We start from the raw sequence: 243793 nt of genomic DNA on the forward strand, positions 1-243793 counted from the left end.
CCTGTCTGGGAAATCAAGCCCATAACAAACTGGCAAAGAGGATAATTTGGGTCCGGCATTGTCCCTCACCCAGCGACTGTATCTGTTTAAAAATAAGGGGTCATTCATTTAAGACAGAGATGAGGAGAATTTTTTTTCTCTGAGAGTTGTGAGTCTTTGGAACCCTCTTCCTCAGAAGTTAGTGGAAACAGAGACCTTGAATATTTTTAAGGCAGAGGTGGATGGATTCTTGATTAACAAGGGAGTGAAAGGTTATTGGGCGTAAGGTGGAATGTGTGGCTGAAGTAACAATCAGATCAGCCATGATCTTATTGAATGGCAGAGCAGGTTTGAGGGGACAAGTGGCCAACTCATACTCCTTGTTTGTATATTCATAAAAGGAAGATATAATCAGCAGATATGCCACATTTTTGCAGGATTGACCACTTCGAACCATCCACAGAGGATTGGTGTCAATATGTAGAATGCCTCAACTTCCATTTCCAGGCAAACAAAATAGCGGGGGACGAAAAGAGGAGAGCAATTCTCCAAAGCATTTGCGGGAGCAAAACCAATAATTTAATCTGAAGTTGATGGCCCCGAGTGCCCCCTGATTTGAAGACTTTTGGTGAATTGGTAGATCTCGTTAAGGGACAATGTCAACCCAAACCCTCAGTCACCATGCAGAGGGTGCAGGTTTAATTCAAAGGTCAGAGCCTTGGGGGAGATCATTGCTACATATGTGGCAAAATTGAAAAAAACTGACTGAACACTGTGATTTTGAGGAGACGCTAAGCGATATTCTCAGGGATTATTGGTCTGTGATGAGCAAGATGATGCCAATTGATGAAGACGATTAGCTGAAGTAAACCTCGATTTTTAAAAAAAAAGCATTGGAAATAGCGCAGGTTATACAAGGTGCACAAGATGGTGCCGTTTTCCAGTTGGGGTGGGAATGGACAGCTGGGTGTGGCACGAGAAGCTGGGACTTTACCGCAGAGTGGGAGGCAGTCCCCACTACCTGAAAATTTAAAATATATACAGGAAACTGCTCAGCAGCAAATCCGAAAATGAATTGTTACCGACGTGGAAGCAATCGTACTCCTGAAACCTGCCGTTTTAAAGAGGGGGCGGTGGGGGGGGGCTAGTTTTGCAATAAAAGAGGGAACACACTGAAGCATTGTAAAGCGAGATTGAGACAGATTCCCAGGCAACAAACTAAACTGATCAAAGTACATCACATGGAAGAACCAGAAATCACCAATTCGGATATTTACTCCCTGTTTAATGGAAAAGTAGGGATCACAGAGGCAATCACTATTACTCTGCAGGTCAATGGAAAACCTCTCATGATGGAAGTGAACACTAGAGCTTCAGCTGCTGCAGTGGGAGACACACCTTCCAATATCTAAACAAGGGCACTCAACAATTGCATTTGGAGCAGACTTGAGCCAAACTGCAAACTTATACTGGTGAAGCTATCCAAGTGGATGGGGATTACCATCGTACCTGTTTATTAGATACACCAAACAGCACAGCTCCTCATGATGGTTGTAGGAGGCCAGGGACCAAGCTGCCTAGGTCACAATTGGTTGAGGGAAATGAACATTGATTGGCCAGTGAGACTTCAAAAGGAAGCAGGAAGAGTTCCTGTGTTGGAAAAGGAACAAGGCAAGGTCCTTCAGGAAGAGCCTGGAGAGTCCAAGGACCACAGCTGGGTGACAAAGGAGGGTGTAGCCATTCAACAACCTGAAGAAATGAAGACCGCCTTAAACAACAACGTGGAGGAACAGCCAAAGAAACTCAAGGAGGCTCTGCTGATTGACAGAATTCAAGATGAAGAGAGTGAGCTTTACAAAGAAAAGTAAAATCTCTGAAAGACCTTCACACAGGAACAAGCACCCCTCAGGTCAAAGTTTGTACCTCTGGAAAATGACGAAGAGAAACCAGAAGAATTGAACACCTCTCTGAACCAACTGAAGAACCAGTTGGCAGAGAAGACCCAGCAATGGTCAAGGTCCCAGGAGGAAGCCAACAGACACAAGAAGGAGACAGGAGAGCTGAAGAATCAGATGAATGAAGCAAAAGAGACTTTAGAAGGAAAAGTCACGGAACTTTCCAAAATGTAAGTGGCTGATGAAGCCCCCAGAATCTCAACCCCTTTTTTAATTCATTCTCAGGATGTGGGTGTCACTGGCTGGGCCCAGCATTTATTGCCCATCCCTAATTGCCCCTTGAGAAGGGGGTGGTGAGCTGCCTTCTTGAGCCACTGCAGTCCCTGTGGTGTAGGTACACCCATCGTGCTGTTAGGGAGGTAATTCCTTGCCTATGTTTGACTTGCGACTTCATGGGCTCTGGAGTCGATATTGAGGGCTCCTAGGGTAACTCCCTCCCGACTGTACACCACTGTCCTGCCAGTGGGACAGGACATACTCAGGGATGGTGATGGTGGTGTCAGGGACATTATCTGTAAGGTATGATTCTGTGAGGATGACTCTGTCAAGCCGTTGCTTGACCAGTCTGTGAGACAGCTCTCCCAATCCTGGCTCTAGCCCTGACGTGTTAGTAAGGAGGACTTTGCAGGGACAGGGCTGTGATTGCCACTGTCATTTCCAGTGCCAAGGTTGATGCCTGGTTTCATTCCCTTTTTGTGTCTTTGACAACTGAGTGTCTGCCTTGGCCATTTCAGAGTCAACCACATGTGGCTGTGGGTCTGGAGTCACATGTAGGCCAGACCGGGTAAGGAAGGCAGATTCCCTCCCTAAAGGGCATTAGTGACCCAGATGGGTTTTTACAACAATCAGCAATTGTTTCATGGTTGACAATAGACTTTTAATTCGGTGGTGGGATTCGAACACTTGTCCCTGGATTACTAGTCCAGCGACAATACCACTACACCATCACTCCCCACTGAACAGAAACAAGCTGAGTTTTCGCCTGTCTGGGCAACTGTGAAGTCAGATTGAAGGTCAAGACTAAACTCTGTGGTAGACAGAAGACGACAAGATGGAAGAAGGTTCAGTAAAGGCAATGAATGACCCCCACCCCCCACCCCCACCCCCCAACTACTGCAGCTTCGACACCTTCAGAGTTACTTAGGAAGCGGGGCCTTCCAACAAGATCAAGCCTGGTACTTCCCAGTTTTAGGGGGAAGGTGGAGAACAGTCAAGGGAACCAAAAAGCGACTCATGATTTGCATAGTCGTGAGCGACAATTTCCTGTTGGTGAAGCAGCATATGCAGGAATCGAGCTGCTTACCTGGTGTAATAGTTTTTGTGACCGGACTTTTGTTGTACCATGTAGAAGTGGAAGGTCAGATCACCCACAAACACATGGATCATTGGAGAAGAAGGGAGGTACCCCAATAAACCGATATTCCACCTGTAACTACTGATCCCCACTGAAATTGTTCAACCAAGGATAGACGTACTAGATGTCTCTGTTGGAGTGGATAACACACAACTGCCTGTGACTGAAGAGGTATCTGTTGCTGCTGCTGTTCCAGATAATGCGGATCCTGTAAGACATTCGAAAGTCGCGGAATTACAATGTTCCACCTGGATCAGAAACCACCTGGGAGACTGAACTTATAACTCCATAACCCGTATATATATCTGTAATATCATGAAGGTAGATGTTCTGGTAAATGCAAACTGCACAAATGATGTAAAGGGGGGGAATGTAGTAATTGTGGCTTTAAGACTTATTGTGTTGTATAGTTTCATGTGACAGTGTGAACAAATCAGCTCCAAGCACAGAGAATCTTCCAGTTGGAGTGCTTCTTCTAGATGTGGAGTTTGATGGAAGCGTGTAACTGCTGCTGCAGCCTGTAGGTAAAGTTTGATGACTCTAATGAGAAACCTGTCTGGAAAATCAAGTCCATAACACAGTCAAAATCCTGGGACTCCCTCCCTACCAGCGCTGTGGGTGTACTTGCACCACATGGACTGTGGCAGCTCAAGAAGACAGCTTATCACCACCTTCTCAAGGACAATGAGGGATGGGCAATAAATGCTGGGCCAAGCCAGCGACACCCACACCCTGTGAATGAATTTTAAAAAACAGCAACGTGATAATGACCCAGATCATCTGTTTTTAGTGATGTTGGGTAAGGGATAAATATTGGCCCCAGGACACCGGGGAGAACTCCCCCCTGCTCTTCTCCCAATAGTGGCCGTGGGATCTTTTACACCCACCTGAGAGGGCAGACGGGGCCTCGGTTTAATGTCGCATCCTGAAAGACGGCACCTCCGACAGTGCAGCACTCCCTCAGCACTGACCCTCCGACAGTGCGGTGCTCCCTCAGCACTGACCCTCCGACAGTACGGCGCTCCCTCAGCACTGACCCTCCGACAGTGCGGTGCTCCCTCAGTACCGACCATCTGACAGTGCAGCACTCCCTCAGTACTGACACTCCGACAGTGCGGCGCTCACTCGGCACTGACCCTCCGACAGTGCGGCGCTCCCTCAGTACTGACCCTCCGACAGTGCGGCGCTCCCTCAGCACTGACCCTCTGACAGTGCAGCACTTCCTCAGCACTGACCCTCTGACAGTGCGGCACTCCCTCAGCGCTGACCCTCCGACAGTGCGGCACTCCCTCAGCACTGACACTCCGACAGTGCGGCACTCCCTCAGTACTGACACTCGGACAGTGCAGCACTCCCTCAGTACTGACACTCCGACAGTGCGGCACTCCCTCAGTACTGACACTCCGACAGTGCGGCACTCCCTCAGTACTGACACTCCGACAGTGTGGCACTCCCTCAGTACTGACACTCCGACAGTGCGGCACTCCCTCAGCACTGACCCTCCGACAGTGCAGCACTCCCTCAGTACTGACCCTCCGACAGTGCGGCTCTCCCTCAGTACTGACCCTCCGACAGTGTGGCGCCCCCTCAATGATTGGATGTGACAATGTAAAGAGAAATGAAAGATTTTTCTTTGTTTTGATTTCAGGTTCTGGGTGTTATTGTGGGAGGAACATTCTATTCAGGTCCCCCTGAGACACAGGGTTGATTTTGAGCTGATGAGGAGTTCACTACTGCGGAAACTCCGGGGTCAAGAGGAAAGTGACTCTCCCATCTTCTCTCTCCATCCCGATCGGTACTTTGAGTTAAAGGAGGAACCCAGGGTAGCGAGATCAGGCTCTCATAGAATGTTCCAGCACAGAAACAGGTCACTCAGCCCATCCTGTCTCTGCCAGTGATTGTTAATTAATAAGTACCCAGTCTAATCCCACTCTCCCCCTCACTCCCCGCACCCTTTAATATCCCACCCAGTCTAATCCCACTCTCCCCCTCACTCCCCACACCCTTTAATATCCCACCCAGTCAAATCCCACTCTCCCCCTCACTCCCCACACCCTTTAATATCCCACCCAGTCTAATCCCACTCTCCCCTCACTCCCCACTCCCTTTAATATCCCACCCAGTCTAATCCCACTCTCCCCTCACTCCCCACTCCCTTTAATATCCCACCCAGTCTAATCCCACTCTCCTCCTCACTCCCCACACCTATTAATATCCCACTAAATCTGTGTGTCACTGTGTGCGTGTAGCTGTGTCTGTATGTATGTACTGCTCGCAGTTACCCTTCCCTTGTGTTTTGTGTGTTCGATGTTGGTTGTGTGTGAAGTTGCTGGGTTCTGGATGGTGGTGAATGGATCTCACTGTGCAGTTTCCAGCCCGAGGCACTGGGCCTGCAGTGAGTCCATGAGCTGTCAGTGAGTGGAGACCTGGACCGAGTGCTGCTTCCCTGAGAGCAACCGCTGAGCTGCTGTGGGGTGGGCTGTATCTGTACCCCCCCACTACCCCCTCCCTCACCCCCACCCCCTCCGCCCCCTCCCCACCTCTCATCACCCCCACCCCCACCCCCGCCCCATGGCCAGGACTGAGCTGAGAAGCCCCCAGAATGGGAGTTGTGCCTCAGACAGTCTGAATTCCCCAAGGGGAAGGGGATTAGAAACAGGCATCATCCTCAGTGCGACCAAGTACATCAGCAAGTGAGCAAACCTCTTCCCTGGTGATGAAGTGTTGTCTCTCTTCTCTCGGATGTTGGTTCCCTCACTAAAACCTCGTTCTAAAGACTGGGAATGAATAAATCTCCAATGTTGGAAGGGTTTTTTTGAGTTGTTTTGAGGCTGGCAGTGGCTGTGGTTAAAATGATGATGATCTTGGGGACCGTGCCCTGTACAATGTTAGAATATGGGGCAGGGAGCACTCGCTCTCTCTCTCTCCCTTCCCCTCTCCCTCTCTCTCTCTCTCCCTTCCCCTCTCCCTCTCTCTCTCCTTTCCCCTTCCCTCTCTCTCTCTCTCTCCCTTCCCCTCTCCCTCTCTCTCTCCCTACACCTCTCCCTCTCTATCTCCTTTCCCCTCTCCCTCTCTCTCTCCTTTCCCCTCTCCCTCTCTCTCTCTCTAACCCTCTCCCTCTCCCTCTCTCTCTCCCTACACCTCTCCCTCTCTCTCTCCTTTCCCCTCTCCCTCTCTCTCTCTCTAACCCTCTCCCTCTCCCTCTCTCTCTCCTTTCCCCTCTCCCTCTCTCTCTCTCTAACCCTCTCCCTCTCCCTCTCTCTCTCCCTACACCTCTCCCTCTCTCTCTCCTTTCCCCTCTCCCTCTCTGTCTCTCTAACCCTCTCCCTCTCCCTCTCTCTCTCCTTTCCCCTCTCCCTCTCTCTCTCTCTAACCCTCTCCCTCTCCCTCTCTCTCTCCTTTCCCCTCTCCCTCTCTCTCTCTCTAACCCTCTCTCTCTCCCTCTCTCTCTCCTTTCCCCTCTCCCTCTCTCTCTCTCTAACCCTCTCCCTCTCCCTCTCTCTCTCCTTTCCCCTCTCCCTCTCTCTCTCTCTCCCTACCCCTCTCCCTCTCTCTCTCTCTCCCCTCCCCTCTCTCTCTCCCTACCCCTCTCCCTCTCTCTCTCCCTACCACTCTCCCTACCCCTCTCCCTCTCTCTCTCTCTCCCCTCTCCCTCTCTCTCTCCCTACCCCTCTCCCTACCCCTCTCCCTCTCTCTCTCTCTCCCCTCCCCTCTCCCTCTCCCTCTCTCTCCCCCTACACCTCTCCCTCTCTCTCTCCTTTCCCCTCTCCCTCTCTCTCTCTCTCCCCTCTCCCTCTCTCTCCCTACCCCTCTCCCTACCCCTCTCCCTCTCTCCCTCTCTCTCCTTCTCTCTCTCTCTCCCTACCCCTCTCCCTCTCTCTCTCTCTCCCCTCCCCTCTCCCTCTCTCTCTCTCTCCCTTCCCCTCTCCCTCTCTCTCTCCCTCTCTCCCTCTCTCCCTCTCTCTCCTTCTCTCTCTCTCTCCCTTCCCCTCTCCCTCTCTCTCTCCCTCTCTCCCTCTCTCTCCCTCTCTCTCTCTCCCTCCCCCTCTCCCTCTCTCTCTCTCCCTCTCTCATTCACGCTTTCATTCTCCCCACTCATTTATTTTCACGCTCTCATTCTCTCACTGTCTCACTCCGTGTTGCTCTCTGTTTCACTCACTCTCTGGCTAATTCACCCCGTGGCTGCCTCCTCAGGCAGTCCCTCGGGATGGAGGGTGAGTTGCTTCCACTCCGGCTCGATAGGGCCTGAGGCGGCTGAAAAGCCCAATGTGTGACCTGCCGACTCTGCCAAATGTGGGGCGGGTGGTGCCGGGAGGGTTGGGTAGAGGGTCGTGCACTCCCTCCGAGGTCTCAGCTTCGCCTCTGCACATTCCTGACAAAGTCTCTGGATGTGTCCAGTGCCCTTCCAGAGGAGCCTTCTCCATTTTGGTCAGACACTGGTCAGGAACCGCACCCCCCATGTGTCGCTGTGAGGGAGTGTAGGGGCTGTGACCTCCCACCCCCTCCCCCACCCCCATCCATTAAAACCAAGGGCCTGATCCTGAGAAACGTGGACCATTTTCTGTATCTCGGGAGCAGCTTCTGAAAGGTCAACACAGACAGTGAAATTCACCATCCTCCAAAGCACCAGCTCAGCCTTCACCGAACTGAGGGAAAGACAATTTGAGGACCAGGATTTCAAACCCGAGACTGAGGTCATATTTTACCAGGCAGCAGTCATCCCCATACTCTTATCTGCTTCAGAGACTTGGACACCCAACAAGAGGCACCTCAGAGCACTGGAGAAGCACCATAAGCAATGTCTTCACAAGATCCTCCTAATCTGGTGCCAAGGAAAGCAGAGCAACAGCAGCGTCCTCTCTCAAGCAGACACACCCAGCATCAAGGCACGAATCAAAACCAGCCCCACTGGGAAGGACCTGAGAGGCAGTCCAACAGCAGGGACCCCTCCTCTTCACTCAGGGTCTGCCTCACTCTATCTCTCTATCTCCCTCTCTCTCGTCTCTCTCTTCCACCATTATCCTAGGCTAATTTTCTCTGTTGTTTAATCCGATCTGGAACCTCAGCTCATCCTACGTTCACATTAATCCCAGGATATGTTACCTCAGTTGCTTTGGACATCAGCAGTTTGGTGGGGAGATTAGAGGGACGGGATCGGAATAATTAATCATGAGGGGTGGAGAAGCAGACAAGGGAGAAGCTGCTTAAACACACAGTCCCAGCTAATGAAGAGACCACGGAGACAGAAACCATTAGTTATCAGCCTTTATTAACAGAGTGTGCCCCAACACACTATAGCAAACTACAAAGCTTTTCTGAGACAAATACAAACTCAGTCTCACAGAGAAGAAAAAACAGGCTCATCATCAAAGTTACAAAAAATAGTTCAGAACATTTCTTAATGAAATAAACAGAGCAACAAGACACAAGGAGACAACTTGATAATTCAGCTGGTAGATAAAACTGTTTTAATGCTGTCAATTCTGGCTCGGGGGGTTAGATTTCTGTCTCTGGGTTTGAGGCTCCACAACGGAGACCTGAAACTCATAATCCAGTCCGACAGCCCCAGTGTCAGTGCTGAGGGAGTGCCGCACTGTCGAAGGGTCAGTGCTGAAGGAGCACCGCACTGTGGGAGGGACAGTATTGAGGGAGCGCCGCACTGTCGGAGGGTCAGTGCTGAGGGAGTGCCGCACTGTCAGAGGGTCAGTGCTGAGGGAGCGCCGCACTGTCGGAAGGTCAGTGCTGAGGGAGTGCCGCACTGTCATAGGGTCAGTGCTGAGGGAGTGCCGCACTGTCAGAGTGTCAGTGCTGAGGGAGTGCCGCACTGTCAGAGGGTCAGCGCTGAGGGAGCGCCGCACTGTCGGAGGGTCAGTACTGAGGGAGCGCCGCACTGTCGGAGGGTCAGCGCTGAGGGAGCGCCGCACTGTCGGAGGGTCAGTGCTGAGGGAGCGCCGCACTGTCGGAGGGTCAGTACTGAGGGAGTGCCGCACTGTCGGAGGGTCAGTACTGAGGGAGTGCCGCACTGTCGGAGGGTCAGTGCTGAGGGAGCGCCGCACTGTCGGAAGGTCAGTGCTGAGGGAGCGCCGCACTGTCAGAGGGTCAGTACTGAGGGAGTGCTGCACTGTCGGAGGGTCAGTACTGAGGGAGCGCCGCACTGTCGGAGGGTCAGTACTGAGGGAGCGCCGCACTGTCGGAGGGTCAGTACTGAGGGAGCGCCGCACTGTCGGAGGGTCAGTGCTGAGGGAGCGCCGCACTGTCAGAGGGTCAGTGCTGAGGGAGTGCCGCACTGTCAGATGGTCAGTGCTGAGGGAGTGCCACACTGTCAGAGGGTCAGTGCTGAGGGAGTGCTGCACTGTCAGAGGGTCAGTACTGAGGGAGCGCCGCACTGTCAGAGGGTCAGTGCTGAGGGAGGACAGGAGTTCTACCCGATGTCCTGGGGCCATTATTTATCCTTCAACCAACATCACTAATAACAGATGTTCTGAACATTAACACATTGCTGTTTGTGGGATCTTGCTGTGCACAAATTAGCTGCCACTTGATCTACATTACAACCAGTGACTAAACTTCAAAAAAGAAAGTACTTCATTGGCTTTCAACACTTTGGAACATCCTGAGGAGGTGAAAGTCTCTATGGAAATGCAGCCCTTGTTGTAAATTCAGACGACATACGAAGCAGGATTGTGGTGGAAAGGACTCTCGTTCCTCATTGGGGTGACGGCTTTTCTCAATCAGCCTCTCCCCTCAGGCGAGTTACCGTCTGTGTAAAGCACAGGGGGAGGGGGTGTTGGTGAGCGAGCGTGCTCCTGTCTGCAGGGGCTGTGTGTGTGTGTGAGTGCCGCCCACCCCAGTCGGTCAGCCGCCTACAGCTGCTTGCTGAGCTTGCGGACCTGTCTCTCCCTGGCCTCGAAGGCCAGCTTGGTGTCCTGCAGCTCACCCACCGACTTCTTCATCTCCTCCACCTCCTGCTCGAGTTGCTGACACCGCCTGCTCAACTCCTGAGTCTCCTCCACCTGCTGCCTGCCCCCGGTCTTGGTCTGTTCCACCTCCTGGACCAGAGCCTCAACAGTCTTGATCAGAGCCTCCACCTGAGACTTTGACATCGCCGCAGAGGATGGGCCAACCACAGACGTCTGGCGTCGTCTGTCTCTGTCTCTCTGGGTGTCTCGCGCTCTGATTTAGCGAGTGAGCCGTTCCCTCCCTTAACGACAATCGCCCTGTCCAGGGGGAGAATCCTTCCTGGAGAAGACGAGTACGAGCTTTTAGCTTCGGAACCAGGAGAAGTGGAGCTGAGAGCAACGGTTTTAATCAGAGCCCAAATCCCTGGATTATTCCGCTGATATTCATCTGACTTCATCAGGACGTCAGACTAATCGTCCTCATGTGCAGTCGTGTTCCACATAAATTTAACTGTGTCACTGACAGCCTCGCGGGGTTATAAGGGAGCTTTCACCTCAAACCCAGGGCTCGAGTGAATCCCACAACAAAAGCAGTTTTTTATGAATTGAGTTCAAAACTCAATTTCTTAAGGGCCGCAAAATGATTAAAAAGAAACCGAATTAATAACGAAAATCAAAACAGATACATTTCAAAAACATTCGAAAGAATTTTACAAAAACACTTGTTAATTGATTGATACTTTCTCACAAGTGCATTGTTAATAAAAGTTTTTTAAAAACACACAATTTAATGACCATTAAAATAGATTAGAGCAATCGAGATCAGGGGCTGCAAGTCTTTTTAGTAAACTGCAGATTACAGAGCCCTGAACTGAACCCATTTTCCCTTCCCACCCTGTAAAGGAGCTTTATTCCCATCAGGTGGTGGTATCGCTCCACCAAGGACAGGAAGATGGTTTGACGTGAAGCAACACTGCCACCTGCTGCTCGTCGAGGAAGTGATCAGTGGTCAGCTCCCCCTGGGCAGTTCAGACCCAGCAAGACGCAAATAGGACATTGACAAGAGAATCAATTCTCACACGTGCACACACATCTCGAACCAGGATAGAATATAAAGAACAGCAAAGGATGACAAAAAGATTAATATGGATGGAAAAATTAGAGTATGAGAGAAAGCTCGCTGGAAATACAAAGACAGATATTAAGGGTTTCTATAGATATTTAAATAGGTGTTAAAAAAAAGTCAGGATTGGTCCTATGGAAATCGGTCCTATAGGTCAGTACTGAGGGGAATTAATAATGGAAAATAAGGAGCTTGCAGGTATTTTAGCATCAGTTTTCACTATAGAGGATACAAGTAACATCCTGGAAATAGCTGTAAAGCAGGAAATAGAAGGGAGGAACTCAGGAAAATTACAATCACCAGGGAAGTGGTACTAGTAAATTGTTGGGAGCTGCGGGCTGACAAATCCCTGGGTCCTGACGGACTTCATCCTAGGCTCTTGAAAGAAGTGGCCAGTGAGATAGTTGATGCGTTGGTTTTAATTTTCCAAAGTTCCCTCTTTTCAGGGAATGTTCCGTTAGGTTGGAAAATAGCGAATATAACTCCTTTATTCAAAAAGAGATAGAAAGCAGGAAACTATAGGCCAGTTAGCGTAACGTCTGCCATAGGGAAAATGTAAAACTAAGGTCTTTAGTTTGTGTTTAGGTCCCTAGTCTTTTTTCTCTTTTTCTTATAGGTAGCTTGCTAAGTACAAGATCAATACTGGTGTGTAGAAAAAATAATTATAATAAAGTGTAAATAGTGGGGTACTAGAGTAATTAATTAAAAATTTGTATAAAATACGATAGTGATGGCAGGAAGGGTGATGTGTTGCTGCTGCAGCATGTGGGAGCCGCTGGACACCAGGGTTATCCAGGGTGAACACATCTGTACCAGATGTTTGCAGCTGGAGGAACTTTGGATCTGAGTTGAGGAGCTGGAGTCTGAGCTGCAGATATTGCGCCACATCAGGGAGGGGGGGGGGGGGAAGTTACCTGGACACTTTACTGCAGGAAGCAGTCACTCCCTCCCACAGGTTAGATAATTGGAATTTGGTCTGTGATCAGGGACAGGAGGGGGTGACTGCAGGTGAGGCAGGTATGGGGGCCCAGGGGGTAGCGTTCGAGCATCGATAGAGGACTGGCTACCTAATAGAAGACAGAGAGTTGGGTAAGGGGGGCATTTTCAGGTGGCAACCTGTAACTAGTGGAGTGCCACAGGGATCAGTGCTGGGACCTCAATTAGTTACAATATATATTAATGACTTGGATGAGGGAAGTGAATTTGCAGATGATACAAAAATAAGGGAAGGCAAGTGGTGAGAGTGACACAGAGTCTACAGAGGGATATAGACAGGTTAAGTGAGTGGGATAACATTTGGCAGATGGAATATAATGTGGGAAAATGTGAGGTTATGCACTTTGGCAGGAAGAATAGAGGAGTTGAATATTATTTAAATGGAGAAAGACTGCAGAAAGCTGCAGCACAGAGGGATTTGGGGGTCCTCGTGCATGAATCCCAAAAAGCTAACATACAAGTTCAACAGGTAATAGGGAAGGCAAATGGAATGTTGGCCTTTATTTCAAAGGGAATGGAGTATAAAAATAGGGAAGTCTTGCTAAAACTATACAAGGCACTAGTTAGACTACACCTAGAATACTGGGAACAGTTCTGGTCCCCTTATCTAATGAAAGATATACTGGCATTGGAGGCAGTCCAGAGAAGGTTCACTAGGTTGATCCCGGGTATGGAGGGATTTTCTTATGAGGTGAGGTTGAGTAGGTTGGGTCTGTACTCATTGGAGTTTAGAAGAATGAGAGGTGACCTTATTGAAACATATAAGATTCTTAGGGGGCTTGACAGGGTCAATGCTGAGAGGTGGTTTCCCCTTGTGGGAGAGTCTAGGGCCAGAGGGCATAATCTCAGAGTAAGGGGTCACCCATTTAAAACTGAGATGAGGAGGGATTTCTTCTCTCAAAGGGTAGTCAATCTGTGGAATTCTTTACTACAGAGGGTTGTAGAGGCTGGGTTATTGAGTATATTCCAGGCTGAGACAGATTTTTAATCAGCAAGGGAATCAAGGGTTATGGGGAAAATGCAGGAAAGTGGAGTTGAGGATTATCAGATCAGCCATGGTCTCATTGAATGGTGGAGCAGACTCGATGGGCTGAATGGACTACTTCTGCTCCTATATCTTTATATAAAATGTTAGAAGCTATTATTAAAGATGTTATAGCAGGGCTGCCAGGAAGATATAATATTATTGCAATTTATTGTAAAATAGTGGTGTCTGTGTGTGTGTGTGTGTGTCTGTCTGTGTGTGTGTGTGTGTGTCTGTATGTGTGAGAGAGAGAGAGACTTAATTGGATTAAAGGCAGCTGGTCTGGAGGCTTTGATATAAACATGGTAAACGTAGGGGATGTTTAGAATGTAAGGTGTAAAAGGACATTTGTATTTTTAATAAACCAGACTAGATTGTTTTCAAAGAAGGGGTGAAATATGTCACCTAGCCAAGTGAAGTTTAGTAAAAGTGCTTATTTTTCCCAAAGATTACCGGTAAAATTAGTACTATGAGAGATCATTATTATTAGAAACATAAAGTCCAAACACATAGTGAAACAATGGGAATTTGCATTCAAAGAGGAAAATATTTATAAAGGAGTGAAGGCTGTGTGTAAAGGCAGGCATTCGAAAATCTAACAAATGTGAAAAGCCTTCAGCATCTGCATCTCAAGCTGCTGAGTACAAAGAACTGAAGTTAAGAAAATTCACTTTGAATTGGATTGCTCAGGGTATCTTGTTTCTTTGCCTGGGTCTTTTCAAATCTGTGTGTCTTACTGTTGCCTTAACGGAGGTGTAACTGGGAGTCAGATTAATTAGGGGATTTAGATGTTATTATAGTGGTAATTTGTAAACATATGTATGTGCTTAAAAATCATTTTTCTCGTTAATAAATGTTTAATCTATTTTTGTAAAAACCTATAAGACTCAGTGGTCTTATTACTACTGATTTCAAAGCCTGCATCTCAAAACATACAAATTGCAAAATTAGTTGTGGTAGTTATTTCAGGGATTTGAACAACTCAGCATTTAGCATTGGCTGTGCCATAACAAGGGTGCTTAGAAATATTCAAGGCATTCAGGCAGAGTCAACGTGGTTTTGTGAAAGAGAGAGAGATCATGTTTAACCAATTTATTGGAGTTGTTTGAAGGAGTCACATGTACTGTGGATAAAGGGGAACCAGTGGATGTGCTGTTCTGAGATTTCCAGAAGAGATTTGATAAGTTGCCACATCGAACATTATTGCACAAAATAAAAGCTCATGGTGTAGGGGGTAACATATTGCCATGGATAGAAGATTGGCTGGCTAACAGGAAGCAGAGAGTTGACATAAATGGGTCTTTTCCTGGTTGGCAGGATGTGAGGAGTGGTGAGCACAGGGATCAGTGCTGGGGCCTCAACTGTTTACAATTTATACAAATGACTTGGATGAAGGGACCGAAGGAAGGTTTGCTAAATTTGTTGATGACACAAAGATAGGTAGGAAAGTAAATTGTGAAGAGAACATAAGGAGAGTACAAACTGACAAAGGTAGCTTAAGCGAGTGGGTAAAGATCTGGCGAATGGAGTATATTATGGGCAAATGTGAAATTGTTCATTTCGGCAGGAAGTATAAAAAAGCTTATTATCTAAACAGTGAGAGATTGAGGAGCACTGAGATTGAGAGGGATCTGGGTGTCCTAGTGCATGAATCACAAAAGGTTAGTATACAGGTACAGCAGGGAATTAGGAAAAGCTCACAGAATGTTATCGTTTGTCAGGGGAGTTGAGTCCAAACGAGGGAGGTTATAATTCAGTTATACAGAGCACTGGTGAGACCACATCTGGAGTATTGTGTACAGTACTGGTCTCCTTAAGGAAGTATGTAAATGCATTGGAAGCAGTTCAGAGGAGGTTTACCAGACTCATACCAGGAATGGGTGGGCTGTCTTATGAGGTAAGACTGGACAGGTTAGGCTTGTATCCACTGGAGTTTAGAAGAGTAAGAGGAGAGTTGATTGAAACTTTTAAGATCCTGAGGGGTCTTGACAGGGTGGATGTGGAGAGAATGTTTCCTCTTGTGGGAGAATCTAGAACTAGGGTAAACTGTTTAAAAACAAGGGATGAGGTGAAATTTATTCTCCCAGAGGGTCGTGAGTCTCTGGAACTCTCTTCCTCAAAAGTTTGTGGAAGTAGGGTCTTTGAATATTTTTAAGGCAGAGGTGGATAGATTCTTGGACAGCAAGGGGGTGATAGGTTATCGGGGGTAGGTGGGATGCAGATTTGAGGTTACTATCAGATCGGCCATGATCTAATTGAATGGCAGAGCAGGCTCGAGGGGTCGAATGGCCGACTCCTGCTCCTTGTTCGTACGTAAAAAACCTGAGCAACTTCTCGGCTTCGAGACAGAAGATCGTGGGTTTGAGCCCCATTCCAGAAACTTGACCCAATAATCCAGGCCAACATTCCCAGGGTCAGTGCTGAGGGAGTGCCGCACTGTCGAAGGGTCAGTGCTGAGGGAGTGCCGCACAGTCGGAGCGTCAGTACTGAGGGAGTGCCGCACTGTCGGAGGGTCAGTACTGAGGGAGCGGTGCACTGTCGGAGGGTCAGTACTGAGGGAGTGCCGCACTGTTGGAGGGTCAGTGCTGAGGGAGTGCCGCACTGTCAGAGGGTCAGTACTGAGGGAGCGGCGCACTGTCGGAGGGTCAGTACTGAGGGAGTGCCGCACTGTCGGAGGGTCAGTGCTGAGGGAGTGCCGCACTGTCGGAGGGTCAGTGGGATCTTATTGTGCTCCTATTGGCTGCCACATTTCCTACAACAATGACAACCCTTTTTAAAAATAAGCATGTGATTGGCTGAAATGCGCTCTGGGACATCTGAGGTGGTCCTTTAAGACAAAAGCAAAATACTGCGGCTGCTGGAAATCTGAAACAAAAACAGAAAATGCTGGAGAAACTCAGCGGGTCTGGCAGTATCTGCAGTGAGAGAAACAGAGTTAACGTTTAGAGTCCGTGTGACTCTTCAGAGCTCATGAGAAATAGAAATGTGATGGATTTTATATTGTTTAAGGGAGAAGGAGCAGGTGACAGCTAAAGTGAGTTTGACAAAGAGGTCACGGACACTAGACAAAGGGAGCGTTAGTGGTAGTGTTAAAGACTAAAGAAGGTGCTGATAGTGGCAGAAAGGTAAGATAGAAAGATTTTAAAAAAAAATTATTCATTCTTGGGATGTGGGTGTCGCTGGCTGGGCCAGCATTTACTGCCCATCCCTAATTGCCCCTTGAGAACTGAGTGTTTTTCAGAGAGTCAACCACGTTGCTGTGGGTCTGGAGTCACATGTAGGCCAGACCGGGTAAGGAGGGCAGATTCCCTTCCCAAAGGGACATTAGTGACCCAGACGGGTTTTTACAACAATTGACAATGGTTTCAATTAAATCCAAATTTTTATTGAACTTAAATTCCATCTGCTGGGGTGAGATTCGAACCCGGGTGCCCAGAGCATTACCCTGGATCTCTGGAATACCAACCTAGTGGCAACACTATCTCCTCCCCCCAGCTCCCCTGGTAATAGCAGAACAAGGGTCAGCACTCATGACAGCAAAACATCAAAATCAAACGACAGATGGTCTGGGGGGGGAGTGGGGAGGAGGGGGCGAGGAGAGGGGGGATGGAGGGGGGAGGGGGGAGGGAGAGGGAGGGGGAGGGAGGAGGGGAGAGGGGGAGGGAGTGGGGTGTGGGGGTGGGGAAGGGTTTTTTAAAAATAAGAAGAAATGAAAGAATAAAAGAAAACTAAAATAAAATTAAAGTAAAAATACATAAATAAAAATTGGATTAAAAAGGGGGTGGGGATGGAGGAGGGAGTTCAAGATCTAAAGTTGTTGAATTCAATATTCAGTCCGGAAGGCTGTGAAGTGCCTAGTCGGAAGATGAGGTGTTGTTCCTCCAGTTTGCGTTGGGCTTTACTGGAACAATGCAGCAAGCCAAGGACAGACATGTGGGCAAGAGAGCAGGGTGGAGTGTTAAAATGGCAAGCGACAGGGAGGTTTGGGTCATTCTTGCGGACAGACCGCAGGTGTTCTGCAAAGCGGTCACCCAGTCTGCGTTTGGTCTCTCCAATGTAGAGGAAACTGCATTGGGAGCAACGAATGCAGTAGACTAAGTTGGGGGAAATGCAAGTGAAATGCTGCTTCACTTGAAAGGAGTGTTTGGGCCCTTGGACGGTGAGGAGAGAGGAAGTGAAGGGGCAGGTGTTACATCTTTTGTGTGGGCATGGGGTGGTGCCATAGGAGGGAGTTGAGGAGTAGGGGGTGATGGAGGAGTGGACCAGGGTGTCCCGGAGGGAGAGATCCCTACGGAATGCCGATAGGGGGGGTGAAGGGAAGATGTGATTGTTGGAGGCATCATGCTGGAGTTGGCGGAAATGGCGGAGGATGATCCTTTGAATGCGGAGGCTGGTGGGGTGATAAGTGAGGACAAGGGAGATCCTATCATGTTTCTGAGAGGGAGGAGAAGGCGTGAGGGCGGATGCGCGGGAGATGGGCCGGACACGGTTGAGGGCCCTGTCAACGACCGTGGGTGGAAAACCTCGGTTAAGGAAGGAGGAGGACATGTCAGAGGAACTGTTTTTGAAGGTAGCATCATCAGAACAGATGCGACGGAGGCGAAGGAACTGAGAGAATGGGATGGAGTCCTTACAGGAAGCGGGGTGTGAGGAGCTGTAGTCGAGGTAACTGTGGGAGTCGGTAGGTTTGTAATGGATATTGGTGGACAGTCTATCACCAGAGATTGAGACAGAGAGATCAAGGAAGGGAAGGAAAACGTCAGAAAATCAATAAGTTTTTCCAGGTCCAGACGAGAGCATGAAGCAGCACCGATACAGTCATCGATGTACCGGAGAAAGAGTCATAGGAGGAGGGGGGCGGAGTAGGACTGGAACAAGGAATATCCTTTAAGACAGGCTTTTATCCTACATCTTGATTCAGGCTTTCAGTGGCCTTTCCTAATGTGGTTCGATGTCAGGTTCTCAATGTAATAATCGCTCCTGACTTGGGGACTTTTTAACCACATCGAAGGCGCTAGATAAATGCAAATTATTGCATCCAATTATCATGTTTAAAACTATAATTGGTTCAGTTTCCATTACCCTTTCAGGTAATGCATTGATTTAAAATTAATACTTTAAAGTTAAGGCTAAAATGAAAATTTTAAATTCAAATTAAAACCTTTTCCCACTTGGGAAACTCCCTCTGGCTTTTTAAATTTTAATAATCTGAACTCAGCTCAGGGGCTCTTTACATCCGGAACTCGGGCCGGGGACCGGGGTTTTCCAGCCGGAGCATTTGGAAGGTGACACCTACCCTCTCCCGGAAGTGGGTGAGGGCGCGGGTTCCGGCCGCTCTCCGCGGCCTCTCCGATCGATTGAGCGAGCGGCGGCCGCTGGCGGAGGCTGAGCGCCGGGAGCTGTCCCTGGGCTCGGCCCGTCTCTCCCACTCCCTTCGCCCTGGTGTGTCTGATTCCCCCGGAGCCGGCGGTAATGGCGGCGACAGCGATGGAGGGAAACGCGAGCCACCGAGCCGGGATTAGGCGAGTCCGCGCATGCGCCGCTGCCGGGACCGGGATTGCGCGTGCGTATCGGGGAGGGGCGGGCTGTCGGTCGCAGCGCATGCGTGGCGCCCAGGGTACCGGCAGCGGGAAAACTCACTGCAGCGCCGTCCCTGGCGGGAGTTCAAAATTGTAGTGTTACTTGTTTACATGGAAATTTCCCATTGTAACTGTGGACTGAGAAGTTGAACGTTTACTGAAGGTGTGAAAACAGGGGCCAAATGTCTCTGCACGCTGGCCACACACCACTGTCACCTCCAACCCCCAACCTCTACACCTGCTCCACCTTTAACCCACCGTGTTAAACTAGAATCGTGACTGGCTCCCTCTCTGCTCTTTACCCCAACCCAGCATGACAACGGGTGAGAGAGGGAAGAAATTAGCCCAGTTCCTTCTCACAGTCACTTTTTATTTAATTCACATAATGTGGGCAACATTGGCAAGGTCAGTCTCCACCCACCAGGGAATCCAGCCTGAACTGTGTTTCAATGCTATTACATTGAGCCTAGAAACCGGTACTGACCCTCCGACAGTGTGGCACTCCCTCAGCACTGACCCTCCAACAGTGTGGCTCTCCCTCAGTACTGACCCTCCAACAGTGCGGCGCTCCCTCAGTACTGACCCTCCGACAGTGCGGCGCTCCCTCAGTACTGACCCTCCGACAGTGCGGCGCTCCCTCAGCACTGACCCTCCGACAGTGCGGCACTCCCTCAGCACTGACCCTCCGACAGTGCGGCGCTCCCTCAGTACTGACCCTCCAACAGTGCGGCGCTCCCTCAGCACTGACCCTCCGACAGCTCGGCACTCCATCAATACTGAGCCTCTGACAGTGTAGTGCACCCTCAGTCCTGCTTTCAGAATTTGAACCTGGGTTTTGGGCTCAATCCTCTGGACTGGAGCTCGAATCCACAACTTTCTGACTGAGATGAGCGAGAGGGAGAGCTACACACTGAGCCAATGATTTGACAAAACATGGATTTGTTTGTAATTAAATAGGAAAGCTGTTTGAAATGAAAGCATAGTTTGCAAACTGGGCTTTATAAACAGAGATGCACAGTGCGAAAGCAACAAAACTGGAGCTGAACATTTATAAACACAGGTTAGGCCCCAGCTGGAGGATCATGTCCCATTCTGCGCCCTAGACTTTGGGAAAGATGTCTAGGCCCCGGACAGGTTGCGGAGGAGATTTACTATAATGTTCCCAGGGATGAGGCACTTCAGTCCATGTGCGAGACTGGAGAAGCTGGGACTGTTCTCCTTAGAAAAGTGAAGGTTAAGGGGGAGAGTTACAGAATCACAGAATTGTTATGCTATAGAAGGAGGCCATTCAGCCCATCATGTCTGCACAGGCTCTCTGAGCATTTTAGCTTAGTACCAACCTCCTGTCTTTTCCCTGTGCCCTTGCACATTGTTTCTATTTAAATAATCATCCAGTGCCCTCTTGAATGCCTCAATTGAACCTGCCTCCACTACACTTCCAGGCAGTGCATTCCAAACTCTAACCCTAACTATTCGCTGTGTGAAAAAGTTTTTTCTCATCTCACATTTGCTTCTTTTGCAAAACACTTTAAAACTGTGCCCTCTGGTTCTCGATCCATTTACGAGCGGGAATGGTTTTTCCCTATCAACTCTGTCCAAACCCCTCGTGATTTTGAAAACTTCTAGCAAGTCCCCTCTCAGCCTTCTCCTTGCCAAGGAAAACAGTCCCAACTTCTCCAATCTTTCCTCATAACTGAATGTCTCACCCTTGGAACCATTCTTATAAACCTCTTCTGCACTCTCGCCAATGCGTTCACATCCTTCTTATAGTGTGGTGCCCAGAACTGTACACAATATTCCAGCTGAGGTCTAACCAGTGTCTTATATAAGTTCATTATAACCCCCTTGCTCTTGTACTCTAAGCCCCTATTAACGAAGCCTAGAATACCATTTGCTTTAGAAACAGCATCTCTATCTGTCCTGCCCTGCCACCTTTAATGAGTTATGTACATATACGCCCAGGTCTCTCTGCTCCTGCACACCCTTTAGAATAGTATCCTTTATTTTATATTGTCTCCCTATGTTCTTTGTACCAAAGTGTATCACCTCACACTTCTCCACATTGAACTTCATCTGCCACCTATCTGCCCACCCCACCAATGTGTCAATGTCCTTTTGAAGTTCTACACTGTCCTCCTCACAGTTTACAAATTCTCCTAAGTTTTGTGTCATCTGCAAACTTTGAAATTGTCCCCTGCACACCAAGATCTAGATCATTTATATATATCAGGAAGAGCAAGAGTCCCAAAACCAACTCCTCCTTCCAGCCTGAAAAATGTCCATTAACCATTACTCTTGGCTTCCTATCCCTCAATCGAGGCGTTCAAAATCAGGAGAGGTGTGGATAGAGTGAATGAGGAGAAAGTGTTCCCAGTGGCAGGAGGGTCGGTAACCAGAGGGACACAGATTGAAGAGAATCGGTAATAGAGCCAGAGGGGCAGATGAGGAGAATTTTTTTTTACACAGCGAGTTGTTGTGATCTGGAAGGCGCTGCCTGAAAGGGCGGTGGAAGCAAATTCAATAGGAACTTTCAAAAGGGGGGAATTGGATTAATACTCGAAAAGGAGAAATTTACAGGACTGTTGGGGAGAGAGCGGCGGGGGGAGTGGGACTGATTGGATAGATCTTTCAAAGAGCCAGCACGGGAATGATGGGCTGAATGGCCTCCTCTGGTTGCTGTGTGATTTCACGGTGCTAATTTCTCTTCTGTTCCCTTCTTCCTTCCAGTTCCCAGGAGCTGCTGCAAGAGATGAAGGCCTTTCTCACTGGAATTGACCCTGTGCACGGCCACAAACTGACAGTGAAGGATCACGCTCGGTGTGGGATCCTACTGCTGCGGAACCTGCCCCCAGCCCGGGGAGCTGTCCTGGAGCATCTGCGCGGAGTCTTTGACGAATATGTCAGTGGCTACATCCTGGATCTTAACCACGAGGGAGGCGGTGGAGTGGGCGGTGGTCTGGGACCCCTGGGACGGCCTGGACTGGACGATGTGACCCAGGAGATCCAGAGCGTCCTGTCAGAGTTTGTGCACTCGAACCCCGAGGCCTGGGCTCCCCTGGTCTCCGCCTGGTCCATCGACCTGATGGGTCAGCTCAGCAGCAAGTACTCCGGACGGCACCAAGTCCCTCACGCCAGCAGCCTCAACGAGCTGCTCCAGCTCTGGATGTCCTGCAAAGCAACCCGGGTCCTGATGGAGATCTACGTGCAGTGCCTGTCCTCCATGATCAGCAGCTGCCCTGACGCTTGTGTCGACGCCCTGCTGGACACCTCCGTCCAGCACTCGCCCCACTTTGACTGGGTGGTGGCCCACATCGGCTCCTCGTTCCCCAACACCATCATCAGCCGGGTCCTGTCCTGCGGCCTGAAGGATTTCTGCATGCACGGGGCCTCCTCGGTGGTGGACCCCCTCTTCCCCTCCTTGGCGGACAAGCGTGTGCCCAAAGTGGCCTCGGTGGTGGGTATCCTGGGGCACTTGGCCACTCGCCACTCGGACAGCATCAAGCAGGAGCTGCTGCTGATGTTCCACGAGAGTCTGGGCTCTCCCCGGGACCCCCAGCAGCACGCGACCGTCCCCTTCCTGCTGCAGCTGGCCGCCATGTCCCCCATGCTGCTCAGCACCGTCTCGGGGGAGCTCATCGACTCCCTCAAGCCCCCCGTCCTGGACCAGCTCCACCAGCACTTTGCCGGACTGAGCCGGGACGACACGGAGAACCTGGTGGGGCTGGTGGTCCACCTGATCTGTCAGACAGGCCCCGGGGCCTACCGCATCCTGCAGTTCCTGGTCAACACGGCCATGCCGGCCTCGGTCATCACCACCCCGGGGCTGGCCGTGCGGGACAGTGTGAGGGAAGCCTGTCACCGCATCATCCAGCTGCTCCTGCTCAACCTGCAGAAGCTGGTGTACAACAGGCCCTCAGCCAGCCTGAGCGAGCCCCAGCCCCGGGCTATTCCCTTCTTCGACGAGTTGAAGGGGAGGGTGAGGGACCTGTGCGTGGAGACCCTGAGGCTCGAGCGCAAACGCCACCTGTGGCAGCACCAGCTGCTGGGCCTTCTCTCCGTCTACTGCGGGCAGAGCTGCGCCACCGAGTCCCTGTGCCACCTGCTGGCCTTGGCCTCTTCCCCCGAGGAGCTGGCACTGGCTGTCCAGCTGTACGGGGGTCTGGCTGCCTCTATGCCAGGGCTGCTGCCGGCCACCATCAGGCGGTGTGTGACCCGCCTGCACTCGTCCAGCCTCCCCGAGGCCCAGGCCGCCCGCCTGATGGTCAACCTGGCCACCCTGGTGCAGTGGGAGGGGCCGGAGGAAGAGGTGCCCTCCCCCATCGGCGCCCGGCTGGCCGAGGCTCTGTCCTGGCACGTCCGGGACCTGGGCCAGCTCCTGCCGCACTCCGACCCCCAGGTCTCGGAGGCCGCGGCCCTGCTCCTCTCGGCCGTCCCCCTGCCGCCGGCCCTGAGCCCGGCCCAGCTGGCCGGCTTGGTGCGCTCGGCCGTCGGGCAGTTCCTGCTGGCGCTGCGGCGCGGCCGGGAGGCTGCGGCTTCGGACTGCGCCCGCCTGCTGACCCGCCTGAGCGCCGTGTCCCCGGCCGCTCTCCGCGCCGTCCTCCAGCAGCTGGTCAGGTCCGCCACGCACGGTGGCAGCGCCGGGCTGTTCGGCGGGCGGGCGCCGGGGGTGGCGTGGGCGCCGGGCGCTCCCCCCGCCGGCGCCGGCGACTCCTTGCTCGACGTCAACCGCAAGTTTGGCACGGCCGTCAACTTTGGCGGCAGCGTCTGGGCCGTGTTCCACGCCGGCGTGATCGGCCGGGGGCTGAAACCGGCCTCCACCGTCACCGCGCCCGGACCCCAGGAGGCGGCGCACAACCTGTACCAGCTGCTGAGCCTGGTGGTGAGGTGTGGCAGCGGCGGCCGGCCCCTGGCCCAGCCTGACCCCAGCCTGACCCGGCAGGGGCCGCCGCCCATCAACCCCGAAGCGGCCAAGGCTGTGGCCGTGGCGCTGGTGGAGGGTCTGTGCCCCGATGTCACCAACAGCGAGCTGGCCTGGCCGCCGGAAGATCACACCCGCAACACCGTGGAGCGAGACCTCCAGATCCAGAACCGCTTCGAGGAAAACCCCCTGCTCTTCCTGCTGCTCCAGTTGGTGGCCCTGGGCCGACCCGCTCTCTGTTACTGCTCGGTGCTCCTTCGGGGGCTCCTGGCCACCCTCATGGCCCACTGGGAGGCCTCGCGCCACTCCCTGACCACCAGCTCCCCCTGGCAGCTACAGGCGTCCTGCAGCCTGGTCTCCTGCATGGGGGAGGGTCAGCTCCTGCCACCCGTGCTGAGCAACATGCACGAGATCTTCCACCTGCTCACTCCCTTTGAGGTCCATCTCCTGCTTCTCAGCATCTGGGACTACATGAAAGACAATGGCCCCCTGCCCCAGAAATTCACCTTTGACCCCGAGCAGGGCCAGTTCTACCGGGACTTCTCACGGGATGGCGACATCAGCAAGTACCTGAATGTCCTCCACAGCATCCTGCACAAGAACATTGACCACCTGGGACATTTGTGTGGCCGCTTTCAGGTCTGACCGGGGATCGAGCTTTATGCCTTTCACTCTGCAGTCTCAGCGTGAGGGGGGTTTAACTGTTTTAACAGAAGAGACTAAAACTCACCTGACAGTCTCCAAAGCTGATCACCCAACGGTGTCCGCCGCATCCAAATCCGATTGGCCTACCTTCCGAACCGTCTGTCCCTTAAAGCACTGATCTTTCCCGAGGCAAAGTTAGTGGAGCCGAAGAGGTGGACGCTTGAAGGGCGCGTTGGCTTAACAGTCCGGGAGCGGTAACATTCTGGCTCCTCTGGTCCGCTGGAGACTCCTGTTTCGATGCCACGGTTGCGATTTTAAAAAAAATAATTATTATTTGTCCTCACTCTACGAGTCGCCGGTGTCAATAGTTGCTCCGCACAACGCTGAAGGTGCCAGGTTTAATGGGTTGTGGTGACAGCTGAGGTGCTGCCAATGAACAAGATTCCTCCTTTGGGCTGGTCCAGATCCCCGATCTGTTTCCAGTGGCTTTCTCCCTACACGTAGGGAAATGCTGACCTTATGGCCGGCAGCCAAGACAGGGTCGGCCTTTGGTGTGAAGCCCCACCCCCCCCCCCAAACCCCACCCCCTCCCCAACCACCCCCAACCCCCACCTTCCCGACACCCCCACCCCCACCCCCACCCCCATGGCCCAATTACTCTGGCGAGTAATAATGAGAGACCTTGTGAATATGAAACTTTCTCTTTTGTAAATTGTCCCCATTTGAGTTTTTGAAAAAAGAAGATTGCGAATTGAAATAAATAATTGTTCTGCTTGTCTTGAGTATTCTATCTGAACTGTCTCCCTCCTGGAAGACCATGCAGTCCTGCACGTCGGTCAGTCGGTGAGAAATCTCTTCGCTCAGTGTTGTGAGTCGTTAAAATTCTTTGTCCCGGCCATTGAGTGTATTCAAAACTGAACTGGATGGATTTCCGGGGAATAGGGAAATGGAGGGAAGTGGGGATCGTTGTGGGCAGCGAGATGAGCTGGAAGATCAGCCTTGATCTTATCGAATGGTGGAACAGGCTTGAGGGGCCGAATGGCCTCCGGATCCTCTATCTTTTGTTCTGAAAACCTGAATGATGAGATGTGGGATCAGTGCATCACCTCCAGAAACAGGAACGATTCGGGTTCAGTCAGTGCTGAGGGCCACAATTGACCTCAGCACCTCCCCTCCCCCCGGTTTAGAGAGGTTCCTGTTCGTGGCTGTTGTCCTGCTGGAGAGTGTACAGGTGGGCTATGCACAGGGACTCACTGTCCTCGACACTAGCTAACCCCTCACTCCACCTCACCCCACACCACCTCACCCCTCCCCCCACTCCACCTCACCCTTCCCCCCCCACTCCACCTCACCCCTCCCCCCCCACTCCACCTCACCCCACTCCACCTCACCCCTACCCCCCACTGCACCTCACCCCACTCCACCTCACCCCTCCCCCCCCACTCCACCTCACCCTTCCCCCCCCACTCCACCTCCCCCCTCCCCCCCACTACACCTCGCCCCTCCCCCCCACTGCACCTCCCCCCTCCCCCCCACTGCACCTCCCCCCTACCCCCCACTGCACCTCACCTCTCCCCCCACTCCACCTCACCCCCCACTCCACCTCACCCCTCCCTCCACTCCACCTCACCTCTCCCCCCACTCCACCTCACCCCCCACTCCACCTCACCTCTCCCCCCACTCCACCTCACCCCTCCCCCCCACTCTACCTCCCCCCTCCCCCACACTGCACCTCACCTCTCCCCCCACTGCACCTCACCCCTCCCCCCCACTCTACCTCCCCCCTCCGCCCCACTCCACCTCACTCCCCACTCCACCTCACCCCTCCCCCCCACTGCACCTCACCCCTCCCCCCCACTCTACCTCACCCCTCCCCCACACTCTACCTCACCCCTCCCCCCAACTGCACCTCACCCCTCGCCCCCACTCCGCCTCACCCCCCACTGCACCTCACCCCTCCCCCCCACTGCACCTCACCCCCCACTCCACCTCACCCCTCCCCCCCACTGCACCTCACCCCTCCCCCCCACTCCACCTCACCCCTCCCCCCCACTCCACCTCAGCCCTCCCCCCCACTGCACCTCACCCCTCCCCCCCACTCCACCTCACCCCTCCCCCCCACTGCACCTCACCCCTCCCCCCCACTCCACCTCCCCCTTCCCCCCCACTGCACCTCACCCCCCACTCCACCTCACCCCTCCCCCCCACTGCACCTCACCCCTCCCCCCCACTGCACCTCACCCCTCCCCCCCACTGCACCTCACCCCTCCCCCCCACTGCACCTCACCCCTCCCCCCCACTGCACCTCACCCCTCCCCCCCCACTCCACCCCCCCTCCCCCCCACTCCACCTCCCCCCCCCACTCCACCCCCCCCTCCCCCCCACTGCACCTCACCCCTCCCCCCAACTGCACCTCACCCCTCGCCCCCACTCCACCTCACCCCACTCCACCTCACCCCTACCCCCCACTGCACCTCACCCCACTCCACCTCACCCCTCCCCCCCACTCCACCTCACCCTTCCCCCCCACTCCACCTCAACCCTCCCCCCCACTGCACCTCACCCCACTCCACCTCACCCCTCCCCCCCACTCCACCTCACCCTTCCCCCCCCACTCCACCTCACCCCTCCCCCCCACTGCACCTCCCCCCTCCCCCCCACTCCACCTCCCCCCTCCCCCCCACTCCACCTCACCCCTCCCCCCCACTCCACCTCCCCCTTCCCCCCCCACTACACCTCACCCCTCCCCCCCACTACACCTCCCCCCTCCCCCCCACTACACCTCCCCCCTCCCCCCCACTCCACCTCCCCCCTCCCCCCCACTCCACCTCACACCTCCCCCCCACTCCACCTCACCCTTCCCCCCCCACTACACCTCCCCCCTCCCCCCCCACTCCACCTCACCCCTCCCCCCCACTCCACCTCCCCCCTCCCCCCCCACTCCACCTCACCCCACTCCACCCCCCCCCTCCCCCCCCACTCCACCCCCCCCCCCCACTGCACCACACCCCTCCCCCCCACTGCACCTCACCTCTCCCCCCCACTACACCTCCCCCCTCCCCCCATTGCACCTCACCCCACTCCACCTCACCCCTCCCCCCCACTCCACCTCACCCCTCCCTCCCACTGCACCTCACCCCTCCCCCCCACTCCACCTCACCCCTCCCTCCCACTGCACCTCACCCCTCCCCCCCACTCCACCTCACCCCCCACTGCACCTCACCTCTCCCCCACACTCTACCTCACCCCTCCCCCCAACTGCACCTCACCCCTCGCCCCCACTCCACCTCACCCCACTCCACCTCACCCCTACCCCCCACTGCACCTCACCCCTTCCCCCCACTGCACCTCACCCCTTCCCCCCACTCCACCTCACCCCACTCCACCTCACCCTTCCCCCCCCACTCCACCTCACCCTTCCCCCCCCACTCCACCTCCCCCCCACTCCACCTCCCCCCCACTACACCTCCCCCCCACTGCACCTCCCCCCTCCCCCCCACTCCACCTCCCCCCTCCCCCCCACTCCACCTCCCCCCTCCCCCCCACTACACCTCATCCCTCCCCCCCACTCCACCTCCCCCTCCCCCCCACTCCACCTCCCCCCTCCCCCCCACTACACCTCCCCCCTCCCCCCCACTGCACCTCACCCCTCCCCCCCACTCCACCTCACCCCTCCCCCCACTCCACCTCACCCCTCCCCCACACTCCACCTCCCCCCACTCCACCTCACCCTTCCCCCCCACTCCACCGCATCCCTCCCCCCACTCCACCTCACCCCTCCCCCCCCACTCCACCCCCCCCTCCCCCCCACTCCACCTCACCCCTCCCCCCCCACTCCACCCCCCCCTCCCCCCCACTCTACCTCCCCCCTCCCCCCACTGCACCTCACCCCTCCCCCCACTCTACCTCCCCCCTCCCCCCCACTCTACCTCCCCCCTCCCCCCCACTACACCTCGCCCCTCCCCCCACTGCACCTCACCCTTCCCCCCCACTCCACCGCACCCCTCCCCCCCACTCCACCTCACCCCTCCCCCACACTCCACCTCCCCCCTCCCCCCCCACTCCACCCCCCCTCCCCCCCACTGCACCTCACCCCTCCCCCCCACTGCACCTCACCCCTCCCCCACACTCCACCTCACCCCTCCCCCCCCACTCCACCTCACCCCTCCCCCCCCACTGCACCTCACCCTTCCCCCCCACTCCACCGCATCCCTCCCCCCACTCCACCTCACCCCTCCCCCCCCACTCCACCTCACCCCTCCCCCCCACTGCACCTCACCCCTCCCCCCCACTGCACCTCACCCTTCCCCCCACTCTACCTCCCCCTCCCCCCCACTGCACCTCACCCCTCCCCCCACTCTACCTCCCCCCTCCCCCCCACTCTACCTCCCCCCTCCCCCCCACTGCACCTCCCCCCTCCCCCCCACTCCACACCCCCCTCCCCCCCACTGCACCTCACCCCTCACCCCCACTGCACCTCACCCCTCCCCCCCACTGCACCTCCCCCCACCCCCCCACTCCACCCCCCCTCCCCCCCACTGCACCTCACCCCTCACCCCTCACTCCACCTCCCCCCTCCCCCCCACTACACCTCACCCCTCCCCCCCACTCTACCTCACCCCTCCCCCCAACTGCACCTCCCCCCTCCCCCTCACTCCACCTCCCCCCTCCCCCCCACTACACCTCACCCCTCCCCCCCACTCTACCTCACCCCTCCCCCCAACTGCACCTCCCCCCTCCCCCCCACTGCACCTCCCCCCTCCCCCCCACTCTACCTCACCCCTCCCCCCAACTGCACCTCCCCCCTCCCCCCCACTCCACCTCCCCCCTCCCCCCCACTACACCTCCCCCTCCCCCCCACTACACCTCCCCCCTCCCCCCCACTCCACCTCCCCCCTCCCCCCCACTCCACCTCACCCTTCCCCCCAACTGCACCTCCCCCCTCCCCCCCACTACACCTCCCCCCTCCCCCCCACTACACCTCCCCCTCCCCCCCACTACACCTCCCCCTCCCCCCCACTACACCTCCCCCTCCCCCCCACTACACCTCCCCCCTCCCCCCCACTACACCTCCCCCCTCCCCCCCACTCCACCTCCCCCCTCCCCCCCACTACACCTCACCTCTCCCCCCACTCCACCTCCCCCCTCCCCCCCCACTGCACCTCACCCCTCCCCCCCACTCCACCCCCCTCCCCCCCACTGCACCTCACCCCCCACTCCACCTCACCCCTCCCCCCACTCCACCTCCCCCCTCCCCCCCCACTCCACCCCCCCCTCCCCCCCACTGCACCTCACCCCTCCCCCCCACTGCACCTCACCCCTCCCCCACACTCCACCTCCCCCCACTCCACCTCACCCCTCCCCCCTCACTGCACCTCCCCCCTCCCCCCCACTACACCTCGCCCCTCCCCCCACTCCACCTCACCCCTCCCCCCCCACTCCACCTCACCCCTCCCCCCCACTGCACCTCACCCCTCCCCCCCACTCTACCTCCCCCCTCCCCCCCACTGCACCTCACCCCTCCCCCCACTCTACCTCCCCCCTCCCCCCCCACTCTACCTCCCCCCTCCCCCCCACTACACCTCCCCCCTCCCCCCACTGCACCTCACCCCTCCCCCCACTCTACCTCCCCCCTCCCCCCCCACTCTACCTCCCCCCTCCCCCCCACTACACCTCCCCCCTCCCCCCCACTGCACCTCCCCCCTCCCCCCCACTCCACACCCCCCTCCCCCCCACTGCACCTCACCCCTCACCCCCACTGCACCTCACCCCTCCCCCCCACTGCACCTCACCCCTCACCCCTCACTCCACCTCCCCCCTCCCCCCCACTGCACCTCACCCCTCACCCCTCACTCCACCTCCCCCCTCCCCCCCACTCCACCTCCCCCCACCCCCCCACTGCACCTCACCCTTCCCCCCCACTCTACCTCACCCCTCCCCCCAACTGCACCTCCCCCCACCCCCCCACTGCACCTCCCCCCACCCCCCCACTGCACGTCACCCTTCCCCCCTCACTCCACCTCCCCCCACCCCCCCACTACACCTCCCCCTCCCCCCCACTCTACCTCCCCCCTCCCCCCCACTCCACCTCCCCCCCACTCTACCTCCCCCCTCCCCCCCACTCCACCTCCCCCCTCCCCCCCACTCCACCTCACCCCTCCCCCCTCACTCCACCTCCCCCCTCCTCCCCACTCCACCTCACCCCTCCCTCCACTCCACCTCACCCCTCCCTCCACTCCACCTCACCCCTCCCCCCTCACTCCACCTCCCCCCTCCTCCCCACTCCACCTCCCCCCTCCCCCCCACTGCACCTCACCCCCACTCCACCTCACCCCCACTCCACCTCACCCCTCCCCCCCACTCCACCTCACCCTTCCCCCCCACTCCACCTCACCCCTCCCCCCAACTCTGCCTCACCCCCCACTCCACCTCACCCCTCCCCCCCACTCCACCTCACCCTTCCCCCCCACTCCACCTCACCCTTCCCCCCCACTCCACCTCACCCCTCCCCCCAACTCTGCCTCACCCCCCACTCCACCTCACCCCTCCCCCCACTCCACCTCACCCTTCCCCCCTCACTCCACCTCCCCCCTCCCCCCCACTCTACCTCCCCCCTCCCCCCCACTCTACCTCCCCCCCCCTCACTCCACCTCCCCCCCACTCTACCTCCCCCCTCCCCCCCACTCCACCTCACCCCTCCCCCCCACTGCACCTCACCCCACTCCACCTGACCCCTCCCTCCACTCCACCTCCCCCCTCCTCCCCACTCCACCTCCCCCCTCCTCCCCACTCCACCTCACCCCTCCCTCCACTCCACCTCACCCCTCCCTCCACTCCACCTCACCCCTCCCTCCACTCCACCTCACCCCTCCCCCCTCACTCCACCTCCCCCCTCCTCCCCACTCCACCTCACCCCTCCCCCCACTCCACCTCACCCTTCCCCCCTCACTGCACCTCCCCCCTCCCCCCCACTACACCTCACCCCTCCCCCCCACTACACCTCCCCCCTCCCCCCCACTACACCTCACCCCTCCCCCCCACTGCACCTCACCCCTCCCCCCCACTCCACCTCACCCCTCCCCCCACTCCACCTCACCCTTCCCCCCTCACTGCACCTCCCCCCTCCCCCCCACTACACCTCCCCCCTCCCCCCCACTGCACCTCACCCCTCCCCCCCACTGCACCTCACCCCTCCCCCCACTACACCTCACCCCTCCCCCCCACTCCACCTCACCCCTCCCCCCCACTGCACCTCACCCCTCCCCCCCACTCCACCTCACCCCTCCCCCCCAGTCCACCTCACCCTTCCCCCCCCCACTCCACCTCCCCCCCACTCCACCTCCCCCCTCCCCCCCACTCCACCTCCCCCCTCCCCTCCACTGCACCTCCCCCCTCCCCCCCACTCCACCTCCCCCCTCCCCCCCACTACACCTCCCCCTCCCCCCCACTACACCTCCCCCCTCCCCCCCACTGCACCTCACCCCTCCCCCCCACTACACCTCCCCCCTCCCCCCCCACTCCACCTCACCCCTCCCCCCCACTGCACCTCCCCCCTCCCCCCCACTCCACCTCCCCCCCACTCCACCTCACCCCTCCCTCCCACTGCACCTCACCCCTCCCCCCCACTCCACCTCACCCCTCCCTCCCACTGCACCTCACCCCTCCCCCCCACTCCACCTCACCCCCCACTCCACCTCACCCCTCCCTCCCACTGCACCTCACCTCTCCCCCACACTCTACCTCACCCCTCCCCCCAACTGCACCTCACCCCTCGCCCCCACTCCACCTCACCCCTTCCCCCCACTCCACCTCACCCCACTCCACCTCACCCCTACCCCCCACTGCACCTCACCCCTTCCCCCACTGCACCTCACCCCTTCCCCCCACTCCACCTCACCCCACTCCACCTCACCCTTCCCCCCCCACTCCACCTCACCCTTCCCCCCCCACTCCACCTCCCCCCTCCCCCCCACTGCACCTCCCCCCTCCCCCCCACTCCACCTCCCCCCTCCCCCCCACTCCACCTCCCCCCTCCCCCCCACTACACCTCATCCCTCCCCCCCACTCCACCTCCCCCTCCCCCCCACTCCACCTCCCCCCTCCCCCCACTACACCTCCCCCCTCCCCCCCACTGCACCTCACCCCTCCCCCCCACTCCACCTCACCCCTCCCCCCACTCCACCTCACCCCTCCCCCACACTCCACCTCCCCCCACTCCACCTCACCCTTCCCCCCACTCCACCGCACCCCTCCCCCCACTCCACCTCACCCCTCCCCCCCACTCCACCCCCCCTCCCCCCCCACTCCACCCCCCCCTCCCCCCCACTACACCTCGCCCCTCCCCCCACTGCACCTCACCCTTCCCCCCCACTCCACCGCACCCCTCCCCCCCACTCCACCTCACCCCTCCCCCACACTCCACCTCCCCCCTCCCCCCCACTCCACCCCCCCCTCCCCCCCACTGCACCTCACCCCTCCCCCCCACTGCACCTCACCCCTCCCCCACACTCCACCTCCCCCCACTCCACCTTACCCTTCCCCCCTCACTGCACCTCCCCCCTCCCCCCCACTACACCTCGCCCCTCCCCCCACTGCACCTCACCCTTCCCCCCCACTCCACCGCACCCCTCCCCCCACTCCACCTCACCCCTCCCCCCCACTCCACCTCACCCCTCCCCCCCCACTGCACCTCACCCTTCCCCCCACTCCACCGCATCCCTCCCCCCACTCCACCTCACCCCTCCCCCCCCACTCCACCTCACCCCTCCCCCCCACTGCACCTCACCCCTCCCCCCACTGCACCTCACCCTTCCCCCCACTCTACCTCCCCCCTCCCCCCCACTGCACCTCACCCCTCCCCCCACTCTACCTCCCCCCTCCCCCCCACTCTACCTCCCCCCTCCCCCCCACTGCACCTCCCCCTCCCCCCCACTCCACACCCCCCTCCCCCCCACTGCACCTCACCCCTCACCCCCACTGCACCTCACCCCTCCCCCCCACTGCACCTCCCCCCACCCCCCCACTCCACCCCCCCTCCCCCCCACTGCACCTCACCCCTCACCCCTCACTCCACCTCCCCCCTCCCCCCCCACTACACCTCACCCCTCCCCCCCACTCTACCTCACCCCTCCCCCCAACTGCACCTCCCCCCTCCCCCTCACTCCACCTCCCCCCTCCCCCCCACTCCACCTCACCCCTCCCCCCCACTCTACCTCACCCCTCCCCCCAACTGCACCTCCCCCCTCCCCCCCACTGCACCTCCCCCCTCCCCCCCACTCTACCTCACCCCTCCCCCCAACTCCACCTCCCCCCTCCCCCCCACTCCACCTCCCCCCTCCCCCCCACTCCACCTCCCCCTCCCCCCCACTACACCTCCCCCCTCCCCCCCACTACACCTCCCCCTCCCCCCCACTACACCTCCCCCCTCCCCCCACTCCACCTCACCCTCCCCCCCACTCCACCTCACCCTTCCCCCCCCACTACACCTCCCCCCTCCCCCCCACTACACCTCCCCCCTCCCCCCCACTCCACCTCACCCTTCCCCCCCCACTACACCTCCCCCCTCCCCCCCACTACACCTCCCCCCTCCCCCCCACTACACCTCCCCCCTCCCCCCCACTACACCTCCCCCTCCCCCCCACTACACCTCCCCCCTCCCCCCCCACTACACCTCACCCCTCCCCCCCACTCCACCTCACCCTTCCCCCCCCACTACACCTCCCCCCTCCCCCCACTACACCTCCCCCTCCCCCCCACTCCACCTCACACCTCCCCCCCACTACACCTCCCCCTCCCCCCCACTACACCTCCCCCTCCCCCCCACTCCACCTCCCCCCTCCCCCCCACTACACCTCCCCCCTACCCCCCACTACACCTCCCCCCTCCCCCCCACTCCACCTCCCCCCTCCCCCCCCACTCCACCTCACCCCTCCCCCCCCACTCCACCCCCCCTCCCCCCCACTACACCTCACCTCTCCCCCACTCCACCTCCCCCCTCCCCCCCCACTCCACCTCACCCCTCCCCCCCCACTCCACCCCCCCTCCCCCCCACTGCACCTCCCCCCTCCCCCCCACTCCACCTCATCCCTCCCCCCACTCCACCTCCCCCCTCCCCCCCCACTCCACCCCCCCCTCCCCCCCACTGCACCTCACCCCTCCCCCCACTGCACCTCACCCCTCCCCCCCACTGCACCTCACCCCTCCCCCCCACTCTACCTCCCCCCTCCCCCCCACTGCACCTCACCCCTCCCCCCACTCTACCTCCCCCCTCCCCCCCCACTCTACCTCCCCCCTCCCCCCCACTACACCTCCCCCCTCCCCCCCACTGCACCTCACCCCTCCCCCACTCTACCTCCCCCCTCCCCCCCCACTCTACCTCCCCCCTCCCCCCCACTGCACCTCCCCCCTCCCCCCCACTGCACCTCCCCCTCCCCCCCACTGCACCTCACCCCTCACCCCTCACTCCACCTCCCCCCTCCCCCCCACTGCACCTCACCCCTCACCCCTCACTCCACCTCCCCCCTCCCCCCCACTCCACCTCCCCCCACCCCCCCCACTGCACCTCACCCTTCCCCCCCACTGCACCTCCCCCCACCCCCCCACTACACCTCCCCCTCCCCCCCACTCTACCTCCCCCCTCCCCCCCACTCCACCTCCCCCCCACTCTACCTCCCCCCTCCCCCCCACTCCACCTCCCCCCTCCCCCCCACTCCACCTCACCCCTCCCCCCTCACTCCACCTCCCCCCTCCTCCCCACTCCACCTCACCCCTCCCTCCACTCCACCTCACCCCTCCCTCCACTCCACCTCACCCCCTCCCCCTCACTCCACCTCCCCCCTCCTCCCCACTCCACCTCCCCCCTCCCCCCCACTGCACCTCACCCCCACTCCACCTCACCCCCACTCCACCTCACCCCTCCCCCCCACTCCACCTCACCCCTCCCCCCCATTCTACCTCCCCCCTCCCCCCCACAGCACCTCACCCCTCGCCCCCACTCCACCTCACCCTTCCCCCCCACTCCACCTCACCCCTCGCCCCCACTCCACCTCACCCTTCCCCCCACTCCACCTCACCCTTCCCCCCCACTCCACCTCACCCTTCCCCCCCACTCCACCTCACCCCTCCCCCCAACTCTGCCTCACCCCCCCACTCCACCTCACCCCTCCCCCCCACTCCACCTCACCCTTCCCCCCCACTCCACCTCACCCCTCCCCCCAACTCTGCCTCACCCCCCACTCTACCTCCCCCCTCCCCCCCACTCTACCTCCCCCCCCCTCACTCCACCTCCCCCCCACTCTACCTCCCCCCTCCCCCCCACTACACCTCCCCCCTCCCCCCCACTCCACCTCACCCCTCCCCCCCACTGCACCTCACCCCACTCCACCTCACCCCTCCCTCCACTCCACCTCACCCCTCCCTCCACTCCACCTCACCCCTCCCCCTCACTACACCTCCCCCCTCCCCCCCACTACACCTCCCCCCCTCCCCCCCACTACACCTCACCCCTCCCCCCCACTCCACCTCACCCCTCCCCCCACTCCACCTCACCCTTCCCCCCTCACTGCACCTCCCCCCTCCCCCCCACTACACCTCCCCCCTCCCCCCCACTACACCTCCCCCCTCCCCCCCCACTACACCTCACCCTCCCCCCCACTGCACCTCACCCCTCCCCCCCACTGCACCTCACCCCTCCCCCCACTACACCTCACCCCTCCCCCCCACTCCACCTCACCCCTCCCCCCCACTGCACCTCACCCCTCCCCCCCACTCCACCTCACCCCTCCCCCCCAGTCCACCTCACCCTTCCCCCCCCCAGTCCACCTCCCCCCCACTCCACCTCCCCCCTCCCCCCCACTCCACCTCCCCCCTCCCCCCCACTGCATCTCCCCCCTCCCCCCACTCCACCTCCCCCCTCCCCCCCACTACACCTCCCCCTCCCCCCCACTCCACCTCCCCCCTCCCCCCCACTACACCTCCCCCCTCCCCCCCACTGCACCTCACCCCTCCCCCCCACTACACCTCCCCCCTCCCCCCCCACTCCACCTCACCCCTCCCCCCCACTGCACCTCCCCCCTCCCCCCCACTCCACCTCCCCCCTCCCCCCCACTCCACCTCACCCCTCCCCCCACTCCACCTCACCCCTCCCCCCCACTCCACCTCATCCCTCCCCCCCACTCTACCTCCCCCCTCCCCCCACTGCACCTCACCCCTCCCCCCACTCTACCTCCCCCCTCCCCCCCACTCTACCTCCCCCCTCCCCCCCACTGCACCTCCCCCCTCCCCCCCACTCCACACCCCCCTCCCCCCCACTGCACCTCACCCCTCACCCCCACTGCACCTCACCCCTCCCCCCCACTGCACCTCCCCCCACCCCCCCACTCCACCCCCCCTCCCCCCACTGCACCTCACCCCTCACCCCTCACTCCACCTCCCCCTCCCCCCCACTACACCTCACCCCTCCCCCCCACTCTACCTCACCCCTCCCCCCAACTGCACCTCCCCCCTCCCCCTCACTCCACCTCCCCCCTCCCCCCCACTCCACCTCACCCCTCCCCCCCACTCCACCTCACCCCTCCCCCCCACTCTACCTCCCCCCTCCCCCCCACTCTACCTCACCCCTCCCCCCAACTCCACCTCCCCCCTCCCCCCCACTCCACCTCCCCCCTCCCCCCCACTCCACCTCCCCCTCCCCCCCACTACACCTCCCCCCTCCCCCCCACTACACCTCCCCCTCCCCCCCACTACACCTCCCCCCTCCCCCCCACTCCACCTCACCCTTCCCCCCCCACTACACCTCACCCCTCCCCCCCACTCCACCTCACCCTTCCCCCCCCACTACACCTCCCCCCTCCCCCCCACTACACCTCCCCCTCCCCCCCACTCCACCTCACACCTCCCCCCCACTACACCTCCCCCTCCCCCCCACTACACCTCCCCCCTCCCCCCCACTCCACCTCCCCCCTCCCCCCCACTGCACCTCACCTCTCCCCCCACTCCACCTCCCCCCTCCCCCCCCACTCCACCTCACCCCTCCCCCCCCACTCCACCCCCCCTCCCCCCCACTACACCTCACCTCTCCCCCCACTCCACCTCCCCCCTCCCCCCCCACTCCACCTCACCCCTCCCCCCCCACTCCACCCCCCCTCCCCCCCACTGCACCTCCCCCCTCCCCCCCACTCCACCTCATCCCTCCCCCCACTCCACCTCCCCCCTCCCCCCCCACTCCACCCCCCCCTCCCCCCCCACTGCACCTCACCCCTCCCCCCCACTGCACCTCACCCCTCCCCCCCACTCTACCTCCCCCCTCCCCCCCACTGCACCTCACCCCTCCCCCCACTCTACCTCCCCCCTCCCCCCCCACTCTACCTCCCCCCTCCCCCCCACTACACCTCCCCCCTCCCCCCCACTGCACCTCACCCCTCCCCCCACTCTACCTCCCCCCTCCCCCCCCACTCTACCTCCCCCCTCCCCCCCACTGCACCTCCCCCCTCCCCCCCACTGCACCTCCCCCTCCCCCCCACTGCACCTCACCCCTCACCCCTCACTCCACCTCCCCCCTCCCCCCCACTGCACCTCACCCCTCACCCCTCACTCCACCTCCCCCCTCCCCCCCACTCCACCTCCCCCCACCCCCCCACTGCACCTCACCCTTCCCCCCACTGCACCTCCCCCCACCCCCCCACTACACCTCCCCCTCCCCCCCACTCTACCTCCCCCCTCCCCCCCACTCCACCTCCCCCCCACTCTACCTCCCCCCTCCCCCCCACTCCACCTCCCCCCTCCCCCCCACTCCACCTCACCCCTCCCCCCTCACTCCACCTCCCCCCTCCTCCCCACTCCACCTCACCCCTCCCTCCACTCCACCTCACCCCTCCCTCCACTCCACCTCACCCCTCCCCCTCACTCCACCTCCCCCCTCCTCCCCACTCCACCTCCCCCCTCCCCCCCACTGCACCTCACCCCCACTCCACCTCACCCCACTCCACCTCACCCCTCCCCCCACTCCACCTCACCCCTCCCCCCCATTCTACCTCCCCCCTCCCCCCCACAGCACCTCACCCCTCGCCCCCACTCCACCTCACCCTTCCCCCCCACTCCACCTCACCCTTCCCCCCCACTCCACCTCACCCTTCCCCCCCACTCCACCTCACCCCTCCCCCCAACTCTGCCTCACCCCCCACTCCACCTCACCCCTCCCCCCCACTCCACCTCACCCTTCCCCCCCACTCCACCTCACCCCTCCCCCCAACTCTGCCTCACCCCCCACTCTACCTCCCCCCTCCCCCCCACTCTACCTCCCCCCCCTCACTCCACCTCCCCCCCACTCTACCTCCCCCCTCCCCCCCACTACACCTCCCCCTCCCCCCACTCCACCTCACCCCTCCCCCCCACTGCACCTCACCCCACTCCACCTCACCCCTCCCTCCACTCCACCTCACCCCTCCCTCCACTCCACCTCACCCCTCCCCCCTCACTACACCTCCCCCCTCCCCCCCACTACACCTCCCCCCTCCCCCCCACTACACCTCACCCCTCCCCCCCACTCCACCTCACCCCTCCCCCCACTCCACCTCACCCTTCCCCCCTCACTGCACCTCCCCCCTCCCCCCCACTACACCTCCCCCCTCCCCCCCCACTACACCTCCCCCCTCCCCCCCCACTACACCTCACCCCTCCCCCCCACTGCACCTCACCCCTCCCCCCCACTGCACCTCACCCCTCCCCCCACTACACCTCACCCCTCCCCCCCCACTCCACCTCACCCCTCCCCCCCACTGCACCTCACCCCTCCCCCCCACTCCACCTCACCCCTCCCCCCCAGTCCACCTCACCCTTCCCCCCCCCAGTCCACCTCCCCCCCACTCCACCTCCCCCCTCCCCCCCACTCCACCTCCCCCCTCCCCCCCCACTGCATCTCCCCCCTCCCCCCCACTCCACCTCCCCCCTCCCCCCCACTACACCTCCCCCTCCCCCCCACTCCACCTCCCCCCTCCCCCCCACTACACCTCCCCCCTCCCCCCCCACTGCACCTCACCCCTCCCCCCCACTACACCTCCCCCCTCCCCCCCCCACTCCACCTCACCCCTCCCCCCCCACTGCACCTCCCCCCTCCCCCCCACTCCACCTCCCCCCTCCCCCCCACTCCACCTCACCCCTCCCCCCACTCCACCTCACCCCTCCCCCCCACTCCACCTCATCCCTCCCCCCCACTCCACCTCACCCCTCCCCCCCCACTCCACCTCATCCCTCCCCCCCACTCCACCTCATCCCTCCCCTCTCCGAGCCACATGTCAAATCAAAATACTAACGAATAAACTTTTCAGTTGAGAAGGTGACTGCACGACCTGAAGTAAATGGAATCCCTCCGTACACTGCTCCTGTCCCCCTCACAAGATTTCCCTTTGCAAACCTACATTACAAGTGGTTCAATAGTGGCCGTACCTGCCAAGTGTGTGGAGGAAATGTCAGCCTCTTTGAATGTATAGGATGACCTGTTGCACCCAGTAAAAGGGGAAGGGTTAGGTGTAACTTTGGGACTACCTGAAATCAGCCTGAGGGGGCGATTCCCAGCTCAGAAGGCAAGGTTACAGAACACCGAAGCAGCAAAGCCGATAACAAAATCCTATAAGCTTCCCGGCTAGAGTGCGAGCTTAGCTCACAGTCACCTCTCTGAGTCAGAGGGTTGTGAGTTTGAACCCCCTAAATGGTATGAGATCAAATATCAAAGGCTGATGCTTCTGTGCTCCTCCCCAGTGTCGAGGTTTTGCAGGATTGTTTTATGGGTGAGAATTTTAGCCAATGGTGGATAATAAAGACCCCACTGTATTAATGGAAGGACAATGTCTTGGCCAACATTCAACTTCAGCGAGTTGCTCCCCAGAGAGAGGATGGGCCGAACGGCCTCCTCCTGTGCTGTGGGTGCTCAGTGATGCTTCGATTTAGTTCCTGAGGTCCGATGTGGGGCAGTAAACATTTGTAAAACATCCCAGGGTGACGTTATCAAACACAGTTTAACACGGAGCCACATTAGGCGACAATAGGGACGGGCGACCAAAAGCTTGGCAAAGAAACTTAAACGTATGAATTAGGAGCAGGACTGGACCATTCGGCCCCTCGAGACTGCTCTGCATTAAAAGACTGTCTTGGAGAGAGAAAGTTTTGAGGGGGAATGTCATCCTGCTGCACTTTCAATATAAATGTTTCTTTTCAGCTGTCACAAGTTAGGGCTGTCTGGAATTATGCTCTAATTCACATCGACCTTCAGACCTGGTCCAAGCATTAATTTAATTACTAATAAAAATGTCAATCTCTTCCAAAACCGTCCAGAAACACAGAGCTGTCAATCAAACAGCCCAGAGACACAGCTGTCAATCAAACTCGACAATAACCACGCCCATAGGTGACGCAGCCGTCAATCAGACGAGACGCGGCACGGATCCCGCCCCACCTTGTGTCGCGGACTGTCAATCTCTGCTCCCCGGGGCACTGTCATCACACCCTCCCGCCGCTCGTCCAATCGGGTTGAGCTGACGTGTCGACGCCAGGAGAAGGTGTAGGGGGCGGGGCTAGGCGCAGGGCAAAGGTCAAATCCGTGCCGACGTCACCCCGAGCGGCTCGAGCTCAGCCAAGATGGCGGTGGCGACGCTGAGGTGAAGCGGAGCGCGGCGAATTTATCAAAAGATTTGTAATTGGGGAAATTTTCAGAGTGTTTGCTGACCGTCAGCGGCAGGGGAATGAGGATCGGGGCTGGGAGCCTGTGTTCGGCCAGGTTTTAATTCAACTGCCATCAGTGTGAATGGGGCTTCCTACTTCACACCGTGCAGGAGTGTTGCCAACTTTCCAGGATTGGCCGGGAGGATCCGGGCCACAGCTTTGAAATCTCATTGACTTCCATTGTGGGCTCCTGTTCATTGCCTTCGTGCAGGCTTCGTTTGTTAAAAGATTGTTCATGGAGGGGATGGGATGTGTAAGGTTTAGTGAAGCAGGAGGTCAGGATGGGGTGGTACCTCCAGGAATGTGGCCAACCCAGTTGGCAACCTTTTCTAGGAAGCAGTGACCCTGGTTTTCTAACTGACAATGGGTCTCTTCTTTTATGTTACCCCTGGATTCATTTCAATTAGTGCAGTGCAGAGGGATTAATTCTGTAAATTGGATTTTGTTTTCACCTCTGACACAGAAGGTGGTGGATTTAAATCCGATTTCAGACTCTTTGGTCACATAATCTGGCCAACATTCTCAGTTCTGAAGGAATGCTGCACTATTGGAGGTGCTGTCTCTCAAATGAGATGCTCGTTCAAGGCCTCTCTGCCCTATCAGGTGGACACCAAGGGCCCCACAGACAGTATAGGAAGAAGAGTAGGGAAAGTTAACATTAAGCAGATCATCTGGTCATTATGTTGGACTTTTTGCAGGAAATTCACTACTGCATTTCCTATGTAACAATAGCGAGTACACTTCAAAAATACTTAATTAATTATAAAACACTTTGGGATGTTGTGAGGTTCCAAAATGTGTGATTAAAAAATGCAAGTTTTCAGAGTTTACACATGATAAAAACAAATGGGTTGTTATAGGTTCCTTATAGGAAGAAGGAGGAGTGGTGGGTGTTAGTTATGGCTCGGACTGTGAAGTCATGTTCCTGCTTCAGCCTGGCCCTTTCCTGACTTGTATGTTGCTACTGCATCTGACTGTGCTGTTAAACTCTAGGTCGGGGGCAGGGGGTGAAAGTGGTCACCCTACACCCAATCAGTCAGATGATGAATATGTCCATTTGCTGTCCCCCTTTGCAGCATACAGTGGATAGTCCTGACCTGGGTGACTCTTCATATCACAACAACGGAAGCTGTGGACAGAAGTAACTTCAAAACCTGTGAACAAAGTGCATTCTGCAAGTAAGTGTTGGTGAAATGCAAGGCTCAAATTTCCCTGAATGCATGTGCTAAACAAAATCACCCATTGCTTACAGGCCATGTTCTTCGTTACATGGTCTCCAAATGGTTTGTCTTGTAATTATTGGGCTGGTGAGTAGAATATTGAATGTTGGGGTCAGGGCATCTTTTATGCAATGCCTCATAGACTCCTGACCTTGTGTCAAACCCACCTGTTCAGCCAGAGACTTGCAGTTCAGTGAGGTTTCGTCACTTCCTGCCATTTCTCTGCGGGTTACAGAAATTTATTATCTAAATGGTGAGATGGTGAGAGATTGCAGAGCTGTGAGATTCAGAGGGATCTGGGTGTCCTAGTGCATGAATCACAAAAGGCTAGTGTGCAGATACAGCAGGTAATTAGGAAAGCTAATAGAATGTTATTGTTTATTGTGAGGGTAATTGATTACAAAAGTAGGGAGGTTATACTTCAGTTGTACAGGGCACCGGTGAGACTACATCTGGAATATTGTGTACGGTACTGGTCACCTTATTTAAGGAAAGATGTAAATGCTTTGGAAGCAGTTCAGAGAAGGTTTATTGGACTAATACCAGGAATGGGCAGGTTGTCTTAAGAGGAAAGGTTGGACAAGTTAGGCTTGTATCCACTGGAGTTTAGAAGAGTAAGAGACGAGTTGATTGAAACCTTTAAGATCCTGAGGGGTCTTGACAGGGTGGATATGGAGAGGATGTTTCCTCTTGTGGGAGAATCTAGGACTAAGGGTCATTGTTTAAAAATAAGGGGTCGCTCATTTAAGACAGAGATGAGGGGAATTTTTTTCTCTGAGGGTCGTGAATCTTTGGAACTCTCTTCCTGAAAAGGTGGTGGAAGCAGAGTCTTCGAATATTTTTAAGGCAGAGCTAGATAGATTCTTGATTAACAAGGGGGTGAAAGGTTATTGGGGGTGGGCAGGAATGTGGAGTTGCGGTTACAATCAGATCAGCCATGATCTTATCGAATGATGAAGCAGACTCGAGGGGCTGAGTAGCTGACTCCTGCTCCTAATTCATATCCTCGTATGGTCTAACAGCTGTGGCTGAGAACCTGAGTGACCACCACCTCGCCAGCATGGCTTGGTGGTAATGGCTAGGACTGGCACAAATAATGGCCACAACACCGCCATCTGTTCAATCACACCGCGCCCCATTCACCCATCACCACCTACCTTGACTCCCATTGACTTGACTATTCCAACACTCTCCATACTGACTGAACCACACATTATCTGGAACTCTGCTGTCGGTATTCGTACCAACTGCTATTCACCCATCCCTCACCCCATCAATGCCTTACTTTAAACTCATTATCATGTAATTTCCTCCAGGTCCTCCAACCCTCCCTATCTCTGTAGCCTCCTCCAGCCCCTACAACCCTCCCTATCTCTGTAACCTCCAGTCGTTCCATCCTTCCAAGATCTCAGCACTCCTTCAATTCCGGCCTCTTGCCCACCCGTCCGATTCGCATCGCTCCACCATGCCGTGGTGGTGGCTGTGCCTTCAGCTGCCTGGGGCCCTAAGCTCTGGAATTCTCTCCCTAAACCTCTCCACCTCTCCTTTAAATATGTTGCTTCAAATCAACCTCTTTGACTGAGCTCTTTGGTCATCCTAATCATCTTTTTTTGAGACTGAGTTTTACTTTTTGCTCCTGTGATGTGCCTGGGGAGGGTTTACCATGATAAAAGTTTTGTCACAATGCAATGTTGTTGTTGTGTGTTGATCAGACCCAGGTATGAGAGGCTAGGAACATGAGAAATCGGAGCAGGCGGCCACTTGGCCCTTGAACTGCAAAAGCTGGCTCCTGAGCCAAAACAGGAAAGATCCAGTGTCTTTTTGGGAAAATGCAGATGTGACCTTCAGTGGCGAGGGTAAGATCTCCCACATTCCCCTACGTTGCCCTCTCCATGGTTCGTGTGTGAGGCAGGCTTGCTTGGAGCTGCCAGAGGCTGCCTGCTGCTCCATCGGGGGCTTGGGTCAAGGGCAGGAGAGAGCTTTGTTTAAGGACCCGTTGGACTGAGGTAGAAATGGTGCCTGATGACCATAAGCTTTACGTGTTCTTCCCCAGACGGCAGAGGAATGTTAAACCGGAGAATTCCCCCTATCGAGCGCTCCTCAACTCCTTGGAGGTGACTGAAAAAGCCGTCAGACTGCAGCTAATTAATGAAGTTAATAAGGTAAGTGTGAATATTCAGGTGGAAAGCTGCCTTTCCTGGCTCAAGGCGTTTGTGGAATATGGTGATTTATCGGACCTGGGTCCACTCGGAGGTGTCCGGAGAGTATAATCTGGAAATGATTTGGTGAATACATGAACGAGCCCAAAGTTGGGGCCTGAAGCTTCTTGATAGAGTAGATGGAAGAAACTGTTACCACTGGCAGGAGGGATGGATAACCAAATTTAAAATAATTGGGGAAGGAACCAGGGGGAAATGAGAAGTATTTTGGCACAGTGAGTTGTTGTGATCTGGCACGTACTGCCTGAAATGGTTAATCAGATAGCCCTTTCAAAGAGCCAGGACAAGCACGATGTGCTGTATGTTCCATGACCTGGAAGCATTTGAAAATAAAGATGAAAGTTTTAGTTGGAGATCCTTTATCCTTATTATCGGGATCACACATGTTTTCTCCATCCCTTTTCCCACTTCCAACAGGAAAGGCAGAGCCTGATGTCAATTCCAAAGTCTTCTGTCAGAAATTCCTGTCCTTCTCATGGTTAATCAGGCAAAGCCCCAAACCCTTTATCGTTTCCCAGGGTTATTTACTTTGCCTTCCGTCCCCTGTGGTCACCTCCTCCAAAATCCACCTTGCTGTCGTCTTGAAAAAGTGGCCTGAATTGGGAGGAAGGAAGGCAAACACAGGAATGATGGAAGTAATGAGGGCAGGGACCACTAACCATTCAGGGTGAAACTTGTCAAGTACCTGACTTTAACCCACGAGCTTGATGGTGCTCGTGGAGCTGAACAAACATTGCATTGTCTACAAAGCAAGGCAGAAAATAGGGTAGATGGGGGTGGGTGAGGGGGAGGGAGAGGGAGAGGGAGAGGGGGGGTGGGGGGAGTGAAAATTACTGAGAGTCTTGTCTTGCTCTCTTTCTGTTGGCCGAGCCCTGCTGGAGTTACAGAGATGTAATGTGTGTGTCTTTTGCAGGTTCCTCTACTACTTGAAGTGTATGGTCTTCAAGGGAATATGACCAGGATTAAAATTAATGAGCTGAATCCATTGAAACCACGGTATGAAGTGCGGGATGTATTAATACACGATCCACCTACTGTACCGTAAGTTGCTAGACTGCTTCCTTCCGTTCTTTGTACACCTATAAATATACAGTTAAATAATTCCACTCCTTGTTGTGAAATAATTGAACAAATTGAAATATCCATTTATTGAAGCAACTTAAAAATAACTTTGAGCTGAATGTTATTGTTTTGGGAAATGAAAGCTGTGCTGGTATTCAGCACTCCTGGCATAATTACAGCCGGATTGTTGTACAATTCCCTGATCAACAGGGTGATTCACTGGCCCTGTGCAGCTCTCGAGCACTTTGAGACCGGCCTGGGTTAGTTTGAAATAGAGCCAGCCCTAATGAAGATGAATTGTGCACTTTCCACCTCCAGCTTAACGGTTGTTGGGAAGGACGAAGGCAGCGTGGAGCTGGGCTTTGGAAACAAACTGTACAAACTGATCATCACCTCCAAGCCATTCAGGATGGACATCATGACAGGGAATGAGCTGCTGCTGAGTATTAACTCTCGGGGGCTGATGGTGTTCGAGCACTTGCGAAAAAGGAAGGACTCGTGAGTACCCGACTGCCTCAGTTAAAGGAGAAAAATCCGGGGGTTGCGGGGGTGGGGGGGGGGTGGGGGGTGTGGAGTGGTAGTATTCACCAATTATTTCCTGTTGTGCCTCTTTACCTACCCCGTGTAGACCGGGGAACTTGATATGAAGGAGCTTTACTTTCACTTTGTTTTATTATTTTCTGTTTCTGTGAAAATTTAATTATTTGACCCGACATAATAGAATCTGCAGTGGTTACAGAAGCCAGTGAACTCCAGATCCTTTATCTGTGACTGTTCTGCTCTAGCTTCCTTAAATCTCTTATTTCTTATTGGGTTGTGGTGGCCCGGCTATTATCTAACCGTTTTGCTGATTCATCCCACATTGAAATACATTGGCTGCTTCTGTGTTGATCATGTCATTTAGCCCAAGCGATGGCAATCAGTATTTACCCTCACTTGAGTAAATAGCCCTAATCGTACCTTGTTCCTTCATCCACTTGGCCAATCTAACCTTAAACGTTGGCGTAACTTTTGGCTCCATGACTATACGTGGAGCTGAATTCTTACAACTTCGCTGCTCTCTCTGTTTAAAGGAGATTCTGTCGTATGTTCCAAATCCCTTTAGTCCTGTATACCTTTCCCCTTGTTCTGGACCCCTCAGCTACTGGGAAGAGTCTGCTTCTATCTGCACTGCCTTTCATCATTTTGAAGCACTCTGCTGTTATATTGTCCCTGTAATTTACATTGTCCCTATGAAAATAGTCGCAGCTTTTCAGTTCTGTGTTCTGAATTTGTATTTTCTCAGACCAGGCAGCAGCCAGCCCTAGTGAATCTTTTGTTGTAACTGTTAGGCCCTAATACTCCCTGTCGTCTGAAGCCTACAGTCTCATTCAGGTTTTAATGGGCTCATTGTTACCTCTTACCTTTTTTTTAAGCATTCTCTCTTTGACCAAGCTTTTGATCACCTGTCCTAATATCTCTGTGGCTCAGGGTCAGGTTTTGATTTATAATGCTCCTGTGAAGCACCTTGGGATGTTTGATCACTGTGTAGGGATATGAGTTACTGTTGTTGCTGTGTACCAGCCAGAAGGGCTGAAATCACATCCCTCCCTTCCCCACGTAAAGGACGGGGCTGTTCGCTGTGTGATTGATGGATTTTTCTTTCCCATTTTGTCAAGAATACCTTGGGTGTTGACTTGGTGTGTTTTTGAATATCTTATCTGTCTGTAGTTTTGTTATCGGGAAGGGGTCTGCTGGTCTTTCTCTCCTATTTCAGCTATTGGAACTCTCCCAGTTGCACCATCACTTCAACCCCCATAAGGCCTGCACTCCTCAGAAGCTGCTCTGTCTGGTTGATTCCACACTGCTGAGGTCAGCATTGTCCTCTGGTCAGACAGTCAGTGACTGCAGCCCGAGGCCTAAGAAAAGGGGTGGGGGGGTAACCAGTCTGGCTTCCCTGCTGGACAGTGCAGATATTGAGTGTGGACCGGAGGAGGCTTGGCTGTGATGTTTGGAGATCGTGCTGTCACTCTAAGCTCCCATTTGGTGTAGTTACTGGGCTCGGGCACCACAGGGCTGCTGGTGCCTGAAGAATCCTGTCTCTGTGTTGGGAGTGAACAGCTTCAGTGATTTGTTTAATTGTCAAGCCCTCCTTCCCATCATCGAAGTCTCCCAACTCAATGATTTTCCGATCAGTCTGACCATTGGAGCTGGCAAATTTAGTTCCCGCAATCTCTGCTTCTCCTTCTCTTGGCTTTGTTTGCGCTGGGCCCCAATAGCTGTGGTGTGCAGGAGACAGGCAGATTTCTTCCCTTATTGTCATTGGTAGAAAGCATTGTATAAACTCTTGGTGTTTTACTGCCTGAACGACATCAACTGAAACTCATTTTGTTTTTTTTTTGTTATTTTATTCCATTTGTTTCTTCCCCCTTTTTGCAACTCCCTCTCTCAGTTACACAGAAAAAATTAGTAACACAGTCGGTAGCATATGGAGTAAGATCAAGAACGTGTTCATTAGGTAAATGATGCACCAACGCTGTCTTTTTAGTCCTGTTTGTGCACCTAATGATACCATTGCTTAGGGTTGCAACGATATTAAAGCAATGTGCAGCATTGGAATAGCTCCATGCAGATCATCCATGTGGAAATGTCCCCTTTGAACACAGGCCAAAACTTATATCTGTTAATTTGGTAAATATTAATCAATTGCCCAGAATTTCCATAGGGCACTTAACTCCTATGATTTTGTGAAATGTTACCCAATGCTAGAGGCCCAGTGCCATTGAGGCTGCCTTCTATCATCCTGGTACCATGATAATCACAGGGATTATTCTCGATTGATTCGTCTACATGAGTCAGACATGAGGTGAGGAAAACCCTCCATGGTGGAGAACTTTGGGAACCGTCTTCCTCCCTCGCACTGCTCTACTCAGCGCACACCACCTCTCAATTGATCTCAAATGCATGTGCACTTTTTATTTGCATTGTGCTTTGCGAGGGGCTGACAAAGCTGAGTAAAACACCTCGGGCAGCTTTAAACATTACATTGCAAACTTCTATTTGGAACAGGTGTCAGTGCCCCCTCGCTTCACAACGGTACAGGATGTTCTGAGGGTGGGGTAGGAGATGTCAAGTTAGCCGTGTCCTGGAACAGGTTCAGCCGTTCGCATAATCAGATTCCCACTCAAGCTTGTGCGAGATGCTTAGTGGATACTGGAGCTGTGTCTTCCCACCATGCCGAGATTGGTGAAGAATTCCCCCAGGGGGCTGTTCTTGTAGTGATGGTTGTAGCATCCTGAAGCTCCTCACCCCTCCTGTCTTCTCTAGATCGGGGAATGCTGAACCCATAGTAAAAGTGATGCAATCTGTAGTTGGCATTTCTTAGCTGCCCTGGACTGCTAGATTGCTTTCCTTCCCCCTCCAGAAATGACTTGAGAGAGCTTGGTGCCTGCATGTGGCTAAGGATTACTCCCAGGGAGAAGTCTGTCAACAAAGAGGAATCCTAAAGGGGCAGTTTGCGTCTAACCCGCCCTTTTGAGAGGTGGATGGGATGCAGTAGTGGGTTTGTACCCTGCTTGCTTTCACTACTGAAGTCACTGGGGCAGAGGGTAAATGTTGGGTGGGATGTAAAATTGCCCCACCTGATTCCATTGGATTGTTGCCTGGTGAATGAGATTGAAACATCTGCTGCCTTCTCTGTGTCTGAGTCCATTAATTGACAAATGTAACTGAGCATGGCTGACCTGCTGCATTGATTCCTCCACCAGCATTTTGAGCTTCAGCCCCTCCCCAATGCCCTGATAATACCCCTGTGCCTCTCTGACTCCCTCCCACTCTCCCTGTTGTCACTGGCTGACTTGTGATAGTAATTGGGTGGAGGGAGGTTGGGGCAGTGCATCAAAACATTCACATGGGGAGGGGGGAAATCACAGGATGAGTCCTGTCCACACCCCTGAGTGGAGAACTTTTCAAATTCTGAGGGAGGGAGGTTACTTGACCCGTGGATGCTATTACATGGAACCTGGTGGCCTGCAGGATCAGGGCACATTCACCTTTTTCATCTTGGGTAGATCAAGAGAAAAATCAACTCTTCTCTTAACCTCCCCCACCCCACCCCACTCGACCCTGCACAACCTCCAGCAGAAATATCATCTTTCGTCCCAACTGAACCTGGCGCTGAGTTTGTAGTTTAGATATCTTGAAAGGGAACTGCAAAGAGGCTTTGATTAACCTGGTTCCACAGCCTCAGAACAGAACTCTGACACTATCGAGGTCATGTAAATTGGGACTGAGGATCAACTGCTTTCAATCAGGTTTGGGGTTATGTGGAGACAGCACGGACTACCTCCCTTCCGAGTAGTTTAGGTGTTGCTGACTACATTAACCCCTGCGTTAGTTTGGACTCCCAGCTCCTGTTACCTGGCTGTTCTGTTTTCCTGCTTGCTGTTATATCACAGCTAATTTTAACTCTTGCTTGTTCCTCTTCAGTGTAATTTTGTTTTTTAACCTTGTTGACCTGGCTTAATTGACAGATAAGTACCTGCTGGCACTTGCGAATGCTCTTGCTCTCTCGAGCTGCTGGGAGATGCATAGCGCCAGTCCTGAGTGAAGTGTGCACCACTTTATTGCTTCCCTTGCCATTACTGCTAATGTCTTTGTTCTTCCTGCTGTCCTTCCTGGCCCTCACTCCAAGGATGTTGGCTGCTCGCTGGTATCTGGTTCCATTGGTGCCCCTCAGTATGAAAGGCATCATTTGAAATGTGTGCCAAGGCACCGAGGGTCAGCAGTGGGGAATGTGGTCAATGGCCCAGGTCACCAGATGGTTGTGGTTGGTTGATTCGCCTGCCTGAGCTAGTGCCATCATTCCTATCCTAGCTGAGCCCCCTACCGATGGTGTGGCTGTGGAGCAACATGAAGCTCACCTCCTGCCTCTCTCGGCATTAAAATAAATCTGACTTGGTTAAGGTGCGGTTGGCAGGTGTGGGTCTTGGGAAGTGAACTTGAGGGATGGTGAAAGTCAGAAAAGCTGCCAGTTTGAATGCAGTGTCTGAAACTACAACTAAACCATGTACAATGTTATCGCTGCAACCCTAAGGCTAAAAATGGGAATTTGCTGCTTCTAGCTGTTTTGTGACTTGAGAGTGAAGCTGGAAATGAGCCCTGTCCCATCCCTAATGTGATTCTGTTCCTGTGTGTGTCACTCACCCAAAATGGCAACTTCTGATAGCTCTGATTAAATCTGTAAAGATGGTTTTGCTGCAGTGGCCTGATTGAGAAATTCCCTGAGTGCTAGCTGTGACACCCCACGATACTTTTATGTAAAATTATAATTGGCTTAGCATTTTCTGTGCGTGACCTTTTTTTTTGGAATTCTCTTTAACATTCCGAGGCATGACAGGCTGAAGATGTCTGAGCAGTGTAACAGTGTGTTTGCTTTACTGAATCATGCAAGCCCCAACTTTGATTCCTGGCCACTGCTGTGTTTGCTAGTCTTGGGTTTGAGGGTAGCACCTAGCCTTGATGCTCTTCGACTGAGGAGAGGGGGAGACTTGACCAGAAAGACTTTGGCTGTGAAGAGAGACTCTGGAGATAGCCCACAATTGACTTCGTGACTGTGACACTAACACTTGCTGTTGGCATTGCTGCATGATACACAGTAACTGGGTGACATGCCAGAGTGTGGCAGAGTTCCCCGCCTCAGCAGTGTGAGCAATGCCCTAATCCTATAAAATCTATCCTGAAATTTAACTCCACAAGAATATTTCTTGCAAGCTTCTGAACTTATTCTCGAATTCCTCTACCACTCCTTCCCCTTCTTGAAAGGGAATGGTGCTGGTGGGTTGTTTTACTAATAGATGTCCTGTGACATTGCTCACGCTCTAGTGCGCTGCTTCATAAACACAGGGTGTTATACCCTATACAGCACAATGCGTGCAAGCACACGGCCAGAGTTTTAATTGCTGTTTTGAGGGAAGTTTGCAGATTGTTCTTCAGGTTCTTTACTTCAAAGTGTGACATTCTGAAACCCTCCTATTGAATGGACTGTACTGTTGATGGGTAAGGGCTCTTTGTAAACAGGTCTGATCGCAGGATTCCTGTAAACTGAAAGCTGTTTAAAACCCACGCCCAAATCTGAGATTTGGGGGAGTGTTGTTCCTTGATGCTTGTGCATGTACTGGACAACGACCAGGATCTGCATTGATGGGGCTGTCTGTATTATGAGCCAGATATGCAGTTTTGAATGGATCAGTTGTTTGAGGTAAAGACGACTCCTGGCTGGAACTTGCCACAGAATTTCTCCATTTACAACACTTTAAACTGGGGCTTAATAGGAGTATTATTAGGCACAAATTCCCCATGAACATTGAAGTCAATTCTCCGGAAGATTCCAAAGCTGTTCCAGCACTGTCCTAGAAACCAGGAGTCCTAAAACAGCCTCAAATGTTCCTCCACCAAGGCATCTGTCTTCTAATTTGAAGGTGGGGATTGAAAAGTGAGGCGACTTGGCTGTAATATTGTTGACCAGTTGCACCCTTTGGTAGTGGAGCACTGTTTCTGACCATCGCTGCAGGGATGGAGCTGGTAAATGATGACATTAATAAGCTGGTTTAGACAGAGGATAAAGCAATAATGAGGCATTAAGAGCACCAGAGCATTTACAAAACAAGAAGTCAGTGTTCTCTGTGCACGCGCTGCCACTGCACACTGCTTCTGTGTCCATTTCCCCATCTCTTCCATCAAATGTACTCCTGTATTCCTCCACTATTTGACAACAAGAGGCGTAACACTCCATTATACCATCTGACAGTAGCAGGGAAGGCTCGGGGAGATTTAGTAATGGCAGGAAGGTCGGTAACCAGAGGGACACAGATTGAAGAGAAACCGGAAGGGGAAATGAGAAGGATGTTTGTTTTCTTTTGTACACAGCGAGTTGTTGTGATCTGGAAGGCACTGCCTGAAAGGGCGGTGGAAGCAGATTCAATAGGAAAATAGGAACTTTCAAAAGGGGAATAAAATAGTTAAGATGGAGAAATTTGCAGGGCAGTTGGAGAAAGTGGAGTGGGGGTTACTAATCGGAATCGATTTCTCAAAGAGCCACCACAGTTACAATGGACAAATGGTCTCCTTGTTTGATTTATGTGGTTGAATGGGGTGGCGGGGGGGTTGGTCACCAATGATACATTTATCGGCAGGGACATGTATTTGGTTTTCTCCTGTCGGTGATGCGACATGCCTCTCTATTCTAGCTGCAGTGGAAATGTATAGGAATTTGGGAGAGTCTGTCCTGTCACTGTAACTCAAATTCTTCCAGCCGCTACAATACATCCAGCTGCTTCAGGAATAAATCCTCTGGGCTTGTTGTTTTAATTCAGAACTTGCTTCTGAAGTCTCTGCCCACCAGCCTCCAACCTGCCCTCTTCACTGGTCATCTCTCTTTCTGCTGTGAGTTACTGTTGATTGTTCACATTGTTGAATTGAAAGTGTGTGTGAGTGTGTGGAAAGGATTGAGGGACACCACTGCATCATCCAACCCCATACAGAAAACAACTTGGAAACTGATTTGGATCGTTGCCTGCTCTGTTTGAAACCTGAGGCCCCCGTCTTTAAGTAAACTCTTCAGAAACATTTTGGAGACGACTGGGGCACCAGAAGCCCGTTATTTTTTTTCCTACTTTCTCCCACATGGGATATGGAGGGTGAGGCAAGGAACTGGGATGGAAAGGATAAAGCAGCCACGGTTAACAGGGATAGTGTAGGTTCAATAGGTGCGGTTTTGCTGCTACTATATAAACCGATGCTAGGGGTTGGACCGGTTTTGGCAGGCTACGGGTTTTGATGAATTGTCACCAAATGTCCCAGAGCTTTGGCCATGATCTTGATCCCAAATGCTGCTCTATCTCCAGTCTGGTGTCAGACACAGCAATTCTCAGACTTTGTAGCTGTGCAGACTGCCTTGTACTAACTCCTGTAGTAAAGCGAGGAAGTCTTTGTGAGGACGTGGGAGGTGGCTGGTCTCTTTAATGGAGTGGGCAGTTTGGAGTATCCCATTAAAACTGCCTCCACCCTAGACGGTCGAGAGAATCGAAATGAGAGTGTGTGATTAAAGCAGCAGGACTGTACCATTTCACTTTCCCGTGTTTTAGTGAGGAGAAGAAAGAGGAGGATGTGGAAAATGAGGTGAAAGAAGAGAAGCAGGCCGGCGATGAAGGAATGCAGCAGGCGGGACAGGTAGGTCGGAGTCACTGCACAGTGATGTCTGCGCCTGTCTGTGTTTGTGTAACAAGATAATAAATGTACACAGAACAAGCTCTGCGCACCTCCCAGAGCTAACGGGCTGAAAATGACCAACACTCCGATGGCTGGCCACAACATCATGACCAAGCGCTTTTTATCCAATCCTCTGCAGCCACATAATCTACTGATGAGACAAGAAAAGAGGGGGGAAAAACCCAGGGCAAATTAGTGAAAATATATTCTGGAAAACTCCCCTCTGACCTCACCCACCCACCTTTCTTGGGTGATGTAAGTCCAGTTGTTTTGATAAAGATCCTTGCCTTCTATATCCAGTGTGGCCTCTGTCCTGGCCCAGAATTCGTCCAGTTCCATCTCACAACAGACAGCTAGCACCCACTGCATCAGCCAGCAAAGTATTCTGGGGGCTCCCTGCCAAATCCAAAGCCCACACTCTCCCTACTTTTGCACAGTTTAAACTCTTGTCCCCACTTTCCCCATCCTCCCTCACCTATCAGTCCAGCCAGCTAATGATTTGATGATGTCTGTCAGGTCTATGTAGCTCTAAAGCTAGCAGACCACGGGTAGGCTTAGATAGAGATGATGTGGGGGGAGACCAGAACTAGGGACCATCGCTATAAGATGGATAAACCCAATCAGGAATTCAGGAGAAACTTCCATACTCGGAGCGTGGGGAGCATGTGGAACTCGCTCCCACAGTGAATAGGATCGACACGTTTGTGGGGGAAGCTGGATAAACGCGAGGGAGAAAGGAACAGAAGGATATGGTGATAGAGGGGCTGGTAGGAGGCTGGTGTGGAGTAAAAGTGACAGCATGGATCTGACAGGCTGATTGGCCTGTTTCTGTGTTAAATATTCTGTGTAATTGTATAATTCTTTCTGCAGCCTGAAGACAAAGGTTCTCAGAAGGAGAGTGAAGAAAAAGAGGATGAAGCTGGAATGTGGGAGGAAACATTTAAAACTCACACGGACTCCAAACCCAATGGTAATATTTTGCAGGGAGAATGCTGCAGTAGCAGTGGTGCTGCGTAATTACACCCGGTCCAGTATTGTGCAGTAAGGGAACTGACCTAAGTGCCGATTCTGCGATTGGAAAGAGAGCTTTAGTAGTAATACTGTGCGATGCTGTACATGTTGGTCCAGGGGAATCAATCTAATTCCTAATTCTGCGAACATATTCATGCAGCTTAGTGTCAGCATTGCTTCAGCAGGTATCACTCTTGTCTCTGTGTCAAGGTCATGGGCCCGAGTCCCACTCCAGAGATTTGAGAACGTAATCTGGCCGATACTGCCTGTGTCAGTTCTGAGAGAGTGCTGCGCTGTCAGAGGGTCAGCGCTGAGATAGCGCTATGAGACATAAGAACATACGAACCGGGTACAGCAGTAAGCCACTCCTACCTGCTCAGCCGTTCAATAAAATCATGGCTGATCTGATCGTAACCTCCCACCTACCCCCGATAACCTTTCACCCCCTTGTTAATCAAGAATCGATCTAACTCTGCCTTAAAAATATTCAAAGACTCTGCTTCCACTGCCTTTAGAGGAAGAGAGTTCCAGAGACTCACTACCCTCTCAGAGAATTTCTCCTCATCTCTGTCTTAAATGAGCAAATGCTGTCGGAGGGTCAGTGCGGAGGGGGCGCCACACTGTCGGAGGGTCAGTGCGGAGGGGGCGCTGTGCTGTCAGAGGGCAGCCTTCTGGATGAAATGCCCCACCACGTTATTTGGTTTTGGGACCAATATTTATCCCTCAACCAACATGCCTTTTTTTTAAAAAAAAACCTGGCCATTGTCACATTGCTGTTTGTGGGAGCCAAATGTAAAGCATTTTGGGACATTCTGTGGATGCTAACAGTGTTCTATAAATGCAGGCCCTTTGTTATAAACGGTGATAAAATGTGCACTTGCTACATGACCCTATCTGGATCTAAAGTGCAGCAGGGATGAGGTCTGAGGGGATGTAACTTCCCTGGTACAGTGCAGTGGACCGAAGCTGTGTATTGACTGGTGTGCGGGGTCCAGTGTATAGGAGCTGCCTAAAACTCTGCCCTCCCTCTGAGGGAAGCCTATATTTTGCCTTGTCGTTTCCCAAAAGCACACAACAGCCTTTTAATCCCAGGGAGTGGGGTGGGTGGCATAAACACCTGCAACGTGACCGGGCACCTAGACTGGCAGCCAAGGAGGGCTCGGAGCAAATGTCTGTGCTCTTGTCACTGGGGTCAGATGCTGCACAGGATAATCCTGGTACCAGTTAGACAGATACCTTTGCAAGGCAGCATGTGTAAAGTTGTGTGTGCAAATAAATCACACTCTAGTTCCTGATCCAGTTGTATAACTTCATTTATTCTCTTCTAAGTTCTGTACTCAAGAAGGCCAGTAGTAGGCCACTCAGCTGCTCAAGCCTGATGTGCCATTCAGTAAGATAATGCTGATCTGACTGTGCTCTCAACTCTAATTTCCTGCCTACCCCCCATAATCTTTGATCCCCATTCTGATCAAAAATCTGTCTAACTCATCCTTGAATATATTCACGGACCCAGCCTCCAGTAATCCCTGGGGAAGAGACTTCCACAGACTAACAGCCCTCGGAGAAAAAAAAATCTCCTCATTTCTGTCTTAATTTGGCAACCCCTAATCTTTAAACTGTGTAACCGTACTGTGGATATGAGGGAGTTAATCTCAGCATTGCGATGGAACCGAGGCTGTGGTCGAAGGGTAAGGGGTGTTCATTCTAACGTGCCAGTCTGTTGCTGCAGGTCCATCCTCTGTTGGCCTAGACTTCTCTCTCCCTGGCTTTGAACATGTATATGGGATTCCAGAGCATGCTGACAACTTGAAACTCAAAACAACAGAGTAAGTACCAACCACCAAGGCTCAAAGAGCAAACTCTTAGTGCAAGAACCAGTGGGAATCAGACGTGAGCAGCAGCGAGTGGGGCTTTTTGTCTGGTATCTGAATATTGTGCCCACTTGAATATAGGGTAGGTTACGTTAGGAGGTTTGTAGAGAGACCCCCTATTAGTGACAATGGATGTAACTCTTCACCTTCATCAGCTGTGGCTCAGTGTGTAGCACTTGCCTCGGAGACACAAAGCTATAGGTTTAAGCTCCACTCCAGAGGCTTGAGTTTCAACCCAGGCCAACACTCCCCGGTGCCAGTACTGAAAGTGTGCTGCACTGTTGGAGCTGCCCGTCCTCTGAATGAGATGTTAAACCAGGGCCCTCTCGGGTGGGTGTAAAAGATCCCACGGCCACTATTGGAAGAAGAGCAGTGATGGGGGAGTTTTCCCCGGTGTCCTGGGGCCAATGTTTATCCCTCAAACAACATCACTAAAAACAGATGATCTGGGTCATTGTCACGTTGCTGTTTGTGGGATCTTGCTGTGCGCAAATTGGCTGCTGCGTTTCCTACTTTACAACAAAGACCACGCTTCAAAAAACAAAGTCCCTCGTTGGTTGTAAAACAGGGTTTGTAAAAAGCACTGTAGAAAAGGAAGTTCTTTCTCCACTTTCTCTCTCTCTCTCTCTCTCTCTCTCTCTCCATGACTAAATATATTCTGCTCAGGTACATGCTTGGGAGTTTGTGGGTCCTAGCTCCCAGCCACATGAACTCAAGACGGGAGTCACAGTAAACAGTTGGTGTTTCAGATTCTGTACGTGTAAGTGATTTTATAATTGTGTTCCTTTTCTTCCTCAGCGGTGGAGATCCGTACCGTCTGTATAACCTTGATGTGTTCCAGTACGAGATATATAATCCCATGGCTCTATATGGGGCCGTACCTCTTCTGCTGGCCCACAACATCCGCAGGACCCTGGGAATCTTCTGGCTGAATGCTGCTGAGACTTGGGTCGACATCAGCTCCAACACAGCGGGCAAGGTGGGCCAACTCCCTTCCACAGGCACCGACCCTTCTAATCTTGGTGTATGAGTCGGGTAGTTCCAAACCCTCCCACTCTATCTTGAGGTCTACATTGTGGCAAAGAAGGATTAGGATTTGGAAGTACTGATGGAGCGATGCTAGTCTTGGATTTTCCGAGGCTGCAGATACTGTAAGGGGAGGGCTGCTGAAGGGAGATTTGCACAGTTTGGGGGCTCTGGGCAAATGAATGAGGTCAGTGCAGGAGACCGTCTACTCCAAGAAACATTAAGAATTGTCAGACTCTGGATTTGGAGGTAGACGTGCTCATCACCTTCATAGGATCACTGGTTTAAATAAGGAGGAGTAGGGTCAGAAGCTCGAAATGACTAGTCCACCATCAGATTGGGTTTCACCACACGAGGGAAACGGTATTGGACATATTTGGAACAACACAGGAACGGGCAGAAGCCATTCAACCCCTCAAGCCTGTTACAGTCCAGTTCGGGACCATTAACTTTTTTTGTTTAAAGTAGACCAAGATTGAAATCCCAGTTACCCACTAGGAGAATAAAGTCACAGGATTCCACCACTGTAAACAGACAAAATAAACTTTACTTATACGAGGTCAGGAAAGTGAAGCAACCTGCGGTATCCATCTTATACTCTAATATTCAGAATTAACGTGAGGTTTTTTTTGTCACTCGTTCATGGGATGTGTCTGTCACTGGCTCATCTCTAGCTGCGCCCTAGGGCGTTTAAGAGTCAACCATATTGCTGTGGGCCTGGAGTTACATGTTGGCCAGACCAGGTAAGGGCAGCAGTTGCCCTAAAGGACGTTCGTGAACCAGATGGATTTTCACAACAATGGTTTCGTGGTCACCATTAGACTTTAATAGATTTTTATTGGATTCAAATTCCACCATCTGCCATGGTGGGATTCGAACCCTGGTTCCCAGAACATTACCCTGGATCGCTAGTCCAGCAACAATACCACTATGCCATCGCCTCCCTCTAAGTATGAATTGACAGGCAAACTGTGGTGAAACACACTACACTGCACATGAAAAGGCAGATGTGACCAAGACACATCCCACAAATTTCTTAGCAACCCACCCAGACATCAGTGACCACTGACAGTCACAATCTCTTGTTGAAATCTGTTGTGAGGGAGACAGAATTTTACCATTTCACTTTCGAAGATCTAGCCACTGAATTCCCTCTAAAGCCACTCTGACTCAGACTGCCTCAACAACTGCTTGCCACCCAAGGGTTCAATCTCTCCTCAGACTCCCCTCAGGATTCACATAGCTGTACTCTCACCTCTAACTACTGGCACAGTTCCAATTCTTTCACAGACTGCTAGCTTCTCTAACCTGGCACTGCCTCGGGTTTCTCAGAACTCCAGACTCCTGGGGGCACCGAGCTATAAATGGCACAGAACCAACTCCCCTGGGCTCCTCCTGACCCCCAACTACCTGGAACCTGCTAACAGCTCCCAGGGCTTCTCTGTGAGCTGCAAGCCACATGAGGTCCAAACTGCAGTCAACAGTTAACACCGAACACGTCCTGGGGCTTCTTTACACCTGCTAACAGCAGCACCCTTTTGGTCTGGATCCTCTTCCCCTGTTGCAGAACACTCAGATTGACAGTAGAGAACCTTCTTAAGCTTGACAAATTCCCATGACAACCTCAATTGTTCACTGAAGGTTTTTAAACTAATTTACCGCTAACTCCCAAAGCAAAACATCTCTCTGGGCTGCACTTCTTTACAAACAGTGTAGACATCATGTCTCCAGCTAAGTAAGACCACCCGCTGTTTTATGGCTCTATCTTTCTACTCTGACTCTATTAAACAAACATGAGTAACCTTCTGAACTGTCATTTTCTTTTGGGTGTTCTGGCAATCTCTGAAGCCCAGCATTTTAGTTAGCTTACCTTCATAACAGCAATCTTCCCAGAACCAAACATCACCGTGAAAATGTTAACGTAAACCATGAACGGGATAGTCACCAGAAGCCTGGTCCACCATTCAGTTAGGTCATAGCTGATCTGAGCCCTGCTTGTACTAACTTCCCTTTTCTGCATACCCCATTGATACCCTGGGTACTGGAATCTAGAATATTGCCGCAAGAATGACAGGCTGCTTGTGCTGTTTGATGCGCGGCCTTATCCTGACTGACTGTCACCTCCAGTACTGTACAGGCCCTTGTACAATGGTGCTTACGTGAACTTGGCGAGATTTTGAATGAAGGACTTTCAGTTGGGAGACTGTGGAAAGGTGCCCCCCGCCTCCCAGTGTTGAGATTGGAATGTGTAATGGTTATGTGTGTTGTATGGCATTTGGTCATTCCGACCTAACCAAGCCTGATCCCTCCGCAGACTTTATTTGGGAAGATGCTGGATTACGTGCAGGGGGCGAATGAAATCCCACAGACTGATGTCCGCTGGATTTCCGAGAGTGGGATCATCGACGTTTTCCTGCTCCTGGGACCATCTCCGTTTGACGTCTTCAAGCAGTACGCCTCGCTTACAGGTACATCAGCTGGGAGGTTGCTGCAGAGGCCGGAGTCCTGATCCTGCCCTCCTGGCGTTTGAAATGGTGCAGGGAAAGGGCTGGGAGAGTGGAGAATAGAGAGCTTTGAGGGTGCCTTACTGAAGCTCTGCACCAGTCACTGACATGGGAGGAGGCCATTCAGCCCCCTGAGCCTGTTCTCTCACCCTTTGTGTGACAAAGTGCTTCCAGACCCCCGCACCCCCAACCACAGGAAATGGGTCCCAGTGCCAGTTCCTCACCAGCTGTGTCAAATGTGGGCCTTTTTATTAGCACCAGTGCATCTCTGAGACTCCTAGAATGAGACAGCATAGAGAAGGCCATTTGGCCCATCGTGCCTGTGCTAGCTCTAAAAAAAGATATATCCAGTTAGCCCACTCTTTCCCCACCCCCACCCTGCCCTCTCCCCCCACAGTCCTGCAAATTTCTCCTTTTCAAGTATTTATACAGTTCCCATTTTGAAAGTTTCTATTGAATCTGCTTTCAGGCAGTGCCTTCCAGGTCATTACAATGAACTGTATTAATTTTAAACTTAAATTCTCATCATCTCTTACCTCCACCCCCACTCCTCGCCGATTCTTTTGCCAATTACCTTCAGTCAGTTTCTCCCTATTTACTCTGTCAGAACTCTTCAATTTCAACCAACTCGAAACTCCCCCCTTAACCTTCTCTGCTCTAAGGAGAACAGCTTCTCCAGTCTCTCCCCATGAACTGAAGTCTCTGGGAACATTCTAGTAAATCTCCTCCGCACCCTCTCTGAGGTCTCGACACCCTTCCTAAAGTGTGGGGCCCAGCATGGGACACAGTAGCTGGGGCCTAACGAGTGTTTGTAAAAGTTCATTATAATTTCCTTGGTCTGCACACAATTGCCTCTCTTTTTATAAAACCCAGGATCCCACACTTGTTTTTTTTTAAACAGCCTCCTGAACTTGTCCGGCCAGTTTCAGAGATTAGTGTATGTACACTCCCCAGGCCTCTCTGTTCCTGCCTCACCTTAAACTGTACCATTTAGTTTATGTTGCTATATATTAGATTGTTTGCAGCCCAAAAGCTTGGTTCGAGTGGAGCGCGTGTGATCCGCTTCGCAGAGCTAGTACAGACAGGAGGGGCCGAATAGGCACCTCCTGTGCTGGATGATTCTGAGAGCTGCAGTCTTGAAGGAGATGGATGAGTTGCAGTGGGTAGACTGCTGACTGCTGTTACTGTCTCTCCCCTGGCCCCAGGCACACAGGCTCTGCCCCCTCTCTTCGCCATCGCTTATCACCAGTGCCGCTGGAATTACAATGATGAGGACGATGTCCGGAATGTGGATGCCGGCTTCGACGAGCACGATATCCCATATGATGTCATCTGGCTGGACATCGAGCACACGGATGGGAAGCGGTACTTCACCTGGGATACCAACAAATTCCCGAATCCCAAGGACATGCTGCAAAACCTTGCCTCCAAGAAGCGGAAGGTAACAGAACAGAAATGTAGAAAGGAGAGGGTGTGGGAGTTATTCTTTAATGTTCATTCAGGGGACATGGGCTTCGCTGGCCGGGCCCAGCATGTATTGCCCGTCCCTAGTTGCCCCTTGAGAAGGTGGTGGTGAGCTGCCTCCTTGAATGAATTGCACATCTTTTTATATTTGGAAAGCTTCACTGCCTATAGGTCGCTAACTCTGCTTCGCTCGCCTAGATGGTCAGTATAGTCGACCCCCACATCAAGATCGACAGTGGGTACAAGGTTCACACCACCATCCAGTCTCGCAACTTCTACATTAAGACTAAGGATGGAAGTGATTATGAAGGCTGGTGCTGGCCAGGTAATTATTACAAATTATTTCTGTATTCTTTCCTGGTGCCTGTTTGCCTCAGCCTTTTTTAAGGTTCCTCTCTGCCTGTCTCAGTCATCAGGGACCAGTTTCTCAGCGGCCATGACAGCTTGCATTTATATAGCGCCTTTAATGTAAAACAAGCCCAAGCTTCACAGGAGTGTTATCAGGCAGAATTTGACACTCAGGTGTTAGGACAGGTGACCAACCACACAGCTAAGGAATTGGTTTTGAGGAGCCTCTTAAAGGGGAAGAGAAATTTGCCGAGTAAGTTCCGGAATTTAGGGCCCAGACAGCTGAAAGCACGTCTGTGAGTGAAGGAGGTGCATTAGAGTCTAGAACGGTGGAGCGTGGAGAGCTCAGAGGATTGTAGGGTAAGGAGGAGGCTGCAGAGAAAGGAACAGGATGAGGGCTGTGGATGGGGTTTGAGCACGTTATAGGTCGGCGAACACAGGGTGATAGGGAAACAGAGATTAGCATGAGCTGGGATATGGGGAGCAGAGATCAAAGCAAAAAACTGCGGATGCTGGAAATCCAAAACAAAAACAAAAATACCTGGAAAAACTCAGCAGGTCTGGCAGCATCTGTGGAGAGGAGCAAAGTTAACGTTTCGAGCTTGATTGATGTCAGGATTACAGAGGATAAGAGGCTGGCCGGGAACCATTGAAATAGTGAAGTCGGAGATAACAAAGACATGAACGAAGGACATTGGTGGTTCCCTGCATCATCTCACTGCGTGAGCTCTGACCAGAACACATTACAGTGGCTCACTAGTTCAATGTTGCAGCTATATTGTTCAGGATAATCCATACACTGTTGGGCCTTGAGCTCCTTCTCAATATCCCCTGTAACTATTTAGATGCCATTCTCACTGGCTTCTGCCATCCATTTTGTTTTCTGCACCATGTTACCTGTGTAGCTTGCAGCAGATTTTTGGGCACCAGCTAAGCTCTGCTTAGTTTCTGAAATGCTGATTACTGCAGTTTGGTTTTAGATTGGATGGTGTGAGTTGATGAATTTAGAGTGTAGTTAATGCCAGCGATTTAATACTTGTCTACTTGTCCTAGGTTCTGCTGGCTATCCTGACTTCACCAACCCCGAGATGCGATCTTGGTGGGCCAGCATGTTTGCCTACGATCAGTACGAGGTCAGTTAAAACCCTGTAACGTTCGAGAACTCGCGTGGGTTTTAGATAGTGGACAGGGTGGTGTGTCAGCACACTGTCCTTTCAATCTAGGGGAGACTGGGAATTCAAAAAAACTAGCTGGCAAGATCTGAAATAAAATGATTTTGACTTGTGAGAATGAATTCCGAGGTACAGAATTTGTCTGTCTTTCACCATGAATTGCAGATCTCTCCTGCAGGATGTCAGTCTGGTAGAGAGGATGGATATTCCCCTGGGCTTGTTCTACTTGGAATGGCTCTCCTCTACATTTTACTCGTTCTGTTCATACAGACATCCGCCCACCGAGTTCTTGTTAATGCTGGGTGTGAAGAGGGAGAGCATTTCTATCCCAGCTGTAATCTCACGTGAAGAAAGAAACTGTCGTTTGTACATCATCATCTTTAATAATCTCGTAACATCTCAAAGGCGTTTCACAGCCAATAAACTACAAGTGTAGTCACTGTTACAGGAAGCCCAGCAGGCAGTTTGTGCACAGCAAGACCCCACAAATGACAGTACGATAATGGCCCAGATTGTTTAATTTTAGTGATGATGCTCAAGGGATAAATATTGGTCCCAGGACACCGGGGAGAACTCCCCTCTGCTCTTCAACAATGGCCGTACTGCACTGGGTGTGTCAGTCTGGATTTATAGATTGAGGTCTCTGGAACATGGCAGGCAGCCATAGAGCTGAACCCCAGCAAGAGCCAGGAGCGGGAACCTTGACTCACGCTTTGCCCCCTCCATGACCTGGGGGTCAGTTGCAGAGGTTCGGCTAATACACAGCAGAACCGGGATCAAACCTTGAAACTCTTGATGAATCTGTACTGGAAGAGGCTGCACTAAACGATCTGAAATATTTATCTCTCATTCGACATCAGAAATAGATCAGCTGGGTCATTGTCACAGTGCTGAATGTGGGATCTTGCTGTGTGCACATTGACTGCTGCGTTTCCTACCTAACAAGAGTGACTGCACTTCAAAAAAAATAAGATTCAGTCTGTACAGCGCTGTGGAATATCCTGAGGTGTTGAATGATGCTGTAGAAACACTGATTCATTCTATAACTGCTGCCGAAGTGCTGTCCTCACAGGCTCCTCAAACTAACATACTGATGTCTGTTCCGCTCTCAAATAGTGAAAGAAGATACTTGCAGGGCTATGGCCAGTGGTCCTAATTGGATAGCTTTTTCAAGGAGCTAGCATAGGCATGATGGATGGGCAGAGTGGCCTCCTAAGCTGTATGATCCTATGATTCTCTCATTGGTCAGAATGTTGCAATCTTCTTTGTGAGCCTCCTGCTAACTCACTGTCTTGCTTTCTTCTTTTTGCTGCCTCTTCTCTTCAAGGGGTCCATGGACAATCTGTACACATGGAATGATATGAACGAGCCCTCGGTGTTCAATGGGCCCGAGGTGACTATGCATAAAGATGCTGTCCACATGGGCGGCTTTGAACACAGGGATGTTCACAACCTTTACGCATTGTATGTGGTGAGTACCAGGCAGATTGTCGGGGCAGGGGTGCTGGGGGGACTGAAGATACTGCTCCCAGAGCAGGAGGGGTTAACTTACCATTTATTGTGTATATGTTCTACACATTTCTGGAATGTTTTGCCCATTCAGAAACTGATCTGGACTAGCCGTATCAATACTGTGGCTACAAGAGCAGGTCAGAGGCTGGGAATCCTGCGGCGAGTAACTCACCTCCTGACTCCCCAAATGGGCTTAAGATGATTCGATAGGGTCGATAGAGAGAAATTATTTCCTGAGGTGGAGGGGGAGTCTGGAACAAGAAGGCAGAACCTTAAAATAGGAGCCAGGCCACTCAGGGGTGATGTCAGGAAGCACTTCTTCACACAAAGAGGAGTGGAAATTTGGAACTCTCTCCCCCTAAAAAGCTGTCAATTGGAAATGCCAAAATTGGTAGATTTTTGTCAGGTAAGGGGATTAAGGGTTACTTTTTTCTTCTTTCATGGGATGTGGGTGTCACTGACTGACAAGGCCAACATTTGTTGCCCATCCCTCGAACCGAGTGGCTTGCTAGACCATTTCAGAGTCAACCACATGTAGGCCAAACCGGGCAAGGACGGCAGATTCCCTTCCCTAAAGGACCTGAGTGAACCAGATGGGTTTTTATGACAATCGATGATAGTTTCATGGTCACCATTAGTGAGACTAGCTTTCAATTCCAGATTTATTATTGAATTTAAATTCAAACCAGCTGCTGCGGTGAGATTTGAACCCATGACTCCGAGGTATTAGTCTGGGCCTCTGGATTACTAGTCCAGCGACATTACCACTACACCACCAGCAGCGCCACAGAACCAAGGAGGGTAGATGGAGTTAAGATACCGATCAGACGTGATCTATTTGAGTGGTGGATTAGGCTCGAGGGGTTGAAAGTCCTCCTGTTTCTGTGTTCATATCACTGGTGGTCTCTCGTCAGGGAATGATCTTTTATTTCTGCTTGCTTTGCAGCAAATGGCTACATCAAATGGCCTGATCCAGCGTTCTGGGGGCATAGAGAGGCCTTTTGTCCTAACTAGAGGCTTTTTCGCTGGATCCCAGCGTTATGGTGAGAGGCACTGCTTTTCTTTTCTCACATGAAGCGTGTTTCCTACCAGCCTGAGAGTGGCTGGTGTTCTGACCCGGATGGGAGGAGTGTGCAAATTCTCCAACCCCACTACTCCCACAGCTGTACCATTAATTTAAATGTTTAATTTTCTTACCCAAATGGCCAATTGTTTACCTATACCCCTAGTACCCAGGAGAAAAGAGTCTCTGACTCGGCTTCTTTCAAAACTCAGAATGATTACTTTATTATGAAACAAAACCTCTTTTAACAAGTTCCAAGTACTGGTCAACACACGATTGTAATCGGGAAGTATAACTATCGCTTCCTAAAGAATTCCCCCAGTAACACACACGCAAGCAGGTGCACACGGACAGGCACACGCATACGTGCACAGGTCCAAAAGCAGACTAGTTACACTCGGATGAGGTAAAAGCAAAATACTGCAGACGCTGGAAATCTGAAATAAAAACAAAATGCTGGAAAAACTCAGCAGGCCTGACAGCATCTGTGGAGAGAGAAAGCGAGTTAATGTTTCGAGTCTGTATGACTCTTCAGATGAGATGCTCTGGCTACAGATTGATAGCCACTCACAATTTTAGACAATGTAGAGAGAGGTCGCCTTCCTTTCTCAGCTTGTTCTCCGAACACAACACTGCCTTCAAAACAGTCAGGTTCACAACGGAAGGCTTTTTTTCTCTCTGCCGCGTGACTGCCTGTTTGTCTCCCAGCTTCATTAATTAAAGTAAAATAAAAGCAAAAAAACTGCGGATGCTGGAAATCCAAAACAAAAATAAAAATACCTGGAAAAACTCAGCAGGTCTGGCAGCATCTGCAGAGAGGAACACAGTTAACGTTTCGAGTCCGTATGAATCTTCAACAGAACAGTCATACAGACTCGAAACGTTAACTGTGTTCCTCTCTGCAGATGCTGCCAGACGTGCTGAGTTTTTCCAGGTATTTTCATTAATTAAAGTGCTTTGCAGTTCATCGCAAACAATCAACTCCCTCTCAAGTACCATATAGGTCAGGGTTTTTCTTGGCCTGCTTGTTGATTGTTCCATGGCGAACTTATGACCCTTTTTTTTAAAAAAAAAAGCGCCCCAGGTTAACATCCAGGTCATGCCAGATCCTTCCATTTTGAAAGAGGAAACTTCAGTCTTGAGAGAGAAGGTTCTAACACTGGCATGTACCAAGGGAGTGGTGGGAGCAAGCTTCTACCGCTGATTTTATAGGAGCTGGGTCAGAAGCCCATCTCTGAGTTCTCACGAGCACAAGTGAATTCGGGTAGAGGGGCAAAGGGGCTAGAAATCTTTAAATGAAGTAACGTAAGGCCATTTTATTATATATAAAAAAAACATTCCAAGCACTGGAGTTCATTTCCTGGAGGCAGACTGTTAAACTTGTACTGAACCTTGGTTAAGCTGGACTTGGAGTTAGGAACATTTATGGTTATTACAAAAAGAGGTTAAGTTTGATCCCAGGATTGAGAGGTTATAATGATCAGGAAAGATTGAACACTATGAGGCTCTTCGCTAGAAAAGAGAAGGCTGAAGGGTGACCTGTTTGAGCTCTTCAAAACGATGAAGGGGGTTTAGATAGGGTTAACGTAGAGAAGATGGGAGACCAGAACTAGGGGCCATCAATATAAGACAGTCACTAATAAATCCGATGGGGGAATTCAGGAGAAACTTCTTCACCCAGAGAGTGAGGAGAATGTGGAACTCGCTCCCACAGGGAGTGGTCGAGGTGAATAGTATCGATACGTTTAAGGGGGAAGCTGGATAAACACATGAGGGAGAAAGGGATAGAAGGATATGGTGATGGGGGGAGATGAGAGAGGTGGGAGGAGACTCATGTGGAACAGAAACACCAGCACAGAGTGGATGGGCCAAATGGCCTGTTTCTGTGTTGGACACTATGTTGTTGAGAAGGCTGGAGTGGTACAGGAGGGATAATCTTTCAGTGGGGTACTGGTTGCTCACTCTGTAGAGTTCTGTTCAGGAATATTGTTTGGCTTGGAGAAAGGGAATATACTGTATGTGAGAGTGTTTAACCTCCTGTACTGAGAGCCCAAGACTCCCGGGTAGAAGGCCCTCCTCTTGATAACACTGAAGTAGTCGAAAACATCAGGCTTCTTCCAGAGGAGGGAGGAAGAAAGTGAACTGAGTCATGGTCTGACACTGCCACAATTTGGAGTGTCACAGGTTAGATTCACTCCTGTGAGTATTTTAGTCTCTCCCCGATTCCTGTTCCACGTTATGCTGTCTTCTGCGATGTACAAAGATGTAGTCGGCTCAGCTTTACGAAGCAAGTGGTCTTATTGTTCTGATTCCTCCTTTCTGTTTGTCTCCAGGAGCAGTGTGGACGGGCGATAACTCTGCTGAGTGGGACCACCTGAGGATCTCGCTGCCCATGTGCCTGTCTCTGGCACTCGCCGGCATCTCTTTCTGTGGAGGTTAGTGTGTTTCTGTCCCTGCGGCTGGGATGGATGGACCTTACACCAGATGTTTAACTCTGAACCTAGACTGACTCTCTGCTTGGGTGTTCACTGCTGCCCTGTGTGTCCTTAAGGTGAAGTATTAAAGGAGCTGCCCAAGAGGGATGATAACCATTCCATTCAAACAGCATGTCCCCTTCCTCGACCTCATGTCATCTGATCCAAGCTGATAAACACCAGGGAGAAAGGGAAAAATGATATGGTGATGGGGTGAGATGAAGAGGGGGATGGGAGGAGGCGGCTGATCTGGAGCAGAAACACCAGCAGATGGGCCGAATGGCCTTTTTCTGTGCGGTGAATCTGATACGATTTGGGGGGGGGGGGGGGGTGGGGGGGGGGCAAACTCCCTTGTGAGGGGGTGGGAGGAGGGTGTGGGACCCCCACCCCTTTCCTGGGAGGGTGGGGACGGTGCAGGATTCCCCCCCCCCCGCCCGCCCTTCCTGTGAGGGTGCGGGGCCCCCACCTTCCTTTAGGGACCTGATAGCTGGGTGTTTCCCTGACCATGTCCCCTCCTACTTTGCAGCGGATGTTGGTGGTTTTTTCAAGCACCCTAGCCCTGAGCTGCTGGTTCGCTGGTACCAGGCTGGAGCCTATCAGCCGTTCTTCAGAGCCCACGCTCACCTGGACACCCCGAGACGAGAACCCTGGCTCTTTGGGGATGACAACAAGCTGCTGATCCGTACAGCTGTTCGAGAACGCTATGCTCTGCTGCCCTTCTGGTACACCCTGTTTTACCATGCTTATAGGACTGGAGAGCCTGTCATGAGGTAACGTCACTTCACTCAGCTCTGAATGCCTGTGTGTTTACCTGTGTTCACTTGTTCCTATGGTGCATTTTCGGGTGGTGAGAGCAGGCTGGTGGGCTTAGCTGATGCTCTGCTTGTCCCACTTTGGGTTTCTGGTTATCTCTGTGTAATGAGCTTCCTCTGGGTTTGGTGAGTGTTGGCCCATCAATGCTGCTGCCTGAGGCTAGAATAGGTAAGGGAGACTGAGTGAGACTCTCATCTACACATGGCTTCATTTCAAAGCAGCCTGACAGGAAGCAAACACTCAGAGATGCTGCAGTGGGCTTGAGTTGAGAGAGCCCCATTCTTTCAAAATGGCAAGTCTGAAAGGTGCCACCAAGAGCAGGAAGTGAAGGACACATGGTCACCTGGGGATTCACAGCAGCTGGGCTAGATGTCAGGGTATATGTGTCACTCTGCTGTGGAATTCTGGCTTAGAGTAGGCCGTCACTGAGGGAGCGCCGCGCTGTCGGAGGGCCAGCGCCGAGGGAGCGCCGCGCTGTCGGAGGGCCAGCGCCGAGGGAGCGCCGCGCTGTCGGAGGGGCCATCTCTCAGGATGAGACATTAAACTGAGGCCCCATCTGCCCTCTCGGGTGGGTGTAAAAGATCCCACGGCCACTATTGGAAGAAGAGCAGTGGGGAGTTCTCCCCGGTGTCCTGGGGTCATTATTTATCCCTCAACCAACCTCACTAAAAACAGATGATCTGGGTCATTATCACATTGCTGTTTGTGGGATCTTGCTGTGCACAAATTGGCTGCTGGTGACAGGTGCTAGAGAAATGCAGGTCTTTAATGAGGTTGCAGAAAATGCTGGTGTTCAGAATGAGGGGCTGTACCCCAGGCCGGAGCAGTAGGTCTGGAGGTAAATGGGGTACTGAGTTGTTGCCTTAATTCCTCAGAGCCCTGTGGGTGCAGTTCCCCAGTGATGTGAATACATTCAGCCTGGATGACCAGTACATGCTTGGTAAGTCGCACCTTTAACTTGTGGAACTCTTTTACCTTCCTTCTTCAAACCGCGCCCCCCCCCACCCCCTCCTTCCTCCATTCAGGAGCAGAACGAGGCCATTCAGCCGCTCAAGCCTGTTGTACAGGAAGTATCCAAGCCTCTTCCTCCATGCAGTGAGATCGTGCCTGATCGCTATCTTAACTCCATCTACCCACGTTTGGTTCCACAATCCTTAATCCCTTTCTTCAGGTACCATGCCCTAACATATAACCATGGACCAAGCCAATGAAAGTCCCATGGTCACCAAAGCACAGCAGTGGTTTACCGTTACCTTCTGCATTACGGCTAACCAGGAAACTCCTGCTCTTGCCGCCTGCCATCAGGATTATTGGGAGGATTTACGGGCTGATAGTCAACTGGTTTGGCCACATTCTGTGGCTGTCAAGTCCAGGAGTACAGCTTGAACCCAGAGCTTCTGGCCCAGAGGCAGGGACACTACCCACTACATCACAAGGCCTACCCTTTAATCCCCTTACCCAACACAAATCTGCTGATCTCAGTCTGCACATTTCCGATTGATCCTCAACCTCATTGACATTTTGGGCTGGGGTGGGGTGGGGGGGGCGTGGAGAGTTCCAGATTTCCACAGGGAGGGGAGTGAGTTAATGGCCGTCTTGTCTTTGTTTTAGGTGATGCGCTGCTCGTTCGCCCAGTGTTAGAACCGGATGTCCGAGGAGTTCAGGTTTATTTGCCAGGGAAAGGGCAGGTGAGGTTCTGGACCGAACGTTGTTATTTATTTCCACACACCCCGCAGGACGGAGATGTGCTAACTCTTTGCTGTAATTCTCCCACAGTTCTGGTATGACGTTCACAGCCACCAGAAGCACACTGGCTCACAGAATTTGTACGTACCTGTCACCATCAGCACGGTAAGCAAACACTGTAACATTGTCCCTTCACACTTCATGCTTATTGGCTGAAGGTAAAATACAGCCCTGTGCTTGGAGTGCCATTGGGCGTGGTGTGGAGCGATTCCCCGGGATCCCCACCGTTCATCGCGATTCCCCAGGATCCCACCCCTTCACTGGGGATCATGGACCAATTCCCGGAAGCCCGAACCCCTGAATCAAATCTGGGTGTCCAAAATATAGCATCATTTCTCCTCTTGAGCATCAAATTAAATTGAGCCCAAATCGTTTTACTGCATCATATTGAGTGTATGTGTTCAACAAAGAATCGAAGATTGAAAGACTTGCTTCAATTCCTGAAATAATCTCTTGCCCCTCGCCTCTTGTTCAGATTCCAGTTTACCAGCGTGGAGGCACCATCATTGCTCGGAAAGAACGTGTTCGGAGATCGTCATCCTGTATGCAGAGTGACCCTTACACCCTCTACGTGGCACTGAATGCGCAGGTACCATGAACACAGAGCCCTGAGTCTGAGACACTCGAGTTAAATTTAGATCAAATTTTATAATTTCCAAATCTGCAGCCGTTCGCTGGCTGGGTGAACGATAACTATTGACCTGAAGACAGACAGTGCCACCAACCACGCCCCCTTCTTCCAGCCGTGGCACTGGGATCTTTTATGCCCACCAGAGAGGGCACACGGGCCTCAGTTTAATATCTCATCAGGAATGCAGCACTCCTAACAGTGCAGCACTCTCCCACCGCTGACCCTCTGACAGGGGCGGTGCTCCCTCACCGCTGACCCTCCAACAGTGCATCACACTCCCACCGCTGACCCTCTGACAGGGGCGGTGCTCCCTCACCGCTGACCCTCCAACAGTGCAGCACTCTCCCACCGCTGACCCTCTGACGGGGGCGGTGCTCCCTCACCGCTGACCCTCCGACAGTGCAGCACTCCCTCACTGCTGACCCTCCGGGGGTGGCGCTCCCTCACCGCTGACCCTCCCAACAGTGCAGCACTCCATCACTGCTGACCCTCCGACAGTGCAGCACTCTCCCACCGCTGACCCTCCGACAGTGCAGCACTCCCTCACCGCTGACCCTCCGACAGTGCAGCACTCCCTCACCTCTGACCCTCCGACAGTGCAGCACTCTCCCACCGCTGACCCTCCGACAGTGCAGCACTCCCTCACCGCTGACCCTCCGACAGTGCAGCACTCCCTCACCGCTGACCCTCCGACAGTGCAGCACTCCCTCACCGCTGACCCTCCGACAGTGCAGCACTCCCTCACCTCTGACCCTCCGACAGTGCGGCGCTCCCTCACCGCTGACCCTCCGACAGTGCAGCACTCCCCCACCACTGACCCTCCGACGGGGGCGGCGCTCCCCCACCACTGACCCTCCAACAGTGCAGCACTCCCTCACCGCTGACCCTCCGACAGTGCAGCACTCCCTCACCGCTGACCCTCCGACAGTGCAGCACTCCCTCACAGCTGACCCTCCGACAGCGCAGCACTCCCTCACAGCTGACCCTCCGACAGTGCAGCACTCCCTCACAGCTGACCCTCCGACAGTGCGGCACTCCCTCACCGCTGACCCTCCGACAGTGCAGCACTCCCTCACCGCTGACCCTCCGACAGTGCAGCACTCCCTCACCTCTGACCCTCCGACAGTGCAGCACTCCCTCACCGCTGACCCTCCGACAGTGCAGCACTCCCTCACCGCTGACCCTCCGACAGTGCAGCACTCCCTCACCGCTGACCCTCCGACGGGGGCGGCGCTCCCTCACCGCTGACCCTCCGACGGGGGCGGCGCTCCCTCACCGCTGACCCTCCGACGGGGGCGGCGCTCCATCACCGCTGACCCTCCGACGGGGGCGGCGCTCCATCACCGCTGACCCTCCGACGGGGGCGGCGCTCCCTCACCGCTGACCCTCCGACGGGGGCGGCGCTCCCTCACCGCTGACCCTCCGACGGGGGCGGCGCTCCCTCACCGCTGACCCTCCGACGGGGGCGGCGCTCCCTCACCGCTGACCCTCCGACGGGGGCGGCGCTCCCTCACCGCTGACCCTCCGACGGGGGCGGCGCTCCCTCACCGCTGACCCTCCGACGGGGGCGGCGCTCCCTCACCGCTGACCCTCCGACGGGGGCGGCGCTCCCTCACCGCTGACCCTCCGACGGGGGCGGCGCTCCCTCACCGCTGACCCTCCGACGGGGGCGGCGCTCCCTCACCGCTGACCCTCCGACGGGGGCGGCGCTCCCTCACCGCTGACCCTCCGACGGGGGCGGCGCTCCCTCACCGCTGACCCTCCGACGGGGGCGGCGCTCCCTCACCGCTGACCCTCCGACGGGGGCGGCGCTCCCTCACCGCTGACCCTCCGACGGGGGCGGCGCTCCCTCACCGCTGACCCTCCGACGGGGGCGGCGCTCCCTCACCGCTGACCCTCCGACGGGGGCGGCGCTCCCTCACCGCTGACCCTCCGACGGGGGCGGCGCTCCCTCACCGCTGACCCTCCGACGGGGGCGGCGCTCCCTCACCGCTGACCCTCCGACGGGGGCGGCGCTCCCTCACCGCTGACCCTCCGACGGGGGCGGCGCTCCCTCACCGCTGACCCTCCGACGGGGGCGGCGCTCCCTCACCGCTGACCCTCCGACGGGGGCGGCGCTCCCTCACCGCTGACCCTCCGACGGGGGCGGCGCTCCCTCACCGCTGACCCTCCGACGGGGGCGGCGCTCCCTCACCGCTGACCCTCCGACGGGGGCGGCGCTCCCTCACCGCTGACCCTCCGACGGGGGCGGCGCTCCCTCACCGCTGACCCTCCGACGGGGGCGGCGCTCCCTCACCGCTGACCCTCCGACGGGGGCGGCGCTCCCTCACCGCTGACCCTCCGACGGGGGCGGCGCTCCCTCACCGCTGACCCTCCGACGGGGGCGGCGCTCCCTCACCGCTGACCCTCCGACGGGGGCGGCGCTCCCTCACCGCTGACCCTCCGACGGGGGCGGCGCTCCCTCACCGCTGACCCTCCGACGGGGGCGGCGCTCCCTCACCGCTGACCCTCCGGGATTGTGAGGGACGGTGGACTCCTGTCTGGGCAAGTGATGGGAGGGAGCGAGGGTGGGTGGTCTCCTGATGGGCACGAGGGAGGATGGTCTCCCAGTGGGTGGGTGGGAGGGAGCGTGGGAGGGTGATCTCCCGGTGGGTGGGAGGGAGCGAGGGAGGGTGGTCTCCCGGTGGGTGGGTGGGAGCGAGGGAGGGTGGTCTCCCGGAGGGAACGAGGGAGGGTGGTCTCCTGGTGGGTGGGAGCAAGGGAGGGTGGTCTCCCGGTGGGCGCGAGGGAGGGTGGTCTCCCGGTGGGCGCGAGGGAGGGTGGTCTCCCGGTGGGCGCGAGGGAGGGTGGTCTCCCGGTGGGCGCGAGGGAGGGTGGTCTCCCGGTGGGCGCGAGGGAGGGTGGTCTCCCGGTGGGCGCGAGGGAGGGTGGTCTCCCGGTGGGCGCGAGGGAGGGTGGTCTCCCGGTGGGCGCGAGGGAGGGTGGTCTCCCGGTGGGCGCGAGGGAGGGTGGTCTCCCGGTGGGCGCGAGGGAGGGTGGTCTCCCGGTGGGCGCGAGGGAGGGTGGTCTCCCGGTGGGCGCGAGGGAGGGTGGTCTCCCGGTGGGCGCGAGGGAGGGTGGTCTCCCGGTGGGCGCGAGGGAGGGTGGTCTCCCGGTGGGCGCGAGGGAGGGTGGTCTCCCGGTGGGCGCGAGGGAGGGTGGTCTCCCGGTGGGCGCGAGGGAGGGTGGTCTCCCGGTGGGCGCGAGGGAGGGTGGTCTCCCGGTGGGCGCGAGGGAGGGCGGTCTCCCGGTGGGCGCGAGGGAGGGCGGTCTCCCGGTGGGCGCGAGGGTGGGCGGTCTCCCGGTGGGCGCGAGGGAGGGCGGTCTCCCGGTGGGCGGGAGGGAGGGAGCGAGGGAGGGCGGTCTCCCGGTGGGCGGGAGGGAGGGAGCGAGGGAGGGTGGTCTCCCGGTGGGCGGGCAGGAGCGAGGGAGGGTGGTCTCCCGGTGGGCTAGTGATGGGAGTTGTGACTTTGTTAGATGTGTCATTGTCTTGGTTCTACAGTTCCTGCCTCTGATTTGGGATCTTTCATTCCAGAATGCTGCTGAAGGGGATCTGTTTGTTGATGATGGCCACACTTTCAACTTCGAGAAGAAAAAAGAATATATTCACAGGAAGTTTAGTTTCATTAATAGTTCCCTCATCTCCAGGTAATTCAACAGCTCCGATTGAAGCCTGTTTTTAGAGTTGGAGCACGGTGTGATATGGCCATGTGTTTCTGGGTCAATGTGTGGGGGTAGGGCCGGAGAGGGTGGTTGTTCTCCGTGTTCATCAGTATGTGTTGGTAAGACAGCTCTGTCTACCGGGGGATTCTCGCAATGGGAGAGCTACAGAGCAACAGGAGGAGAGATGGAGAGTGTGTTATGCACAGATGGAGGAGAGAGAGACCGTGCTGTGTTCGGATGGGAGAGAGAGCGTGCTGTGTTCGGATGGGAGAGAGAGCGTGCTGTGTTCGGATGGGAAAGAGAGAGAGCGTGCTGTGCTCGGATGGGAGAGAGAGAGAGAGAGCGTGCTGTGTTCGGATGGAGGAGAGAGAGAGCGTGCTGTGTTCGGATGGAGGAGAGAGAGAGCGTGCTGTGTTCGGATGGAGGAGAGAGAGAGCGTGCTGTGTTCGGATGGAGGAGAGAGAGAGCGTGCTGTGTTCGGATGGAGGAGAGAGAGAGAGCGCGCTGTGCTCGGATGGAGGAGAGAGAGAGCGAGTGTGCTGTGCTCGGATGGAGGAGAGAGAGCGAGTGTGCTGTTCTCGGATGGAGGAGAGAGAGCGAGTGTGCTGTGCTCGGATGGAGGAGAGAGAGAGAGAGAGCGCGCTGTGCTCGGATGGAGGAGAGAGAGAGCGAGTGTGTTGTGCTCGGATGGAGGAGAGAGAGAGAGAGCGTGCTGTGCTCGGATGGAGGAGAGAGAGAGAGAGCGCGCTGTGCTCGGATGGAGGAGAGAGAGAGCGAGTGTGCTGTGCTCGGATGGAGGGGAGAGAGAGCGTGCTGTGTTCGGATGGGAGAGAGAGAGAGAGAGCGTGCTGTGCTCGGATGGAGGAGAGAGAGCGAGCGTGCTGTGTTCGGATGGAGGAGAGAGAGAGCGTGCTGTGTTCGGATGGAGGAGAGAGAGAGCGTGCTGTGCTCGGATGGAGGAGAGAGAGAGCGAGCGTGCTGTGCTTGGATTGAGGAGAGAGAGAGAGCGAGAGCGTGCTGTGTTCGGATGGAGGAGAGAGCGTGCTGCGTTCGGATGGGAGAGAGAGAGAGCGTGCTGTGCTCGGATGGAGGAGAGAGAGAGAGCGTGCTGTGTTCGGATGGGAGAGAGAGAGCGTGCTGTGTTCGGATGGGAGAGAGAGAGCGTGCTGTGTTCGGATGGGAGAGAGAGAGAGAGAGCGTGCTGTGTTCGGATGGGAGAGAGAGAGAGAGCGTGCTGTGCTCGGATGGGAGAGAGAGAGAGCGTGCTGTGATCGGATTGAGGAGAGAGAGAGCGTGCTGTGCTCGGATTGAGGAGAGAGAGCGTGCTGTGCTCGGATTGAGGAGAGAGAGCGTGCTGTGCTCGGATTGAGGAGAGAGAGAGCGTGCTGTGCTCGGATTGAGGAGAGAGAGAGCGTGCTGTGCTCGGATTGAGGAGAGAGAGAGCGTGCTGTGCTCGGATTGAGGAGAGAGAGAGCGTGCTGTGCTCGGATTGAGGAGAGAGAGAGCGTGCTGTGCTCGGATTGAGGAGAGAGAGAGCGTGCTGTGCTCAGATTGAGGAGAGAGAGAGCGTGCTGTGCTCGGATTGAGGAGAGAGAGAGCGTGCTGTGCTCGGATTGAGGAGAGAGAGAGCGTGCTGTGCTCGGATTGAGGAGAGAGAGAGCGTGCTGTGCTCGGATTGAGGAGAGAGAGAGCGTGCTGTGCTCGGATTGAGGAGAGAGAGAGCGTGCTGTGCTCGGATGGGAAAGAGAGAGAGCGTGCTGTGTTCGGATGGGAGAGAGAGAGAGAGAGCGTGCTGTGCTCGGATGGGAGAGAGAGAGAGAGAGTGAGAGCGTGCTGTGCTCCGATGGAGGAGAGAGAGAGCGTGCTGTGTTCGGATGGGAGAGAGAGAGAGAGTGCTATGTTCGGATGGGAGAGAGAGAGCGTGCTGTGTTCGGATGGGAGAGAGAGAGAGCGTGCTGTGTTCGGATGGGAGAGAGAGAGAGAGAGCGTGCTGTGTTCGGATGGGAGAGAGAGAGAGAGAGCGTGCTGTGCTCGGATGGGAGAGAGAGAGAGAGCGTGCTGTGTTCGGATGGGAGAGAGAGAGAGAGAGCGTGCTGTGCTCGGATTGAGGAGAGAGAGAGCGTGCTGTGCTCGGATGGGAAAGAGAGAGAGTGTGCTGTGCTCGGATTGAGGAGAGAGAGAGCGTGCTGTGCTCGGATGGGAAAGAGAGAGAGCGTGCTGTGCTCGGATTGAGGAGAGAGAGAGCGTGCTGTGCTCGGATGGGAAAGAGAGAGAGCGTGCTGTGCTCGGATTGAGGAGAGAGAGAGCGTGCTGTGCTCGGATTGAGGAGAGAGAGCGTGCTGTGCTCGGATTGAGGAGAGAGAGAGCGTGCTGTGCTCGGATGGGAAAGAGAGAGAGCGTGCTGTGCTCGGATTGAGGAGAGAGAGAGAGAGAGAGAGAGCGAGAGCGTGCTGTGCTCCGATGGAGGAGAGAGAGAGTGTGCTGTGTTCGGATGGGAGAGCGAGCGAGCGTGCTGTGCTCGGATGGAGGAGAGAGCGAGCGAGCGTGCTGTGCTCGGATGGAGGAGAGAGAGCGAGTGTGCTGTTCTCGGATGGAGGAGAGAGAGCGAGTGTGCTGTGGTCGGATGGAGGAGAGAGAGAGAGCGCGCTGTGCTCGGATGGAGGAGAGAGCGAGCGTGCTGTGCTCGGATGGGAAAGAGAGAGAGCGTGCTGTGCTCGGATGGGAGAGAGAGAGAGAGCGTGCTGTGTTCGGATGGAGGAGAGAGAGAGCGTGCTGTGTTCGGATGGAGGAGAGAGAGAGCGTGCTGTGTTCGGATGGAGGAGAGAGAGAGCGTGCTGTGTTCGGATGGAGGAGAGAGAGAGCGTGCTGTGTTCGGATGGAGGAGAGAGAGAGCGTGCTGTGTTCGGATGGAGGAGAGAGAGAGCGTGCTGTGTTCGGATGGAGGAGAGAGAAAGCGCGCTGTGCTCGGATGGAGGAGAGAGAGAGCGAGTGTGCTGTGCTCGGATGGAGGAGAGAGAGAGCGAGTGTGCTGTGCTCGGATGGAGGAGAGAGAGAGAGTGTGGGGGGGAGGGAGAGAGAGAGTGCGCTGTGCTCAGATTGAGGAGAGAGAGAGAGAGAGAGAGCGTGCTGTGTTTGGATAGGAAAGAGAGATAGCGTGCTGTGTTCGGATGGGAGAGAGAGAGAGCGTGCTGTGTTCGGTTGGGAGAGAGAGAGAGAGAGCGTGCTGTGCTCGGATGGGAGAGAGAGAGAGAGAGAGAGAGAGAGCGTGCTGTGTTCGGATGGGAGAGAGAGAGCGTGCTGTGTTCGGATGGGAGAGAGAGAGCGTGCTGTGTTCGGATGGGAGAGAGAGAGCGTGCTGTGTTCGGATGGGAGAGAGAGAGCGTGCTGTGTTCGGATGGGAGAGAGAGAGCGTGCTGTGTTCGGATGGGAGAGAGAGAGAGCGTGCTGTGCTCGGATGGAGGAGAGAGCGAGCGAGTGTGCTGTGCTCGGATGGAGGAGAGAGAGCGAGTGTGCTGTTCTCGGATGGAGGAGAGAGAGCGAGTGTGCTGTGGTCGGATGGAGGAGAGAGAGAGCGCGCTGTGCTCGGAAGGAGGAGAGAGCGAGCGATTTGTGCTCGGATGGGAAAGAGAGAGCGTGCTGTGCTCGGATGAGAGAGAGAGAGAGCGTGCTGTGTTCGGATGGAGGAGAGAGAGAGCGTGCTGTGCTCGGATGGAGGAGAGAGAGAGAGTGCGGGGGGGAGGGAGAGAGAGAGCGCGCTGTGCTCGGATTGAGGAAAGAGAGAGAGCGCGCTGTGCTCGGATTGAGGAGAGAGAGAGAGAGAGCGTGCTGTGTTCGGATAGGAAAGAGAGATAGCGTGCTGTGTTCGGATGGAAGAGAGAGAGAGAGCGTGCTGTGCTCGGATGGAGGAGAGAGAGAGCGCGCTGTGCTCGGATGGAAGAGAGAGAGAGCGCGCTGTGCTCGGATGGAGGAGAGAGAGAGCGAGTGTGCTGTGCTCGGATGGAGGAGAGAGAGAGCGAGTGTGCTGTGCTCGGATGGAGGAGAGAGAGAGAGAGCGCGCTGTGCTCGGATGGAGGAGAGAGAGAGCGAGTGTTCTGTGCTCGGATGGAGGAGAGAGAGGGAGAGCGCGCTGTGCTCGGATGGAGGAGAGAGAGAGAGAGAGCGCGCTGTGCTCGGATGGAGGAGAGAGAGAGCGCGCTGTGCTCGGATGGAGGAGAGAGAGAGCGCGCTGTGCTCGGATGGAGGAGAGAGAGAGTGCGCTGTGCTCGGATGGAGGAGAGAGAGAGCGCGCTGTGCTCGGATGGAGGAGAGAGAGAGCGCGCTGTGCTCGGATGGAGGAGAGAGAGAGAGCGCTGTGCTCGGATGGAGGAGAGAGAGAGCGCGCTGTGCTCGGATGGAGGAGAGAGAGAGCGCGCTGTGCTCGGATGGAGGAGAGAGAGAGCGCGCTGTGCTCGGATGGAGGAGAGAGAGAGCGCGCTGTGCTCGGATGGAGGAGAGAGAGAGCGCGCTGTGCTCGGATGGAGGAGAGAGCGAGCGCGCTGTGCTCGGATGGAGGAGAGAGCGAGCGCGCTGTGCTCGGATGGAGGAGAGAGCGAGCGCGCTGTGCTCGGATGGAGGAGAGAGCGAGCGCGCTGTGCTCGGATGGAGGAGAGAGCGAGCGCGCTGTGCTCGGATGGAGGAGAGAGCGAGCGCGCTGTGCTCGGATGGAGGAGAGAGCGAGCGCGCTGTGCTCGGATGGAGGAGAGAGCGAGCGCGCTGTGCTCGGATGGAGGAGAGAGCGAGCGCGCTGTGCTCGGATGGAGGAGAGAGCGAGCGCGCTGTGCTCGGATGGAGGAGAGAGCGAGCGCGCTGTGCTCGGATGGAGGAGAGAGAGAGCGCGCTGTGCTCGGATGGAGGAGAGAGAGAGCGCGCTGTGCTCGGATGGAGGAGAGAGAGAGCGCGCTGTGCTCGGATGGAGGAGAGAGAGAGCGCGCTGTGCTCGGATGGAGGAGAGAGAGAGCGCGCTGTGCTCGGATGGAGGAGAGAGAGAGCGCGCTGTGCTCGGATGGAGGAGAGAGAGAGCGCGCTGTGCTCGGATGGAGGAGAGAGAGAGCGCGCTGTGCTCGGATGGAGGAGAGGGAGAGCGCGCTGTGCTCGGATGGAGGAGAGGGAGAGCGCGCTGTGCTCGGATGGAGGAGAGGGAGAGCGCGCTGTGCTCGGATGGAGGAGAGAGAGAGCGCGCTGTGCTCGGATGGAGGAGAGGGAGAGCGCGCTGTCCTCGAATGGAGGAGAGAGAGCGCGCGCTGTCCTCGAATGGAGGAGAGAGAGCGCGCGCTGTGCTCGGATGGAGGAGAGCGCGCGCTGTGCTCGGATGGAGGAGAGCGCGCGCTGTGCTCGGATGGAGGAGAGCGCGCGCTGTGCTCGGATGGAGGAGAGCGCGCGCTGTGCTCGGATGGAGGAGAGCGCGCGCTGTGCTCGGATGGAGGAGAGCGCGCGCTGTGCTCGGATGGAGGAGAGCGCGCGCTGTGCTCGGATGGAGGAGAGAGCGAGCGAGTGTGCTGTGCTCGGATGGAGGAGAGAGCGAGCGAGTGTGCTGTTCTCGGATGGAGGAGAGAGAGAGCGAGTGTGCTGTGCTCGGATGGAGGAGAGAGAGAGCGCGCTGTGCTCGGATGGAGGAGAGAGCGAGCGCGCTGTGCTCGGATGGGAAAGAGAGAGAGCGTGCTGTGCTTTGCTCGGATGGAGGAGAGAGAGAGCGAGTGTGCTGTGCTCGGATGGAAGAGAGAGAGAGAGAGTGCGGGGGGGAGGGAGAGAGAGAGCGCGCTGTGCTCGGATTGAGGAGAGAGAGAGCGCGCTGTGCTCGGAGTGAGGAGAGAGAGAGCGCGCTGTGCTCGGATGGGAGAGAGAGAGAGAGCGTGCTGTGTTCGGATGGGAGAGAGAGGGAGAGAGCGTGCTGTGTTCGGATGGGAGAGAGAGAGAGAGCGTGCTGTGTTCGGATGGGAGAGAGAGAGATCGTGCTGTGTTCGGATGGGCGAGAGAGAGAGAGAGCGTGCTGTGCTCGGATGGAGGAGAGAGCGAGCGAGTGTGCTGTGCTCGGATGGAGGAGAGAGAGAGCGAGTGTGCTGTGCTCGGATGGAGGAGAGAGAGAGCGAGTGTGCTGTGCTCGGATGGAGGAGAGAGAGAGCGCGCTGTGCTCGGATAGAGGAGAGAGCGAGCGCGCTGTGCTCGGATGGGAAAGAGAGAGAGCGTGCTGTGCTTTGCTCGGATGGAGGAGAGAGAGAGCGAGTGTGCTGTGCTCGGATGGAAGAGAGAGAGAGAGAGTGCGGGGGGGAGGGAGAGAGAGCGCGCTGTGCTCGGATTGAGGAGAGAGAGAGCGCGCTGTGCTCGGATTGAGGAGAGAGAGAGCGCGCTGTGCTCGGATGGGAGAGAGAGAGAGAGAGCGTGCTGTGTTCGGATGGGAGAGAGAGGGAGAGAGCGTGCTGTGTTCGGATGGGAGAGAGAGAGAGAGAGCGTGCTGTGCTCGGATGGGAGAGAGAGAGATCGTGCTGTGTTCGGATGGGCGAGAGAGAGAGAGAGCGTGCTGTGCTCGGATTGAGGAGAGAGAGCGCGCTGTGCTCGGATGGGAAAGAGAGAGAGCGCGCTGTGCTCGGATTGAGGAGAGAGAGAGAGAGAGCGCGCTGTGCTCGGATGGGAGAGAGAGAGAGAGCGCGCTGTGTTCGGATGGGAGAGAGAGGGAGAGAGCGTGCTGTGTTCGGATGGGAGAGAGAGAGAGAGAGCGTGTTGTGCTCTGATGGTGGAGAGAGAGAGCGCGCTGTGCTCGGATGGAGGAGAGAGAGAGCGAGAGTGCTGTGCTCGGATGGAGGAGAGAGAGAGAGCGCGCTGTGCTCGGATGGAGGAGAGAGAGAGCGCGCTGTGCTCGGATGGAGGAGAGAGAGAGCGCGCTGTGCTCGGATGGAGGAGAGAGAGAGCGCGCTGTGCTCGGATGGAGGAGAGAGAGAGCGCGCTGTGCTCGGATGGAGGAGAGAGAGAGCGCGCTGTGCTCGGATGGAGGAGAGGGAGAGCGCGCTGTCCTCGGATGGAGGAGAGAGAGCGCGCGCTGTGCTCGGATGGAGGAGAGCGCGCGCTGTGCTCGGATGGAGGAGAGAGCGAGCGAGTGTGCTGTGCTCGGATGGAGGAGAGAGCGAGCGAGTGTGCTGTTCTCGGATGGAGGAGAGAGAGAGCGAGTGTGCTGTGCTCGGATGGGAAAGAGAGAGAGCGTGCTGTGCTTTGCTCGGATGGAGGAGAGAGAGAGCGAGTGTGCTGTGCTCGGATGGAAGAGAGAGAGAGAGAGTGCGGGGGGGAGGGAGAGAGAGAGCGCGCTGTGCTCGGATTGAGGAGAGAGAGAGCGCGCTGTGCTCGGAGTGAGGAGAGAGAGAGCGCGCTGTGCTCGGAGTGAGGAGAGAGAGAGCGCGCTGTGCTCGGATGGAAGAGAGAGAGAGAGCGCGCTGTGTTCGGATGGGAGAGAGAGGGAGAGAGCGTGCTGTGTTCGGATGGGAGAGAGAGAGAGAGCGTGCTGTGTTCGGATGGGAGAGAGAGAGATCGTGCTGTGTTCGGATGGGCGAGAGAGAGAGAGAGCGTGCTGTGCTCGGATGGAGGAGAGAGCGAGCGAGTGTGCTGTGCTCGGATGGAGGAGAGAGAGAGCGAGTGTGCTGTTCTCGGATGGAGGAGAGAGAGAGCGAGTGTGCTGTGCTCGGATGGAGGAGAGAGAGAGCGCGCTGTGCTCGGATAGAGGAGAGAGCGAGCGCGCTGTGCTCGGATGGGAAAGAGAGAGAGCGTGCTGTGCTTTGCTCGGATGGAGGAGAGAGAGAGCGAGTGTGCTGTGCTCGGATGGAAGAGAGAGAGAGAGAGTGCGGGGGGGAGGGAGAGAGAGCGCGCTGTGCTCGGATTGAGGAGAGAGAGAGCGCGCTGTGCTCGGATTGAGGAGAGAGAGAGCGCGCTGTGCTCGGATGGGAGAGAGAGAGAGAGCGTGCTGTGTTCGGATGGGAGAGAGAGGGAGAGAGCGTGCTGTGTTCGGATGGGAGAGAGAGAGAGAGAGCGTGCTGTGCTCGGATGGGAGAGAGAGAGATCGTGCTGTGTTCGGATGGGAGAGAGAGGGAGAGAGCGTGCTGTGTTCGGATGGGAGAGAGAGAGAGAGCGTGCTGTGCTCGGATGGGAGAGAGAGAGATCGTGCTGTGTTCGGATGGGCGAGAGAGAGAGAGAGCGTGCTGTGCTCGGATTGAGGAGAGAGAGCGCGCTGTGCTCGGATGGGAAAGAGAGAGAGCGTGCTGTGCTCGGATTGAGGAGAGATAGAGCGTGTTGTGCTCGGATGGTGGAGAGAGAGAGAGAGCGCGCTGTGCTCGGATGGAGGAGAGAGAGAGCGAGAGTGCTGTGCTCGGATGGAGGAGAGAGAGAGAGCGCGCTGTGCTCGGATGGAGGAGAGAGAGAGCGCGCTGTGCTCGGATGGAGGAGAGAGAGAGCGCGCTGTGCTCGGATGGAGGAGAGAGAGAGCGCGCTGTGCTCGGATGGAGGAGAGAGAGAGCGCGCTGTGCTCGGATGGAGGAGAGAGAGAGCGCGCTGTGCTCGGATGGAGGAGAGAGAGAGCGCGCTGTGCTCGGATGGAGGAGAGAGAGAGCGCGCTGTGCTCGGAAGGAGGAGAGAGCGAGCGATTTGTGCTCGGATGGGAAAGAGAGAGCGTGCTGTGCTCGGATGAGAGAGAGAGAGAGCGTGCTGTGTTCGGATGGAGGAGAGAGAGAGCGTGCTGTGCTCGGATGGAGGAGAGAGAGAGAGTGCGGGGGGGAGGGAGAGAGAGAGCGTGCTGTGCTCGGATCGAGGAGAGAGCGCGCTGTGCTCGGATTGAGGAGAGAGAGAGAGAGCGTGCTGTGTTCGGATAGGAAAGAGAGATAGCGTGCTGTGTTCGGATGGAGGAGAGAGAGAGCGCGCTGTGCTCGGATGGAGGAGAGAGAGAGCGCGCTGTGCTCGGATGGAGGAGAGAGAGAGCGCGCTGTGCTCGGATGGAGGAGAGAGAGAGCGAGTGTGCTGTGCTCGGATGGAGGAGAGAGAGAGCGAGTGTGCTGTGCTCGGATGGAGGAGAGAGAGAGAGAGCGCGCTGTGCTCGGATGGAGGAGAGAGAGAGCGAGTGTGCTGTGCTCGGATGGAGGAGAGAGAGGGAGAGCGCGCTGTGCTCGGATGGAGGAGAGAGAGAGAGAGCGCGCTGTGCTCGGATGGAGGAGAGAGAGAGCGCGCTGTGCTCGGATGGAGGAGAGAGAGAGCGCGCTGTGCTCGGATGGAGGAGAGAGAGAGCGCGCTGTGCTCGGATGGAGGAGAGAGAGAGCGCGCTGTGCTCGGATGGAGGAGAGAGAGAGAGCGCTGTGCTCGGATGGAGGAGAGAGAGAGCGCGCTGTGCTCGGATGGAGGAGAGAGAGAGCGCGCTGTGCTCGGATGGAGGAGAGAGAGAGCGCGCTGTGCTCGGATGGAGGAGAGAGAGAGCGCGCTGTGCTCGGATGGAGGAGAGAGAGAGCGCGCTGTGCTCGGATGGAGGAGAGAGAGAGCGCGCTGTGCTCGGATGGAGGAGAGAGCGAGCGCGCTGTGCTCGGATGGAGGAGAGAGCGAGCGCGCTGTGCTCGGATGGAGGAGAGAGCGAGCGCGCTGTGCTCGGATGGAGGAGAGAGCGAGCGCGCTGTGCTCGGATGGAGGAGAGAGCGAGCGCGCTGTGCTCGGATGGAGGAGAGAGCGAGCGCGCTGTGCTCGGATGGAGGAGAGAGCGAGCGCGCTGTGCTCGGATGGAGGAGAGAGCGAGCGCGCTGTGCTCGGATGGAGGAGAGAGCGAGCGCGCTGTGCTCGGATGGAGGAGAGAGCGAGCGCGCTGTGCTCGGATGGAGGAGAGAGAGAGCGCGCTGTGCTCGGATGGAGGAGAGAGAGAGCGCGCTGTGCTCGGATGGAGGAGAGAGAGAGCGCGCTGTGCTCGGATGGAGGAGAGAGAGAGCGCGCTGTGCTCGGATGGAGGAGAGAGAGAGCGCGCTGTGCTCGGATGGAGGAGAGAGAGAGCGCGCTGTGCTCGGATGGAGGAGAGAGAGAGCGCGCTGTGCTCGGATGGAGGAGAGAGAGAGCGCGCTGTGCTCGGATGGAGGAGAGAGAGAGCGCGCTGTGCTCGGATGGAGGAGAGGGAGAGCGCGCTGTGCTCGGATGGAGGAGAGGGAGAGCGCGCTGTGCTCGGATGGAGGAGAGAGAGAGCGCGCTGTGCTCGGATGGAGGAGAGGGAGAGCGCGCTGTCCTCGAATGGAGGAGAGAGAGCGCGCGCTGTCCTCGAATGGAGGAGAGAGAGCGCGCGCTGTGCTCGGATGGAGGAGAGCGCGCGCTGTGCTCGGATGGAGGAGAGCGCGCGCTGTGCTCGGATGGAGGAGAGCGCGCGCTGTGCTCGGATGGAGGAGAGCGCGCGCTGTGCTCGGATGGAGGAGAGCGCGCGCTGTGCTCGGATGGAGGAGAGCGCGCGCTGTGCTCGGATGGAGGAGAGCGCGCGCTGTGCTCGGATGGAGGAGAGCGCGCGCTGTGCTCGGATGGAGGAGAGAGCGAGCGAGTGTGCTGTGCTCGGATGGAGGAGAGAGCGAGCGAGTGTGCTGTTCTCGGATGGAGGAGAGAGAGAGCGAGTGTGCTGTGCTCGGATGGAGGAGAGAGAGAGCGCGCTGTGCTCGGATGGAGGAGAGAGCGAGCGCGCTGTGCTCGGATGGGAAAGAGAGAGAGCGTGCTGTGCTTTGCTCGGATGGAGGAGAGAGAGAGCGAGTGTGCTGTGCTCGGATGGAAGAGAGAGAGAGAGAGTGCGGGGGGGAGGGAGAGAGAGAGCGCGCTGTGCTCGGATTGAGGAGAGAGAGAGCGCGCTGTGCTCGGAGTGAGGAGAGAGAGAGCGCGCTGTGCTCGGATGGGAGAGAGAGAGAGAGCGTGCTGTGTTCGGATGGGAGAGAGAGGGAGAGAGCGTGCTGTGTTCGGATGGGAGAGAGAGAGAGAGCGTGCTGTGTTCGGATGGGAGAGAGAGAGATCGTGCTGTGTTCGGATGGGCGAGAGAGAGAGAGAGCGTGCTGTGCTCGGATGGAGGAGAGAGCGAGCGAGTGTGCTGTGCTCGGATGGAGGAGAGAGAGAGCGAGTGTGCTGTGCTCGGATGGAGGAGAGAGAGAGCGAGTGTGCTGTGCTCGGATGGAGGAGAGAGAGAGCGCGCTGTGCTCGGATAGAGGAGAGAGCGAGCGCGCTGTGCTCGGATGGGAAAGAGAGAGAGCGTGCTGTGCTTTGCTCGGATGGAGGAGAGAGAGAGCGAGTGTGCTGTGCTCGGATGGAAGAGAGAGAGAGAGAGTGCGGGGGGGAGGGAGAGAGAGCGCGCTGTGCTCGGATTGAGGAGAGAGAGAGCGCGCTGTGCTCGGATTGAGGAGAGAGAGAGCGCGCTGTGCTCGGATGGGAGAGAGAGAGAGAGAGCGTGCTGTGTTCGGATGGGAGAGAGAGGGAGAGAGCGTGCTGTGTTCGGATGGGAGAGAGAGAGAGAGAGCGTGCTGTGCTCGGATGGGAGAGAGAGAGATCGTGCTGTGTTCGGATGGGCGAGAGAGAGAGAGAGCGTGCTGTGCTCGGATTGAGGAGAGAGAGCGCGCTGTGCTCGGATGGGAAAGAGAGAGAGCGCGCTGTGCTCGGATTGAGGAGAGAGAGAGAGAGCGCGCTGTGCTCGGATGGGAGAGAGAGAGAGAGCGCGCTGTGTTCGGATGGGAGAGAGAGGGAGAGAGCGTGCTGTGTTCGGATGGGAGAGAGAGAGAGAGAGCGTGTTGTGCTCTGATGGTGGAGAGAGAGAGCGCGCTGTGCTCGGATGGAGGAGAGAGAGAGCGAGAGTGCTGTGCTCGGATGGAGGAGAGAGAGAGAGCGCGCTGTGCTCGGATGGAGGAGAGAGAGAGCGCGCTGTGCTCGGATGGAGGAGAGAGAGAGCGCGCTGTGCTCGGATGGAGGAGAGAGAGAGCGCGCTGTGCTCGGATGGAGGAGAGAGAGAGCGCGCTGTGCTCGGATGGAGGAGAGAGAGAGCGCGCTGTGCTCGGATGGAGGAGAGGGAGAGCGCGCTGTCCTCGGATGGAGGAGAGAGAGCGCGCGCTGTGCTCGGATGGAGGAGAGCGCGCGCTGTGCTCGGATGGAGGAGAGAGCGAGCGAGTGTGCTGTGCTCGGATGGAGGAGAGAGCGAGCGAGTGTGCTGTTCTCGGATGGAGGAGAGAGAGAGCGAGTGTGCTGTGCTCGGATGGGAAAGAGAGAGAGCGTGCTGTGCTTTGCTCGGATGGAGGAGAGAGAGAGCGAGTGTGCTGTGCTCGGATGGAAGAGAGAGAGAGAGAGTGCGGGGGGGAGGGAGAGAGAGAGCGCGCTGTGCTCGGATTGAGGAGAGAGAGAGCGCGCTGTGCTCGGAGTGAGGAGAGAGAGAGCGCGCTGTGCTCGGAGTGAGGAGAGAGAGAGCGCGCTGTGCTCGGATGGAAGAGAGAGAGAGAGCGCGCTGTGTTCGGATGGGAGAGAGAGGGAGAGAGCGTGCTGTGTTCGGATGGGAGAGAGAGAGAGAGCGTGCTGTGTTCGGATGGGAGAGAGAGAGATCGTGCTGTGTTCGGATGGGCGAGAGAGAGAGAGAGCGTGCTGTGCTCGGATGGAGGAGAGAGCGAGCGAGTGTGCTGTGCTCGGATGGAGGAGAGAGAGAGCGAGTGTGCTGTTCTCGGATGGAGGAGAGAGAGAGAGCGAGTGTGCTGTGCTCGGATGGAGGAGAGAGAGAGCGCGCTGTGCTCGGATAGAGGAGAGAGCGAGCGCGCTGTGCTCGGATGGGAAAGAGAGAGAGCGTGCTGTGCTTTGCTCGGATGGAGGAGAGAGAGAGCGAGTGTGCTGTGCTCGGATGGAAGAGAGAGAGAGAGAGTGCGGGGGGGAGGGAGAGAGAGCGCGCTGTGCTCGGATTGAGGAGAGAGAGAGCGCGCTGTGCTCGGATTGAGGAGAGAGAGAGCGCGCTGTGCTCGGATGGGAGAGAGAGAGAGAGCGTGCTGTGTTCGGATGGGAGAGAGAGGGAGAGAGCGTGCTGTGTTCGGATGGGAGAGAGAGAGAGAGAGCGTGCTGTGCTCGGATGGGAGAGAGAGAGATCGTGCTGTGTTCGGATGGGAGAGAGAGGGAGAGAGCGTGCTGTGTTCGGATGGGAGAGAGAGAGAGAGAGCGTGCTGTGCTCGGATGGGAGAGAGAGAGATCGTGCTGTGTTCGGATGGGCGAGAGAGAGAGAGAGCGTGCTGTGCTCGGATTGAGGAGAGAGAGCGCGCTGTGCTCGGATGGGAAAGAGAGAGAGCGTGCTGTGCTCGGATTGAGGAGAGATAGAGCGTGTTGTGCTCGGATGGTGGAGAGAGAGAGAGAGCGCGCTGTGCTCGGATGGAGGAGAGAGAGAGCGAGAGTGCTGTGCTCGGATGGAGGAGAGAGAGAGAGCGCGCTGTGCTCGGATGGAGGAGAGAGAGAGCGCGCTGTGCTCGGATGGAGGAGAGAGAGAGCGCGCTGTGCTCGGATGGAGGAGAGAGAGAGCGCGCTGTGCTCGGATGGAGGAGAGAGAGAGCGCGCTGTGCTCGGATGGAGGAGAGAGAGAGCGCGCTGTGCTCGGATGGAGGAGAGAGAGAGCGCGCTGTGCTCGGATGGAGGAGAGAGAGAGCGCGCTGTGCTCGGATGGAGGAGAGAGAGAGCGCGCTGTGCTCGGATGGAGGAGAGAGAGAGAGCGCGCTGTGCTCGGATGGAGGAGAGAGAGAGCGCGCTGTGCTCGGATGGAGGAGAGAGAGAGCGCGCTGTGCTCGGATGGAGGAGAGAGAGAGCGCGCTGTGCTCGGATGGAGGAGAGAGAGAGCGCGCTGTGCTCGGATGGAGGAGAGAGAGAGCGCGCTGTGCTCGGATGGAGGAGAGAGAGAGCGCGCTGTGCTCGGATGGAGGAGAGAGAGAGAGCGCGCTGTGCTCGGATGGAGGAGAGAGAGAGCGCGCTGTGCTCGGATGGAGGAGAGAGAGAGCGCGCTGTGCTCGGATGGAGGAGAGAGAGAGCGCGCTGTGCTCGGATGGAGGAGAGAGAGAGCGCGCTGTGCTCGGATGGAGGAGAGAGAGAGCGCGCTGTGCTCGGATGGAGGAGAGAGAGAGCGCGCTGTGCTCGGATGGAGGAGAGAGAGAGCGCGCTGTGCTCGGATGGAGGAGAGAGAGAGCGCGCTGTGCTCGGATGGAGGAGAGAGAGAGCGCGCTGTGCTCGGATGGAGGAGAGAGAGAGCGCGCTGTGCTCGGATGGAGGAGAGAGAGAGCGCGCTGTGCTCGGATGGAGGAGAGAGAGAGCGCGCTGTGCTCGGATGGAGGGAGAGAGAGAGCGCGCTGTGCTCGGATGGAGGAGAGAGAGAGCGCGCTGTGCTCGGATGGAGGAGAGAGAGAGCGCGCTGTGCTCGGATGGAGGAGAGAGAGAGCGCGCTGTGCTCGGATGGAGGAGAGAGAGAGCGCGCTGTGCTCGGATGGAGGAGAGAGAGAGCGCGCTGTGCTCGGATGGAGGAGAGAGAGAGCGCGCTGTGCTCGGATGGAGGAGAGAGAGAGCGCGCTGTGCTCGGATGGAGGAGAGAGAGAGCGCGCTGTGCTCGGATGGAGGAGAGAGAGAGCGCGCTGTGCTCGGATGGAGGAGAGAGAGAGAGCGCGCTGTGCTCGGATGGAGGAGAGAGAGAGCGCGCTGTGCTCGGATGGAGGAGAGAGAGAGCGCGCTGTGCTCGGATGGAGGAGAGAGAGAGCGCGCTGTGCTCGGATGGAGGAGAGAGAGAGCGCGCTGTGCTCGGATGGAGGAGAGAGAGAGCGCGCTGTGCTCGGATGGAGGAGAGAGAGAGCGCGCTGTGCTCGGATGGAGGAGAGAGAGAGCGCGCTGTGCTCGGATGGAGGAGAGAGAGAGCGCGCTGTGCTCGGATGGAGGAGAGAGAGAGCGCGCTGTGCTCGGATGGAGGAGAGAGAGAGCGCGCTGTGCTCGGATGGAGGAGAGAGAGAGCGCGCTGTGCTCGGATGGAGGAGAGAGAGAGCGCGCTGTGCTCGGATGGAGGAGAGAGAGAGCGCGCTGTGCTCGGATGGAGGAGAGAGAGAGCGCGCTGAGCTCGGATGGAGGAGAGAGAGAGCGCGCTGTGCTCGGATGGAGGAAGAGAGAGAGCGCGCTGTGCTCGGATGGAGGAGAGAGAGCGAGCGCGCTGTGCTCGGATGGAGGAGAGAGAGCGAGCGCGCTGTGCTCGGATGGAGGAGAGAGCGAGCGCGCTGTGCTCGGATGGAGGAGAGAGAGCGAGCGCGCTGTGCTCGGGATGGAGGAGAGAGCGAGCGCGCTGTGCTCGGATGGAGGGAGAGAGAGCGAGCGCGCTGTGCTCGGATGGAGGAGAGAGCGAGCGCGCTGTGCTCGGATGGAGGAGAGAGCGAGCGCGCTGTGCTCGGATGGAGGAGAGAGCGAGCGCGCTGTGCTCGGATGGAGGAGAGAGCGAGCGCGCTGTGCTCGGATGGAGGAGAGAGCGAGCGCGCTGTGCTCGGATGGAGGAGAGAGCGAGCGCGCTGTGCTCGGATGGAGGAGAGAGCGAGCGCGCTGTGCTCGGATGGAGGAGAGAGCGAGCGCGCTGTGCTCGGATGGAGGAGAGAGCGAGCGCGCTGTGCTCGGATGGAGGAGAGAGAGAGCGCGCTGTGCTCGGATGGAGGAGAGAGAGAGCGCGCTGTGCTCGGATGGAGGAGAGAGAGAGCGCGCTGTGCTCGGATGGAGGAGAGAGAGAGCGCGCTGTGCTCGGATGGAGGAGAGAGAGAGCGCGCTGTGCTCGGATGGAGGAGAGAGAGAGCGCGCTGTGCTCGGATGGAGGAGAGAGAGAGCGCGCTGTGCTCGGATGGAGGAGAGAGAGAGCGCGCTGTGCTCGGATGGAGGAGAGAGAGAGCGCGCTGTGCTCGGATGGAGGAGAGAGAGAGCGCGCTGTGCTCGGATGGAGGAGAGAGAGAGCGCGCTGTGCTCGGATGGAGGAGAGAGAGAGCGCGCTGTGCTCGGATGGAGGAGAGAGAGAGAGCGCGCTGTGCTCGGATGGAGGAGAGAGAGAGCGCGCTGTGCTCGGATGGAGGAGAGAGAGAGCGCGCTGTGCTCGGATGGAGGAGAGAGAGAGCGCGCTGTGCTCGGATGGAGGAGAGAGAGAGCGCGCTGTGCTCGGATGGAGGAGAGAGAGAGCGCGCTGTGCTCGGATGGAGGAGAGAGAGAGCGCGCTGTGCTCGGATGGAGGAGAGAGAGAGCGCGCTGTGCTCGGATGGAGGAGAGAGAGAGCGCGCTGTGCTCGGATGGAGGAGAGAGAGAGCGCGCTGTGCTCGGATGGAGGAGAGAGAGAGCGCGCTGTGCTCGGACGGAGGAGAGAGAGAGAGCGCGCTGTGCTCGGACGGAGGAGAGAGAGAGAGCGCGCTGTGCTCGGACGGAGGAGAGAGAGAGAGCGCGCTGTGCTCGGACGGAGGAGAGAGAGAGAGCGCGCTGTGCTCGGATGGAGGAGAGAGAGAGAGCGCGCTGTGCTCGGATGGAGGAGAGAGAGAGAGAGAGAGCGCGCTGTGCTCGGATTGAGGAGAGAGAGAGAGAGAGCGCGCTGTGCTCGGATTGAGGAGAGAGAGAGCGTGCTGCGCTCGGATGGGAAAGAGAGAGAGCGTGCTGTGCTCGGATGGCGGAGAGAGAGAGCGAGAGCGCGCTGTGCTCGGATTGAGGAGAGAGAGAGAGAGAGCGCGCTGCGCTCGGATAGAGGAGAGCGAGAGCGCGCTGCGCTCGGATTGAGGAGAGAGAGAGCGTGCTGCGCTCGGATGGGAAAGAGAGAGAGCGTGCTGTGCTCGGATGGCGGAGAGAGAGAGCGAGAGCGCGCTGTGCTCGGATTGAGGAGAGAGAGAGAGAGAGCGCGCTGCGCTCGGATAGAGGAGAGCGAGAGCGCGCTGCGCTCGGATTGAGGAGAGAGAGAGCGTGCTGCTCTCGGATTGAGGAGAGAGAGAGCGTGCTGCGCTCGGATTGAGGAGAGAGAGAGCGTGCTGCGCTCGGATGGGAAAGAGAGAGAGCGTGCTGTGCTCGGATGGCGGAGAGAGAGAGCGAGCGTGCTGTGCTCGGATGGAGGAGAGAGAGAGCGAGCGTGCTGTGCTCGGATGGAGGAGAGAGAGAGCGAGCGTGCTGTGCTCGGATGGAGGAGAGAGAGAGCGAGCGTGCTGTGCTCGGATGGAGGAGAGAGAGAGCGAGCGTGCTGTGCTCGGATGGAGGAGAGAGAGAGCGAGCGTGCTGTGCTCGGATGGAGGAGAGAGAGAGCGAGCGTGCTGTGCTCGGATGGAGGAGAGAGAGAGCGAGCGTGCTGTGCTCGGATGGAGGAGAGAGAGAGCGAGCGTGCTGTGCTCGGATGGAGGAGAGAGAGAGCGAGCGTGCTGTGCTCGGATGGAGGAGAGAGAGAGCGAGCGTGCTGTGCTCGGATGGAGGAGAGAGAGAGCGAGCGTGCTGTGCTCGGATGGAGGAGAGAGAGAGCGAGCGTGCTGTGCTCGGATGGAGGAGAGAGAGAGCGAGCGTGCTGTGCTCGGATGGAGGAGAGAGAGAGCGAGCGTGCTGTGCTCGGATGGAGGAGAGAGAGAGCGAATGTGCTGTGCTCGGATGGAGGAGAGAGAGAGCGCGCTGTGCTCGGATTGAGGAGAGAGAGAGAGCGCGCTGTGCTCGGATTGAGGAGAGAGAGAGAGCGCGCTGTGCTCGGATAGAGGAGAGAGAGAGCGTGCTGTGTTCGGATGGGAGAGAGAGAGAGAGCGTGCTGTGTTCGGATAGGAAAGAGCGATAGCGTGCTGTGTTCGGATGGAAGAGAAAGAGAGAGCGTGCTGTGCTCGGATGGAGGAGAGAGAGAGCGCGCTGTGCTCGGATGGAGGAGAGAGAGAGCGAGTGTGCTGTGCTCGGATGGAGGAGAGAGAGAGCGAGTGTGCTGTGCTCGGATGGAGGAGAGAGAGAGCGAGTGTGCTGTGCTCGGATGGAGGAGAGAGAGAGCGAGTGTGCTGTGCTCGGATGGAGGAGAGAGAGAGCGAGTGTGCTGTGCTCGGATGGAGGAGAGAGAGAGCGAGTGTGCTGTGCTCGGATGGAGGAGAGAGAGAGAGTGTGGGGGGAGGGAGAGAGAGAGCGCGCTGTGCTCGGATTGAGGAGAGAGAGAGCGTGCTGTGCTCGGATGGGAAAGAGAGAGAGCGTGCTGTGATCGGATTGAGGAGGGAGAGAGAGAGAGAGCTTGCTGTGCTCGGATTGAGAGAGAGAGAGAGCATGCTGTGCTCGGATTGAAGAGAGAGAGAGCGTGCTGTGTTCAGATGGAGGAGAGAGAGAGTGTGCTGTGTTCAGATGGGAGAGAGAGAGAGAGCGTGCTGTGCTCGGATGGAGGAGAGAGAGCGTGCTGTGCTCGGATGGGAGAGAGAGGGAGAGCGTGCTGTGCTCGGATGGGAGAGAGAGAGAGAGAGAGAGAGAGAGCGTGCTGTGCTCGGATGGGAGAGAGAGGGAGAGCGTGCTGTGCTCGGATGGGAGAGAGAGAGAGAGAGAGAGAGAGAGCGTGCTGTGTTCGGATGGGAGAGAGAGAGAGAGAGCGTGCTGTGTTCGGATGGGAGAGAGAGAGAGAGCGTGCTGTGTTCGGATGGGAGAGAGAGAGAGCGTGCTGTGTTCGGATGGGAGAGAGAGATAGAGCGTGCTGTGCTTGGATGGAGGAGGAGAGAGAGAGAGAGCGTGCTGTGCTCGGATGGAGGAGAGAGAGCGAGCGTGCTGTGTTCGGATTGAGGAGAGAGAGAGCGTGCTGTGCTCGGATTGAGGAGAGAGAGAGCGTGCTGTGCTCGGATGGAGGAGAGAGAGAGCGAGCGTGCTGTGCTTGGATTGAGGAGAGAGAGAGCGCGAGAGCGTGCTGTGTTCGGATGGAGGAGAGAGCGTGCTGTGTTCGGATGGGAGAGAGAGAGAGCGTGCTGTGTTCGGATGGGAGAGAGAGAGAGCGTGCTGTGTTCGGATGGAGGAGAGAGAGAGAGCGTGCTGTGTTCGGATGGGAGAGAGAGAGAGAGAGCGTACTGTGTTCGGATGGGAGAGAGAGAGAGCGTGCTGTGATCGGATTGAGGAGAGAGAGAGCGTGCTGTGCTCGGATTGAGGAGAGAGAGCGTGCTGTGCTCGGATTGAGGAGAGAGAGCGTGCTGTGCTCGGATTGAGGAGAGAGAGAGCGTGCTGTGCTCGGATTGAGGAGAGAGAGAGCGTGCTGTGCTCGGATCGAGGAGAGAGCGTGTTGTGCTCGGATTGAGGAGAGAGAGAGCGTGCTGTGCTCGGATTGAGGAGAGAGAGAGCGTGCTGTGCTCGGATTGAGGAGAGAGAGAGCGTGCTGTGCTCGGATGGGAAAGAGAGAGAGCGTGCTATGCTCGGATTGAGGAGAGAGAGAGAGAGCGAGAGCGTGCTGTGCTCCGATGGAGGAGAGAGAGAGCATGCTGTGTTCGGATGGGAGAGAGAGAGAGCGTGCTGTGTTTGGATAGGAAAGAGAGATAGCGTGCTGTGTTCGGATGGGAGATAGAGAGAGCGTGCTGTGTTCGGATGGGAGAGAGAGAGAGAGAGAGCGTGCTGTGCTCGGATGGGAGAGAGAGAGAGAGCGTGCTGTGCTCCGATGGGAGAGAGAGAGAGTGCGTGCTGTGTTCGGATTGAGGAGAGAGAGAGCGTGCTGTGTTCGGATTGAGGAGAGAGAGAGCGTGCTGTGTTCGGATTGAGGAGAGAGAGAGCGTGCTGTGGTCGGATTGAGGAGAGAGAGAGCGTGCTGTGTTTGGATTGAGGAGAGAGAGAGCGTGCTGTGCTCGGATTGAGGAGAGAGAGAGCGTGCTGTGCTCGGATTGAGGAGAGAGAGAGCGTGCTGTGCTCGGATTGAGGAGCGAGAGAGCGTGCTGTGCTCGGATTGAGGAGAGAGAGACAGCGTGCTGTGCTCGGATGGGAAAGAGAGAGAGCGTGCTGTGCTCGGATTGAGGAGAGAGAGAGCGTGCTGTGCTCGGATGGGAAAGAGAGAGAGCGTGCTGTGCTCGGATTGAGGAGAGAGAGAGCGTGCTGTGCTCGGATGGGTACGAGAGAGAGCGTGCTGTGCTCGGATTGAGGAGAGAGAGAGCGTGCTGTGCTCGGATTGAGGAGAGAGAGAGCGTGCTGTGCTCGGATTGAGGAGAGAGAGAGCGTGCTGTGCTCGGATTGAGGAGAGAGAGAGCGTGCTGTGCTCGGATTGAGGAGAGAGAGAGCGTGCTGTGCTCGGATGGGAAAGAGAGAGCGTGCTGTGCTCTGATTGAGGAGAGAGAGAGAGAGCGAGAGCGTGCTGTGCTCGGATGGAGGAGAGAGAGCGAGTGTGCTGTTCTCGGATGGAGGAGAGAGAGCGAGTGTGCTGTGGTCGGATGGAGGAGAGAGAGAGCGCGCTGTGCTCGGATGGAGGAGAGAGCGAGCGTGCTGTGCTCGGATGGGAAAGAGAGAGAGCGTGCTGTGCTCGGATGGGAGAGAGAGAGAGAGAGAGCGTGCTGTGTTCGGATGGAGGAGAGAGAGAGCGTGCTGTGTTCGGATGGAGGAGAGAGAGAGCGTGCTGTGTTCGGATGGAGGAGAGAGAGAGCGTGCTGTGTTCGGATGGAGGAGAGAGAGAGCGCGCTGTGCTCGGATGGAGGAGAGAGAGAGCGAGTGTGCTGTGCTCGGATGGAGGAGAGAGAGAGCGAGTGTGCTGTGCTCGGATGGAGGAGAGAGAGAGAGAGTGCGGGGGGGAGGGAGAGAGAGAGCGTGCTGTGCTCGGATTGAGGAGAGAGAGAGCGTGCTGTGTTCGGATGGGAGAGAGAGAGCGTGCTGTGCTCGGATTGAGGAGAGAGATAGCTTGCTGTGCTCGGATTGAGGAGAGAGAGAGCATGCTGTGCTCGGATTGAGGAGAGAGAGAGCGTGCTGTGCTCGGATTGAGGAGAGAGAGAGCTTGCTGTGCTCGGATTGAGGAGAGAGAGAGCATGCTGTGCTCGGATTGAGGAGAGAGATAGCGTGCTGTGCTCGGATTGAGGAGAGAGAGAGCGTGCTGTGCTCGGATGGGAAAGAGAGTGTGCTGTGCTCGGATTGAGGAGAGAGAGAGCGTGCTGTGCTCGGATGGGAAAGAGAGAGAGCGTGCTGTGCTCGGATTGAGGAGAGAGAGAGCGTGCTGTGCTCGGATGGGAAAGAGAGAGAGCGTGCTGTGCTCGGATTGAGGAGAGAGAGAGCGTGCTGTGCTCGGATTGAGGAGAGAGAGAGCGTGCTGTGCTCGGATTGAGGGGAGAGAGAGCGTGCTGTGCTCGGATGGGAAAGAGAGAGAGCGTGCTGTGTTCGGATGGGAGAGAGCGAGAGCGTGCTGTGTTCGGATGGGAGAGAGCGAGAGCGTGCTGTGTTCGGATGGAGGAGAGCGAGAGCGTGCTGTGCTCAGATGGAGGAGAGAGAGAGCGAGTGTGCTGTGCTCGGATGGAGGAGAGAGAGAGCGAGTGTGCTGTGCTCGGATGGAGGAGAGAGAGAGCGAATGTGCTGTGCTCGGATGGAGGAGAGAGAGAGCGAATGTGCTGTGCTCGGATGGAGGAGAGAGAGAGAGTGTGGGGGGAGGGAGAGAGAGCGCGCTGTGCTCGGATTGAGGAGAGAGAGAGCGTGCTGTGCTCGGATGGGAAAGAGAGAGAGCGTGCTGTGATCGGATTGAGGAGAGAGAGAGAGAGAGAGCGTGCTGTGCTCGGATTGAGAGAGAGAGAGAGCGTGCTGTGCTTGGATTGAGGAGAGAGAGAGCGTGCTGTGCTCGGATTGAGGAGAGAGAGAGCGTGCTGTGCTCGGATGGGAAAGAGAGAGAGCGTGCTGTGCTCGGATTGAGGAGAGAGAGAGAGAGAGCGAGAGCGTGCTGTGCTCCGATGGAGGAGAGAGAGAGCGTGCTGTGTTCGGATGGGAGAGAGAGAGAGCGTGATGTGTTTGGATAGGAAAGAGAGATAGCGTGCTGTGTTCGGATGGGAGATAGAGAGAGCGTGCTGTGTTCGGATGGGAGAGAGAGAGAGAGAGCGTGCTGTGCTCGGATGGGAGAGAGAGAGAGAGAGCGTGCTGTGTTCGGATGGGAGAGAGAGAGCGTGCTGTGTTCGGATGGGAGAGAGAGAGAGTGCTGTGCTCCGATGGGAGAGAGAGAGAGTGCATGCTGTGTTCGGATTGAGGAGAGAGAGAGCGTGCTGTGTTCGGATTGAGGAGAGAGAGAGCGTGCTGTGTTCGGATTGAGGAGAGAGAGAGCGTGCTGTGTTCGGATTGAGGAGAGAGAGAGCGTGCTGTGCTCGGATTGAGGAGAGAGAGAGCGTGCTGTGCTCGGATTGAGGAGAGAGAGAGCGTGCTGTGCTCGGATTGAGGAGAGAGAGAGCGTGCTGTGCTCGGATTGAGGAGAGAGAGAGCGAGCTGTGCTCGGATGGGAGAGAGAGAGAGTGTGCTGTGCTCGGATTGAGGAGAGAGAGAGCGTGCTGTGCTCGGATGGGAAAGAGAGAGAGCGTGCTGTGCTCGGATTGAGGAGAGAGAGAGCGTGCTGTGCTCGGATGGGAAAGAGAGAGAGCGTGCTGTGCTCGGATTGAGGAGAGAGAGAGCGTGCTGTGCTCGGATTGAGGAGAGAGAGAGCGTGCTGTGCTCGGATGGGAAAGAGAGAGAGCGTGCTGTGCTCGGATTGAGGAGAGAGAGAGAGAGCGAGAGCGTGCTGTGCTCGGATGGAGGAGAGAGAGAGACAGCGAGAGCGTGCTGTGCTCGGATGGAGGAGAGAGAGCGAGTGTGCTGTTCTCGGATGGAGGAGAGAGAGCGAGTGTGCTGTGGTCGGATGGAGGAGAGAGAGAGCGCGCTGTGCTCGGATGGAGGAGAGAGAGAGCGTGCTGTGTTCGGATGGGAGAGAGAGAGCGTGCTGTGTTCGGATGGGAGAGAGAGAGCGTGCTGTGTTCGGATTGAGGAGAGAGAGAGCGTGCTGTGTTCGGATTGAGGAGAGAGAGAGCGTGCTGTGTTCGGATTGAGGAGAGAGAGAGCGTGCTGTGTTCGGATTGAGGAGAGAGAGAGCGTGCTGTGTTCGGATTGAGGAGAGAGAGAGCGTGCTGTGGTCGGATTGAGGAGAGAGAGAGCGTGCTGTGTTTGGATTGAGGAGAGAGAGAGCGTGCTGTGCTCGGATTGAGGAGAGAGAGAGCGTGCTGTGCTCGGATTGAGGAGAGAGAGAGCGTGCTGTGCTCGGATTGAGGAGCGAGAGAGCGTGCTGTGCTCGGATTGAGGAGAGAGAGACAGCGTGCTGTGCTCGGATGGGAAAGAGAGAGAGCGTGCTGTGCTCGGATTGAGGAGAGAGAGAGCGTGCTGTGCTCGGATGGGAAAGAGAGAGAGCATGCTGTGCTCGGATTGAGGAGAGAGAGAGCGTGCTGTGCTCGGATGGGAACGAGAGAGAGCGTGCTGTGCTCGGATTGAGGAGAGAGAGAGCGTGCTGTGCTCGGATTGAGGAGAGAGAGAGCGTGCTGTGCTCGGATTGAGGAGAGAGAGAGCGTGCTGTGCTCGGATTGAGGAGAGAGAGAGCGTGCTGTGCTCGGATTGAGGAGAGAGAGAGCGTGCTGTGCTCGGATGGGAAAGAGAGAGAGCGTGCTGTGCTCTGATTGAGGAGAGAGAGAGAGAGCGAGAGCGTGCTGTGCTCGGATGGAGGAGAGAGAGCGAGTGTGCTGTTCTCGGATGGAGGAGAGAGAGCGAGTGTGCTGTGGTCGGATGGAGGAGAGAGAGAGCGCGCTGTGCTCGGATGGAGGAGAGAGCGAGCGTGCTGTGCTCGGATGGGAAAGAGAGAGAGCGTGCTGTGCTCGGATGGGAGAGAGAGAGAGAGAGAGCGTGCTGTGTTCGGATGGAGGAGAGAGAGAGCGTGCTGTGTTCGGATGGAGGAGAGAGAGAGCGTGCTGTGTTCGGATGGAGGAGAGAGAGAGCGCGCTGTGCTCGGATGGAGGAGAGAGAGAGCGAGTGTGCTGTGCTCGGATGGAGGAGAGAGAGAGCGAGTGTGATGTGCTCGGATGGAGGAGAGAGAGAGAGAGTGCGGGGGGGAGGGAGAGAGAGAGCGCGCTGTGCTCGGATTGAGGAGAGAGAGAGCGTGCTGTGTTCGGATGGGAGAGAGAGAGCGTGCTGTGCTCGGATTGAGGAGAGAGATAGCTTGCTGTGCTCGGATTGAGGAGAGAGAGAGCATGCTGTGCTCGGATTGAGGAGAGAGAGAGCGTGCTGTGCTCGGATTGAGGAGAGAGAGAGCTTGCTGTGCTCGGATTGAGGAGAGAGGGAGCATGCTGTGCTCGGATTGAGGAGAGAGAGAGCGTGCTGTGCTCGGATTGAGGAGAGAGAGAGCGTGCTGTGCTCGGATGGGAAAGAGAGTGTGCTGTGCTCGGATTGAGGAGAGAGAGAGCGTGCTGTGCTCGGATGGGAAAGAGAGAGAGCGTGCTGTGCTCGGATTGAGGAGAGAGAGAGCGTGCTGTGCTCGGATGGGAAAGAGAGAGAGCGTGCTGTGCTCGGATTGAGGAGAGAGAGAGCGTGCTGTGCTCGGATTGAGGAGAGAGAGAGCGTGCTGTGCTCGGATTGAGGGGAGAGAGAGCGTGCTGTGCTCGGATGGGAAAGAGAGAGAGCGTGCTGTGTTCGGATGGGAGAGAGCGAGAGCGTGCTGTGTTCGGATGGAGGAGAGCGAGAGCGTGCTGTGCTCAGATGGAGGAGAGAGAGAGCGAGTGTGCTGTGCTCGGATGGAGGAGAGAGAGAGCGAGTGTGCTGTGCTCGGATGGAGGAGAGAGAGAGCGAATGTGCTGTGCTCGGATGGAGGAGAGAGAGAGCGAATGTGCTGTGCTCGGATGGAGGAGAGAGAGAGAGTGTGGGGGGAGGGAGAGAGAGCGCGCTGTGCTCGGATTGAGGAGAGAGAGAGCGTGCTGTGCTCGGATGGGAAAGAGAGAGAGCGTGCTGTGATCGGATTGAGGAGAGAGAGAGAGAGAGAGCGTGCTGTGCTCGGATTGAGAGAGAGAGAGAGCATGCTGTGCTCGGATTGGAGAGAGAGAGAGAGCGTGCTGTGTTCGGATCGAGGAGAGAGAGAGTGTGCTGTGTTCAGATGGGAGAGAGAGAGAGAGCGAGCGTGCTGTGCTCGGATGGAGGAGAGAGAGAGCGTGCTGTGCTCGGATGGAGGAGAGAGAGAGCGTGCTGTGCTCGGATTGTGGAGAGAGAGAGTTCGTGCTGTGCTCGGATGGGAGAGAGAGGGAGAGCGTGCTGTGCTCGGATGGGAGAGAGAGAGAGAGAGAGAGAGCGTGCTGTGCTCGGATGGGAGAGAGAGAGAGAGAGAGAGCGTGCTGTGTTCGGATGGGAGAGAGAGAGAGAGCGTGCTGTGTTCGGATGGGAGAGAGAGAGAGAGCGTGCTGTGTTCGGATGGGAGAGAGAGAGAGAGCGTGCTGTGTTCGGATGGGAGAGAGAGAGAGAGCGTGCTGTGTTCGGATGGGAGAGAGAGAGAGAGCGTGCTGTGTTCGGATGGGAGAGAGAGAGAGAGCGTGCTGTGTTCGGATGGGAGAGAGAGAGAGAGCGTGCTGTGTTCGGATGGGAGAGAGAGAGCGTGCTGTGTTCGGATGGGAGAGAGAGAGCGTGCTGTGTTCGGATGGGAGAGAGAGAGCGTGCTGTGTTCGGATGGGAGAGAGAGAGCGTGCTGTGTTCGGATGGGAGAGAGAGATAGAGCGTGCTGTGCTTGGATGGAGGAGGAGAGAGAGAGAGAGCGTGCTGTGCTCGGATGGAGGAGAGAGAGCGAGCGTGCTGTGTTCGGATTGAGGAGAGACAGAGCGTGCTGTGCTCGGATTGAGGAGAGAGAGAGCGTGCTGTGCTCGGATGGAGGAGAGAGAGAGCGAGCGTGCTGTGCTTGGATTGAGGAGAGAGAGAGCGCGAGAGCGTGCTGTGTTCGGATGGAGGAGAGAGCGTGCTGTGTTCGGATGGGAGAGAGAGAGAGCGTGCTGTGCTCGGATGGAGGAGAGAGAGAGAGCGTGCTGTGTTCGGATGGGAGAGAGAGAGAGAGAGCGTGCTGTGTTCGGATGGGAGAGAGAGAGCGAGCGTGCTGTGCTCGGATGGGAGAGAGAGAGAGCGTGCTGTGATCGGATTGAGGAGAGAGAGAGCGTGCTGTGCTCGGATTGAGGAGAGAGAGCGTGCTGTGCTCGGATTGAGGAGAGAGAGAGCGTGCTGTGCTCGGATTGAGGAGAGAGAGAGCGTGCTGTTCTCGGATTGAGGAGAGAGAGAGCGTGCTGTGCTCGGATTGAGGAGAGAGAGAGCGTGCTGTGCTCGGATTGAGGAGAGAGAGAGCGTGCTGTGCTCGGATTGAGGAGAGAGAGAGCGTGCTGTGCTCGGATTGAGGAGAGAGAGAGCGTGCTGTGCTCGGATTGAGGAGAGAGAGAGCGTGCTGTGCTCGGATCGAGGAGAGAGCGTGCTGTGCTCGGATTGAGGAGAGAGAGAGCGTGCTGTGCTTGGATTGAGGAGAGAGAGAGCGTGCTGTGCTCGGATTGAGGAGAGAGAGAGCGTGCTGTGCTCGGATGGGAAAGAGAGAGAGCGTGCTGTGCTCGGATTGAGGAGAGAGAGAGAGAGAGCGAGAGCGTGCTGTGCTCCGATGGAGGAGAGAGAGAGCGTGCTGTGTTCGGATGGGAGAGAGAGAGAGCGTGATGTGTTTGGATAGGAAAGAGAGATAGCGTGCTGTGTTCGGATGGGAGATAGAGAGAGCGTGCTGTGTTCGGATGGGAGAGAGAGAGAGAGAGCGTGCTGTGCTCGGATGGGAGAGAGAGAGAGAGAGCGTGCTGTGTTCGGATGGGAGAGAGAGAGCGTGCTGTGTTCGGATGGGAGAGAGAGAGCGTGCTGTGCTCCGATGGGAGAGAGAGAGAGTGCATGCTGTGTTCGGATTGAGGAGAGAGAGAGCGTGCTGTGTTCGGATTGAGGAGAGAGAGAGCGTGCTGTGTTCGGATTGAGGAGAGAGAGAGCGTGCTGTGTTCGGATTGAGGAGAGAGAGAGCGTGCTGTGTTCGGATTGAGGAGAGAGAGAGCGTGCTGTGTTCGGATTGAGGAGAGAGAGAGCGTGCTGTGCTCGGATTGAGGAGAGAGAGAGCGTGCTGTGCTCGGATTGAGGAGAGAGAGAGCGTGCTGTGCTCGGATTGAGGAGAGAGAGAGCGTGCTGTGCTCGGATGGGAAAGAGAGAGAGTGTGCTGTGCTCGGATTGAGGAGAGAGAGAGCGTGCTGTGCTCGGATGGGAAAGAGAGAGAGCGTGCTGTGCTCGGATTGAGGAGAGAGAGAGCGTGCTGTGCTCGGATGGGAAAGAGAGAGAGCGTGCTGTGCTCGGATTGAGGAGAGAGAGAGCGTGCTGTGCTCGGATTGAGGAGAGAGAGAGCGTGCTGTGCTCGGATGGGAAAGAGAGAGAGCGTGCTGTGCTCGGATTGAGGAGAGAGAGAGACAGCGAGAGCGTGCTGTGCTCGGATGGAGGAGAGAGAGAGACAGCGAGAGCGTGCTGTGCTCGGATGGAGGAGAGAGAGCGAGTGTGCTGTTCTCGGATGGAGGAGAGAGAGCGAGTGTGCTGTGGTCGGATGGAGGAGAGAGAGAGCGCGCTGTGCTCGGATGGAGGAGAGAGAGAGCGTGCTGTGTTCGGATGGGAGAGAGAGAGCGTGCTGTGCTCCGATGGGAGAGAGAGAGAGTGCATGCTGTGTTCGGATTGAGGAGAGAGAGAGCGTGCTGTGTTCGGATTGAGGAGAGAGAGAGCGTGCTGTGTTCGGATTGAGGAGAGAGAGAGCGTGCTGTGCTCGGATTGAGGAGAGAGAGAGCGTGCTGTGCTCGGATTGAGGAGAGAGAGAGCGTGCTGTGCTCGGATTGAGGAGAGAGAGAGCGTGCTGTGCTCGGATGGGAAAGAGAGAGAGTGTGCTGTGCTCGGATTGAGGAGAGAGAGAGCGTGCTGTGCTCGGATGGGAAAGAGAGAGAGCGTGCTGTGCTCGGATTGAGGAGAGAGAGAGCGTGCTGTGCTCGGATGGGAAAGAGAGAGAGCGTGCTGTGCTCGGATTGAGGAGAGAGAGAGCGTGCTGTGCTCGGATTGAGGAGAGAGAGAGCGTGCTGTGCTCGGATGGGAAAGAGAGAGAGCGTGCTGTGCTCGGATTGAGGAGAGAGAGAGAGAGCGAGAGCGTGCTGTGCTCGGATGGAGGAGAGAGAGCGAGTGTGCTGTTCTCGGATGGAGGAGAGAGAGCTAGTGTGCTGTGGTCGGATGGAGGAGAGAGAGAGCGCGCTGTGCTCGGATGGAGGAGAGAGCGAGTGTGCTGTGCTCTGATGGGAAAGAGAGAGAGCGTGCTGTGCTCGGATGGGAGAGAGAGAGAGCGTGCTGTGTTCGGATGGAGGAGAGAGAGAGCGTGCTGTGTTCGGATGGAGGAGAGAGAGAGCGTGCTGTGTTCGGATGGAGGAGAGAGAGAGCGTGCTGTGTTCGGATGGAGGAGAGAGAGAGCGCGCTGTGCTCGGATGGAGGAGAGAGAGAGCGCGCTGTGCTCGGATGGAGGAGAGAGAGAGCGAGTGTGCTGTGCTCGGATGGAGGAGAGAGAGAGAGCGTGCTGTGTTCGGATGGGAGAGAGAGAGAGAGAGAGAGAGCGTGCTGTGTTCGGATGGGAGAGAGAGAGAGAGCGTGCTGTGTTCGGATGGGAGAGAGAGAGAGAGCGTGCTGTGTTCGGATGGGAGAGAGAGAGAGCGTGCTGTGTTCGGATGGGAGAGAGAGATAGAGCGTGCTGTGCTTGGATGGAGGAGGAGAGAGAGAGAGAGCGTGCTGTGCTCGGATGGAGGAGAGAGAGCGAGCATGCTGTGTTCGGATTGAGGAGAGAGAGAGCGTGCTGTGCTCGGATTGAGGAGAGAGAGAGCGTGCTGTGCTCGGATGGAGGAGAGAGAGAGCGAGCGTGCTGTGCTTGGATTGAGGAGAGAGAGAGCGCGAGAGCGTGCTGTGTTCGGATGGAGGAGAGAGCGTGCTGTGTTCGGATGGGAGAGAGAGAGAGCGTGCTGTGTTCGGATGGAGGAGAGAGAGAGAGCGTGCTGTGTTCGGATGGGCGAGAGAGAGAGAGAGCGTGCTGTGTTCGGATGGGAGAGAGAGAGAGCGTGCTGTGATCGGATTGAGGAGAGAGAGAGCGTGCTGTGCTCGGATTGAGGAGAGAGAGCGTGCTGTGCTCGGATTGAGGAGAGAGAGCGTGCTGTGCTCGGATTGAGGAGAGAGAGAGCGTGCTGTGCTCGGATTGAGGAGAGAGAGAGCGTGCTGTGCTCGGATCGAGTAGAGAGCGTGTTGTGCTCGGATTGAGGAGAGAGAGAGCGTGCTGTGCTCGGATTGAGGAGAGAGAGAGCGTGCTGTGCTCGGATTGAGGAGAGAGAGAGCGTGCTGTGCTCGGATGGGAAAGAGAGAGAGCGTGCTGTGCTCGGATTGAGGAGAGAGAGAGAGAGAGCGAGAGCGTGCTGTGCTCCGATGGAGGAGAGAGAGAGCGTGCTGTGTTCGGATGGGAGAGAGAGAGAGCGTGCTGTGTTTGGATAGGAAAGAGAGATAGCGTGCTGTGTTCGGATGGGAGATAGAGAGAGCGTGCTGTGTTCGGATGGGAGATAGAGAGAGCGTGCTGTGTTCGGATGGGAGAGAGAGAGAGAGAGAGCGTGCTGTGCTCGGATGGGAGAGAGAGAGAGAGAGCGTGCTGTGCTCGGATGGGAGAGAGAGAGAGAGCGTGCTGTGCTCGGATGGGAGAGAGAGAGAGTGCGTGCTGTGTTCGGATTGAGGAGAGAGAGAGCGTGCTGTGTTCGGATTGAGGAGAGAGAGAGCGTGCTGTGTTCGGATTGATGAGAGAGAGAGCGTGCTGTGCTCGGATTGAGGAGAGAGAGAGCGTGCTGTGCTCGGATTGAGGAGAGAGAGAGCGTGCTGTGCTCGGATTGAGGAGAGAGAGAGCGTGCTGTGCTCGGATTGAGGAGAGAGAGAGCGTGCTGTGCTCGGATTGAGGAGAGAGAGAGCGTGCTGTGCTCGGATTGAGGAGAGAGAGAGCGTGCTGTGCTCGGATTGAGGAGAGAGAGAGCGTGCTGTGCTCGGATTGAGGAGAGAGAGAGCGTGCTGTGCTCGGATGGGAGAGAGAGAGAGCGTGCTGTGTTCGGATGGAGGAGAGAGAGAGCGTGCTGTGTTCGGATGGAGGAGAGAGAGAGCGTGCTGTGTTCGGATGGAGGAGAGAGACAGCGTGCTGTGTTCGGATGGAGGAGAGAGAGAGCGCGCTGTGCTCGGATGGAGGAGAGAGAGAGCGCGCTGTGCTCGGATGGAGGAGAGAGAGAGCGAGTGTGCTGTGCTCGGATGGAGGAGAGAGAGAGAGCGTGCTGTGTTCGGATGGGAGAGAGAGAGAGAGAGAGAGAGCGTGCTGTGTTCGGATGGGAGAGAGAGAGAGAGCGTGCTGTGTTCGGATGGGAGAGAGAGAGAGAGCGTGCTGTGTTCGGATGGGAGAGAGAGAGAGCGTGCTGTGTTCGGATGGGAGAGAGAGATAGAGCGTGCTGTGCTTGGATGGAGGAGGAGAGAGAGAGAGAGCGTGCTGTGCTCGGATGGAGGAGAGAGAGCGAGCATGCTGTGTTCGGATTGAGGAGAGAGAGAGCGTGCTGTGCTCGGATTGAGGAGAGAGAGAGCGTGCTGTGCTCGGATGGAGGAGAGAGAGAGCGAGCGTGCTGTGCTTGGATTGAGGAGAGAGAGAGCGCGAGAGCGTGCTGTGTTCGGATGGAGGAGAGAGCGTGCTGTGTTCGGATGGGAGAGAGAGAGAGCGTGCTGTGTTCGGATGGAGGAGAGAGAGAGAGCGTGCTGTGTTCGGATGGGCGAGAGAGAGAGAGAGCGTGCTGTGTTCGGATGGGAGAGAGAGAGAGCGTGCTGTGATCGGATTGAGGAGAGAGAGAGCGTGCTGTGCTCGGATTGAGGAGAGAGAGCGTGCTGTGCTCGGATTGAGGAGAGAGAGCGTGCTGTGCTCGGATTGAGGAGAGAGAGAGCGTGCTGTGCTCGGATTGAGGAGAGAGAGAGCGTGCTGTGCTCGGATCGAGGAGAGAGCGTGTTGTGCTCGGATTGAGGAGAGAGAGAGCGTGCTGTGCTCGGATTGAGGAGAGAGAGAGCGTGCTGTGCTCGGATTGAGGAGAGAGAGAGCGTGCTGTGCTCGGATGGGAAAGAGAGAGAGCGTGCTGTGCTCGGATTGAGGAGAGAGAGAGAGCGAGAGCGAGAGCGTGCTGTGCTCCGATGGAGGAGAGAGAGAGCGTGCTGTGTTCGGATGGGAGAGAGAGAGAGCGTGCTGTGTTTGGATAGGAAAGAGAGATAGCGTGCTGTGTTCGGATGGGAGATAGAGAGAGCGTGCTGTGTTCGGATGGGAGATAGAGAGAGCGTGCTGTGCTCGGATGGGAGAGAGAGAGAGAGAGCGTGCTGTGCTCGGATGGGAGAGAGAGAGAGAGCGTGCTGTGCTCGGATGGGAGAGAGAGAGAGTGCGTGCTGTGTTCGGATTGAGGAGAGAGAGAGCGTGCTGTGTTCGGATTGAGGAGAGAGAGAGCGTGCTGTGTTCGGATTGAGGAGAGAGAGAGCGTGCTGTGCTCGGATTGAGGAGAGAGAGAGCGTGCTGTGCTCGGATTGAGGAGAGAGAGAGCGTGCTGTGCTCGGATTGAGGAGAGAGAGAGCGTGCTGTGCTCGGATTGAGGAGAGAGAGAGCGTGCTGTGCTCGGATTGAGGAGAGAGAGAGCGTGCTGTGCTCGGATTGAGGAGAGAGAGAGCGTGCTGTGCTCGGATTGAGGAGAGAGAGAGCGTGCTGTGCTCGGATTGAGGAGAGAGAGAGCGTGCTGTGCTCGGATTGAGGAGAGAGAGAGCGTGCTGTACTCGGATGGGAAAGAGAGAGAGCGTGCTGTGCTCGGATTGAGGAGAGAGAGAGCGTGCTGTGCTCGGATGGGAAAGAGAGAGAGCGTGCTGTGCTCGGATTGAGGAGAGAGAGAGCGTGCTGTGCTTGGATTGAGGAGAGAGAGAGCGTGCTGTGTTCGGATGGGAGAGAGAGAGAGAGCGTGCTGTGTTCGGATGGGAGAGAGAGAGAGCGTGCTGTGATCGGATTGAGGAGAGAGAGAGCGTGCTGTGCTTGGATTGAGGAGAGAGAGCGTGCTGTGCTCGGATTGAGGAGAGAGAGCGTGCTGTGCTCGGATTGAGGAGAGAGAGAGCGTGCTGTGCTCGGATTGAGGAGAGAGAGAGCGTGCTGTGCTCGGATCGAGGAGAGAGCGTGTTGTGCTCGGATTGAGGAGAGAGAGAGCGTGCTGTGCTCGGATTGAGGAGAGAGAGAGCGTGCTGTGCTCGGATTGAGGAGAGAGAGAGCGTGCTGTGCTCGGATGGGAAAGAGAGAGAGCGTGCTGTGCTCGGATTGAGGAGAGAGAGAGAGAGCGAGAGCGTGCTGTGCTCCGATGGAGGAGAGAGAGAGCGTGCTGTGTTCGGATGGGAGAGAGAGAGCGTGCTGTGTTTGGATAGGAAAGAGAGATAGCGTGCTGTGTTCGGATGGGAGATAGAGAGAGCGTGCTGTGTTCGGATGGGAGAGAGAGAGAGAGAGCGTGCTGTGCTCCGATGGGAGAGAGAGAGAGTGCGTGCTGTGTTCGGATTGAGGAGAGAGAGAGCGTGCTGTGTTCGGATTGAGGAGAGAGAGAGCGTGCTGTGTTCGGATTGAGGAGAGAGAGAGCGTGCTGTGTTCGGATTGAGGAGAGAGAGAGCGTGCTGTGTTCGGATTGAGGAGAGAGAGAGCGTGCTGTGCTCTGATTGAGGAGAGAGAGAGCGTGCTGTGCTCGGATTGAGGAGAGAGAGAGCGTGCTGTGCTCGGATTGAGGAGAGAGAGAGCGTGCTGTGCTCGGATTGAGGAGAGAGAGAGCGTGCTGTGCTCGGATTGAGGAGAGAGAGAGCGTGCTGTGCTCGGATTGAGGAGAGAGAGAGCGTGCTGTGCTCGGATTGAGGAGAGAGAGAGCGTGCTGTGCTCGGATTGAGGAGAGAGAGAGCGTGCTGTGCTCGGATTGAGGAGAGAGAGAGCGTGCTGTGCTCGGATTGAGGAGAGAGAGAGCGTGCTGTGCTCGGATGGGAAAGAGAGAGAGTGTGCTGTGCTCGGATTGAGGAGAGAGAGAGCGTGCTGTGCTCGGATGGGAAAGAGAGAGAGCGTGCTGTGCTCGGATTGAGGAGAGAGAGAGCGTGCTGTGCTCGGATGGGAAAGAGACAGAGCGTGCTGTGCTCGGATTGAGGAGAGAGAGAGCGTGCTGTGCTCGGATTGAGGAGAGAGAGAGCGTGCTGTGCTCGGATGGGAAAGAGAGAGAGCGTGCTGTGCTCGGATTGAGGAGAGAGAGAGAGAGCGAGAGCGTGCTGTGCTCGGATGGAGGAGAGAGAGCGAGTGTGCTGTTCTCGGATGGAGGAGAGAGAGCTAGTGTGCTGTGGTCGGATGGAGGAGAGAGAGAGCGCGCTGTGCTCGGATGGAGGAGAGAGCGAGCGTGCTGTGCTCGGATGGGAAAGAGAGAGAGCGTGCTGTGCTCGGATGGGAGAGAGAGAGAGAGAGCGTGCTGTGTTCGGATGGAGGAGAGAGAGAGCGTGCTGTGTTCGGATGGAGGAGAGAGAGAGCGTGCTGTGTTCGGATGGAGGAGAGAGACAGCGTGCTGTGTTCGGATGGAGGAGAGAGAGAGCGCGCTGTGCTCGGATGGAGGAGAGAGAGAGCGCGCTGTGCTCGGATGGAGGAGAGAGAGAGCGAGTGTGCTGTGCTCGGATGGAGGAGAGAGAGAGCGTGCTGTGCTCTGATTGAGGAGAGAGAGAGCGTGCTGTGCTCGGATTGAGGAGAGAGAGAGCGTGCTGTGCTCGGATTGAGGAGAGAGAGAGCGTGCTGTGCTCGGATTGAGGAGAGAGAGAGCGTGCTGTGCTCGGATTGAGGAGAGAGAGAGCGTGCTGTGCTCGGATTGAGGAGAGAGAGAGCGTGCTGTGCTCGGATTGAGGAGAGAGAGAGCGTGCTGTGCTCGGATGGGAAAGAGAGAGAGCGTGCTGTGCTCGGATTGAGGAGAGAGAGAGAGAGCGAGAGCGTGCTGTGCTCGGATGGAGGAGAGAGAGCGAGTGTGCTGTTCTCGGATGGAGGAGAGAGAGCTAGTGTGCTGTGGTCGGATGGAGGAGAGAGAGAGCGCGCTGTGCTCGGATGGAGGAGAGAGCGAGTGTGCTGTGCTCGGATGGGAAAGAGAGAGAGCGTGCTGTGCTCGGATGGGAGAGAGAGAGAGAGAGCGTGCTGTGTTCGGATGGAGGAGAGAGAGAGCGTGCTGTGTTCGGATGGAGGAGAGAGAGAGCGTGCTGTGTTCGGATGGAGGAGAGAGACAGCGTGCTGTGTTCGGATGGAGGAGAGAGAGAGCGCGCTGTGCTCGGATGGAGGAGAGAGAGAGCGCGCTGTGCTCGGATGGAGGAGAGAGAGAGCGAGTGTGCTGTGCTCGGATGGAGGAGAGAGAGAGAGCGTGCTGTGTTCGGATGGGAGAGAGAGAGAGAGAGAGAGAGCGTGCTGTGTTCGGATGGGAGAGAGAGAGAGAGCGTGCTGTGTTCGGATGGGAGAGAGAGAGAGAGCGTGCTGTGTTCGGATGGGAGAGAGAGAGAGCGTGCTGTGTTCGGATGGGAGAGAGAGATAGAGCGTGCTGTGCTTGGATGGAGGAGGAGAGAGAGAGAGAGCGTGCTGTGCTCGGATGGAGGAGAGAGAGCGAGCGTGCTGTGTTCGGATTGAGGAGAGAGAGAGCGTGCTGTGCTCGGATTGAGGAGAGAGAGAGCGTGCTGTGCTCGGATGGAGGAGAGAGAGAGCGAGCGTGCTGTGCTTGGATTGAGGAGAGAGAGAGCGCGAGAGCGTGCTGTGTTCGGATGGAGGAGAGAGCGTGCTGTGTTCGGATGGGAGAGAGAGAGAGCGTGCTGTGTTCGGATGGAGGAGAGAGAGAGAGCGTGCTGTGTTCGGATGGGCGAGAGAGAGAGAGAGCGTGCTGTATTCGGATGGGAGAGAGAGAGAGCGTGCTGTGATCGGATTGAGGAGAGAGAGAGCGTGCTGTGCTCGGATTGAGGAGAGAGAGCGTGCTGTGCTCGGATTGAGGAGAGAGAGCGTGCTGTGCTCGGATTGAGGAGAGAGAGAGCGTGCTGTGCTCGGATTGAGGAGAGAGAGAGCGTGCTGTGCTCGGATTGAGGAGAGAGAGAGCGTGCTGTGCTCGGATCGAGGAGAGAGCGTGTTGTGCTCGGATTGAGGAGAGAGAGAGCGTGCTGTGCTCGGATTGAGGAGAGAGAGAGCGTGCTGTGCTCGGATTGAGGAGAGAGAGAGCGTGCTGTGCTCGGATGGGAAAGAGAGAGAGCGTGCTGTGCTCGGATTGAGGAGAGAGAGAGAGAGAGCGAGAGCGTGCTGTGCTCCGATGGAGGAGAGAGAGAGCGTGCTGTGTTCGGATGGGAGAGAGAGAGAGCGTGCTGTGTTTGGATAGGAAAGAGAGATAGCGTGCTGTGTTCGGATGGGAGATAGAGAGAGCGTGCTGTGTTCGGATGGGAGAGAGAGAGAGAGAGAGCGTGCTGTGCTCGGATGGGAGAGAGAGAGAGTGCGTGCTGTGCTCGGATGGGAGAGAGAGAGAGAGCGTGCTGTGCTCGGATGGGAGAGAGAGAGAGTGCGTGCTGTGTTCGGATTGAGGAGAGAGAGAGCGTGCTGTGTTCGGATTGAGGAGAGAGAGAGCGTGCTGTGTTCGGATTGAGGAGAGAGATAGCGTGCTGTGCTCGGATTGAGGAGAGAGAGAGCGTGCTGTGCTCGGATTGAGGAGAGAGAGAGCGTGCTGTGCTCGGATTGAGGAGAGAGAGAGCGTGCTGTGCTCGGATTGAGGAGAGAGAGAGCGTGCTGTGCTCGGATTGAGGAGAGAGAGAGCGTGCTGTACTCGGATGGGAAAGAGAGAGAGCGTGCTGTGCTCGGATTGAGGAGAGAGAGAGCGTGCTGTGCTCGGATGGGAAAGAGAGAGAGCGTGCTGTGCTCGGATTGAGGAGAGAGAGAGCGTGCTGTGCTCGGATTGAGGAGAGAGAGAGCGTGCTGTGCTCGGATTGAGGAGAGAGTGAGCGTGCTGTGCTCGGATTGAGGAGAGAGAGAGCGTGCTGTGCTCGGATTGAGGAGAGAGAGACCGTGCTGTGCTCGGATTGAGGAGAGAGAGAGCGTGCTGTGCTCGGATGGAGGAGAGAGAGAGAGCGTGCTGTGCTCGGATGGAGGAGAGAGAGCGAGCGTGCTGTTCTCGGATGGAGGAGAGAGAGCGAGTGTGCTGTTCTCGGATGGAGGAGAGAGAGCGAGTGTGCTGTGGTCGGATGGAGGAGAGAGAGCGCGCTGTGCTCGGATGGAGGAGAGAGCGAGCGCGCTGTGCTCGGATGGGAAAGAGAGAGAGCGTGCTGTGCTCGGATGGGAGAGAGAGAGAGAGAGCGTGCTGCGTTCGGATGGAGGAGAGAGAGAGCGTGCTGTGTTCGGATGGAGGAGAGAGAGAGCGTGCTGTGTTCGGATGGAGGAGAGAGACAGCGTGCTGTGTTCGGATGGAGGAGAGAGAGCGCGCTGTGCTCGGATGGAGGAGAGAGAGAGCGCGCTGTGCTCGGATGGAGGAGAGAGAGAGCGAGTGTGCTGTGCTCGGATGGAGGAGAGAGAGAGAGCGTGCTGTGTTCGGATGGGAGAGAGAGAGAGAGCGTGCTGTGTTCGGATGGGAGAGAGAGAGAGCGTGCTGTGATCGGATTGAGGAGAGAGAGAGCGTGCTGTGCTTGGATTGAGGAGAGAGAGCGTGCTGTGCTCGGATTGAGGAGAGAGAGCGTGCTGTGCTCGGATTGAGGAGAGAGAGCGTGCTGTGCTCGGATTGAGGAGAGAGAGAGCGTGCTGTGCTCGGATTGAGGAGAGAGAGAGCGTGCTGTGCTCGGATTGAGGAGAGAGAGAGCGTGCTGTGCTCGGATTGAGGAGAGAGAGAGCGTGCTGTGTTCGGATCGAGGAGAGAGCGTGTTGTGCTCGGATTGAGGAGAGTGAGAGCGTGCTGTGCTCGGATTGAGGAGAGAGAGAGCGTGCTGTGCTCGGATCGAGGAGAGAGCGTGCTGTGCTCGGATTGAGGAGAGAGAGAGCGTGCTGTGCTCGGATTGAGGAGAGAGAGAGCGTGCTGTGCTTGGATGGGAAAGAGAGAGAGCGTGCTGTGCTCGGATTGAGGAGAGAGAGAGAGAGCGAGAGCGTGCTGTGCTCCGATGGAGGAGAGAGAGAGCGTGCTGTGTTCGGATGGGAGAGAGAGAGCGTGCTGTGTTTGGATAGGAAAGAGAGATAGCGTGCTGTGTTCGGATGGGAGATAGAGAGAGCGTGCTGTGTTCGGATGGGAGAGAGAGAGAGAGCGTGCTGTGCTCCGATGGGAGAGAGAGAGAGTGCGTGCTGTGTTCGGATTGAGGAGAGAGAGAGCGTGCTGTGTTCGGATTGAGGAGAGAGAGAGCGTGCTGTGTTCGGATTGAGGAGAGAGAGAGCGTGCTGTGTTCGGATTGAGGAGAGAGAGAGCGTGCTGTGTTCGGATTGAGGAGAGAGAGAGCGTGCTGTGTTCGGATTGAGGAGAGAGAGAGCGTGCTGTGCTCGGATTGAGGAGAGAGAGAGCGTGCTGTGCTCGGATTGAGGAGAGAGAGAGCGTGCTGTGCTCGGATTGAGGAGAGAGAGAGCGTGCTGTGCTCGGATTGAGGAGAGAGAGAGCGTGCTGTGCTCGGATTGAGGAGAGAGAGAGCGTGCTGTGCTCGGATTGAGGAGAGAGAGAGCGTGCTGTGCTCGGATTGAGGAGAGAGAGAGCGTGCTGTGCTCGGATTGAGGAGAGAGAGAGCGTGCTGTGCTCGGATTGAGGAGAGAGAGAGCGTGCTGTGCTCGGATTGAGGAGAGAGAGAGCGTGCTGTGCTCGGATTGAGGAGAGAGAGAGCGTGCTGTGCTCGGATGGGAAAGAGAGAGAGCGTGCTGTGCTCGGATTGAGGAGAGAGAGAGCGTGCTGTGCTCGGATGGGAAAGAGAGAGAGCGTGCTGTGCTCGGATTGAGGAGAGAGAGAGCGTGCTGTGCTCGGATTGAGGAGAGAGAGAGCGTGCTGTGCTCGGATTGAGGAGAGAGAGAGCGTGCTGTGCTCGGATTGAGGAGAGAGAGAGCGTGCTGTGCTCGGATTGAGGAGAGAGAGAGCGTGCTGTGCTCGGATTGAGGAGAGAGAGAGCGTGCTGTGCTCGGATTGAGGAGAGAGAGAGCGTGCTGTGCTCGGATTGAGGAGAGAGAGAGCGTGCTGTGCTCGGATGGGAAAGAGGGAGAGCGTGCTGTGCTCTGATTGAGGAGAGAGAGAGAGAGCGAGAGCGTGCTGTGCTCGGATGGAGGAGAGAGAGCGAGTGTGCTGTTCTCGGATGGAGGAGAGAGAGCGAGTGTGCTGTGGTCGGATGGAGGAGAGAGAGAGCGAGCTGTGCTCGGATGGAGGAGAGAGCGACCGTGCTGTGCTCGGATGGGAAAGAGAGAGAGCGTGCTGTGCTCAGATGGGAGAGAGAGAGAGAGAGAGTGCTGTGTTCGGATGGAGGAGAGAGAGAGCGTGCTGTGTTCGGATGGAGGAGAGAGAGAGCGTGCTGTGTTCGGATGGAGGAGAGAGAGAGCGTGCTGTGTTCGGATGGAGGAGAGAGAGAGCGTGCTGTGTTCGGATGGAGGAGAGAGACAGCGTGCTGTGTTCGGATGGAGGAGAGAGACAGCGTGCTGTGTTCGGATGGAGGAGAGAGAGAGCGCGCTGTGCTCGGATGGAGGAGAGAGAGAGCGCGCTGTGCTCGGATGGAGGAGAGAGAGAGCGAGTGTGCTGTGCTCGGATGGAGGAGAGAGAGAGCGAGTGTGCTGTGCTCGGATGGAGGAGAGAGAGAGAGTGCGGGGGGGAGGGAGAGAGAGAGCGCGCTGTGCTCGGATTGAGGAGAGAGAGAGCGTGCTGTGTTCGGATGGGAGAGAGAGAGCGTGCTGTGCTCGGATTGAGGAGAGAGAGAGCGTGCTGTGCTCGGATTGAGGAGAGAGAGAGCTTGCTGTGCTTGGATTGAGGAGAGAGAGAGCTTGCTGTGCTCGGATTGAGGAGAGAGAGAGAGTGCTGTGCTCGGATTGAGGAGAGAGAGAGAGTGCTGTGCTCGGATTGAGGAGAGAGAGAGCGTGCTGTGCTCGGATTGAGGAGAGAGAGAGCGTGCTGTGCTCGGATGGGATAGAGAGAGAGCGTGCTGTGCTCGGATTGAGGAGAGAGAGAGCGTGCTGTGCTCGGATGGGAAAGAGAGATAGCGTGCTGTGTTCAGATGGGAGAGAGAGACAGAGCGTGCTGTGTTCGGATGGGAGAGAGAGAGAGAGAGAGCGTGCTGTGCTCGGATGGGAGAGAGAGAGAGTGCGAGTGTGCTGTGCTTGGATGGAGGAGAGAGAGAGCGAATGTGCTGTGCTCGGATGGAGGAGAGAGAGAGAGTGCGGGAGGGAGAGAGAGAGAGCGCGCTGTGCTCGGATTGAGGAGAGAGAGAGAGCGTGCCATGCTCGGATAGAGGAGAGAGAGAGCGTGCTGTGTTCGGATGGGAGAGAGAGAGAGAGCGTGCTGTGTTCGGATAGGAAAGAGCGATAGCGTGCTGTGTTCGGATGGAAGAGAGAGAGAGAGCGTGCTGTGTTCGGATGGGGGAGAGAGAGAGAGCGTGCTGTGTTCGGATGGGAGAGAGAGAGAGAGAGAGAGCGTGCTGTGTTCCGATGGGAGAGAGAGGGAGAGAGCGTGCTGTGTTCGGATGGGAGAGAGAGGGAGAGAGCGTGCTGTGTTCGGATGGGAGAGAGAGAGAGAGCGTGCTGTGCTCGGATGGGAGAGAGATAGAGCGTGCTGTGCTCGGATCGAGGAGAGAGCGTGCTGTGCTCGGATTGAGGAGAGAGCGAGCGTGCTGTGCTCGGATTGAGGAGAGAGAGAGCGTGCTGTGCTCGGATGGGAAAGAGAGAGAGCGTGCTGTGCTCGGATTGAGGAGAGAGAGAGAGAGCGAGAGCGTGCTGTGCTCCAATGGAGGAGAGAGAGAGCGTGCTGTGTTCGGATGAGAGAGAGAGAGAGCGTGCTGTGTTTGGATAGGAAAGAGAGATAGCGTGCTGTGTTCAGATGGGAGAGAGAGACAGAGCGTGCTGTGTTCGGATGGGAGAGAGAGAGAGAGAGAGCGTGCTGTGCTCGGATGGGAGAGAGAGAGAGAGAGCGTGCTGTGTTCGGATTGAGGAGAGAGAGAGCGTGCTGTGTTCGGATTGAGGAGAGAGAGAGCGTGCTGTGCTCGGATTGAGGAGAGAGAGAGCGTGCTGTGCTCGGATTGAGGAGAGAGAGCGTGCTGTGTTCGGATTGAGGAGAGAGAGAGCGTGCTGTGCTCGGATGGGAAAGAGAGAGAGCGTGCTGTGCTCGGATTGAGGAGAGAGAGAGCGTGCTGTGCTTGGATTGAGTAGAGAGAGAGAGAGCGTGCTGTGCTCGGATGGGGGAGAGAGAGAGCGTGCTGTGCTCGGATGGGGGAGAGAGAGCGTGCTGTGCTCGGATGGTGGAGAGAGAGAGCGTGCTGTGCTCGGATGGGGGAGAGAGAGCGTGATGTGCTCGGATGGAGGAGAGAGAGTGTTCTGTGCTTGGATGGGAAAGAGAGAAAGCGTGCTGTACTCGGATTGAGGAGAGAGAGAGAGCGTGCTGTGCTCTGATGGAGGAGAGAGAGCGAGTGTGCTGTGCTCGGATTGAGGAGAGAGAGAGAGCCTGCTGTGCTCGGATGGGAAAGAGAGAGAGCGTGCTGTGCTTTGCTCGGATGGAGGAGAGAGAGAGCGAGTGTGCTGTGCTCGGATGGAGGAGAGAGAGAGAGAGTGCGGGGGGGAGGGAGAGAGAGAGCGCGCTGTGCTCGGATTGAGGAGAGAGAGAGCGCGCTGTGCTCGGATTGAGGAGAGAGAGAGCGCGCTGTGCTCGGATGGGAGAGAGAGAGAGAGCGTGCTGTGTTCGGATGGGAGAGAGAGAGAGAGAGCGTGCTGTGTTCGGATGGGAGAGAGAGAGAGAGAGAGCGTGCTGTGTTCGGATGGGAGAGAGAGAGAGCGTGCTGTGTTCGGATGGGAGAGAGAGAGAGCGTGCTGTGTTCGGATGGGAGAGAGAGAGAGAGCGTGCTGTGTTCGGATGGGCGATAGAGAGAGAGAGCGTGCTGTGCTCGGATTGAGGAGAGAGAGAGCGTGCTGTGCTCGGATGGGAAAGAGAGAGAGCGTGCTGTGCTCGGATTGAGGAGAGATAGAGCGTGTTGTGCTCGGATGGTGGAGAGAGAGAGCGCGCTGTGCTCGGATGGAGGAGTGAGAGAGCGAGTGTGCTGTGCTCGGATGGAGGAGAGAGAGAGAGCGCGCTGTGTTCGGATGGAGGAGAGAGAGAGCGCGCGCTGTGCTCGGATGGAGGAGAGAGAGAGCGCGCTGTGCTCGGATGGAGGAGAGAGAGAGCGCGCTGTGCTCGGATGGAGGAGAGAGAGAGCGCGCTGTGCTCGGATTGAGGAGAGAGAGAGCGCGCTGTGCTCGGATGGAGGAGAGAGAGAGCGCGCTGTGCTCGGATGGAGGAGAGAGAGAGCGCGCTGTGCTCGGATGGAGGAGAGAGAGAGCGCGCTGTGCTCGGATGGAGGAGAGAGAGAGCGCGCTGTGCTCGGATGGAGGAGAGAGAGAGCGCGCTGTGCTCGGATGGAGGAGAGAGAGAGCGCGCTGTGCTCGGATGGAGGAGAGAGAGAGCGCGCTGTGCTCGGATGGAGGAGAGAGAGAGCGCGCTGTGCTCGAATGGAGGAGAGAGAGAGCGTTCTGTGCTCGGATGGGAAAGAGAGAGAGAGCGCGCTGTGCTCGGATGGAGGAGAGAGAGAGCGCGCTGTGCTCGGATGGAGGAGAGAGAGAGCGCGCTGTGCTCGGATGGAGGAGAGAGAGAGCGCGCTGTGCTCGGATGGAGGAGAGAGAGAGCGAGTGTGCTGTGCTCGGATGGAGGAGAGAGAGCGAGTGTGCTGTGCTCGGATGGAGGAGAGAGAGCGAGTGTGCTGTGCTCGGATGGAGGAGAGAGAGAGAGTGCGGGGGGGAGGGAGAGAGAGAGCGCGCTGTGCTCGGATTGAGGAGAGAGAGAGAGCGCGCTGTGCTTGGATGGGAGAGAGAGAGAGAGCGTGCTGTGTTCGGATGGGAGAGAGAGAGAGAGCGTGCTGTGTTCGGATGGGGGAGAGAGAGAGAGAGCGTGCTGTGTTCGGATGGGAGAGAGAGGGAGAGAGCGTGCTGTGTTCGGATGGGAGAGAGAGGGAGAGAGCGTGCTGTGTTCGGATGGGAGAGAGAGGGAGAGAGCGTGCTGTGCTCGGATGGGAGAGAGAGAGAGCGTGCTGTGCTCGGATGGGAGAGAGAGAGAGTGCTGTGCTCGGATTGAGTAGAGAGAGAGCGTGCTGTGCTCGGATTGAGGAGAGAGAGAGCGTGCTGTGCTCGGATGGGAAAGAGAGAGAGCGTGCTGTGCTCGGATTGAGGAGAGAGAGAGAGAGCGAGAGCGTGCTGTGCTCCGATGGAGGAGAGAGAGAGCGTGCTGTGTTCGGATGGGAGAGAGAGAGAGAGCGTGCTGTGTTTGAATAGGAAAGAGAGATAGCGTGCTGTGTTCAGATGGGAGAGAGAGACAGAGCGTGCTGTGTTCGGATGGGAGAGAGAGAGAGAGAGAGAGCGTGCTGTGCTCGGATGGGAGAGAGAGAGAGTGCGAGTGTGCTGTGCTTGGATGGAGGAGAGAGAGAGCGAATGTGCTGTGCTCGGATGGAGGAGAGAGAGAGAGTGCGGGAGGGAGAGAGAGAGAGCGCGCTGTGCTCGGATTGAGGAGAGAGAGAGAGCGTGCCATGCTCGGATAGAGGAGAGAGAGAGCGTGCTGTGTTCGGATGGGAGAGAGAGAGAGAGCGTGCTGTGTTCGGATAGGAAAGAGCGATAGCGTGCTGTGTTCGGATGGAAGAGAGAGAGAGAGCGTGCTGTGTTCGGATGGGGGAGAGAGAGAGAGAGCGTGCTGTGTTCGGATGGGAGAGAGAGAGAGCGTGCTGTGTTCCGATGGGAGAGAGAGGGAGAGAGCGTGCTGTGTTCGGATGGGAGAGAGAGGGAGAGAGCGTGCTGTGTTCGGATGGGAGAGAGAGAGAGAGCGTGCTGTGCTCGGATGGGAGAGAGATAGAGCGTGCTGTGCTCGGATCGAGGAGAGAGCGTGCTGTGCTCGGATTGAGGAGAGAGCGAGCGTGCTGTGCTCGGATTGAGGAGAGAGAGAGCGTGCTGTGCTCGGATGGGAAAGAGAGAGAGCGTGCTGTGCTCGGATTGAGGAGAGAGAGAGAGAGCGAGAGCGTGCTGTGCTCCAATGGAGGAGAGAGAGAGCGTGCTGTGTTCGGATGAGAGAGAGAGAGAGCGTGCTGTGTTTGGATAGGAAAGAGAGATAGCGTGCTGTGTTCAGATGGGAGAGAGAGACAGAGCGTGCTGTGTTCGGATGGGAGAGAGAGAGAGAGAGAGCGTGCTGTGCTCGGATGGGAGAGAGAGAGAGAGAGCGTGCTGTGTTCGGATTGAGGAGAGAGAGAGCGTGCTGTGCTCGGATTGAGGAGAGAGAGAGCGTGCTGTGCTCGGATGGGAAAGAGAGAGAGCGTGCTGTGCTCGGATTGAGGGGAGAGAGAGAGAGCGTGCTGTGCTTGGATTGAGTAGAGAGAGAGAGAGCGTGCTGTGCTCGGATGGGGGAGAGAGAGAGCGTGCTGTGCTCGGATGGGGGAGAGAGATCGTGCTGTGCTCGGATGGTGGAGAGAGAGAGCGTGCTGTGCTCGGATGGGGGAGAGAGAGCGTGATGTGCTCGGATGGAGGAGAGAGAGTGTTCTGTGCTTGGATGGGAAAGAGAGAAAGCGTGCTGTACTCGGATTGAGGAGAGAGAGAGAGCGTGCTGTGCTCTGATGGAGGAGAGAGAGCGAGTGTGCTGTGCTCGGATTGAGGAGAGAGAGAGAGCCTGCTGTGCTCGGATGGGAAAGAGAGAGAGCGTGCTGTGCTTTGCTCGGATGGAGGAGAGAGAGAGCGAGTGTGCTGTGCTCGGATGGAGGAGGGAGAGAGAGAGTGCGGGGGGGAGGGAGAGAGAGAGCGCGCTGTGCTCGGATTGAGGAGAGAGAGAGCGCGCTGTGCTCGGATTGAGGAGAGAGAGAGCGCGCTGTGCTCGGATGGGAGAGAGAGAGAGAGCGCGCTGTGCTCGGATGGGAGAGAGAGAGAGAGAGCGTGCTGTGTTCGGATGGGAGAGAGAGAGAGAGAGCGTGCTGTGTTCGGATGGGAGAGAGAGAGAGCGTGCTGTGTTCGGATGGAGGAGAGAGCGAGCGAGTGTGCTGTTCTCGGATGGAGGAGAGAGCGAGCGAGTGTGCTGTTCTCGGATGGAGGAGAGAGAGCGAGTGTGCTGTGGTCGGATGGAGGAGAGAGAGAGCGCGCTGTGCTCGGATGGAGGAGAGAGCGAGCGTGCTGTGCTCGGATGGGAAAGAGAGAGAGCGTGCTGTGCTCGGATGGGAGAGAGAGAGAGAGAGAGCGTGCTGTGTTCGGATGGAGGAGAGAGAGAGCGAGCTGTGTTCGGATGGAGGAGAGAGAGAGCGTGCTGTGTTCGGTGGGAGGAGAGAGAGAGCGCGCTGTGCTCGGATGGGAGAGAGAGAGAGAGCGTGCTGTGTTCGGATGGGAGAGAGAGAGAGAGAGCGTGCTGTGTTCGGATGGGAGAGAGAGAGAGAGCGTGCTGTGTTCGGATGGGAGAGAGAGAGAGAGAGCGTGCTGTGTTCGGATGGGAGAGAGAGAGAGCGTGCTGTGTTCGGATGGGAGAGAGAGAGAGAGAGCGTGCTGTGTTCGGATGGGCGAGAGAGAGAGAGAGCGTGCTGTGCTCGGATTGAGGAGAGAGAGAGCGTGCTGTGCTCGGATGGGAAAGAGAGAGAGCGTGCTGTGCTCGGATTGAGGAGAGATAGAGCGTGTTGTGCTCGGATGGTGGAGAGAGAGAGCGCGCTGTGCTCGGATGGAGGAGTGAGAGAACGAGTGTGCTGTGCTCGGATGGAGGAGAGAGAGAGAGCGCGCTGTGTTCGGATGGAGGAGAGAGAGAGAGCGCGCTGTGCTCGGATGGAGGAGAGAGAGAGCGCGCTGTGCTCGGATGGAGGAGAGAGAGAGCGCGCTGTGCTCGGATGGAGGAGAGAGAGAGCGCGCTGTGCTCGGATGGAGGAGAGAGAGAGCGCGCTGTGCTCGGATGGAGGAGAGAGAGAGCGCGCTGTGCTCGGATGGAGGAGAGAGAGAGCGCGCTGTGCTCGGATGGAGGAGAGAGAGAGCGTTCTGTGCTCGGATGGGAAAGAGAGAGAGAGCGTGCTGTGCTCGGATTGAGGAGAGAGAGAGCGCGCTGTGCTCGGATGGAGGAGAGAGAGAGCGCGCTGTGCTCGGATGGAGGAGAGAGAGAGCGCGCTGTGCTCGGATGGAGGAGAGAGAGAGCGCGCTGTGCTCGGATGGAGGAGAGAGAGAGCGCGCTGTGCTCGGATGGAGGAGAGAGAGAGCGCGCTGTGCTCGGATGGAGGAGAGAGAGAGCGCGCTGTGCTCGGATGGAGGAGAGAGAGAGCGCGCTGTGCTCGGATGGAGGAGAGAGAGCGCGCTGTGCTCGGATGGAGGAGAGAGCGAGCGCGCTGTGCTCGGATGGAGGAGAGAGCGAGCGCGCTGTGCTCGGATGGAGGAGAGAGCGTGCTGTGCTTGGATGGGAAAGAGAGAGAGCGTGCTGTGCTCGGATTGAGGAGAGAGAGAGCGTGCTGTGCTCGGATTGAGGAGAGAGAGAGCGTGCTGTGCTCGGATGGAGGAGAGAGAGAGCGTGCTGTACTCGGATGGGAAAGAGAGAGAGCGTGCTGTGCTCGGATGGAGGAGAGCGAGAGCGTGCTGTGCTCGGATGGAGGAGAGAGAGAGCGAGTGTGCTGTGCTCGGATGGAGGAGAGAGAGAGCGAGTGTGCTGTGCTCGGATGGAGGAGAGAGAGAGCGAGTGTGCTGTGCTCGGATGGAGGAGAGAGAGAGCGCGCTGTGCTCGGATGGAGGAGAGAGAGAGCGTGCTGTGCTCGGATGGGAAAGAGAGAGAGAGCGCGCTGTGCTCGGATTGAGGAGAGAGAGAGCGCGCTGTGCTCGGATGGAGGAGAGAGAGAGCGTGCTGTGCTCGGATGGAGGAGAGAGAGAGCGCGCTGTGCTCGGATGGAGGAGAGAGAGAGCGCGCTGTGCTCGGATGGAGGAGAGAGAGAGCGCGCTGTGCTCGGATGGACGAGAGAGAGAGAGCGCGCTGTGCTCGGATGGAGGATAGAGAGAGCGCGCTGTGCTCGGATGGAGGAGAGAGAGAGCGCGCTGTGCTCGGATGGAGGAGAGAGAGAGCGCGCTGTGCTCGGATTGAGGAGAGAGAGAGAGCGCGCTGTGCTCGGATGGAGGAGAGAGAGAGAGCGTGCTGTGCTCGGATGGAGGAGAGAGAGAGAGCGCGCTGTGCTCGGATGGAGGGGAGAGAGAGCGCGCTGTGCTCGGATGGAGGAGAGAGAGAGCGCGCTGTGCTCGGATGGAGGAGAGAGAGAGAGCGCGCTGTGCTCGGATGGAGGAGAGAGAGAGAGCGCGCTGTGCTCGGATGGAGGAGAGAGAGAGCGCGCTGTGCTCGGATGGAGGAGAGAGAGCGCGCTGTGCTCGGATGGAGGAGAGAGCGAGCGCGCTGTGCTCGGATGGAGGAGAGAGCGTGCTGTGCTTGGATGGGAAAGAGAGAGAGCGTGCTGTGCTCGGATTGAGAGGAGAGAGAGAGAGCGTGCTGTGCTTGGATTGAGTAGAGAGAGAGAGAGCGTGCTGTGCTCGGATGGGGGAGAGAGAGAGCGTGCTGTGCTCGGATGGTGGAGAGAGAGAGCGTGCTGTGCTCGGATGGTGGAGAGAGAGAGCGTGCTGTGCTCGGATGGGGGAGAGAGAGCGTGATGTGCTCGGATGGAGGAGAGAGAGTGTTCTGTGCTTGGATGGGAAAGAGAGAAAGCGTGCTGTACTCGGATTGAGGAGAGAGAGAGAGAGCGTGCTGTGCTCTGATGGAGGAGAGAGAGCGAGTGTGCTGTGCTCGGATTGAGGAGAGAGAGAGAGCCTGCTGTGCTCGGATGGGAAAGAGAGAGAGCGTGCTGTGCTTTGCTCGGATGGAGGAGAGAGAGAGCGAGTGTGCTGTGCTCGGATGGAGGAGAGAGAGAGAGAGTGCGGGGGGGAGGGAGAGAGAGAGCGCGCTGTGCTCGGATTGAGGAGAGAGAGAGCGCGCTGTGCTCGGATTGAGGAGAGAGAGAGCGCGCTGTGCTCGGATGGGAGAGAGAGAGAGAGCGTGCTGTGTTCGGATGGGAGAGAGAGAGAGAGAGCGTGCTGTGTTCGGATGGGAGAGAGAGAGAGAGCGTGCTGTGTTCGGATGGGAGAGAGAGAGAGAGAGCGTGCTGTGTTCGGATGGGAGAGAGAGAGAGCGTGCTGTGTTCGGATGGGAGAGAGAGAGAGAGCGTGCTGTGTTCGGATGGGCGAGAGAGAGAGAGAGCGTGCTGTGCTCGGATTGAGGAGAGAGAGAGCGTGCTGTGCTCGGATGGGAAAGAGAGAGAGCGTGCTGTGCTCGGATTGAGGAGAGATAGAGCGTGTTGTGCTCGGATGGTGGAGAGAGAGAGCGCGCTGTGCTCGGATGGAGGAGTGAGAGAGCGAGTGTGCTGTGCTCGGATGGAGGAGAGAGAGAGAGCGCGCTGTGTTCGGATGGAGGAGAGAGAGAGAGCGCGCTGTGCTCGGATGGAGGAGAGAGAGAGCGCGCTGTGCTCGGATGGAGGAGAGAGAGAGCGCGTTGTGCTCGGATGGAGGAGAGAGAGCGCGCTGTGCTCGGATGGAGGAGAGAGAGAGCGCGCTGTGCTCGGATGGAGGAGAGAGAGAGCGCGCTGTGCTCGGATGGAGGAGAGAGAGAGCGCGCTGTGCTCGAATGGAGGAGAGAGAGAGCGTTCTGTGCTCGGATGGGAAAGAGAGAGAGAGCGTGCTGTGCTCGGATTGAGGAGAGAGAGAGCGCGCAGTGCTCGGATGGAGGAGAGAGAGAGCGCGCTGTGCTCGGATGGAGGAGAGAGAGAGCGCGCTGTGCTCGGATGGAGGAGAGAGAGAGCGCGCTGTGCTCGGATGGAGGAGAGAGAGAGCGCGCTGTGCTCGGATGGAGGAGAGAGAGAGCGCGCTGTGCTCGGATGGAGGAGAGAGAGAGCGCGCTGTGCTCGGATGGAGGAGAGAGAGAGCGCGCTGTGCTCGGATGGAGGAGAGAGAGAGCGCGCTGTGCTCGGATGGAGGAGAGAGAGCGCGCTGTGCTCGGATGGAGGAGAGAGAGCGCGCTGTGCTCGGATGGAGGAGAGAGCGAGCGCGCTGTGCTCGGATGGAGGAGAGAGCGAGCGCGCTGTGCTCGGATGGAGGAGAGAGCGAGCGCGCTGTGCTCGGATGGAGGAGAGAGCGAGCGCGCTGTGCTCGGATGGAGGAGAGAGCGTGCTGTGCTTGGATGGGAAAGAGAGAGAGCGTGCTGTGCTCGGATGGAGGAGAGAGCGAGCGCGCTGTGCTCGGATGGAGGAGAGAGCGAGCGCGCTGTGCTCGGATGGAGGAGAGAGCGTGCTGTGCTTGGATGGGAAAGAGAGAGAGCGTGCTGTGCTCGGATTGAGGAGAGAGAGAGCGTGCTGTGCTCGGATTGAGGAGAGAGAGAGCGTGCTGTGCTCGGATGGAGGAGAGAGAGAGCGTGCTGTACTCGGATGGGAAAGAGAGAGAGCGTGCTGTGCTCGGATGGAGGAGAGCAAGAGCGTGCTGTGCTCGGATGGAGGAGAGAGAGAGCGAGTGTGCTGTGCTCGGTTGGAGGAGAGAGAGAGCGAGTGTGCTGTGCTCGGATGGAGGAGAGAGAGAGCGAGTGTGCTGTGCTCGGATGGAGGAGAGAGAGAGCGCGCTGTGCTCGGATGGAGGAGAGAGAGAGCGTGCTGTGCTCGGATGGAGGAGAGAGAGAGCGCGCTGTGCTCGGATGGAGGAGAGAGAGAGCGCGCTGTGCTCGGATGGAGGAGAGAGAGAGCGCGCTGTGCTCGGATGGAGGAGAGAGAGAGCGCGCTGTGCTCGGATGGAGGAGAGAGAGAGCGCGCTGTGCTCGGATGGAGGAGAGAGAGAGCGCGCTGTGCTCGGATGGAGGAGAGAGAGAGCGCGCTGTGCTCGGATGGAGGAGAGAGAGAGAGCGCGCTGTGCTCGGATGGAGGAGAGAGAGAGAGCGTGCTGTGCTCGGATGGAGGAGAGAGAGAGAGCGCGCTGTGCTCGGATGGAGGAGAGAGAGAGCGCGCTGTGCTCGGATGGAGGAGAGAGAGAGCGCGCTGTGCTCGGATGGAGGAGAGAGAGAGAGCGCGCTGTGCTCGGATGGAGGAGAGAGAGAGCGCGCTGTGCTCGGATGGAGGAGAGAGAGAGCGCGCTGTGCTCGGATGGAGGAGAGAGAGAGCGCGCTGTGCTCGGATGGAGGAGAGAGAGCGCGCTGTGCTCGGATGGAGGAGAGAGCGAGCGCGCTGTGCTCGGATGGAGGAGAGAGCGTGCTGTGCTTGGATGGGAAAGAGAGAGAGCGTGCTGTGCTCGGATGGAGGAGAGAGAGAGCGTGCTGTGCTCGGATGGGAAAGAGAGAGCGTTCTGTGCTCGGATGGAGGAGAGCGAGAGCGTGCTGTGCTCGGATGGAGGAGAGAGAGAGCGAGTGTGCTGTGCTCGGATGGAGGAGAGAGAGAGCGAGTGTGCTGTGCTCGGATGGAGGAGAGAGAGAGCGAGTGTGCTGTGCTCGGATGGAGGAGAGAGAGAGCGAGTGTGCTGTGCTCGGATGGAGGAGAGAGAGAGCGAGTGTGCTGTGCTCGGATGGAGGAGAAAGAGAGCGAATGTGCTGTGCTCGGATGGAGGAGAGAGAGAGAGCGCGCTATGCTCGGATAGAGGAGAGAGAGGGCGTGCTGTGTTCGGATGGGAGAGAGAGAGAGAGCGTGCTGTGTTCGGATAGGAAAGAGCGATAGCGTGCTGTGTTCAGATGGAAGAGAGAGAGAGAGCGTGCTGTGCTCGGATGGAGGAGAGAGAGAGCGCGCTGTGCTCGGATGGAGGAGAGAGAGAGCGAGTGTGCTGTGCTCGGATGGAGGAGAGAGAGATTGAGTGTGCTGTGCTCGGATGGAGGAGAGAGAGAGCGAGTGTGCTGTGCTCGGATGGAGGAGAGAGAGAGAGAGCACGCTGTGCTCGGATGGAGGAGAGAGAGAGCGAGTGTGCTGTGCTCGGATGGAGGAGAGCGAGAGAGAGCGCGCTGTGCTCGGATGGAGGAGAGAGAGAGCGAGTGTGCTGTGTTCGGATGGAGGGGAGAGAGAGCGAGTGTGCTGTGCTCGGATGGAGGAGAGAGAGAGCGAGTGTGCTGTGCTCGGATGGAGGAGAGAGAGAGAGTGTGGGGGGAGGGAGAGAGAGAGCGCGCTGTGCTCGGATTGAGGAGAGAGGGAGCGTGCTGTGCTCGGATGGGAAAGAGAGAGAGCGTGCTGTGATCGGATTGAGGAGAGACAGAGAGAGAGAGCGTGCTGTGCTCGGATTGAGGAGAGAGAGAGCGTGCTGTGCTCGGATTGAGGAGAGAGAGAGCGTGCTGTGCTCGGATTGAGGAGAGAGAGAGCGTGCTGTGCTCGGATCGAGGAGAGAGCGTATTGTGCTCAGATTGAGGAGAGAGAGAGCGTGCTGTGCTCCGATGGAGGAGAGAGAGAGCGTGCTGTGTTCGGATGGGAGAGAGGGAGAGCGTGCTGTGTTTGGATAGGAAAGAGAGATAGCGTGCTGTGTTCGGATGGGAGATAGAGAGAGCGTGCTGTGTTCGGATGGGAGAGAGAGAGAGAGAGCGTGCTGTGCTCGGATGGGAGAGAGAGAGAGCGTGCTGTGCTCGGATGGGAGAGAGAGAGAGAGCGTGCTGTGCTCCGATGGGAGAGAGAGAGAGTGCGTGCTGTGTTAGGATTGAGGAGAGAGAGAGCGTGCTGTGTTCGGATTGAGGAGAGAGAGAGCGTGCTGTGTTCGGATTGAGGAGAGAGAACGTGCTGTGTTCGGATTGAGGAGAGAGAGAGCGTGCTGTGTTCGGATTGAGGAGAGAGAGAGCGTGCTGTGTTCGGATTGAGGAGAGAGAGAGCGTGCTGTGCTCGGATTGAGGAGAGAGAGAGCGTGCTGTGCTCGGATTGAGGAGAGAGAGAGCGTGCTGTGCTCGGATTGAGGAGAGAGAGAGCGTGCTGTGCTCGGATTGAGGAGAGAGAGAGCGTGCTGTGCTCGGATGGGAAAGAGAGAGAGTGTGCTGTGCTCGGATTGAGGAGAGAGAGAGCGTGCTGTGCTCGGATGGGAAAGAGAGAGAGCGTGCTGTGCTCGGATTTAGGAGAGAGAGAGCGTGCTGTGCTCGGATGGGAAAGAGAGAGAGCGTGCTGTGCTCGGATTGAGGAGAGAGAGAGAGAGCGAGAGCGTGCTGTGCTCGGATGGAGGAGAGAGAGCGAGTGTGCTGTTCTCGGATGGAGGAGAGAGAGAGCGCGCTGTGCTCGGATGGAGGAGAGAGCGAGCGCGCTGTGTTCGGATTGAGGAGAGAGAGAGCGTGCTGTGTTCGGATGGAGGAGAGTGAGAGCGTGCTGTGTCCGGATGGAGGAGAGTGAGAGCGTGCTGTATTCGGATGGAGGAGAGAGAGAGCGTGCTGTGTTCGGATGGAGGAGAGAGAGAGCGTGCTGTGTTCGGATGGAGGAGAGAGAGAGCGTGCTGTGCTCGGATGGGAGAGAGAGAGAGAGAGCGTGCTGTGTTCGGATGGAGGAGAGAGAGAGCATGCTGTGTTCGGATGGAGGAGAGAGAGAGCGTGCTGTGTTCGGATGGAGGAGAGAGAGAGCATGCTGTGTTCGGATGGAGGAGAGAGAGAGCGTGCTGTGTTCGGATTGAGGAGAGAGAGAGCGTGCTGTGTTCGGATTGAGGAGAGAGAGAGCGTGCTGTGCTCGGATTGAGGAGAGAGAGAGCGTGCTGTGCTCGGATTGAGGAGAGAGAGAGCGTGCTGTGCTCGGATTGAGGAGAGAGAGAGCGTGCTGTGCTCGGATGGGAAAGAGAGAGAGTGTGCTGTGCTCGGATTGAGGAGAGAGAGAGCGTGCTGTGCTCGGATGGGAAAGAGAGAGAGCGTGCTGTGCTCGGATTGAGGAGAGAGAGCGTGCTGTGCTCGGATGGGAAAGAGAGAGAGCGTGCTGTGCTCGGATTGAGGAGAGAGAGAGCGTGCTGTGCTCGGATTGAGGAGAGAGAGAGCGTGCTGTGCTCGGATTGAGGAGAGAGAGAGCGTGCTGTGCTCGGATTGAGGAGAGAGAGAGCGTGCTGTGCTCGGATTGAAGAGAGAGAGAGCGTGCTGTGCTCGGATGGGAAAGAGAGAGAGCGTGCTGTACTCGGATTGAGGAGAGAGAGAGCGTGCTGTGCTCGGATGGGAAAGAGAGAGAGCGTGCTGTGCTCGGATTGAGGAGAGAGAGAGCGTGCTGTGCTCGGATTGAGGAGAGAGAGAGCGTGCTGTGCTCGGATTGAGGAGAGAGAGAGCGTGCTGTGCTCGGATTGAGGAGAGAGAGAGCGTGCTGTGCTCGGATTGAGGAGAGAGAGAGCGTGCTGTGCTCGGATTGAGGAGAGAGAGAGCGTGCTGTGCTCGGATTGAGGAGAGAGAGAGCGTGCTGTGCTCGGATGGGAAAGAGAGAGAGCGTGCTGTGCTCGGATTGAGGAGAGAGAGAGAGAGCGAGAGCGTGCTGTGCTCGGATGGAGGAGAGAGAGCGAGTGTGCTGTGGTCGGATGGAGGAGAGAGAGAGCGCGCTGTGCTCGGATGGAGGAGAGAGCGAGCGTGCTGTGCTCGGATGGGAAAGAGAGAGAGCGTGCTGTGCTCGGATGGGAGAGAGAGAGAGAGAGAGCGTGCTGTGTTCGGATGGAGGAGAGAGAGAGCGTGCTGTGTTCGGATGGAGGAGAGAGAGAGCGTGCTGTGTTCGGATGGAGGAGAGAGAGAGCGTGCTGTGTTCGGATGGAGGAGAGAGAGAGCGTGCTGTGTTCGGATGGAGGAGAGAGAGAGCGTGCTGTGTTCGGATGGAGGAGAGAGAGAGCGCGCTGTGCTCGGATGGAGGAGAGAGAGAGCGAGTGTGCTGTGCTCGGATGGAGGAGAGAGAGAGCGAGTGTGCTGTGCTCGGATGGAGGAGAGACAGAGAGTGCGGGGGGGAGGGAGAGAGAGAGCGCGCTGTGCTCGGATTGAGGAGAGAGAGAGCGTGCTGTGCTCGGATTGAGGAGAGAGAGAGAGAGCGAGAGCGTGCTGTGCTCCGATGGAGGAGAGAGAGAGTGTGCTGTGTTCGGATGGGAGAGAGAGAGAGAGCGTGCTGTGCTCCGATGGGAGAGAGAGAGAGTGCGTGCTGTGTTAGGATTGAGGAGAGAGAGAGCGTGCTGTGTTCGGATTGAGGAGAGAGAGAGCGTGCTGTGTTCGGATTGAGGAGAGAGAACGTGCTGTGTTCGGATTGAGGAGAGAGAGAGCGTGCTGTGTTCGGATTGAGGAGAGAGAGAGCGTGCTGTGTTCGGATTGAGGAGAGAGAGAGCGTGCTGTGCTCGGATTGAGGAGAGAGAGAGCGTGCTGTGCTCGGATTGAGGAGAGAGAGAGCGTGCTGTGCTCGGATTGAGGAGAGAGAGAGAGTGCTGTGCTCGGATTGAGGAGAGAGAGAGCGTGCTGTGCTCGGATTGAGGAGAGAGAGAGCGTGCTGTGCTCGGATGGGAAAGAGAGAGAGTGTGCTGTGCTCGGATTGAGGAGAGAGAGAGCGTGCTGTGCTCGGATGGGAAAGAGAGAGAGCGTGCTGTGCTCGGATTTAGGAGAGAGAGAGCGTGCTGTGCTCGGATGGGAAAGAGAGAGAGCGTGCTGTGCTCGGATTGAGGAGAGAGAGAGAGAGCGAGAGCGTGCTGTGCTCGGATGGAGGAGAGAGAGCGAGTGTGCTGTGCTCGGATGGAGGAGAGAGAGAGCGTGCTGTGCTCGGATGGGAAAGAGAGAGCGTTCTGTGCTCGGATGGAGGAGAGCGAGAGCGTGCTGTGCTCGGATGGAGGAGAGAGAGAGCGAGTGTGCTGTGCTCGGATGGAGGAGAGAGAGAGCGAGTGTGCTGTGCTCGGATGGAGGAGAGAGAGAGCGAGTGTGCTGTGCTCGGATGGAGGAGAGAGAGAGCGAGTGTGCTGTGCTCGGATGGAGGAGAGAGAGAGCGAGTGTGCTGTGCTCGGATGGAGGAGAAAGAGAGCGAATGTGCTGTGCTCGGATGGAGGAGAGAGAGAGAGCGCGCTATGCTCGGATAGAGGAGAGAGAGGGCGTGCTGTGTTCGGATGGGAGAGAGAGAGAGAGCGTGCTGTGTTCGGATAGGAATGAGCGATAGCGTGCTGTGTTCAGATGGAAGAGAGAGAGAGAGCGTGCTGTGCTCGGATGGAGGAGAGAGAGAGCGCGCTGTGCTCGGATGGAGGAGAGAGAGAGCGAGTGTGCTGTGCTCGGATGGAGGAGAGAGAGATTGAGTGTGCTGTGCTCGGATGGAGGAGAGAGAGAGCGAGTGTGCTGTGCTCGGATGGAGGAGAGAGAGAGAGAGCACGCTGTGCTCGGATGGAGGAGAGAGAGAGCGAGTGTGCTGTGCTCGGATGGAGGAGAGCGAGAGAGAGCGCGCTGTGCTCGGATGGAGGAGAGAGAGAGCGAGTGTGCTGTGTTCGGATGGAGGGGAGAGAGAGCGAGTGTGCTGTGCTCGGATGGAGGAGAGAGAGAGCGAGTGTGCTGTGCTCGGATGGAGGAGAGAGAGAGAGTGTGGGGGGGGAGGGAGAGAGAGAGCGCGCTGTGCTCGGATTGAGGAGAGAGGGAGCGTGCTGTGCTCGGATGGGAAAGAGAGAGAGCGTGCTGTGATCGGATTGAGGAGAGACAGAGAGAGAGAGCGTGCTGTGCTCGGATTGAGGAGAGAGAGAGCGTGCTGTGCTCGGATTGAGGAGAGAGAGAGCGTGCTGTGCTCGGATCGAGGAGAGAGCGTATTGTGCTCAGATTGAGGAGAGAGAGAGCGTGCTGTGCTCCGATGGAGGAGAGAGAGAGCGTGCTGTGTTCGGATGGGAGAGAGGGAGAGCGTGCTGTGTTTGGATAGGAAAGAGAGATAGCGTGCTGTGTTCGGATGGGAGATAGAGAGAGCGTGCTGTGTTCGGATGGGAGAGAGAGAGAGAGAGCGTGCTGTGCTCGGATGGGAGAGAGAGAGAGCGTGCTGTGCTCGGATGGGAGAGAGAGAGAGAGCGTGCTGTGCTCCGATGGGAGAGAGAGAGAGTGCGTGCTGTGTTAGGATTGAGGAGAGAGAGAGCGTGCTGTGTTCGGATTGAGGAGAGAGAGAGCGTGCTGTGTTCGGATTGAGGAGAGAGAACGTGCTGTGTTCGGATTGAGGAGAGAGAGAGCGTGCTGTGTTCGGATTGAGGAGAGAGAGAGCGTGCTGTGTTCGGATTGAGGAGAGAGAGAGCGTGCTGTGCTCGGATTGAGGAGAGAGAGAGCGTGCTGTGCTCGGATTGAGGAGAGAGAGAGCGTGCTGTGCTCGGATTGAGGAGAGAGAGAGCGTGCTGTGCTCGGATTGAGGAGAGAGAGAGCGTGCTGTGCTCGGATGGGAAAGAGAGAGAGTGTGCTGTGCTCGGATTGAGGAGAGAGAGAGCGTGCTGTGCTCGGATGGGAAAGAGAGAGAGCGTGCTGTGCTCGGATTTAGGAGAGAGAGAGCGTGCTGTGCTCGGATGGGAAAGAGAGAGAGCGTGCTGTGCTCGGATTGAGGAGAGAGAGAGAGAGCGAGAGCGTGCTGTGCTCGGATGGAGGAGAGAGAGCGAGTGTGCTGTTCTCGGATGGAGGAGAGAGAGAGCGCGCTGTGCTCGGATGGAGGAGAGAGCGAGCGCGCTGTGTTCGGATTGAGGAGAGAGAGAGCGTGCTGTGTTCGGATGGAGGAGAGTGAGAGCGTGCTGTGTCCGGATGGAGGAGAGTGAGAGCGTGCTGTATTCGGATGGAGGAGAGAGAGAGCGTGCTGTGTTCGGATGGAGGAGAGAGAGAGCGTGCTGTGTTCGGATGGAGGAGAGAGAGAGCGTGCTGTGCTCGGATGGGAGAGAGAGAGAGAGAGCGTGCTGTGTTCGGATGGAGGAGAGAGAGAGCATGCTGTGTTCGGATGGAGGAGAGAGAGAGCGTGCTGTGTTCGGATGGAGGAGAGAGAGAGCATGCTGTGTTCGGATGGAGGAGAGAGAGAGCGTGCTGTGTTCGGATTGAGGAGAGAGAGAGCGTGCTGTGTTCGGATTGAGGAGAGAGAGAGCGTGCTGTGCTCGGATTGAGGAGAGAGAGAGCGTGCTGTGCTCGGATTGAGGAGAGAGAGAGCGTGCTGTGCTCGGATTGAGGAGAGAGAGAGCGTGCTGTGCTCGGATGGGAAAGAGAGAGAGTGTGCTGTGCTCGGATTGAGGAGAGAGAGAGCGTGCTGTGCTCGGATGGGAAAGAGAGAGAGCGTGCTGTGCTCGGATTGAGGAGAGAGAGCGTGCTGTGCTCGGATGGGAAAGAGAGAGAGCGTGCTGTGCTCGGATTGAGGAGAGAGAGAGCGTGCTGTGCTCGGATTGAGGAGAGAGAGAGCGTGCTGTGCTCGGATTGAGGAGAGAGAGAGCGTGCTGTGCTCGGATTGAGGAGAGAGAGAGCGTGCTGTGCTCGGATTGAGGAGAGAGAGAGCGTGCTGTGCTCGGATTGAAGAGAGAGAGAGCGTGCTGTGCTCGGATGGGAAAGAGAGAGAGCGTGCTGTACTCGGATTGAGGAGAGAGAGAGCGTGCTGTGCTCGGATGGGAAAGAGAGAGAGCGTGCTGTGCTCGGATTGAGGAGAGAGAGAGCGTGCTGTGCTCGGATTGAGGAGAGAGAGAGCGTGCTGTGCTCGGATTGAGGAGAGAGAGAGCGTGCTGTGCTCGGATTGAGGAGAGAGAGAGCGTGCTGTGCTCGGATTGAGGAGAGAGAGAGCGTGCTGTGCTCGGATTGAGGAGAGAGAGAGCGTGCTGTGCTCGGATTGAGGAGAGAGAGAGCGTGCTGTGCTCGGATGGGAAAGAGAGAGAGCGTGCTGTGCTCGGATTGAGGAGAGAGAGAGAGAGCGAGAGCGTGCTGTGCTCGGATGGAGGAGAGAGAGCGAGTGTGCTGTGGTCGGATGGAGGAGAGAGAGAGCGCGCTGTGCTCGGATGGAGGAGAGAGCGAGCGTGCTGTGCTCGGATGGGAAAGAGAGAGAGCGTGCTGTGCTCGGATGGGAGAGAGAGAGAGAGAGAGCGTGCTGTGTTCGGATGGAGGAGAGAGAGAGCGTGCTGTGTTCGGATGGAGGAGAGAGAGAGCGTGCTGTGTTCGGATGGAGGAGAGAGAGAGCGTGCTGTGTTCGGATGGAGGAGAGAGAGAGCGTGCTGTGTTCGGATGGAGGAGAGAGAGAGCGTGCTGTGTTCGGATGGAGGAGAGAGAGAGCGTGCTGTGTTCGGATGGAGGAGAGAGAGAGCGTGCTGTGTTCGGATGGAGGAGAGAGAGAGCGCGCTGTGCTCGGATGGAGGAGAGAGAGAGCGAGTGTGCTGTGCTCGGATGGAGGAGAGAGAGAGCGAGTGTGCTGTGCTCGGATGGAGGAGAGACAGAGAGTGCGGGGGGGAGGGAGAGAGAGAGCGCGCTGTGCTCGGATTGAGGAGAGAGAGAGCGCGCTGTGCTCGGATTGAGGAGAGAGAGAGCTTGCTGTGCTCGGATTGAGGAGAGAGAGAGCGTGCTGTGCTCGGATTGAGGAGAGAGAGAGCGTGCTGTGCTCGGATTGAGGAGAGAGAGAGCGTGCTGTGCTCGGATTGAGGAGAGAGAGAGCGTGCTGTGCTCGGATTGAGGAGAGAGAAAGCGTGCTGTGCTCCGATTGAGGAGAGAGAGAGCGTGCTGTGCTCGGATTGAGGAGAGAGAGAGCGTGCTGTGCTCGGATTGAGGAGAGAGAGAGCGTGCTGTGCTCGGATGGGAAAGAGAGTGTGCTGTGCTCGGATTGAGGAGAGAGAGAGCGTGCTGTGCTCGGATTGAGGAGAGAGAGAGCGTGCTGTGCTCGGATGGGAAAGAGAGAGAGCGTGCTGTGCTCGGATTGAGGCGAGAGAGAGCGTGCTGTGCTCGGATGGGAAAGAGAGAGAGCGTGCTGTGCTCGGATTGAGGAGAGAGAGAGCGTGCTGTGCTCGGATGGGAAAGAGAGAGAGCGTGCTGTGCTCGGATTGAGGAGAGAGAGAGAGAGCGAGAGCGTGCTGTGCTCCGATGGAGGAGAGAGAGAGTGTGCTGTGTTCGGATGGGAGAGAGAGAGAGAGCGTGCTGTGCTCCGATGGGAGAGAGAGAGAGTGCGTGCTGTGTTAGGATTGAGGAGAGAGAGAGCGTGCTGTGTTCGGATTGAGGAGAGAGAGAGCGTGCTGTGTTCGGATTGAGGAGAGAGAACGTGCTGTGTTCGGATTGAGGAGAGAGAGAGCGTGCTGTGTTCGGATTGAGGAGAGAGAGAGCGTGCTGTGTTCGGATTGAGGAGAGAGAGAGCGTGCTGTGCTCGGATTGAGGAGAGAGAGAGCGTGCTGTGCTCGGATTGAGGAGAGAGAGAGCGTGCTGTGCTCGGATTGAGGAGAGAGAGAGAGTGCTGTGCTCGGATTGAGGAGAGAGAGAGCGTGCTGTGCTCGGATTGAGGAGAGAGAGAGCGTGCTGTGCTCGGATGGGAAAGAGAGAGAGTGTGCTGTGCTCGGATTGAGGAGAGAGAGAGCGTGCTGTGCTCGGATGGGAAAGAGAGAGAGCGTGCTGTGCTCGGATTTAGGAGAGAGAGAGCGTGCTGTGCTCGGATGGGAAAGAGAGAGAGCGTGCTGTGCTCGGATTGAGGAGAGAGAGAGAGAGCGAGAGCGTGCTGTGCTCGGATGGAGGAGAGAGAGCGAGTGTGCTGTGGTCGGATGGAGGAGAGAGAGAGCGCGCTGTGCTCGGATGGAGGAGAGAGCGAGCGCGCTGTGTTCGGATTGAGGAGAGAGAGAGCGTGCTGTGTTCGGATGGAGGAGAGTGAGAGCGTGCTGTGTCCGGATGGAGGAGAGTGAGAGCGTGCTGTATTCGGATGGAGGAGAGAGAGAGCGTGCTGTGTTCGGATGGAGGAGAGAGAGAGCGTGCTGTGTTCGGATGGAGGAGAGAGAGAGCGTGCTGTGCTCGGATGGGAGAGAGAGAGAGAGAGCGTGCTGTGTTCGGATGGAGGAGAGAGAGAGCATGCTGTGTTCGGATGGAGGAGAGAGAGAGCGTGCTGTGTTCGGATGGAGGAGAGAGAGAGCATGCTGTGTTCGGATGGAGGAGAGAGAGAGCGTGCTGTGTTCGGATTGAGGAGAGAGAGAGCGTGCTGTGTTCGGATTGAGGAGAGAGAGAGCGTGCTGTGCTCGGATTGAGGAGAGAGAGAGCGTGCTGTGCTCGGATTGAGGAGAGAGAGAGCGTGCTGTGCTCGGATTGAGGAGAGAGAGAGCGTGCTGTGCTCGGATGGGAAAGAGAGAGAGTGTGCTGTGCTCGGATTGAGGAGAGAGAGAGCGTGCTGTGCTCGGATGGGAAAGAGAGAGAGCGTGCTGTGCTCGGATTGAGGAGAGAGAGCGTGCTGTGCTCGGATGGGAAAGAGAGAGAGCGTGCTGTGCTCGGATTGAGGAGAGAGAGAGCGTGCTGTGCTCGGATTGAGGAGAGAGAGAGCGTGCTGTGCTCGGATTGAGGAGAGAGAGAGCGTGCTGTGCTCGGATTGAGGAGAGAGAGAGCGTGCTGTGCTCGGATTGAAGAGAGAGAGAGCGTGCTGTGCTCGGATGGGAAAGAGAGAGAGCGTGCTGTACTCGGATTGAGGAGAGAGAGAGCGTGCTGTGCTCGGATGGGAAAGAGAGAGAGCGTGCTGTGCTCGGATGGGAAAGAGAGAGAGCGTGCTGTGCTCGGATTGAGGAGAGAGAGAGCGTGCTGTGCTCGGATTGAGGAGAGAGAGAGCGTGCTGTGCTCGGATTGAGGAGAGAGAGAGCGTGCTGTGCTCGGATTGAGGAGAGAGAGAGCGTGCTGTGCTCGGATTGAGGAGAGAGAGAGCGTGCTGTGCTCGGATTGAGGAGAGAGAGAGCGTGCTGTGCTCGGATTGAGGAGAGAGAGAGCGTGCTGTGCTCGGATGGGAAAGAGAGAGAGCGTGCTGTGCTCGGATTGAGGAGAGAGAGAGAGAGCGAGAGCGTGCTGTGCTCGGATGGAGGAGAGAGAGCGAGTGTGCTGTGGTCGGATGGAGGAGAGAGAGAGCGCGCTGTGCTCGGATGGAGGAGAGAGCGAGCGTGCTGTGCTCGGATGGGAAAGAGAGAGAGCGTGCTGTGCTCGGATGGGAGAGAGAGAGAGAGAGAGCGTGCTGTGTTCGGATGGAGGAGAGAGAGAGCGTGCTGTGTTCGGATGGAGGAGAGAGAGAGCGTGCTGTGTTCGGATGGAGGAGAGAGAGAGCGTGCTGTGTTCGGATGGAGGAGAGAGAGAGCGTGCTGTGTTCGGATGGAGGAGAGAGAGAGCGTGCTGTGTTCGGATGGAGGAGAGAGAGAGCGCGCTGTGCTCGGATGGAGGAGAGAGAGAGCGAGTGTGCTGTGCTCGGATGGAGGAGAGAGAGAGCGAGTGTGCTGTGCTCGGATGGAGGAGAGAGAGAGAGTGCGGGGGGGGAGGGAGAGAGAGAGCGCGCTGTGCTCGGATTGAGGAGAGAGAGAGCGTGCTGTGTTCGGATGGGAAAGAGAGAGAGCGTGCTGTGCTCGGATTGAGGCGAGAGAGAGCGTGCTGTGCTCGGATGGGAAAGAGAGAGAGCGTGCTGTGCTCGGATTGAGGAGAGAGAGAGCGTGCTGTGCTCGGATGGGAAAGAGAGAGAGCGTGCTGTGCTCGGATTGAGGAGAGAGAGAGCGTGCTGTGCTCGGATGGGAAAGAGAGAGAGCGTGCTGTGCTCGGATTGAGGAGAGAGAGAGAGAGCGAGAGCGTGCTGTGCTCCGATGGAGGAGAGAGAGAGTGTGCTGTGTTCGGATGGGAGAGAGAGAGAGCGTGCTGTGCTCGGATGGAGGAGAGAGCGAGCGAGTGTGCTGTTCTCGGATGGAGGAGAGAGAGCGAGTGTGCTGTGGTCGGATGGAGGAGAGAGAGAGCGCGCTGTGCTCGGATGGAGGAGAGAGCGAGCGTGCTGTGCTCGGATGGGAAAGAGAGAGAGCGTGCTGTGCTCGGATGGGAGAGAGAGAGAGAGAGCGTGCTGTGTTCAGATGGAGGAGAGAGAGAGCGTGCTGTGTTCGGATGGAGGAGAGAGAGCGTGCTGTGTTCGGATGGAGGAGAGAGAGAGCGCGCTGAGCTCGGATGGAGGAGAGAGAGAGCGAGTGTGCTGTGCTCGGATGGAGGAGAGAGAGAGCGAGTGTGCTGTGCTCGGATGGAGGAGAGAGAGAGCGCGCTGTGCTCGGATTGAGGAGAGAGAGAGAGAGCGAGAGCGTGCTGTGCTCCGATGGAGGAGAGAGAGAGCGTGCTGTGCTCGGATGGGAGAGAGAGAGAGAGAGCGTGCTGTGTTCGGATGAAGGAGAGAGAGCGTGCTGTGTTCGGATGGAGGAGAGAGAGCGTGCTGTGTTCGGATGGAGGAGAGAGAGAGCGTGCTGTGTTCGGATGGAGGAGAGAGAGAGCGTGCTGTGTTCGGATGGAGGAGAGAGAGAGCGTGCTGTGTTCGGATGGAGGAGAGAGAGAGCGTGCTGTGTTCGGATGGAGGAGAGAGAGAGCGTGCTGTGTTCGGATGGAGGAGAGAGAGAGCGTGCTGTGTTCGGATGGAGGAGAGAGAGAGCGCGCTGTGCTCGGATGGAGGAGAGAGAGAGCGAGTGTGCTGTGCTCGGATGGAGGAGAGAGAGAGCGAGTGTGCTGTGCTCGGATGGAGGAGAGAGAGAGAGAGTGCGGGGGGGAGGGAGAGAGAGAGCGCGCTGTGCTCGGATTGAGGAGAGAGAGAGCGTGCTGTGTTCGGATGGGAGAGAGAGAGCGTGCTGTGCTCGGATTGAGGAGAGAGAGAGCGTGCTGTGCTCGGATTGAGGAGAGAGAGAGCGTGCTGTGCTCGGATTGAGGAGAGAGAGAGCGTGCTGTGCTCGGATTGAGGAGAGAGAGAGCGTGCTGTGCTCGGATTGAGGAGAGAGAGAGCGTGCTGTGCTCGGATTGAGGAGAGAGAGAGCGTGCTGTGCTCGGATTGAGGAGAGAGAGAGCGTGCTGTGCTCGGATGGGAAAGAGAGTGTGCTGTGCTCGGATTGAGGAGAGAGAGAGCGTGCTGTGCTCGGATGGGAAAGAGAGAGAGCGTGCTGTGCTCGGATTGAGGCGAGAGAGAGCGTGCTGTGCTCGGATGGGAAAGAGAGAGAGCGTGCTGTGCTCGGATTGAGGAGAGAGAGAGCGTGCTGTGCTCGGATGGGAAAGAGAGAGAGCGTGCTGTGCTCGGATTGAGGAGAGAGAGAGAGAGCGAGAGCGTGCTGTGCTCCGATGGAGGAGAGAGAGAGTGTGCTGTGTTCGGATGAGAGAGAGAGAGAGCGTGCTGTGCTCGGATGGAGGAGAGAGCGAGCGAGTGTGCTGTTCTCGGATGGAGGAGAGAGAGCGAGTGTGCTGTGGTCGGATGGAGGAGAGAGAGAGCGCGCTGTGCTCGGATGGAGGAGAGAGCGAGCGTGCTGTGCTCGTATGGGAAAGAGAGAGAGCGTGCTGTGCTCGGATGGGAGAGTGAGAGAGAGAGCGTGCTGTGTTCAGATGGAGGAGAGAGAGAGCGTGCTGTGTTCGGATGGAGGAGAGAGAGCGTGCTGTGTTCGGATGGAGGAGAGAGAGAGCGCTCTGTGCTCGGATGGAGGAGAGAGAGAGCGAGTGTGCTGTGCTCGGATGGAGGAGAGAGAGAGCGAGTGTGCTGTGCTCGGATGGAGGAGAGAGAGAGTGAGTGCGGGGGTGAGGGAGAGAGAGAGCGTGCTGTGTTCGGATGGGAGAGAGAGAGAGCGTGCTGTGTTCGGATGGGAGAGAGAGAGAGCGTGCTGTGTTTGGATAGGAAAGAGAGATAGCGTGCTGTGTTCGGATGGGAGAGAGAGAGAGCGCGCTGTGCTCGGATTGAGGAGAGAGAGAGCGCGCTGTGCTCGGATGGAGGAGAGAGAGAGCGCGCTGTGCTCGGATGGAGGAGAGAGAGAGCGCGCTGTGCTCGGATGGAGGAGAGAGAGAGCGCGCTGTGCTCGGATGGAGGAGAGAGAGAGCGCGCTGTGTTCGGATGGAGGAGAGAGAGAGCGCGCTGTGCTCGGATGGAGGAGAGAGAGAGCGCGCTGTGCTCGGATGGAAGAGAGAGAGAGCGTGCTGTGCTCGGATGGAGGAGAGAGAGAGCGCGCTGTGCTCGGATGGAGGAGAGAGAGAGAGCGCGCTGTGCTCGGATGGAGGAGAGAGAGAGAGCGTGCTGTGCTCGGATGGAGGAGAGAGAGAGAGCGCGCTGTGCTCGGATGGAGGAGAGAGAGAGCGCGCTGTGCTCGGATGGAGGAGAGAGAGAGCGCGCTGTGCTCGGATGGAGGAGAGAGAGAGCGCGCTGTGCTCGGATGGAGGAGAGAGAGAGAGCGCGCTGTGCTCGGATGGAGGAGAGAGAGAGCGCGCTGTGCTCGGATGGAGGAGAGAGAGCGCGCTGTGCTCGGATGGAGGAGAGAGCGAGCGCGCTGTGCTCGGATGGAGGAGAGAGCGTGCTGTGCTTGGATGGGAAAGAGAGAGAGCGTGCTGTGCTCGGATGGAGGAGAGAGAGAGCGTGCTGTGCTCGGATGGGAAAGAGAGAGAGCGTTCTGTGCTCGGATGGAGGAGAGCGAGAGCGTGCTGTGCTCGGATGGAGGAGAGAGAGAGCGAGTGTGCTGTGCTCGGATGGAGGAGAGAGAGAGCGAGTGTGCTGTGCTCGGATGGAGGAGAGAGAGAGCGAGTGTGCTGTGCTCGGATGGAGGAGAGAGAGAGCGAGTGTGCTGTGCTCGGATGGAGGAGAGAGAGAGCGAGTGTGCTGTGCTCGGATGGAGGAGAGAGAGAGCGAGTGTGCTGTGCTCGGATGGAGGAGAAAGAGAGCGAATGTGCTGTGCTCGGATGGAGGAGAGAGAGAGAGCGCGCTATGCTCGGATAGAGGAGAGAGAGAGCGTGCTGTGTTCGGATGGAAGAGAGAGAGAGCGTGCTGTGTTCGGATAGGAAAGAGCGATAGCGTGCTGTGTTCAGATGGAAGAGAGAGAGAGAGCGTGCTGTGCTCGGATGGAGGAGAGAGAGAGCGCGCTGTGCTCGGATGGAGGAGAGAGAGAGCGAGTGTGCTGTGCTCGGATGGAGGAGAGAGAGATTGAGTGTGCTGTGCTCGGATGGAGGAGAGAGAGAGCGAGTGTGCTGTGCTCGGATGGGAAAGAGAGAGAGCGTGCTGTGCTCGGATTGAGGAGAGAGAGAGCGTGCTGTGCTCGGATGGGAAAGAGACAGAGCGTGCTGTGCTCGGATTGAGGAGAGAGAGAGCGTGCTGTGCTCGGATTGAGGAGAGAGAGAGCGTGCTGTGCTCGGATGGGAAAGAGAGAGAGCGTGCTGTGCTCGGATTGAGGATAGAGAGAGAGAGCGAGAGCGTGCTGTGCTCGGATGGAGGAGAGAGAGCGAGTGTGCTGTTCTCGGATGGAGGAGAGAGAGCTAGTGTGCTGTGGTCGGATGGAGGAGAGAGAGAGCGCGCTGTGCTCGGATGGAGGAGAGAGCGAGCGTGCTGTGCTCGGATGGGAAAGAGAGAGAGCGTGCTGTGCTCGGATGGGAGAGAGAGAGAGAGAGCGTGCTGTGTTCGGATGGAGGAGAGAGAGAGCGTGCTGTGTTCGGATGGAGGAGAGAGAGAGCGTGCTGTGTTCGGATGGAGGAGAGAGAGAGCGTGCTGTGGTCGGATGGAGGAGAGAGAGAGCGCGCTGTGCTCGGATGGAGGAGAGAGAGAGCGCGCTGTGCTCGGATGGAGGAGAGAGAGAGCGAGTGTGCTGTGCTCGGATGGAGGAGAGAGAGAGCGTGCTGTGCTCTGATTGAGGAGAGAGAGAGCGTGCTGTGCTCGGATTGAGGAGAGAGAGAGCGTGCTGTGCTCGGATTGAGGAGAGAGAGAGCGTGCTGTGCTCGGATTGAGGAGAGAGAGAGCGTGCTGTGCTCGGATTGAGGAGAGAGAGAGCGTGCTGTGCTCGGATTGAGGAGAGAGAGAGCGTGCTGTGCTCGGATTGAGGAGAGAGAGAGCGTGCTGTGCTCGGATTGAGGAGAGAGAGAGCGTGCTGTGCTCGGATGGGAAAGAGAGAGAGAGCGAGAGCGTGCTGTGCTCGGATTGAGGAGAGAGAGAGAGAGCGAGAGCGTGCTGTGCTCGGATGGAGGAGAGAGAGCGAGTGTGCTGTTCTCGGATGTCGGAGAGAGAGCTAGTGTGCTGTGGTCGGATGGAGGAGAGAGAGAGCGCGCTGTGCTCGGATGGAGGAGAGAGCGAGTGTGCTGTGCTCGGATGGGAAAGAGAGAGAGCGTGCTGTGCTCGGATGGGAGAGAGAGAGAGAGAGCGTGCTGTGTTCGGATGGAGGAGAGAGAGAGCGTGCTGTGTTCGGATGGAGGAGAGAGAGAGCGTGCTGTGTTCGGATGGAGGAGAGAGACAGCGTGCTGTGTTCGGATGGAGGAGAGAGAGAGCGCGCTGTGCTCGGATGGAGGAGAGAGAGAGCGCGCTGTGCTCGGATGGAGGAGAGAGAGAGCGAGTGTGCTGTGCTCGGATGGAGGAGAGAGAGAGAGCGTGCTGTGTTCGGATGGGAGAGAGAGAGAGAGAGAGAGAGCGTGCTGTGTTCGGATGGGAGAGAGAGAGAGAGCGTGCTGTGTTCGGATGGGAGAGAGAGAGAGAGCGTGCTGTGTTCGGATGGGAGAGAGAGAGAGCGTGCTGTGTTCGGATGGGAGAGAGAGATAGAGCGTGCTGTGCTTGGATGGAGGAGGAGAGAGAGAGAGAGCGTGCTGTGCTCGGATGGAGGAGAGAGAGCGAGCGTGCTGTGTTCGGATTGAGGAGAGAGAGAGCGTGCTGTGCTCGGATTGAGGAGAGAGAGAGCGTGCTGTGCTCGGATGGAGGAGAGAGAGAGCGAGCGTGCTGTGCTTGGATTGAGGAGAGAGAGAGCGCGAGAGCGTGCTGTGTTCGGATGGAGGAGAGAGCGTGCTGTGTTCGGATGGGAGAGAGAGAGAGCGTGCTGTGTTCGGATGGAGGAGAGAGAGAGAGCGTGCTGTGTTCGGATGGGCGAGAGAGAGAGAGAGCGTGCTGTATTCGGATGGGAGAGAGAGAGAGCGTGCTGTGATCGGATTGAGGAGAGAGAGAGCGTGCTGTGCTCGGATTGAGGAGAGAGAGCGTGCTGTGCTCGGATTGAGGAGAGAGAGCGTGCTGTGCTCGGATTGAGGAGAGAGAGAGCGTGCTGTGCTCGGATTGAGGAGAGAGAGAGCGTGCTGTGCTCGGATCGAGGAGAGAGCGTGTTGTGCTCGGATTGAGGAGAGAGAGAGCGTGCTGTGCTCGGATTGAGGAGAGAGAGAGCGTGCTGTGCTCGGATTGAGGAGAGAGAGAGCGTGCTGTGCTCGGATGGGAAAGAGAGAGAGCGTGCTGTGCTCGGATTGAGGAGAGAGAGAGAGAGAGCGAGAGCGTGCTGTGCTCCGATGGAGGAGAGAGAGAGCGTGCTGTGTTCGGATGGGAGAGAGAGAGAGCGTGCTGTGTTTGGATAGGAAAGAGAGATAGCGTGCTGTGTTCGGATGGGAGATAGAGAGAGCGTGCTGTGTTCGGATGGGAGAGAGAGAGAGAGAGAGCGTGCTGTGCTCGGATGGGAGAGAGAGAGAGAGCGTGCTGTGCTCGGATGGGAGAGAGAGAGAGCGTGCTGTGCTCGGATGGGAGAGAGAGAGAGTGCGTGCTGTGTTCGGATTGAGGAGAGAGAGAGCGTGCTGTGTTCGGATTGAGGAGAGAGAGAGCGTGCTGTGTTCGGATTGAGGAGAGAGATAGCGTGCTGTGCTCGGATTGAGGAGAGAGAGAGCGTGCTGTGCTCGGATTGAGGAGAGAGAGAGCGTGCTGTGCTCGGATTGAGGAGAGAGAGAGCGTGCTGTGCTCGGATTGAGGAGAGAGAGAGCGTGCTGTGCTCGGATTGAGGAGAGAGAGAGCGTGCTGTACTCGGATGGGAAAGAGAGAGAGCGTGCTGTGCTCGGATTGAGGAGAGAGAGAGCGTGCTGTGCTCGGATGGGAAAGAGAGAGAGCGTGCTGTGCTCGGATTGAGGAGAGAGAGAGCGTGCTGTGCTCGGATTGAGGAGAGAGAGAGCGTGCTGTGCTCGGATTGAGGAGAGAGAGAGCGTGCTGTGCTCGGATTGAGGAGAGAGAGAGCGTGCTGTGCTCGGATTGAGGAGAGAGAGACCGTGCTGTGCTCGGATTGAGGAGAGAGAGAGCGTGCTGTGCTCGGATGGAGGAGAGAGAGCGAGCGTGCTGTGCTCGGATGGAGGAGAGAGAGCGAGTGTGCTGTTCTCGGATGGAGGAGAGAGAGCGAGTGTGCTGTTCTCGGATGGAGGAGAGAGAGCGAGTGTGCTGTGGTCGGATGGAGGAGAGAGAGAGCGCGCTGTGCTCGGATGGAGGAGAGAGCGAGCGTGCTGTGCTCGGATGGGAAAGAGAGAGAGCGTGCTGTGCTCGGATGGGAGAGAGAGAGAGAGAGCGTGCTGCGTTCGGATGGAGGAGAGAGAGAGCGTGCTGTGTTCGGATGGAGGAGAGAGAGAGCGTGCTGTGTTCGGATGGAGGAGAGAGACAGCGTGCTGTGTTCGGATGGAGGAGAGAGAGCGCGCTGTGCTCGGATGGAGGAGAGAGAGAGCGCGCTGTGCTCGGATGGAGGAGAGAGAGAGCGAGTGTGCTGTGCTCGGATGGAGGAGAGAGAGAGAGCGTGCTGTGTTCGGATGGGAGAGAGAGAGAGAGCGTGCTGTGTTCGGATGGGAGAGAGAGAGAGCGTGCTGTGATCGGATTGAGGAGAGAGAGAGCGTGCTGTGCTTGGATTGAGGAGAGAGAGCGTGCTGTGCTCGGATTGAGGAGAGAGAGCGTGCTGTGCTCGGATTGAGGAGAGAGAGCGTGCTGTGCTCGGATTGAGGAGAGAGAGAGCGTGCTGTGCTCGGATTGAGGAGAGAGAGAGCGTGCTGTGCTCGGATTGAGGAGAGAGAGAGCGTGCTGTGCTCGGATCGAGGAGAGAGCGTGTTGTGCTCGGATTGAGGAGAGAGAGAGCGTGCTGTGCTCGGATTGAGGAGAGAGAGAGCGTGCTGTGCTCGGATTGAGGAGAGAGAGAGCGTGCTGTGCTCGGATGGGAAAGAGAGAGAGCGTGCTGTGCTCGGATTGAGGAGAGAGAGAGAGAGCGAGAGCGTGCTGTGCTCCGATGGAGGAGAGAGAGAGCGTGCTGTGTTCGGATGGGAGAGAGAGAGCGTGCTGTGTTTGGATAGGAAAGAGAGATAGCGTGCTGTGTTCGGATGGGAGATAGAGAGAGCGTGCTGTGCTCGGATGGGAGAGAGAGAGAGAGCGTGCTGTGCTCGGATGGGAGAGAGAGAGAGAGCGTGCTGTGCTCGGATGGGAGAGAGAGAGAGTGCGTGCTGTGTTCGGATTGAGGAGAGAGAGAGCGTGCTGTGTTCGGATTGAGGAGAGAGAGAGCGTGCTGTGTTCGGATTGAGGAGAGAGATAGCGTGCTGTGCTCGGATTGAGGAGAGAGAGAGCGTGCTGTGCTCGGATTGAGGAGAGAGAGAGCGTGCTGTGCTCGGATTGAGGAGAGAGAGAGCGTGCTGTGCTCGGATTGAGGAGAGAGAGAGCGTGCTGTGCTCGGATTGAGGAGAGAGAGAGCGTGCTGTGCTCGGATTGAGGAGAGAGAGAGCGTGCTGTACTCGGATGGGAAAGAGAGAGAGCGTGCTGTGCTCGGATTGAGGAGAGAGAGAGCGTGCTGTGCTCGGATGGGAAAGAGAGAGAGCGTGCTGTGCTCGGATTGAGGAGAGAGAGAGCGTGCTGTGCTCGGATTGAGGAGAGAGAGAGCGTGCTGTGCTCGGATTGAGGAGAGAGAGAGCGTGCTGTGCTCGGATTGAGGAGAGAGAGAGCGTGCTGTGCTCGGATTGAGGAGAGAGAGACCGTGCTGTGCTCGGATTGAGGAGAGAGAGAGCGTGCTGTGCTCGGATGGAGGAGAGAGAGCGAGCGTGCTGTGCTCGGATGGAGGAGAGAGAGCGAGTGTGCTGTTCTCGGATGGAGGAGAGAGAGCGAGTGTGCTGTTCTCGGATGGAGGAGAGAGAGCGAGTGTGCTGTGGTCGGATGGAGGAGAGAGAGAGCGCGCTGTGCTCGGATGGAGGAGAGAGCGAGCGTGCTGTGCTCGGATGGGAAAGAGAGAGAGCGTGCTGTGCTCGGATGGGAAAGAGAGAGAGCGTGCTGTGCTCGGATGGGAGAGAGAGAGAGAGAGCGTGCTGCGTTCGGATGGAGGAGAGAGAGAGCGTGCTGTGTTCGGATGGAGGAGAGAGAGAGCGTGCTGTGTTCGGATGGAGGAGAGAGACAGCGTGCTGTGTTCGGATGGAGGAGAGAGAGCGCGCTGTGCTCGGATGGAGGAGAGAGAGAGCGCGCTGTGCTCGGATGGAGGAGAGAGAGAGCGCGCTGTGCTCGGATGGAGGAGAGAGAGAGCGAGTGTGCTGTGCTCGGATGGAGGAGAGAGAGAGAGCGTGCTGTGTTCGGATGGGAGAGAGAGAGAGAGCGTGCTGTGTTCGGATGGGAGAGAGAGAGAGCGTGCTGTGATCGGATTGAGGAGAGAGAGAGCGTGCTGTGCTTGGATTGAGGAGAGAGAGCGTGCTGTGCTCGGATTGAGGAGAGAGAGCGTGCTGTGCTCGGATTGAGGAGAGAGAGCGTGCTGTGCTCGGATTGAGGAGAGAGAGCGTGCTGTGCTCGGATTGAGGAGAGAGAGAGCGTGCTGTGCTCGGATTGAGGAGAGAGAGAGCGTGCTGTGCTCGGATCGAGGAGAGAGCGTGTTGTGCTCGGATTGAGGAGAGAGAGAGCGTGCTGTGCTCGGATTGAGGAGAGAGAGAGCGTGCTGTGCTCGGATTGAGGAGAGAGAGAGCGTGCTGTGCTCGGATGGGAAAGAGAGAGAGCGTGCTGTGCTCGGATTGAGGAGAGAGAGAGAGAGCGAGAGCGTGCTGTGCTCCGATGGAGGAGAGAGAGAGCGTGCTGTGTTCGGATGGGAGAGAGAGAGCGTGCTGTGTTTGGATAGGAAAGAGAGATAGCGTGCTGTGTTCGGATGGGAGATAGAGAGAGCGTGCTGTGTTCGGATGGGAGAGAGAGAGAGAGCGTGCTGTGCTCCGATGGGAGAGAGAGAGAGTGCCTGCTGTGTTCGGATTGAGGAGAGAGAGAGCGTGCTGTGTTCGGATTGAGGAGAGAGAGAGCGTGCTGTGTTCGGATTGAGGAGAGAGAGAGCGTGCTGTGTTCGGATTGAGGAGAGAGAGAGCGTGCTGTGTTCGGATTGAGGAGAGAGAGAGCGTGCTGTGTTCGGATTGAGGAGAGAGAGAGCGTGCTGTGTTCGGATTGAGGAGAGAGAGAGCGTGCTGTGCTCGGATTGAGGAGAGAGAGAGCGTGCTGTGCTCGGATTGAGGAGAGAGAGAGCGTGCTGTGCTCGGATTGAGGAGAGAGAGAGCGTGCTGTGCTCGGATTGAGGAGAGAGAGAGCGTGCTGTGCTCGGATTGAGGAGAGAGAGAGCGTGCTGTGCTCGGATTGAGGAGAGAGAGAGCGTGCTGTGCTCGGATTGAGGAGAGAGAGAGCGTGCTGTGCTCGGATTGAGGAGAGAGAGAGCGTGCTGTGCTCGGATTGAGGAGAGAGAGAGCGTGCTGTGCTCGGATGGGAAAGAGAGAGAGCGTGCTGTGCTCGGATTGAGGAGAGAGAGAGCGTGCTGTGCTCGGATGGGAAAGAGAGAGAGCGTGCTGTGCTCGGATTGAGGAGAGAGAGAGCGTGCTGTGCTCGGATTGAGGAGAGAGAGAGCGTGCTGTGCTCGGATTGAGGAGAGAGAGAGCGTGCTGTGCTCGGATTGAGGAGAGAGAGAGCGTGCTGTGCTCGGATTGAGGAGAGAGAGAGCGTGCTGTGCTCGGATTGAGGAGAGAGAGAGCGTGCTGTGCTCGGATTGAGGAGAGAGAGAGCGTGCTGTGCTCGGATTGAGGAGAGAGAGAGCGTGCTGTGCTCGGATGGGAAAGAGGGAGAGCGTGCTGTGCTCTGATTGAGGAGAGAGAGAGAGAGCGAGAGCGTGCTGTGCTCGGATGGAGGAGAGAGAGCGAGTGTGCTGTTCTCGGATGGAGGAGAGAGAGCGAGTGTGCTGTGGTCGGATGGAGGAGAGAGAGAGCGAGCTGTGCTCGGATGGAGGAGAGAGCGACCGTGCTGTGCTCGGATGGGAAAGAGAGAGAGCGTGCTGTGCTCAGATGGGAGAGAGAGAGAGAGAGAGTGCTGTGTTCGGATGGAGGAGAGAGAGAGCGTGCTGTGTTCGGATGGAGGAGAGAGAGAGCGTGCTGTGTTCGGATGGAGGAGAGAGAGAGCGTGCTGTGTTCGGATGGAGGAGAGAGACAGCGTGCTGTGTTCGGATGGAGGAGAGAGACAGCGTGCTGTGTTCGGATGGAGGAGAGAGAGAGCGCGCTGTGCTCGGATGGAGGAGAGAGAGAGCGCGCTGTGCTCGGATGGAGGAGAGAGAGAGCGAGTGTGCTGTGCTCGGATGGAGGAGAGAGAGAGCGAGTGTGCTGTGCTCGGATGGAGGAGAGAGAGAGAGTGCGGGGGGGAGGGAGAGAGAGAGCGCGCTGTGCTCGGATTGAGGAGAGAGAGAGCGTGCTGTGTTCGGATGGGAGAGAGAGAGCGTGCTGTGCTCGGATTGAGGAGAGAGAGAGCGTGCTGTGCTCGGATTGAGGAGAGAGAGAGCTTGCTGTGCTTGGATTGAGGAGAGAGAGAGCTTGCTGTGCTCGGATTGAGGAGAGAGAGAGAGTGCTGTGCTCGGATTGAGGAGAGAGAGAGCGTGCTGTGCTCGGATTGAGGAGAGAGAGAGCGTGCTGTGCTCGGATGGGAAAGAGAGAGAGCGTGCTGTGCTCGGATTGAGGAGAGAGAGAGCGTGCTGTGCTCGGATGGGAAAGAGAGATAGCGTGCTGTGTTCAGATGGGAGAGAGAGACAGAGCGTGCTGTGTTCGGATGGGAGAGAGAGAGAGAGAGAGCGTGCTGTGCTCGGATGGGAGAGAGAGAGAGTGCGAGTGTGCTGTGCTTGGATGGAGGAGAGAGAGAGCGAATGTGCTGTGCTCGGATGGAGGAGAGAGAGAGAGTGCGGGAGGGAGAGAGAGAGAGCGCGCTGTGCTCGGATTGAGGAGAGAGAGAGCGTGCTGTGTTCGGATGGGAGAGAGAGAGAGAGCGTGCTGTGTTCGGATAGGAAAGAGCGATAGCGTGCTGTGTTCGGATGGAAGAGAGAGAGCGTGCTGTGTTCGGATGGGGGAGAGAGAGAGAGAGCGTGCTGTGTTCGGATGGGAGAGAGAGAGAGAGAGAGAGCGTGCTGTGTTCGGATGGGAGAGAGAGGGAGAGAGCGTGCTGTGTTCGGATGGGAGAGAGAGGGAGAGAGCGTGCTGTGTTCGGATGGGAGAGAGAGAGAGAGCGTGCTGTGCTCGGATGGGAGAGAGATAGAGCGTGCTGTGCTCGGATCGAGGAGAGAGCGTGCTGTGCTCGGATTGAGGAGAGAGCGAGCGTGCTGTGCTCGGATTGAGGAGAGAGAGAGCGTGCTGTGCTCGGATGGGAAAGAGAGAGAGCGTGCTGTGCTCGGATTGAGGAGAGAGAGAGAGAGCGAGAGCGTGCTGTGCTCCAATGGAGGAGAGAGAGAGCGTGCTGTGTTCGGATGAGAGAGAGAGAGAGCGTGCTGTGTTTGGATAGGAAAGAGAGATAGCGTGCTGTGTTCAGATGGGAGAGAGAGACAGAGCGTGCTGTGTTCGGATGGGAGAGAGAGAGAGAGAGAGCGTGCTGTGCTCGGATGGGAGAGAGAGAGAGAGAGCGTGCTGTGTTCGGATTGAGGAGAGAGAGAGCGTGCTGTGTTCGGATTGAGGAGAGAGAGAGCGTGCTGTGCTCGGATTGAGGAGAGAGAGAGCGTGCTGTGCTCGGATTGAGGAGAGAGAGAGCGTGCTGTGTTCGGATTGAGGAGAGAGAGAGCGTGCTGTGCTCGGATGGGAAAGAGAGAGAGCGTGCTGTGCTCGGATTGAGGAGAGAGAGAGCGTGCTGTGCTCGGATGGGAAAGAGAGAGAGCGTGCTGTGCTCGGATTGAGGGGAGAGAGAGAGAGCGTGCTGTGCTTGGATTGAGTAGAGAGAGAGAGAGCGTGCTGTGCTCGGATGGGGGAGAGAGAGAGCGTGCTGTGCTCGGATGGGGGAGAGAGAGCGTGCTGTGCTCGGATGGTGGAGAGAGAGAGCGTGCTGTGCTCGGATGGGGGAGAGAGAGCGTGATGTGCTCGGATGGAGGAGAGAGAGTGTTCTGTGCTTGGATGGGAAAGAGAGAAAGCGTGCTGTACTCGGATTGAGGAGAGAGAGAGAGCGTGCTGTGCTCTGATGGAGGAGAGAGAGCGAGTGTGCTGTGCTCGGATTGAGGAGAGAGAGAGAGCCTGCTGTGCTCGGATGGGAAAGAGAGAGAGCGTGCTGTGCTTTGCTCGGATGGAGGAGAGAGAGAGCGAGTGTGCTGTGCTCGGATGGAGGAGAGAGAGAGAGAGTGCGGGGGGGAGGGAGAGAGAGAGCGCGCTGTGCTCGGATTGAGGAGAGAGAGAGCGCGCTGTGCTCGGATTGAGGAGAGAGAGAGCGCGCTGTGCTCGGATGGGAGAGAGAGAGAGAGCGCGCTGTGCTCGGATGGGAGAGAGAGAGAGAGAGCGTGCTGTGTTCGGATGGGAGAGAGAGAGAGAGAGCGTGCTGTGTTCGGATGGGAGAGAGAGAGAGCGAGCTGTGTTCGGATGGAGGAGAGAGCGAGCGAGTGTGCTGTTCTCGGATGGAGGAGAGAGCGAGCGAGTGTGCTGTTCTCGGATGGAGGAGAGAGAGCGAGTGTGCTGTGGTCGGATGGAGGAGAGAGAGAGCGCGCTGTGCTCGGATGGAGGAGAGAGCGAGCGTGCTGTGCTCGGATGGGAAAGAGAGAGAGCGTGCTGTGCTCGGATGGGAGAGAGAGAGAGAGAGCGTGCTGTGTTCGGATGGAGGAGAGAGAGAGCGTGCTGTGTTCGGATGGAGGAGAGAGAGAGCGTGCTGTGTTCGGATGGAGGAGAGAGAGAGCGCGCTGTGCTCGGATGGGAGAGAGAGAGAGAGCGTGCTGTGTTCGGATGGGAGAGAGAGAGAGAGAGCGTGCTGTGTTCGGATGGGAGAGAGAGAGAGAGCGTGCTGTGTTCGGGTGGGAGAGAGAGAGAGAGAGCGTGCTGTGTTCGGATGGGAGAGAGAGAGAGCGTGCTGTGTTCGGATGGGAGAGAGAGAGAGAGCGTGCTGTGTTCGGATGGGCGAGAGAGAGAGAGAGCGTGCTGTGCTCGGATTGAGGAGAGAGAGAGCGTGCTGTGCTCGGATGGGAAAGAGAGAGAGCGTGCTGTGCTCGGATTGAGGAGAGATAGAGCGTGTTGTGCTCGGATGGTGGAGAGAGAGAGCGCGCTGTGCTCGGATGGAGGAGTGAGAGAGCGAGTGTGCTGTGCTCGGATGGAGGAGAGAGAGAGAGCGCGCTGTGTTCGGATGGAGGAGAGAGAGAGAGCGCGCTGTGCTCGGATGGAGGAGAGAGAGCGCGCTGTGCTCGGATGGAGGAGAGAGAGAGCGCGCTGTGCTCGGATGGAGGAGAGAGAGAGCGCGCTGTGCTCGGATGGAGGAGAGAGAGAGCGCGCTGTGCTCGGATGGAGGAGAGAGAGAGCGCGCTGTGCTCGGATGGAGGAGAGAGAGAGCGCGCTGTGCTCGGATGGAGGAGAGAGAGAGCGCGCTGTGCTCGGATGGAGGAGAGAGAGAGCGTTCTGTGCTCGGATGGGAAAGAGAGAGAGAGCGTGCTGTGCTCGGATTGAGGAGAGAGAGAGCGCGCTGTGCTCGGATGGAGGAGAGAGAGAGCGCGCTGTGCTCGGATGGAGGAGAGAGAGAGCGCGCTGTGCTCGGATGGAGGAGAGAGAGAGCGCGCTGTGCTCGGATGGAGGAGAGAGAGAGCGCGCTGTGCTCGGATGGAGGAGAGAGAGAGCGCGCTGTGCTCGGATGGAGGAGAGAGAGAGCGCGCTGTACTCGGATGGAGGAGAGAGAGCGCGCTGTGCTCGGATGGAGGAGAGAGCGAGCGCGCTGTGCTCGGATGGAGGAGAGAGCGAGCGCGCTGTGCTCGGATGGAGGAGAGAGCGAGCGCGCTGTGCTCGGATGGAGGAGAGAGCGTGCTGTGCTTGGATGGGAAAGAGAGAGAGCGTGCTGTGCTCGGATGGAGGAGAGAGCGAGCGCGCTGTGCTCGGATGGAGGAGAGAGCGAGCGCGCTGTGCTCGGATGGAGGAGAGAGCGTGCTGTGCTTGGATGGGAAAGAGAGAGAGCGTGCTGTGCTCGGATTGAGGAGAGAGAGAGCGTGCTGTGCTCGGATTGAGGAGAGAGAGAGCGTGCTGTGCTCGGATGGAGGAGAGAGAGAGCGTGCTGTACTCGGATGGGAAAGAGAGAGAGCGTGCTGTGCTCGGATGGAGGAGAGCGAGAGCGTGCTGTGCTCGGATGGAGGAGAGAGAGAGCGAGTGTGCTGTGCTCGGATGGAGGAGAGAGAGAGCGAGTGTGCTGTGCTCGGATGGAGGAGAGAGAGAGCGAGTGTGCTGTGCTCGGATGGAGGAGAGAGAGAGCGCGCTGTGCTCGGATGGAGGAGAGAGAGAGCGTGCTGTGCTCGGATGGGAAAGAGAGAGAGAGCGCGCTGTGCTCGGATTGAGGAGAGAGAGAGCGCGCTGTGCTCGGATGGAGGAGAGAGAGAGCGTGCTGTGCTCGGATGGAGGAGAGAGAGAGCGCGCTGTGCTCGGATGGAGGAGAGAGAGAGCGCGCTGTGCTCGGATGGAGGAGAGAGAGAGCGCGCTGTGCTCGGATGGACGAGAGAGAGAGAGCGCGCTGTGCTCGGATGGAGGAGAGAGAGAGCGCGCTGTGCTCGGATGGAGGAGAGAGAGAGCGCGCTGTGCTCGGATGGAGGAGAGAGAGAGCGCGCTGTGCTCGGATTGAGGAGAGAGAGAGAGCGCGCTGTGCTCGGATGGAGGAGAGAGAGAGAGCGTGCTGTGCTCGGATGGAGGAGAGAGAGAGAGCGCGCTGTGCTCGGATGGAGGGGAGAGAGCGCGCTGTGCTCGGATGGAGGAGAGAGAGAGCGCGCTGTGCTCGGATGGAGGAGAGAGAGAGCGCGCTGTGCTCGGATGGAGGAGAGAGAGAGAGCGCTCTGTGCTCGGATGGAGGAGAGAGAGAGCGCGCTGTGCTCGGATGGAGGAGAGAGAGCGCGCTGTGCTCGGATGGAGGAGAGAGCGAGCGCGCTGTGCTCGGATGGAGGAGAGAGCGTGCTGTGCTTGGATGGGAAAGAGAGAGAGCGTGCTGTGCTCGGATTGAGAGGAGAGAGAGAGAGCGTGCTGTGCTTGGATTGAGTAGAGAGAGAGAGAGCGTGCTGTGCTCGGATGGGGGAGAGAGAGAGCGTGCTGTGCTCGGATGGTGGAGAGAGAGAGCGTGCTGTGCTCGGATGGTGGAGAGAGAGAGCGTGCTGTGCTCGGATGGGGGAGAGAGAGCGTGATGTGCTCGGATGGAGGAGAGAGAGTGTTCTGTGCTTGGATGGGAAAGAGAGAAAGCGTGCTGTACTCGGATTGAGGAGAGAGAGAGAGCGTGCTGTGCTCTGATGGAGGAGAGAGAGCGAGTGTGCTGTGCTCGGATTGAGGAGAGAGAGAGAGCCTGCTGTGCTCGGATGGGAAAGAGAGAGAGCGTGCTGTGCTTTGCTCGGATGGAGGAGAGAGAGAGCGAGTGTGCTGTGCTCGGATGGAGGAGAGAGAGAGAGAGTGCGGGGGGGAGGGAGAGAGAGAGCGCGCTGTGCTCGGATTGAGGAGAGAGAGAGCGCGCTGTGCTCGGATTGAGGAGAGAGAGAGCGCGCTGTGCTCGGATGGGAGAGAGAGAGAGAGCGTGCTGTGTTCGGATGGGAGAGAGAGAGAGAGAGCGTGCTGTGTTCGGATGGGAGAGAGAGAGAGAGCGTGCTGTGTTCGGATGGGAGAGAGAGAGAGAGAGCGTGCTGTGTTCGGATGGGAGAGAGAGAGAGCGTGCTGTGTTCGGATGGGAGAGAGAGAGAGAGCGTGCTGTGTTCGGATGGGCGAGAGAGAGAGAGAGCGTGCTGTGCTCGGATTGAGGAGAGAGAGAGCGTGCTGTGCTCGGATGGGAAAGAGAGAGAGCGTGCTGTGCTCGGATTGAGGAGAGATAGAGCGTGTTGTGCTCGGATGGTGGAGAGAGAGAGCGCGCTGTGCTCGGATGGAGGAGTGAGAGAGCGAGTGTGCTGTGCTCGGATGGAGGAGAGAGAGAGAGCGCGCTGTGTTCGGATGGAGGAGAGAGAGAGAGCGCGCTGTGCTCGGATGGAGGAGAGAGAGAGCGCGCTGTGCTCGGATGGAGGAGAGAGAGAGCGCGCTGTGCTCGGATGGAGGAGAGAGAGAGCGCGCTGTGCTCGGATGGAGGAGAGAGAGAGCGCGCTGTGCTCGGATGGAGGAGAGAGAGAGCGCGCTGTGCTCGGATGGAGGAGAGAGAGAGCGCGCTGTGCTCGGATGGAGGAGAGAGAGAGCGCGCTGTGCTCGGATGGAGGAGAGAGAGAGCGCGCTGTGCTCGGATGGAGGAGAGAGAGAGCGCGCTGTGCTCGAATGGAGGAGAGAGAGAGCGTTCTGTGCTCGGATGGGAAAGAGAGAGAGAGCGTGCTGTGCTCGGATTGAGGAGAGAGAGAGCGCGCAGTGCTCGGATGGAGGAGAGAGAGAGCGCGCTGTGCTCGGATGGAGGAGAGAGAGAGCGCGCTGTGCTCGGATGGAGGAGAGAGAGAGCGCGCTGTGCTCGGATGGAGGAGAGAGAGAGCGCGCTGTGCTCGGATGGAGGAGAGAGAGAGCGCGCTGTGCTCGGATGGAGGAGAGAGAGAGCGCGCTGTGCTCGGATGGAGGAGAGAGAGAGCGCGCTGTGCTCGGATGGAGGAGAGAGAGAGCGCGCTGTGCTCGGATGGAGGAGAGCGAGCGCGCTGTGCTCGGATGGAGGAGAGAGCGAGCGCGCTGTGCTCGGATGGAGGAGAGAGCGAGCGCGCTGTGCTCGGATGGAGGAGAGAGCGAGCGCGCTGTGCTCGGATGGAGGAGAGAGCGAGCGCGCTGTGCTCGGATGGAGGAGAGAGCGTGCTGTGCTTGGATGGGAAAGAGAGAGAGCGTGCTGTGCTCGGATGGAGGAGAGAGCGAGCGCGCTGTGCTCGGATGGAGGAGAGAGAGAGCGCGCTGTGCTCGGATGGAGGAGAGAGAGAGCGTGCTGTGCTCGGATGGGAAAGAGAGAGAGAGCGCGCTGTGCTCGGATTGAGGAGAGAGAGAGCGCGCTGTGCTCGGATGGAGGAGAGAGAGAGCGCGCTGTGCTCGGATGGAGGAGAGAGAGAGCGCGCTGTGCTCGGATGGAGGAGAGAGAGAGCGCGCTGTGCTCGGATGGAGGAGAGAGAGAGCGCGCTGTGCTCGGATGGAGGAGAGAGAGAGCGCGCTGTGCTCGGATGGAGGAGAGAGAGAGCGCGCTGTGCTCGGATGGAGGAGAGAGAGAGCGCGCTGTGCTCGGATGGAGGAGAGAGAGAGCGCGCTGTGCTCGGATGGAGGAGAGAGAGAGAGCGCGCTGTGCTCGGATGGAGGAGAGAGAGAGAGCGTGCTGTGCTCGGATGGAGGAGAGAGAGAGAGCGCGCTGTGCTCGGATGGAGGAGAGAGAGAGCGCGCTGTGCTCGGATGGAGGAGAGAGAGAGCGCGCTGTGCTCGGATGGAGGAGAGAGAGAGAGCGCGCTGTGCTCGGATGGAGGAGAGAGAGAGCGCGCTGTGCTCGGATGGAGGAGAGAGAGAGCGCGCTGTGCTCGGATGGAGGAGAGAGAGAGCGCGCTGTGCTCGGATGGAGGAGAGAGAGCGCGCTGTGCTCGGATGGAGGAGAGAGCGAGCGCGCTGTGCTCGGATGGAGGAGAGAGCGTGCTGTGCTTGGATGGGAAAGAGAGAGAGCGTGCTGTGCTCGGATGGAGGAGAGAGAGAGCGTGCTGTGCTCGGATGGGAAAGAGAGAGCGTTCTGTGCTCGGATGGAGGAGAGCGAGAGCGTGCTGTGCTCGGATGGAGGAGAGAGAGAGCGAGTGTGCTGTGCTCGGATGGAGGAGAGAGAGAGCGAGTGTGCTGTGCTCGGATGGAGGAGAGAGAGAGCGAGTGTGCTGTGCTCGGATGGAGGAGAGAGAGAGCGAGTGTGCTGTGCTCGGATGGAGGAGAGAGAGAGCGAGTGTGCTGTGCTCGGATGGAGGAGAAAGAGAGCGAATGTGCTGTGCTCGGATGGAGGAGAGAGAGAGAGCGCGCTATGCTCGGATAGAGGAGAGAGAGAGCGTGCTGTGTTCGGATGGGAGAGAGAGAGAGAGCGTGCTGTGTTCGGATAGGAAAGAGCGATAGCGTGCTGTGTTCAGATGGAAGAGAGAGAGAGAGCGTGCTGTGCTCGGAGGGAGGAGAGAGAGAGCGCGCTGTGCTCGGATGGAGGAGAGAGAGAGCGAGTGTGCTGTGCTCGGATGGAGGAGAGAGAGATTGAGTGTGCTGTGCTCGGATGGAGGAGAGAGAGAGCGAGTGTGCTGTGCTCGGATGGAGGAGAGAGAGAGAGAGCACGCTGTGCTCGGATGGAGGAGAGAGAGAGCGAGTGTGCTGTGCTCGGATGGAGGAGAGCGAGAGAGAGCGCGCTGTGCTCGGATGGAGGAGAGAGAGAGCGAGTGTGCTGTGTTCGGATGGAGGGGAGAGAGAGCGAGTGTGCTGTGCTCGGATGGAGGAGAGAGAGAGCGAGTGTGCTGTGCTCGGATGGAGGAGAGAGAGAGAGTGTGGGGGGGGAGGGAGAGAGAGAGCGCGCTGTGCTCGGATTGAGGAGAGAGGGAGCGTGCTGTGCTCGGATGGGAAAGAGAGAGAGCGTGCTGTGATCGGATTGAGGAGAGACAGAGAGAGAGAGCGTGCTGTGCTCGGATTGAGGAGAGAGAGAGCGTGCTGTGCTCGGATTGAGGAGAGAGAGAGCGTGCTGTGCTCGGATCGAGGAGAGAGCGTATTGTGCTCAGATTGAGGAGAGAGAGAGCGTGCTGTGCTCGGATGGAGGAGAGAGAGAGCGTGCTGTGTTCGGATGGGAGAGAGGGAGAGCGTGCTGTGTTTGGATAGGAAAGAGAGATAGCGTGCTGTGTTCGGATGGGAGATAGAGAGAGCGTGCTGTGTTCGGATGGGAGAGAGAGAGAGAGAGCGTGCTGTGCTCGGATGGGAGAGAGAGAGAGCGTGCTGTGCTCGGATGGGAGAGAGAGAGAGAGCGTGCTGTGCTCCGATGGGAGAGAGAGAGAGTGCGTGCTGTGTTAGGATTGAGGAGAGAGAGAGCGTGCTGTGTTCGGATTGAGGAGAGAGAGAGCGTGCTGTGTTCGGATTGAGGAGAGAGAACGTGCTGTGTTCGGATTGAGGAGAGAGAGAGCGTGCTGTGTTCGGATTGAGGAGAGAGAGAGCGTGCTGTGTTCGGATTGAGGAGAGAGAGAGCGTGCTGTGCTCGGATTGAGGAGAGAGAGAGCGTGCTGTGCTCGGATTGAGGAGAGAGAGAGCGAGCTGTGCTCGGATTGAGGAGAGAGAGAGCGTGCTGTGCTCGGATTGAGGAGAGAGAGAGCGTGCTGTGCTCGGATTGAGGAGAGAGAGAGCGTGCTGTGCTCGGATTGAGGAGAGAGCGTGCTGTGCTCGGATGGAGGAGAGAGAGAGCGCGCTGTGCTCGGATGGAGGAGAGAGAGAGCGCGCTGTGCTCGGATGGAGGAGAGAGAGAGCGCGCTGTGCTCGAATGGAGGAGAGAGAGAGCGTTCTGTGCTCGGATGGGAAAGAGAGAGAGAGCGTGCTGTGCTCGGATTGAGGAGAGAGAGAGCGCGCAGTGCTCGGATGGAGGAGAGAGAGAGCGCGCTGTGCTCGGATGGAGGAGAGAGAGAGCGCGCTGTGCTCGGATGGAGGAGAGAGAGAGCGCGCTGTGCTCGGATGGAGGAGAGAGAGAGCGCGCTGTGCTCGGATGGAGGAGAGAGAGAGCGCGCTGTGCTCGGATGGAGGAGAGAGAGAGCGCGCTGTGCTCGGATGGAGGAGAGAGAGAGCGCGCTGTGCTCGGATGGAGGAGAGAGAGAGCGCGCTGTGCTCGGATGGAGGAGAGAGAGAGCGCGCTGTGCTCGGATGGAGGAGAGAGCGAGCGCGCTGTGCTCGGATGGAGGAGAGAGCGAGCGCGCTGTGCTCGGATGGAGGAGAGAGCGAGCGCGCTGTGCTCGGATGGAGGAGAGAGCGAGCGCGCTGTGCTCGGATGGAGGAGAGAGCGAGCGCGCTGTGCTCGGATGGAGGAGAGAGCGAGCGCGCTGTGCTCGGATGGAGGAGAGAGCGAGCGCGCTGTGCTCGGATGGAGGAGAGAGCGTGCTGTGCTTGGATGGGAAAGAGAGAGAGCGTGCTGTGCTCGGATGGAGGAGAGAGCGAGCGCGCTGTGCTCGGATGGAGGAGAGAGCGAGCGCGCTGTGCTCGGATGGAGGAGAGAGCGTGCTGTGCTTGGATGGGAAAGAGAGAGAGCGTGCTGTGCTCGGATTGAGGAGAGAGAGAGCGTGCTGTGCTCGGATGGAGGAGAGAGAGAGCGTGCTGTGCTCGGATGGAGGAGAGAGAGAGCGTGCTGTACTCGGATGGGAAAGAGAGAGAGCGTGCTGTGCTCGGATGGAGGAGAGCGAGAGCGTGCTGTGCTCGGATGGAGGAGAGAGAGAGCGAGTGTGCTGTGCTCGGATGGAGGAGAGAGAGAGCGAGTGTGCTGTGCTCGGATGGAGGAGAGAGAGAGCGAGTGTGCTGTGCTCGGATGGAGGAGAGAGAGAGCGCGCTGTGCTCGGATGGAGGAGAGAGAGAGCGTGCTGTGCTCGGATGGGAAAGAGAGAGAGAGCGCGCTGTGCTCGGATTGAGGAGAGAGAGAGCGCGCTGTGCTCGGATGGAGGAGAGAGAGCGCGCTGTGCTCGGATGGAGGAGAGAGAGAGCGCGCTGTGCTCGGATGGAGGAGAGAGAGAGCGCGCTGTGCTCGGATGGAGGAGAGAGAGAGCGCGCTGTGCTCGGATGGAGGAGAGAGAGAGCGCGCTGTGCTCGGATGGAGGAGAGAGAGAGCGCGCTGTGCTCGGATGGAGGAGAGAGAGAGCGCGCTGTGCTCGGATGGAGGAGAGAGAGAGAGCGCGCTGTGCTCGGATGGAGGAGAGAGAGAGAGCGTGCTGTGCTCGGATGGAGGAGAGAGAGAGAGCGCGCTGTGCTCGGATGGAGGAGAGAGAGAGCGCGCTGTGCTCGGATGGAGGAGAGAGAGAGCGCGCTGTGCTCGGTTGGAGGAGAGAGAGAGAGCGCGCTGTGCTCGGATGGAGGAGAGAGAGAGCGCGCTGTGCTCGGATGGAGGAGAGAGAGAGCGCGCTGTGCTCGGATGGAGGAGAGAGAGAGCGCGCTGTGCTCGGATGGAGGAGAGAGAGCGCGCTGTGCTCGGATGGAGGAGAGAGCGAGCGCGCTGTGCTCGGATGGAGGAGAGAGCGTGCTGTGCTTGGATGGGAAAGAGAGAGAGCGTGCTGTGCTCGGATGGAGGAGAGAGAGAGCGTGCTGTGCTCGGATGGGAAAGAGAGAGCGTTCTGTGCTCGGATGGAGGAGAGCGAGAGCGTGCTGTGCTCGGATGGAGGAGAGAGAGAGCGAGTGTGCTGTGCTCGGATGGAGGAGAGAGAGAGCGAGTGTGCTGTGCTCGGATGGAGGAGAGAGAGAGCGAGTGTGCTGTGCTCGGATGGAGGAGAGAGAGAGCGAGTGTGCTGTGCTCGGATGGAGGAGAGAGAGAGCGAGTGTGCTGTGCTCGGATGGAGGAGAAAGAGAGCGAATGTGCTGTGCTCGGATGGAGGAGAGAGAGAGAGCGCGCTATGCTCGGATAGAGGAGAGAGAGAGCGTGCTGTGTTCGGATGGGAGAGAGAGAGAGAGCGTGCTGTGTTCGGATAGGAAAGAGCGATAGCGTGCTGTGTTCGGATGGAAGAGAGAGAGAGAGCGTGCTGTGCTCGGATGGAGGAGAGAGAGAGCGCGCTGTGCTCGGATGGAGGAGAGAGAGAGCGAGTGTGCTGTGCTCGGATGGAGGAGAGAGAGATTGAGTGTGCTGTGCTCGGATGGAGGAGAGAGAGAGCGAGTGTGCTGTGCTCGGATGGAGGAGAGAGAGAGAGAGCACGCTGTGCTCGGATGGAGGAGAGAGAGAGCGAGTGTGCTGTGCTCGGATGGAGGAGAGCGAGAGAGAGCGCGCTGTGCTCGGATGGAGGAGAGAGAGAGCGAGTGTGCTGTGTTCGGATGGAGGGGAGAGAGAGCGAGTGTGCTGTGCTCGGATGGAGGAGAGAGAGAGCGAGTGTGCTGTGCTCGGATGGAGGAGAGAGAGAGAGTGTGGGGGGGAGGGAGAGAGAGAGCGCGCTGTGCTCGGATTGAGGAGAGAGGGAGCGTGCTGTGCTCGGATGGGAAAGAGAGAGAGCGTGCTGTGATCGGATTGAGGAGAGACAGAGAGAGAGAGCGTGCTGTGCTCGGATTGAGGAGAGAGAGAGCGTGCTGTGCTCGGATTGAGGAGAGAGAGAGCGTGCTGTGCTCGGATCGAGGAGAGAGCGTATTGTGCTCAGATTGAGGAGAGAGAGAGCGTGCTGTGCTCCGATGGAGGAGAGAGAGAGCGTGCTGTGTTCGGATGGGAGAGAGGGAGAGCGTGCTGTGTTTGGATAGGAAAGAGAGATAGCGTGCTGTGTTCGGATGGGAGATAGAGAGAGCGTGCTGTGTTCGGATGGGAGAGAGAGAGAGAGAGCGTGCTGTGCTCGGATGGGAGAGAGAGAGAGCGTGCTGTGCTCGGATGGGAGAGAGAGAGAGAGCGTGCTGTGCTCCGATGGGAGAGAGAGAGAGTGCGTGCTGTGTTAGGATTGAGGAGAGAGAGAGCGTGCTGTGTTCGGATTGAGGAGAGAGAGAGCGTGCTGTGTTCGGATTGAGGAGAGAGAACGTGCTGTGTTCGGATTGAGGAGAGAGAGAGCGTGCTGTGTTCGGATTGAGGAGAGAGAGAGCGTGCTGTGTTCGGATTGAGGAGAGAGAGAGCGTGCTGTGCTCGGATTGAGGAGAGAGAGAGCGTGCTGTGCTCGGATTGAGGAGAGAGAGAGCGTGCTGTGCTCGGATTGAGGAGAGAGAGAGCGTGCTGTGCTCGGATTGAGGAGAGAGAGAGCGTGCTGTGCTCGGATTGAGGAGAGAGAGAGCGTGCTGTGCTCGGATTGAGGAGAGAGAGAGCGTGCTGTGCTCGGATTGAGGAGAGAGCGTGCTGTGCTCGGATGGGATAAAGAGAGAGTGTGCTGTGCTCGGATTGAGGAGAGAGAGAGCGTGCTGTGCTCGGATGGGAAAGAGAGAGAGCGTGCTGTGCTCGGATTTAGGAGAGAGAGAGCGTGCTGTGCTCGGATGGGAAAGAGAGAGAGCGTGCTGTGCTCGGATTGAGGAGAGAGAGAGAGAGCGAGAGCGTGCTGTGCTCGGATGGAGGAGAGAGAGCGAGTGTGCTGTTCTCGGATGGAGGAGAGAGAGAGCGCGCTGTGCTCGGATGGAGGAGAGAGCGAGCGCGCTGTGTTCGGATTGAGGAGAGAGAGAGCGTGCTGTGTTCGGATGGAGGAGAGTGAGAGCGTGCTGTGTCCGGATGGAGGAGAGTGAGAGCGTGCTGTATTCGGATGGAGGAGAGAGAGAGCGTGCTGTGTTCGGATGGAGGAGAGAGAGAGCGTGCTGTGTTCGGATGGAGGAGAGAGAGAGCGTGCTGTGCTCGGATGGGAGAGAGAGAGAGAGAGCGTGCTGTGTTCGGATGGAGGAGAGAGAGAGCATGCTGTGTTCGGATGGAGGAGAGAGAGAGCGTGCTGTGTTCGGATGGAGGAGAGAGAGAGCATGCTGTGTTCGGATGGAGGAGAGAGAGAGCGTGCTGTGTTCGGATTGAGGAGAGAGAGAGCGTGCTGTGTTCGGATTGAGGAGAGAGAGAGCGTGCTGTGCTCGGATTGAGGAGAGAGAGAGCGTGCTGTGCTCGGATTGAGGAGAGAGAGAGCGTGCTGTGCTCGGATTGAGGAGAGAGAGAGCGTGCTGTGCTCGGATGGGAAAGAGAGAGAGTGTGCTGTGCTCGGATTGAGGAGAGAGAGAGCGTGCTGTGCTCGGATGGGAAAGAGAGAGAGCGTGCTGTGCTCGGATTGAGGAGAGAGAGCGTGCTGTGCTCGGATGGGAAAGAGAGAGAGCGTGCTGTGCTCGGATTGAGGAGAGAGAGAGCGTGCTGTGCTCGGATTGAGGAGAGAGAGAGCGTGCTGTGCTCGGATTGAGGAGAGAGAGAGCGTGCTGTGCTCGGATTGAGGAGAGAGAGAGCGTGCTGTGCTCGGATGGGAAAGAGAGAGAGTGTGCTGTGCTCGGATTGAGGAGAGAGAGCGAGTGTGCTGTGGTCGGATGGAGGAGAGAGAGAGCGCGCTGTGCTCGGATGGAGGAGAGAGCGAGCGTGCTGTGCTCGGATGGGAAAGAGAGAGAGCGTGCTGTGCTCGGATGGGAGAGAGAGAGAGAGAGAGCGTGCTGTGTTCGGATGGAGGAGAGAGAGAGCGTGCTGTGTTCGGATTTAGGAGAGAGAGAGCGTGCTGTGCTCGGATGGGAAAGAGAGAGAGCGTGCTGTGCTCGGATTGAGGAGAGAGAGAGAGAGCGAGAGCGTGCTGTGCTCGGATGGAGGAGAGAGAGCGAGTGTGCTGTTCTCGGATGGAGGAGAGAGAGAGCGCGCTGTGCTCGGATGGAGGAGAGAGAGAGCGCGCTGTGCTCGGATTGAGGAGAGAGAGAGCGTGCTGTGTTCGGATGGAGGAGAGTGAGAGCGTGCTGTGTCCGGATGGAGGAGAGTGAGAGCGTGCTGTATTCGGATGGAGGAGAGAGAGAGCGTGCTGTGTTCGGATGGAGGAGAGAGAGAGCGTGCTGTGTTCGGATGGAGGAGAGAGAGAGCGTGCTGTGCTCGGATGGGAGAGAGAGAGAGAGAGCGTGCTGTGTTCGGATGGAGGAGAGAGAGAGCATGCTGTGTTCGGATGGAGGAGAGAGAGAGCGTGCTGTGTTCGGATGGAGGAGAGAGAGAGCATGCTGTGTTCGGATGGAGGAGAGAGAGAGCGTGCTGTGTTCGGATTGAGGAGAGAGAGAGCGTGCTGTGTTCGGATTGAGGAGAGAGAGAGCGTGCTGTGCTCGGATTGAGGAGAGAGAGAGCGTGCTGTGCTCGGATTGAGGAGAGAGAGAGCGTGCTGTGCTCGGATTGAGGAGAGAGAGAGCGTGCTGTGCTCGGATGGGAAAGAGAGAGAGTGTGCTGTGCTCGGATTGAGGAGAGAGAGAGCGTGCTGTGCTCGGATGGGAAAGAGAGAGAGCGTGCTGTGCTCGGATTGAGGAGAGAGAGCGTGCTGTGCTCGGATGGGAAAGAGAGAGAGCGTGCTGTGCTCGGATTGAGGAGAGAGAGAGCGTGCTGTGCTCGGATTGAGGAGAGAGAGAGCGTGCTGTGCTCGGATTGAGGAGAGAGAGAGCGTGCTGTGCTCGGATTGAGGAGAGAGAGAGCGTGCTGTGCTCGGATTGAAGAGAGAGAGAGCGTGCTGTGCTCGGATGGGAAAGAGAGAGAGCGTGCTGTACTCGGATTGAGGAGAGAGAGAGCGTGCTGTGCTCGGATGGGAAAGAGAGAGAGCGTGCTGTGCTCGGATTGAGGAGAGAGAGAGCGTGCTGTGCTCGGATTGAGGAGAGAGAGAGCGTGCTGTGCTCGGATTGAGGAGAGAGAGAGCGTGCTGTGCTCGGATTGAGGAGAGAGAGAGCGTGCTGTGCTCGGATTGAGGAGAGAGAGAGCGTGCTGTGCTCGGATGGGAAAGAGAGAGAGCGTGCTGTGCTCGGATTGAGGAGAGAGAGAGAGAGCGAGAGCGTGCTGTGCTCGGATGGAGGAGAGAGAGCGAGTGTGCTGTGGTCGGATGGAGGAGAGAGAGAGCGCGCTGTGCTCGGATGGAGGAGAGAGCGAGCGTGCTGTGCTCGGATGGGAAAGAGAGAGAGCGTGCTGTGCTCGGATGGGAGAGAGAGAGAGAGAGAGCGTGCTGTGTTCGGATGGAGGAGAGAGAGAGCGTGCTGTGTTCGGATGGAGGAGAGAGAGAGCGTGCTGTGTTCGGATGGAGGAGAGAGAGAGCGTGCTGTGTTCGGATGGAGGAGAGAGAGAGCGTGCTGTGTTCGGATGGAGGAGAGAGAGAGCGTGCTGTGTTCGGATGGAGGAGAGAGAGAGCGCGCTGTGCTCGGATGGAGGAGAGAGAGAGCGAGTGTGCTGTGCTCGGATGGAGGAGAGAGAGAGCGAGTGTGCTGTGCTCGGATGGAGGAGAGACAGAGAGTGCGGGGGGGAGGGAGAGAGAGAGCGCGCTGTGCTCGGATTGAGGAGAGAGAGAGCGTGCTGTGTTCGGATGGGAGAGAGAGAGCGTGCTGTGCTCGGATTGAGGAGAGAGAGAGCGTGCTGTGCTCGGATTGAGGAGAGAGAGAGCTTGCTGTGCTCGGATTGAGGAGAGAGAGAGCGTGCTGTGCTCGGATTGAGGAGAGAGAGAGCGTGCTGTGCTCGGATTGAGGAGAGAGAGAGCGTGCTGTGCTCGGATTGAGGAGAGAGAGAGCGTGCTGTGCTCGGATTGAGGAGAGAGAGAGCGTGCTGTGCTCGGATTGAGGAGAGAGAAAGCGTGCTGTGCTCGGATTGAGGAGAGAGAGAGCGTGCTGTGCTCGGATTGAGGAGAGAGAGAGCGTGCTGTGCTCGGATTGAGGAGAGAGAGAGCGTGCTGTGCTCGGATGGGAAAGAGAGTGTGCTGTGCTCGGATTGAGGAGAGAGAGAGCGTGCTGTGCTCGGATTGAGGAGAGAGAGAGCGTGCTGTGCTCGGATGGGAAAGAGAGAGAGCGTGCTGTGCTCGGATTGAGGCGAGAGAGAGCGTGCTGTGCTCGGATGGGAAAGAGAGAGAGCGTGCTGTGCTCGGATTGAGGAGAGAGAGAGCGTGCTGTGCTCGGATGGGAAAGAGAGAGAGCGTGCTGTGCTCGGATTGAGGAGAGAGAGAGAGAGCGAGAGCGTGCTGTGCTCCGATGGAGGAGAGAGAGAGTGTGCTGTGTTCGGATGGGAGAGAGAGAGAGAGCGTGCTGTGCTCCGATGGGAGAGAGAGAGAGTGCGTGCTGTGTTAGGATTGAGGAGAGAGAGAGCGTGCTGTGTTCGGATTGAGGAGAGAGAGAGCGTGCTGTGTTCGGATTGAGGAGAGAGAACGTGCTGTGTTCGGATTGAGGAGAGAGAGAGCGTGCTGTGTTCGGATTGAGGAGAGAGAGAGCGTGCTGTGTTCGGATTGAGGAGAGAGAGAGCGTGCTGTGCTCGGATTGAGGAGAGAGAGAGCGTGCTGTGCTCGGATTGAGGAGAGAGAGAGAGTGCTGTGCTCGGATTGAGGAGAGAGAGAGCGTGCTGTGCTCGGATTGAGGAGAGAGAGAGCGTGCTGTGCTCGGATGGGAAAGAGAGAGAGTGTGCTGTGCTCGGATTGAGGAGAGAGAGAGCGTGCTGTGCTCGGATGGGAAAGAGAGAGAGCGTGCTGTGCTCGGATTTAGGAGAGAGAGAGCGTGCTGTGCTCGGATGGGAAAGAGAGAGAGCGTGCTGTGCTCGGATTGAGGAGAGAGAGAGAGAGCGAGAGCGTGATGTGCTCGGATGGAGGAGAGAGAGCGAGTGTGCTGTTCTCGGATGGAGGAGAGAGAGAGCGCGCTGTGCTCGGATGGAGGAGAGAGCGAGCGCGCTGTGTTCGGATTGAGGAGAGAGAGAGCGTGCTGTGTTCGGATGGAGGAGAGTGAGAGCGTGCTGTGTCCGGATGGAGGAGAGTGAGAGCGTGCTGTATTCGGATGGAGGAGAGAGAGAGCGTGCTATGTTCGGATGGAGGAGAGAGAGAGCGTGCTGTGTTCGGATGGAGGAGAGAGAGAGCGTGCTGTGCTCGGATGGGAGAGAGAGAGAGAGAGCGTGCTGTGTTCGGATGGAGGAGAGAGAGAGCATGCTGTGTTCGGATGGAGGAGAGAGAGAGCGTGCTGTGTTCGGATGGAGGAGAGAGAGAGCATGCTGTGTTCGGATGGAGGAGAGAGAGAGCGTGCTGTGTTCGGATTGAGGAGAGAGAGAGCGTGCTGTGTTCGGATTGAGGAGAGAGAGAGCGTGCTGTGCTCGGATTGAGGAGAGAGAGAGCGTGCTGTGCTCGGATTGAGGAGAGAGAGAGCGTGCTGTGCTCGGATTGAGGAGAGAGAGAGCGTGCTGTGCTCGGATGGGAAAGAGAGAGAGTGTGCTGTGCTCGGATTGAGGAGAGAGAGAGCGTGCTGTGCTCGGATGGGAAAGAGAGAGAGCGTGCTGTGCTCGGATTGAGGAGAGAGAGCGTGCTGTGCTCGGATGGGAAAGAGAGAGAGCGTGCTGTGCTCGGATTGAGGAGAGAGAGAGCGTGCTGTGCTCGGATTGAGGAGAGAGAGAGCGTGCTGTGCTCGGATTGAGGAGAGAGAGAGCGTGCTGTGCTCGGATTGAGGAGAGAGAGAGCGTGCTGTGCTCGGATTGAAGAGAGAGAGAGCGTGCTGTGCTCGGATGGGAAAGAGAGAGAGCGTGCTGTACTCGGATTGAGGAGAGAGAGAGCGTGCTGTGCTCGGATGGGAAAGAGAGAGAGCGTGCTGTGCTCGGATGGGAAAGAGAGAGAGCGTGCTGTGCTCGGATTGAGGAGAGAGAGAGCGTGCTGTGCTCGGATTGAGGAGAGAGAGAGCGTGCTGTGCTCGGATTGAGGAGAGAGAGAGCGTGCTGTGCTCGGATTGAGGAGAGAGAGAGCGTGCTGTGCTCGGATTGAGGAGAGAGAGAGCGTGCTGTGCTCGGATTGAGGAGAGAGAGAGCGTGCTGTGCTCGGATGGGAAAGAGAGAGAGCGTGCTGTGCTCGGATTGAGGAGAGAGAGAGAGAGCGAGAGCGTGCTGTGCTCGGATGGAGGAGAGAGAGCGAGTGTGCTGTGGTCGGATGGAGGAGAGAGAGAGCGCGCTGTGCTCGGATGGAGGAGAGAGCGAGCGTGCTGTGCTCGGATGGGAAAGAGAGAGAGCGTGCTGTGCTCGGATGGGAGAGAGAGAGAGAGAGAGCGTGCTGTGTTCGGATGGAGGAGAGAGAGAGCGTGCTGTGTTCGGATGGAGGAGAGAGAGAGCGTGCTGTGTTCGGATGGAGGAGAGCGAGAGCGTGCTGTGTTCGGATGGAGGAGAGAGAGAGCGTGCTGTGTTCGGATGGAGGAGAGAGAGAGCGTGCTGTGTTCGGATGGAGGAGAGAGAGAGCGTGCTGTGTTCGGATGGAGGAGAGAGAGAGCGCGCTGTGCTCGGATGGAGGAGAGAGAGAGCGTGCTGTGTTCGGATGGAGGAGAGAGAGAGCATGCTGTGTTCGGATGGAGGAGAGAGAGAGCGTGCTGTGTTCGGATTGAGGAGAGAGAGAGCGTGCTGTGTTCGGATTGAGGAGAGAGAGAGCGTGCTGTGCTCGGATTGAGGAGAGAGAGAGCGTGCTGTGCTCGGATTGAGGAGAGAGAGAGCGTGCTGTGCTCGGATTGAGGAGAGAGAGAGCGTGCTGTGCTCGGATGGGAAAGAGAGAGAGTGTGCTGTGCTCGGATTGAGGAGAGAGAGAGCGTGCTGTGCTCGGATGGGAAAGAGAGAGAGCGTGCTGTGCTCGGATTGAGGAGAGAGAGCGTGCTGTGCTCGGATGGGAAAGAGAGAGAGCGTGCTGTGCTCGGATTGAGGAGAGAGAGAGCGTGCTGTGCTCGGATTGAGGAGAGAGAGAGCGTGCTGTGCTCGGATTGAGGAGAGAGAGAGCGTGCTGTGCTCGGATTGAGGAGAGAGAGAGCGTGCTGTGCTCGGATTGAAGAGAGAGAGAGCGTGCTGTGCTCGGATGGGAAAGAGAGAGAGCGTGCTGTACTCGGATTGAGGAGAGAGAGAGCGTGCTGTGCTCGGATGGGAAAGAGAGAGAGCGTGCTGTGCTCGGATTGAGGAGAGAGAGAGCGTGCTGTGCTCGGATTGAGGAGAGAGAGAGCGTGCTGTGCTCGGATTGAGGAGAGAGAGAGCGTGCTGTGCTCGGATTGAGGAGAGAGAGAGCGTGCTGTGCTCGGATTGAGGAGAGAGAGAGCGTGCTGTGCTCGGATTGAGGAGAGAGAGAGCGTGCTGTGCTCGGATGGGAAAGAGAGAGAGCGTGCTGTGCTCGGATTGAGGAGAGAGAGAGAGAGCGAGAGCGTGCTGTGCTCGGATGGAGGAGAGAGAGCGAGTGTGCTGTGGTCGGATGGAGGAGAGAGAGAGCGCGCTGTGCTCGGATGGAGGAGAGAGCGAGCGCGCTGTGCTCGGATGGGAAAGAGAGAGAGCGTGCTGTGCTCGGATGGGAGAGAGAGAGAGAGAGAGCGTGCTGTGTTCGGATGGAGGAGAGAGAGAGCGTGCTGTGTTCGGATGGAGGAGAGAGAGAGCGTGCTGTGTTCGGATGGAGGAGAGAGAGAGCGTGCTGTGTTCGGATGGAGGAGAGAGAGAGCGTGCTGTGTTCGGATGGAGGAGAGAGAGAGCGTGCTGTGTTCGGATGGAGGAGAGAGAGAGCGCGCTGTGCTCGGATGGAGGAGAGAGAGAGCGAGTGTGCTGTGCTCGGATGGAGGAGAGAGAGAGCGAGTGTGCTGTGCTCGGATGGAGGAGAGACAGAGAGTGCGGGGGGGAGGGAGAGAGAGAGCGCGCTGTGCTCGGATTGAGGAGAGAGAGAGCGTGCTGTGTTCGGATGGGAGAGAGAGAGCGTGCTGTGCTCGGATTGAGGAGAGAGAGAGCGTGCTGTGCTCGGATTGAGGAGAGAGAGAGCTTGCTGTGCTCGGATTGAGGAGAGAGAGAGCGTGCTGTGCTCGGATTGAGGAGAGAGAGAGCGTGCTGTGCTCGGATTGAGGAGAGAGAGAGCGTGCTGTGCTCGGATTGAGGAGAGAGAGAGCGTGCTGTGCTCGGATTGAGGAGAGAGAAAGCGTGCTGTGCTCCGATTGAGGAGAGAGAGAGCGTGCTGTGCTCGGATTGAGGAGAGAGAGAGCGTGCTGTGCTCGGATTGAGGAGAGAGAGAGCGTGCTGTGCTCGGATGGGAAAGAGAGTGTGCTGTGCTCGGATTGAGGAGAGAGAGAGCGTGCTGTGCTCGGATTGAGGAGAGAGAGAGCGTGCTGTGCTCGGATGGGAAAGAGAGAGAGCGTGCTGTGCTCGGATTGAGGCGAGAGAGAGCGTGCTGTGCTCGGATGGGAAAGAGAGAGAGCGTGCTGTGCTCGGATTGAGGAGAGAGAGAGCGTGCTGTGATCGGATGGGAAAGAGAGAGAGCGTGCTGTGCTCGGATTGAGGAGAGAGAGAGAGAGCGAGAGCGTGCTGTGCTCCGATGGAGGAGAGAGAGAGTGTGCTGTGTTCGGATGGGAGAGAGAGAGAGAGCGTGCTGTGCTCCGATGGGAGAGAGAGAGAGTGCGTGCTGTGTTAGGATTGAGGAGAGAGAGAGCGTGCTGTGTTCGGATTGAGGAGAGAGAGAGCGTGCTGTGTTCGGATTGAGGAGAGAGAACGTGCTGTGTTCGGATTGAGGAGAGAGAGAGCGTGCTGTGTTCGGATTGAGGAGAGAGAGAGCGTGTTGTGTTCGGATTGAGGAGAGAGAGAGCGTGCTGTGCTCGGATTGAGGAGAGAGAGAGCGTGCTGTGCTCGGATTGAGGAGAGAGAGAGAGTGCTGTGCTCGGATTGAGGAGAGAGAGAGCGTGCTGTGCTCGGATTGAGGAGAGAGAGAGCGTGCTGTGCTCGGATGGGAAAGAGAGAGAGTGTGCTGTGCTCGGATTGAGGAGAGAGAGAGCGTGCTGTGCTCGGATGGGAAAGAGAGAGAGCGTGCTGTGCTCGGATTTAGGAGAGAGAGAGCGTGCTGTGCTCGGATGGGAAAGAGAGAGAGCGTGCTGTGCTCGGATTGAGGAGAGAGAGAGAGAGCGAGAGCGTGCTGTGCTCGGATGGAGGAGAGAGAGCGAGTGTGCTGTTCTCGGATGGAGGAGAGAGAGAGCGCGCTGTGCTCGGATGGAGGAGAGAGCGAGCGCGCTGTGTTCGGATTGAGGAGAGAGAGAGCGTGCTGTGTTCGGATGGAGGAGAGTGAGAGCGTGCTGTGTCCGGATGGAGGAGAGTGAGAGCGTGCTGTATTCGGATGGAGGAGAGAGAGAGCGTGCTGTGTTCGGATGGAGGAGAGAGAGAGCGTGCTGTGTTCGGATGGAGGAGAGAGAGAGCGTGCTGTGCTCGGATGGGAGAGAGAGAGAGAGAGCGTGCTGTGTTCGGATGGAGGAGAGAGAGAGCATGCTGTGTTCGGATGGAGGAGAGAGAGAGCGTGCTGTGTTCGGATGGAGGAGAGAGAGAGCATGCTGTGTTCGGATGGAGGAGAGAGAGAGCGTGCTGTGTTCGGATTGAGGAGAGAGAGAGCGTGCTGTGTTCGGATTGAGGAGAGAGAGAGCGTGCTGTGCTCGGATTGAGGAGAGAGAGAGCGTGCTGTGCTCGGATTGAGGAGAGAGAGAGCGTGCTGTGCTCGGATTGAGGAGAGAGAGAGCGTGCTGTGCTCGGATGGGAAAGAGAGAGAGTGTGCTGTGCTCGGATTGAGGAGAGAGAGAGCGTGCTGTGCTCGGATGGGAAAGAGAGAGAGCGTGCTGTGCTCGGATTGAGGAGAGAGAGCGTGCTGTGCTCGGATGGGAAAGAGAGAGAGCGTGCTGTGCTCGGATTGAGGAGAGAGAGAGCGTGCTGTGCTCGGATTGAGGAGAGAGAGAGCGTGCTGTGCTCGGATTGAGGAGAGAGAGAGCGTGCTGTGCTCGGATTGAGGAGAGAGAGAGCGTGCTGTGCTCGGATTGAAGAGAGAGAGAGCGTGCTGTGCTCGGATGGGAAAGAGAGAGAGCGTGCTGTACTCGGATTGAGGAGAGAGAGAGCGTGCTGTGCTCGGATGGGAAAGAGAGAGAGCGTGCTGTGCTCGGATGGGAAAGAGAGAGAGCGTGCTGTGCTCGGATTGAGGAGAGAGAGAGCGTGCTGTGCTCGGATTGAGGAGAGAGAGAGCGTGCTGTGCTCGGATTGAGGAGAGAGAGAGCGTGCTGTGCTCGGATTGAGGAGAGAGAGAGCGTGCTGTGCTCGGATTGAGGAGAGAGAGAGCGTGCTGTGCTCGGATTGAGGAGAGAGAGAGCGTGCTGTGCTCGGATGGGAAAGAGAGAGAGCGTGCTGTGCTCGGATTGAGGAGAGAGAGAGAGAGCGAGAGCGTGCTGTGCTCGGATGGAGGAGAGAGAGCGAGTGTGCTGTGGTCGGATGGAGGAGAGAGAGAGCGCGCTGTGCTCGGATGGAGGAGAGAGCGAGCGTGCTGTGCTCGGATGGGAAAGAGAGAGAGCGTGCTGTGCTCGGATGGGAGAGAGAGAGAGAGAGAGCGTGCTGTGTTCGGATGGAGGAGAGAGAGAGCGTGCTGTGTTCGGATGGAGGAGAGAGAGAGCGTGCTGTGTTCGGATGGAGGAGAGAGAGAGCGTGCTGTGTTCGGATGGAGGAGAGAGAGAGCGTGCTGTGTTCGGATGGAGGAGAGAGAGAGCGTGCTGTGTTCGGATGGAGGAGAGAGAGAGCGTGCTGTGTTCGGATGGAGGAGAGAGAGAGCGCGCTGTGCTCGGATGGAGGAGAGAGAGAGCGAGTGTGCTGTGCTCGGATGGAGGAGAGAGAGAGCGAGTGTGCTGTGCTCGGATGGAGGAGAGACAGAGAGTGCGGGGGGGAGGGAGAGAGAGAGCGCGCTGTGCTCGGATTGAGGAGAGAGAGAGCGTGCTGTGTTCGGATGGGAAAGAGAGAGAGCGTGCTGTGCTCGGATTGAGGCGAGAGAGAGCGTGCTGTGCTCGGATGGGAAAGAGAGAGAGCGTGCTGTGCTCGGATTGAGGAGAGAGAGAGCGTGCTGTGCTCGGATGGGAAAGAGAGAGAGCGTGCTGTGCTCGGATTGAGGAGAGAGAGAGCGTGCTGTGCTCGGATGGGAAAGAGAGAGAGCGTGCTGTGCTCGGATTGAGGAGAGAGAGAGAGAGCGAGAGCGTGCTGTGCTCCGATGGAGGAGAGAGAGAGTGTGCTGTGTTCGGATGGGAGAGAGAGAGAGCGTGCTGTGCTCGGATGGAGGAGAGAGCGAGCGAGTGTGCTGTTCTCGGATGGAGGAGAGAGAGCGAGTGTGCTGTGGTCGGATGGAGGAGAGAGAGAGCGCGCTGTGCTCGGATGGAGGAGAGAGCGAGCGTGCTGTGCTCGGATGGGAAAGAGAGAGAGCGTGCTGTACTCGGATGGGAGAGAGAGAGAGAGAGCGTGCTGTGTTCAGATGGAGGAGAGAGAGAGCGTGCTGTGTTCGGATGGAGGAGAGAGAGCGTGCTGTGTTCGGATGGAGGAGAGAGAGAGCGCGCTGAGCTCGGATGGAGGAGAGAGAGAGCGAGTGTGCTGTGCTCGGATGGAGGAGAGAGAGAGCGAGTGTGCTGTGCTCGGATGGAGGAGAGAGAGAGCGCGCTGTGCTCGGATTGAGGAGAGAGAGAGAGAGCGAGAGCGTGCTGTGCTCCGATGGAGGAGAGAGAGAGCGTGCTGTGCTCGGATGGGAGAGAGAGAGAGAGAGCGTGCTGTGTTCGGATGAAGGAGAGAGAGAGCGTGCTGTGTTCGGATGGAGGAGAGAGAGAGCGTGCTGTGTTCGGATGGAGGAGAGAGAGAGCGTGCTGTGTTCGGATGGAGGAGAGAGAGAGCGTGCTGTGTTCGGATGGAGGAGAGAGAGAGCGTGCTGTGTTCGGATGGAGGAGAGAGAGAGCGTGCTGTGTTCGGATGGAGGAGAGAGAGAGCGTGCTGTGTTCGGATGGAGGAGAGAGAGAGCGTGCTGTGTTCGGATGGAGGAGAGAGAGAGCGCGCTGTGCTCGGATGGAGGAGAGAGAGAGCGAGTGTGCTGTGCTCGGATGGAGGAGAGAGAGAGCGAGTGTGCTGTGCTCGGATGGAGGAGAGAGAGAGAGAGTGCGGGGGGGAGGGAGAGAGAGAGCGCGCTGTGCTCGGATTGAGGAGAGAGAGAGCGTGCTGTGTTCGGATGGGAGAGAGAGAGCGTGCTGTGCTCGGATTGAGGAGAGAGAGAGCGTGCTGTGCTCGGATTGAGGAGAGAGAGAGCGTGCTGTGCTCGGATTGAGGAGAGAGAGAGCGTGCTGTGCTCGGATTGAGGAGAGAGAGAGCGTGCTGTGCTCGGATTGAGGCGAGAGAGAGCGTGCTGTGCTCGGATGGGAAAGAGAGAGAGCGTGCTGTGCTCGGATTGAGGAGAGAGAGAGCGTGCTGTGCTCGAATGGGAAAGAGAGAGAGCGTGCTGTGCTCGGATTGAGGAGAGAGAGAGAGAGCGAGAGCGTGCTGTGCTCCGATGGAGGAGAGAGAGAGTGTGCTGTGTTCGGATGAGAGAGAGAGAGAGCGTGCTGTGCTCGGATGGAGGAGAGAGCGAGCGAGTGTGCTGTTCTCGGATGGAGGAGAGAGAGCGAGTGTGCTGTGGTCGGATGGAGGAGAGAGAGAGCGCGCTGTGCTCGGATGGAGGAGAGAGCGAGCGTGCTGTGCTCGGATGGGAAAGAGAGAGAGCGTGCTGTGCTCGGATGGGAGAGTGAGAGAGAGAGCGTGCTGTGTTCAGATGGAGGAGAGAGAGAGCGTGCTGTGTTCGGATGGAGGAGAGAGAGCGTGCTGTGTTCGGATGGAGGAGAGAGAGAGCGCTCTGTGCTCGGATGGAGGAGAGAGAGAGCGAGTGTGCTGTGCTCGGATGGAGGAGAGAGAGAGCGAGTGTGCTGTGCTCGGATGGAGGAGAGAGAGAGTGAGTGCGGGGGTGAGGGAGAGAGAGAGCGTGCTGTGTTCGGATGGGAGAGAGAGAGAGCGTGCTGTGTTCGGATGGGAGAGAGAGAGAGCGTGCTGTGTTTGGATAGGAAAGAGAGATAGCGTGCTGTGTTCGGATGGGAGAGAGAGAGAGCGCGCTGTGCTCGGATTGAGGAGAGAGAGAGCGCGCTGTGCTCGGATGGAGGAGAGAGAGAGCGCGCTGTGCTCGGATGGAGGAGAGAGAGAGCGCGCTGTGCTCGGATGGAGGAGAGAGAGAGCGCGCTGTGCTCGGATGGAGGAGAGAGAGAGCGCGCTGTGCTCGGATGGAGGAGAGAGAGAGCGCGCTGTGCTCGGATGGAGGAGAGAGAGAGCGCGCTGTGCTCGGATGGAGGAGAGAGAGAGCGCGCTGTGCTCGGATGGAGGAGAGAGAGAGCGCGCTGTGCTCGGATGGAGGAGAGAGAGAGCGCGCTGTGCTCGGATGGAGGAGAGAGAGAGAGCGCGCTGTGCTCGGATGGAGGAGAGAGAGAGAGCGTGCTGTGCTCGGATGGAGGAGAGAGAGAGAGCGCGCTGTGCTCGGATGGAGGAGAGAGAGAGCGCGCTGTGCTCGGATGGAGGAGAGAGAGAGCGCGCTGTGCTCGGATGGAGGAGAGAGAGAGAGCGCGCTGTGCTCGGATGGAGGAGAGAGAGAGCGCGCTGTGCTCGGATGGAGGAGAGAGAGCGCGCTGTGCTCGGATGGAGGAGAGAGAGCGCGCTGTGCTCGGATGGAGGAGAGAGCGAGCGCGCTGTGCTCGGATGGAGGAGAGAGCGTGCTGTGCTTGGATGGGAAAGAGAGAGAGCGTGCTGTGCTCGGATGGAGGAGAGAGAGAGCGTGCTGTGCTCGGATGGGAAAGAGAGAGAGCGTTCTGTGCTCGGATGGAGGAGAGCGAGAGCGTGCTGTGCTCGGATGGAGGAGAGAGAGAGCGAGTGTGCTGTGCTCGGATGGAGGAGAGAGAGAGCGAGTGTGCTGTGCTCGGATGGAGGAGAGAGAGAGCGAGTGTGCTGTGCTCGGATGGAGGAGAGAGAGAGCGAGTGTGCTGTGCTCGGATGGAGGAGAGAGAGAGCGAGTGTGCTGTGCTCGGATGGAGGAGAGAGAGAGCGAGTGTGCTGTGCTCGGATGGAGGAGAAAGAGAGCGAATGTGCTGTGCTCGGATGGAGGAGAGAGAGAGAGCGCGCTATGCTCGGATAGAGGAGAGAGAGAGCGTGCTGTGTTCGGATGGGAGAGAGAGAGAGAGCGTGCTGTGTTCGGATAGGAAAGAGCGATAGCGTGCTGTGTTCAGATGGAAGAGAGAGAGAGAGCGTGCTGTGCTCGGATGGAGGAGAGAGAGAGCGCGCTGTGCTCGGATGGAGGAGAGAGAGAGCGAGTGTGCTGTGCTCGGATGGAGGAGAGAGAGATTGAGTGTGCTGTGCTCGGATGGAGGAGAGAGAGAGCGAGTGTGCTGTGCTCGGATGGAGGAGAGAGAGAGAGAGCACGCTGTGCTCGGAGGAGAGAGAGAGCGAGTGTGCTGTGCTCGGATGGAGGAGAGCGAGAGAGAGCGCGCTGTGCTCGGATGGAGGAGAGAGAGAGCGAGTGTGCTGTGCTCGGATGGAGGAGAGAGAGAGCGAGTGTGCTGTGCTCGGATGGAGGAGAGAGAGAGCGAGTGTGCTGTGCTCGGATGGAGGAGAGAGAGAGAGTGTGGGGGGAGGGAGAGAGAGAGCGCGCTGTGCTCGGATTGAGGAGAGAGGGAGCGTGCTGTGCTCGGATGGGAAAGAGAGAGAGCGTGCTGTGATCGGATTGAGGAGAGACAGAGAGAGAGAGCGTGCTGTGCTCGGATTGAGGAGAGAGAGAGCGTGCTGTGCTCGGATTGAGGAGAGAGAGAGCGTGCTGTGCTCGGATCGAGGAGAGAGCGTGTTGTGCTCAGATTGAGGAGAGAGAGAGCGTGCTGTGCTCCGATGGAGGAGAGAGAGAGCGTGCTGTGTTCGGATGGGAGAGAGGGAGAGCGTGCTGTGTTTGGATAGGAAAGAGAGATAGCGTGCTGTGTTCGGATGGGAGATAGAGAGAGCGTGCTGTGTTCGGATGGGAGAGAGAGAGAGAGAGCGTGCTGTGCTCGGATGGGAGAGAGAGAGAGCGTGCTGTGCTCGGATGGGAGAGAGAGAGAGAGCGTGCTGTGCTCCGATGGGAGAGAGAGAGAGTGCGTGCTGTGTTAGGATTGAGGAGAGAGAGAGCGTGCTGTGTTCGGATTGAGGAGAGAGAGAGCGTGCTGTGTTCGGATTGAGGAGAGAGAACGTGCTGTGTTCGGATTGAGGAGAGAGAGAGCGTGCTGTGTTCGGATTGAGGAGAGAGAGAGCGTGCTGTGTTCGGATTGAGGAGAGAGAGAGCGTGCTGTGCTCGGATTGAGGAGAGAGAGAGCGTGCTGTGCTCGGATTGAGGAGAGAGAGAGCGTGCTGTGCTCGGATTGAGGAGAGAGAGAGCGTGCTGTGCTCGGATTGAGGAGAGAGAGAGCGTGCTGTGCTCGGATTGAGGAGAGAGAGAGCGTGCTGTGCTCGGATGGGAAAGAGAGAGAGTGTGCTGTGCTCGGATTGAGGAGAGAGAGAGCGTGCTGTGCTCGGATGGGAAAGAGAGAGAGCGTGCTGTGCTCGGATTTAGGAGAGAGAGAGCGTGCTGTGCTCGGATGGGAAAGAGAGAGAGCGTGCTGTGCTCGGATTGAGGAGAGAGAGAGAGAGCGAGAGCGTGCTGTGCTCGGATGGAGGAGAGAGAGCGAGTGTGCTGTGGTCGGATGGAGGAGAGAGAGAGCGCGCTGTGCTCGGATGGAGGAGAGAGCGAGCGTGCTGTGCTCGGATGGGAAAGAGAGAGAGCGTGCTGTGCTCGGATGGGAGAGAGAGAGAGAGAGAGCGTGCTGTGTTCGGATGGAGGAGAGAGAGAGCGTGCTGTGTTCGGATGGAGGAGAGAGAGAGCGTGCTGTGTTCGGATGGAGGAGAGAGAGAGCGTGCTGTGTTCGGATGGAGGAGAGAGAGAGTGTGCTGTGCTCGGATTGAGGAGAGAGAGAGCGTGCTGTGCTCGGATGGGAAAGAGAGAGAGCGTGCTGTGCTCGGATTGAGGAGAGAGAGAGAGAGCGAGAGCGTGCTGTGCTCGGATGGAGGAGAGAGAGCGAGTGTACTGTTCTCGGATGGAGGAGAGAGAGAGCGCGCTGTGCTCGGATGGAGGAGAGAGCGAGCGAGCTGTGTTCGGATTGAGGAGAGAGAGAGCGTGCTGTGTTCGGATGGAGGAGAGTGAGAGCGTGCTGTGTCCGGATGGAGGAGAGTGAGAGCGTGCTGTATTCGGATGGAGGAGAGAGAGAGCGTGCTGTGTTCGGATGGAGGAGAGAGAGAGCGTGCTGTGTTCGGATGGAGGAGAGAGAGAGCGTGCTGTGCTCGGATGGGAGAGAGAGAGAGAGAGCGTGCTGTGTTCGGATGGAGGAGAGAGAGAGCATGCTGTGTTCGGATGGAGGAGAGAGAGAGCGTGCTGTGTTCGGATGGAGGAGAGAGAGAGCATGCTGTGTTCGGATGGAGGAGAGAGAGAGCGTGCTGTGTTCGGATTGAGGAGAGAGAGAGCGTGCTGTGTTCGGATTGAGGAGAGAGAGAGCGTGCTGTGCTCGGATTGAGGAGAGAGAGAGCGTGCTGTGCTCGGATTGAGGAGAGAGAGAGCGTGCTGTGCTCGGATTGAGGAGAGAGAGAGCGTGCTGTGCTCGGATTGAGGAGAGAGAGAGCGTGCTGTGCTCGGATGGGAAAGAGAGAGAGTGTGCTGTGCTCGGATTGAGGAGAGAGAGAGCGTGCTGTGCTCGGATGGGAAAGAGAGAGAGCGTGCTGTGCTCGGATTGAGGAGAGAGAGCGTGCTGTGCTCGGATGGGAAAGAGAGAGAGCGTGCTGTGCTCGGATTGAGGAGAGAGAGAGCGTGCTGTGCTCGGATTGAGGAGAGAGAGAGCGTGCTGTGCTCGGATTGAGGAGAGAGAGAGCGTGCTGTGCTCGGATTGAGGAGAGAGAGAGCGTGCTGTGCTCGGATTGAAGAGAGAGAGAGCGTGCTGTGCTCGGATGGGAAAGAGAGAGAGCGTGCTGTACTCGGATTGAGGAGAGAGAGAGCGTGCTGTGCTCGGATGGGAAAGAGAGAGAGCGTGCTGTGCTCGGATTGAGGAGAGAGAGAGCGTGCTGTGCTCGGATTGAGGAGAGAGAGAGCGTGCTGTGCTCGGATTGAGGAGAGAGAGAGCGTGCTGTGCTCGGATTGAGGAGAGAGAGAGCGTGCTGTGCTCGGATTGAGGAGAGAGAGAGCGTGCTGTGCTCGGATGGGAAAGAGAGAGAGCGTGCTGTGCTCGGATTGAGGAGAGAGAGAGAGAGAGAGAGCGAGAGCGTGCTGTGCTCGGATGGAGGAGAGAGAGCGAGTGTGCTGTGGTCGGATGGAGGAGAGAGAGAGCGCGCTGTGCTCGGATGGAGGAGAGAGCGAGCGTGCTGTGCTCGGATGGGAAAGAGAGAGAGCGTGCTGTGCTCGGATGGGAGAGAGAGAGAGAGAGAGCGTGCTGTGTTCGGATGGAGGAGAGAGAGAGCGTGCTGTGTTCGGATTTAGGAGAGAGAGAGCGTGCTGTGCTCGGATGGGAAAGAGAGAGAGCGTGCTGTGCTCGGATTGAGGAGAGAGAGAGAGCGAGAGCGTGCTGTGCTCGGATGGAGGAGAGAGAGCGAGTGTGCTGTTCTCGGATGGAGGAGAGAGAGAGCGCGCTGTGCTCGGATGGAGGAGAGAGCGAGCGAGCTGTGTTCGGATTGAGGAGAGAGAGAGCGTGCTGTGTTCGGATGGAGGAGAGTGAGAGCGTGCTGTGTCCGGATGGAGGAGAGTGAGAGCGTGCTGTATTCGGATGGAGGAGAGAGAGAGCGTGCTGTGTTCGGATGGAGGAGAGAGAGAGCGTGCTGTGTTCGGATGGAGGAGAGAGAGAGCGTGCTGTGCTCGGATGGGAGAGAGAGAGAGAGAGCGTGCTGTGTTCGGATGGAGGAGAGAGAGAGCATGCTGTGTTCGGATGGAGGAGAGAGAGAGCGTGCTGTGTTCGGATGGAGGAGAGAGAGAGCATGCTGTGTTCGGATGGAGGAGAGAGAGAGCGTGCTGTGTTCGGATTGAGGAGAGAGAGAGCGTGCTGTGTTCGGATTGAGGAGAGAGAGAGCGTGCTGTGCTCGGATTGAGGAGAGAGAGAGCGTGCTGTGCTCGGATTGAGGAGAGAGAGAGCGTGCTGTGCTCGGATTGAGGAGAGAGAGAGCGTGCTGTGCTCGGATGGGAAAGAGAGAGAGTGTGCTGTGCTCGGATTGAGGAGAGAGAGAGCGTGCTGTGCTCGGATGGGAAAGAGAGAGAGCGTGCTGTGCTCGGATTGAGGAGAGAGAGCGTGCTGTGCTCGGATGGGAAAGAGAGAGAGCGTGCTGTGCTCGGATTGAGGAGAGAGAGAGCGTGCTGTGCTCGGATTGAGGAGAGAGAGAGCGTGCTGTGCTCGGATTGAGGAGAGAGAGAGCGTGCTGTGCTCGGATTGAGGAGAGAGAGAGCGTGCTGTGCTCGGATTGAAGAGAGAGAGAGCGTGCTGTGCTCGGATGGGAAAGAGAGAGAGCGTGCTGTACTCGGATTGAGGAGAGAGAGAGCGTGCTGTGCTCGGATGGGAAAGAGAGAGAGCGTGCTGTGCTCGGATTGAGGAGAGAGAGAGCGTGCTGTGCTCGGATTGAGGAGAGAGAGAGCGTGCTGTGCTCGGATTGAGGAGAGAGAGAGCGTGCTGTGCTCGGATTGAGGAGAGAGAGAGCGTGCTGTGCTCGGATTGAGGAGAGAGAGAGCGTGCTGTGCTCGGATTGAGGAGAGAGAGAGCGTGCTGTGCTCGGATGGGAAAGAGAGAGAGCGTGCTGTGCTCGGATTGAGGAGAGAGAGAGAGAGCGAGAGCGTGCTGTGCTCGGATGGAGGAGAGAGAGCGAGTGTGCTGTGGTCGGATGGAGGAGAGAGAGAGCGCGCTGTGCTCGGATGGAGGAGAGAGCGAGCGTGCTGTGCTCGGATGGGAAAGAGAGAGAGCGTGCTGTGCTCGGATGGGAGAGAGAGAGAGAGAGAGCGTGCTGTGTTCGGATGGAGGAGAGAGAGAGCGTGCTGTGTTCGGATGGAGGAGAGAGAGAGCGTGCTGTGTTCGGATGGAGGAGAGAGAGAGCGTGCTGTGTTCGGATGGAGGAGAGAGAGAGCGTGCTGTGTTCGGATGGAGGAGAGAGAGAGCGTGCTGTGTTCGGATGGAGGAGAGAGAGAGCGCGCTGTGCTCGGATGGAGGAGAGAGAGAGCGAGTGTGCTGTGCTCGGATGGAGGAGAGAGAGAGCGAGTGTGCTGTGCTCAGATGGAGGAGAGACAGAGAGTGCGGGGGGGAGGGAGAGAGAGAGCGCGCTGTGCTCGGATTGAGGAGAGAGAGAGCGTGCTGTGTTCGGATGGGAGAGAGAGAGCGTGCTGTGCTCGGATTGAGGAGAGAGAGAGCGTGCTGTGCTCGGATTGAGGAGAGAGAGAGCGTGCTGTGCTCGGATTGAGGAGAGAGAGAGCGTGCTGTGCTCGGATTGAGGAGAGAGAGAGCGTGCTGTGCTCGGATTGAGGAGAGAGAGAGCGTGCTGTGCTCGGATTGAGGAGAGAGAAAGCGTGCTGTGCTCCGATTGAGGAGAGAGAGAGCGTGCTGTGCTCGGATTGAGGAGAGAGAGAGCGTGCTGTGCTCGGATTGAGGAGAGAGAGAGCGTGCTGTGCTCGGATGGGAAAGAGAGTGTGCTGTGCTCGGATTGAGGAGAGAGAGAGCGTGCTGTGCTCGGATTGAGGAGAGAGAGAGCGTGCTGTGCTCGGATGGGAAAGAGAGAGAGCGTGCTGTGCTCGGATTGAGGCGAGAGAGAGCGTGCTGTGCTCGGATGGGAAAGAGAGAGAGCGTGCTGTGCTCGGATTGAGGAGAGAGAGAGCGTGCTGTGCTCGGATGGGAAAGAGAGAGAGCGTGCTGTGCTCGGATTGAGGAGAGAGAGAGAGAGCGAGAGCGTGCTGTGCTCCGATGGCGGAGAGAGAGAGTGTGCTGTGTTCGGATGGGAGAGAGAGAGAGCGTGCTGTGCTCGGATGGAGGAGAGAGCGAGCGAGTGTGCTGTTCTCGGATGGAGGAGAGAGAGCGAGTGTGCTGTGGTCGGATGGAGGAGAGAGAGAGCGCGCTGTGCTCGGATGGAGGAGAGAGCGAGCGTGCTGTGCTCGGATGGGAAAGAGAGAGAGCGTGCTGTGCTCGGATGGGAGAGAGAGAGAGAGAGCGTGCTGTGTTCAGATGGAGGAGAGAGAGAGCGTGCTGTGTTCGGATGGAGGAGAGAGAGCGTGCTGTGTTCGGATGGAGGAGAGAGAGAGCGCGCTGAGCTCGGATGGAGGAGAGAGAGAGCGAGTGTGCTGTGCTCGGATGGAGGAGAGAGAGAGCGAGTGTGCTGTGCTCGGATGGAGGAGAGAGAGAGCGCGCTGTGCTCGGATTGAGGAGAGAGAGAGAGAGCGAGAGCGTGCTGTGCTCCGATGGAGGAGAGAGAGAGCTTGCTGTGCTCGGATGGGAGAGAGAGAGAGAGAGCGTGCTGTGTTCGGATGAAGGAGAGAGAGAGCGTGCTGTGTTCGGATGGAGGAGAGAGAGAGCGTGCTGTGTTCGGATGGAGGAGAGAGAGAGCGTGCTGTGTTCGGATGGAGGAGAGAGAGAGCGTGCTGTGTTCGGATGGAGGAGAGAGAGAGCGTGCTGTGTTCGGATGGAGGAGAGAGAGAGCGTGCTGTGTTCGGATGGAGGAGAGAGAGAGCGTGCTGTGTTCGGATGGAGGAGAGAGAGAGCGTGCTGTGTTCGGATGGAGGAGAGAGAGAGCGTGCTGTGTTCGGATGGAGGAGAGAGAGAGCGTGCTGTGTTCGGATGGAGGAGAGAGAGAGCGCGCTGTGCTCGGATGGAGGAGAGAGAGAGCGAGTGTGCTGTGCTCGGATGGAGGAGAGAGAGAGCGAGTGTGCTGTGCTCGGATGGAGGAGAGAGAGAGAGAGTGCGGGGGGGAGGGAGAGAGAGAGCGCGCTGTGCTCGGATTGAGGAGAGAGAGAGCGTGCTGTGTTCGGATGGGAGAGAGAGAGCGTGCTGTGCTCGGATTGAGGAGAGAGAGAGCGTGCTGTGCTCGGATTGAGGAGAGAGAGAGCGTGCTGTGCTCGGATTGAGGAGAGAGAGAGCGTGCTGTGCTCGGATTGAGGAGAGAGAGAGCGGGCTGTGCTCGGATTGAGGAGAGAGAGAGCGTGCTGTGCTCGGATTGAGGAGAGAGAGAGCGTGCTGTGCTCGGATGGGAAAGAGAGTGTGCTGTGCTCGGATTGAGGAGAGAGAGAGCGTGCTGTGCTCGGATGGGAAAGAGAGAGAGCGTGCTGTGCTCGGATTGAGGCGAGAGAGAGCGTGCTGTGCTCGGATGGGAAAGAGAGAGAGCGTGCTGTGCTCGGATTGAGGAGAGAGAGAGCGTGCTGTGCTCGGATGGGAAAGAGAGAGAGCGTGCTGTGCTCGGATTGAGGCGAGAGAGAGAGAGCGAGAGCGTGCTGTGCTCCGATGGAGGAGAGAGAGAGTGTGCTGTGTTCGGATGAGAGAGCGAGAGAGCGTGCTGTGCTCGGATGGAGGAGAGAGCGAGCGAGTGTGCTGTTCTCGGATGGAGGAGAGAGAGCGAGTGTGCTGTGGTCGGATGGAGGAGAGAGAGAGCGCGCTGTGCTCGGATGGAGGAGAGAGCGAGCGTGCTGTGCTCGGATGGGAAAGAGAGAGAGCGTGCTGTGCTCGGATGGGAGAGTGAGAGAGAGAGCGTGCTGTGTTCAGATGGAGGAGAGAGAGAGCGTGCTGTGTTCGGATGGAGGAGAGAGAGCGTGCTGTGTTCGGATGGAGGAGAGAGAGAGCGCTCTGTGCTCGTGTGGAGGAGAGAGAGAGCGAGTGTGCTGTGCTCGGATGGAGGAGAGAGAGAGCGAGTGTGCTGTGCTCGGATGGAGGAGAGAGAGAGAGAGTGCGGGGGTGAGGGAGAGAGAGAGCGTGCTGTGTTCGGATGGGAGAGAGAGAGAGCGTGCTGTGTTCGGATGGGAGAGAGAGAGAGCGTGCTGTGTTTGGATAGGAAAGAGAGATAGCGTGCTGTGTTCGGATGGGAGAGAGAGAGAGCGTGCTGTGTTCGGATGGGAGAGAGAGAGAGAGAGCGTGCTGTGCTCGGATTGGAGAGAGAGAGAGAGAGAGCGTGCTGTGTTCGGATGGGAGAGAGAGAGCGTGCTGTGCTCCGATGGGAGAGAGAGAGAGTGTGTGCTCTGTTCGGATTGAGGAGAGAGAGAGCGTGCTGTGTTCGGATTGAGGAGAGAGAGAGCGTGCTGTGTTCGGATTGAGGAGAGAGAGAGCGTGCTGTGCTCGGATTGAGGAGAGAGAGAGCGTGCTGTGCTCGGATTGAGGAGAGAGAGAGCGTGCTGTGCTCGGATTGAGGAGAGAGAGAGCGTGCTGTGCTCGGATTGAGGAGAGAGAGAGCGTGCTGTGCTCGGATTGAGGAGAGAGAGAGCGTGCTGTGCTCGGATGGGAAAGAGAGAGAGTGTGCTGTGCTCGGATTGAGGAGAGAGAGAGCGTGCTGTGCTCGGATGGGAAAGAGAGAGAGCGTGCTGTGCTCGGATTGAGGAGAGAGAGCGTGCTGTGCTCGGATGGGAAAGAGAGAGAGCGTGCTGTGCTCGGATTGAGGAGAGAGAGAGCGTGCTGTGCTCGGTTTGAGGAGAGAGAGAGCGTGCTGTGCTCGGATTGAGGAGAGAGAGAGCGTGCTGTGCTCGGATTGAGGTGAGAGAGAGCGTGCTGTGCTCGGATTGAGGAGAGAGAGAGCGTGCTGTGCTCGGATGGGAAAGAGAGAGAGCGTGCTGTGCTCGGATTGAGGAGAGAGAGAGCGTGCTGTGCTCGGATGGGAAAGAGAGAGAGCGTGCTGTGCTCGGATTGAGGAGAGAGAGAGCGTGCTGTGCTCGGATTGAGGAGAGAGAGAGCGTGCTGTGCTCGGATTGAGGAGAGAGAGAGCGTGCTGTGCTCGGATTGAGGAGAGAGAGAGCGTGCTGTGCTCGGATTGAGGAGAGAGAGAGCGTGCTGTGCTCGGATTGAGGAGAGAGAGAGCGTGCTGTGCTCGGATTGAGGAGAGAGAGAGCGTGCTGTGCTCGGATTGAGGAGAGAGAGAGCGTGCTGTGCTCGGATGGGAAAGAGAGAGAGCGTGCTGTGCTCGGATTGAGGAGAGAGAGAGCGTGCTGTGCTCGGATGGGAAAGAGAGAGAGCGTGCTGTGCTCGGATTGAGGAGAGAGCGTGCTGTGCTCGGATGGGAAAGAGAGAGCGTGCTGTGCTCGGATTGAGGAGAGAGAGAGCGTGCTGTCCTCGGATTGAGGAGAGAGAGAGCGTGCTGTCCTCGGATTGAGGAGAGAGAGAGCGTGCTGTGCTCGGATTGAGGAGAGAGAGAGCGTGCTGTGCTCCGATGGAGGAGAGAGAGAGTGTGCTGTGTTCGGATGGGAGGGAGAGAGAGCGTGCTGTGCTCGGATGGAGGAGAGAGCGAGCGAGTGTGCTGTGCTCGGATGGAGGAGAGAGAGCGAGTGTGCTGTTCTCGTATGGAGGAGAGAGAGCGAGTGTGCTGTGCTCGGATGGAGGAGAGAGAGAGCGCGCTGTGCTCGGATGGAGGAGAGAGCGAGCGTGCTGTGCTTGGATGGGAAAGAGAGAGAGCGTGCTGTGCTCGGATGGAGGAGAGAGAGAGGGTGCTGTGTTCGGATGGAGGAGAGAGAGAGCGCGCTGTGCTCGGATGGAGGAGAGAGAGAGCGAGTGTGCTGTGCTCGGATGGAGGGGAGAGAGCGAGTGTGCTGTGCTCGGATGGAGGAGAGAGAGAGAGTGCGGGGGGGAGGGAGAGAGAGAGCGCGCTGTGCTCGGATTGAGGAGAGAGAGAGAGAGAGAGAGCGTGCTGTGCTCCGATGGAGGAGAGAGAGAGCGTACTGTGTTCGGATGGGAGAGAGGGAGAGCGTGCTGTGTTTGGATAGGAAAGAGAGATAGCGTGCTGCGTTCGGATGGGAGATAGAGAGAGCGTGCTGTGTTCGGATGGGAGAGAGAGAGAGCGTGCTGTGCTCGGATGGGAGAGAGAGAGAGAGAGAGCGTGCTGTGCTCGGATGGGAGAGAGAGAGAGAGCGTGCTGTGCTCCGATGGGAAAGAGAGAGAGTGCGTGCTGTGTTCGGATTGAGGAGAGAGAGAGCGTGCTGTGTTCGGATTGAGGAGAGAGAGAGCGTGCTGTGTTCGGATTGAGGAGAGAGAGAGCGTGCTGTGTTCGGATTGAGGAGAGAGAGAGCGTGCTGTGTTCGGATTGAGGAGAGAGAGAGCGTGCTGTGTTCGGATTGAGGAGAGAGAGAGCGTGCTGTGCTCGGATTGAGGAGAGAGAGAGCGTGCTGTGCTCGGATTGAGGAGAGAGAGAGCGTGCTGTGCTCGGATTGAGGAGAGAGAGAGCGTGCTGTGCTCGGATTGAGGAGAGAGAGAGCGTGCTGTGCTCGGATTGAGGAGAGAGAGAGCGTGCTGTGCTCGGATGGGAAAGAGAGAGAGCGTGCTGTGCTCGGATTGAGGAGAGAGAGAGCGTGCTGTGCTCGGATTGAGGAGAGAGAGAGCGTGCTGTGCTCGGATTGAGGAGAGAGAGAGCGTGCTGTGCTCGGATTGAGGAGAGAGAGAGAGCGTGCTGTGCTCGGATTGAGGAGAGAGAGAGCGTGCTGTGCTCGGATGGGAAAGAGAGAGAGCATGCTGTGCTCGGATTGAGGAGAGAGAGAGCGTGCTGTGCTCGGATGGGAAAGAGAGAGAGCGTGCTGTGCTCGGATTGAGGAGAGAGAGAGCGTGCTGTGCTCGGATTGAGGAGAGAGAGAGCGTGCTGTGCTCGGATTGAGGAGAGAGAGAGCGTGCTGTGCTCGGATTGAGGAGAGAGAGAGCGTGCTGTGCTCGGATTGAGGAGAGAGAGAGCGTGCTGTGCTCGGATTGAGGAGAGAGAGAGCGTGCTGTGCTCGGATTGAGGAGAGAGAGAGCGTGCTGTGCTCGGATTGAGGAGAGAGAGAGCGTGCTGTGCTCGGATGGAGGGGAGAGAGCGAGTGTGCTGTGCTCGGATGGAGGAGAGAGAGAGAGTGCGGGGGGGAGGGAGAGAGAGAGCGCGCTGTGCTCGGATTGAGGAGAGAGAGAGAGAGCGAGAGCGTGCTGTGCTCCGATGGAGGAGAGAGAGAGCGTACTGTGTTCGGATGGGAGAGAGGGAGAGCGTGCTGTGTTTGGATAGGAAAGAGAGATAGCGTGCTGCGTTCGGATGGGAGATAGAGAGAGCGTGCTGTGCTCGGATGGGAGAGAGAGAGAGAGCGTGCTGTGCTCGGATGGGAGAGAGAGAGAGAGCGTGCTGTGCTCGGATGGGAGAGAGAGAGAGAGCGTGCTGTGCTCCGATGGGAGAGAGAGAGAGTGCGTGCTGTGTTCGGATTGAGGAGAGAGAGAGCGTGCTGTGTTCGGATTGAGGAGAGAGAGAGCGTGCTGTGTTCGGATTGAGGAGAGAGAGAGCGTGCTGTGTTCGGATTGAGGAGAGAGAGAGCGTGCTGTGTTCGGATTGAGGAGAGAGAGAGAGAGCGTGCTGTGTTCGGATTGAGGAGAGAGAGAGCGTGCTGTGCTCGGATTGAGGAGAGAGAGAGCGTGCTGTGCTCGGATTGAGGAGAGAGAGAGCGTGCTGTGCTCGGATTGAGGAGAGAGAGAGAGCGTGCTGTGCTCGGATTGAGGAGAGAGAGAGCGTGCTGTGCTCGGATGGGAAAGAGAGAGAGCGTGCTGTGCTCGGATTGAGGAGAGAGAGCGTGCTGTGCTCGGATTGAGGAGAGAGAGAGCGTGCTGTGCTCGGATTGAGGAGAGAGAGAGCGTGCTGTGCTCGGATTGAGGAGAGAGAGAGCTTGCTGTGCTCGGATGGGAAAGAGAGAGAGCGTGCTGTGCTCGGATTGAGGATAGAGAGAGAGAGCGAGAGCGTGCTGTGCTCGGATGGAGGAGAGAGAGCGAGTGTGCTGTTCTCGGATGGAGGAGAGAGAGCGAGTGTGCTGTGGTCGGATGGAGGAGAGAGAGAGCGCGCTGTGCTCGGATAGAGGAGAGAGCGAGCGTGCTGTGCTCGGATGGGAATGAGAGAGAGCGTGCTGTGCTCGGATGGGAGAGAGAGAGAGAGCGTGCTGTGTTCGGATGGAGGAGAGAGAGAGCGTGCTGTGTTCGGATGGAGGAGAGAGAGAGCGTGCTGTGTTCGGATGGAGGAGAGCGAGAGCGTGCTGTGTTCGGATGGAGGAGAGAGAGAGCGTGCTGTGTTCGGATGGAGGAGAGAGAGAGCGTGCTGTGTTCGGATGGAGGAGAGAGAGAGCGTGCTGTGTTCGGATGGAGGAGAGAGAGAGCGCGCTGTGCTCGGATGGAGGAGAGAGAGAGCGAGTGTGCTGTGCTCGGATGGAGGAGAGAGAGAGCGAGTGTGCTGTGCTCGGATGGAGGAGAGAGAGAGAGTGCGGGGGGGAGGGAGAGAGAGAGTGCGCTGTGCTCGGATTGAGGAGAGAGAGAGCGTGCTGTGCTCGGATTGAGGAGAGAGAGAGCTTGCTGTGCTCGGATTGAGGAGAGAGAGAGCGTGCTGTGCTCGGATTGAGGAGAGAGAGAGCGTGCTGTGCTCGGATTGAGGAGAGAGGGAGCCTGCTGTGCTCGGATGGGAAAGAGAGTGTGCTGTGCTCGGATTGAGTAGAGAGAGAGCGTGCTGTGCTCGGATGGGAAAGAGAGAGAGCGTGCTGTGCTCGGATTGAGGCGAGAGAGAGCGTGCTGTGCTCGGATGGGAAAGAGAGAGAGCGTGCTGTGCTGGGATTGAGGAGAGAGAGAGCGTGCTGTGCTTGGATTGAGGAGAGAGAGAGCGTGCTGTGCTCGGATTGAGGAGAGAGAGAGCGTGCTGTGCTCGGATGGGAAAGAGAGAGAGCGTGCTGTGCTCGGATTGAGGAGAGAGAGAGAGAGCGAGAGCGTGCTGTGCTCCGATGGAGGAGAGAGAGAGTGTGCTGTGTTCGGATGGGAGAGAGAGAGAGCGTGCTGTGCTCGGATGGAGGAGAGAGCGAGCGACTGTGCTGTTCTCGGATGGAGGAGAGAGAGCGAGTGTGCTGTGGTCGGATGGAGGAGAGAGAGAGCGCGCTGTGCTCGGATGGAGGAGAGAGCGAGCGTGCTGTGCTCGGATGGGAAAGAGAGAGAGCGTGCTGTGCTCGGATGGGAAAGAGAGAGAGCGTGCTGTGCTCGGATGGGAGAGAGAGTGAGAGAGCGTGCTGTGTTCAGATGGAGGATAGAGAGAGCGTGCTGTGTTCGGATGGAGGAGAGAGAGCGTGCTGTGCTCGGATGGAGGAGAGAGAGAGCAAGTGTGCTGTGCTCGGATGGAGGAGAGAGAGAGCGAGTGTGCTGTGCTCGGATGGAGGAGAGAGAGAGAGTGCGGGGGGGAGGGAGAGAGAGAGCGCGCTGTGCTCGGATTGAGGAGAGAGAGAGAGAGCGAGAGCGTGCTGTGCTCCGATGGAGGAGAGAGAGAGCGTGCTGTGTTCGGATGGGAGAGAGAGAGCGTGCTGTGTTTGGATAGGAAAGAGAGCGTGCTGTGTTCGGATGGGAGAGAGAGAGAGCGTGCTGTGTTCGGATGGGAGAGAGAGAGAGAGAGCGTGCTGTGCTCGGATTGGAGAGAGAGAGAGAGAGAGCGTGCTGTGTTCGGATGGGAGAGAGAGAGCGTGCTGTGCTCCGATGGGAGAGAGAGAGAGTGCGTGCTGTGTTCGGATTGAGGAGAGAGAGAGCGTTCTGTGCTCGGATTGAGAGAGAGAGCGTGCTGTGCTCGGATTGAGGAGAGAGAGAGCGTGCTGTGCTCGGATGGGAAAGAGAGAGAGTGTGCTGTGCTCGGATTGAGGAGAGAGAGAGCGTGCTGTGCTCGGATGGGAAAGAGAGAGAGCGTGCTGTGCTCGGATTGAGGAGAGAGAGAGCGTGCTGTGCTCGGATTGAGGAGAGAGAGAGCGTGCTGTGCTCGGATTGAGGAGAGAGAGAGCGTGCTGTGCTCGGATTGAGGAGAGAGAGAGCGTGCTGTGCTCGGATGGGAAAGAGAGAGAGCGTGCTGTGCTCGGATTGAGGAGAGAGAGAGAGAGCGAGAGCGTGCTGTGCTCCGATGGAGGAGAGAGAGAGTGTGCTGTGTTCGGATGGGAGAGAGAGAGAGCGTGCTGTGCTCGGATGGAGGAGAGAGCGAGCGAGTGTGCTGTGCTCGGATGGAGGAGAGAGAGCGAGTGTGCTGTTCTCGGATGGAGGAGAGAGAGCGAGTGTGCTGTGCTCGGATGGAGGAGAGAGTGAGCGTGCTGTGCTTGGATGGGAAAGAGAGAGAGCGTGCTGTGCTCGGATGGGGGAGAGAGAGAGCGTGCTGTGCTCGGATGGGGGAGAGAGAGAGCGTGCTGTGTTCGGATGGAGGAGAGAGAGAGCGAGCTGTGCTCGGATGGAGGAGAGAGAGAGCGAGTGTGCTGTGCTCGGATGGAGGAGAGAGAGTGAGTGTGCTGTGCTCGGATGGACGAGAGAGAGAGAGTGCGGGGGGAGGGAGAGAGAGAGCGCGCTGTGCTCGGATTGAGGAGAGAGAGAGAGCGCGCTGTGCTCGGATTGAGGAGAGAGAGAGAGAGAGCGTGCTGTGCTCGGATTGAGTAGAGAGAGAGCGTGCTGTGTTCGGATGGGAGAGAGAGAGAGAGCATGCTGTGTTCGGATAGGAAAGAGAGATAGCGTGCTGTGTTCGGATGGAAGAGAGAGAGAGAGCGTGCTGTGTTCGGATGGAGGAGAGAGAGAGCGCGCTGTGCTCGGATGGAGGAGAGAGAGAGCGCGCTGTGCTCGGATGGAGGAGAGAGAGCGCGAGTGTGCTGTGCTCGGATGGAGGAGAGAGAGAGCGAGTGTGCTTTGCTCGGATGGAGGAGAGAGAGAGAGAGAGCGCGCTGTGCTCGGATGGAGGAGAGAGAGAGCGAGTGTGCTGTGCTCGGATGGAGGAGAGAGAGAGCGAGTGTGCTGTGCTCGGATGGAGGAGAGAGAGAGAGTGCGGCGGGAGGGAGAGAGAGAGCGCGCTGTGCTCGGATTGAGGAGAGAGAGAGCTTGCTGTGCTCGGATGGGAAAGAGAGAGAGCGTGCTGTGCTCGGATTGAGGAGAGAGAGCGTGCTGTGCTCGGATGTGAAAGAGAGAGAGCGTGCTGTGCTCGGATTGAGGAGAGAGAGAGCGTGCTGTGCTCGGATTGAGGAGAGAGAAAGCGTGCTGTGCTCGGATTGAGGAGAGAGAGAGCGTGCTGTGCTCGGATGGGAAAGAGAGAGAGCGTGCTGTGCTCGGATTGAGGAGAGAGAGAGAGAGCGAGAGCGTGCTGTGCTCCGATGGAGGAGAGAGAGAGTGTGCTGTGTTCGGATGGGAGAGAGAGAGAGCGTGCTGTGCTCGGATGGAGGAGAGAGAGCGAGTGTGCTGTTCTCGGATGGAGGAGAGAGAGCGAGTGTGCTGTGCTCGGATGGAGGAGAGAGCGAGCGTGCTGTGCTTGGATGGGAAAGAGAGAGAGCGTGCTGTGCTCGGATGGGAGAGAGAGAGAGAGAGAGCGTGCTGTGTTCGGATGGAGGAGAGAGAGAGCGTGCTGTGTTCGGATGGAGGAGAGAGAGAGCGATCTGTGCTCGGATGGAGGAGAGAGAGAGCGAGTGTGCTGTGCTCGGATGGAGGAGAGAGAGCGAGTGTGCTGTGCTCGGATGGAGGAGAGAGAGAGAGTGCGGGGGGGAGGGAGAGAGAGAGCGCGCTGTGCTCGGATTGAGGAGAGAGAGAGAGCGCGCTGTGCTCGGATTGAGGAGAGAGAGAGAGAGAGCGTGCTGTGCTCGGATAGAGGAGAGAGAGAGCGTGCTGTGTTCGGATGGGAGAGAGAGAGAGAGCGTGCTGTGTTCGGATAGGAAAGAGAGATAGCGTGCTGTGTTCGGATGGAAGAGAGAGAGAGAGCGTGCTGTGTTCGGATGGAGGAGAGAGAGAGCGCGCTGTGCTCGGATGGAGGAGAGAGAGAGCGCGCTGTGCTCGGATGGAGGAGAGAGAGAGCGAGTGTGCTGTGCTCGGATGGAGGAGAGAGAGAGAGCGAGTGTGCTTTGCTCGGATGGAGGAGAGAGAGAGAGAGAGCGCACTGTGCTCGGATGGAGGAGAGAGAGAGCGAGTGTGCTGTGCTCGGATGGAGGAGAGAGAGAGCGAGTGTGCAGTGCTCGGATGGAGGAGAGAGAGAGCGAGAGCGCGCTGTGCTCGGATGGAGGAGAGAGAGAGCGAGTGTGCTGTGCCTGGATGGAGGAGAGAGAGAGCGAGTGTGCTGTGCTCGGATGGAGGAGAGAGAGAGAGTGCGGGGGGAGGGAGAGAGAGAGCGCGCTGTGCTCGGATTGAGGAGAGAGAGAGCTTGCTGTGCTCGGATGGGAAAGAGAGAGAGCGTGCTGTGATCGGATTGAGGAGAGAGAGAGAGAGAGAGAGAGCGTGCTGTGCTCGGATTGAGGAGAGAGAGAGAGAGCGTGCTGTGCTCGGATTGAAGAGAGAGAGAGAGCGTGCTGTGCTCGGATTGAAGAGAGAGAGAGCGTGCTGTGCTCGGATTGAAGAGAGAGAGAGCGTGCTGTGTTCGGATGGAGGAGAGAGAGAGTGTGCTGTGTTCAGAAGGGAGAGAGAGAGAGAGCGTGCTGTGCTCGGATGGAGGAGAGAGAGCGTGCTGTGCTCGGATTGTGGAGAGAGAGAGATCGTGCTGTGCTCGGATGGGAGAGAGAGGGAGAGCGTGCTGTGCTCGGATGGGGGAGAGAGAGAGAGCGTGCTGTGTTCGGATGGGAGAGAGAGCGTGCTGTGTTCGGATGGGAGAGAGAGAGAGAGCGTGCTGTGTTCGGATGGGAGAGAGAGAGAGCGTGCTGTGCTTGGATGGAGGAGGAGAGAGAGAGAGAGCGTGCTGTGCTCGGATTGAAGAGAGAGAGAGAGCGTGCTGTGCTTGGATTGAGGAGAGAGAGAGAGCGAGACCATGCTGTGTTCGGATGGAGGAGAGAGCGTGCTGTGTTCGGATGGGAGAGAGAGAGAGCGTGCTGTGCTCGGATGGAGGAGAGAGAGAGCGTGCTGTGCTCGGATGGGAGAGAGAGAGAGCGTGCTGTGCTCGGATGGGGGAGGGAGAGAGCGTGCTGTGTTCGGATGGGAGAGAGAGAGAGAGAGAGCGTGCTGTGTTCGGATGGGAGAGAGAGAGAGCGTGCTGTGTTCGGATGGGAGAGAGAGAGAGAGAGAGCGTGCTGTGTTCGGATGGGAGAGAGAGTGAGAGAGCGTGCTGTGTTCGGATGGGGGAGAGAGAGAGAGAGCGTGCTGTGTTCGGATGGGAGAGAGAGAGAGAGAGAGAGCGTGCTGTGTTCGGATGGGAGAGAGAGGGAGAGAGCGTGCTGTGCTCGGATGGGAGAGAGAGAGAGCGTGCTGTGCTCGGATTGAGAAGAGAGAGAGCGTGCTGTGCTCGGATTGAGGAGAGAGAGAGCGTGCTGTGCTCGGATGGGAAAGAGAGAGAGCGTGCTGTGCTCGGATTGAGGAGAGAGAGAGAGAGCGAGAGCGTGCTGTGCTCCGATGGAGGAGAGAGAGAGCGTGCTGTGTTCGGATGGGAGAGAGAGAGAGCGTGCTGTGTTTGGATAGGAAAGAGAGATAGCGTGCTGTGTTCAGATGGGAGAGAGAGACAGAGCGTGCTGTGTTCGGATGGGAGAGAGAGAGAGAGAGAGCGTGCTGTGCTCGGATGGGAGAGAGAGAGAGCGTGCTGTGTTCGGATTGAGGAGAGAGAGAGCGTGCTGTGTTCGGATTGAGGAGAGAGAGAGCGTGCTGTGCTCGGATTGAGGAGAGAGAGAGAGCGTGCTGTGCTCGGATTGAGGAGAGAGAGCGTGCTGTGTTCGGATTGAGGAGAGAGAGAGCGTGCTGTGCTCGGATGGGAAAGAGAGAGAGCGTGCTGTGCTCGGATTGAGGAGAGAGAGAGCGTGCTGTGCTCGGATGTGAGAGAGAGAGAGCGTGCTGTGCTCGGATTGAGGGGAGAGAGAGAGAGCGTGCTGTGCTTGGATTGAGTAGAGAGAGAGAGAGCGTGCTGTGCTCGGATGGGGGAGAGAGAGAGCGTGCTGTGCTCGGATGGGGGAGAGAGAGCGTGCTGTGCTCGGATGGGGGAGAGAGAGCGTGCTGTGCTCGGATGGTGGAGAGAGAGAGCGTGCTGTGCTCGGATGGGGGAGAGAGAGCGTGATGTGCTCGGATGGAGGAGAGAGAGTGTTCTGTGCTCGGATGGGAAAGAGAGAAAGCGTGCTGTACTCGGATTGAGGAGAGAGAGAGAGCGTGCTGTGCTCTGATGGAGGAGAGAAAGAGAGTGTGCTGTGCTCGGATTGAGGAGAGAGAGAGAGCCTGCTGTGCTCGGATGGGAAAGAGAGAGAGCGTGCTGTGCTTTGCTCGGATGGAGGAGAGAGAGAGCGAGTGTGCTGTGCTCGGATGGAGGAGAGAGAGAGAGAGTGCAGGGGGGAGGGAGAGAGAGTGCGCGCTGTGCTCGGATTGAGGAGAGAGAGAGCGCGCTGTGCTCGGATTGAGGAGAGAGAGAGCGCACTGTGCTCGGATGGGAGAGAGAGAGAGAGAGCGTGCTGTGTTCGGATGGGAGAGAGAGAGAGAGCGTGCTGTGTTCGGATGGGAGAGAGAGAGAGAGCGTGCTGTGTTCGGATGGGAGAGAGAGAGCGTGCTGTGTTCGGATGGGAGAGAGAGAGAGAGCGTGCTGTGTTCGGATGGGAGAGAGAGAGAGAGCGTGCTGTGTTCGGATGGGCGAGAGAGAGAGAGAGCGTGCTGTGCTCGGATTGAGGAGAGAGAGAGCGTGCTGTGCTCGGATGGGAAAGAGAGAGAGCGTGCTGTGCTCGGATTGAGGAGAGATAGAGCGTGTTGTGCTCGGATGGTGGAGAGAGAGAGCGCGCTGTGCTCGGATGGAGGAGAGAGAGAGCGAGTGTGCTGTGCTCGGATGGAGGAGAGAGAGAGAGCGTGCTGTGTTCGGATGGAGGAGAGAGAGAGAGCGCGCTGTGCTCGGATGGAGGAGAGAGAGCGCGCTGTGCTCGGATGGAGGAGAGAGAGAGCGCGCTGTGCTCGGATGGAGGAGAGAGAGAGCGCGCTGTGCTCGGATGGAGGAGAGAGAGAGCGCGCTGTGCTCGGATGGAGGAGAGAGAGAGCGCGCTGTGCTCGGATGGAGGAGAGAGAGAGCGCGCTGTGCTCGGATGGAGGAGAGAGAGAGCGCGCTGTGCTCGGATGGAGGAGAGAGAGTGCGCGCTGTGCTCGGATGGAGGAGAGAGAGAGAGCGCGCTGTGCTCGGATGGAGGAGAGAGAGAGCGCGCTGTGCTCGGATGGAGGAGAGAGAGCGCGCTGTGCTCGGATGGAGGAGAGAGAGAGCGCGCTGTGCTCGGATGGAGGAGAGAGAGAGCGCGCTGTGCTCGGATGGAGGAGAGAGAGAGCGCGCTGTGCTCGGATGGAGGAGAGAGAGCGCGCTGTGCTCGGATGGAGGAGAGAGAGAGCGCGCTGTGCTCGGATGGAGGAGAGAGAGAGCGCGCTGTGCTCGGATGGAGGAGAGAGAGAGAGCGCGCTGTGCTCGGATGGAGGAGAGAGAGAGAGCGTGCTGTGCTCGGATGGAGGAGAGAGGGAGCGTGCTGTGCTCTGATGGGAGAGAGCGCGGGCCTGCTGGGTTCTGCTGGGAGAGAGAGCGGGCCTGCTGGGCTCTGATGGGAGAGAGAGCGGGCGTGCTGGGCTCTGATGGGGGACAGAGAGTGGGCGTGCTGGGCTCTGATGGGGGAGAGAGAGCGGGCGTGCTGGGCTCTGATGGGGGAGAGAGAGCGGGCGTGCTGGGCTCTGATGGGGGAGAGAGAGCGGGCGTGCTGGGCTCTGATGGGGGAGAGAGAGCGGGCGTGCTGGGCTCTGATGGGGGAGAGAGAGCGGGCGTGCTGGGCTCTGATGGGGGAGAGAGAGCGGGCGTGCTGGGCTCTGATGGGGGAGAGAGAGCGGGCGTGCTGGGCTCTGATGGGGGAGAGAGAGCGGGCGTGCTGGGCTCTGATGGGGGAGAGAGAGCGGGCGTGCTGGGCTCTGATGGGGGAGAGAGAGCGGGCGTGCTGGGCTCTGATGGGGGAGAGAGAGCGGGCGTGCTGGGCTCTGATGGGGGAGAGAGAGCGGGCGTGCTGGGCTCTGATGGGGGAGAGAGAGCGGGCGTGCTGGGCTCTGATGGGGGAGAGAGAGCGGGCGTGCTGGGCTCTGATGGGGGAGAGAGAGCGGGCGTGCTGGGCTCTGATGGGGGAGAGAGAGCGGGCGTGCTGGGCTCTGATGGGGGAGAGAGAGCGGGCGTGCTGGGCTCTGATGGGGGAGAGAGAGCGGGCGTGCTGGGCTCTGATGGGAGAGAGAGCGGGCGTGCTGGGCTCTGATGGGAGAGAGCGCGGGCGTGCTGGGCTCTGATGGGGCAGAGAGAGCGGGCGTGCTGGGCTCTGATGGGAGAGAGAGCGGGCGTGCTGGGCTCTGATGGGAGAGAGAGCGGGCGTGCTGGGCTCTGATGGGAGAGAGAGCGGGTGTGCTGGGCTCTGATGGGAGAGAGAGCGGGCGTGCTGGGCTCTGATGGGAGAGAGAGCAGGCGTGCTGGGCTCTGATGGGAGAGAGAGCGGGCGTGCTGGGCTCTGATGGGAGAGAGAGCGGGCGTGCTGGGCTCTGATGGGAGAGAGAGCGGGCGTGCTGGGCTCTGATGGGAGAGAGAGCGGGCGTGCTGGGCTCTGATGGGAGAGAGAGCGCATGCGTGCTGTGCCCAGGTGGAGGAGAGAGAGAGAGCGTGCTGTGCTGAGATTGAGAGGGCGAGGGCTGTTGGCACTTTGTGCCTGGATGGAGGGGTTTGAAGACCCTCAGCTCTTCCCATTTCACTCTGTCAGCCAGCAGTAGTTGTAGCCTCCCTGTGCTTCCATTTTGGTTAGAAGCTGGGTGGATCTTGAAGCAACTGCACTGACTAAGCCACGCTTAGCAAGGCGACACAGCCTTTAGCTACACACCCAGACTGTCGAGCCCTGGTCACTGTGTTAAATCTGATTTCAGAAGTGCTGATCCCAATGGTCACTACAACACTGCTGCGTGGATCGAGAGAGTGTTGGTTCTGGGAGTGAAGAGGCCAACGTCTGTTATGGTGAAGCTCTCCGGTAAGGAACCTGACTCACTCATCCCAGTTTCAGCTTGAAATTTATTTTGAATATGTGATGTTCATGATGCTTTTGTATGCAGACGGAACTGAATCGAACTTGGACTTTGAACACAACGCTGAGACCTCAGTCCTGACCATCCGGAAACCAGCTGTGAATGTAGCTGCTGACTGGACCCTGTATATCCGATAATAGTGTCCACTGGACATGTTCTCTCTCCTCGCTCACTCTCCTGTTCTCTCTCGCAATTGCTCTCCTGTTCTCTCTCTCTCGTGTTCTCTCTCTTTCCTGTTCTCTCGCTCTCTCTCTCTCCTGTTCTAACACTGTTTCTTTCTCGCCTGTTTTTTCTTGCAGTCTCTGTCTCGTGTTCTTTGTCTGTCTTGTGTTCACTCTCCCAATCTTGCTCTCACGTTCTCTCTCTCTCTAAGCAGCTGTGCTGACTAGCACCTGCGTACACAATCCTTGGATTCCAGTGCTGAAGTTTTTCATCAATAGTGTTTGAGAGCTGACTCGGGATCGCTACCACATTCCCTTCGGATTCATCCTCTATTTTTGTTTCTTTGAGTTGCAGAAGCAAGCTAATTAAAACCTGCCTTGGAGTGACTGTAAACTTTTTAAAAAGCACCACTGCTTTGTGAATTCCTGACCCTGCTGATGCTACCTGCAAGGCTGGTTTGAGTTCTCCAGTTCACACAGCTTGTGTTTGCTAATTCTTTTCCTGTCTGTCTGTCTTGCACTCTCTCGCTCTTTCACCAGGAACTCCCAGGCACTGATTTGTGCTCCATTCCTCCCTTTTGGTGCACTTGTGCACCCCTTCTCTCTTTCTACACCCCCACCTCCAAAACCCCTTCACCATCAGGAAGTGAACTCCGTTTTTTATTCAGTGATGAGGCTGATTCCAGCCGGCAGCCTTGGCTGCTTCCTTTTTAGAAAGGGTGCCTTCCCAGCAGGAGTTAGTCAGGGACTTGGCTTAGCAAGAGAGACGCCTGGGACGGTGTGGGTGCCTCCGTTTTCTTTGTGACGCTGACACCCATGTCCCCGATGACACTTGGGTCACCGCTTCATGAGCAACTCCGGCTTCACTCTTGCAAGTATTCCCAAATTGCCCGCCCCGAGCTGCTACATTTAGAGAGAGCGGTGGTGGGGGGGGGTGGAGGTGTTGAAGCTTCTTTGGGCTTTAGGCTTTAACTGAAGCCCCGCCAGCCCCAGAATGATGAACCCGTTCTCTTGATTCTTGGTATTTCTGAGGTGTGACCATCTCCCCAGGGGGTGGTTCTGGAAATTTAGCAACATTTGCTCCAGTAAAGACTGATCATGATGGCAATTTTTTGGTGAGACTGTGTGTGGGCAGGCAGTCTGATTTTTCTCTGCCTTATCCCCCCCACTACTCTAGTTTTTATGAACACCACACACAGTTGCAGAGGACATGTATAAGTGATGATGTCAGTTCAGATGTGCCCGATTTCAAGGTCAAAATGTAAAAATCATTTTTTTATCTGATTTTTTTTCTCCCTAATGAGTTGTGTTCTCAGTTCCAAGTCTTGTATATTTGCCCCCATCCTTCCTGCCCCATTTCCTTTCTCTCAGTACGTGCTGCAGGAGGTAAAGATGTACAGCTTTAGTCAGAGTACAGAGACCAGCTCGAACCCCTCCCCCAGCTGAGCTGAGATTTCAATCCTACTCTGGACTGGCTTACTGGAGACAGCACCAGGATAGTGTGGGGGTCAGGCTTACTCTGTCCCCCTTTAACCTCTCCTCCTGTCCCAGAGCTGTCTGCTACTCCCCTTGTGAGAGGAAATGCACAGCTAAAGGAAAGGTTTATAAAATGTCAGGAGTTGCTGATGACCAATGATTGAACTCTGCTGTTTTGGATGTTTTTGATAAATGGATACAATTAAAAAAAAAAACTTAAAACTGTGCTTGACGGTGTAGTGGCTTTATTCTGAGAGACAGATTGTATCTCCAAACAGTGCTGGCTGGGCAAGGGAGCTGGGTGTGGGATTCAGCCACTGGTTCGGTTATTGGAGCATTTTCTGACACCATTTTAGGAAGCTCGTGACCCGTGGGTTCCCAGTTATTCCAGAGGAAGCAAACGTCCTGAAAAATAAAGCACAAAAACTGTACAAGCTGTCTGCTGGTAAGGAACACCAGCCTCCTCACTAACCCACCCGAGAACAAACTGGGGCTCTGGCAAGAATCACTTGTACGGTAAAGAGAGAGAGAGGGGGGGGAGAGGACTGGCACTCGCCCCCAGCTGGGAATCTGGAAAAGGAGGTGAGATTTCTTCATGTAGAGGGCTCTGAATTCTCTGCTGTGTTGATCTGATGTACCCTACACACCCTCATGGAGAGTGTCTACTTTCTAATGTATCCCATCCCAGTGATACTCTGAGAAACTCTGCACCCACTCACTCTGATGCACCCCTCCCCCCTCACTGTAACACTGACATGCCCCACACCCCTCACTGTAACACTCTGATATATCCCACACCCCTCACTGTAACACTCTGATATACCCCACGTCCCTCACTGTGACACTGATATACCCCACGCCCCTCACTGTGACACTCTGATATACCCCACGCCCCTCACTGTAACACTCTGACATATCCCACACCCCTCACTGTAACACTGACATATTCCACACCCCTCACTGTAACACTCTGACATATTCCACACCCCTCACTGTAACACTGATATATCCCTCATTGTAACACTCTGACACATCCCACGCCCCTCACTGTGACACTCTGACATATCCCACACCCCTCACTGTGACACTTTGATATAGCCCACGTCCCTCACTGTGACACTGATATACCCCACGCCCCTCACTGTGACACTCTGATATACCCCACGCCCCTCACTGTAACACTGACATGCCCCACACCCCTCACTGTAACACTCTGATATATCCCACACCCCTCACTGTGACACTCTGATATATCTCACACCCCTCACTGTAACACTCTGATATATCCCACACCCCTCGCTGTGACACTCTGATATACACCAAACCCCTCACTGTAACACTCTGATATACACCACACCCCTCACTGTAACACTCTGATATATCCCACACCCCTCACTGTGACACACTGATATACACCAAACCCCTCACTGTAACACTCTGATATACACCACACCCCTCACTGTAACACTCTGATATATCCCACACCCCTCACTGTGACACTCTGATATATCCCACACCCTTCACTGTAACACTGATATACCCCACACCCTTCACTGACTGATACGCTTTGGTTAAGATGTGTTTCTGGAACATTTCACAAACTCACGTGTTGGTTTTAACTGCAGAACTTTCTGGAAGTATTCTGGAGGCAAAACTCCCTCATCGTTCCCTGGGGTTAAGATCACCCAATTGGTGGAAAAATAAAACGGAATTCCATCTGAAAAATAACAAAACTTCCAAAAGGATTGCAGTGGTGACGGGATTTTCACATGAGCTGCTGCTGCTGTGTGTGTTTCACTTACCGTTCAGGGCCCTCCTTATCTCAATGAAGACAGCCAGATCACAGTCACTCCTCATACCTGTAACGTCCATGGCAGAGAGGTTAGGGACTGAAGGAGCAACCACGTTACAACACCACATGATACTGGCAGTGCACGAGGCAGCCCTGCTCCATCAGTGAGTAACTTGCCATTAATGTGGTTATTGAACACAATCTACAAACACACAAAACAGGTAACAACCCTGTTATTGTTCAGACAGTCGCTAACAGCCCATTTACCCCCATGCTGCCCCCACACAACTCACCACTCACAACTCCTTCCTCCGCAGGCAGCCCTGGTGCTAGGTGGATGTGCGTGCGGGACATGCGTCTCAGCCCACGGGTCTTAATTGAGGGCCAATGCTGTAAGTAGGTGCCATGAACAGCCTCTTCTGGAACATTGCCAGCATCCACAGAGATTGAAATCAGCTCCAGATCCTCGACCTGATTGTTCAAAATAAACAGACCAAGCAAAACCAGAGGGTCCCCATCAAACACTCCCAGGACAGGTACAGCACGGGGTTAGATACAGAGTAAAGCTGCCTCTACGCTGTCCCCATCAAACACTCCCAGGACAGGTACAGCACGGGGTTAGATACAGAGTAAAGCTCCCTCTACACTGTCCCCATCAAATACTCCCAGGACAGGTACAGCACGGGGTTACATACAGAGTAAAGCTCCCTCTACACTGTCCCGTGTGTTGAGGCCCTCATGTCACTGGATGAAGGGACACATTTTAGTTATATCCATTTTCCAGCAGCAGCAGTGCACTCTGGCTTCTCTCCACTTCCTGCAGGCCAGGGGCAGGGCCAGTGGATTGGAGGCAGACCCTTCAGCTACCCAAGGCTGTGAATTGTTGATTTGTACAATTCACTGACTACTCCCATCTTCCCCACCACTCACCCCCACCACCACACCTGGAATGAATATGAAAGATACCTGCACAGTGTGGCCCTGGTTTGCTCGAATCTGCAGGATCCCAGTCTCAGGGTGTGTGCGCAGTGTGAAACGCTGTTTGCTGTTAGTCTCCACCACTCGCTGAACATCCTGCTCTGTATAGCGTTTGCACTGAGGGTGTCGCAGAATCTCATCCACATTCAGGAACCCATCTGCTTGAAAGACCAGAGCAGGAACTCACCAGGTGAAGTGCTCAAGTCAACAAGTGACCCATCTCTCCTCCGCATTCCCAACCCCACATCCCAAATCTTCCCAAACCCCCTATCCCAATCTTCCCAAATCTGTACCCCAATGTTCCCAACTCCCACATCCCAATTTTGCCAAATCCACATCCCAAATTTTCCCACACCCCAACCCCATTGTTCTCAACCCCCATCACATTCCTCTCAAATCCATATCCCAATGTTCCCAAATCCCCCATCCCAATGTTCCCAAACCCTGTATCCCAATGTTCCCAAACCCCCTATCCCAATGTTCCCAAACCCCCTTATCCCAATGTTCCCAACCCCCCATCCCAATGTTCCCAAACCCCCTTATCCCAATGTTCCCAAACCGCCTTATCCCAATGTTCCCAACATCTATATCCCAATGAATCCAACCTCAATCTATTCTCTGTCCCACTTTCTGCAATCTCCATACCTTTGCCCATCACAAATCCCAGTTTAGCCGCTCCATGCCGGAGGATGTAGGACAGGGTTTTGGACAGCCGGACATCTGGAGCCTGTGAATGTTGAAGGGGATGTTAGTGAGTCTCCGAGCTCCTTATACACACACTCACCGCTGCTCACAACACCCACCTGTCTCGGCTGCCGACCCCTGGCCCCTCTGACAGACTCAGGATGACTCTCACCTCGTTCCATTGTTAAATCTTCCGAAACAGCATCACTGCAGAGAAGACCAAAGAAAATAACTGGCTGGTAACTGAGAGACACGGGGTACGTGAACAGGGGGCAAGAGAGAAAACAGATCACGCAGGGAGCAAAGGCAGTCTGAGAGAGACAGGCAGACAAACTGAGTCAGAGAGACATAGAGAGACAGGGACAGAGAGAGAGAGAGAGAGACAGAGTGAAAAAGAGAAAGAGAAAAAAACAGAGAGACACACAGAGACAGAGTCAGAGAGACAGGGACAGAGAGAGAGACAGAGTGAAAAAGAGAAACAGAAAAAACAGAGACACAGACAGACAGACAGACAATAGAGAGAGACAGTCATAGAGAGATGGAGACAGAGAGAGAATCAGACAGAGGCAGAGACAAAGAGAGTCAGAGGAAGAGAGACAGAGATAGAGAGACAAAGTGACGAAGAGAGAGACAGAGAGAGTCAGAGGAAGAGAGAGAGAGACAAAGAGACAGAGGAAGAGAGATAAAGAGAGACAGAGAGAGACAAAGTGACAAAGAGAGACAGAGAGATGAGATAGAGAGAGACAAAGAGAGACAGAAAGAGAGACACAGAGACAGAGAGAGACAAAGTGACAAAGAGAGACGAGGGAGAGAGACAGAGAGAGAAACTAGGATCCTAGGCCCATTCTCCCTCTCTTTGGGTCCTAAGGCTCACTCTCTCTCTCTCTCTCTCTCTAGGGTCCTGAGGCTCATTCTCACTCACTCTGGGGTCCTGAGGCTCATTCACACTCTCTTTTTGGTTGAGGCCGAACCCGGAAGTACAGTGACCATATTTGGCCTGCGGGTGGCGCACTGGGCGGCCCGCCACCGCCCTCTAGCCGCCCGCAGCCGGTACTGCAGGCTCCTCAATCTTAAAGAGACAGAAACAGGAATCGACCATTCAGCCCATCGAGCCTGCTACACCATTCAACATGATCTTGTCTGATCATGGGATTTAACTCCACTTTTCCACCCGCTCCCATACCCCTTGATTCCCAAGTGACCAAAAATCTGTCTCTCCCAACCCTTAAATTCCACGATGGAGAATCCACAATCCTCTGGGGTAGAGAATTCCAAAGATTCACAATCCTTCGAGTGAAGAGGTTTTTCCTCATCTTAGTCCAAACTAATTGCCCCCTTATCCTGAGGCTGGGCCTCCCTTTTTTAGATTCTCCGACCAGCGGGAACAATTTCCCAGCGTCCGCCCTGTCACAACTCATTCAGAATCCTGGAGGTTTCAAAGGGTTCGCCTCTCATTCTCCTAAACTCCAGAGAATATAAACCTGATTCACTTAGTCTCTCATCATAGGACAGCCCTCTTATCCCAGGGACCAATCCAGTGAACCTTTGCTGTACCGCCTCCAATGTAATTCAGAATGGATGGTGATGGAGTGGTAATCCAGAGACCTGGGCTAATGCTCTGGGGACATGGGTTCAAACCCCAAAAAGACAACTGATGAAATTTAAATTCAATTAAAGCTGGTGTCATTCATGTCCTTTAAGGAAGAAAACCTGCTATTCTTGTGACTCCAGACCTACAGCAATGTGGTTGACTCTTAACTGCCCTCTGAAATGTCTTGGCAAGTTCAAGGGCACGCAGGGATGGGCAATAAATGCTGACCCTGCCAGTGATGCCCACTTCCCATGAAAGAATAAAGAAAAAATGTATAGAGAGCAGAACTGCTAACAATATTCCAGCTTTGTTCTCATCAAAACCCTGTACGGTAGCCAGTCTTTATGTTGTCCTTTATTATGAAGACTACCCCCTTCGAGATGTTGTGACCTGGATAAATATATATATATATATATAATGTATGTCTATATATTTAATATTTTTATTTTTAAAACATTTTTTTATGGGATGTGGGTGTCTCTGGCAAGGTCAGTATTTGTTACCTGCTAGGTCACTTCAGAAAGCAGTTAAGAGTCATACAAACATATGACTTAGGAACAAGAGTAGGCCCCTCAGTTCCTCGATCCTGCTCCTCCATTCAATAAGATCATGGCTGATCTGAGTGTAACCTCAACCCCACATTCCCACCTACCCCCGATAGGGGGTATCTTTCACCCCCTTGTTAATCATGAATCTATCTAACTCTGCCTTAAAAATATTCAAAGACTCTGCTTCCACCACCTTTTCAGGAAGGGAGTTCCAGAGACTCTCAACCCTCTGGGAGAAAATTTCTCTTCATCTCTGTCTTAAATAAGTGACCCCTTATTTTTAAACAGTGACCTAGTTCTAGATTCTCCCACAAGAGGAAACATCCTCCCCACATCCACCCTGTCAAGACCCCTCAGGATCTTAAAGGTTTCAATTAACTCTCCTCTTACTCTTCTAAACTCCAGTGGGTACAAGCCTAACCTGTCCAATCTTTCCTCATGAGACAACCCACCCATTCCTGGTATGAGTCTGGTAAACCTTCTCTGAACTGCTTCTAACGCATTTACATACTTCCTTAAATAAGGAGACCGGTACTGCACACAATACTCCAGATGTGGTCTCACCAGTGCCCTGTACAACTGAAGTATAACCTCCCTACTTTTGTATTCAATTCCCCTCACAATAAACGATAACATTCGATTAGCTTTCCTAATTCCCTGCTGTACCTCTATACTAACCTTTTGTGATTCATGCACTAGGACACCCAGATCCCTCTCAATCTCAGTGCTCCTCAATCTCTCACTGTTTAGATAATAAGCTTCTTTTTTATTCTTCCTGCCAAAATGAACAATTTCACATTTGCCCACATTATACTCCATTTGCCAGATCTTTACCCACTCGCTTAACCTACCTTTGTCACTTTGTACTCTCCTTATGCCCTCTTCACAATTTACTTTCCTACCTATCTTTATGTCATCAGCAAGTTTGGCAACCATTCCTTCGGTCCCTTCACCCAAGTCATTTATATAAATTGTAAACAGTTGAGGCCCCAGCACTGATCCCTGTGCTCACCACTCCTCACATCCTGCCAGCCAGGAAAAGGCCCATTTATGCCAACTCTCTGTTTCCTGTAAGCCAGCCAATCTTCTATCCATGCCAATATGTTACCCCCTACACCACGAGCTTTTATTTTCTGCAGTAACCTTTCATGTGGCACCTTATCAAATACCCTCTGGAAATCCCAGTACAGCACATCCACCAGTTCCCCTTTATCCACAGCACATGTGACTCCTTCAAAGAGCTCCCAATAAATTGGTTAAACATGATTTCCCTTTCACAAAACCATGTTGACTCTGCCTGATGGCCTTTAATTTTATTAAGTGCCCTGCTAAAATATATTTAATAATAGCTTCCAACATTTGCTCTATGACAGAGGTTAAGCTAACTGGTCTGTCATTACCCGCTTTCTGTCTCCCTCCCTTTTGAATAAAGGAGTTATCTTCACATTTTTCCAATCTAACGGAACCTTCCCCAAATCCAGGGAACTTTGGAAAATTAAAACCAAGCATCAACTATCTCTCTAGCCGCTTCTTTTAAGATTCTAGGATGAAGTCCTTCAGGACACGAGGATTTGTCAACCCACAGCCCTAACAATTTACTCAGTGCCACTTACTTCCCTGGTGATTGTAATTTTCCCGAGTTCCTCCCTCCCATTTCCTGATTTACAGCTATTTCCGGGACATTACTTGTATCCTCTATAGTGAAAACTGATGCAAAATACCTGTTCAATTCATCTGCCATCTCCTTATTTTCCAGTATTAATTCTCCAGACTCACTTTCTACAGGACCAATGCTCATTTTGTTAACTCTTTCCTTATTTAAATATCTATAGAAATTCTTGCTGTCCATCGTTATATTTCCAGCTAGCTTTCTCTCCTACTCTAATCTTTCCCTTATTAATGTTTTTGTCATTTCTTGCCTTTCCCTCTATTCTTTCCAATCTTCTGACCTGCTTCCCCTCTTTGCCCAATCATATGTTTTTTCTGTAAGTTTGATGTTGTCTTTAACTTGTTTAGTTAACCACAGATGGTGGGCTCTCTCCCCTTGGAATTTTTCTTTCCCAACCACGTTGCTGTGGGTCTGGAGTCACATGTAGGCCAGACCGGGTAAGGAGGGCAGATTTCCTTCCCTAAAGGGATATAAGTGACCCGGATAGGTTTTTATGACAATCGACAATAGTTTCATGGTCACCATTACCGAGACTTGCTCATGTCCTCATTAGCCCAGGCCTCTTGATTACTGGTCCAGTGACAGTAATGCCAAGCCACACATACACACACAAAGTTAACAACATGAAGTGTAGCATCTCCAAGACACCTTCACAGGAGTAGAAATCAGCCAGGAGTTACCTGTCTGTGGGACAGAGAGAGGGAGAGAGAGAGAGATGGGTTTGGAGGAAGGGAGACAGACAGAGGGGTTTAAGGAGGGAATTCCAGAGCTTAGGGCCCCAGGCAGCTGAAGGCACGGCCACCAATGTTGGAGCGATGGGGAATCGGGGGGATGCTCAAGGGGCTGGAATTGGAGGAGCACAGAGATCTTGGAGGATTGTAGGGGCTGGAGGAGGTTACAGAGATAGGGAGGGGTTTAGGGACTGGAGGAGTTTACAGAGATAGGGAGGGGTGTAGGAGGTTACAGAGATAGGGAGGGTTGTAGGGGCTGGAGGAGGTTACAGAGATAGGGAGGGTTGTAGGGGCTGGAGGAGGTTAGAGAGATAGGGAGGGGTGTAGGGACTGGAGGAGTTTACAGAGATAGGGAGGTGTGTAGGAGGTTAGAGAGATAGGGAGGGGTGTAGGGGCTGGAGGAGGTTACAGAGATAGGGAGGGTTGTAGGGGCTGGAGGAGGTTAGAGAGATAGGGAGGGGAGTAAGGGCTGGAGGAGGTTACAGAGATAGGGAGGGTTGTAAAGGCTGGAGGAGGTTAGAGATAGGGAGGGTTGTAGGGGCTGGAGGAGGTTACAGAGATAAGGAGGGTTGTAGGAACTGGAGGAGGTTACAGAGATAGGGAGGGTTGTAGGGGCTGGAGGAGTTTACAGAGATAGGGAGGGTTGTAGGGGCTGGAGGAGGTTACAGAGATAAGGAAGGTTGTAGGGGCTGGAGGAGGTTAGAGAGATAGGGAGGGGAGTAAGGGCTGGAGGAGGTTACAGAGATAGGGAGGGTTGTAAAGGCTGGAGGAGGTTAGAGATAGGGAGGGTTGTAGGGGCTGGAGGAGGTTACAGAGATAAGGAGGGTTGTAGGAACTGGAGGAGGTTACAGAGATAGGGAGGGTTGTAGGGGCTGGAGGAGTTTACAGAGATAGGGAGGGTTGTAGGGGCTGGAGGAGGTTACAGAGATAAGGAGGGTTGTAGGGGCTGGAGGAGGTTACAGAGATAGGGAGGGTTGTAAAGGCTGGAGGAGGTTACAGAGATAGGGAGGGTTGTAGGGGCTGGAGGAGTTTACAGAGATAGGGAGGGTTGTAGGGGCTGGAGGAGGTTACAGAGATAAGGAGGGTTGTAGGGGCTGGAGGAGGTTACAGCGTTGGGAGTGTTGTAGGGACTGGAGGAGGTTACAGAGATAGGGAGGGTTGTAGGGGCTGGAGGAGGTTACAGAGATAGGGAGGGTTGTAGGGGCTGGAGGAGGTTAGAGAGATAGGGAGGGGTGTAGGGGCTGGAGGAGGTTACAGAGATAGGGAGGGTTGTAAGGGCTGGAGGAGGTTACAGAGATAAGGAGGGTTGTAGGGGCTGGACGAGGTTACAGAGTTGGGAGGGTTGTAGGGACTGGAGGAGGTTAGAGAGATAGGGAGGGGAGTAGGGGCTGGAGGAGGTTACAGAGATAGGGAGGGTTGTAGGGGCTGGAGGAGGTTACAGAGATAAGGAGGGTTGTAGGGACTGGAGGAGGTTACAGAGATAGGGAGGGTTGTAGGGGCTGGAGGAGGTTAGAGAGATAGTGAGGGGTGTAGGGACTAGAGGAGGTTACAGAGATAAGGAGGGTTGTAGGGACTGGAGGAGGTTACAGAGATAAGGAGGGTTGTAGGGACTGGAGGAGGTTACAGAGATAGGGAGCATGGGGCAAGGAGACCCAGAGAGAACTTAAAATGAGAAATTTGAACACAAGGATGAGAATTTTAAAATGCGTGTGTTGCTGGACTGGGAGCCAGTGTGGGTCAGTAAGCACAGGGTTGATGGGTGTACAGGGCTCGGTGTGAGGAGGAAGGTGAGCTAGCTAGCTGGCTCTCTGTGTTTTATAAGGAGGGGATGGTTGCGCAGTGCGTTGCATGCACCTTGTCTTTAGCTAAGACCAAGTCCTGTAAAGCCGTGTCTGGTTGTTAACACAAGCTGAAAGCTCAGTTCAACTCTCGTCTTGGGAGAACGCAGCTCCCAAGGGTCAGTTTGAGGGGCCACCAACACATTACAGACACACACGGTGAAACCCAGTGTATTAGACACAGGGAAATCCATTCACAAATCAACCACACTGGGGTTGATGAAGTTGCTGTTTAATTATCCAACAATAATAGGTGTAGTGAGCATATCATTCTGTAACTTTACATAAACCAAACATTTCACAACAAGATACAGAAAAAACAGAGATGGGGAATAAAACATATGTACAGCAGGGTCCAGAAGTAGGGCAAATATTTCAGTTCCAAATTCCTTCATCAGCAATCTCTTCTTTAAATAGGGGAGTTTCCATGATTTAAGGTTCATCGTGATGAGGGGGCTCACAATCAAACATTTCGACACATCCTCCAATTCGAAACACACCAGAAACCCAAAGCCCAGGGACAGAGACAATGGCAGAACTTTGAAACCTGGACCCTTAATCCAGATGTGCATTCCCCAAAGTACTGAGGGAATGCTGCACTGTCGGAGGGTCAGTGCTGAGGGAGCGCCGCACTGTCAGAGGGTCAGTGCTGGGGGAGCGCCGCACTGTCGGAGGGTCAGTACTGAGGGAGAGCCCCACTGTCGGAGGGTCAGTACTGAGGGAGAGCCGCAGTGTCAGAGGGTCAGTGCTGAGGGAGTGCCGCACTGTCGGAGGGTCAGTACTGAGGGAGCGCCGCGCTGTCGGAGGGTCAGTACTGAGGGAGAGCTGCAGTGTCAGAGGGTCAGTGCTGAGGGAGCGCTGCATTGTCAGAGGGTCAGTGCTGGGGGTGCGCCGCACTGTCGGAGGGTCAGTACTGAGGGAGAGCTGCAGTGTCAGAGGGTCAGTACTGAGGGAGAGCCGCACTGTCAGAGGGTCAGTGCTGAGGGAGCGCCGCACTGTCGGAGGGTCAGTGCTGAGGGAGCGCCGCACTGTCGGAGGGTCAGTGCTGAGGGAGCGCTGCACCGTCGGAGGGTCAGTACTGAGGGATCACCGCACTGTCGGGGGGTCAGTACTGAGAGAGTGCCGCACTGTCAAAGCGTCAGTGCTAAGGGAGCACCGCACTGTCGGGAGGTCAGTACTGAGAGAGTGCCGCACTGTCGGAGGGTCAGTGCTGAGGGAGCGCCGCACTGTCGGAGGGTCAGTGCTGAGGGAGAGCCGCACTGTCGGAAGGTCAGTGCTGAGGGAGCGCTGCACTGTCGGAGGGTCAGTACTGAGGGAGTGCCGCACTGTCGGAGGGTCAGTGCTGAGGGAGCACCACACTGTCGGAGGGTCATTTGTGAGTGACTGTGGGCGGGTGTTGGGGGAGTGGGGAGGGGTGTGGGGAGAGAGGGGATCAGAGAATTTCCAGGATCCATGGATATTCCCAAGTATCCCAATCCTAGTTTCCACATACCCCCTCACCTACCACAGGTGGAAATCGATGCAGGTAGAGAGAGTAATCATCCCCCAGTTAAAGGGGCAGGTACAGGGAGTAATCATCCCCCAGTTAAAGGGGCAGGTACAGGGAGTAATCATCCCCCAGTTAAAGGGGCAGGTACAGGGAGTAATCATCCCCCAGTTAAAGGGGCAGGTACAGGGAGTAATCATCCCCCAGTTAAAGGGGCAGGTACAGGGAGTAATCATCCCCCAGTTAAAGGGGCAGGTACAGGGAGTAATCATTCCCCAGTTAAAGGGGCAGGTACAGGGAGTAATCATCCCCCAGTTAAAGGGGCAGGTACAGGGAGTAATCATCCCCCAGTTAAAGGGGCAGGTACAGGGAGTAATCATCCCCCAGTTAAAGGGGCAGGTACAGGGAGTAATCATCCCCCAGTTAAAGGGGCAGGTACAGGGAGTAATCAGCCCTCAGTTAAAGGGGCAGGTACAGGGAGTAATCAGCCCTCAGTTAAAGGGGCAGGTACAGGGAGTAATCAGCCCCCAGTTAAAGGGGCAGGTACAGGGAGTAATCATCCCCCAGTTAAAGGGGCAGGTACAGGGAGTAATCATCCCCCAGTTAAAGGGGCAGGTACAGGGAGTAATCATCCCCCAGTTAAAGGGGCAGGTACAGGGAGTAATCGGCCCTCAGCCACTTCCTGACTGGTTTGTTAATGCGGCCAATCATGGGCAGCCTCTGGCCATATTTGCATGCTAGGCTGGGACCGTGGTACAGTGGGAAGCTGGTCTGGAAAAGACGACCTTTCCCCCTCCTTCCCATCTGTCTCCCGGCGATCAGGAAGGCAGAGGGTCCAGCGCGGGCAGAGAGCCGTGACCTCTGGAAGACGTCCCTGACCCCGAGAGCCCCCTGCTGGTGGTGGAGACCCCGCTCGTGGGGCAGGCGAGCGGTGGATTTGGGTTTGGGTGTCACGCTGGGCCTCTGCAGCGTGGGCTGAGGTGGCTGATCGGCCATGGGACTGCCTTCCTGGACTGGGCTGACCGCCAAGCTCATGGTCAGCTGCGGCATCTTCCGGCCCTGGTCTGCCCCATTGAGCCCCCCCCTCTGGGCCTTCGGGTCTGTCGGCGGCACAGCCGATTGGCTGGAAAACTCCTTGCCGGCGGGGTGCACAGCGGCCACAAGGATCCCACAGCCCGTCCCAAACCGAATGGCCAGGCTGTCTCCAAAGAAGGAGTAAAGCTCGTGGTACATCTGTGGCGGAGAGGTGACCGGGTACGGGTGGTCCAGTCCGGGGATCCCACCCGTCTGGAGGAGGTGGCTGGTGATGCCAAAACCGAACTCGGTGTGAGGCTCCCGGACCGGACTCCCACCCGGCGAACTCGGCACACTCGAATTCTCGGCTGTCAACTCCACCGACACCTTGGTTTTCAACAACTTCTCCACGGCTGCCTGCGAAAAAGAGAGAGATGGTGGGGAGGAGTCAGAGAGAGGGAGAGCGCGGGGGGAGAGCGCCGGGGAGAGAGGGCGCCGGGGAGAGAGAGAGCGCAGGGGAGGGAGAGAGCGCGTGGGGGAGAGAGAGAGCGCGGGGGAGAGAGAGAGCGCGGGGGAGAGAGAGAGCGCGGGGGAGAGAGAGAGCGCGTGGGGGAGAGAGAGAGCGCGGGGGAGAGAGAGAGCGCGGGGGAGAGAGAGAGCGCGGGGGAGAGAGAGAGCGCGGGGGAGAGAGAGAGCGCGGGGGAGAGAGAGAGCGCGGGGGAGAGAGAGAGCGCGGGGGAGAGAGAGAGCGCGGGGGAGAGAGAGAGCGCGGGGGAGAGAGAGCGCGGGGGAGAGAGAGAGCGCGGGGGAGAGAGAGAGCGCGGGGGAGAGAGAGAGCGCGGGGGAGAGAGAGAGCGCGGGGGAGAGAGAGAGCACGGGGGAGGGAGAGAGCACGGGGGAGGGAGAGGAGGGGAGGGACAGGGAGAGGGATGGGGAGAGAGCACGAGGGAAACGGGGAGGGGGATGGGGAGGGGGATGGGGAGTTTACTGGGCTAACCCCACGCTGCCCACTGGAATGTATTGGTCACTCTTGGAGCTGAAGCTGACACTCACCAGAATGGCACCGTACACCTTGTGCCCATCAGCTTTGACCTGTGCATTCGATACAGAATTATCATCAAGGACAGCCTGAAGGTTTGTCCAATAGGTATGGAGGTGAGGATAAAGGACACGTTCCACTGCCTGCCAACATAAGAAAGGTGATTGACACAGACGGACAGAAAGCACTCGCTGTTTGTCAGGAATATATCACAGAGACTTCACAAGCCACCGCTTCGTAAAGGGAGACTGGCGCTGGGCAGAATGTTCCGGCCAGACACCATCCTGGCACAGGCAAAATAACTGACAAGCACTGGCCCCTGGAAACCGGCAGTGACCCCAAACCTCCCAAATCCACACACACATTCCAAATGCAGGTTACATCTCGAGGATAGTCTTCTGCTCGCCACAGTATCTCATTCAGAACAAGAATGTGGAGCTCCTGCTGATCAGATACAAGACCCTCATCTCTGGCTTCTAATTCACTCTGTACTGCGGACCTTCAATATCCCAAAATCCTGCAACTGTTTGACGGGGACAGTGTAGAGTGAGCTTTACTCTGTATCTAACCCCGTGCTGTACCTGTCCTGGGAGTGTTTGATGGGGACAGTATAGAGGGAGATTTACTCTGTATCTAACCCCGTGCTGTACCTGTCCTGGGAGTGTTTGATGGGGACAGTATAGAGGGAGATTTACTCTGTGTCTAACCCCGTGCTGTCCCTGTCCTGGGAGTGTTTGATGGGGACAGTGTAGAGGGAACTTTACTCTGTATCTAACCCCGTGCTGTACCTGTCCTGGGAGTGTTTGATGGGGACAGTGTAGAGGGAACTTTACTCTGTATCTAACCCCGGGCTGTACCTGTCCTGGGAGTGTTTGATGGGGACAGTGTAGAGGGAGCTTTACTCTGTATCTAACCCCGTGCTGTACCTGTCCTGGGTGTGTTTGATGGGGACAGTGTAGAGGGAGATTTACTCTGTATCTAACCCCGTGCTGTACCTGTCCTGGGAGTGTTTGATGGGGACAGTGTAGAGGGAGATTTACTCTGTATCTAACCCCGGGCTGTACCTGTCCTGGGAGAGTTTGATGGGGACAGTGTAGAGGGAGATTTACTCTGTATCTAACCCCGTGCTGTACCTGTCCTGGGAGTGTTTGATGGGGACAGTGTAGAGGGAACTTTACTCTGTATCTAACCCCGTGCTGTACCTGTCCTGGGAATGTTTGATGGGGACAGTGTAGAGCGAGCTTTACTCTGTATCTAACCCCGTGCTGTACCTGTCCTGGGAGTGTTTGATGGGACCTCCTCACCTTCCAGCCGAGTGCGTGCAGTCCCACCAATGCTCCATAGTGTGAGCAGAGAGGTCGAACTGGATCAATCAGCACCTTCTGTAGCGTCAGCAGGATCTGGTGGTAGAGTCCGCTCACTAAATCTCCATGCCACCTGTCAGCAAAGAACACAGCGACTCTTCAAACAACTCTTCACAGTCCCGGTCTCTGTATCCCACACTCGGAGTTACCGTGCACAGTCCCGGTCTCCGTATCCCACACTCGGAGTTACCGCGCACAGTCCCGGTCTCCCTATCCCACACTCGGAGTTACCGTGCACAGTCCCGGTCTCTCTGTCCCACCCTCGGAGTTACCGCGCACAGTCCCGGTCTCTCTATCCCACTCTCGGAGTTACCGCGCACAGTCCCGGTCTCTCTATCCCACACTCGGAGTTACCATGCACAGTCCCGGTCTCCGTATCCCACACTCGGAGTTACCGTGCACAGTCCCGGTCTCCGTATCCAACACTCGGGAGTTACCGCGCACAGTCCCGGTCTCCGTATCCCACACTCGGAGTTACCGTGCACAGTCCCGGTCTCCATTTTATTAAAAGGATATTGAGCCACTGGAGAACGTGTAAGGAAGATTGACAAGGACGATCCCAGAAACCGCAAGGTTAGAAGGATCAGGAAAGATTGAATAGGCCGGGGCTCTTTCCTCTAGAAAAGTGAAGTCCGAGGGTGTGACCTGATTGAGCTCTTTAAAATGATGGAGGGGGTTTCGATAGGGTCGATGTAGAGAAGATGTTTCCCCTTGTGGGTGTGTGGGTGGGAGAGACCAGAACTAGAGGCCATCGATGTAAGATATTGACTTTGATAGAGTGAATGAGGAGAAAGTGTTCCCAGTGTCAGGAAGGTCGGTAACCAGAGGGACACAGATCGAAGAGAATCGGTAATAGAGCCAGAGGGGGAGATGAGGAGAATGTTTTTTTTGACACAGCGAGTTGTTGTGATCTGGAAGGCGCTGCCTGAAAGGGCGGTGGAAGCAGATTCAATAGGAACTTTCAAAAGGGGGGAATTGGATAAATACTCGAAAAGGAGAAATTTGCAGGACTGTGAGGGAGAGAGCGGCGGGGAGGGGGACTGATTGGATAGATCTTTCACAAAGTCTGGCACAGTCTCGATGGGCTGAAGACCTCTTCCGGTGCTGTGCGAGTCTGTGATACGTTAGTCCTGTACACCTAGAGAACAGGCTGGAAGAACAGGAGAGGCTACATCTGAAAGGAGGTGTAAGGTCAGCAGTTGTCTTACCAGAGGATGTGACTGAGCAGTAACGCTGCATAGTCTCGGAGGGTCCAGTGATCATTCAGCGGGTTGATAGAGGCTGCGAGAGGCTCCAGAATACAGTACATGACACTGGAGACCAGGCTCTTGATGTAGGTCCCCAGATAGAGATAGGGATTACGGATTAAACTCTTCACAATGTGCAGCAGCCGGTTCAGCTGCTCCAAGTCATGACTCACCGACTTAACCTGTCCAACCAGAGAGAGAGAGAGAGGGGGGGAGGTCTCCGTGAGTATTGTGAGTGGGTCCCATCGCGAGGGAGCGACTCCCTGTTTCTCCCTCCCTTCAGTGAGGCGCCGTGGCCCCACGCAGTTACTGGGTCAGACTGGGGGGGGTGAATAAAATCAGGGTACGGGGTCAGTGCTGGTTATCAGTGACAGGCCTGGACTCGCTATCCTGAGATTGAGAGCTCGAACCCCACCAGGGCAGCTGGAGACTCTGAGTTTGGTTTTAAAAGGTTAAAAAAGCTGGGGTCAGTAAAAGTGAATGTGAAGCTGCTGAGCTGTCTAAAAACCCAATCGCTTCACTGAAGGAAACCCACTGTCCTGCCTCAGTCCGGGTCTGTGTGTGACTCCCGTCCCAGTTCGCCAAGACTGACTCCTAACTGGTGTGTCCGAACAAAGCACTCGGCTGTATCAAAGCAGGCGTGGGCACGTAGCCTCACCATCGGGTAACCAGGGGCTCAGTAATAAACACCAGCCTCGCCAGCAACGCTATCCCCAGAAGCGATATCCCTGGGGTTTGCCGAACGATTTCAATCTCCGATATCAGCAGCTGGGACAACACCACGGGCAGGGCTGAGGGGAGTTAAGCAGGACACCAGGCAGGTACCTCCCTCCCTCCCACACCAACCCCTCTGCAGTCCTGGATGTTCACACTTAAATATCAGCCAGGACCAACACGCCGGAGACAGACCGGACAAGCGCCCCCCCAACCAAGGCGGCACACCCCACAGCAATACCGAAGGAGCGCCGCACTGTCGGAGGGTCAGTGCTGAGGGAGCGCCGCACTGTCGGAGGGTCAGTGCTGAGGGAGCGCCGCACTGTCGGAGGGTCAGTGCTGAGGGAGCGCTGCACTGTCGGAGGGTCAGTGCTGAGGGAGCGCCACACTGTCGGAGGGTCAGTGCTGAGGGAGCGCCGCACTGTCGGAGGGTCAGTGCTGAGGGAGCGCTGCACTGTCGGAGGGTCAGTACTGAGGGAGTGCACACTGTCGGAGGGTCAGTACTGAGGGAGTGCTGCACTGTCGGAGGGTCAGTGCTGAGGGAGCGCCGCACTGTTGGAAGGTCAGTGCTGAGGGAGCGCCGCGCTGTCGGAGGGTCAGTGCTGAGGGAGTGCCGCACTGTCAGAGGGTCAGTGCTGAGGGAGCGCTGCACTGTCGGAGGGTCAGTACTGAGGGAGTGCTGCACTGTCGGAGGGTCAGTACTGTGGGAGTGTACAACCTACCCCACTGACCACGTAGACAAAGTAGGGGAGCAGAGCCGCGATCTTCGAGTTCGACTGAAGGTCCTGTAGAGCCGCCTGTAATCAAAGGGATCAGACTGTGAGTAAAATCCAACTCAGACAATACAGTCTGAAAATCGTCATCACAATACGAGAGAGTCTGCAAAACGCCACAGATACAGCACGGGGTTAGATACAGAGTAAAGCTCCCTCTACACCGTCCCCATCAAACTCTCCCAGGACAGGTACAGCATGGGGTTAGATACAGAGTAAAGCTCCCTCTACACTGTCCCCATCAAACACTCCCAGGACAGGTACAGCACGGGGTTAGATACAGAGTAAATCTCCCTCTACACTGTCCCCATCAAACACTCCCAGGACAGGTACAGCACGGGGTTAGATACAGAGTAAATCTCCCTCTACACTGTCCCCATCAAACACTCACAGGACAGGTACAGCACAGGGTCAGTATTAATAGTTTGACTGATTCACTGAATGTCTCCCCTCGTCCCTGATCTCTTACCTTCATCAGCCGATGATCGTCACCTAGCACTGCTCTGGTAATCTGCTGGTAATACTTCAGGAGCTCATCGGAGAGGCTGGAGACTGCTGCAGGGACTGACGGGATTAAAGACAAACAGCAGCATCAGCAAGCACAGAATCTCACAGCCCTGACGAAGCCATTCAGCCCATTGTGCCAGTGCTGGCCCTTTGAAAGATCTTTCCAATTAGTCCCCACTCCCTCCCCTCCCCTCTCTCTCCCTCACATTCCTGCAAATTTCTCCTTTTCGAGTATTTATCCAATTCCCCCTTTTGAAAGTTCGTATTGAATCTGCTTCCACCGCCCTTTCAGGCAGCGCCTTCCAGATCACAACAACTCGCTGTGTGAAAAAAAACATTCTCCTCATCTCCCCCTCTGGCTCTATTACCGATTCTCCTCAATCTGTGACCCTCCTGCCAGTCTCTGGGTAACTGGTTTCTCTGGGTGCAGGGCTCTCTACTCCCCGGGTAAGGTGAGAATGACATTCCTGACTATCCGAATGAAGAGGAAGTGAGGTTTGTGAGGGATACTCACCCACTCCCTGAGGCTCCTGATTTCCCCGGCTGTCTACATAGGACACCTGAACTGGAGAAGCAAAGACAGGGAGAAAGAATTAGAGATCGCATATGCCAAGAGGTGAAAGATTCACCCCGCCTCCCTCATCCCTGGCCACTCCTCTCCCCTCCACAACCTCCAACCCAGCCTCCCTACCTCGAACCACGGTTTCACCGCAGCCCTTGGGGATGTTGGTGGCGAGGGCCAGATCCACCAGGTTCACTTCACGATCCTCCACCACAAACAGCTCCCCCTCCTTAACGGAGCGGAACGGAAGTATATCTGAGGCACCGTAACCACACACGGGCTGCAAGCAGCAACAGGAACAGGATAGTTAGCAGCAGCTTCTAGAGGAACACTGATTTTCAGACACAAAGCCTACCAGTCCGCAGAGTGAGCTTCAACTGACTATTCTACCACAGCGGGCATCAGAGCAGCACCCGAGCATTGTGCCAGTGAGATGGCAGCTGTGACTCCATGGCAGTACGCTCACCCATCAGTCACCAGGAGCTCCCATTCCTCAAACTGATGATCTAGTGCAGTACTGCAGGAGCGCCGCACTGTCGGAGGGTCAGTGCTGAGGGAGAGCCGCACTGTCGGAGGGGCAGTGCTGAGGGAGCGCCGCACTGTCGGAGGGTCAGTGCTGAGGGAGCGCCGCACTGTCGGAGGGTCAGTGCTGAGGGAGCGCTGCACTGTCGGAGGGTCAGTGCTGAGGGAGTGCCGCACTGTCGGAGGGTCAGTGCTGAGGGAGCGCCGCACTGTCGGAGGGTCAGTGCTGAGGGAGAGCCGCACTGTCGGAGGGGCAGTGCTGAGGGAGCGCCGCACTGTCGGAGGGTCAGTGCTGAGGGAGCGCCGCACTGTCAGAGGGTCAGTACTGAGGGAGCGCCGCACTGTCGGAGGGTCAGTACTGCAGGAGTGCCGCACTGTCAGAGGGTCAGTACTGAGGGAGTGCCGCACTGTCGGAGGGTCAGTGCTGAGGGAGTGCCGCACTGTCGGAGGGTCAGTGCTGAGGGAGTGCCGCACTATCGGAGGGTCAGTGCAGAGGGAGCGCCGCACTGTCGGAGGGTCAGTGCTGAGGGAGCGCCGCACTGTCGGAGGGTCAGTGCTGAGGGAGCGCCGCACTGTCGGAGGGTCAGTGCTGAGGGAGCGCCGCACTGTCGGAGGGTCAGTGCTGAGGGAGTGCCGCACTGTCGGAGGGTCAGTGCTGAGGGAGCGCCGCACTGTCGGAGGGTCAGTGCTGAGGGAGCGCCGCACTGTCAGAGGGTCAGTACTGAGGGAGCGCCGCACTGTTGGAGGGTCAGTACTGAGGGAGCGCCGCACTGTTGGAGTGTTAGTGCTGAGGGAGCGCCTGATTCCTTCTGGTGACATTGGCCTCAGTGCCCCTACGCTCCCCTTCCCCAAACTTTTCCTCCAAACCTACCTCCACGTTCGCCCAGCGCAGTGCCCGGTTGAAATCCTCCACAGTCAGACGTCTGCGATTGGCATGTTTCATGAACTGGGCACCGTTCTGAAAGAGGCAACTGGAGGTGAGAAGGTGGTTACACCGTGAGCTGGTGACTGCTACTTTCAGGGGTGGTGCGATTCCCACTGTCACCACTTATCGATGAATCTCTTTCACCGATGGTTAATGAATCCTCTCTCTTACCTGGGTCGTTTCTCTCAGTCGGTAACACACGTCCTGGGCCAGCAGAGCACTGACCTCATCCCCCAGCTCCAGACCCACGCTCTCAGCCATCAGCTTCACTGATTCCTTACTGATCTCTGCATATTTACGCTCCTCTCGTTCAGACATGGCTGGAGACTCAGGGCAACACTAGTTATCAACAGTTCATGGACTATTGCTCTCACACTCCACTAACTAGCAGTCACAGCCCTGCTAACTACTAACACATCTCTTGCTGCTCAGTAACTAGACCTTGACTAATCAGATCCCATATCAAGCCGGTCTTAAATAGTCAAGTGCTTCAGCAGGTTCTTGCTAACTAGTAATAACTGACTCTTCACTAACTACTAACAACTTAACCCTTCACTAACTACTAATAACCAATCCTTCAGTAATTGGTTATCAATCCTTTACTATCTAGTAATGATCAGCATTTCATTGTTTACCAACTGACTGGTTAACCCCTCTTAACTAGTGATAACCAACCATTCATCAACTGGCTACCTCTTCTTCCTTAACTAGTAACAACCCTAACCCTCTGCACTGACTGGTTAGCCCCTCACTAACTAGCGATAACCTCTCACTAACCAGTTACCAGCTCCTCTCCCGCTCCTCGATTGGAGGTGAATGAAACTCCTTCCGGGTCTGATCACTGACCAATCAGCGCCTTCCTGGTGGTGGGCGGGGCTCCGCCTGGCGCTCCGATTGGGCGAGGCGGCTGTCAGTCGCCTCCAGTCACGTGACCCTCCCGCCGGGGCGCGGAGGGTTTTAAAAGGGCAGCGCCCTCAGGACCGGGTGGGCCCCACCTCTGGGTGTGAAATAGGGGGGAGGTCCTCCCAGTGACAACAGGAAGATAGTTTCACCGTATTCATTTTGGGGGCACCTCTCCCATGCCCAAATATTGGGGATTTTAGTCCCAAATCTGGATCATCCTCCAACTCCACTCATTCTCAACTGGGGAAGTGGTGATGGGGGAATTGGTAACAAGATGGTGGGGGTGGGGGTGGGGGTGGGGGTGGGGGTGGGGGCGGGGGCGGGTCATAACTTATCCACACGCCCATTGAATTACGCAACAACACAGCACAGGAGGAGGCCATTTGGCTCTTTGGATGGGTTCAATCACTCCCCCTGCTATAACCCCATAAAATATCCCCATTTTCCAGAGTTTATCCAGTCCCCTGGGCCTGTCCAGGCAGAAACCATTGGACCATGCCAGCAAAAAGTGACAAAAATATTGGAGACATGCAGAAGTCTAGTTTTAAGATGACCTGCATTTATATAGCACCGACAACAGGCCACAGGGCTTCCCAGGGCTGCAGGTCAGGCAGAAATATCGTCGGTGCCAATGGAGATATTGGGATGGGCGTTCAACTGTTGGCCAATGAAATAGGTTTAAAGGACAGGCTAAACGAGGATCAGAGGGAGATGGAGAGATGGCCAAGTTCAGAATCTAGCCTGGATAGATGACCTCTCCCCTTGCCAAAGATTGGTCTCCCTGTATCTATACTCAGCTCCAACATTTCTTACCCTCGCCCTGGGATCGGACTCATTAAAAGGAGAGTTTTGATAGAAGGTACAGGACATTCAGCCCTGAATGCCTGTGCTGATCCCTACATAACATTCCTTCCAGATCTTATTGATCCCACTGAACCACAGATAAGTTACAGTACAGAAAGAGGCCATTTAGCCCATCGTGTCTGTGCCGGCCAGAAAAAGAAGCAAAAGGGACTAGCCGCTCATTTTAATCCCACTTTCCAGCCCCTGGTCCGTGGCCTTGCAGGTTCCAGCGCTTCAGGTACAGATCCAGGTACCTTTTAAATATTGAGCGTTTCAGCCTTAATCAATCAACCAATTTAGGCCGTGAATTCCAGACCCCCACCACACTCTGGGTGAAAATGTTTTCCCTCATGTCCCCTCTAATCCTTCTACCAATCACCTTCAATCTGTGCCCCCTGGTAACTGACCCCTCAGCCAGGGGGAACAAGTCTTTCCTGTCTACCCTCTCTAGGCCCCTCATAATTTTGTACATCTCAATTCAGTCACCCCTCAGCCTCCCCTGTTCTAAAGAAAAGGACCCCAGTCCTTCCAATCTCTCATTGCTGCAACCTTCAAGCCCTGGCAACATTCTTGTAAATCTCCTCTGCTCTCTCTCCAGAGCAATGATGTCCTTCCTGTAATGTGACCAGAACTGTATACACAACTCCATATTAACCAGCATTTAATACAGTTCCATCATTACACCCCTGCTGTTGTATTCAATACCTCGTCCAATAAAGGGAAGAATTCATATGCTTCCTTTACCACCTTATCCACCTGTCCTGCCACCTTCAGGACCTGTGGACATGCACTCAGAGGTCTCTCACTTCCTCTCAATATCCTCCTGTTTATTGAGTATCCCCTTGCTGGATCCTTGCTAGATTCCAGATCTTATTGATCCCTTCTTCCAGTCCCTGCTGCTTCAACAACTCCCTGCAGCCAAACATCCCACGGTTATAGCTCAGTTCAAGACCCTGTCTTCTTGGTTCTTGCAGTGAGAACCCTTGATCTCCACTCGCATGTTCCCCATTCAGCCAACACGGGAAATAATCTCCCAACCCCCTTCCCCCCCACCCCCAACCTTCCTCTCCGTCCTTCCCCGTCCCCCATCCCCTGCCCTTCCCCCCCATCCCCTGCCCTTCCCCCCCATCCCCTCCCCTTTCCCCTCCCCTACCCTTCCCCTCCATCCCTGCCCTTTCCCCTCCCCTACCCCTCCCCAAAGTGACACAGAGAAAACCAGCATCAGAAACTTCACAATGAGTCGATGTTTGGATGAATTTCAGTTTATTTATTCATTTTAGTGGAAATATCCAAATCATAGAAACAGATTCGAGGTTAAAGAGAAAAGCTTCTGTCTCTTAACAATAAATACAATTCTCTTTTTAAATTAATCATTAGAATATAAATGTAAAAACACACACACACACACACACACAGTAGAATGATTAACATTCTGTAAATCACAGCCTATAGTTCAATATCCAGCAGATTCTCGGGTGAATTAATTTAGGGAATGAGGGTTCCTCTCCCTACACGCTCAGGGTGTGCACCTACTATTGGGGAAACCATCTGTCGTAGCCCCTTTGGCTGGGGGGGGGGGGGGGGGGGGGGGGGGGGGGGGGGGGGGGGGGGGGGGGGGGGGGGGGGGGGAGAGTCCCAATGCTTCGTCCCAATTATTCAACACAGTTTATGAACTCCTGGGACCTCAGTAACCAGCGCCTGGATATATTGGCTGGGTTTAGGGTGGGATTAAGACAGTTTAAGTTGTGGGTTGACCCAAAGATCACTGGCTTCCTTCTGTTGCGCAGCAGAGATGGGAGCAGGGGTTAGTTTTGAAGAGAATTACAAATGTTTTAGCCCCCAGCTCGCCTTGCCAGCCGGGACTGGTTGCCAGTGGCAAACAGACATCAGTAAAAACTCTGAACAGCAACATTCCAATAATCCTTGATGCGGATTGCTATTAAACCAAGCCACTTGGAAGTCCGGTTACACCGGAAGCAATGTTCAGTTTTACCCTCTCTCCACCTATGATTTGTGGAGATGCAAGGGGTGCGGAGGTGAGTGGGAGGAGGGGGGAAGGGGGGGGGAGGGGGCTAAAGAGGGAAAGAGCTCAGCCTTGTGCTGAAATTTAATGGTCTAGTGTTTACAAACAAGAATAAAAAAAAAGGTTGCTACTGGTTACTGCTTGAGGGAGACTGAGAGATAATAACTCTTGAGAGAGGCTGGGGAGGTGGTAAAGCTGAAAATGTCCAAACTGGGACTAATAGAGTTTTGTTGAGTAAGGGGATTAAGAGTTAAGGAACTAAGGTGGGCAGATGGAGTTCAGGTACAGGCCAAACCTGAACCTAGTGTGAATAGCAGAACAGGCTTGAGTGGCTGCTGACATCCTCCAGTTCCTACAAGGCATTCCAGTAACTGTCACGATGAGGGGACAAATGATCTTAGATTTTAAAAAAATAGATACTGAGTAAACCAAAAGTGGTGAATGGGTCATCGAGCATCCAGCCCACTTATTAACACATTGAACCGTTTCTCTCCCAGCTCCTTCAGAGAGAAGTCAGGGGGTGCCACAGAGCACATTACGAACAAACTCTGTTAAATCAGAGCAATTGAAACTTGCTTTCCAAGACTCTCAAGTACTTCATTTTAAAAATACAAAAAAAAAATCACAAACTCCCAGATAAATTACAGGGGGAATTTATTTTCCCTACTTTTTTTTTCAATAAACACTCAAAACACTGGCCCAAGAATCTTAATCAACCTCCCAACCCTCAGACACAGACACTGCAGAATTGTGTTTATTATCTTTAACATAGTAGGAACAAACTGCATAAAGTTTTGTTCTAAATGACTGCTCCAGTGTTTAAAAGTCCAGCACAAACTCTGTCTGTCTGTAGGTGCCGCTAGTGGTTCAGATTGGAGGCAACAGGAAATGGAACGCATAAATTTTGAACAGGAAAGATTCCAAACACAAACTGATTTATCATTGAAAAGCCACAACAGTCAGTCTGTCCAAGGCTTCCACTCACTCTCCCCTCCCCACCCCATCCTGCAGCTTCTACAGGCAGCCTGGGAGACTTTAATCAAGCTGGTTGTATTTACCCACAGAGGGCAGCAATGGGCTGAGAATGAGTCAACATTCATCGTGTGAACCCACTCAAAAAACTGGACAGAGACTGAGAAAGCTGCTCTCACTCAGAGACACGGTTACCCAGGGGGAGGCGCAACTGAGCCCCCTGACAGTCAGCAGCCTAAGAGAGGTTGGAGGGGGGTGGGGTGGGGTGCACACTGTGGGGTTATGGGGTAGACAGGGGAAGGGGTTTGTCTGTGAGGTGGGGGTGGAAGGGACAGCAAGTGCCCTTCACAGGAAACCCTGCAGAGTGACAGCCCCGAGTGCACAGGGGAGGATACAGGAGACGGTGTGTGTGTGTGTGGGGGGTGGGTTCACTGGGTTAATGGGGGAAATGACCAGGAGAAAGGGATGGAGGAGGGGGGGGGGTTATAGTGTACAAGAGTCCAGCTCATGCATAATATTTAATAATCAGAGTAAATGAAAAGGCCCCAGGCACTGGGGGCTTTCCTGCCCCAGTGAGTGTTTGGCAACAGTTCTCGGACAGCTCAGACCAACCGGTTGGTGACAGCTTTTCCAATCCCTGGGAGTGGCGGGGGAGGGGAGGGTAGGATTCACAGCTCAATAGCAACCTCACCCCCCCCTCCACAAACCCTCACACTCCCTTCACCAATCCAAAGTGAGGTAACCCCCCCGCCCCGGGTGCAGCCATTAAAGGTGCAGGCTCCCGCCCACATCCATCAGCTGAGGGAACCATGATGACCCAGTTAGAGAGGCCAACCCAGGTCCCATCAGACCCCCCCACCAACACACACACACACACGTACCCCCCCCCAACACACCCCACCCCACACACACACGTACCCCCCCACACACACACACCCGTACCCCCCCCACACACACACACACGTACCCCCCCCCCACACACACATACCCCACCCCCCACACGTACCCCCCCCCCACACACACATACCCCACCCCCCACACGTACCCCCCCCACACACACGTACCCCCCACACACACACACATGTACCCCCACCCCCCCCACACACACACACATACCCCGCCCCCACACACACACACGTTCCCCCACCCCCCACACACACCCCCGCACACACACGTACCCCACCCCCCACACAGGTACACATTCCCCCCCCCACACACACGTACCCCCACCCCCCACACACACACGTACCCCCCCCACACACACACGCACACGTACCCCCCCACACTCACACATGTACCCCCACCCCCCACACACACATGTACCCCCACGCCCCACCACACACACCCACCCCCCCCCACCCCCGACACACACACACACACACACACACACACCCAGAGGGGAGAAGGGGACTCTCCTGGGGCCTGCTGCTTGCTTCACGTTGAAATGCTCAGCATTTCTCAAGGGAACAAAGCCCTCCGCATCCTGAACACCCAGCCGAGGTTCACTAGAACCTCCGCAGTCCCTGGCCCACAGCGAGCAAGCGGGTAACCAGCAGCCGAGGTTCACTAGAACCTCCGCAGTAACTGGCCCACAGTGAGCAAGGGGGTAACCAGCAGCCGAGGTTCACTAGAACCTCCGGAGTAACTGGCCCACAGTGAGCAAGGGGGTAACCAGCAGCCGAGGTTCACTAGAACCTCCGCAGTAACTGGCCCACAGTGAGCAAGGGGGTAACCAGCAGCCGAGAGGGGAAGTTCAATTAACTCCATCCCCATCCCACCCCCACTCCAATTATCAGGATTTTACAAAGCACACATCAAAAAACACAAATATCCTAAATATATATATTACAAATATATATATATATATATACACACACATGTACATACACACACAGAGCCACATGTTGTCTTGTCAGTTTTAAAACACAAACTAACCTTAGGCAATATGAGGTTTTCAAGGATTAAAATCCTTGCCGTTGACCATCTCCCCTGCAGTCACCCAACGGTGGCCGGCAGCCTCTCTGCAGTGACCCGGAGACCCAGCCCCCACCGAGACCGAGTGAAGGAAGACGAGGGAGGGAGGGAGGGAGGGGGAGCGGAGGGAGACACGGCCTCCCCCACTCCCCCACTCCCCCCCCCCCCCCCACAAACAAAATTCTCCTTCACTAAATAAACAACAGAAGAGTTGGAGAAGAGAGGCCGTTGGGCCCATCCAACGTCACCTGTGAAGACTCCCCTTCCCTCACCTGCTCCATCAATCCCCCCCCCCCCACCCCCCCCCCCCCGCTCTCTCTCCAGCTCGCCTACCCTCCCTCTGTCCCTCTGTCTCCCACCCACTCCCTCCCTCCCTCCCTCCCTCCCTCCGTCCGTCCGTCCCTCCGCCAGCGACAGACTCCTCAAGCTCCAATATAAACTGAAAGGAAAGCAGAAATCCAAAGAAACACCAGGTGGACAAACACAGCTCTCCTCACCTTTAATCACACAGGGAGCCTTGCTACAAATAATTAACAACATTTTTTTTAAGTTAAGAAACTAACGACCCAACTAAAATAATTAATATCTACCCCTCCAGCCACAGTCTGATAAGGGGTCCTGAGCACGGTGGAGTCGCTGTGCCCGCCCTCTGGCCCGCCCGCCCCTCAGGTGCTCCTGGTGGAGATCCAGCTGAAGACGGGGAGACGTTTCCCAGCTTCCAGGCTCAACGGGGCCTCTGCTCGGTGATCTTCAGCCTCCTCGCCGGGACCCCCGAGGCCAGGGGAGCAGTCCGAGGCCACGGTGGTGGGAGGGGACGCCGCCGCCGCCGCCGACAGGGCGGGCGGGACGTTCTCCGAGTCCTCCAGCGCCCGCAGTTTCAGTGCCAGCGGCACCAGCAGCTCGGCGATGCCGCGGCCGGCGAGGTAGTTGTCGCTGTTGTCGCGATGGAGGCGGCGGCGGCGGCAGGAGGAGGAGGAGGAGGAGGAGGAGGAGGAGCCGGGGGGCGTGGGGCTGCCGGGGCAACGCTCGGGGGTCTCGGAGGAGGAGGAGGAGGGGGAGGAGACCCCGTCGGAGGTGGGCGAGCGGGCCCTGGCCTGGGCGGGGGGGTTCCAGGTGCCCGGGGCCCCGCCCGCCTGCCTAGAGCGTGGCCGGTGGGGGGGACTCTCAATCTGCGGTGGGGTTGGTGGGGGGGGGAGGCGGCGCTCCCCCTCCTGGTGGATGAAGTGGCAGCGGCTCTCGTAGGGGCAGAAACCCAGCGTGTGGAAGGTGCGGCAGTACTCCGTCTTGTACTTGGGGTGACGGGGTAACAGGCGCAGCTCATGCAGGCCGTGGGCAAACTGGCAACGGTCCCCGTACTTGCAGCCGCCGGACTCGGCGAAGCGCCGGCACAGCTCCGTCTTGTAGAGGTGGGGGTAGGTCCGGAACCCCGAGGTGGACCCCCCCGTCGCGGGGAACCGGGGGCACAGGGTGGCCGACAGCGAGAAGTCCGGGGGCGAGCATCGGCTGCGCGAGAGGCTGGAGTCCCACCAGGGGAAGCAGAGCAGCACGTTGTCGGCTGGGTAGCTCTGGGAGGGGGAGGCGGGGGAGGGGGAGGAGGGGGAGGCGGGGGCGGGGGGGTGGAGAGGGACAGGGGAGGGTGGGGAGAGAGAGAGAGAGAGAGAGAGAGAGAGAGGTTAGCAGGCACATCAAGCAGAAATCAAAACCAGCACAAGAGGCCATTCGGCCCGTCTAGTCTCCAGCCACCATCAGCCTCTCCTCAGTGGGAGTTCACTCACTTTCCCTCCCTCACTCACTCAGAACATCACTGCAGAGATTTCAGCCTGAAATCCAGATCAACGCTCCCAGGGTCAACGCCGAGGGAGAGGGGAAGGGGTCCAGCGCCGAGGGGGAGGGAGGGGGGGGGTCAGTGCCGGGGGAGCAACGCCCGGGGAGGGGGGGCGGACAGACTCCTTCCCATTCACAAGCCCCTATAAAAGGGGACACAGACCAAAATCCCAGGATGGAGCCCTTAGTAACAGACAGCAAAACCCCATCGAGGCCAGTCAGGGGGTTAACATAGACTGGGACACCAATCGAAGGCTGAGATTGTCAAACAGGAGGATCGTCTGACAATCTGAAATGCAGTTTACTTAGTCAAAGATCAGGGCAGCAATCTGCAGAATAAAACAATCCAATTTCTCATGTTCTGAGGAAAGTTCTCCTGAAACATTAATTCTGCTTCTCTCTTCACACACTCTACCTGACCTGCTCAGTATTTCCAGCATTTTCCAATTTTATTTCAGATTTCCAACATATGCAGCATTTTGCTTTTGCATTAATAAAGGGTCTTTAACACAGTCAGTGTCTTTACAGAGCAACTAGCCTGATTCTTCATTCACATTCAGGAATATTAGGGACAAGATATTAACTGTTCAGCTTTAAGGAGCATCTCAAAGGAGAGGAGAGGAGGGGCAGGGCAAACCGAGCGCGAGAGAGAGAGAGAGAGAGAGAGAGACAGGCAGGCAGAGAGAGAGAGAGAGACAGACAGGAAGAGAGAGAGAGAGCGAGACAGACATACAGGCAGAGAGAGAGCGAGAGAGAGACAGACAGGCAGAGAGAGAGCGAGAACGAGAGAGACAGACAGGAAGAGAGAGAGTGAGACAGTGAGAGAGCGAGAGAGACAGACAGGAAGAGAGAGAGCGAGAACGAGAGAGACAGACAGGAAGAGAGAGAGAGAGCGAGAGAGACAGACAGGAAGAGAGAGAGAGAGCGAGAGAGACAGACAGGAAGAGAGTGAGAGAGCGAGAGAGAGACAGACAGACAGAGAGACAGTGAGAACGAGAGAGACAGACAGGAAGAGAGAGAGAGAGCGAGAGAGACAGACAGGAAGAGAGTGAGAGAGCGAGAGAGAGACAGACAGACAGAGAGAGAGCGAGAACGAGAGAGACGGACGGGCAGAGAGAGAGAGAGCGAGAACGAGAGAGACGGACGGGCAGAGAGAGGGAGAGAGAGCGAGAACGAGAGAGACGGACGGGCAGAGAGAGCGAGAACGAGAGAGACGGACGGGCAGAGAGAGAGAGAGAGAGCGAGAACGAGAGAGACGGACGGGCAGAGAGAGAGAGAGAGCGAGAACGAGAGAGACGGACGGGCAGAGAGAGAGAGAGAGCGAGAACGAGAGAGACGGACGGGCAGAGAGAGAGAGAGAGCGAGAACGAGAGAGACGGACGGGCAGAGAGAGAGAGAGAGCGAGAACGAGAGAGACGGACGGGCAGAGAGAGAGAGAGAGCGAGAACGAGAGAGACGGACGGGCAGAGAGAGAGAGAGAGCGAGAACGAGAGAGACGGACGGGCAGAGAGAGAGAGAGAGCGAGAACGAGAGAGACGGACGGGCAGAGAGAGAGAGAGAGCGAGAACGAGAGAGACGGACGGGCAGAGAGAGAGAGAGAGCGAGAACGAGAGAGACGGACGGGCAGAGAGAGAGAGAGAGCGAGAACGAGAGAGACGGACGGGCAGAGAGAGAGAGAGAGCGAGAACGAGAGAGACGGACGGGCAGAGAGAGAGAGAGAGCGAGAACGAGAGAGACGGACGGGCAGAGAGAGAGAGAGAGCGAGAACGAGAGAGACGGACGGGCAGAGAGAGAGAGAGAGCGAGAACGAGAGAGACGGACGGGCAGAGAGAGAGAGAGAGAGCGAGAACGAGAGAGACGGACGGGCAGAGAGAGAGAGAGAGAGCGAGAACGAGAGAGACGGACGGGCAGAGAGAGAGAGAGAGAGCGAGAACGAGAGAGACGGACGGGCAGAGAGAGAGAGAGAGAGCGAGAACGAGAGAGACGGACGGGCAGAGAGAGAGAGAGAGAGCGAGAACGAGAGAGACGGACGGGCAGAGAGAGAGAGAGAGCGAGAACGAGAGAGACGGACGGGCAGAGAGAGAGAGAGAGCGAGAACGAGAGAGACGGACGGGCAGAGAGAGAGAGAGAGCGAGAACGAGAGAGACGGACGGGCAGAGAGGGAGCGAGAGAGACAGACGGGCAGAGAGGGAGCGAGAGAGACAGACGGGCAGAGAGGGAGCGAGAGAGACAGACGGGCAGAGAGGGAGCGAGAGAGACAGACGGGCAGAGAGGGAGCGAGAGAGACAGACGGGCAGAGAGGGAGCGAGAGAGACAGACGGGCAGAGAGGGAGCGAGAGAGACAGACGGGCAGAGAGGGAGCGAGAGAGACAGACGGGCAGAGAGGGAGCGAGAGAGACAGACGGGCAGAGAGGGAGCGAGAGAGACAGACGGGCAGAGAGGGAGCGAGAGAGACAGACGGGCAGAGAGGGAGCGAGAGAGACAGACGGGCAGAGAGGGAGCGAGAGAGACAGACGGGCAGAGAGGGAGCGAGAGAGACAGACGGGCAGAGAGGGAGCGAGAGAGACAGACGGGCAGAGAGGGAGCGAGAGAGACAGACGGGCAGAGAGGGAGCGAGAGAGACAGACGGGCAGAGAGGGAGCGAGAGAGACAGACGGGCAGAGAGGGAGCGAGAGAGACAGACGGGCAGAGAGGGAGCGAGAGAGACAGACGGGCAGAGAGGGAGCGAGAGAGACAGACGGGCAGAGAGGGAGCGAGAGAGACAGACGGGCAGAGAGGGAGCGAGAGAGACAGACGGGCAGAGAGGGAGCGAGAGAGACAGACGGGCAGAGAGGGAGCGAGAGAGACAGACGGGCAGAGAGGGAGCGAGAGAGACAGACGGGCAGAGAGGGAGCGAGAGAGACAGACGGGCAGAGAGGGAGCGAGAGAGACAGACGGGCAGAGAGGGAGCGAGAGAGACAGACGGGCAGAGAGGGAGCGAGAGAGACAGACGGGCAGAGAGGGAGCGAGAGAGACAGACGGGCAGAGAGGGAGCGAGAGAGACAGACGGGCAGAGAGGGAGCGAGAGAGACAGACGGGCAGAGAGGGAGCGAGAGAGACAGACGGGCAGAGAGGGAGCGAGAGAGACAGACGGGCAGAGAGGGAGCGAGAGAGACAGACGGGCAGAGAGGGAGCGAGAGAGACAGACGGGCAGAGAGGGAGCGAGAGAGACAGACGGGCAGAGAGGGAGCGAGAGAGACAGACGGGCAGAGAGGGAGCGAGAGAGACAGACGGGCAGAGAGGGAGCGAGAGAGACAGACGGGCAGAGAGGGAGCGAGAGAGACAGACGGGCAGAGAGGGAGCGAGAGAGACAGACGGGCAGAGAGGGAGCGAGAGAGACAGACGGGCAGAGAGGGAGCGAGAGAGACAGACGGGCAGAGAGGGAGCGAGAGAGACAGACGGGCAGAGAGGGAGCGAGAGAGACAGACGGGCAGAGAGGGAGCGAGAGAGACAGACGGGCAGAGAGGGAGCGAGAGAGACAGACGGGCAGAGAGGGAGCGAGAGAGACAGACGGGCAGAGAGGGAGCGAGAGAGACAGACGGGCAGAGAGGGAGCGAGAGAGACAGACGGGCAGAGAGGGAGCGAGAGAGACAGACGGGCAGAGAGGGAGCGAGAGAGACAGACGGGCAGAGAGGGAGCGAGAGAGACAGACGGGCAGAGAGGGAGCGAGAGAGACAGACGGGCAGAGAGGGAGCGAGAGAGACAGACGGGCAGAGAGGGAGCGAGAGAGACAGACGGGCAGAGAGGGAGCGAGAGAGACAGACGGGCAGAGAGGGAGCGAGAGAGACAGACGGGCAGAGAGGGAGCGAGAGAGACAGACGGGCAGAGAGGGAGCGAGAGAGACAGACGGGCAGAGAGGGAGCGAGAGAGACAGACGGGCAGAGAGGGAGCGAGAGAGACAGACGGGCAGAGAGGGAGCGAGAGAGACAGACGGGCAGAGAGGGAGCGAGAGAGACAGACGGGCAGAGAGGGAGCGAGAGAGACAGACGGGCAGAGAGGGAGCGAGAGAGACAGACGGGCAGAGAGGGAGCGAGAGAGACAGACGGGCAGAGAGGGAGCGAGAGAGACAGACGGGCAGAGAGGGAGCGAGAGAGACAGACGGGCAGAGAGGGAGCGAGAGAGACAGACGGGCAGAGAGGGAGCGAGAGAGACAGACGGGCAGAGAGGGAGCGAGAGAGACAGACGGGCAGAGAGGGAGCGAGAGAGACAGACGGGCAGAGAGGGAGCGAGAGAGACAGACGGGCAGAGAGGGAGCGAGAGAGACAGACGGGCAGAGAGGGAGCGAGAGAGACAGACGGGCAGAGAGGGAGCGAGAGAGACAGACGGGCAGAGAGGGAGCGAGAGAGACAGACGGGCAGAGAGGGAGCGAGAGAGACAGACGGGCAGAGAGGGAGCGAGAGAGACAGACGGGCAGAGAGGGAGCGAGAGAGACAGACGGGCAGAGAGGGAGCGAGAGAGACAGACGGGCAGAGAGGGAGCGAGAGAGACAGACGGGCAGAGAGGGAGCGAGAGAGACAGACGGGCAGAGAGGGAGCGAGAGAGACAGACGGGCAGAGAGGGAGCGAGAGAGACAGACGGGCAGAGAGGGAGCGAGAGAGACAGACGGGCAGAGAGGGAGCGAGAGAGACAGACGGGCAGAGAGGGAGCGAGAGAGACAGACGGGCAGAGAGGGAGCGAGAGAGACAGACGGGCAGAGAGGGAGCGAGAGAGACAGACGGGCAGAGAGGGAGCGAGAGAGACAGACGGGCAGAGAGGGAGCGAGAGAGACAGACGGGCAGAGAGGGAGCGAGAGAGACAGACGGGCAGGGAGCGAGAGAGACAGACGGGCAGAGAGGGAGCGAGAGAGACAGACGGGCAGAGAGGGAGCGAGAGAGACAGACGGGCAGGGAGCGAGAGAGACAGACGGGCAGGGAGCGAGAGAGACAGACGGGCAGGGAGCGAGAGAGACAGACGGGCAGGGAGCGAGAGAGACAGACGGGCAGGGAGCGAGAGAGACAGACGGGCAGGGAGCGAGAGAGACAGACGGGCAGGGAGCGAGAGAGACAGACGGGCAGGGAGCGAGAGAGACAGACGGGCAGGGAGCGAGAGAGACAGACGGGCAGGGAGCGAGAGAGACAGACGGGCAGGGAGCGAGAGAGACAGACGGGCAGGGAGCGAGAGAGACAGACGGGCAGGGAGCGAGAGAGACAGACGGGCAGGGAGCGAGAGAGACAGACGGGCAGGGAGCGAGAGAGACAGACGGGCAGGGAGCGAGAGAGACAGACGGGCAGGGAGCGAGAGAGACAGACGGGCAGGGAGCGAGAGAGACAGACGGGCAGGGAGCGAGAGAGACAGACGGGCAGGGAGCGAGAGAGACAGACGGGCAGGGAGCGAGAGAGACAGACGGGCAGGGAGCGAGAGAGACAGACGGGCAGGGAGCGAGAGAGACAGACGGGCAGGGAGCGAGAGAGACAGACGGGCAGGGAGCGAGAGAGACAGACGGGCAGGGAGCGAGAGAGACAGACGGGCAGGGAGCGAGAGAGACAGACGGGCAGGGAGCGAGAGAGACAGACGGGCAGGGAGCGAGAGAGACAGACGGGCAGGGAGCGAGAGAGACAGACGGGCAGGGAGCGAGAGAGACAGACGGGCAGGGAGCGAGAGAGACAGACGGGCAGGGAGCGAGAGAGACAGACGGGCAGGGAGCGAGCGAGACAGACGGGCAGGGAGCGAGGGAGACAGACGGGCAGGGAGCGAGGGAGACAGACGGGCAGGGAGCGAGGGAGACAGACGGGCAGGGAGCGAGGGAGACAGACGGGCAGGGAGCGAGAGAGACAGACGGGCAGGGAGCGAGAGAGACAGACGGGCAGGGAGCGAGAGAGACAGACGGGCAGGGAGCGAGAGAGAGACAGACGGGCAGGCAGAGAGCGAGAGACAGACGGGCAGGCAGAGAGCGAGAGACAGACGGGCAGGCAGAGAGCGAGAGACAGACGGGCAGGCAGAGAGCGAGAGACAGACGGGCAGGCAGAGAGCGAGAGACAGACGGGCAGGCAGAGAGCGAGAGAGACAGACGGGCAGGCAGAGAGCGAGAGAGACAGACGGGCAGGCAGAGAGCGAGAGACAGACGGGCAGGCAGAGAGCGAGAGACAGACGGGCAGGCAGAGAGCGAGAGACAGACGGGCAGGCAGAGAGCGAGAGACAGACGGGCAGGCAGAGAGCGAGAGACAGACGGGCAGGCAGAGAGCGAGAGACAGACGGGCAGGCAGAGAGCGAGAGACAGACGGGCAGGCAGAGAGCGAGAGACAGACGGGCAGGCAGAGAGCGAGAGACAGACGGGCAGGCAGAGAGCGAGAGACAGACGGGCAGGCAGAGAGCGAGAGACAGACGGGCAGGCAGAGAGCGAGAGACAGACGGGCAGGCAGAGAGCGAGAGACAGACGGGCAGGCAGAGAGCGAGAGACAGACGGGCAGGCAGAGAGCGAGAGACAGACGGGCAGGCAGAGAGCGAGAGACAGACGGGCAGGCAGAGAGCGAGAGACAGACGGGCAGGCAGAGAGCGAGAGACAGACGGGCAGGCAGAGAGCGAGAGACAGACGGGCAGGCAGAGAGCGAGAGACAGACGGGCAGGCAGAGAGCGAGAGACAGACGGGCAGGCAGAGAGCGAGAGACAGACGGGCAGGCAGAGAGCGAGAGACAGACGGGCAGGCAGAGAGCGAGAGACAGACGGGCAGGCAGAGAGCGAGAGACAGACGGGCAGGCAGAGAGCGAGAGACAGACGGGCAGGCAGAGAGCGAGAGACAGACGGGCAGGCAGAGAGCGAGAGACAGACGGGCAGGCAGAGAGCGAGAGACAGACGGGCAGGCAGAGAGCGAGAGACAGACGGGCAGGCAGAGAGCGAGAGACAGACGGGCAGGCAGAGAGCGAGAGACAGACGGGCAGGCAGAGAGCGAGAGACAGACGGGCAGGCAGAGAGCGAGAGACAGACGGGCAGGCAGAGAGCGAGAGACAGACGGGCAGGCAGAGAGCGAGAGACAGACGGGCAGGCAGAGAGCGAGAGACAGACGGGCAGGCAGAGAGCGAGAGACAGACGGGCAGGCAGAGAGCGAGAGACAGACGGGCAGGCAGAGAGCGAGAGACAGACGGGCAGGCAGAGAGCGAGAGACAGACGGGCAGGCAGAGAGCGAGAGACAGACGGGCAGGCAGAGAGCGAGAGACAGACGGGCAGGCAGAGAGCGAGAGACAGACGGGCAGGCAGAGAGCGAGAGACAGACGGGCAGGCAGAGAGCGAGAGACAGACGGGCAGGCAGAGAGCGAGAGACAGACGGGCAGGCAGAGAGCGAGAGACAGACGGGCAGGCAGAGAGCGAGAGACAGACGGGCAGGCAGAGAGCGAGAGACAGACGGGCAGGCAGAGAGCGAGAGACAGACGGGCAGGCAGAGAGCGAGAGACAGACAGGCAGGCAGAGAGCGAGAGACAGACAGGCAGGCAGAGAGCGAGAGACAGACAGGCAGGCAGAGAGCGAGAGACAGACAGGCAGGCAGAGAGCGAGAGACAGACAGGCAGGCAGAGAGCGAGAGACAGACAGGCAGGCAGAGAGCGAGAGACAGACAGGCAGGCAGAGAGCGAGAGACAGACAGGCAGGCAGAGAGCGAGAGACAGACAGGCAGGCAGAGAGCGAGAGACAGACAGGCAGGCAGAGAGCGAGAGACAGACAGGCAGGCAGAGAGCAAGAGACAGACAGGCAGGCAGAGAGCAAGAGACAGACAGGCAGGCAGAGAGAGAGAGACAGACAAGCAGAGAGAGAGAGAGACAGACAAGCAGAGAGAGAGAGAGACAGACAAGCAGAGAGAGAGAGAGACAGACAAGCAGAGAGAGAGAGAGAGACAGACAGGCAGGCAGAGAGAGAGAGAGACAGACAAACAGGCAGAGAGAGAGACAGACAGACAAACAGGCAGAGAGAGAGAGAGACAGACAGACAGACAGGCAGAGAGAGAGAGAGACAGACAGGCAGAGAGAGAGAGAGACAGACAAGCAGAGAGAGAGAGAGACAGACAAGCAGAGAGAGAGAGAGACAGACAAGCATAGAGAGAGAGAGACAGACAAGCAGAGAGAGAGAGAGACAGACAAGCAGAGAGAGAGAGAGACAGACAAGCAGAGAGAGAGAGAGACAGACAAACAGGCAGAGAGAGAGAGAGACAGACAGACAGACAGGCAGAGAGAGAGAGAGAGACAGACAGGCAGAGAGAGAGAGAGAGACAGACAGGCAGAGAGAGAGAGAGACAGACAGGCAGAGAGAGAGAGACAGACAGACAGGCAGAGAGAGAGAGACAGACAGACAGGCAGAGAGAGAGAGACAGACAGACAGGCAGAGAGAGAGAGACAGACAGAGAGAGAGAGATAAAGACAGACAGAGAGAGAGAGAGACACAGACAGGCAGAGAGAGAGAGATACAGACAGGCAGAGAGAGAGAGATACAGACAGGCAGAGAGAGAGAGATACAGACAGGCAGAGAGAGAGAGAGATACAGACAGGCAGAGAGAGAGAGAGATACAGGCAGGCAGAGAGAGAGAGATACAGGCAGGCAGAGAATGAGAGATACAGGCAGGCAGAGAATGAGAGATACAGGCAGGCAGAGAGAGAGAGATACAGGCAGGCAGAGAGAGAGAGATACAGGCAGGCAGAGAGAGAGAGAGATACAGGCAGGCAGAGAGAGAGAGAAACAGACAGGCAGGCAGAGAGAGAGAGAAACAGACAGGCAGGCAGAGAGAGAGAGAAACAGACAGGCAGACAGCGAAAGAGAGAGACAGACAGGCAGACAGCGAAAGAGAGAGACAGACAGGCAGACAGCGAAAGAGAGAGACACAGACAGGCCGAGAGCGAAATAGAGAGAGACAGACAGGCAAGCAGAGAGTGAGAGAGAAAGAGACAGACAGGCAGACAGTGAAAGAGAGACAGACAGGCCGAGAGAGAGAGAGAGTCAGACAGACAAGCTGTGAGTGAGGGAGAGAGAGACAGACAGACAGAGAACAAGAGAGGGAGACAGACAGGCAGAGAGTGAAAGAGATAGACAGACAGGCAGAGAATGAGAGAGGCAGAGAGAATTGGAAGAGCGCAGAGATCTCAGGGGTTTGTAGGGGCTGGAGAAGGTTACAGAGATAGGGAGGGTTGTAGGGACTGGAGGAGGTTGCAGAGTTAGGGAGGGTTGTAAGGACTGGAGGAGGTTACAGAGATAAGGAGGGTAGTAGGGACTGGAGGTTACAGAGGTAGGGAGGGTTGTAGGGGCTGGAGGAGGTTACAGAGATAGGGAGGGTTGTAGGGACTGGAGGTTACAGAGGTAGGGAGGGTTGTAGGGGCTGGAGAAGGTTACAGAGATAGGGAGGGTTGTGGGGGCTGGAGGAGGTTACAGAGATAGGGAGGGTTGTGGGGGCTGGAGTATGTTACAGAGATAGAGAGGGTTGTGGGGGCTGGAGGAGGTTACAGAGATAGGGAGGGTTGTAGGGGCTGGTGGAGGTTACAGAGATAGGGAGGGTTGTAGGGGCTGGATGAGGTTACAGAGATAGGGAGGGTTGTAGGGGATGGATGAGGTTACAGAGATAGGGAGGGTTGTAGGGGCTGGAGGAGGTTACAGAGATAGGGAGGGTTGTAGGGGCTGGATGAGGTTACAGAGATAGGGAGGGTTGTAGGGACTGGAGGAGGTTACAGAGATAGGGAGGGTTGTAGGGGCTGGAGGAGGTTACAGAGATAGGGAGGGTTGTAGGCACTGGAGGAGGTTACAGAGATAGGGAGGGTTGTAGCGGCTGGAGGAGGTTACAGAGATCGGGAGGGTTGTAGGGGTTGGAGGAGGTTACAGAGATAGGAAGGTTATAGGCGCTGGAGGAGGTTACAGAGATAGGAAGGTTGTAGGCGCTGGAGGAGGTTACCGAGATGGGGAGGGTTGTAGGGGCTGGAGGAGGTTACACAGATAGGGAGGGTTGTAGGCGCTGGAGGAGGTTACAGAGATAGGGGGGGATTTAGACGCTGGAGGAGGTTACAGAGATAGGGAGGGCTGTAGGGGCTGGAGGAGGTTACAGAGATAGGGAGGGATGTAGGGGCTGGAGGAAGTTACAGAGATAGGGAGGGCTGTAGGGGCTGGAGGAGGTTACAGAGATAGGGAGGGTTGTAGGGGCTGGAGGAGGTTACACAGATAGGGAGGGGTGTAGGCGCTGGAGGAGGTTACAGAGATGGGGAGGGTTGTAGGCGCTGGAGGAGGTTACAGAGATAGGGAGGGTTGTAGGGGCTGGAGGAGGTTACAGAGATGGGGAGGGGGAAACACAGGCTATGGAAGGATGTCAGACTTGTGTACAACGTAGCTCAGTGAGCACCGAGGGTGATGGGTGATCGGATGTGGTACGAGCTGGGACGTGGAGCAGCAAGGTTTCCCCTGAGTTGGCGATTGGAAGAGTGGATTGAAAAGCCAAGTCACTTTTGAAAGATTCTTCATGTGAATGTGGGCGTGAGCGCAGAGGGCAGCAGGTCTGGCCCAGTCCCGGTTACTGAGAAGGTGGTTCTGTATCTTTTGAGGCTCTATTAGCTGATTTGTTAGAACTGAGTGGTTTGCTGGGCCATTTCAGAGGGCAGTTAAGAGTCAACCACATTGCTGTGGGTCTGGAGTCACATGTAGGCCAGACGGGGTCAGGACAGCAGATTTCCTTCCCTAGAGGAAACCAGTGAACCAGATGGGTTTTTATACAACAACATGGTTTCATGGTCACTATTACTGAGGAGCGCATTTTAATTTCAGGTTTATGAAACTGAATGCAAATCCCCAAACTGCCCATTGCCGGGATTATTAACACAGTAAGGGAAACAATTACGCTTGCCAATTCCTTCCTCTAGACTGGGAAGCCAGCAAAGGTCCCGTCTGTTCTATCAGGAGGGGAAATGGAAAGCAGCAGGGGGAAGGCCAGGCACTTGACCACTGACAGCCATTTGGCAAGAGAGAAGCCAAAGGCACAACGAACCTCAGCTTCTCCGCATTTTTATTTGGGTGGGGGACAGGGTTCTGGGGTGGGGGTGCAGGGAATGTTCTGCCCATAATCTAGGTCAGCAACCCCACTGTCAGGGCTGGGGAGCGTAGCGCATCAGAGCTGAGGGACGGCCGCACTGGCAGTCATGGGCCCTTTACAGAATGAGGCTGGGGGAATTATAATGGGGAGCCAGGAAATGGCAGAGGAGTTGAATAAATACTTTGCTTCAGTCTTCACAGTAGAAGACGCCAACAGCATTCGATAAATACTAAATAATCAAGGGGCAAAAGAGGGGGAGGAAATAAACACAACTGTCACTAGAGAAAAATTTCTAGGGAAACTAATGGGGCTAAAGGCTGATAAGTCCCCTGGACCCTGGATGGGTTGCATCCTAGGATATTAAAGGAAGTAGTTACAGAGATAGTGGATGCACTGGTAGTAATCCCTAGATTCTGGAAAAGTCCCAGAGGATTGGAAAACTGCCAATGTAACACCCTTAATCAAAAAGGGAGGGTGACAATAAACAGGTAACTATAGGCCAGTTAGCTTAACATCTGTCATTGGGAAAATGCTAGAGTCTATTATAAAGGATGTTATAGCAGAGCATTTAGAAATACATAATATAATCAAGCAGAGTCAGCAAGGCTTCATGAAGGGGAAATCATGTTTGACAAATTAATTAGAATTCTTTGAGGAGGTAACAAGCAGGATAGATAAAGGGGAACCAGTAGATGTTATGCATTTGGATTTCCAAAAGGCGTTTGATAAGGTACCACACATAAGGCTACTTAATAAGATAAGAGCCCATGGTGTTGGGGGTAGTATATTAGCACGGATAGAGGATTGGCTAACTAATAGAAGACAGAGAGTTGGGTAAGGGGGGCATTTTCGGGATAGCAACCTGTAACTAGTGGGTGCCACAGGGATCAGTGCTGAGGCCTCAATTATTTACAATATATATGAATGACTTGGATGAGGGAAGTGAATGTACTATCGCCAAGTTTGCAGATACAAAAATAGGTGGGAAGGCAAGTGGTGAGAATGACACAAAGAGTCTACAGAGGGATATAGACAGGTTAAGTGAATGGGCAAAAACTTGGCAGATGGAATATAATGTGGGAAAATGTGAGGTTATGCACTTTGGCAGGAAGAATAGAGGAGCTGAATATTATTTACATGGAGAAAGACTGCAGAAAGCTGCAGCACAGAGGGATTTGGGGGTCCTCGTGCATGAATCACAAAAAGCTAACATATAAGTTCAGCAGGTAATAGGGAAGGCAAATGGAACGTTGGCCTTTATTTCAAAGGGAATGGAGTATAAAAATAGGGAAGTCTTGCTAAAACTATACAAGGCACTAGTTAGACCACACCTAGAATATTGTGAACAGTTCTGGGTCCCCTTATCTAAGGAAAGATATACTGGCATTGGAGGCAGTCCAGAGAAGGTTCACTAGGTTGATCCCAGGTATGGAGGGATTTTCTTATGAGGAGAGGTTGAGTAGGTTGGGCCTGTACTCACTGGAGTTTAGAAGAATGAGAGGCGACCTTATTGAAACATAAGATTCTTAGGGGACTTGACAGGGTAGATGCTGAGAGGTTGTTTCCCCTTGTGGGAGAGTCTAGGACCAGAGGGCATAATCTCAGAGTAAAGGGGTCACCCAATTAAAACAGAGATGAGGAGGGATTTCTTCTCTCAGAGGGTAGTCAATCTGTGGAATTCTTAACCGCAGAGGGCTGTAGAGGCTGGGTTATTGAGTATATTCCAGGCTGAGACAGATTTTTAATCAGTAAGGGAATCAAGGGTTATGGGGAAAAGGCAGGAAAGTGGAGTTGAGGATTATCAGATCAGCCATGGTCTCATTGAATGGCAGAGCAGACTTGAAGGACCGAATCGCCTACTTCTGCTCCTACGCCTTAAGGACTTATGAGGCGCCGCACTGTCGGAGAGTCAACACTCGGAGCGCCGCACTGTCGGAGGGGGTCAGTGCTGAGGGAGCGCCGCACTGTCGGAGGGTCAGTGCTGAGGGAGCGCCGCACTGTTGGAGAGTCAGTGCTGAGGGAGCGCCGCACTGTCGGAGGGTCAGTGCTGAGGGGGCGCCGCACTGTCGGAGGGTCAGTGCTAAGGGGGCGCCGCACTGTCGGAGGGTCAGTGCTGAGGGGGCGCCGCACTGTCGGAGGGTCAGTGCTGAGGGGGCGCCGCACTGTCGGAGGGTCAGTGCTGAGGGGGCGCCGCACTGTCGGAGGGTCAGTGCTGAGGGGGCGCCGCACTGTCGGAGGGTCAGCGCTGAGGGAGTGCCGCACTGTCAGAGGTGCCGTCTTTAACCAGGGCCCTCTCGGGTGGGTGTAAAAGATCCCACAGCCACTATTGGAAGAAGAGCAGGGAGGAGTTCTCCCCGGTGTCCTGGGGCCAATATTTATCCTTCAACCAACATCACTAAAAACAAATGATCTGGGTCAGTATCACATTGCTGTTTGTGGGATCGTCCTCTGCACAAATTGGCTGCTGTTTCTTACAATAGTCGATCAATAGCTCTGGACCTTTTAATTCACAGAAATGTTACAGCACAGGAGGAGGCCATTCGGCCCATTGTGTCTGCACCAGCTCTTCAAATGAGCAACTCACCCAGTTCCATTCTCCTTCCTTCTCCCCGTAATTCTCTCTCTTTTCAAGTAACAGTCTAATTCCCTTTTCAATGCTTCAATGAACCTGCCTCCACCACACTCGCAGGCGGAGAATTCCAGACCCTAACCACTCAGTGCATGAAAATGTTTTTCCTCATATCACTCTTGCTTCTTTTACTATTCACTTTAAATCTGTGCCCTCTGATTCTCGATCCTTTCGCACTGGGAACAGTTTCTCCCTGTCTGCTCTGTCCAGAGCCGTCAGGATTTAAGAATCCTCTATCAAATCTCCTCTCAGCCTTCTCTTCACTAAGAGAAACAGTCCCAACTTCTCTAACATAGCAAAAGCAAAATCCTGCGGATGCTGGAAATCTGAAAACGGAAAATGCTGGAAAAACGCAGCAGGTCTGACAGCCTCTGTGGTGAGAAAAACAGAGAGAGTTAACGTTTCGAGTCCGTACGAGTCTTCATCAGAGCTACAGAGAAGTCACAGGGACTCAAAACGTTAACTGTTTCTCTCTCCACAGACGCTGCCAGACTTGCCAAGTTTTCCCAGTTTTTATTTCTATCTTCCCCAATCTTTCTTCACGACTGAAGTTTCCCATCCCTGAAGCCATTCTCCTGAATCTTTTCCGCACTCTCTCTAACGCCCTCGCAATTTTATAAAGCGCGCTGCCCGGTACAGGACACAATACTCCAGCTGAGGCTGAACTAGTGACTTATACACGGTTAACATAACCTCCCTGCTCTTGCACTCCACGCCCCTATTAATAAAGCCCAAAACACTGTACGCTTTATTAAAGATGCTCATGCACATATTCACCCAGGTCCCTCTGCCCACCCTTTATAGAGTTGTACCCCTATTTTATATTGTCTCTCCACCAACGCTGCACTGAACTTCATCTGCCACCTGTCTGCCCACTCCACCGACTTTGTAAATCATGCATGCACATCCTTATTTCTTACCAAGGCGACACTGAAGGAGCAAACGGCTAAATGTAGACATTATAAAGCCTCTTGTGACCAGACTCAGAGCTGCGGGACTTCTCCCCAGGAATTGACTCCTACATTCAGGAAAGGAGCCGACAGGCCTGGGGAGAGAGGGGGCTGGGGGGGGGAATGACACTCCAAGGACAGGCGCACATTTTTAGTGAAATAGATGGGAACTGCTGTACAATAACAAATTTAAGGAAAAGAGGGCGGGGGGGGGAGAGAGAGAGAGAACAACACAACTTTCACTTCACAACTTCTGGCGCCACCGGTGGGGGGGGGGGAGATTTGAAAAGAAGCAGCTCCCGCGCTGAAAGTGCAATAGTTTGAGGGGAGCCCGGGGCTGCATTGAAAACAATGCACGGGGGGATTTTTGCATTTGGGCTGAAATGTTTGCAATATTCGGATTCCCTCCTTTCCTTTCCTTTCCCTCCCTCAGTTTTACCTGAAGGAGAAGTTCTTCCAGCCTGGCGCCGTTCATCTCGGCTGGAGTCGGATTTTCCCCCTCAGTCGCTTTTCCTGAAGCTCTGGCCTCTCTTTGTCCAGTTACAATGGATTAATCTTTAATATTCCGCCTGCCTCACTCTCTCTGCGGGGATGTGAAGATCGACCCTGTTTTTTTTTGTCACATATATGAAATGTATCCACTTGGGGATACCGCGAGGGGGGCGGGGCCCAGGCGGGGGAGGGGGCGGGGCCCAGGGGGGGGGAAGTGGGCGAGGCCCGCCCTCAACCCGCCGAATTCAAATGCCGCCAATCAGCGGCCGCGCCGCCGCGCTCGCGCCCCTGATGGACAGGCGGCCAGAAGACCGCAGGCGCACTCGGTGCCGGGGCCCCACGTGGGGCGGGGCGGGGCGGGACGGTAGGTGGGGGGTAAGGGGAGGGGAGGTGGAGGAAAGGGGCGGAGCCAAAGGGAAACGAAACGGCAACAATCGGCAACACTGGATTCTGTCTGTCTGGCTCGCTCGACTTCTCTCTTAAAGGGGCACTCTCCCTCGAGCTCTCTCCCTCTCTTAAAGGGGCAATGTCACCATGCTGCCACCTCCCTCCATAAACCGGCCTGCCTTTGACTGTCTGCCTCTGGCCCTGTCTCACTAGCATTTATAGCAACGGGGGGAATTAACTATTATTGCATCATTGCCCTAGCAACCAGCCCTCTCACTTTACTTGACCCCCCCCAACAACTATCTTAGGGGGGGAGGGCTCTCTTATTGGACAATAATGCATCAAAATAAAAAAAAGTTATGTGATGGTATTAATAAGTTCTGTCAAAGGGTCATGAGGACTCGAAACGTCAACTCTTTTCTTCTCCGCCAATGCTGCCAGACCTGCTGAGTTTTTCCAGGTAATTCTGTTTTAATTATATATTTGTTTGGCGGGGTTGTTATCCGGGGCGGGATGATGATTGGGACTAAGTCGGATGAGTCCTTCGAAAGGCTGGCACAGGCTTGATGGGCCGAGTGGCCTCCTCCTGTTCTGTGCCATTCCACAATTCTGTATTGCAGACCATTCCTAGTCCTGAGGTACTAGGAATTGCCCACAGTCTTGCCACCACACCATGTAGGATGAAGAATTTCCCCTGATTATTCAACCACTTGGGCGTCACCTGCTAGCTCCCCATCCTGTCCTCATCTCAGCACTTTTAAGTGGTCAAAGGCTATGACCTTCCAGTTAATTATTACACAAACTTGAACTCATTCTGAAACATAACTGCCTGATTCCTAACGAGCACCAATCACCCCCTCTGTGCTCCTCCGATTCTGGTCTCTTTTGCATCCCCTGATTCCACCATTGGCGGCCGTGCCTTCGGCTGCCTGGGGCCCTGAGTTCTGGAATTCCCTCCCTGAAGCTCTCTTCCTCTTTCTATCTCTCTCCTCCTTAAAGAGACTTCATAAAATCTTACCTCTTTGACCCATCATTTGGTCACCTGATCTAATATCTCCCTATGTGGCTCGATGTCAGATTTCTGTCTAATAACACTCTGTGAAATGCCCTTGGGAGGTTTGGCTACCTTACAGGTGCTATGGAAATGCAAGTTGTTGTTTATGAGTTCTGACCTGAAAATTAGTACAACGTACTTCCTTTAAACTTAGAACCATAGAAAAGTTACGGTGCAGAAAGAGGCCATTCAGCCCATCACGCCTGCGCCAACCAAAAAAAAAAGAAACTAGCCGCTCATTTTAACCCCACTTCCCATCCCCTGGTCCATGGCCTTGCAGGTTCCAGCACTTCAGATGCAGATTCAGGTACCTCTTAAATATTGAGCGTTTCAGCCTCAGTCACTGATTTAGGCTGTGAATTCCAGACCCCCACCACCCTCTGGGAGAAAAAGTTCTTCCTCATGTCCCCTCTAATCCTTCTACCAATCACCCTCTTTCTGCACCGTAATGTTTCTATGGTTCACTCACCATTCTCCACCAATTTTTGCCACTCACCTCGTCTCCTCCTTCTGAAGGTGCTGATTCTCAACTTCTCAATCGACACTCCTAACCTTGTTGGCTGTTGTCTCCCCTTTTTCTCAAATAACAACACTGAAAAACAGGTGATGTGGCCCTTTATCACATTATTGTTTGTGCTGTTGGGTGGTGTTTGGGATCTTGCTGTGCGTGAATTGTCTGCCTATATTCCAACAGCAACTACAATTCAGAGGAAAACAATGCCATTGACTGCAGGAAGGTACCAGACATGAAAGCCACTGTGATAATTGTCTTTCTTTCTATATTTCTGTCCCCTAACTCCTGCTAGTTTTTACTCTTCCTTAACAAATTCCCTCGTATCCTATCAAGTTCTCTGTTTCTTCTATCGCAATTCCACCCCCACCACCACCACCCCCCCAAGCTTTTTTCGCACCCCCCACCCTCCCCATAATTTTCTTTTCTGGCTTCAGCATAAAAAACCTTCAAACGCACGTGTCTTAAAAAGGAAGTACAGATTCGTGGAACCGTTACAGCACAGAATGAGGCCATTCAGCCCATCTTGTCAATACTGGCTCTCTGCAACTCACCTAGTCCCACTACCCGACCTTTTCCCCACAGCCCCTCCCAAATATATCCTCTCCCGATAACGATCCAGTTCCCTTTTGAAAGCCACGGTTGATCCTGCCTCCCCCACCCTCTCAGGCTGTGTGTTCCAGATCCCAACCACTCGCTGCGTGAAAAAGTTTCTCCTCATGTTGCCATTCCTCTTTTGTCAGTTACCTTAAATCTGTGCCCCCTGGTTCTCAATCCTTCCACCAATGGGAACAGTTTCTCCCTATCTACTCTGTCCAGACCCCAGAGCTGTATAAAGCATTAGTTAGGCCACAGCTGGAGTACTGTGTGCAGTTCTGGTCACCACATTATAGGAAGGATGCGATTGCCCTGGAGAGGGTGCAGAGTAGATTCACCAGGATGCTGCCTGGGCTGGAGTGTTTCAGCCATGAAGAGAGACTGGATAGTCTGGGGTTGTTTTCCTTAGAGCAGGGAAGACTGAGGGGGGGACCTGATTGAGGGATATGAAATTATGAGGGACATAGATAGGGTAGGTAGGAAGAACCTTTCTCCCTTAACAGAGGTGTCAATAATCAGGGGGCATAGATTTAAGGTGAGGGGCAGGAGGTTTAGAGGAGATTTGGGGAAAAATGTTTTCACCCAGTGGGTATCTAGCTAGCACTCACTGCCTGAGGGGGTGGTAGAAGGTGGGAACCCTCACAACATTTAAGAAGTATGAACACTTGAACTGCCACAGTATACAGGGCTATGGGCCAAGTGCTGGGAAATGGGATTAGAGTAGATAGGGGCTTGATGACCTGCATGGACATGATGGGCTGAAGGGCCTCTTTCCTTAAAAACTCTATGACCACCACCCGCCCCCCATGCCTTTTCTCTTCACCAAATCTCAAATTCTCCAACTGAATATCGTAATAAAAAGCCTTTATTGCAGCAAAATGCATCGCGGTAGGTTGTGGAGGGCGGAGGGATAAGAAAGCGTTCATTTGCTGAATGTTAATCTACTAATGGTGGTTTAAATGGCCGTAAAATCTGTGCTCCAGGTGAGGCTCGAACTCACAACCTCGGCATAGCCCGCTAGCTGCACTGCTGTATAAGTACCGCGCGCTAACCGATTGCGCCACTGGAGCCACAATGATGCACAATTACTGACACATAGTGAGGCACAGACTAAGGCGAGCAATGCATTGTCTGCAAGCGGGTACCTCTGCATCACAACCTTGCAGCGAGTGTCAGAGACCCGCAAGCGATTCCCCCCTCTCCCTCTCCCTCTCGCTCTCCTGCTTCCGTAAAGCATTAGCCCTGCCCTGGCATCAGAGATTATATCAAACACGGTCACCCCAAATGCTCTTCACTTTATACACCCAGCCTCTCACTAAAATCCCCGATCCCCCAGCTCTGAGAGTTTATCATCCCGGGCGCTCACACACACACACACCCCCCATTGGCAGCAGAGTGTTTGGGATCATCCCCCAGCGGGTATAGGGGGCAAACGGGATTGTAATTCTATCACATCTCCCTG

At 56.8% G+C, this 243793-nt stretch overlaps 5 protein-coding genes and 1 non-coding gene across 8 annotated transcripts; 2 read left to right on the plus strand and 4 right to left on the minus strand.

Annotated features, from left to right (window-relative positions):
* Positions 1-18638: 18638 nt before the first annotated feature.
* On the plus strand, positions 18639-25050 carry ints5 (integrator complex subunit 5). Its single transcript, XM_041181987.1, has 2 exons — positions 18639-18852; positions 21637-25050. Exons 1-2 carry the CDS (start codon positions 18803-18805, stop codon positions 24470-24472), a joined length of 2886 nt encoding a protein of 961 aa, XP_041037921.1. The 5' UTR covers positions 18639-18802; the 3' UTR covers positions 24473-25050.
* A 15979-nt stretch (positions 25051-41029) lies between these two features.
* Positions 41030-196356, plus strand: LOC121274701 (neutral alpha-glucosidase AB-like). 2 transcript variants are annotated; one of them, XM_041182017.1, is made up of 25 exons: positions 41030-41121; positions 42262-42363; positions 44459-44567; positions 45538-45665; positions 46005-46184; positions 48118-48183; positions 53810-53894; positions 54804-54903; positions 56674-56770; positions 57614-57794; positions 60156-60309; positions 61551-61786; positions 62008-62134; positions 63211-63290; positions 64657-64800; positions 65788-65884; positions 68238-68339; positions 68905-69148; positions 70067-70131; positions 70803-70879; positions 70968-71042; positions 71413-71526; positions 75143-75255; positions 194337-194437; positions 194520-196356. In XM_041182017.1, exons 1-25 carry the CDS (start codon positions 41102-41104, stop codon positions 194627-194629), a joined length of 2907 nt encoding a protein of 968 aa, XP_041037951.1. In that variant the 5' UTR covers positions 41030-41101; the 3' UTR covers positions 194630-196356. The 2 variants fall into 2 exon arrangements, with proteins under 2 accessions (XP_041037951.1, XP_041037952.1); XM_041182018.1 differs by lacking the exon at positions 48118-48183 and having other exon boundaries at positions 41031-41121.
* A 1-nt stretch (position 196357) lies between these two features.
* Positions 196358-200609, minus strand: trpt1 (tRNA phosphotransferase 1). The gene is made up of 8 exons (XM_041182019.1): positions 200506-200609; positions 199703-199790; positions 199545-199626; positions 198888-199057; positions 198215-198392; positions 197932-197988; positions 197736-197846; positions 196358-196534 (listed from the first exon to the last, which is right to left on the minus strand). Exons 1-8 carry the CDS (start codon positions 200523-200525, stop codon positions 196512-196514), a joined length of 729 nt encoding a protein of 242 aa, XP_041037953.1. The 5' UTR covers positions 200526-200609; the 3' UTR covers positions 196358-196511.
* A 6659-nt stretch (positions 200610-207268) lies between these two features.
* On the minus strand, positions 207269-216930 carry taf6l (TAF6-like RNA polymerase II, p300/CBP-associated factor (PCAF)-associated factor). 2 transcript variants are annotated; one of them, XM_041181984.1, is made up of 10 exons: positions 216285-216930; positions 216060-216146; positions 214796-214946; positions 214619-214669; positions 214067-214161; positions 213547-213621; positions 212072-212292; positions 210804-210936; positions 209514-209642; positions 207269-208877 (listed from the first exon to the last, which is right to left on the minus strand). In XM_041181984.1, the coding sequence occupies exons 1-10, from the start codon at positions 216429-216431 to the stop codon at positions 208086-208088; spliced, it is 1881 nt and encodes a 626-aa protein (XP_041037918.1). In that variant the 5' UTR covers positions 216432-216930; the 3' UTR covers positions 207269-208085. The 2 variants fall into 2 exon arrangements, with proteins under 2 accessions (XP_041037918.1, XP_041037917.1); XM_041181983.1 differs by having other exon boundaries at positions 210771-210936.
* Positions 216931-223237: 6307 nt separating this feature from the next.
* LOC121274713 (mRNA decay activator protein ZFP36L1-like) lies at positions 223238-239932 on the minus strand. Its single transcript, XM_041182039.1, has 2 exons — positions 239730-239932; positions 223238-224393 (listed from the first exon to the last, which is right to left on the minus strand). Exons 1-2 carry the CDS (start codon positions 239763-239765, stop codon positions 223494-223496), a joined length of 936 nt encoding a protein of 311 aa, XP_041037973.1. The 5' UTR covers positions 239766-239932; the 3' UTR covers positions 223238-223493.
* Positions 239933-243306: 3374 nt separating this feature from the next.
* Positions 243307-243401, minus strand: trnai-uau. The gene is made up of 2 exons: positions 243364-243401; positions 243307-243342 (listed from the first exon to the last, which is right to left on the minus strand). It is a non-coding gene; the product is annotated as a tRNA-Ile (tRNA).
* Positions 243402-243793: the final 392 nt, after the last annotated feature.

Source organism: Carcharodon carcharias (assembly GCF_017639515.1).
Source record: "Carcharodon carcharias isolate sCarCar2 chromosome 37 unlocalized genomic scaffold, sCarCar2.pri SUPER_37_unloc_2, whole genome shotgun sequence".
In the NCBI taxonomy this organism is placed as follows: domain Eukaryota; kingdom Metazoa; phylum Chordata; class Chondrichthyes; order Lamniformes; family Lamnidae; genus Carcharodon; species Carcharodon carcharias.

Bases quoted from the DNA above. Each gene is read 5' to 3' on its own strand.
- LOC121274701 (XM_041182017.1), top strand. From the start codon at position 41,102: ATGGCGGTGGCGACGCTGAG. The intron at 64,801-65,787 runs GTGAGTACCAGG...CTTGCTTTGCAG, and splicing joins ACCTTTACGCATTGTATGTG to CAAATGGCTACATCAAATGG. The intron at 65,885-68,237 runs GTGAGAGGCACT...GTTTGTCTCCAG, and splicing joins CGCTGGATCCCAGCGTTATG to GAGCAGTGTGGACGGGCGAT.
- trpt1 (XM_041182019.1), bottom strand. From the start codon at position 200,525: ATGAGCCTCAGGACCCCAGA. The intron at 197,989-198,214 runs GTGAGTTGTGTG...TGGACGTTACAG, and splicing joins GGAGGAAGGAGTTGTGAGTG to GTATGAGGAGTGACTGTGAT. The intron at 197,847-197,931 runs GTAAGTGAAACA...GTTATTTTTCAG, and splicing joins GATAAGGAGGGCCCTGAACG to ATGGAATTCCGTTTTATTTT.
- ints5 (XM_041181987.1), top strand. From the start codon at position 18,803: ATGGCGGCGACAGCGATGGAGGGAAACGCGAGCCACCGAGCCGGGATT. The intron at 18,853-21,636 runs GCGAGTCCGCGC...TCTTCCTTCCAG, and splicing joins AGCCACCGAGCCGGGATTAG to TTCCCAGGAGCTGCTGCAAG.
- taf6l (XM_041181983.1), bottom strand. From the start codon at position 216,431: ATGTCTGAACGAGAGGAGCGTAAATATGCAGAGATCAGTAAGGAATCA. The intron at 210,937-212,071 runs GTAAGACAACTG...CTTTGCTGACAG, and splicing joins CTGCTCAGTCACATCCTCTG to GTGGCATGGAGATTTAGTGA. The intron at 208,878-209,513 runs GTGAGTGTCAGC...TCTTTTTCGCAG, and splicing joins AGGTGTACGGTGCCATTCTG to GCAGCCGTGGAGAAGTTGTT.
- LOC121274713 (XM_041182039.1), bottom strand. From the start codon at position 239,765: ATGAACGGCGCCAGGCTGGAAGAACTTCTCCTTCAG. The intron at 224,394-239,729 runs GTAAAACTGAGG...TCCCCCTCCCAG, and splicing joins TGGAAGAACTTCTCCTTCAG to AGCTACCCAGCCGACAACGT.